At 43.6% G+C, this 288,358-nt stretch overlaps 4 protein-coding genes and 1 long non-coding RNA gene across 8 annotated transcripts in view; 4 read left to right on the top strand and 1 right to left on the bottom strand.

Annotated features, from left to right (window-relative positions):
- Positions 1-29,439: 29,439 nt before the first annotated feature.
- On the top strand, positions 29,440-30,868 carry LOC117203893 (translation initiation factor IF-2-like). The gene is made up of 2 exons (XM_049699204.1): positions 29,440-29,625; positions 29,790-30,868. Exons 1-2 carry the CDS (start codon positions 29,440-29,442, stop codon positions 30,579-30,581), a joined length of 978 nt encoding a protein of 325 aa, XP_049555161.1. The 3' UTR covers positions 30,582-30,868.
- Positions 30,745-66,461, top strand: JAG1 (jagged canonical Notch ligand 1). 2 transcript variants are annotated; one of them, XM_004276470.3, is made up of 26 exons: positions 30,745-31,318; positions 31,758-32,063; positions 40,646-40,697; positions 46,033-46,287; positions 47,976-48,036; positions 51,856-51,986; positions 52,222-52,341; positions 52,781-52,894; positions 54,277-54,390; positions 54,974-55,087; positions 55,500-55,546; positions 55,882-56,055; positions 56,456-56,606; positions 57,402-57,566; positions 58,047-58,160; positions 58,654-58,767; positions 58,851-58,964; positions 59,104-59,220; positions 59,709-59,736; positions 60,198-60,283; positions 61,392-61,505; positions 62,152-62,261; positions 62,342-62,575; positions 62,787-62,918; positions 63,108-63,258; positions 64,242-66,461. In XM_004276470.3, exons 1-26 carry the CDS (start codon positions 31,238-31,240, stop codon positions 64,697-64,699), a joined length of 3,657 nt encoding a protein of 1,218 aa, XP_004276518.1. In that variant the 5' UTR covers positions 30,745-31,237; the 3' UTR covers positions 64,700-66,461. The 2 variants fall into 2 exon arrangements, with proteins under 2 accessions (XP_004276518.1, XP_033296209.1); XM_033440318.1 differs by having other exon boundaries at positions 30,771-31,318; positions 56,456-56,555.
- A 10,388-nt stretch (positions 66,462-76,849) lies between these two features.
- SLX4IP (SLX4 interacting protein) lies at positions 76,850-262,246 on the bottom strand. Its single transcript, XM_033440317.2, is given in 9 exon segments — positions 76,850-81,292; positions 81,294-81,759; positions 82,828-82,928; positions 99,469-99,557; positions 104,086-104,163; positions 140,468-140,588; positions 145,396-145,485; positions 243,744-243,799; positions 262,077-262,246. Coding segments are annotated over 8 exon segments (1,221 nt in total). The 5' UTR covers positions 243,771-243,799; positions 262,077-262,246; the 3' UTR covers positions 76,850-81,043.
- Positions 96,890-99,579, top strand: LOC125961426 (uncharacterized). The gene is made up of 3 exons (XR_007472140.1): positions 96,890-97,176; positions 99,243-99,328; positions 99,451-99,579. It is a non-coding gene; the product is annotated as an uncharacterized LOC125961426 (long non-coding RNA).
- A 16,675-nt stretch (positions 262,247-278,921) lies between the features above and the next one.
- The window catches only part of MKKS (MKKS centrosomal shuttling protein), a 12,316-nt gene continuing 2,879 nt past the window's right edge, over positions 278,922-288,358 (top strand). The window contains exons 1-5 of one of the 3 annotated variants that reach the window (XM_033440315.2): positions 278,922-279,908; positions 282,951-283,126; positions 284,063-284,173; positions 285,793-286,234; positions 287,568-288,358. The exon at positions 287,568-288,358 is cut by the window's right edge and continues 2,879 nt beyond it. In XM_033440315.2, coding sequence (XP_033296206.1) covers positions 278,924-279,908; positions 282,951-283,126; positions 284,063-284,173; positions 285,793-286,233 — 1,713 coding nt within the window. In that variant the 5' untranslated portion in view covers positions 278,922-278,923 and the 3' untranslated portion in view covers position 286,234; positions 287,568-288,358. Of the gene's footprint in view, positions 279,909-282,950; positions 283,127-284,062; positions 284,174-285,792 lie in introns of all 3 variants that reach the window. The other 2 variants (XM_033440316.2, XM_033440314.2) reach the window with 2 other exon arrangements.

Raw genomic sequence — 288,358 nt, 5'->3', positions numbered from 1 at the left:
CCTCTGTGACTAATGGTGAAATCACCCCTTTCCTGAGACCACACCCTGGCTCCTCTCCCATCTTCTCTGGGTGATGCAGACAGGCAGGACATGGTTGAAGACAGGTAGACATATGTCTCCCTACCCCCAGTCATTTTACTTTTCCCTTCTTTCTTAGCCATCTTCCTCAGCTTTGCCACCAGCCCCTGCATTTTTTTTCCTTATATAAACTATTATTTATTTTACATTAAAAAAGATATAAGAATTTGTCCTCAGGGTCATGCATAGAAGTTTAGCTACAAGTTGAAAGGCTGTTCGGCAGCTTGGAATGTTGGGTTTGTGATCTTAACAATGAGTGTACAGGCAGCTCATGTCACTCAGTGGTCTCTGCAATGTATGATCCTTTGAGCAGTTCTGGAGGCTGGAAAGACAAAGACCAAGGTGATAGCCAGTTTGGTTCCTAGCAAGATCTCTCTTCCTGGCTTACAGATGGCTGCCTTCTTGCCAGTTTCTGCATGGCAATGGAAGACAAGACCGTTTCTTCTTTGAAAGGGGTCTAGAAATCTATGATTAAAGGGCCTTTCCCCACCACCTTGCAGCATCTGCTAGGCCCCTGGATGAAGCCCTAAAAAAAGCCCAGGCTGATTTCTCCCCTTTACCCTTTTGCCTAGGGAATTTCCAGGCCTGGTTGTCACCTGTAAGTGATCTGCCTCCCAGGCTCTTATCTGATTTTCTAGGCCTTTCCCATCTAGCACAACATAGATACTATGCATTGACAGCCTGAAATATGCAGGCAACATTGGGTCTGCAAATGAATTTTCTTTACACTCTACACTTTTGTTGTTGTTGTTTTATAAATTCATCAGCAACATTTGAAAATCAAGAGATTTTATATATCAGTTGAGAAGTCTCACTGCTCCTTAGAAACGGGATGGCTTGACCGCCCCTGGTCTGCATTCCCACCTGGCACCCTTTAGGCATGGAAGCAATGTTTCCCTTCTCCACTGCCCATCACTCCTCACTCTTGTGCACCCAGGCCCTTGTATTCAGGTATGTACCTGCCATGGTAGAAACTGGATAGCAGTTCACAAAACACAATTCCTCTTCTTTCTGAACACACGACTATCTCCCATCCTCCCTTGCAGTTAGGTGTGGTCATATGTGTGGAAATGTGGTCATGTGACTATATCCTGGTCAACTGAATGTAAGGGGTCACCTTATGGTGAGTGCCATAAAATCTCTCACATGTGATCATCCATGCTCTATTCTCCTCCACTTGATGCAATCAAGCCACGTGTTGAAAACAGAAAGACGTTGGGTTGGGAGATCCACCTGCAAGAAATGAAACTACTTTTATCATCTTTGAGTTATTATGCATTTTGAGTTCTTCTGTTATAGCAGCTAACATGACCTCAACACACCTGCCTTTGAACTTCATAGGAAGTTTGTGACATGATTTAATGCCTCACCTTATGTTGATCCAGCCATGACTAATCTCTCTGAAAGGTACCATTTCTTATAGAAATCTACCCACCATGAACTTCAAAAGACATACTTCCCTCCTGGACCTCCTTGGTAATTAGCTTTTTCTAACAACATTAATTTGTGCAGCTATGATTGTGTCTGGATTTGCCTGGCCCTTAACTTAAATCTCCATCTTATACCCTAGAAAGTTCTGGCTCTGATCTCCATGAGCTTCTTTTTGGAAAAGTAATGGACAGTTATGAACAACAGAGTTAAAATAAATATAATCACAGTCCTTGGAATCTGAAGAAATGCACTAAGGTAGTCTGGTCCATCAGTAAAATTTTTTTTCCAAGGTAACCAAGGTTTAGAAAACAAAAAAGACTTGCCTAAAATTACACAGACAGAAGATAATAGAGAGAAGAATCAAGTTCTCCTTTTTGCTTCTTAATGCATTGTACTTGACAACATTATCCTTAACCTCTGATTGCAACCCGGAATTATTTTGCTTTTCTCCACCCACACACATCTCTAGCAATTTATGGAACGTTTGTCATGTGCCAAGTACTATCTGAGTTATTTACATACATTTTTTAAACTTTAATTTCAGAATAAATACATGAGGCTCTATTATTATTTCTATTTTTAAGATGTGAAAAGCAAGAGGTTAATGAAATTTTTCAAGATCGCACAGCTAGGAAATGGAAGTTAGGGTCTAGCTCAAAAACCCATGTTCCTAAAAGCCATGTTGTATTTGCTCATTGCAATCTTACCCTTCTCCCTAGAGGAGCACTTTTGTGTCAGTTAGCTTTTCCTGGGAAACAAAGCACAAAAAACATGGTGGCTTAAAACAACCATCACTTCTTTACCCCATGATACTGTGGGGTAGCAAATTTGGGCTAGGCTCAGGAGCACATTTCTTCTGCTGGTCTTGGCTGGGCTCACTCATGTGTGTGAGCCCAGTTAGCTGGTGGCTAGATGAGTTAGATGGCCTCATGCTCATATCTGAGACCTTGGCTGGGAGAGCCAGGATGACTGACATGGCAGGGTCTCTCTCCATATGTTCTCTTATCCTCTAGCAGTCCAGCCAAGGCTTGTTCCCATGGTGATGGTTGCAGTTCCCAGGAGCCTGAGAGCATCAAGAAAGGCAAGTACCAAAGCACAAGTACTTTTCAATTTTCTGCTTGTGTCATATTTGCAACTAGTCCACTGGCCAAAGCAAGTCACAAGCTAACCCCAGTTGCAAAAATGATGAGCAGACCTTCAAAATTATACTGCAAGTGGCATGCAGAATGGGATGGAAATAACTGATGGACATTTTTGTTTTTTTTTTTAGATGGGGGTAGGAGTTTATTAATTAATTTTATTATTTATTTTTGCTGTGTTGGGTCTTCGTTTCTGTGCGAGGGCTTTCTCTAGTTTTTGGCAAGCGGGGGCCGCTCTTCATCGCTGTGCGCGGGCCTCTCACTGTCGTGGCCTCTCTTGTTGCGGAGCACAGGTTCCAGACGCACAGGTTCAGTAGTTGTAGCTCACGGGCCTAGTTGCTCCACGGCATGTGGGATCCTCCCAGACCAGGGCTCGAACCCGTGTCCCCTGCATTAGCAGGCAGATTCTCAACACTGTGCCACCAGGAAAGCCCTGATGGACATTTTTAATATTTCAAGTAATTGAATAGTTTTCTTCCAGTATTTACCTCCATATTTCTAAATAATACATGTATATGGCTACCTCTTAAGTAATCAATTTCAAATATGATCTTCTGGTTCATTACTATAACAATTAAGAATTTAGCTCTTTGGGCTTCCCTGGTGGTGCAGTGGTTGAGAGTCCGCCTGCCGATGCCGAGGAGCAACTGAGCCCGTGAGCCACAGCTACTGAAGCCCGCGTACCTAGAGCCCATGCTCTACAACAAGAGAAGCCACTGCAATGAGAAGCCCGCACACTGCAATGAAGAGTAGCCCCTGCTTGCTGCAACTAGAGAAAGCCTGTGCATAGCAACGAAGACCCAATGCAGTCAAAACATAAAATTAAAAAAAAAAAATTTTTTTTTAATCAGGAAATTAACTTTACAATACTATCACCTGGTCTGTTTCATACTGCCCAATATGCAGCCATTAACCACATATGACTATTTATAGTTAAATTTAAACTAACTAAATTGAAGCATTCAGTTCCTTGGTCAGACTAGCCATATTTAAAGTGCTCAATAGCCATATATGCCTAGAGACTATTATTGATATATTGGATCACGCAGAAAACATTTCCATCATCACAGAAAGGCTCATTGGACAGTGTTGATCTATATCTTTCAAGTCCTGTTAGGATAAAATTACAGATTTATAGACATGAAATCTGTATGTGTTATAAGATTGTAGTCACAAGGTAGTAATTATTACCTCCAATTTTTAGATAGGGAGACAAAATTAGAATAGTGAACTGGTCCATAGCTATATATTAAATCAATTCTATAGGCAAGGATTAGAATCCAAATTCGATCATTTGAAAGACTTTTTTCTTACCATGATATCATACTCCATTCTCAAGAATATCCACATCTTAGGCTGCATTCTCTAGAAGCAGAGCCTGAGGCAAGGACTCATGTGTCCAAGTTGATTAAGCTCTTCCTTTATTCAGGAACTATTTCCTGGAGAAATAGTAAAGGGATGGGGGAACAGGACAGGGGAAAGGAGCCATGGGAGGTGGAGATTTCAAAAAGTCCCAGCCACAGTCTGATTCTGCAGGCCACTCTGTGGCATAAATGATAGCACAGACTTTGTCCCACCTGGAGGCAAGGGAGCTAGGCTTTCACATGCCTACACTGTCAGTCATTGGCTCCAGGCTATACCAGTAGACATAAACTTCCAGGTTCTTCTGGATACCTGCTTGTAGTATGAGCAGAGCAGTGACAATAGCCTGAGGGCGATCCTCTGAAGAAAGTCAGTAGTTTCTTCAAAGCATCAAAGCACAGAGAGGCTGAGGCATGAGCACCCTCACCCAGTGGAAGGGGTCCAAGAACATCAGGAGTAACCCCAACAGAAACCATGACAGAGTATTCTACCTATTTGTACAGTGTGTTCATTAAACATCTCTCCATGTGACCTTTTGTATAACTAAAACTTGAAAATCTAGCTAGTTCAGAAATAACTGCTCACTTAATAACCCTGGCCTATTTCCATGAGATATTTGCTTGAGACTATAATATCAGTTGAGGAATTATGGGTGTGGTAGATGGGGCCACTCTTGATAAGGAACATAAAATCAAAGGGCAGGAATCATGGAAAACTGATCCAGGTACATCCTAGTACAAACCAGTCTGTTTGGTGGAGTGGAATCCCTCTGCTGGACTTCTGTCTTCCCCTTCCACCCAGAATACAGAAATCCACACAAACTAGTGTAAGTAAAGAGGGGATTGTTTTTAATGACACAAGAGTGCCTCAGATAACTCAAGATGACAAAATTCAGTGGGGCATTTTGAAGAAGCTGGAGAACCATTGGGAACAGACTCCATCTCCTTGTTCTCTTTTTCCTCCTTTCCTACCCCAGTACCCAAGTCCACAGGCCACGCTGGCTCCAGAAGTAGATCCAGAAATACAAATGTCTCATTCTCTGAGTTACTTAAATTCTCAGCCAGGACAGAATCTGATTGGCCCAGTTCCCATGTCACTCGTTCCCCTCTGGTCCAATCCCCAGAGACCATGGAGAGTGGAATTGTCTGTGTAAAGAGGGCCAGAGCTGCAGATTAAAATAAATGAGTTAGCAGACTATTTTTTCCAAAAATGGCCTCAGTGATATTTCTGGTCCCTTATACTCTTCAGAACCTTGACACTTCTCAATTTGAGAAGTGAGGTCTGAGTTCCCTTCTCTTGAATCAAGACTGGAGCTTTTGACATCTCTGACCAACCAATAGAATATGGCAGCAATGGTGTGATGAAATGTCCAAGGCTGCTAGCCCATTAAAAAGGGACAGTTTCTGCCTGATGCTCACTTCTCTCTCTCTCCATCTCTCTCTCTCCCAGCTCATACTTGGGAACCCGGCTACCAGCCTATGAGAAAACCTAGGCCCCATGGAAAGGTCAGCGGATGATGTTCCCTCCGACAGTCCCACCAAAGGCCCCGCGACCAGTGTCCACCATGAGACATCTTCAGAGGATTTCCAGCCCAGTCTTCAAGCTTCTCCATAGGACCCTGAACCTAGCAGAGTCATGAGCTGTTCCCACCAAACCCTGCCCAAATTACAGATCCGTAAGCAGAATAAATATTGTTATGAATGAATGAATGAGTGAGTGAATATTGTTGCTGTTGCTGGTTTTAGCCATTCGTTTATGGGGAATGTGTAGTGCAGCCTAAGTAACTCATTTCAATAAGCTTCAGCATTCCCATCTTGTCCCTCATTGGATCCATGATGTCTTGATTTCTGATGACCCCCATGCTATGATTTCCTTGCCTGGTCTCCTCACCTCACTACCACCCAAGCCAAGCATGCTGCTGAGGGCCTGAGGAAGAGCAGCTTCTCATTATTACATTGTTTCTATTCTATTGAGGAGGATTTGGAATCCTCCCAGAATATGCAGGACGGGGGGAAAAAAAGACAACCATGTACACTCTAAGCAAAGAATATGAAGAACAACCAAAGACAAAGCCATTCAGCTTCGCCAGGTGTAGGCTTCTGAGTTTTTATTTCTATTTGTTGGCATAACAAAGTATATAGGGGAAAATCTGAAGCCTCTCTCCCTCAAAAAAACATCCCAAATGCAAAGATTCGTTCAAATATACTATTGTCCAAACCCACTTAGATGTCGTTCCTCCTTGAATCACTCCTGATCCAAGACCCATGGGTTCTTAAAATGTCAGAAGCACATCTCACACACTTTCCTGGAGGGAAACCCCTAGCTCCATCACACTGCAGGAAAGCTGGCAACACGCACATCCTTTCTTATTACATTGGCAAGTGGTAGCATCCCGGACCTCATCCTACTTTATTTTTAAAACATCATTAACTCATTAACCAATGGAGTTTACATGGGGCTACTATTTCCAAGGAGTTTCGTGGTGGTCTGGGGACAATATCCCTCTGAGGACAGGCTGCACTGTCCAGTACAGTGGTTCTCAAAGTGTGACCCCTGGACCAGTAGGGTCAGCGTCACCTGAGAACATGCTAGAAATGCAAATCCCTGGACCCGTCCAGAGCTATTGGATTGGAAACTCTAGGGATGGTCCCAGAAATCCGTGTTTTCCTGAGCACCTGAGGTGATTCTGATACGCATTAGAGTTTGAGAACCACTGGTGTAATCAGGTCCCGTCAGAAATCACACCAGACTGGAAAGAGAATATAATAGAAAGAATTGTCAACCAAGCAAAAAGTTCTAACTAGTAACTGAAGAGGCAAAAAGGGAAGGCCAAGGCCTCAAGGAGACAGCAACTGGAGGAAGCAGCCTGCCCTCCCAGGACTGGGGGAACAAAGGCAAGAGGTCGGAATTATTAAAACTTAGATGGAGGAGAGGAGGGTTCCTGTGGAACTGAGAATGGGTCACTGAGAAGGATCAGGGCTCAGGCACTCCAGTGGGCGAGACCCAGGCTTCTGAGAAGGGGCTCTGGCGGCTGGTGCCAAGTGTCTGAGGGGGTGCGATGAAGCTGGTTCTGTTAGTGGGAAATAAACAGCAAACTGCAATTAACTCCTGCTGCCACAGAGAACAAAGGATGCTCAGGTGATGCTCACCAAACCAAGAAGCCCCTTCTCCCTCCTCCAGCCTTGCAGTCTCAACCTAGCACCCCCTACTGGCAGCAACTGGCAAAGCTGAACTGGGGTTAACAGGGTCTGAGTCCCAGCATCACAGAGTATGTAAGGGAGCTCAGAGCTGAGAGACAATAGCCTAATAACTGTCAAGGTTATTTGGAGCTATGGTTTCCAAGGAGTCTTACGTGGTCTCAGGAAAAGTTCTCACTTGAGACAGGCTGCCCATTGTCTAGAAATGTGACACACACTGTACATTGAGCAGTTGGTGGTGACTCACTGACGTGTGTGTGTGTGTGTGTGTATGTGTGTGTTGGTGGGGTGCAGGGTGCATTTTTGTTGGCCTTTCATGGCAAAATGGCCAGGGATGCTTTCCCCAACTGCAGAGGATGAAGGCTAGAGAAGGAAGAATGAGAGGGGGCAGCTGAATGAGCAAGGAAGAATGAGAGGGGGCAGCTGAATGAGCAAGGATCCTGGGTGAGGGGAAGGAACTGAATGATACTGGGGACTCAGAGCCTTCTGATGCTTTCGAGAATGAAAAGTGCAGCAGAGTTTCCTGCTTCTATCTTCCTGGAACATCAACATTCCCAAGAAGTGATAACTCCTTGTATTTCCATGGAGCTGGGACAAGCCTGGCAAGCATGCTTTGTGGCTACTTCAGAGAGCTGCCTCCTGAGCTTTAAAAGGAGAAGATGGCCCATCCTTGAGGCCTACTGGCAGCTGGAAGCCACAGCTCCAGCCCTTATCGCGCAGGCCCTGTCAGCTCCCCCATCATTGTCAAGGCAGCACTGCCATGGGAGCTAAGTATGTCTCTCTTTCTCCCATGCTCTGGCTCTTTCAGGAAACAGAATGCATGATGCTTAGTGGAGAAAGATGCATAACTTTCAATGAAATTGAAAAGAAATTTTGAGGGAGAAGAAAATAAATCACTTGTCGGGCAGTGGAGAATAATGAGAACTTCCTCCTGAGGGTCACAGACCCCTGGAGATCCCTTCATATTTCTCAGTCAGCTCTAGCCCATGCTTCCACCATGTCTCAGGAAACCCCAAGAAGATGCATTGGGAAATCCTGGCAATAAGACACTTTTTACAGAAAGAAAATCATGGTATAAAGAAGATACATTGTATACTGGGCCTTGGGCCACACTTCCTTGGCAATTCTTAGAACTCCAGGTTTTCTTAACATTTGAGATTGATGCCTACTCTAAAACTTGTCTTTAAAGCATTTGATAACATGTAGAACAACTGCTTTGTCTTAGTTCACACCCAGCTGTGAAGCAAAACGAATTTAAAAGATTTTTTTCAAGGAAAGCCTACTTCTCTTACCTCTTTGTGGAGAGGGAATAATCAGACTATTATGGTTTGACGTAGCATCCAGTTTTGGAAGGCTCCCTATGGAGAAGAAGATAAAGTTCAAGGCATTATCCTGGCATTCAAGTCCATCCAGAGTCTGGCCACAATCTTCTCTCTCACTATCCCCAAACCTCTGTCACCCAAGCCTGTGTTTATGTTCTAGGCTTAAGTTTATATTCATAGACTTTCTTCTAATTTATACATTTTATCTCTTGATCAAAATGCTAACTCAAACTTCCAGCCCCACCTCTTTTATGAGACCTTCTCCAACCAAACACTCCACCTATCGCTTCTTCCCTCTTCTGTACTACTCAGCATCAGCTAGCTCTGATGATGATTGACACTTCATCTGTCTTGCTTCCTCAGTGAAAATGTGAGATCCAAAGGCAAGAACCATGTTTTATACAGTCCCCTGAGCACCTAAGACATCTTCAACTGGGAGCATATATGTGAATGCACATGTCAGAGTTCTTGGTGGCAAACAACAGAAATTGACAGCAATGAAAATATAAGAATCTCACAAAAGATATGCAAGTATTTTATAGACAAATACAATATAGACAAATGCTTTATTGAAGGGCATTAATAAATAACTTTAATAGACAAAGTAATATACCATGTTCATGGATGGGAAGACAAAATCATAAAAATGTTAATCAGCAAATTAAAATACAATTTTAATGTAAGTCCAATAAAAATGTCCATATGGTTTTTCATGAACCTTAATAGTCGGATTATAAAATCTACATAGAAGAGCAAAGGCCCAACACAGCCAAGTCAGTCTTTAAGGAGAAGAATGAGGATGAATGGAGAAACTCATTTCCCCAAATCTAATATTTTTATGTGTAGTGATAGGGATGAATGCAGTGTAGTAATGCACAAGGATAAACAAAGTTCAATGGAACAGAATAGAGACTCTTGAAACTGTCCCATTTATACATGAAAATGTGGCATGTAACAGATGAGGTACCATAGATTATTGAGGAAACAATTGACTATGTATTTATGTTGCAGGTAGGACAGCTCATTACACACAAAATTATATCCCTGCTCTATGCTGTACACAAAAGCCTATTCCAGTTGGTCTAAAGGCCTAATGTTGACAATATAGGAGAATCTGTTTATGATTTGAGGGTAAGGAAGATTTTCCTAACAACATACCAAACTCTTCCACACAAATCACAAAAATAGAGATTAATAAATTCAACTACATTAAAAGTTAACATTTCTGTATATTACAAGACAGCATTAAAAAATAAAAAGTCAAGCCACAGATTGGAAGAGGATATTTACAATGCTTGTCATGGTAAAGGATCACTATATGGAACAGATAATTCACTCCTACAAATATGCAAGAGAAAGACAATTCATAAGGGGGAAAAAATGGTCAAAAGATGTGATTTACTGAAGAGGAAATTCAAATGTTCAGTCATCATCTAGAAAGGTAATCTTTTTCACAAGTAGTCAGGAAAGTGCAAATTCAAACAAAGTACCATTTCGCAGCCATCAAAATTCAGTAAAAATAAATAAATAAGTATGATATAGGAAGAATACGAAACAATAGGACACAGAATTATTATCACACAGTGGCAGGAGTGGAAATTGAGGCAACCACTCTGGAGAACAACTTGGCACCGGCCAATATATTTGAAGATAAATATGCAGGGACCTGAAATTCTGCTCTGAGGAATAGACCCCAGGAATGCTCCCAGGTGAGGCTAATGCTGCTAAAGGGGCAAGTTACTACAAACTACCTAACAGTCACTGTCAGCTCCCCTTTCCAAACAGAGGTAGTAAACGAGTTAGAAGCTCAACTAAATGTGCACTTAACACCTTGAGGTCTTTAAGGAGGATCCAACACCGCCAAGCATTCATTCCAAGGGTTCTCAAAAAGCAGAAGACACTTAACACTGACAGTTACTTTGACACTTAAATAGTGAGTAATAGCAACCAATAGCAGTCCAGGTCTCCGGTAGCCACTCAGCACCTCACTATCAGAACACAGATAGGATTTTAAATGAGTTTAATTCCCAAAGATAAAATGTCCTAAGACTGGTTTTGCACCTTGCTAACTATGATTGAACTGAGACTTTGACCCAAAAAAAACTTTAACACCAGGGAAGAGGACAGCCTCTGAATGAAGATGTCATCGGTCAACAATTTTAAAGATGCACCTCACCTGGGAACACTCTTAAATAGAACCAGGTTTGCCAGAGTGAAAAGGCCCAGCTTTTGACATGGAACGCTCAGAGACCACTGTGATTTGGGTTCCACCTTTACAGCCAGAACGGATTCATTAGTCTGTCCACTTTATACCGAGAAACAGAGAGGCCAAGGCAACCGCAAAAGGTGGGCTAGGCAAGGTTTCCAACAAGGGGCCTATCTTTTGTCCGTTGCTTTTAGTGGCTTCCAGTCTGACCTATTAAAGGTATACCCTTGGCTCCAAAAAAGGGGAAAGAAACTATAGCTTTGTATTCCCAACTCATGTATCTTTGCCTGCAATCTTGCATTCAATTTCAGTGTAATATGAAGAGGCCTATTCTTTTACAAAAAGTTCTCTCTTCCCACCAGGCTTGTTTGTTATTTTATGTCTTTCTGCATCATTTGTAGACTCTGCTTTGATCTGCATTCCTCCTGGATGTGGGGTTTCCTTTTCAGCTACCAAAAGGAAAGCTGGTTTGTTTGAAAATCTGTTTATTTGGATTTTTTTTTTTTTTTTTTTTGCTAGCCTAAAGTCCCTATCTTTATCAGGATGAGCAGAGCTCCGTGTCTGCCTGGCTCGAACATCACTCATTTTCCCTAAGGAAAAGGCAACTTGGAAATCATACAACTTGCCCGGTTGTCTTTGGAATATTCTGGGAAAGAATATTCTGGGTTTAGAGGTTTCAGTTTAAAGCTTAAGAGAAGTGATTCTTTACCAGATGTATTTAATCAGCAGTGGAACTTTCAGGTTGAGACTGAGGGGGAAGAAAAAAGAGTTTCCTCTCATTATTTCTCAACTAGGAATTTTCTCAGCAAGCACTGGGAAGAACCTGCAACCTCCACAGAGCAAGGAAATCTAGAACAAGATGGCATCATTCTCCCTGTCTAGGCCAGCATGGTCGTGTGGACCTATGGAAAAAGAAAGTCAAAGTCATATGAAGGTGACGATATCACTATATCACTGTCTCCAGAATATTTTCCTTTGAAGAGAAAAGTGAACACCTGACTCAGCGTTGGGCTACTAGGTTGCAACTAACATCTGGGCTCTGATTAATGAACACTGGCTACATGAACAATCTTGGGTACATCAGGTCCCCTTGGGAAAAAGGAGCCACAGTCACATGATTCGGGATGACTTCCGCAGCATGGAAGGATAGGGCATCATCAGCGAATACATCTAAAGGCACCATGTGAGCAACAGATAATTGTCTTTGATGTGTCTGTCTGGGGGTTGATGGAGGGGGATTATTTTGGGCGGCAGGGCAACCAATCCCATAGCTAACTACTTATGACTTATAAATGATACTGGCTCTCGACCAATATTTCTTCCCAGGGACAGTTCTTCGGAAGACTGAAGCAGTCGATAGACAAAACACAGGGAGGAAATAAAGGCTGTCTGAACGGGGAATACAGGAGACACTCTCCCACATCCTCCAAATGCCTCTTTGATGGGGAAACAGGATGTGTTCCCCAAGGAGCTCATGAGACAGTCACCTCACAGGATGGCAGTGGCCGGGACCCTCTCTTTGGAGGGTTAGCCAGCAGGATTCAATCTGGGAATGCAAACAAACTTAGGAAAACAATAGGCAGGACAAGGAAGGAATGGGAATTATTTGTCTGTTTTTAATAGAATCCTGCCTTCAAATTGCAGCTTTGCTCTAGGAAAAAAAAAAAAAATCACAGTTTTCTTTAAAGTTACACATGAACAGTTTCTGGCTTCAAAAGACAGAGATCAAAATAAACTCCAGTTGTTGCCTAAGAACCACCTCTTTTTGTGGGGACACTGGGCCTCACTCCATTTAGGCCACCTTGGGACAGGTGGTAAGTCTACAAAATAAGACTGGTTAAGTAAAATGACTCCACACTGAGATTTCTCAGCTATTCAAGCAGTGACAAACCCCAAATAAGAATTAAGATGAACTTGTTTATACCAAACTCTGGGCTGTTCTGATTTCTCAGCTTGGCCATCTGTAGAGGAACCTTTGAGTCTCCGAGAAGCAGCAGAAACTTACACCCCCCTTTGGGTACCAAACCTGAGAAGTCCACATGATTGAAGAAACTACGACTATTTGTTAACCCAGAGAGCTTTTTTTTTAAACAGAACATTGAGATTAGACTTTGCTCCTTAAAAAAGACATTCTATTCACATTATAAGTGTTGTTTGTGAGGTCCAGAAAGAGAGTGGGATGGGGTCAAACTGAACTGAGGATTTCATCCTGGCAGATCCAGGAGAAACACGAGGATCTCCTGTGGAAAGTTTTGGTTTTGAGATACAAGCTACAAAGGAAGCTCAGCAGAGTGGACAAGATGGTCAAAAAGTTTGTTAAGAGAAGAAGCCTGTCTTCCTCTCAACGATCCCCCAGATACAAAAAACATATATGTGTCATTGGCATACAGACTCTAAATTTACAAAATTTTATAACACTTCTCATCCTCATCTTATGCCTTCATATCTCACGTGCTAAGATGGGACCCAATAAGGAATCGTGGCTCTCCTCGGAAGAACCTTGACATCACACACTGTGGTTTCCACAAAATCGCCTCCAGAAGGACCAACATTTGAGTCCTATTAATAAACTTCCACTGAGAAGCCCCACGTGAGGCCAGAATTCCAACCCACAGCCCCTAGAGAATTTACTAAAGTTCAACCCCTCCCCTTGGAGGTAAGCAAAGGCACACACCCAGAAATCCTGAGAGCGGCTGGAGCAGGTTACACAGAGTGTGGACCTCAGACCAGCAGCAACAGCATCTGGAAGCTTGTTAAAAAGCAGATTCTCAGGGCCCACCCCAACCGTGCTGAATCCGCATTGCAGTGGGAGAGGGGAACGAATCTGTCTGACAAATTTTCAAAGCGATTCTTCTGTACATTTAACTGTGAGAAGCACCCCTCCTGGGAGGCCTTCGGGAGCATTTTGGCAGCTGTCGGAGAGGTCAGCCCTGCAGGACTTTATAAATGCAGCAAGGGCGTGGCAGGGGGGCAGGGAGAAGAGAGTGGGCCCCCAGGCCCCCTTTGGAATCGCCAGCGGGTCCTTAGGATGATGCCATCCATCCAACAGGAATGCATTAATTTTGATCTTTAGTGAAACACTGGACCCTGCCTGACAGCCTTCTCATTTTTCCAGTGGTAATGCAAAGGAAGTGCAGGTTCAAGGCCAGAAACCTAAACAAACCCTCTCATGTGAGAGTGGGCTCTTTACCGGCCTCAAGCTGAGCCTATCTTGACTTCACACACACACACACACACACACACACACACACACACACACACGCTCAGCTCGCTGTCCTTCCCCAGGTGCGTCCACTCAACCCCAGGACGTGCCCACTGTCACTGACCATGACTGAGCCCCCCACCCACTCTGCTGTGTTCTCATGGAGAATCGAGCTCCATCCAAAGGTCTGTGTCACTGCTACTCCAGACCCTTCAGTTTCAACTCAAATCAACCCAAGAAGTTCTTCATGGAGCGATTATTACATCACCTCCTGCCTCCCAGCCTGGTTACATTCTACGTCACTTCCTCTGAAAGTGCCCAGTAAACAGACTTCCTCAGAGAGAAGAAGTTTCTTGGAGCTCAAACATACCCATCACGATGTCTTTCTTAAAGAACTCTACTAGGCTTAGTTTCCGGAACTTTTAATATTTTTTAGTTCCTACTCCACTCAATCAGAAAAACTTCACTATTTCTCATTCCCCTCTACCTCTTGATTGACGTTGACCTTTGGTCCTCACACCCCGTGTGTGATAATTGTAACTGCAGCTAAAACACATGGGGGGCTTACCCTGTGCCAAGCATCATTTTACATACATTCTTTCATTTTCCCAACCACCCTGTGAGAAAGCTACTATTATTATTCCCACTCTACCGATGGGGAAACTGAGGCTTCACTTGCCCAAGATGACACAGCTAATCACTAGCAGAGCTGGGATTCTACCCCAAGTCCATCTTTGATTCTTTATGCTTTATTGCCTCTAGAGGCATAAGAGAAAATACATGTGAAAGTAAGTTGAACTTGCAAAACACGATCCACCAGAAACACATTCTTCTATGGGCTCTCCCATGCTTTTGGAGTCCTCCGCTCTTCAGTCCCATTCCCCATTTAAGCGTTAATGTGGCATTTTCTCAGTTTCTCTCTCACCACCACTGCAGATCCCAGCTGTTATGCGTCCTAGAGCTTCCTCTCACCTAGTTTTCCTGGCCCATTGCACCATGGGACACACATCTGATGGTCCCTCCGTGGTAGAGAAGTCTCTGGTTATGCCATTCGTTCATTTGCCTACTTAGTAGATAGTTTGTCCAGAACCACGTTTCAACCTCAGCTACACATCGGAAGATTTAAACAGTCTCAGTGCCCAGGCTGCAACCTACACCAATTAAACCAAGGTCTCTGGGGGAGGGACCCAGGCATGGAAACTTTTCAAAATTCCCCAGGTGATTCTAATGTGTAACAAAGATCGGGAACACTGACTACAGGCTTCATCTTCCTGCTACTGTCCTAATATTTCTCAAGTACCTTATGATGACAAAACTCTCCAGGATGGCCCTTACACCTGTGTTCCTCCAGTATGCCTCCTGGACCATCCTACATACAGTGGAAGCTTAATAAATGTCACCTGCCAGGGAACTGAGTTTTTTCATGGGGGTCTTATAATAATTTTCCTCATAGGGAAGTCACCCTAAATCAGCCACCTGGGATCACTTATTCTCCAGATCCTACGTGGGTCCCAAAACAAACCAGAAGGAATTTATTCTTTGAAATACGAATATAATTTCCTATGTTATTTTCCTTTCTCTGTAACTGTATGAACTATGGAACTCTTATGAGGAGTCTTCTCCCAGACCGGAAAGACCAGAGAAGATCTGGGAGCCTGTTACTACTGATAAGTATGAATGGGTGTTCTAGAATGAAAAGAGTAGGTTTGTTGATCATTCTGGATGTATCAGTATCTTAGGACCAAATTTCTTAAAATTAAAGAACTTGGCTCTAAGATCTCACACTTCCTGGTGCAGGAGAGAGACCCAAGATACATGGCTGTGATTGACCATGGGTAAAATGGTTTTAAAAGGTTGTTTCACCATGGTTAGGATAAAGTGTAAAAAAATTGGTAGATCCTTAACGTGAATGAGCTATAGGTGAAAGGCTACTCAAATCCCCTCAAACCATCTTTACTTTGCCTCTGCAATTTTGATCTTTTCTGAAGTGAATGCACAGTAAAAGAAAGTCCAGATAGTACTTTTCCTTGAAGACCTTATTTAAATCTCAAACCGGGGTTATGACTGGAGTCTTCTAGATTAGGGGAGAGTCAGCCTCCTGGATAGGATGTCAAATCATGTGACACCTTTCATCTCCCTTCCAACATATGAATTAAGCCCAGGTTTACCTCGGCCGACCGCACCTCAGTGAAAGAGCGAAGAGGATTTTCAACGGGATTAAATGATATGAATAGCTTTCAGGTTTCTACTGGGGCCCGAGCTGCAGGGCGGAGCTGCTGCGGCAGCTGCTCCAAGGGGAGAACAAAGGATTTGCTGGAGCTTTGTGACTCCATGGATCTGCTGAGGATTGATCTGAGGGCCTTTCTTAGCCTCCTTTTGGGGGGAGGAGAAGGGCTTCTTTTCACAGTCACATTGTCTGGCAACAAAGCCTGACCCAGGAGAGTGGTGTTTGAGGGGCTGCACACTTGCTGGGGAGAGAGGTAGGCTCAAAGCCTCCCTCAAAGAGAAGGCACAGAGCTTCAACAGGCGGGTCTAGAAGCTGGGAGGGGCTGGGGAAGGTGAGCCCAGCCTCCCTGGCTTTCCCAGAGCCTCTGACCTCAGCCTCCTCCCGGGTGGCTCGTGCTCCTGGCATTAGCCTGCCTGAGATCCCGAGGTGAAGGCTGACTATACTGCGTGTGTCGAGGGACTGGGGGCAGTGCCTGGCATGCAGCTCAGAAAGATCACTCAGCTACTGCTGGGGGCAGTGAAGAAACGGTGCCACCACTGTGGAAAATAGTTTGCAGTTTCTTACAAACATACACTTACCATGGAACCCAGCAATCCCACTCTTAGGTATTTACCTAAGACAAATGAAAACAGGTTGACACCAAAACTTGCCCTCAAATATTTATAGCAGCTCTCTTCATAAATGCCAGGAACCAAAACAACTCAAAGATCTCTCAGCAGGGGATAGACAAACACATTGCAGTACATCCCTGCAATGGAGCATCACTCAGCAATAAAAAAGGATCCAACTGTTGACACATTGATTAACATGGATGAATCCCAAGTAAGTGAAAGAAGCCAAACTCAAAAGGTTGCCTGCTGTGTGGCTCCATCTATGTAACATTCTAGAAAAGGGAATGCTATAGGGCTTGGGGGAGGGGGCTGAATACCAAGTGGCAGCACGAGGGGATGTGGGAGCTAAGGGAATATCCGCATCTTGATTGTAATGGTGATTACACGACTGTGTGCAGGAAAAAGAGTGAACATTACTATATGTAAGTAAAGAAAATAAATCAGTAACAGCTCCGTCATGAAAGATGTGAAGAGAGGTTCTAAAGACTGTCATACAGAGTGAAGTAAGTCAGAAAGAGAAAAACAAATGTCATATATTAACGCATGTATGTGGAACCTAGAAAAATGGTACAGATGAACCGGTTTGCAGGGCAGAAGTTGAGACACAGATGTAGAGAACAAATGTATGGACACCAAGGGGGGAAAGCGGCGGGGGAGTGGTGGTGGTGGTGTGCTGAATTGGGCGACTGGGATTGACATGTATACACTGATGTGGATAAAACTGGTGACTAATAAGAACCTGCTGTATAAAAAAATAAATAAAATAAAATTCAAAAATTAAAAAAAAATACAATAACAGGTGAAGTGATCTTTTTGTTAGATACCAGAACAATAGTAAACCTTGAGGGGAGTCACTAGAATGGGACCAGGGGGCCTCTGAGTGTCTGGCGATTTTCTGTGTCTTTATCTAGAAGCTAGGTATAGAGTGTATTCAGATTATGATTTTTCTGAAATTTGTCATTTCCTTACAAACCATGCATGTTTTTAGTTTTTTGTTTTGTTTTGTTTTTTAAAGCTGTGGTTTTCTTTTTTTTGAAGATGTTGGGGGTAGGAGTTTACTAATTAATTTATTTATTTTTGCTGTGTTGGGTCTTCGTTTCTGTGCGAGGGCTTTCTCTAGTTGTGGCAAGCGGGGGCCACTCTTCATCGCGGTGCGTGGGCCTCTCACTATTGCGGCCTCTCTTGTTGCAGAGCACAGGCTCCAGACGCACAGGCTCAGCAGTCGTGGCTCACGGGCCTGGTTGCTCCACGGCATGTGCGATCCTCCCAGACCAGGGCTCGAACCCGTGTCCCCTGCATTAGCAGGCAGATTCTCAACCACTGCGCCACCAGGGAAGCCCTAGCTGTTTTTTATACATAACAAAAAGTAAAAAATATAGACTAGGGAAGGTAATTATAAAAAAAACAGAGAGGTTTTAAAACTCTCAGGCCTTGTCGCAGCTTTCACTATAACCTCACCCTCCCTCTTCCTGTCGGTGGTCACCAGTGATTGTTCTAGATTCCCATCACACGTTCCCGCAGTCGGTGACCAGGTGACTGTATCCCTGGTTGCTTCCGGGAGGTGATAATCTTAGCATACAGTGGTGGGTTTTCTTACTCTGATGGTCCCAATTGCTTCCCCTCAGCTCTCCCTCCTTTCTCTCATGAAGAATGTGGGGCCTCGGCACCCCTCCTCGGACTCATTCTTTTAATACAGCTCCCCCCTTGTGTTCCCTCTTCAAATTCTTCATTGACAAAATGAAAGGCAAATTGTATTGTGTGGATGACACAATTAAAGGACCATTCAGGACCTCTGCTTCCCGCCAAGGGACATCTCAGGCTTTGTGCTGATGCCAATGGCATTGAGAGCATTGCTCCTCTAAGTGCGTTCTGGGGCCAGCAGCATCAGCATTACCTGGGCTCTCATGAGTAATGCAGACTCTCAGGCCTGCCCCAGACCGATGAATAAGGATCTGCCTTTTAACAAGATGCTCAAGGATTCCCACTCCCTTTTAAAGTTGTCTCGCTCATATTCACTCACCAAGAATTTATTTTTAGCTATTCACATTTATTCTCATCAAGCTATATTCAATTTAGTTTGACTAGAAGCAACATCTTTCTTTCAGCACTCATATTTCATCGGTTTATGTAATAGTGAATTAAATGATGTAATTACAATAACAACTGGCATATACAGTTTTGGGAACTCATCCAAACTGACTCTTGGAAAATATAACATCCTACCCCTCTTTGGAACAGAACTTAGTCTATTAGCTGCCAGAATTCTCCATGCTGTGGGTTACTGTCAGTATTTATTAAAGAAGGGATGAAGGACATAGGTCAATTCAATGACTAGGTTAAGCAAAGGATGTTACGAGAGTCTCTGTCATGACTTTTTTAGGGGAGCCCGACAATAATTTATTTTTTGAGATAACGTGAACAGATGCAAGAATTTTTGTACAATAAATGTCACTTGAGCTCACATTTCAGCTTGCTTTCTGAAGTAGAGGCTGCTGAGTTAAGGTTGGTTACCCCAGGCTATGCTTAGCTCACAAAAGTTTACTAGTGGCAATTACCACTCATTGCATGCTTGCAAGCAATTTTTGCGTTTCTGTTTTCTTTAAAATTTCATCCATGGCAACAAAAGCAAAAATAAACAAGTGAGACTACATCAAACTAAAAAGCTTCTGCACAGCAAGGGAAACCATCAATAAAATGAAAGGATAGGGCTTCTCTGGTGGCGCAGTGGTTGGGAGTCCGCCTGCCGATGCAGGGGACGCGGGTTCGTGCCCCGGTCCGGGAGGATCCCGCATGCGGCGGAGCGGCTGGGCCCGTGGGCCATGGCCGCTGAGCCTGCGCGTTCGGAGCCTGTTCTCCGCGACGGGAGAGGCCACAACGGTGGGAGGCCCGCGTACCGCAAAAAAAAAAAAAAAAATGAAAGGATAACCTACTGAATGGGAGAAAATAATTGCAAATCATATATTTGATAAGGGGCTAATACCCAAAATAACTCAAGACAACTCAATCCCAAAAAAAAAAAAAAAGAAATCCAATTAAAAAATGGTCTGAAGCTCTGAATAGACATTTTTCCAAAGAAGACATACAGAAGGCAGACAGGTACATGAAAATGTGCTCATTAATCATCAGGGAAATGCAAATCAAAACCGCAATGAGATATCACCTCACACCTATTAGAGTGGCTATTAATCAGAGACATCAGAAAGAAATAACAAGTGTCAAGGATATGGAGAAAAGGGGACACGTGCACTGTTGGTGAGAATGTAAATTGGTGCAGCCACTATGAAAAACTGTGTGGAGGTTCCTCAAAAAACTAAAAATAGAACTGCTGTATGATCCAGCAATTCCATTCCTGGGTATTTGTCCAAAGAAAACAAAAACACTAATTCAGAAAGATGTTTGCACCCTCCAGGATCACTGCAGCATTATTTACAACAGCTAAGATATGAAGACAACCTAAGTGTCCATGGATGGGTGAATGGCTAAAGAAATAGTGATATGTATATGTGTGTGTGTGTGTGTGTGTGTGTGTGTGTGTATAAATATATATATAAATATATATATAATGGAATATTATTCAGCCATAAAAAAGAATAAAATCTTGCCATTTGTGGCAACATGGGTGGACATCAAGGGTATTATGCTAAGTGAAATAAATCAGACAAAGACAAATACCACATAATCTCTCTTATATATGGAATCTTAAAAAAAGGCTCTTAGATACAGAGAATAGACTGGTGATCGCAAGAGGAGGAGTGTGGTGGAGGTAAGAAATGGGTGAACTGTTTTGTTTTGTTTTTTTAGTTTAAATAAACTGAATAAAAATTTTTCAAACATTTCACCCATGGAGGCCAGATTATCATCTACCGCCACAATAGTGCTGTATAACAAATCGGCTCCAGACAAGTTGACTTAAAGGAAGCAGTTGTTACTTCTCACAAGTCTATGAGTTGGCTGGGAGGTTCTGCTGATCTGGGCCAATTCGGCTGAGGTCAGTTGGGCTTCCTGGTGTGTCTGGAATCAACTGGCGGGTCCAGTGAGACTGGTCAAGGAAGATCTTGGTTGGGACTACTCAGTTTCCCGCCCATAATGTCTCATCCTCCTGCTGGTTAGCCCAGCTTGTCCCATGACCATGGCAGAGTCTTGAAGCAAGAGGGAAGCAAGTTCTCTGGGTCTGGGCTCCGAGCTGGCCCACCGTCACTTCTGCACTGATTCGTGGCCACAGCAAACCATGAGGCCAATACAGATTCACAAGGTAGGAAGGACTTTAAACTCACATCCCAAAGGGGTAGAGATATGAGGCTGGGACAGGGGGTGGTGGTAAAGAGTTGGGGCGATTTTTTGCAATTCACCACTCATAGGTTAATTTGTAATTTAAAAAAATATCTTAGAGGTAATTGAGTAATTTTCTAATTGCAACACCTTTGCTAAACAGGTCTACATAGAGTCTTTACTTTAATGAATATATATCAAATGTTTGCCTAAGAATATACTGGATTGTTTGTATGACCACCTTACTCTAGGTGTTACTCGTGTGATTTTGATGTCCAGTTTATTCTCATGTCGCTACTAAAGAGTACTGCTTTAATTGTGGGCTAATATGAAGAGGATTTAAAAAAAGAAAAACAGAACTGGACATAATATATAATGTTGGATTTGTGCCAGGTGAAGTGTAAATGCAATTTTGGGAGCAGGAAAGGCTAGATGAAGAAAGCTTGAGAAGTAAATTTTTTTTTCTTTTTATTGGTGTATAGTTGCTTTACAATGTTGTGTTAGTTTCTGCTGTACAACAAAGTGAATCAGCTATATGTATATATATATCCCCTCCCTCTTGGGTCTCCATCCCACCCACCCCACCCCCCCGCATCCTACCCATCTAGGTCATTACAGAGCACCAGGCTGAGCTCCCTGCGCTATACACCAGGTTCCCACTAGCTATCTATTTTATACATGGTAGTGTATATATGTCAACCCCAATCTCCCAGTTCATCCCACCACCGCCTCCCCGCCCCATGTCCACACTTCTGTTCTTTATATCTGCCTCTCTATTCCTGCCCTTCAAGTAGGTTCATCTGTACCATTTTTCTAGATTCCACACACATGCGTTAGAGAAGTAAATTTAAACTCCCTGGGTCTAAGCTTATAACCTTATTACTATTATCTGCGGAGTGGAGATCCAGGGTAGGGACAGGCGGAGGAAATCAAGATATTTAAAAAACATTAAGTCTAGTATCTTTTGATAGAAGATTAGTCATATCATTTCTTCTCATAAAACTTACATTTTGAGAAAGCTGAATGGCTTATTTCACTACTTATTTTTTTAAAAAGACTTTTTATAAGTAGCATCCTTCACAAAAAAAGGTGCTTATATCCCATTAGTTTTACTTCCCAGAAAAAGTTTACTGAGTTCATCAAAATCAGCACATTTACATGAGAGGAGAACTCCATTGAAAAAAAAAATGAAATCCACCGTGCTACTGACCTGGGTAATTACAGCCATGTAAACTGGAAGATCAGAGATCTCAGAAAGCTGTGTTGTTAGAGCCTACATTGGGTCAATCTTTAGGCAGGGCGTTTTGTGAACGTTTTCTTGAACAAGAACAATTAAATTGCTAGGAATTTAATCTGTAATCATTTCCACACATGAGAGTTTATTCAGTGATTCAATAATCGTTGCTGAGCAGCTATGAAAAAACAAAAACAAACCAAAAAGCCACCGCACTAGATAGTTGGGGATCATCTTTGGATTAAGCAAAACTCTCAGAAAGCTGTACACTTGGAAGCATGTCATCTTCCTCCCCGGCCCCACCCCCATACCACTTTCTCTGAGCAGTGCTTTGGTGTCAGGTCCTCAATTTTCAGGTGCTTCGTTCTGAGAAACAGTCTAATTTTTCAGAGCTCCATCAATGCAAGACCCAAGCCCCCCTAGATATTCGTAATCATACACTTCCACCTATGGGGATATCTTTCATCACAAAATGCCAGGAAAAGCTTTGCTCCATCTGAGGGACCAGCTTGTTGGCACTCTGAGGTTAATCTTGTAGCCGACTCTGTTTTCTTGATCACTTTGGCTGTTGGCAAGCTCATCATCCAATTCTCAGCTCAACTCAGGTAGTTGTGCTTGACCCACCTGTCTTCATTTATTATTTTTCCTTCCCGATCTTGGTCTCCTACCTTCAGCTCCATTTTCCTTGGTCCTGATATTTATCACCAGGTCCTGATACTATTATATATTTTACCTGAAAGTCACCTGAAGTCTTTTTTTAAGACTAGGCTGTTGTATACAGACTTGGTTAAATAAGTGAGAGAAATTCCCATTATGACTCTGAGCTCATGATGGGACCACCAAAATGTCCATTTGACTAACCAACACTTCCACCCAATGACACAGTATTGCCACCATTCAGTGGAAAGAACATCTGATAACTTCTGCTTAACTAATGTGTAGACTTTCGGTTTCAGTGTGGGTTAGACCTTAATGTGCAGACGAATTACCTGGGGATCTTGTGAAATTGCAGATCCTGATTCGGAAGGTCTGGGGCAGGGGCCTGAGAGTTCAACTTTCTCTCAAGCTCCCAGGTGAAGCCAGTGCTGCTGGCCTCAGACGGCTTTCCGAGTAGCAGGGGAGAGAGTACCGTCATGGGCCAGGGCTAAGATGACCAACTCTGTGACACAGTTGACTTATTTGCTGCAGCCATTATGTAAATATGGGTGTTCAGGAAAGCAGATGGATCCACGCCGTTCTCACCCTTGCACACCAGTCTCTGCTGATCCCCAATCAGTGGTATCAAAAACCAGCTCCTAGATTCTCAGGTAGAGACCTGAATTCCCACCCTGTTTATTTTGTCGTTGCCTCCTAGAGATGAGGTTCCTAGGAAACCACCTAGTTCAATGTCCCTTCCAGGATGGGGAATCCCCCTCTCTCCTGCCGCTGACAAGTGGTCCCAGCAGCCTCTGTTTAATTACCTTCAATAGTAGGGACTCACTACTTCCAAGGCAGCTTGTTACATTGCGGAATAGCTTTCATGGAAACAAAGTCTGTCTTTCTGCTGAGTCAAAACCAACTTCCTTGTAACCTCCACCCACTAAGCTGACTCTGCCATTTGCAGCATCCCAAGTCTGCTCCCTCTGACTCAAGTCAGCCTTTCCAATACTGCAGACAGCTGCTATGCCTCCTATTCCCTCTTCTACAACTAGACACCCCCCCCCCAGTCCTTCAATTGCTCTGCTTAAAGATCTGCATTTTTTGGCCTTTCAAGCCTTCTGGGTATGACCCAATTGGTTAATATACCTCTTAAAATGGTTCCCAGTATATACACAACAGATTTGAAAGCAGGGTCTTGAAGAGATATCTGTAGACCCATGTTCATAGCAGCATCATCCACGATAGCCAAAATGACCCAAGTGTCCATCAGTGGATGAATGGATAAATAAAATGTAGCATACACATACAATGGGCCATTACTCAGCCTTACAAAGAAGGAAATTCGGACACATGCTACAACATGGATGAACCTTGAGGACATTATGCTAAATGAAATAAGACAGTCACAAAAAGACAAATGCTGTCTGATTCCACTTACATGAAGTACCTAGAGAAGTCAAATTTGTTGGCCGAAAGTAGAGCGGTGATTGACAGGGCTGGGGGAGGGGAGAAATGGGGAATTTTTTAATGGGTACAGAGTTTCAGTTTGAGAAGATGAAAATGTTCTGAAGATTGGTTTCACAACAGTGTGAAGGTAATTAACACCTTTGAACTGTACACTTAAAAATGTTTAAGATGGCAGATTTTAGGTTATGTGTACTTTACCGCAGTTTTTAAAAGACGGTGCCCAGAGCTGGTCAGAACCCTTCAGTCGTGTTAATGCTAGTGCAGAATCTGCTGAGGCTATGATTTCTCCATGATCGCTAACCCCCTGCATTTCTAGTAATTCAGCCTCATACCGTGGCCCTACCCTTCTTAGTAGCCTGATTATAGAATTAGGCATGTCACAGGTGTGGTCTATTAAAATCCCCACCTCCTCTGCACATGAATTACTGCCAAATTATCCTAAAATAATGTAATTGGCTTCCCTAGCTTTTACCTGCTTTGAAAAAAATTACCACTTCACTGGATGCATCTTTTGTAATTAAACTTTCACCTTTATAATCATTTGAAGTTTTCTATGTCCTAGTTTTATTTCCAAAAGAAAAAATCATCTTTGATAGGTTCTGAAATCGTTTCTGAATGATGCTTATGAAAATCTGTCTATCAGTAACCTATCATGATCAGTATCTAAGGATTTAGAAATTTATAGGTAGTCCTTGTGCCAGTGTTTCTGTGCTCAAGCTAACGTTTCTTTAGCCATCGTTGACTGCTCTTGGCATAAAAACAATATGAGAAACAACTATTTACCTTCCACATAAAAAAAAGAAGCTTAAGCATTGCAATCATCCACATTTTATGTCCTTAGTAACTTCTAATTTCAAGAAAGCCATCGGGAAAGAAATCACTGGCTTGAGAACAAAAATGTCAAACACAGACACAATCTTGTAATTTATTGAGACCCATTAACCCAAACATGAAATACTGGGATTAGAAGCCCTGTGGCTTTCGTGCTGTTGGTAGGGTAATCACCTGTCTTTGACTCTCACACTTATGTATGTTTTGAAATTTTCTCAGATAACTGGATATATTTAGCTCTCCTTTTCTTGAGTTTCAACAACTACTTTGATTTTTTTTTTTTCTTTTTTTGAGATCTGGAGGCAGATTTGGGTTTGCACAGGTTTGGAAATCTGAGTGCAAACAAGATGAAACGTTGCTCAAGAGTGAATTGTATTGTGGTACTTTCCAAATGCTACCTCCTTCTGGAAGTGTAATTTCCAGAGCCTTTTAGGAGATGAAAAGGTTTGTAAGAGTTCAGTCACACTTTCAAATTACAGAAAATTGTTAGTTTCATTTAGATCAGTCAACTGTACAAATGGGCCAATTTGGTTTCAAAAATATGATCCCAGAATATCTGTGGGTCAAGTCATTCAGGTGTCATTCATAGAACAGAAAACTCACTACATCATCACCACAAAAAGGAGGGTAGATGAATCATTTACAGTTGAGAATGCCAATTTAACAGCAATTTACACCCAAGATTTTTATTTTCAGAGAAGACTCTCCACTGTAAGAAAAGAGGACATTTTATAAGTACTCTTTTCTCCCCAGTAAATTATGAAACTATAAAACTATATAAAACTATGAAAGGTCATTTAAAAAATCTTTGGTTTTAATTCAAGGAGTGAAATGAGGAAATTAGTCCCACAGTTCCTGGATTTTGCATCTTGGGTTTTTTGTGACTTTCTGTGATTGGCTTGTTAAAGGGGACGTGGACATGTAACTCTATTTGTCCTGATAGATTTCCAGATAATAACTGTGAAACAGGGTTGGGGCAAGACAGTCAAAATTATAAACACCTGAACTCAAGGCAAAAACAGAACAATGTTTAAAAGCTCATACAAAATTACTGTTGAAGATGCAAGAAATTCATAGTTCTAGTTTCCAAAGAAAATTAATTCACATCTCTTTTGTATGTAAAATGAAGCTTTGAAAAAAATGGTTGGATCTACTCAATTCACACTTGGACGTATAAACCTGTGGCCTGGTTATGGTGGCTGTGGGAGCTGTAACTTTATCCTGATTTTTTAATGTCTAATTTGTTGCCCATAGGTGGTTCTTGTTTTTTCTTTTTCATGACTTCTTGTGATGTGGAAGAATAAGAATAATCCACGGAAATGGCTGTATATTCAGATGCTGAGCTTCTCTGGGGGAGTTGGCTAGACAGAGTTTACAGAGGCTTACATTTTCTCACATAGTAATATGGTAGAGAGATTGTAGGACACAGAAGTGTCCTTTGGATATATATATACACTAATATGTATAAAATAGGTAACTAATAAGAACCTGCTGTATAAAAAATAAATAAATAAGAAAAAAAGTGTCCTTTGGTCCTGCTGGAAAGGGACAGAAAGCTATCACATCTGCTTTTCCGTGGAAGAGGGCTCGTGAACTTGCACTAACTTCATCCTCGAAGAAAAAGGAAGATATTGAAGAATATTTTACATGTCCCTTCTCTATATTTGGACCTTTCTCTCTTACTTACTGGAAAGAAGAAAGAAATTAGAGAGAAAAGGTGTGGGGGAATGGAACTACCTTTCTTGGGTTCACTACTACAATCTAAACTATCATCATCCCTTACAAGCATGCCCTCTACTTTATTAAGCCCATTATTTTGTGTTATCCACTATATTATTGGCACCCTACACAATACCTGGCACATCAATAACTATTTTCCTCAACATTTTATAGGGAAAAATTTTAAACATAGAGAAGTTTGAAAGAATTTTACATGAACACCAGTATGCCCACCACCTAGATCCTATCACTAACACTTTACTATTTTGCTTCTGCATATACCTATTGATCCAGCCATCCTTTATCCATCCATCAGTCCCTCTAATTTTTTATGCATTTCCAAGTTGAAAATATCATTTCTCTTTCCTCTGAATACTTCAGCACTCATGTAACTACTAACTCAAGTATTACATTTTTTTCTCTTTTGAACATGCAATGAAATGCACCAATCTTAAGTGTGCTGTTTAATGAATTCTGACAAGTGCAGACACCTGTGTAGCCCAAAGCCTTATCAAGAGACAGAACCTTATCCACCCCCAAGAAGAGGCCTCAAGCCCATCCCAGCTCTTCTCCACCCTCCCATCTCCCCAAGCAATCAGTCTTTCAATATTTTTTTGACCATAGATTAGTTTTGCCTGTTCTAGAAATCCATAGAAATGGATTCAGACAGGATGTAGTCTTTTGTGTCTGGCCTCTTTCACTCAGCATGATATTTTTGAGATTATCCATGTTGTTGCATGTCACAAAATTCTCAATAAATATTGATTTGCTGATTTTTATCACAGATTTTATTAACCAGAGATTTAAGTCAACTAAATATATTTAAATACAGTTAGTATAGTTGAATGTCTTTTATTATGCCTTGGTTGGGGGGGTGTTCAGCACTGCTGTGTGTTGATGATTCAGCAAAGGTAGGGCAAGTTTTGTAGAAAAAGAAAAATGAGGCATCATCTTTTTAAAATTAAAGAAGGAAGATACCCAAAGACACTTACAATTTGAACACATGAAACAGGCTAGACAGGAACTGGCCACCAGCCTCTGCCCTTCTTGCAGGTGTAAGTGTGATGGCTAAACGTAGCAGTTTTCACAGGAACATTTTTCTGGAATGGTCACTTACTATAGGCTACACCCAAAGGCAGGATGCAAAGTGGCCAAGGAGGAGTCTGCACATTTGAGTTTTTTCTGCAGTAGTTCCCCATTCTCCAGGGAGGGAGGCTGAGAACTGGATGGGAGGAAGTAGAGGGTAGAGCGTCCACTTGATGTCTGTTGTGGGAAACGTGACTGGCTTTTTGGGGGAGTACCAACTAGTTGCAAGAGTCTCAACTGAAAATTTTCCAAAGAATCCCCTCTAGCCCACAACTGTCTTCTCCAAAAGTAGGTTCCCAAGCTCAGGAAGGGTGAGGGGCACCATGCTCTTTGGCATGAGAATTTCATGTTTATTAGTGATTTGACATTTCGGTTAGGGTTAATCAGATAGTTTCCATCCCTCAGAAACCTATGTTCTCTTATTATTCAAGGGGGCTAAACTCACCTCTGGCCTGGAGCTGACCTCGGTTTACATGCACACCAGATTCCCACCTGGAGGCATCTGCCATCTCAGGTAGCCCTCTCGAGTTAAGTCAGGTGGCTGGATCTAAACTCTTCAGCTAACGGCCTGGCTCCTTTCTGAGGGGTGTGTGGAAAACAGGCCACAGGGGCACAGAATCAAAACAGGTTCAAATATGGGGAACTCCAAGGAATGCACATTTGAAGACCTTACCAGCCCTTCGTGAATTTTTTTTCCCCAGTACCAGCATTTTGCTTTTAAACCATTCCTTAGTACCCTAATTAGGGAAAATATGGGGGTAGAGGTGAGAAGGGGCAGATAGGAGGTAGGGGAGATTGGTTTGTATGGAAACGTTGGTGAGAAAAGTCTAGATGGGATTACATATGACAACTGGATGTCTTGCATTTAGTATAATTGGGAAGAGTGGGGACTGCGGTACATTAAGACAAAACACCCAGGTTGCTACTGCTTATGGTTCTGATCTTGGATATGTCCCTTCCAAAATATGGACTAATTCTCTCATCAATGATCATCAAGATGGGACACATCACCATTAAGAAGGTGCCTTTCTGGGAATTCCCTGGCAGCCCAGCGGTTAGGCCTTGGTGCTTTCACGGCGGTTGCCGGGGTTCAATCCCTGGTCGGGGAACTAAGATACTGCAAGCCACGTGGAATGGTCAATAAATAAATAAATAACAACGAAGAGAGAAGGTGCCTTTCTTAGGCTGTTAAAATGCCAAAATTCCTAAACCATCCTTGGTGACTTTGAACCAATGTCACGAGGTCAGTTAGCTGCTTCCTTTTATTCCCTAGCATGATGAGATCTAATACTGAAAACACTGTCCATGTTGATCCACCCATTAAATGCAGTAAATAAATAACCACAAATTAGCCACCGTTTTATTTTCTCATAACTCAGTATGTTGGAAAATATTTTCCTTTCACCCTTGCAGCCCATCATGCCCCACAGTTTCGGAGGGTTTGAGCCACGATCCGGCCCCTTTTCCTCAGGACGTACCCAATATAGGGGCCAAAACTTTGTCCACCTTTCAGGGGAAATCAGTCTTTTCCCTAAAGAGATCTCCTCCAACACAGCATTAGGTCTGCCCGCAGAGGGGTTGGCAGAGGCGTCTGCCAGCCCGCAGGTTTCCTTCGACCTTGGTTGTGACCTAGAGTGTCGCTGTTAATTGCGAGGCTCGCCTCAAGGTAGAAAATAGCATCGGTTTCCACTGCCACCCCAGAGAAGCCAAGTTCTGCTGCCGGGCGACGGCGGTGAGACAGTCTTCTAGGCTAGTCTCCGGCCACCCAGAGCTGCTCGGAGGCCGCCTACAGGTGCAATCCCGGCACTGCGGCCTGGGCAGCGGGACGGGGAGGGTGCGAGCCCCAGCCCATCTGCATCGCTGCCTGCCTCTTGCAAAGCCTGCGCAGGGCCCTCCCCCGCCCCACGCCCCTCGTGCCAGCCGCCCTCTGCCCCCGGCTTCCCCTCCTCTGCCCCGGCGCGGTTTGGAAAGGAAGCTGGGAGCCCTCCGAGGCTCCGCAGACTCGGGTTTGGAAGAGGGTAGGGCGCGGCCGAGGCTTCCCCTCGAATCTGCGGCCAGCCTGGCTCCGGGAAAGTTTTTCAAAGTTCCCAGCAGCGCCTGCCCAGGTCGCCTCCGCGGGGCGAGCAGACGGCGGCCAGCGCGCCAGCCTCGCCGCCGCCGCCAGCCGCGCGCTCTGGGCGACTCTCTCGCTCGCTAGCTTGCTCGCGGGAAGCCGGCCCGGCTCCCGGCGGGCAGGCCCTCCTCCCGGGGCGAAAGCCGCAGCTGACGCAGGCGGCTCGGAAGGCGGAAGCTGCCCCGCTCCGACTGCTCAGGCAGCGCCGCAGGGCCTACACCTGGGGCCCCGACGGGCGGCCAGAGGCGCCCGGCCCGAGGTGCCCGAGGGGGCGGTCCGCGCGGGGGGCCCCGGGCGTCTAAGTGGCTTAGCGCGTCCCAGAGCAACGGAGACCTTCCGTTCCTCCCCGCGCCCTACCCCCTACCCGCCTCCCGCCTGGCCCAAAGCGCCCGAGGGCGGGGGTCTGCGCTGGGCCCCCAGACGTCTACGCGTCCCTGCGCGTCCCTGAGCCCCCTGCCCTTTCCAAGTTCCTCCCTGTACTCCCCCACCCCATCCAACGGGAGGGAAGGGGCGTGTCGATGGCGGACACGCCCCTCATGAATATTAATAAGCGCGCATGCGCCTGCCAGGCGCGCTGGGTAGAGGTGGCTAGCCCCGGCCGCGGCTCCCAGACGGGCTCTCTGAGTCCCTCTCCGAGAGCCGGGCGGGCACGCGTCATTGTGTTACCTGCGACCGGCCCGCGAGCTGGGTTCGGGTTGTTTTTTTTTTTTTCTCCCCTCCCTCCCTCCTCTCTAAGCAGCTGATCTGAAAGGGAATAAAAGGCTGCGCATAATCATAATAATAAAAGAAGGGGAGCTCGAGAGAAGGAAAGAAAGCCGGGAGGTGGAAGAGGAGGGGGAGCGCCTCAAAGAAGCGATCAGAATAATAAAAGGAGGCCGGGCTCTTTGCCTTCTGGAACGGGCCGCTCTTGAAAGGGCTTTTGAAAAGTGGTGTTGTTTTCCAGTCGTGCATGCTCCAATCGGCGGAGTATATTAGAGCCGGGACGCGGCGGCCGCAGGGCCAGCGGCGACGGCAGCACCGGCGGCAGCACCAGCGGCAGCACCAGCGCGAGCAGCAGCGGCTGCGGCGGCGGCGTCCCGAGTGCCCGCGGCGCGCGGTGCAGCGATGCGGTCCCCACGGACGCGCGGCCGGCCCGGGCGCCCCCTGAGCCTCCTGCTCGCCCTGCTCTGCGCCCTGCGAGCCAAGGTAAGAGCCCGCCGGGCCACTCTCCCGACCCGTCCTCTTCTTTCCCTCGCGGCGCCCCGGACGCCTGCGGTTGAGCCTCTGGAGCGGGCTCGGTAGCCCTGAGGCGCCGGCTCCCGCCCCGGCCCCTGCGCCCAAGAAGCTGCACTTCGGCTGGGGGAGCGCCCTGGCTCCTAAATGTACACTCCAGGCTGGGTAGAGCGCGCGTTCGCTCCGCTTTTGCTCCCGGGGTGGGGTGGGGGGGCAGTCGTATCGGTTTGCTCCCACTCTAGCCTCTCAAGCTCGGGAATCACGCTGAGTCCTTGCACCCAGTTTTGTAAAATTATTTTCACTTGGCGCCAAGGGCTCGTCGGGGCGGGCGGGGACGGAGTCGCCACTTCCACCCCCGAAGAAAACAACTTTCCCCTGCGCTGACCTCCCTCCCTCCCTCTCTCGCCGGCAGGTGTGCGGGGCCTCCGGCCAGTTCGAGTTGGAGATCCTTTCCATGCAGAACGTGAACGGGGAGCTGCAAAACGGGAACTGCTGCGGCGGCGCCCGGAACCCGGGGGACCGCAAGTGCTCCCGCGACGAGTGTGACACGTACTTCAAAGTGTGCCTCAAGGAGTACCAGTCGCGCGTCACGGCCGGGGGGCCCTGCAGCTTTGGCTCAGGGTCCACGCCTGTCATTGGGGGCAACACCTTCAACCTCAAGGCCAGTCGTGGCAACGAACGCAACCGCATCGTGCTACCTTTCAGTTTTGCCTGGCCGGTGAGTGACGGCCGGGGGGCGGACGGACAGTGGTTTGCACCCGTGGGCCGAGCTCTGCTTTCTCTTGCGAGAGGAGAGGGATTTAAAGGGCCTTGGCTGGAAGCTCGGCGCTAACCCGGGATGTCTCTGTGGTGGCGGGGTTAGGGAGCCGAGGCTCTGTAGCTAGATCTCGGCAGGCCCCAGCCCCAGTGCTTTTTGCTAAGCGCACGAAAGTGGGACCCCAGAGCGGATGGTGGGGCAAGGCTCCTAGGAAGGCCGGTTGAAACTTACAACGTGAAGGCCCGAGAGTAACCGCCCGAGCCAGGAGGTCATTATAGATGATCTTTGCTCAGCCTTATTAAACCTGATGCGCCGGGGAAGGCGGCTCGGCACAGTTCTGGCCTCCGAACGCCGTCCAAATTGGCACCCTCGCGTTTCCCGTGAGCAGCCGGGAGGGCGGGTGTGTCCTTCCTGGAGGGTGTGGGGAGCCCACTTCCCGCTGCTCCCCGGGAGATTTCGGTGCGTGCGGGGGCGCGCTCTGGGCTGAGTGTAAGGCCGGGGGGCGGCCGCCGCCGGGGGGGCGGCCGGGCTTTCCCCAGAGCTGTGGGCACGGGAGCCACCCGCCCCCTGTCGGCCCCTTCCTGCCCTCGCCCCCGCGCGGCGTAGCCCTTGTGGCCTCACTAACAGCGGTTCCCGGGCTCTGGAACAGCTGTGTTTGCAAACTTCCCCGGGAAGGGCGGGGGTGCGCCCTCGTCCGGTGGGCGCGCGGGCCCCGCAAGCGTCGGGGGGCGTGCCGAGGCCTGGAAGGGGCGGCCCGAGCGAGGCAGCCCCTGCTGGTGCAAGTGCACAGACCCACGACTCCGGAGCCGCTCGAGGCTCGGGCCCCGCTGGCCGATCCTGCAGCGAGGCCCTGGCAACGTCTCGAAATGGGTGGAAGGAAGATGAGTGTGATTGCAGAAGGGGAGGAAAGGGGAAAATGTTGGTGCCCTCTGCCCCGCTCCTGCCGTCCAGGAGGCGTGACTCAGTACCAGGACTGGGGCTTGGCCCGGCCTGTGCTGGGCGGGTGGGTGGTGAGAGGGGGAGGTCGGTGCCCTGGGGAATACTCTTCGCCACGTGCTCTGATGGGGCGCACTCTGCTGCCTCCTATCGCGGGCTAGGGCTGCAATCGCAACTGTGAGAAGGGAGGGGAGAGAGTCAGCCTTGGAGTATGTGAGAAGCTCGGGGTGCCTCTCAAGGCCCATGTTGACTGGGGCTGGCGTTATAAAGTGCCCTCTGCCTGGGTGGGATGAGACATTTATCAGAACATGCCATTAAAAGGGGCTTATAAAAACCTGTGGTTTGTGGAATTCTCTGAGAATGGAGGACTGAGTCTGTTGTGGGATCTCATTTTTACAAAGAGTGTTTATCTTGTTTGTTAATCCCCTTTAGGGAGAACTTTAAGCTAAAGAGGTTGGCCGCTTTTTAATCTGGCTGGGCCCAAGTTGACTGTGACGACTGACCGCCCTTGCCCTTGTCCGTGTGTTTGGAGGTAGGGGGAAGGGGCCTGCAGGTGGTTACATCCGCCTGGAGGATCAGTCCGGAGCCCCTCGCTTTTCACAAGACCATAAAAGGAATCTTATTACTGATGTGGAAAAGCTGCAGGGCTGGCTGAGGTTCCTCTTGGAGAGGAGGGTCAGAGAAACGGCTGGGATGAACACAGGGAGCCTTGCTCCCCTGGCTGGCTGGGGAAAGTGACCCAGAAGGTGTGTCTGCCTCCTTTTGACACTTGGCAGAGAGCCGAGATGGGGAAGAGCGGCAGTGGTGTGTGAGGGCAGGGAGACGATTGATTTGCTGGTGCTCGTCTGTGGTTTCAGGCCCCGTGGGTCACCAACCATGAAATAGACTCTCGGCTTTTCTAGAATGGGGGAGACGGCTGGAGCTCACACTGAGAGTGTGGTTCTTTTGAAGCTGGGCCAAATGCCTGCTTCCCTCCTAAACAAGTCCCCACCCCACCGCCCCAAAAAGGCCTGCTGTGCAGCGTAAGCTTGACTTCCCAAGAGAGAGTGGAGGTGGGGTGTGCCGTGTTATTTTCCCCAGCACGGTTGGAGAAACACCACTGTCTGTAACTTTCAAGAATGATTCCAGTGTGAGTGTTAACTGAAGTGAAAGCACTTAGGTAGCTGGATTAGTACCGAAGTAGATCGCACAGCTTCACTCAGTTTGGCAATTAAATATTAGTGAGCGTGTCTATTTAAAGCTGATATCTTAAATAGGTAATAGCTGAACTTGGTATAGAATTCAAGATGGAACAAGGAGGATACAGGGTTTAAAAAAAAAAAATCTAAACTACCTTGGACTTCCTGGCCCCTAAGCTTCTAACCCTTAGGCAGCCACAATTAGTGTCCATGTGGTTCCTCCCAAGTTTGCTGACAGTGGCAGAGAGGTGGTTCAGGGTGCACAAAAGAAGGTCACTTTAGAAGGTGGTGTAATTATGTGTTTTGTCTGGAATTATGGCCCCAATCAAACAACTGCTTGTGTTCTGAAGAGGAAGAGGAGAAAACGATTTGGTCAGATCTGAAGTGTAATCCACAGGCCAGTGTCCTTGTGAGAAGCTCTGTGGTGTGGGCCTGCCCTCCAGACAGTATCTGATTGTGTCCCACTTGGGGTCCACTGCCCGAGCCGCAGCCTGGTGATGGTTTTCTTTCGTGGCTTCTAATAAGCATAGCAGTGCTGCTCAGAGGGGCTTGACTTGAAGCAACTAGCCTGATTTATGATCCTCCAATCAGGGGACCCAGTGATAAGACCATGCATTATCGGAGGTAATTAGGCTCAACGGGAAATGATTGGGGAATAACCATTTAGAAATCACTGAAATGGTTACGTTGCACTTCCCAAAATTAGTACTAAATCCCAGGAGTGCCTGATAATTAAAAGTACATTAGTGTAATTAGTGTAATTACATTAGTGTAATTACCACTACCCAGTCCCCAAAGCTTTTTAGGAACTCCAGAGCCCCAGTTAGCTGCTTTGCTGGCCCTGGAGTGAAGTGAACCTGGAGAAATTTGGGGGGAAGCAGTTCAGGTACCTGGTCTCTTGGCCTCATATTTAAATGCCATTGACATTGACAAAAGGCTTGCTGAGATCAACTTCCATCTTTTAGGAAAACCCAGTGAAGTGTGATTCTTGCATACCAGAGGGATGCCAGCTTTGGCATCACACTTGAGGCCTGAATGACCAACGGCCAGGGGTTTGGGTAAATCGGATGCTATAAGGTTAGTTGCAGACCGTAACTGACATGCCCTTGCCTTTATGCCTTCCTCTGTGCTTTCGGGTCCCTAGGCCTCCGCAGATGGGTAGCCACGTGGAGGGATGGGATTCTCATTTGAACTGGCTCCTCTCTGCAGTCAGACTGTGCCACCCACGTGGTCAGCATGCGTGCATACAAATAGCACACGTGTGTACGTGCTCAGAGCAAGCGACTTTCTGTGTATGGGGAAAACACCCTTTGCCCTAAGATACCTACCTCGAACTAAAGTGATGAAATGATATGTCTGCATTGCAAAACCAGGCTGGAGAGAAAGTTGAGCTATGCCTGCTTTGTCCTGAGTGTCTGCAGAATGGCTACTCCCCCCATGGAATCCCTATTCAAGGTACTTGGTTTCTGATCGTTCTTTCCTCTTCCAGGTGTAACCTCTGTGTGTTCTTCCTCCTTGTTGTCTTGTTTCTTAGCAACTTATTCAAACCTCCAGTACTTATAGGAGTTTACAACCCACCAGCTCCACACCCATAATTCTACAGGGACTTCAAGCATTTTTCAAGAATGGTGAAGCTTTTGGCATGGAGGCTGTTTGGGGGAGTTGGATGGTTAAGGAGGAGAGGCAGCAGCCACTTACAAAGCATGTAGCCTCCCAGAAAGCCAGCAATCTGAATGCTGCCTAAAATCTTTACAGCAAATAGTTGTAAGGGACCTTTTGGATGGAAGGTATGTGGAAAGTTTAGCATAGAGGAAAAATGTTATTCATGAAAAAAACGAAGCCAAGGCAACAGGGAGTCTTCACGTCCTGATCTGAAAACAGGAATGCAAACAGAGGTCTTGGCCGGATTCGTAGCAGCCACTGGCCCATTGTAGGAGGGCCAGAACCTGGTTCCAATGCCAGGCTTTCGAGATTAGTTACAGTGTAAGAATGCGTAATCTCTGGATATGCATACAATCAGCATGGTAATCCATAAAGGCAAATATTCCTGAGAACTCCCCCTTGGTAAGCGTTCAGAGGCATGTTCCTACGCTCTGCCCCTTCAACCCCCAGGGTGAGGTTCCAAGCTGCCCCAGCTTTTAAATACATTTAAAAAAAAAATTAGCCCTAAACAAACCTAACCTAGTTTTCAACTTTAGGAAGATGTTTGTTTCAGTATGCATGGGAAGTGATGATTCTTGTGTTCTCTAGAATGGTAGAGGCGGAGGGGTAGGGTTCTGGGTTCAGAAATATCCTGCCTCTAGCTTGGCATGGGGCGGGGGTGAGTGGCTGTGTTGTGACTTCTTGCTGGTTTCTGATCACCGCGTGCACTACCCTGCCCTGTGGCCCTTGTTTCTGTGGCACCAGTGACATTTGTCTCTGGTGCACTGCGTGTGCTGGGAGGACACAACAGCGTGGCTCGCAGTGGTTAAAAGTGGCACATAAATAGTCAAACATTCAGGGCCCTCCATCAGTTCAGTCCAGTCTTTATGCGCTTCTGGTAAACGAGTAGAAAGGCATCTTGTTCAGGCTTGCTCTGTGTGAACCGGACGGTTGTGCTTGGCTGGTTTCTCGGTATTCTATCTATTAACCTCGCCACCCTTTTGTAACTGGTGCATTTAATTATCAGTGGGATGCTTTTCAAACAGGTAGGGGTAATGATGGGAAAGGGGGTGGGGGGCCTCTCATTGAGAGTCTCAAATCTGGATATGAGCTTCGGGGCCCTGCTTGGTGAGTCTTTGAGGTGGGCTTTCATGAGAAAATCACCCTTTGTAACCAGATCAGACTCTATTGAAATGTCAAGCCCTGCAGACTAAATTGCTTTCTGTGACTGAGGTCTCAGCCGGGATGCCATGGGGTGGCTGTCCTCCCTCCGTGCCTCACCTTGCCCAAACCCTGCCACACATGAATCGTTGGAGCGAGCGTGCATGTACCCACTCATGACATCTCTGGAGCCTTTATTGAATACGTTTGTGCTCGGAATGTTTTATACTCCGGCCACCCAGACGCAGGCAGGACAATAGTGTGGCCGAATTGACTGAAATGAGGATTACGGGGAATAATGCAGCCGCTGCACAAATAATGCAGATACAGGGCCAGCCACAGGAAGCGACAGTTGAGTCAGCAGAGCACAGGGCCCCAGACCGACCTGGGGCCGATGCCTCTGTACAATGGCCCTGTGGGCGCTCCCAGGGCGCGCTCCCTGCCGCCTGCCCTGCAGCCCGGGCTTTTGGATGCCGCACGTGTGCCGTTTGCATGGTGGGCTGTTTGTGTCCATCAGCTTGGCAGGAGGGGAAGCAGCAGCTTCTCAGGGCTCAGTTTGGCTGCCACTGTTGCCAGGAAGAGGAAGCTCTCAGCTGCCAGCACAATTACCTTTGTTTCTCACATCCCCCCCTTCTTAATATGGCAATTAAGTGCTTACCACTCTGCCCGGTGCCAAGGTAACCACCATGGGGCTGGATGGGCGCGGAACACAGGCCTCCCGCAGCCCCAGTGCCAAGGGCAGGAGGAGGCGCCGGGGGCCCTTCAATGCCAGGACCCTCCTGGAGGTAGAGTTCCATGGGCATCCTCCCCAGAGGTCCTCCTGAAAGCTGACCATTGCTCCTTCCTGCTGCACGAGAGGGAGAACCATCCGCCGTGTTGCCAGGTTTCCCTGGAGCTGGGAAGGACAGAAGCGATTCACACTGTGAAGCCAGACTGAAGATCTGCTGGCTGCCCATCCCTCCTGCTTTACCCCCAGGCCATTTTTCTGGAAAAAGTGTAAGGAAAAATAGATGAATCCCAGGTAGCTTTTTATAAGAATCCTGTTCTCCTAGTTTGAAACCAAGAAAAATCCAGGTGTTTGCTGTCTTTTATGTTTTTTGCGGGTTTTCTTTTTTTTTTGTATGAACTTGTTAATAAGTTGAAACACCTGCCTGTCATCTCGCCTGCACCCCTTCCCAAGCGTGAGAAGGGCCCTGGGACTTGGCCTCTCTAGGGTTAGGTTTGCAGTGGCCACTTGGGTGTGATGTGATTGTAGTGGAATGCCAGTTTGGGGCCTGGTACCTGGCCTTGATGGCATAAGGTGCACAGGATCTGGATCCCGGAGTCGGGATGTACATTCTGGGATGTACAGAGGTCAAGCGTGGGCCTGGGAAAACTTAAAGTTCCCTAGCAACCAATAATCATTGCCAAATTATCTCGATTGTGTGGGGTTGGAGTGGGAGCTTAAGAGTGCCTCCTAATAGGAGCCTTGGAGAGAATCCTTTTCTCTGAAGGCTGGGTGGGAGGAATCCTTCTGCCCCAGGAGGCGAGTCCTAGAACCACAGGCCCTTCTCTGAAACAAGGGAGAGAGACGGTCCAGGGCTGCTGCTTGAATTTTCTACCAACGCCTCGTTGTCAGTGCTGCAGCCCCCAGCCCCTGCCCCACCTTCACCTCCTAGAAGGCCGTTCATGGGGAAATCATGAGGCCAGCTGGTGTCAAGGGCTCTGTACTCCTCTTTCCCCTCAAGGGGGGGCATGTTGGTCAGCGAGGTCTCCCAGTTCTGGAAGGATGAGTCCGGGAGAGAGCCTGGCCTTCTAGGATCTTGGGCAAGAACCAAGGATGCCCTCTCCCTTGAGCTTTAAGCAGAGTTACTACTGTCACACCAGCTCGGTCCCGGGATGCCTTCCCTTTCCGTGGGGTTGTGGGCATAGTATGTGTTCAGTGCCTGTACAAGTCTGAACAAACTCCCGGGTACCAGTGCATTTAATCAGAGGATTAATGACAACAATATGTGGAAGTGGAGAACGTGGGTCTCGACGTGACCAGCAAATGAAGGGCTTCATTATCCAGAATCAGACCCACATCTGGCCTCATTTGGACTTGGCTGTCATGTCAAATCAGTAGAGAAACCTCTAATTTCTTGGTGCTCTCAGGGAAGAGTCTGGTAATTTGTAGGAAGTCCTAAGAAACACTGAGGCAGTAAATAAGGTGTAACTTCCACTAATAAAACACCAGTGACGACAGCAATGAATTTGGACCTCTGGCCACTTGCAGGAGAGGGCTGGGTATGTGCCCCGGCTTGCCCAGTTTTGCTTGCTTTTCTGAGCATTTTCCCACAGTTATCAGTGAGCGAAATGGAATCCTCCTCTGCTTTGAGTATGAAACATATTTCGGCTGAATTCCAAGGCGGGGTCTATCACAAGATATTTTTATGTTCAGAGACCTGCTGGGTCGCTGTGTGAGCAGCAAGCTTGCTTTGAGTTATGAATGAAGTTCCTTTTTCTTTTTTTTCTTCCCCCCTCTGTTTTTGCCTTCACCTTGTAGGTGGCACTGTATTATTTGATCAATATACGCTACTATTTCCGACGTACTGGTACCTGCCACTGACAAGGCGGGGATACATAAAAGGGTTCATGTGCCTTTCCTCCCTACTCTCTACCCCTTTGGATACATTTCCCCAGCACCAAGATAGCAGAAGTTTTCTTGAAACCCTGGTGTTTTGTGAGACCGACCTCATTCTAAATTACAAATGAAGATTTGAGTAAAAGTGGGAATTTGCTAATGGCTTGGATTTGGCAGTGGTGGGGGGCACGGGGAGGAGGTGGAATTCTGAGATAAGCCTGGAAGATAAAAGGTACCTTCAGTAGAATGGCTGGCATCACGCCAGTGTCCAGGGAATTTGTTTAGTTAGTGGACTCTGATTATTCCTGGAATGTTAGATCTTATTGACAGATAAGTTTATCAATAAATACAACCCATGGGGTGCAGCTCTTTCTTCCTTTTATACTTTGGTCCCTAGAGTCTGCCCCCCCTGCACCCCCAAGTTAGGTTACCGCCTTTGTCTTCAGAGTCTATTCGCACCTACCCACCCCTCCTGCTTCCTGGAGTCACCTGATACTTGTGGGAGCCGAGATGGTCTCACACAGACAGGGCTTTCAAAGGGGTTCTGCAAAGGAAAAGGGGCCTCCCCGGGGACCTCCCCACCAGGGCCCAGAGTGTAACAGCAATCCCCAGCCCTCCTCACTGGGTGAGCGCCTCCACTCCCAGGTACAAACACCTGGTTTGGTTAGCTTAGAATCAATTCTTTGTGTGGTTTTCTCAAGCACGAGGGTTAGAGTCTGGAAAGTTTAGGAAAAGCATACGCAAAGTGTTCACAAGTCTAGGGAGATGACATTTCTTGGTCGGGACCTTAGGCTGCCTGCATGAGGACCACGGTGGGCCCGGTGTCTTTTGCCACCCTGGGGTGGGTGCTAGGGGGAGGGGTGGGGAGCCGGTCTGGACCTAAACACCCAAGACCTCACTTTGACAGCAAATACAGTTTCCATTTTGGCTGCATGGTTTTGTTTGGCAGGGAGGCCGAGAAGGCCTGACCTTTGCGAGCTGACCCCCATTTCTGAATACTGAGCTGTTGTTTATCTGTGTTACAGAGGTCCTACACTTTGCTTGTGGAGGCGTGGGATTCCAGCAATGACACTGTCCGTAAGTATCACAGCCATGGGCTGAGCGCGTGAGTCTGGAAGCACAGAGCTTGGCACCCGGTGTTTGTCAGAGCTGGACAGAGCTGTCCCCAGGCTGCTTCAGAGCTCTTCTGCCACTGCCCCTGCCTCCCCCCCTCCGCCCCCCCCCCCCCCCCCCCCCGTGGAGTCTTTTTCCATCAATTCCCCTAGAATTTTCGCTTGGAACATTAAGTGGCCAGGACAGATCGCCAGTTAACTCAGTCCCTGAATACGGCCCCTAGATTATCTTTGGGATAGAGATCTTAATGGTTTTACAACTCTAAAACCTTGTAGACTTGCGAAAGGATCAAAGTAGTGACTTTTTAAAAGTCCATTTAAAGTTTAAGTGAGCATTTAATCTCTCATCGGAAAGATAAAGCCCGAAGAGGTGGCTTTGGGCTCTAAAGACCGACCTTGAATTTCACTTGTTGGGCAGGTGAGCCCCCAGCCGGTCAGGGTTTCCCACACTGTGCATGACAGGTGTTCCAGTGCCTCACGGCCATCACACTGGCCTTGTCCCCTTCTGAAAGGTGGCTCTGTTCTCAGTGCAGGCTGCTTTTCAGGGCTGCTGGGGGTGGGTGGGTGCTGGGGTCGGGGGAAGCCCTAGAGGATGCCGGTAGAAACGGCAGCATCTGTCTGGCTTAGAACGGAGTCTTTGCTCTTGGATTGTAGCTTCAAAATACGTTTCCCCTCCCTCGCTGAGACTGCCAGCCAGTTCCCTTTTTGCCAGCAGGATCTGGGTGGTTGTCATGGGAAAACTTGATTCACGCTGAAACCTGAGTCTGCGCAAGAGGAGGGGTTGACTGGCCTGGTGTCTCTGTGTGCCCCCCGATCCCATCCCTCTGCGTGTCTCATCCTCTCTGACCCTTGGTGTGTTTGCTGCTAAGAACATTTCCCCCTCTTCTCGCCTTGCTTTTTTCTTCCTGACTCGGACTGGTGAATAACCAGAGAGGGCACAGTGAGGGCTTAGAATCCAAGAGGCAGCCACTGCCCACCTGTCTCGCTGGCCCACCTTGAGCCGCTCGATCACTGCTGAGCCCCGGTTGCCAGAAGCTTCAGGCCGTTTGGGTCACTCCTTGTGCTTTGGCATCTGAAGTCCAGATCCGTGGACCTTCCTCCCCGAGTGATACCCCCGTCCTGCTGTTGGTGGAGGGAGGGGAGGCAGTGACCTGCCTGGACTGTGGCTGATGCCAGTCAGGGTCCTGGGCACCTGTTTGTTCTCTGTTCCCTCCCCTGCCACACGCGTTGTGGGCTGGGTGAGCGTTATGTCGCTGACCTGCTTACAATGGTAACTGTACATTGGGAAGATGGGGGAGGGGGAGGGGGATACAGGCTCTTCAGATGTCCTGGTGCAGATGTTAACACAGGCTGGCCGGTGGCGTGAGCATCCTTGAGGTTGACCCTGGCTCCCGGTAAGAGCTGGGTTAGGACACCTGTCAGGGTGTACAAGGGGCCCCTAGTGTTTGCAGGGCCCTTCCTGGGCCTTCCACCAGCCCACGGGTCAGGTAGCTGTTCCTCCAGAAGCTGGTGCCCCTCCAGAGCTGCCCACGGTTGTCTGCCCCATTTTGGGGCTCTGGAGCCTCTCCTCTCTTGCTAAGAGGTAAAATCACTGCAAGGACACAGGAAGACGTGGAGTAGAGATAAAGGGCATTCAGGCCTCTACTCTTGAAGGAGAGGGGTTGCCTCAAAGTCACGGAATGCCCACTGCGGGGCATTGAGCCTCACTTTTTTTTTTTTTTTTGCGGTACGTGGGCCTCTCACTGTTGTGGCCTCTCCCGCTGCGGAGCACAGGCTCCGGACGCGCAGGCTCAGCGGCCATGGCTCACGGGCCCAGCCGCTCTGCGGCATGTGGGATCTTCCTGGACCGGGGCACGAACCCGTGTCCCCTGCATCGGCAGGCGGACTCTCAACCACTGCGCCACCAGGGAAGCCCGAGCCTCACTTTTGTGACCCTGGTGAGGAGGGATGGGGGTTTGCTGGGAGTGGCTTATCCACGTGCTTGTGCAGCCTCCCTTTTGTGATGCTTCCAAGATATCTCGGATTCCAGCATATTCAGAACCAAATGTGTCATCTTCCCTCCCCAAAAGCAGAGCCCGCCTAGGGCCCTTTATGGACGACTGGCATCAGCATTTGAACGCCCAGTACCATAAGCCAGAAATCTGGACGGCACCTCCTGTGTACCACCCTCTCTTAGCATCAGTATCTAATCCACCTCCAAGTTCTGAAAATCTTATGTCCAGTGCTCCACACCCAATCCTGACTGGGTTTGCCTCCCTCCACCTCCCCTGCTGCTACCCTGGTCCATGTCACCATCTGCTTACGCCTGAATTCTTACAGTAGCGGCTGAATTAATGCACCCCTATCTACTCTGGTCCACCTCCAGTGCTTTCTCCATTCTCCTGCCATCTTGATCTTTTCAGAGCATAACATTTGAGTGTCACCTTTACTGAAAGCCACTTGGTAACTTCCTGTTGCCCTCAGGACAGATCTTTGTGTGGCCCCAAAGCCCCTTGCATGGCCCAGTCTTGTCTCCCTGCCAGCTCCATCTCACATGCCACGTTGTCATCTGTCATACCTGTATTCTCTCAAACCCCACCAGTCAACTTTCTGTCCTCAAATGCATCACATTCTCTCCTGCCTCAGGGCCTTTGCACGTGCTGTTCACACTGCCTGGAATGTTTTGCTTTTACTCCCTTCACCCTTTGTCCCTCCCAAGGCACTGTCCTCCATGAGGGCAGACGCTGAGGATGTGTAGCAACCCAACTGGGGTTGGCTGCTCTTTGGGGACCAAACAAGGCTTCAGATTAGAGGCAGAGCCCTGAGCTTGGGAACAGAGAATTCCTTCTCACGTCAGCTCTGCAATGAACCCTTGGGAGCAGAGCCTGGCCCAAGTGAAACCCAGGTGATGTACACATGTTAGAAAGTATTTTCTGAGGCCAGCCCTCCAAGGTCGTTGCTATTGCATTTCAGCACTGCACTATATAAGGGTGCAGATCTTACTCTCTCCCCCAGAGCAAATGATTTCAGTTTCTCGTTCTGATCAATAGATATGTAAACACAGGTTGGCATACTTAGGACCATGTTTTCCTTATACTGTAGCCTTCTTGGTTAAGCCTTCTTGGTTAAGCCTTCTTGGTTAAGGTTTGTGGTTGGCATGGTTGCAGGATTCTGCTCCGACTCGCCTCTCATCCCCTCCTCCTTGGCCTGCAAGGCTGTTGTGGGTTCTTCGTGCTCCATCTTCATGCAGTTCAAGGTTGTAGGAAGGCCTGGTAGTATCCCCTTCCAATCTTAAAGCTGGGCTATCAATCGAACTACCCCAAAAACACTGGTAATGCCCTGAGCTGATAGGAAGTGTGATTCAGGCAACAGCAGCTTAGAAGAAGCATCTCTGTAATCCAGATGCCAGAAAGTGTGTCACAGACACACTCAACTCCCTCTGGGCCCTTAGGAAAAATCTGTCACGCAGGTGTGAAGTTAGTTATACAGACCTGTTAGCCCCATTGAGGATTCTGAAATGATGTCTTCACAGCATTTCCCGGAAATAGAGAGCATACCAAACCACTGGCTGACAGGTCAGCCTGTGCCTTTAGGATAACCCCGGACTCTTGTCTGAATTGTTTGTTGTTGCAGCCTGCCTGAGAAGGCTAGTGTGTTTAAGTAATCCCTTTATTAAGATCTCATCATCACATGGTAATAGCTCACTACACTTTTTCATTGAACCAGCAGAGGAAGCACACTGTTAATGCAGGGACATTTTTGTCATTCTTTGGCCCGTGTTTATTTGCAAAACTCAGGTTAGGAAAGCATCCTCTGCAAGCGCTTCATGCGTGCCGGGGTGTAGGTCTGCAGGTATGCAGGCTTGTTCAAGGCCCGTCTTGCCCACAGGTAAAGAGCCCAGAGGGTGAGGGCTGGGGCGCTGTTGGAAGTGGAGTGTGGCCGAAGCTGCCCAGGAGTGCCCGTCTCCTGGTCGCCTGTGGGGTTTGCCTAGCCTTGCAGATGAGCACAGGCCTAGAAAAACGGGTGTATGTGGATAAGAATCACACAGACACTGCAAGCAGGTCCTAACGGTCTCTCCAAGGTGGCCTTGAATTTGACAAGGCGTCAAGGGTTGGTGCTGGCAGGTTTAAGAAAACAAACACAGGACCAGGGTGGGTGCTGACACGGGGCCTTGTTTCCTTTTCACGCCCCTCCCCTGAACTCCTGGCACCTGGAGTTTGGAGCTAGTTTTGTACCTGTCTCTTCTCATACTAAGTGATAGGTGACCCCAGGGCAGGGACCACTTCTTCCTCCTGGACCTGTTTGGGCCCCAGGCGTGTCTCTTTTCCTCAGTAGGCGCTCTTTAAGGAGCCTGACCCTCAGTCTACCTGTCTGTAAACTGGGATGAATGCTTTTCCCATCTGCCTTCTGGCCAAAGGTGAAAGGTGAAATGCATCAAGTTCATGGTATTGTTATTTAAATGCCTGCTTAAGAGGTGACAAAGTTTATAATTAAAAAAAAAATTACTCTTTGGCTTCCAGTGAAGCGTTTGGAAATAGACACAGCCTTTCTAAAGCAAGACACAAAACTCTAAAGCCAGAAAATAAAGATTGCTAACCTTTACCTGGAATAATGAAATTTCTTCAAGAATAGCCTTCCATAAGGGGCCACTTTCTATCACATGTAAAGAGCTTTTGCAAACCAGTATGACCAAACAGCGCAATAGAAAAGTTGGCAAAGGAGAGAAACAGATTGAAGTTCAGAGGAGCTGATACACATGGTTTTGTCAAAAGGGTGCTCACCATCACTTAATTAAATACCCATTAAATCAGAAAGTCTGATAACGCAGTGTTGGCACTGCTGTTGGGAAACAGTTTCCTTTGCTGGTGGGAGGGCAGACAGATGGGGCTTTTGTTCCTGGTGGTTTGGGTTTTCTGGGCGGAAGCGTGTTGGTTGTGTGTGTCTTCTTCGATCCAGCACTTCCATTTCTGGGATATTTCTTTTTTCTAGAACCACATACAGGCAAATATGTTCAAGGATGTTCCCTGTGGCTTTGCTTAATAGCCAAAGGCCAAAACAACCTCAGTGCACATATTGGGAACTAGGTAGATAATTTCACTTTATTTCCAGATGAAGAAATACTACATGCCCAGTAAAAAGGGTAAATGTATGATGGGGAGGGAGGTGAATGGCTCATTTTTTGCCCTTTTGTGTTGTTTGAATTTTGTGCCGTGTGCATTTGTTGTTATTAAAAGTCATCAAAATGGTGGGGGGAGAAAGCTCTGATATCTGATGTAAATGTTGGTGTGATTAATCCTTTTTTTTTTTTTTTTTGCCTCTAGAACCCGACAGCATTATTGAAAAGGCTTCTCACTCAGGCATGATCAACCCCAGCCGGCAGTGGCAGACGCTGAAGCAGAACACAGGGGTGGCCCACTTTGAGTATCAGATCCGCGTGACCTGTGATGACTATTACTATGGCTTCGGCTGCAATAAGTTCTGCCGACCCAGAGACGACTTCTTTGGCCACTACGCCTGCGACCAGAATGGCAACAAAACGTGCATGGAAGGCTGGATGGGCCCCGAATGTAACAAAGGTGTGTGTGGGCGTGCCTGGTGGGTTAACCAGCTCCTGGTGGCTGTCCCTTTGGGTGTCATGTTCTCACGCCCCTGCCATCAGGTGGCTTTCTTGGGTATGGTGAGATTTGGGCTGCTTTCTAGGCCTGAAGCACGAAGATGCCGTTGGTACCCCATCCCCCAGACGCTCTGAGCATTGGCTGCTAACATCTCCTTCTCTGGAGCGTTGTTCTTGGCCAAACAGGTGGCACTCCACGCCCTGTCCCTCCAGCTCACAGTCTGTGAATGGCTGACATGGGCGGGCGTAAGAAGGCCACAGCCCCCTTTGCGTTAACTCTGGGCTACAGTTCACGCTCCAGAGTTTCCCCTGGGATCAGGCTGAGGCCAAGCTCCCGCTGAGACCACATTCTTGCTCAGCTTCTTCCCCTGCCCACCTGCCCTCTACCTCTTTCTCTGTACCCGAACCCCCTTCTCAGGCTCTGCTTTTTAAGGCATCCGACGCAAAACAGATGCCAGGTGGGACTGGGTTAGCCCAGCCAATGACTGAACAGCTTGTGAAAAATGACAGCCCTTGGGCTCAGGGTGGCCTTACGGCAGCTTTCACTGGGCATCTCTGGGGGCCGTGGTATTGAGGGGAGGGGGCGAGTGGTGAACTGAACGCCTCCACAGTAGGATAACTTCCAGACCTCCTGTCTGTTGTCCCAGCCCTGTCTACTAGAATACAGGGAGTTATCACATATTCACAGACATTCACAGAATTATCTGTGGTCTTTACCTTTACAAAGCTTCTAATTCATAGCAAATTGGTGTATAATTCTAGTCAACCATGTAATAGGCCCTCACCAACATCAACGCACTCTGCTTAGTTCACATAATTTGGTAAATTCCTGTAAGATAAACTCAAGTTGAAAAACGAATTTTTGAACTGTGACTGAAGGGTAAGGCAAAGAGAGGAATTTGCAGGTCTCCTGGGCAATATTGCTTTCTTAAATAATTAGAGACAAGAGTGAAAAGGATGGCCTTCCTGGGATCCAAATGAAAGGATTGATAAAACATATTTTAAATAGTTGGTGTCCTAAAAATCAGTAACAATTACTTAAAAAGTATCTACCTACTATTTTTTGATGTCTGTTCAAAAACTTTTTTCAATAAAGGAAGCAGAATGGTTTTGGATACTTTGCAAAAAAAAAAAAAAAAAGGACCACCAGATCTGGCCCGTGGATTAGCCAGCCAAGTGAAGCCGGCCTGGTTGGCTCCGTGAGTCCCATGGGATTTTTGAGACACCAGGCATTTATTTGGTCAGAGGGTTCTGAAGAGGCTGGGGTACAGAGTGGGAAAGATGACAGAGTTGAGGAAGGATTAGACCTCCTTTTTGCTTTTGGCGAGGGTGGGAATTGACCGGGAGCAGCATAGCTATTGTTCGGAGACTCTGTAAAGCTCCCCTTCCCCCACCTGCTTGCCTGCATTTGTCCTCAAATGCTATCACGTTTGAGGATCTGCTAGCATGGCCTTGAAGTTTAAAGCTGGGTTTGTTCTTGGGGCACCTCCCGTCTTCCTCTCCTTACAGTGGGCTTGATATGAGATCTCTTAAAATAGTGGATTTTGTTGGCTTAATGGACGAGGTCATTCTCATGATGGTGACAGTGCAAGAAACTGGCAGTGTGCTGACACATCCTTCTGTGTTTTTTGTTTTTTGTTTTTTTTACAGCTATTTGCCGGCAGGGCTGCAGCCCCAAGCATGGGTCTTGCAAACTCCCAGGTGACTGCAGGTAAACAACTAAACTCTTTTTTTTTTTTCCTAATAATGATCCCTTTAATACAAGAGGAGGACTGACTTTATTGTGAATACGCCTCTTTTACTTTGGAGGACAAGAAAGCATTACCAAAAAAAAAAAAAATTTTTTTTTCAAGTAGGCACATCCGAAGCTTATTAAATTATACCAGCTGTCCAGTGAAATGCACACGCTTCTCTCTCGGGGGGGAAAAAAAAAAACTCTTCTGGGCACAGTCAGTGACTTCATGTATTAACGGTTCTGTAAATTGATAACTCGTTTTTATAATCTTCCCCTTAAAGTGCTAATGGACTAGATGGAGGGCTGTGGGTTTGGTTTTTGCGGCGGTCTCTCTCCTCCTCCACCCTCCAGCCCCCGCCTGGTTTTCTGTCTCCCAGCCCTCCCCCACTTTTCCCATCAATAGGGGAAAGTGGAGCATTCTTTAGAATGGGATTAGGACAATCTCCTGGCCCCTTTGCAGGCGGGAGCCTGGCCGGTGCTGAGAGGTTAATGGCTGCGCTGGAATCTTGTCAGTTGAGCCTGATGAATGTAGACTTTTGCTGCTGGCCTTTGAAGTCTGTTCTTTTATGGTCCCGGACAATGCAAGAAGCCAAATGGAGACCTCCCCCACGGCTTCCCGATTACAGTTTTTGGAACTTCTTGAAATGTACATCATGCCAATCTGGGAAAGGCTTGTTTCAGGAAATAATGTTGGTGTCTGTGGCATTTTGACATGATCGCCCACTTTACTCTCCTCCCAAATCTGAAGGATTAGCAGATTTAATGTGACACTCAATGGTTCCTTTGGGCCTGTCATGTTTTCCCCCAAAGCTACCCCAGTTTGAGCCCAGGGAAGCTTACGAATCCTTAGTCTAAACCAGTGCATCTCAAACTGACATTACCTGGGACTCTTGTGATGACGCAGATCCTGATTCCATAGCTTGGGGTGGACTCAAGTCTCTGCATTTCTAACAAGCCCCCAGCAGTGCTGTTCTTGCTGGGGGGCGGGGGGGACCGTACTTTGGGATTCACTGCCCCCAAACCTCAGTACTCAGAGTGTCATTCCCTGAGTTAACCAGGGACGTGTGGAAATGCAGGTTGCTGGGTGCCACCCCACACCCACGGAACCCCAGTCCCTAGGTTGGGCCCAGAAATCTGCATTTCGACAGGCTGAGCACAGCCACAGGATTTTGCCGCTCCGAAAATCCTGAAGACCCCTGTGGTCCTCCGTACCTTTGTGCACCCACTGCCGCAGCTCCCCTCCCGTGCAGCGGGGAGCTCTGAGCTCTGGGGCTTGAAGCTGAAGTGGGAATCAGGGCAGCTGGAAGGAAAACAAAACCAGGCTGGCCTGAAATTGTCTCTTCCTGCACTTCAGAAAGATAAGTTTACTTTCTGGAAGACTGAAGGGCTTCGCCTGCGAACCCCCATCGCTGGTGGCAGCCGACTGCGGTATTTAACAGCGTTACTGTCAAGCTTGGGGGCAGGCTCTTCTTCGTGAAGGTTGTTCCGGAGAGTCAGATCAGCCGTGCTCTCAGGGGCTCTGCTGCGCCCGCTTCGTGCTCAGCACGCGGGTGCTCAGCTCAGATGAGTATCAGTCAAGGGCGACCTCGATTTCTGCTCCTGTCATCAGAATAAACACACTGCTGCCTGGGGAGGGCCCTCCCAGCCAGAACAGCAGGCTTTGTTTCCAGAATTTAGGCCTTTCTCTTTCGAAGTCTCCCTCCCACTCCCTGCCTGGACTCGCAGGCCCTTATTTACTTAAGGTGTGACTTTCCCACACATCATTTGCATGGTCTCCCAGGCCATGTCCTATCCTTCCCTTGAAAAATCAAAACAGAACCTTCTCGCCAAGGAAGTTCTGGTTGCGTCCTGCTCCAGAAATAGCTGATGGCAAGTTACCTGTAAGTTGTCCTTCCGATCATGTATTACAGAGGTGTGTTTTGTCTTGTTTTTTCCCCCGCATGAGAAAACTTTACTGCTTCTCTTGCTCCCAGGTCGACCTGGAATCCCTTTTTCTGGGTGCACAGTCTTGCTTTATTGCGAGCCTGCCAATAATATCAGACTCAATTATGAATCATCCTATGAGGAAAGTCACTTCAATTTCTCATGAGAACCTTAATCATATATTATTACACTGGGATAACCTTGTGGATGCCTCTTTTAGGGTCAGTATTTTTATTTGTTTTCTTTTGAAGTCATCCAGGGCCTCTTGTGGTTCCTTTCTTATGCTCGGGTATCCAGCTCTCACTGATTAAGAGCCGAGGCGGGTCCTCAGCTGCCTCTTACTCCTTGTATTAAGCAAATGGAAGAGGTGTAGTGATCCTTCATCTGGAAGGCAACGAGGGAAAGACTGTAAGAATAATGCTATTTCCCAATCAGTTCCTTCTTAATATCTACCTTTCAGACTAAGACTGTCAGTCTTTACACAAGCGTCCCCGTGATCTCCCACTACCTTGAGTGTCCACGTCTAAAAAACATTTCCACCAGAGGATTTACTTTGTTCTTATTTTACTCCTTTAATAGTGCCTTGTCATTTAGACCGGAGTTTCGTTTTAGATGAACCAGAATCCTCTGATTTTTAAGCCGCACAGCCTGGTGGTTCTTTGTGCTGGGGCGTGGATGGCTTGCTTTTAGGAGTTAGGAAGTGGTGAGTCAGAATTCTCAGGGGTGAGTTGACTCCCGGCCGTGGATGATTAGCGATTAGCTGGTTCCCTGTAATTTTCCCATGACAAGGATTTTTAGCCCACCTCCAGCTCTCTGGACGCAGAACGCCTTTCCTTCTTTGCGGGGGAGGCGATTCTGACCATGGCTTTCCCGGGTCCCGTCATGGAAATATTTGCTAGTCGCTGTTTCTGGCTCACCCCACCTTCACTCCACTGTGGGCTGCCCCCACTGCCAGCTCCTGTTTGCTAGAGCTTGATTTCTGAGAAGGCAGTTAGAGTTTCAGAGGGCTTGAAACTTGAGGGGAGAGTAGCGGAGCCCCTGCCCCAGGTGAAGGTGTATGTTTGTGTTTTTGTTTGGGGATCAAAGGCACCATTTGGCCTCCAGAGAGTCCGATTAATGAGGCGCTTATAAAGGAAACTCGACTCCCTTCCCCAATACGAGATAAACCAAGTTGACTGTGTGTGTGTGTGTGTGCAAAGTGAGAAATAACTATAAAATAAATTAGCCTAAGTAGCCACGAGGGGGGCAGGTCATAAATCACGTACGGAAATGGTTCCAAGCGCTGTTGCTTTCCTCGTCCTCCCTGCAGAAATGGGTCCAGAGATCCTACCCCATCTCTCCAAGGAAGGGTGCTCCTCTCCCTCCTCGTCTGACTTCAGGGAGCCTCCTTGGGAGGCAGTTTCCTGCCGCACTCGGTGTCTCGGTGCATTTTTGTGTGCTGGGGTCGTGACTTGCTGCTGGGACACAGCCCCGCCGCGTTGCTGTGTAAAACTTGCCCAAAGGGCTGCGTCTGCAGAGGCTTCGCATGGCTATTGTTGTCACTGCAGGGAGAGCCCTTGCCTTCCCCCCAGGGGCTGATTTATTCCAAGCCTCCGCCCTGGGCTCATGGGGGAGCCTGAGAAGAGAGAGGGGCTTTGTGGAGGGCAGCCCAGTGCTGGCCTCTCCCCAAACAGCCCTCCTTTTGTTGGGAGTCGCCTGGGAGGGGACCTCAGTCCAACTGGGAAAATGTTTGCTTAGAGGGAACCCCCGGACAGACCTTGACAGTCTACCATCCTGTGGCCAGAAGCCTGGGCTTTGCATCCTTGTGTTTTCCTGGCTCCGATCTCCTTGCAAGTTCTAAAGGGTAAAGCAGGGTTTGCTGTGTGTCCCCAGGTGCCAGTATGGCTGGCAGGGCCTGTACTGTGACAAGTGCATCCCACACCCAGGGTGCGTCCACGGCACCTGTAACGAGCCCTGGCAGTGCCTCTGTGAGACCAACTGGGGTGGCCAGCTCTGCGACAAAGGTATGTCTGGGGAGGGCCTGGGTGGGGCTGGAGGTCGGGGGTGGGGTGTGGGTGATTTGGTTTGTACTTTCATTTATTTTTATTTGCAGGGGCTTTTATTCTAAATCTGTTTGAATTTGCCTATAACCCTGTGAATCTGGGTCTGTTTCCCTCGGTTTTAGTTTTTAAAGAGGAATGGGTCTAGGAACACAGTGTTTCTGGTCTCTGAGTGACTTCTTTGGGGTCTTTTTGGCAGATCTCAACTACTGCGGGACCCACCAGCCGTGTCTCAATGGGGGAACCTGTAGCAACACAGGGCCCGACAAATATCAGTGTTCATGCCCTGAGGGGTACTCGGGACCCAACTGTGAAATTGGTAAGTGGTCCAGGCGCAGTGAGATCCCTTTGTCTAATTTTTCTGTACACTCAGCTTAAATACACTTAGGGACTCATAAAAAGATGAAAATAGCCTCCAACATTAAGACCTGTCCTCCCAGCCGTTCCGTGGGTCTTTGAAACCTCTGTCCAGTTGCTCAGGTGGTTTGGGGGCTGCTGATTGCATCGGGGGCGGCGTGTACAGGGCAGTGACCCAGCTCCCAGGTCAAAAGCTTGGAGAAATGGGGCCGGAGAGCTTAGCAAGAGAGATGACTTCCTTTCCGCCGCAGACACAGCGGGGTTACGTCCCACACCTGCTTTGATTTCTTGAAACGAGCTCGAGCTGGTGGCCCAGGCGTGCGATTTGGTTGCCGGGGGGGAGTGTTAGGTAGCCTCTCTCGGTGGGCGCCCCTTGCTGACCGCTGTGCTGGTGTCCACAGCGGAACACGCCTGCCTCTCTGATCCCTGCCACAACAGAGGCAGCTGCAAGGAGACCTCCCTGGGGTTTGAGTGTGAGTGTTCTCCGGGCTGGACCGGCCCCACGTGCTCCACAAGTAAGTCTGCGTTTTGGCTTGTGCCCTTTCTTGGCGGGGGGGAGGGGGGTATTGTGTCAAGGTACAGGGTTGTGGGTCCCACGTCGGTCTTAGTGATGGGTCTGTCTCGGTGGGAGGGGGTCTGGTGGTGAGGCTGGCCTGAGCTTCCGGCCTCTGCCCTTGGAAGTCTCCTGGCACCCCCATCCTAAGGCACCCTGCTAAGTTAGCACACGCATCTCTGACTGGAAGAAACTCGCTCGTGGGGTAGCTGCGTCCTTTTCCCTGGACTTGTGCCTCCTCTGAACTGAATTACGGTTATTCTCCTCGAAGCTGTACAGAGGATGCCTGCGGGGGAGGTGGTCATGACTGAATTTCATGGTGGGGACAAATTTTGAAAGAGGGACCAGGGATACAGAGTGACAGTGGCTGCGGGACTTGGCCGCACACCAGGACTACCCCAGTGCTTCCCAGTACAGGTCTCTGGGTGCTACGGTTTCCCTTTGGAATTGGGGAGTTCGTACCTTCCACAGGCTCCTGGGGACTTCCCTGGTGGTGCAACAGTTAGGACTCCGAGCTTCCAGTGCAGGGGACGCAGGTTCGATCCCTGGTCGGGGAACTAGGATTCCACATGCCATGCAGCGCGGCAAAAACAAAAAACAAAACACACACAAGCTCCTGGATTTCAGAGGTGCAGCCAGGCCCGAGGTCCACGGTCATCGGCCCCCTGAGAACAGCATGCAACACGGTTAAGGAGCTGGGTTCCGGAGTTGGATCACCTGGGCTGGCACCATGGCCCTGCCACCCGTCACCATGGTGGGACTGTAGTCACTGCCAACCTGTGCCCTGTTTAAACGGGAGAGTAGCAAGTCCCATCTCCTGGGGGTGTGAAGGCTTGGTGAGCAGATTCATGAGGAGAGCCTGGCACCTCCTACCCGGGCAGGAGGTGAATCGCTAAGAGGCCTCAGGAGTCTAGTGCAGAAGGGGGAGGTTGGGCACCCCAGGCATGTGCTTTTGGGAAAAGTCTGTGAGTAAACAAGAATATGATTTTTTTTTTCACCAGCGAAGAAGTTATTTTTCCTTACCTCTCCTTAGTTACCTCTGTGCCGTGATGGAACTTTTCTTTAAAAATAAAGGGTAGGCAGTGAGAGATGTCCTGAGTTACCCAGGGCTGATGCTCCGGGGATCCAGCTGGCTCTCCCACCCGCTCAGGTTGCGGATTAAATGAACTGGGCCAGTGGGGGATTTAAAGCTAAAATCAGGCCTTATCGTCATCGTAGCAGTCACTTGCAGCAGGTGTCTGGCTCTTAAGTGAAGGCCCCTCATGTGAGGGGTGGTATTAAATTATCTAATTGTCAAATGGATTGAGATTAAATTGCCAACCCTCTCCTCTTTTTGTCAAACAGACATTGATGACTGTTCTCCAAATAACTGTTCCCACGGGGGCACCTGCCAGGACTTGGTTAACGGATTTAAGTGCGTGTGCCCGCCCCAGTGGACGGGCAAAACGTGCCAGTTAGGTAAGAGAATTCCTGCACCGGGGCTGGCTTGATCCGAGCGATTAAGGGAGCTGTACATGTGGCCAGCGGTGCAAGCTTGCGTGCCATCGTACCAAGAAGTCATTTATTATCTAGGGTCCAGCCAGCAGGCCTGGAAGAAATAACTCGCATGCAAATGGCCTGGCTCTTTGAGGCCCTGTGGGAAAGTCGTGGGATTCCTTGAACCATGTCAATCGTCTGTCCGAGGAGTGTTCAGCTGGGTTCCAAACGGGGATGATCTCATGAGGAATGAGCTGTCTGCATTCTTTTTTGCCACTATTAAATCCCAGCAACTAGGCTGCGCTGGGTTTTGCACAGAAGTGCCTAGTGGCTTTCTGCTGTCCTGTCGGGGGCTAGTTGTCAACAGCAGCTGGAACGTTATCAATTAGCATTCCTTATTGGAGCATAGCTAGGGGAGAGGGTTCAGATGTTCAAAGTAGCATCTCTTATTTAGCTAGCTTATTAAAATGTCTCGTTTCAGACAAACTATTTGTATGGTGTTTTTTTTGAGGGGGGAGGTGGGGTAGAACCCCATTTCTCACTGTTCATCCTCTCTGTTTTTCAGATGCAAATGAATGCGAGGCCAAACCTTGTGTAAATGCCAAATCCTGTAAGAATCTGATCGCCAGCTACTACTGTGATTGCCTCCCGGGCTGGATGGGTCAGAATTGTGACATAAGTGAGTGAGACTGTTTCAATTTTGATTTTCATGAGACTGGGGTGTTGAAGGCATTTGCCAGCCGTATTCAGGCTCCAGGTCTAAGACTTGAGTAGTGGAAGGAGAACCTTATAGAGGGAATGTTTTTGGAGAGGGAGTGATGGGCACAGAAATGAAAACATACACGTTATCAGGCTCATTAGCTGGTAAAAAACGGCCGTACTCTGATAAGGTGGCTAAAACAATGATGTGAAGTTTCAGTACCTCAGTCTGGAAGAACTAGGGAGTGTTCCCACCAATAACCTTATTTCACGGGAAGCACGCAAGAAATCTGATTGGAGGTTTTTATCTTCCTGAGCAGAGAAGGCTTTTCAGTGAAGCCCAACTTCAATGTAAATTGCCCCTCCAATACGGTGACTTGTTTATTTTTTAGATATTAATGACTGCCTCGGCCAATGTCAGAATGACGCCTCCTGTCGGGTATGTAAATCTTTGCTTATATCAAAACCTTAGTGATTGACAACAAGCCTTAAGATTTATGTGACCCTGGGAAAGCTCTGTCCCTGGGAGATTTAAAAATGCAGGTGAAAAGTGAGTCTCTGGAAGTTTCACTCGGGCTCATGTTACCCGAGCCTCCCGGGAGTCATCTTGGAGGCATGCACATAGAAATTCCTCTCTCACATTTGGAGAGGTTTGGCATCTCTTTCAGTGAATCAGCTGAAGCGCAACAGTCACGATGAACCACTGAAGCCCTGTGTTTGTGGAGCACCTAGAAAAAAAGCATGTGTTTCTCACCCTCCTTCTCCTCCCTCCAGGATTTGGTTAACGGTTATCGCTGTATCTGTCCACCTGGCTATGCAGGCGATCACTGTGAGACAGACATCGATGAGTGTGCCAGCAACCCCTGTCTCAACGGGGGTCACTGTCAGAACGAAATCAACAGATTCCAGTGTCTCTGTCCCACTGGTTTCTCTGGAAACCTCTGTCAGGTGAGCCGGGCTGGAGCGCCCGATGGCCCAGTTTTCACAGGCAGTCTCCTCACCCTCACCTTCCCGTTCCCAACACTGTCTGGAGCCTCCTGTTGACTAGGGATCTCTGCTAGACACGCGCCGTGGAAGGAGGGTGATGAGTGATTTTCTTCCCGTTGTCCGGCAGCCTGTCGATTTCTCTTTGTCCGTTTCATCCCAGACCCAGCACTCTCTCATTCTGCCCTGTTGTCTCAAATGCGTACCTGGACAGTCGCTAGGACACAACTGTAAATCATGCTGGGTGTTCTCCTAACAGAAGCAGACGGAAGGGTCAAATTCCAGTGGCCGCTGCCCCAGAGGAGTCATAATGACGGCTTTGTTTTACTTTGTGTCCCCCCTCCCCTGCCCCTGGCCCTCGCAGCTGGACATCGATTATTGCGAGCCCAACCCCTGCCAGAACGGTGCCCAGTGCTACAACCGCGCCAGCGACTATTTCTGCAAATGTCCCGAGGACTATGAAGGCAAGAACTGCTCCCACCTTAAAGACCACTGCCGCACCACCCCCTGTGAAGGTACCTCCCTCCCCGCCAGGGTTCTGGCTTGTCTTCAAGGCTGCTGTCCTCTGCCCGTTCGTCACTGCCCCGTGACACTCGGAGGGAAGCCAGAACACGTGGAAACAACCTATTCAGGCCCAGCAGTTCGGGGGGACCATACCTGCAAGTAGCCCAGGGCAGAGAAGGGAATTCATTTAGCATCCCCGTTCTGGGGGACGCTGATGTGCAAGGCCGAGGTGGATTCCTCAGGGCACCTCTGCCAGTAGAACTTTCTGCCACGGTGATATCTGCACCGTCAGGTACAGTAGCCTCGGGACACGTGTGGCCCGGAACGTTTACTGTGTGACCAGGGCAACTAAAAGCCCTGATTTACTTACTTTTCATTCACTTAAATTTAAACGGCCGCCTGTGGCTGCTGTGTGAGCTGGCTCAGGCTTCCAGGTTCCTGCAGCCGTAAGTGCCCTTACATCGAGGGAAAGGCTGTTCCTCCTCCTTAGCCAGCTTCCAGCAAATTTGGTAGATGTATCAGTAGAGGGAGGATGAACAGGGCCCGCAGACACGTGGGCTCCTGGCTCCATAGGGAGAAAACGCCTAAAAAAAAAAAAAAAAACTCCGCCTGGGGTCTCAGCTTTGCCTGTCACAGCGTGACACGGCATATTGCCAGTCTTGGCCACCGAGGTGCTGGCTTCTTACCCTCATTAGCCTGGCTAAGGTGCCTGGCTCCAGGAGAGCAGGCGTGGCGTGGGTCCTGGGCTCAGGAACACCGGGTCTTCAGGTCCCTGGCGGGGATCTGACCCCAAGTCTGTCTCGCAGTGATTGACAGCTGCACGGTAGCCATGGCCTCCAATGACACGCCTGAAGGGGTGCGCTATATTTCCTCCAATGTCTGCGGTCCCCACGGGAAGTGCAAGAGTCAGTCGGGAGGCAAATTCACCTGTGACTGTAACAAAGGCTTCACTGGAACGTACTGCCATGAAAGTAAGACCCCGCATCCTCGGGGAATGGGCCGAGGTCCCCCAAACCCTGCCCTGGCCCAGCTGGGGGGCATCTGGAATCATTTCAGGAGAGATCAGTCCAGGTTTACCACCTACAATCTAAGACTGAGGTCATGTTTAACTTACGAGATCACTGACGCCTCTTAAGTCTTCAGCACGTTTATTTTAGAATGTTCTGGAACCTTACTAGATCAGGTGGTCCGCTTTGCCTAGGAGTTTCCTCCCCACTCTCTCCAAGTAGCTTAGTGTGAAGACATTAAATAAAAGGGACGGGGTGCTCTCTGGAGGCCCCTGCTTGATAAAACTGCCCGCCGGATTCAGAAACAGTCCTGACGGAGTTAAATGTTGAGGTGCCCAGTGTATTTTCTCAGGAGAGGCAGGGAAGCCCGCAGAACAGTGCTTGGCGGTGGCATTACTTTCCTTCGTTTGCTTACCTGTGTTTCTGTTTGCTTTCCTTTCACAGATATTAATGACTGTGAGAGCAACCCCTGTAAAAATGGTGGTACCTGCATCGATGGTGTCAACTCCTACAAGTGTATCTGCAGTGGTGGCTGGGAGGGCGCCTACTGTGAGACCAGTGAGTTCAGGGGTCCTCTGGGGACAGACGGCTCTGGGGGGTGTGGGCAGGACAGAATCCACATGGGAAGCCTTTCTTCTTCGTGGAAATATCTGGGAGTTGGACCCCGACAGTTCCTGCCCTGGGACGGCATGGCCTGTGTCCTATTTGCATGTGTTGATGCTGACGCCAGCCAGCGGGAAGGAACTTCTGCGGAGGAGCTTATAGAATTAGACCCTGTAATTAGGTTGATAGATATCCCCACTTGCAGGAAAAGTGATCATCTTGCTGTTTGGGTTCTCCTTTCTGCCCATCTTGACTTTAACTTCCATGGCCTGTCGGGGGCTCCTTTATTCCTGGGAAAGGGTGACCGTGTTTAAGTCCCCGGGTGTCTGCTGGTTTTGAAGTGGGCGTGGAAAGCAGGGGCTGGGGGCGGAGAGATGCGGTCCTTAGGCGTCGCGGGGCGTGGATGGGCTTGGGAGCGTCTTCAGCCGGCTGTCTCCTCTGATTGCAGATATTAACGACTGCAGCCAGAACCCCTGCCACAACGGGGGCTCGTGTCGCGACCTGGTCAACGACTTTTACTGCGACTGTAAAAACGGGTGGAAAGGCAAGACCTGCCACTCACGTAAGTGGTGGCCGGCTGGGATCCTGCCCTGTCTTCCGTGAGCAGGGCCGGCCAGGGGCTCACGCCGGGATCTTCTCCTCCAGGTGACAGCCAGTGTGATGAGGCTACGTGCAACAATGGTGGCACCTGCTATGACGAGGGGGACGCTTTCAAGTGCATGTGTCCCGGAGGCTGGGAAGGAACGACCTGTAACATAGGTACCTTTCTGCCCTCCCTGGGCCTCACAGGGGCTGTGGGCCTGTGAGCCTATGACTGTTTCCTGGGACCTGGTTTCTGCCCCTCCAGACTGTCACTGGATCCTCAGGGAGGGTGGCCTTGTCTGCTCTTGTCTCATAGCCCGAAACAGTAGCTGCCTGCCTAACCCCTGCCACAATGGGGGCACCTGTGTGGTCAACGGCGAGTCCTTCACGTGTGTCTGCAAAGAAGGCTGGGAGGGGCCCATCTGTACACAGAGTGAGTGTTTCCCCTCCCCCCGCTTGCCACCTTGAACTCTCTGAGGGCTGCAGGAGTCCATCCTGACACCCCCAGGGACTGGCAATGGAAACCAGAAGCAGAGCTGTTTGATGTCTGCTTCTGCATCACCTGGGTCTGTTCTAATGACTTGATGGGATGCAGCCCTGACCTGGGCATGAGAAAGTCGCCGAGGAGATAAGTGGAGACAGATGGCGTCGTGGTTCCCAGCTCCGGTCTGACCAGCAGCCTGTCTCCATCCATTCTCACACCCCCTGCCCACCCCACCCAGGGCCTCTTCCTGTGTACATGTGTCCCACGGTGAATGGGACCAAGTGTGGTGTGGGCCTGGTTCCAATTGAGCAGAGGTCTTAAGCTCCTTCTGCCGGTGTTAACGACAGCTTTATCATCTGGGTATTGTGGAAATCACTGGTGTTTTGACTTAGGGCTAAGAAGGCCTCGCCGTTAAGTTGTCTTTTTTTACTTTGCAGATACCAATGACTGCAGTCCTCATCCCTGGTAAGCATGGCCACCTTTTAAGCCGGCGCTTTATTGTTGGCTGTGACACGTGTGGGCGTCTCCTGGGGATCTTGTTTAAAGTGCAGGTTCGGATGCAGGAGGTCTGGGAGCTGCTGCACATTCCTCCTCTCTGACAGGCTCCCAGGCAATGCCGATCCTGCTGGTCCGCGGACCACACTTTAGTCAGGTTGTGTTCTCATTTAGAGCAGTGATTCTCAACCTTGGCTGCACGCGAGAATTACCCGGGGAGCATTTATAAGTTCCAGTCCCTGGGCTGCAACCGAGACCTGTGATGTTAGACTCTCTGGGGGTGGGACCCAGGCATCAGTGTTTTTAAAGCTCCCAGGCGGTGGTGCGTGTGAGCAGGGGTGAGAGCCGCTGATCGTAACTGGCACGGATACCTTTGAACTGGCAGGGGAAGTGGTGGACTGGTGGTGACCGAGGGGTCTTTGCTTTCATAGTTACAACAGTGGCACATGCGTGGATGGAGAGAACTGGTACCGCTGTGAGTGCGCCCCCGGCTTCGCTGGGCCCGACTGCAGGATAAGTAAGGACCACCTCCGACTGGGTCTTCCCACTCCAAACCCTCAGCCTGAGAGTTTTCATCTTTAAAATAATTATGGCCATGGTTCTAAGTAGCCTTGACGAGTAATCTCCTGCCTCCAGCTGGGATTAAGACGGCTCTGGCCGGCCCCTCCCTGGGGGACACAGCCCTCCTTGCTCTAGGGGAGAGAGCGTCAGCCACAGAATTTGGTGATTAATCTACTCTGAGGTCCTAAGGAAAGAGTGTGCCTGTCCCCGTGACTAACATGAAATTATGGGCAAGCGGACGTTGCCACATCCATGCTGGTAGGGGACAGAGCTAAGGCCACAGAAGGGACTGGGGCTGCGGTTTCCAGGGCTTGATCAGGCCCCGGTGAAATGATTAAACAAAATGGAGGCAGGCAATGCAGTTTTTCAGGAAGTTCACAGTTTATTCTTTATTTTGAGCCTTTTCCCTACTTTTTTTTTTACATGCCCTTTCTTTTGCCAAAAAAGGTGATAGATTAGTTGTACTACTTTTGTGTCCTTGTCCCTAAAGTATTTAAAGTTTTACTGGTCCTTGAGGTCCCCAGGTCTGGGACTTCAAGAACTACTAGATGGGGGAACTGTGTATCTGTTTCATGTTTCTGAATCGGGCGTCAGCAAATTATGGCCTGGGGGCCAAAATAAAGTTTTATTGACACACAGCCACACCCTTGTTGATGTACTGTCTAGGGCTGCTTTCATGCTGCAACAGAGTTGAGCAGTCACGACATGACGGAGACTACATGGCCTGCAAAGCCTAAAATACTTACTAGCTGACCCTTTTCAAGATCTTTGCCGGCCCTTGTTCTAAATCGTACTATCAGAGAAAAAGGAACCTCAGTTAAAAATTGCTGCTTCCCCATATGATTCTCAGCTGTTAGAAATCAGGCTAGTGGTGGTCCTTGCGGGGCAGTGACTGGAGACTCTGGGAGTACTGATGATCTGTTTCTTTATTTGGGTGCTGGTCATGTGATGAAAATGCGTTAAGGTTATACTTAGAAAGCTTATCTGTACGTTTTGTCAGTAAAAACTTAGAAAAACGTTGCTGCCTCCCACTGGGGCCTAAGCTCGAACTCCATTTTTCCTAGACATCAACGAATGCCAGTCTTCACCTTGTGCCTTCGGGGCAACCTGTGTGGATGAGATCAATGGGTACCGGTGTGTCTGCCCCCCAGGGCACAGTGGTGCTAAATGCCAGGAAGGTAAGTGGGCCGGGCCCAGCTGCCCGTGTGTCCTGCGGGCTGAGCGGGCACTGCAGTCACTGTTTTGACTGTTCGTGAGTGGAACTACGCTCAGAGAACACGGAGGGGGGACATCCACTTGGGACCACAGGGAAGGGGAAACCTGAGGGGGGGCGGTCCCGTGAAAACAGCGTAGCTGTTGGTTTTAGCCAGCTGTTGCCACAACTATGCTGTGTGACAACCATCCCCGATCTCCGTGTGTACGACAAGTATTGGTGTTGCTCGTGGGCACAAAGGCACAAGCAGAGCGATGGATGCCTCGGCTTGGGTGCCCAGGTCTGTGTGCCACCCCATCCTCCTTAGACCAGCACTGTATCCAGGGCATGTCCTTTCCCTGGCAAACAGTAGGCTCTCAAGGGGCCAAGCTCACCCGGGAGAGACTCTGCTCACATCGCATCCCAACGCACTGCACTGACCAAAGCTGGTCACATGGCCGGGTGCAAAGGCCACCAGGGAGGGAGGGATGCTTGCCCATCGTGGGAGCAACTGTGTTGTTATGGGGCAAGGGGCAACAGGTGTAATCACTTCCCGACAGGCAGGGAGTGAAGAATCAGGAGAACTGTCTCCAGAAAAGGCAACTCCTCCCACTCACGAGTCTCCACCTCAGTTTCAGGGAGATCTTGCATCACCGTGGGGAGCGTGATACCTGATGGGGCCAAGTGGGACGATGACTGCAACACCTGCCAGTGCCTGGACGGGAGGATTGCCTGCTCGAAGGTAAGCGTGGCCCCAGCCACCGGCGTTCTGGTTCTGGAACTGCCAACGAGCGTCTCCTGAGCTCTACTCTGTCTCTGCAGGTGTGGTGTGGCCCCCGCCCTTGCTCGCTGCACAAAGGGCACAGCGAGTGCCCCAGCGGGCAGAGCTGCATCCCCATCCTGGACGCCCAGTGCTTCGTGCGCCCCTGCACTGGTGTGGGTGAGTGCCGGTCCTCCAGCCTCCAGCCCGTGAAGACCAAGTGTGCCTCTGACCCCTACTACCAGGACAACTGTGCCAACATCACGTTCACCTTCAACAAGGAGATGATGTCGCCGGTACGGAACACCTTGCTGGCTTTGGAGAGGTGGGGTGTGTCTGCTTGCCCTAAAGCAGGGGTGTCACGAGCTCGGATCTCCTCCTCCTTAGCCTAGATTCTTGTCTTACACCAGAGCTCAGCTTCTGAATATAGCTTCACTTTCAAGCAAACAGCAGCCTTTTTTCCTTCTGCTCTTTTACGTGTGTGTGGATTTAAAAATCTCGTTCTAGGGTCTCACCACAGAGCATATTTGCAGCCAGTTGCGGAATTTGAATATTTTGAAGAATGTTTCTGCTGAATATTCAATCTACATAGCTTGCGAGCCTTCCCCTTCTGCAAACAATGAAATACACGTGGCCATTGTGAGTATGAGACCCATGAACGCTTAGTTGTTCGATTGCCAAGTAGCTCAGAAACTTCACTTAGCCAGTGTCCAGATGAGCAGATACATTGAAGGAGAGCTTGACATACACGTGTGGTCAAATAATTTTGAATGAAGGTGACTGTGGAGTGTCCCTGACCCTCTGGTCTGATGAGTCTTCCTTTTCCAGTCTGCTGAAGACATCCGGGATGATGGAAACCCAATCAAGGAAATCACCGACAAAATTATAGATCTTGTTAGTAAACGTGAAGGGAACAGCTCACTGATCGCCGCCGTTGCGGAAGTGAGAGTTCAGAGGCGTCCTCTGAAGAACAGAACAGGTAGGTGGATGGGGGCAGTGGTCCCTTTCTGTGAGGACTGTCACGTCCATCTCATCGATAAGACCAATACAGGGCTTCCCTAGTGGCGCAGTGGTTGAGAGTCCGCCTGCCGATGCAGGGGACACGGGTTCGTGCCCCAGTCCGGGAGGGTCCCACGTGCCGCGGAGCGGCTGCGCCCGTGAGAAATGGCCACTGGGCCTGTGCGTCGGAGCCTCTTGCTCCGCAGCGGGAGAGGCCACAACAGTGAGAGGCCCGTGTACCGCAAAAAAAAATAAAATAAGACCAATCCAACCGGCGTCCAGTAAAACCTCCAGGGTGGGGAGTTACTTGACGGTTCCCTACTCAAGGACCCCCCATTTTTAACTGAGAAAACAGAGGCCATCTGACGTGACCAAGGTCACATGGCAAAGGGCAGAGGCGGCCCTGACTTGTTCCCCTGCCTGCAAGCTGTGCTCCGGCAGGCGGGCGCCCTTCCAGGCACGCATTGTCTCTGGGTCCCGGGAAGAGCATGGCTGTGCCTTGAGCGTGTGTCTGTGCGGAGCCTGTCCTGTGCTCCGGTATCGGGGGACAGCCCGTCCTAAGCACTGAGACACGGGTTTGATAGATGGCTCGATGGCCCCGCAGGATGTCCAGAGTCCCCCATGGATGCCCCGAGCATCACCGTTCTAGTGAAGCGACTTGCCGGGCGCAGGACCACTGGGGGCATTTGAGCTGTCCATGCCGGGACCCTCTTGCTGATGCTTCCGAAAACCGGCTCCTCTAATGAGCTGCCTAAGTAGCCAGACTCCCCGTGACCGGCCCAGATGCTGCTCCGCGCCGAGGCGGGAGCCTCTACGGGCTGCTGCTCGGCCTGGTCTCTTCAGGGATGCTGGGAGGTGACGATGTGTGGTTGGGAAAGGGACTCGTCCCCATGCGCCCTTCTTAGGGACCAAGGACAGGGGAGCCGTGGGCGCGGGACTCACGGGGGTGCCCCTGCCTTGCAGATTTCCTGGTGCCCCTGCTGAGCTCGGTCCTGACCGTGGCCTGGGTCTGCTGCCTGGTGACCGCCTTCTACTGGTGCGTGCGCAAGCGGCGGAAGCCCGGCAGCCACGCGCGCTCGGCCTCTGAGGAGAGCACCACCAACAACGTGCGGGAGCAGCTGAACCAGATCAAGAACCCCATCGAGAAGCACGGGGCCAACACAGTCCCCATCAAGGACTACGAGAACAAGAACTCCAAAATGTCCAAAATAAGGACACACAACTCGGAGGTGGAAGAGGACGACATGGACAAGCACCAGCAGAAAGCCCGCTTCGCCAGGCAGGCCACGTACACGCTGGTCGACAGAGAGGAGAAGCCCCCCCACGGCACGCCGGCCAAACACCCGAACTGGACAAACAAACAGGACAACAGAGACCTGGAGAGCGCGCAGAGCCTGAACCGCATGGAGTACATCGTATAGCAGACGGCGGGCGGAGTCTGAGGGCGCCCGGGGTTCCTGAAGCTTCTCCAGCTGTCCTGTCGTGTTCCGGTCCCAGGCTGTCCTTGACGTAGAACCCCTGTGTTAATTTAAGTTCTGACAAGCTGGCTTACACTGGCAATGGTAGTTTCTGTGGTTGGCTGGGCAGCACTGCATCGCACAGCTATGCAAACACCAGGCCCCGGGGCCCCGCCCCTGTCGGATCAGGCTCCCAGGAGAACACCCGGCCCCCGAGGTCTCCAGCCTCCGCTTCTGCCAGATGTCCCGATGGTGATGCAGTCTTAGGATCATAGTTTTTATTTATATTTATTGACTCTTGAGTTGTTTTTGTATATTGGTTTTATGATGACGTCCAAGTAGTTCTGTATTTGAAAAGTGCCTTTGCAGCTCAGAACCACAGCAACTATCACAAATGAGTTTATTATTTATTTTTTTTATTGTATTTTGTTGTTGTTGTTGGGGGAGGGGGACTTTGATGTCAGCAGTTGCTGGTAAAATGAAGAATTTAAAGAGGAAAAATGTGTCAAAAGTAGAATTTTGTATAGTTCTGTAAATAATTCTTTTTTATTAATCACTGTGTATATTTGATTTATTAACTTAATAATCAAGAGCCTTAAGACATCATTCCTTTTTATTTATATGTACGTGTTTAGAATTGAAGGTTTTTGATAGCGTTGTAAGCGTATGGCTTTATTTTTTTGACCTTATTTTCTTATTACGTGTTGCCTATAAGCCAAAATTAAGGTGTTTGAAAATAGTTTATTTTAAGACAATAGGATGGCCTTCTGTGCCTGGAATACTGGTGGAGTTGTTTTTTTTTTTTTTTTTTTTCGTACGACGTCAGATGTTTAAAACCCCGACTGAGGCAGTTTGAGAGTTAGTCTAGAACAAGTGTTTTTTTTTTTCGTTTTTTTTGTTTTGCTTTAGACTTGAAAGAGACAGGCAGGTGATCTGCTACCGAGCAGTTTAAGGGAACAAGCTGAGCTATGACTAAACGTAGCCAAAACGTGAGTGGTTGAAGATCATTAAAGATATCAAATTAATTGTGTGAAGTTGGAAGCACACCAATCTTATCTTGTAAATTCTGATTTCTTTTCATCATTCGTAATGTAAGACTGAACCACTTGTAGATTTGATTTTGTGTTGTTATCTACTGCATTTAGGGAGTATTCTCATAAGCTAGTTGAATACTTGAACCGTAAAATGTCCAGAAAGGTCACTGTTTAGATTTGCCAGAGTCCACTGCCTGCCTTAAGTGAGGAAATCAAAATGCTATGACGAAATTTAAGATCAAAAAGACTTATTAAAAACTGACTTCGTCGGTTCACCGTTAAGACCGTGAAGATCCTTTGTATTGCCCTCTTAGTGTTATACGAACACAAACATACATCTTTGATGTGTTGTTCCTGGCAATAAATTTTGAAAAGTCATATTTATTAAATTTTTTTGTACGAAAACACGGACCAGTGTGGCCTCTTCTGAGCTTACGTAGTTCTGCCTGGCTCTGCCTTGTGCCTTTGCCAGCGCCCTGGGTCTGTCCTGGTGACTGGGGTGTGAGAAGTAGGCTGTGCTTGACAGGGTCCCCCATCAAGAACGGAAAGCCTTTTCAGCCATAACATTCTCGAAACCCCGAGGGGCTGCTGTGAAGCTGGAGCTGTGAGCCCCGTCTTGGGGGCCTAGATGCCCTTGTTATTCGACAGCAAGTGTGAATACTGCTTGAATAAACACCACTGGATTAATGGCCTGCAGTGTGGACTGAATTGTTTTGAGCACTTGCGGGGGAACGCCCACCGCAGTAAAAGGGTTTTAGATAGCTTGGAATTGGTGCTGCGGGATTAGGAGGGAGACTGGATGCTTTCTCTTTTATTTTCCCCTGGCTGTTTGGATGAATGTGGATGTCCTGCCGTCACTGCAGACCACACCCTTGTGGCTTTCGTGCACCTTGTGCCTCTGGGCTGGTCTCCGCAGGAGGTGGTGGTTACAAGCTTCTGGGGTGAGGGCCCTTCTGCCCCTCACCACCTTGCTCCTAGGGAGTGCGCGAGTGGCTGGCCTCCCGTGCACCCTTGGGGTGCCAGAGCCGGGCTGCTCCTACCTGTGAAGGGCAGGTGAGCTGTGGTTGTTGCTCGTGGCTGCTGGGGCCAGAGGCCAACAAGCCTGCCCCACATGGCGGGGTGGGGTAGAGTGGGGGAAGCTTTGCCTCTGGCATCTCGGCACCGAGGGATGAACCACCAGTGACAGGCATGTGGACAGCTTCCAGCAGCTTTGAGGAGTTGCCAGGAGTTCCCTCCTCTGGTTAGGAAGCTATAGCTTACCCTCCTCGGAGCTGTGACACCCAGGCTGTCACCCCCCTCCAGTCTTCATAGTAGAACTCCAGCTGGAGTGACAAACTGAGCAGAGGAAAAGCTACGGGGATGTTTATCTTTCTTCATTCTTGGGAAGCTTCTCTTTCTACCAGGCTAGGAGGTGTGTCCCGATGGGCATCTTGGTTAAGAATGGATGGCGGGTTGAAGTGTCCCTGGTTCCTTGTGCACGAGTGGAGGCCATCAGGGGAATCAGTCCCCTGGTTCCTTGTGCACGAGTGGAGGCCATCAGGGGAATCAGTCCGGGACAGTTTTGGCTCGGGGAAGGAGCGCGAAGGACCTGGACCGTGACGGGTCTGGGTTTCCACGATGTCTCCCAGTCCTGGAACAGGCCCCGTATCACTGCTCTGCGGGGCTCAGGTCAGAGGGAGGGAGCAGTGCTTTCCCAGTACAGACCCGACGAGCAGGACAGTCTGAGTTCAAATGCTACCTTGCCCTGGTGGTTAGTAAACTTGGATTCTGCAGGACCCAGAATTCCCTGGGTAGTTGCCAAAGTTTTCTTGTGTGCCAAGAAAAAAGTTTAATGAGCCTCTGCAATTCTTTATTCCAGGAGGGAAGTGATCTTGTGATTGTTACTTTAAGGAGCCTTCTATGCAGGACACGCTGGGTAGTGGAAAGGATGAGATGGTCTCATCTGGACAGGGCTCAAAGCCACGACCTTGGTCGTTAAGGGAGGTGGTCCCCTTTCTCCGGGCCCTGGTTATCCTGGGGGCAGGAATGTGCAAAAGAAGGGACTTAGAACCTTCCCTATCCCCTGGGAATGTTCTGTGCCCTCTGTAAGCAGGCCCTGGAAAAGGAAGAATTTTCCGTCCAGAAACATGGCTAACTAGAACTCCAGCATTAGAACACATATATACCATGAAACTCCGGGAAAGCATCAGCTCACAGTTGGGTGCTTTAGGATGGGACACTGTCCTGGGATTCTAGACTTATGTAATGCAGAGTTAGAACAGGGGGTATATCTTGACTAAAAGCCCAATGAGACTGGGTGATGAGCAGAAGCGGAACTTGTAAGCTGGGGAGGGGGTTTCTCTTAAATACAGAGTCCCAGGCCTGGCCCATGATTCATAAGTGGGGCCTGGGAACCTGTATTTTCAACAAGCTGTCCCCTCCTCCCCCAATCCTCCCTGGTTTAGGTACAGCAAACTTTGAGAACGGCTTCACTAAAGTACTAAAGTACAAGCTCTTCCATTAATTACAAGGTTTTTCCTCCTTGTTAAACTGAATTAAGTATTCTGGAAGCTGGTTTGTTGCTCAATTGCCACCTGACATCATTTTTAAGTAAATTAACGACACCGCCCCTTGAACAAGTTGTGGTGTAAGAGCTTCATTTTATTGGCTGATCTGAGGGGGGTCAGTGAGTCAAAGTTAACTTATTTGGTAATATTTCTTAGGTAGCAAAGAGCCCAAGGGACCAGATTGTGGGTTTCCCACATTTCTGAACGGCATACACCTGTCGACCCCAAAGTGAGCAAGTGTGCGGCTAAAAACCAGTTAGTTACCTTAAAAGAAAAAAAAAAAATGTCCCACCGGCCTGCAGAGGTTTGCGACTTAGGCTGAGCAAAGTTCCAGCAAAATTTCCGCTTCGACGGCGGCTTTCTTTCTTGCCTCTACTGGGAATGAGAAACAGGAGTTCAGAGGTTCCCGGGCTGGGAAGACACACAAGTACTGGGTTATGGGAAGTCTCCTCCTGCTAATGTGTATTTATACTTTGTAAACTCTGATTCATCTGAGCATTGAAACAGAAATCTGCTTCCTGAGGTTCTGTTTTTAAATAGATAGTTTGCAAAAACAACAATTATTTTTCTTAACATTTTTTTTTCCATCCCACAAGCAGCTAAACATGCCGGCTCGGGCTATGTCAGGCTCCAACTATGCCAACAGACAGCTTGGTCATCAGAGGTAGAAGGGTGCCCCAAGGCCGTTCTGTGGGGTTCTGGCCCCAGAAGTCTTAAAAACAAAGTTTAGAAACCATTAGGGCAATCGTGTTGTGTCACTTTAAGTACTTTAAGTCCATGAGATATTCCTGGGTCTATTAAGAATAACGAATTTCCCTTTGTGAACAACTGCCTTCTGATGGTGGTTAAAAGTAAGGGCAAGTGGGGGTGATGCTCGCAGGGCTGTGGGTACCGCTGCCTGGCACAGACGGGCCTGCACACCTGCATGGCACCCTCTGAGATCGTGTCACGAGGGTGCGGCTCCCTGGCTTTGGACATGAATTCTACCTGTGTCACTTGCTCCCACATGCCGGGCACAGCCTCCTGGCTTACAGTGTGTTTCTTTCAAGTCCCAGGCAGCTTTTACAAGTCTTAAATCCTGTATCATTATGCATGGGCCCCGTATTAACCTGTGATATGAAAGTTGGGGAAATTAACTTGGAGAGTAAAGGCTCTTAAACCCAATGAGAACCTTGAATGGAGGCCTCCCCGCCGCCCCGCCCCGTCCCCTGCAACTGTCCACATCAGGGCACCCAAGGGTTGAATTACTCCGAGAGCAAAAGCAGATGCCAGCAACATGAAAGTAACAGCTTTGTTTCAAAGAGAAGCTCTCCTGGCAGGGACAGTGGGGCTCCTCCACGATCCCCAGGGGAACACAAGTTAGCAGCTGGCTTCCTAATGACTACTCAGCGCCCAGACGGGTTGGCCCCCGGCTCTGTTTTGCACCTGAAGACTGAAAAGCTGCTTTACTTCATCCTTTCTGAGAAATGTGCAGTTGAAAAGCCTTCATTGGAGACTCGCCCGGGTATTAATGCAATCGGTGACCTTACCAGTGAAAGGATCCACCCCTCCTTACTTTCCCAGAAGGGGAAGCTGAGGCCTAGAGAGGATCGGGGACCTGTCCCAGGCCACACAGAGTTAGCGACAGCCAAGACTAGAACCTGGGCCTCCTGCTAGCTGGGCTGCTGCGTTTTCTGCGTCTTCCGGGGATTTGCCAGGTTTATGTCCAGATCCTGCCCTTGATGTGATTTTCAAAGGTAAAGAATTGGGAGATCAGCAATTAACAAAAAGGGGGGCCGCAGGAAGCTGCTGTAAAGACAGTGGCATTGATCTGAGCTGTGCCTCCTCTGGGCTTTGCTTAGAAAGTGACATCTCTATAAATCTGTGAGCAACAGATATTTTCCTAACCAAAGGCAGATGAAGGCGCATCCCTTTGGAGGTGATTTCCTTGTTCTTGGGCAGCTTCACATGTCCTTTTTAGTTTCTGCTTCATAGAGTTAGAAGATGAATCGCAGGAAAAGAGGCTCAGAAAGGAAAGCAAGTGACAGCCCCCTAGGTCCTACTCCTCCCTGCGCTGCACACACGTGCACGCCCTTCCACAGGGGTTTTCAGGATGATCACGACACTCTCCGTGTCTGAGGCAGTTGGGAGGGTGCCGGCCAGTGTCAGGTGATTTGCAATTACAACAGGCCTCCTCTCACACCCCTTAACCACGCTTGCCTCCCTGGCAGGCTACGTCCAGGTTATGGAGCAAAAAGCCCTTGAGCAGCTAAAAAGATGAAAAGCCAAGGCAGTTGAACGTGATGCCACGCCACGACAGGGTGCAGCCACGCCATGACGGGATGCAGCGGGGCTGGCACAGACGCACCTGGGAGTTCCTGGAACCGCCTGTGGGCCACTCTGCCTCTTCCACCAACACCTGTGCTCTCCCCACCCGCTGAGGAGGGATGGGAGTGGGTCCCACATCTCTAACCTGTTTGTCATGTTGGGGAGGCCAGAATTAGGCGTAGTATGCTAAAGTTTCCTATGCGCTGAGGCACCAGCGCCGACCGATTTGGGAAAACTCCATCCTGGGGACAGAAATGTCAACCCTCCAAGTTCAGGACACGGACAATCAGATACCCTCACAAGGCTCTCTGGCTTGGCAGGGATGGTTTGGGGAAGTGTTTTTGAAAGAATCCAAGGCACAAAACAGAAAGGAAGAGCACAAATGTGAAACAGCTACAGTTTTGCACAAAACTGAGGGCATGGTGGCTGAGATGTGAAGGAAAGGGAGTGGGAGGGGCGAGTCAGGCCTCCCCACCCACTCTGCTCTCCCAGCACCCAAGGCCGGTATCTCTGCATTTGCTTCCTGTGCGTTCTCGGTCCAACACTCAACAAAAGAGGCCCCGAACAGAATGTAAATTGATGCATCCACTATGGAAAACAGTCTGGAGTTTCCTTAAAAAACTAAAAATAGAGCTAACCATATGATCCAGCAATCTTACTCCTGGGCGTACATCTGGAAAAGATGAAAACTCTAATTTGAAAAGATACATGCACCCAAATGTTCATAGCAGCGCTATTCACAACATCCAAGACATAGAAGCAACCTAAGTGTCCAACAACCGATGAATGGATAAAGAAGATGTGGTGTATATATATGCAATGGAATATTACTCAGCCACAAAAAAGAATGAAATATTGTCATTTGCAGCAACACGGATGGACCTAGAGATTATCATACTAAGTGAAGTCAGACAAAGACAAATATCATATGATATCACTTATATGTGAAATCTAAAAAAAATAATACAAATCAACTTATTTGCAAAACAGAAACAGACTCACAGACATAGAAGAGAAACTTATGGTTACTAAAGGTGAAAGGGAAGAGGGAGGGATAAATTAGGAGTATACGATTAAAAGAAACATACCACTATATATAAAATAGATAAACAACAAGGATTTACCATATAGCACAGGGAACTATATTCAATATCTTGTAATAACCTATAATGGAAAACCATCTGAAGTTGTACACCTGAAACTAACACAATATTATAAGTCAACTACAGTTCAATTTAAATAGATAGGCCCAAACATCTCCTCCTGGGTGCTCTGCCTCCAACTGGGCCTGCCACTTTCACCTTCTCGGGCACAGGGCCAGGCTGAGCACTGAGCCGTCAGGGGCCTGCACTCTGAAGCCGCACTTCCTGGATTCCCTTGCAGCTATTCCATCCCAACTCCTGGCGTTAGTATTTTCTGCCTGGGCGGTGTTAGGCGCACACTAGAGCGGCCCAACAGCAATTTCTGGGCTTTGGGTTTGGACAGGCCTGGATTCTAGGCTCTGCCACTTACCAACTCAGGGAAACTTTCCAAAATTCCCTGTGCCTCAGTTTCCCCATCTGTGAGATGGTGATAAGAAATGTGTGCCACTGTTAGTGTTCATGAAAAAGGGCCGCAGGAAGAAAGAACGCTGCTCTCAGTACTTCTCTTAGCATCCCGTGAGACCAGAGAGTCCATTAAAAGATGAAGGAATCCAGCTAGATTTCAGTGACAGCCTCCGCTCTTACCATTGAACTGGGCCCCTGTCAGAGAAGAGCCAAGGGCTGCTGGATCTGGTGGTAGATGGCTCCCAAAGACTCCTGGTTCCTGGTTCTTTGACCAAACCCTAATCTAAGTCCTACTGTGAAGGGATTTTTCAGACCTAATTAAAGTCCCAAATTCAGTTAGCCTTAAAATATGGAGATTATCCCAGTGGGGCTGACCTAATCACAGGAGCTTTAAAAGCAGGGAGTTTTCTCAGGCTGGTCACAGAAGGAGAAGTCAGAGAGATTCAAAATATGAAAGAGATTCAGCACAAGGGGTTTCTCCATTACTGAGATGGAGGGGTAGGCGTGTGGCAAGGTCCTGAGAACAGCCAGGAGATGCTGAGCAAACCCCTCCCAGCTAACCACCAGCAGGACCCCAGGGCTCTTAGTCTCACAGCTGCCAACAACCCAAAGGAGCCTGGAAGTGGGCCTTTCACTAGTCGAGCCTCCAGATGAGGACACAGCCCAGCTGATACCTTGATTCCAGCCTTTTGAGACCCAAAGCGGAGGACCCAGCTAAAAGGTGTCAGGAACCGAGATAATACCTATGTGTTGTTTGAAGCTGCTAGTTTGTGGTGATTTGTTACGCAGCAATAGCAAACCAATGCAGGCCTCTTGTAAAGGGGGTGGCACCAGGCTGTGTCTGGTGTGGGTGCTATACCGTATTTGGTTCTGACTATATAAATCGTGGACTTTTTCCTGGATCAATTCAGTGCCTGCTACCAGTGTTGCAGATAGAAAAGCTCATTTAAGACAAGAATGAACTACAGGATCACAAAAAATCTTGTGCCCAATTAAATTCTACAACAGTGTGTGGTCTGAGAATGTAGATGACTCGCTATAGTCTCTAAATAATACTAATAGAACATAGTTCTTCCATATCCATCCTCTTCACTGTTTTAAAAAATTAAGGCCAAACAAGGTAAGCTCAGGTGCCTGGCCTTGGAGGACTCCAGGACACACAGTTTTGGGCCAGTTTTCTCTCCTCATGAAACGTGATAATGTTTGATGCCTGTTTTCTTGCTGATGCTTTCAGTGGACTGGACGTCTCAGAATCACTTTGTAATGCCTTTCCCTATAGGGATATTCCTTCCCTGGCTGTCCTCACTGAGCTGTGACCATCTCCTCTGCACTGAAAGGGGCTAAATGTTGAGCCCAACTTACTCTCCCACCATCTCCTCTCTCCTAAGTTTGTGCTCTTACGGTGGGCGCTGGCCTGGGTGGGCGTGCAAAGCCAGTGGCAGAAAGTGAAGATTCTCTCAAGTATGGTGCGCTCTTCTAAAATATTACTAGGACCTAGAATTAGACCTTACGAACACGAGGAACAGCAGCCACAGCTGTTTCTACAACCAGGACCCAGAACATGCGATTTGATAAAGTGGTACCGAGAAACACTGTCTTCAAGAGAAAGGAAGACCAATTTGATGTAGAAGATTCACAGACGGACCGAGACTGCTTCTCTTTGAGCCTGTACAGAGACGTCAGGTGAGATCCAGAAGGTTCTTCCAGCTGGAGGTTCTTATTAGCATCAAAACAAGAACTCCAACAGCACACCCCCTGCAGTTCTGACACAGAGAGCACTTCCTCCCACTGGAGAGCTACCTGAGGATGCTTTTCTAGCTGCCCCGGGCTCTGCCCAGGTAGGCTCCACCCTGCTTTACAGGTCGCTGAGCTGAGCAGAAAGCGCTGGGGAAAGGCTCACAGGCAAGCATTTTAAGGAGAATATATTATACAAAGCAAAGCAGGGTTGCTGTTTCACAAGCCCCCATTCACGCTGACATCATTTCGGGAAGGCCTTCCAGGCCCCTCCCACCGGGACACATCCCAAACGCACAGCCCGCGTGTCACGTCAGGGCTGGAGGTCGCCCTAATTTACCATCCCCCCTCCTCCCACTGACAACAGGAACGCATGAGCTGGTCTTGGTCATCCCAGGCACCCACAGTGGGTTTGGGAAAGAGCCCTCCACATTCTTCTCACCAGCTGAGCATGTGAAGGAGGAACTGAAAAGGCCTTAGGAGCCACTGGGCCCAGAAAAACCCCCAGCCAATCTGTCACCTGCCTCCTCTGGAGAAGGGTCTGCCTGTCCATCCCGCAAATCCAGGGGCAGGTGGAGAGAGGGATGTGAGGCAGTGGGGGAAGTGAGGGCTGCGGCTGTGTCCATGAGTGTGTGTGTGTCCATGAGTGTGTGTCCACCAGTGTGTGTGTCTGTGTGCCCACAAGTGTGTGCATCGATATGTGTCCGTGTCCGTATGTCTATGAGGGCGTGTCCACAAGTGTGTCTGTGTGTGTCCATGAGTGTGTGCGTCGATGTGTGTGTGTCTAAGCGCAGAGACAGGGCTGGTAACAGAAGAACAGGCAAGAGGGCGTGGGAGACTGGGCCCTTATTTATAAAAGCTCTTCTGCCCTGAAGCAAGTCAAACTCCCTGCTGAGGAGCTGCTTTTCTTCCTCCCTTTTGAGTCTTCTTGCTGAACTGACCTCTCCCCCCGCAGAGGTCAGGGCTCTGCTCACCCTGGGCACCTCGCCTTCTGGTGCTGGATTGCCTTGGAAGCCCACAGAGGAGAGAATTCTTCAGCTCTAATTTCTGAGAGAAAAAAACTATAGTAAATCTCGTGAAGAAGCTGTTTTTTTTTTTTTAAAGAAATATATGCACGTTATGATCTTTGGGGAACTGTGGAAAAAACAGAAAGCAAACATGAAAACTGTACATCACCGGAGTCTCCTCCCACAGCCTGCTTCACCACCTAAAATAAATCAGGGTGGGTAATGAATGAGGTTTTAAGAAATATAACTGAACTTAAAATACAAGGTCAGCATCTCATCCTAGGTAATCCTTTAGAGGATGAGAAATTCTCCTGATTTTCCCACAGGGTTATTTCAGATGCGCTTTTTTGAGCCAAACTATTTTAAAAGCGTTCTTTCTTCCACTACCCTGCCAAATGTGAACTTGAGATTCACACGCACTTTTCGAGAGCTTATTAACGATATTAATGATCATGGATCAAAGGCAAACCCCAGACAATTATTTAGGTGCTTTAAAAACTCATCTTCTGTACGAGGGTAACAATTTCTCAGTGCTGGCAAAGATGAAGGTAGCCTCATGTGTCGGGTCTAAAGCAGCAGAAGTAACGTAGGGGGCCTTCGGGAGAAAAGAGAACACATCCCTCGTCGGATTAAAACTTACGCCTATTGATACCTTGTCGCCTAAGCCCTTCCCATTTGTTTGAAAGTGGCCCATTTCTCATCTGCAGAAAGCCTCTCTTCTAAAGGATACTCAGCTCTTCGCAGACCCTGCCTCTTTTAACATCCAGTTAAACACACTCAAACCTCCACCCCCCAGTTTTACTTATTTTTTGGCCACGACTCACGGCTTGCGGGATCTTAGTTCCCCAACCAGGGGTCCAACCCGTGCCCCCTGCAGTGGAAGCGCGGAGTCTTAACCACTGAATGGCCAGGGAAGTCCCTAACCTCTGCTTTTAAACAATAGTTCTTAACTGTGGCATCTCATGAGAACTGGAGGAGCTTTTAAAACTGCCAATGCCTAGGCCAATAGAAGCTACCCAGGTAATTCCAATTTCAGTGTCAAGAACCCACTTTTAAACGGATGGTGAAATTAATACACGGAGTGGTACGCTTACCTCGGGGCTCTGTGGAGCCCAGTGTGGTACTTAAACTATCAGAGATTATTTGACAGATGAAGAAACGGAGGCCCGGAAGGTTAAGTGACTTGTCCCCAAATACATGAACCAATTGGTGGTAAAACAGCAGGGCTGCCAGTAGCCCCAGGCAGGCCAGGGCAGCTTTCCTGGGCCGGCCACATGGCACCCATGACCAAAACGGCCAGAAGAAACGGGCTTTGCTTTGTCGAGTGCAGCGGTTCTCAGCATTTCACGCACAGCTATTCAGATGTATTATTCCAACCTGATATTGAAATGCTTCTGAAAAATTAAGTACAGGATCTGAGGGGAAATATATTTACAAGCAACCAGAGAGGCCTGGGATCCTGTCATAAAAGGCAGTGCAGAGAAAGAGTCAGCCCAGGGCTTCATTCGGTGCTGAACTAGGAGTAAATTCACTTCGAAAATGGAAATGAATCCACTTGGGAAATGTCAAGATCCTCTGGAAAGGAGTCAAGGTCACATCCTTTAACCCCTCATGAGAGGAGTCTATCTTGACTCACACTGGGAGCAGAAGTGGTAACATAGCTGCAATGTAGAGGCCGCCCCAAGTCTTACGGGACAATTTAATCACAACATCCCGCACAGGGTGTTCCAGACCTAAATCTTTAGGGCCAGTGGTTCAAATGAAGAGCCCCTTTGATTATTTTAACACAGTCTTCAAAACTTCAGAATTGCTTCAAGGCAGAGAAAGTCTCCAACCAATAGAACATAATGTTATAGATAGCATGTTCAGAAAAGGGCATTTTGAATGTATATTCCTTGGGGTTAATTCACTTGTTTTAAAGAAAAGTGACATACGCTAATTTACTTTTTTAAAACAATTCTACTTTTTATTCATAAAACAGGCTCATTTACACTACATACTAGTTTCATCCCCTAGGCGTGCACAACTATTTGAACTATTTTAGCAGTTTAAACAAAACAAATGAGAGGATAAGGCTAACGGGAGAAGGGAGTTCTCCTGGTGATGCCTGCAGTGTTTGGCTTTCTACCTTGACTGAAGAAAGTTTCTTCTGGGGATCTGTCAAATCCATACCTTTAGTTGCCTGGTCAGGTGCTTGGGGACCAAATGTATGGTTTCACTGATTTTTGTTTAATTAACAAGATTTTTGATAAGTAACTGTAACAGCAATCATCAGATAATATCATGCTGCATAATACAACTTATGTGATTAAATCCAACCCCGGTACTGAGCAGTTCTCGACAATTAAAGGCAATAATTTCATCCACTCAAGTTCCCTCTGTTAAGCTACATGTTGACATATATTTGTTCCTTGTCTTGTTGAGTAAACACAGAAACCAAATTAGAGGGAGTTCTGCAGATTTCTGAGAATTTAATTACATCATAAATTGTAACACCAATGATATACATGGTTAGACTTCTGCCCTGAGTGATTTTCTGAATTAACTTCATTTTACAATGCCTAATTTATTTTATACCAAGGAAGACTTTAAACTGTTTAACAGAAATCAGCTTAACTTTGATTTCTTACTTGTTGCAACGCGTTTCAATTCATTTGTGTTTCAATAACAACGTTTGAACTCTCTTGTCTTGACAAACCAAGCATGGAAACTTCCTCATAAAAGAAGAAATTAAAAGGATTTCCATACTCAAGCCATAGCACAGCACACTGAAAAGAGAGGTTCTGGCTCTTAGGAAAGCCAAAGGAAGGCCACTCACCAGAATTCCGTGGAGATATTACAGTGGGTCCTGCCAAGAAGGAATTCAAGGAAACTGGGAACGGCGACACCGTGATCCCAGGCCACTCTCTTGGGTACAGAGGTTTCCTTCCCTTACGTGCTCTGCTCTCTCTGAGCTCTTTCTGAAATCAAAAGCCACTGATAGGCACAACAATTCATGCTAAAGTCCAAACATGACACTGAGAGCAAACAAATTAACTGTGATCCCATTGTTGTCCCCAAGATATACCCGAGATACTCATTCAGAAGGAAGCTATAGTCTCCAAAAATCAAAATATAGAGAGTTTTCGGGACTCTTGCTTTTTATAAAATGAAATACATTTTTCCTATTTTTTTTCATTTAAAATAAGTGAGCACAAAAGCTGCAGCATTTACCCCTCTCTCCCCAAACGTTTGCTCCTTTGCATTTAGCAATTTATATGCATATCTGGATGACAGTTAACCTCCAGAGGCAAAGAAAAGAAAAATGTGTAAGAAAAGTCACACTGACTGTTCTCAGACATTTGCGAACATTAAAAAAAAAAAACAAACAAAAAAACCCCACCACCAATCTATTAAAAAGTCATCTGAAAGCACTTGGAGGTGACGTAGAAGCCATGACATCAAGAAAGTTAGGGAGTTCAAAGTTATAACATTAATCAAATTGGACCCATAGCATCAGACTTGGATTCCAAGCATTAGACTTACGGGAACTTGACTATACATTTAATTTGCTTTATGAAGTAAGTGGTTGAAGAACTTATTCTTTTTAACTAAGAATACTGACAGGGTCTCAGATTTTCAGATGCTGGAAATTATTAAGATTATTAAGAATATCAAAACACACCCACTTCTGGCAGTAGAGAACCGACTCTTCATTTCCCACCTAGTAAGCAACAAAAAAAACCTGGCAGCCCATTTTCCACTCCATACTTCCAAATATCCAAAGAATCAAAGAACCACTCAAGTAACAAGAGATCCAGGGGTGTTTCAGACATGTGGAAGGAAAATGCTTAAAGGTAAAATTCCTCAAACACATGCCCTATTGCGGAAGCAGAGAGCTGTTCCCTCTGTTAATCCTGATAAAAATCCCACGTACATGATGGCTGTGAGAAAGACCCTATCTATCTACAGCCAAGGGTGCTATTTTCCCTCTAGATCACAGTCATTGTTATTTCCACAAATATACCAAACTCTAAAACAAGTCTTTTCTTGAAGGACGATCACTAAGCGTCTAAGTATTGGCTTTAACCACCAGGCCTAGGTTAACTAATGAAATAAAAACTTGATAAAAACTTTCTCTGGTGCCTCCAGTTCAAATATCTCCTAGTTCTGGGGTAGGCAGCAGCTATTGGAATGGCTCTTTTTAATTCCAGACTCTTCCAGGGAGCTCACTGTTTCTTGGCCTATTCCCTGGGTTATTATTTGTGCCCTCTCTGCTTAAACTGTTCCAATGTTCCAATAATTGTTTAAGAAGATTCAGTGACACACTGTGGTCCTGTCTTTAGTGAAGAGCACACCGAGAATACGCATCGCTCTGAGAGAGGGGCCCAGGATGGGCCATGTTCTACCACCTTCTCAGGAGGTTTCCACCCTGTGTAGTCTGCCCCTACTGGAGGAGCAGAATCTGCTCCACTGTGGTTGGTATTCTGTTGGGCTCCCTTTCCTATAGAATCCTATGACTGGAATCACCTGGGGCAGGAAAAAAGCTAAGTGGGAAGAGGAAGGGGTATCAGTGGGCGGGGCCATGTTCCTGGTGGGGGTGGTGAGGCTGGGACCATAGGAAGGGAACAGGCTACCAGAAGAGTCTGGAACATCAAAGGGCTAGCACCTGTATCCACGGCCAGGTATGGCAAGCAAGACTTAGCTTCATGACACAAAATGATGCCATGAAATATGGTTGCCTCTTAATAAGCCTTGCCCTGCAATCTAAGAGGGGAAAGGAGAGTGGGGAAGGACACAATGAGCTGGGAGAAACCACTAATTAATCTTAAGCATGAACTTACACTGTGTCTACTTCCATATTCTTTTATATTGTTGGGCTTTTTCTGGGTTATTTTTTGCTAACTCCTACACTTTGGGGAATATACTTGATTTTCCTTGTTACTAGGGAGGTACTACTTCAAAGGACCACCCAATGTTGAGCAGGAAAAAAGATACATTTGATGGGTGGCCTCTGCATATGGTTTCTTCCTTATTTTAGAATGAAACTGGGTTAAGAAAATCTACTGTAGGTGTCCATCCAAAATAAGTCATTGCTATGATTCACTATGTGACATTTCAGCAAGCCCACTGGAGACAACAGTGGGTGATACTGCAGATGGAAGGCTCCTGGTTTGAAATTTAAACTGCCTGTGAAGCCTTCCAAGTGGAAAACCGCAAACTCTGGCCACTGAGTTCCACTTGGGTTCTTGTCCGTCCTGAACTTAAACCAGAATCTTAGAGGTGGCGGCAAGGGCAGGGACATGCCTGAGCTACAAGCAAGAACAAGCTTCTCCCACATCTTCCCCTAATGTTGGGCTGAATTATATGTAAATGTCCTGCAACTCTTAGGATAAAGTCACAGCTCCCTGGGCTCTGTGGCCGCCCTGCTTAAGAACCTGGGAACAAAGTGACTCATACACTGAACCCAGGTGCTTTACAGGTTGGAGGGGGCATGACGGGTGCCTGTCCACACGTGGGCCCCTGCCGATGCGCTGGAGGCCACAATTGCCAGGCTGGAGGGAATCAACACTAGGGAGTCTCCAATTAGCCCGGTGGTTCTCGAACCTGGGCAGGTTTCAGAATCCCCCAGAGTTTCTCATTCTGTAGGTCTGGGTGGGACCCAGGCTCTGCATTTCTTCCACAGATTCAGATCATGATGCTGGTGCCACAGGCAGACAGTGTGAACCGCTAGCCTGTTCCTCCAGTGCTGGCTGCCCTCCTCAGGCTGAAGGGCAGGAGAACTGACCAGCAGCATCGTGGCCCGTTGTGTGGTCCGTACATGGATGTGACAAGGAAGCACAAGATTGGTTTCTTCATGTGGTTCCTTCATGGACACTGTCACTGCCAACAAAGCGAGTGGCTATTTATCGTTAAAGTAAATTTCTGAAGACAGTTATAAAGTGTGAATGAGAAAGTAGCAATGCTGTCAGAACAAGCACGTAGGCTCCTGGAGGCCGCTGCTTTGAAAGCTGACCCCAACGCAGGTATATATTTTGTATTTGAAACAATCATTCGAATTCCTTTAAAATCACGGCATCGAGACACACTGCTCGTTTGTCACAGGCTTGGCCACTACATCCTCAACTACGAGTTTGCAATCTTCTTCCGTAAGTTAGTGGCCTCTTTCGTACTTCTTTCTTTTCTTGCTTGGGCTGCCCTGAGTCGTAGCTAATCTTTCAGTGTTTGTGGCTGAGCCAGTTTGCCGTGCCTGCCCTGGCTTATTTTTCATAAGATGTCTGGAGGAGAGATTTTCCAAAGCATGCAACTCTTCATTAGATGCGGTTTCTGCCAAATCTCGTTTCAAAAGTAACCCCGGATCTGACAGCTCTGAAGTTGGCAAAACCTTGACAGCTTTGCTTTTTTTCCACTATTATTTCCCTCGGGACTAATCGATCACTTCCAAGAGAAGCTCTCTTGCGGTGGTCGGCGTCTTCTACAGAGCCGCGGTTCCTGCGTTTCTGTTGTGCTCTGGCCCCTCGTGGACTTTGTTTTGGACCCGGGAATGCTGACTCACAGCTACAGACAGGGCTCCCGCGAAGAAGCCCCGTCTCTAACCGCGTCCCAGGATGAGGTTTCTGCTGGCTGCTGGTGCCTTCTGGCGGGGGCTGATGAACTTTCTCCAGCTTTGGAACAGGAAGCCCCCGGTGGTTCTCAGCTGCCTTTATGTAAGCCTTCGCCTGTCCCTTGGACGGGGGACCGGATGGGGCCTGGCTGTCCCCCCTCTTCCGTGCTACCTCCGCAATCACTGAGTCACTGGATGTTCCCACACTGTTCCTGCTGCTCCATGATTTGCTCACGATGCTCCTTTTTGTTTCAGTTCTGTTCACACTAAAACAAAGAAAGATTTTTTTGTTTTGTAAAGCTGTAATGGCCAGGTTTCCTCCAGGTCCCCCTTGTCACACTTCTTACACTTGAAGCAGGACGCATGTGCTACTCTCCCTTCTCCTCACCCCTCGGCCAATCTAGGAAAATCCCCAAGTGTATATTTACATGCAGACCAGATCAAGCAAGAGCCATCACATTTTCCAGTACACGAGGACACACTTTATTTATTGATCACTGGGTTATCAATGGAGTTATGATGGAGTTCATATTTTAACTAAGGCTGAGAGGCATTCATTTCATATGTTAAAGATCAATATTGCCTACATTTAATACATTGATTTTTTCCCAGAAGTAAATGCTCAAATACATCCAAGCACAGGCTCTGTGTGTGTGTGTGTGTGTGTGTGTGTGTGTGTGTGTGTGTGAGTAAGAACATGCTTGTACATACACAAACTCCCTTTCTACAACACACATACAACTGATAATGTAAACTGCACTCTAAGTAAGTGTGAAATTCACTTGGAGGAGCAGGATAGAAGCTGCCCAGGGAGAATTCAGAGACTGGAGCCTTGTGAATGGCAAGGAGTTTCTTAAACCACCAAACCCGAAATATTGAGACTAAAATATTTCTTTAGCCTAAGCTTTAGTCTGGGAACCAATACGTATGTCTGTGTTCTTACTGTTGCTTTGAGGGGCCCAAGGATTATCACAGTGACACGAGGGTCAGAACAGGCACCTTAGGAAAGGAGTGTATTTTTTTAGATCTGTCTGGGGTTGCTCGGAAAGTTGTACGAAATACCCTCAACAGGTGCTTTTCATCTTCAAGGCGCTTGTCATTAATTACTCTCTGCAACACACCTGTGAAGCAAGGCCTTGCTCCCCACTGTCCAGAAAGTGAGAGAAAAAGAGTTTGGAAGGAGGAAAAGCCAGTCTGTGACTTAGAGTAGGGTCAGCGCCAGAGGGGCTTCTGTGATTAGGGTCCGAGCACTCCTGCTGAATTCTAGACCTCGTGTTATGTGCCAACCCATACAGACAGTCCAGAGGGAGGAAAAGGAAACTCATGGGACCTACAGGTCTTGCAGAGCGTTTCTCCTGAGCTCTGTGCCAGGAAGAAGCGGCCTCTCCATGCATGCAGCACGATCCTCCGACGCTCCTTGGAGAGCTCTTCCCGGCTATTCCAAAAGATAACAAAAGTTCAACCAGAAATCTATTAGCTGAACAGGAGGAAAAACAGTTCCATTCCAAATGCCCCGGTGAGCAGATTTCATTTGGTGAGGACTGGATGTAACTACGTCATGTTAAGCTTTTCTAATGTATTTAGTTTAGAAATTTTGCGTAAATTGTCACTTCCCTTGGCTTCCCAGCACATGTTTCATACATGAACGTGCACCACAAACGTGCAAGATGGTGATTCCAAGACATCTGGGAACTCTCGTCCACTATCTGATATCTCTGTGGCCCTGTGACGACGCCCCAGGGTCAGTAGCCAGGCAGCCGTGTGACTGTGGGCCTGACCTTCCGGAGAGACCTGGTGGCACAGTGGTCTGTACCCTGATTAGCCTCAGAATTCTTACATTTTCTCTATTGACAAAAATGCAAAATATGGCTTTTGCAATACTCAAGACAGTGTCAAGAGTTAAGCCTTTCAATACGGGTACTTTGAAAACTGGAGTTTGTAATCTTGGTTACTAAAAAACTGGGAGGTTTTTTTTTTCCTTAAACTGACAGCACTAACATGGTTTTAGATAATTCTTAGGTAATCTATCTATCTATCCTTATATATTCCCATGGAAGCTTCATAAGGAAGCAATTATAAAACGTAAAAACCTCCCAACCATCACCAACATTGACCCATTTCTTACTTTTGGAAAGTTGTTTCCTTTTTGTTAGCATGTAGATCATTCAGAAAAGGTGTTAACTTCTTTTATTTTCTGGTACATTTCTAAGTACCTTCTCCAGCCAATTCCACAGTAAAATGTTGCTGCTACAAGGAATGGTGTTGGTAAGGTACCAGTAGGTCCTAGCTTTAGACCTACACTGGAATTAAGAATGACAGCCCCAGAGAGCCTGGTAGGCGGCAGCCAGCTGTGTGATGCCCGGGTGTCCCACAGAGCGATGCCATGAGCTTCGTACAATCACTGCCCTGCGCCACTAAGTACCAGCCTTTAGCTCTCACTAACTCTGCCTATGGTTCAGACCTGGACCAATGTCACTCAGAGTCATGTCCAGTTATGACCCAAGTCAGTTTGAAGAGTCAGTGAATAGAATACAATAGGTTTTATTGGATTATACTGCATTTTGATGCTTGTCCCTTTTCTTTTCCCTAAGACTTACTAGATGACTAAAAAGGACTAGTTTAAAAGTTAAATGACAGAGAGAGAGATTGAGATTTATGTGTGAAACACTTCTAAACATGCCCTATAAGTACAGTAGATCTCCCCCTTACAACCACACCCTGTAAGTGCTGTATTTTCAGAGCTGAACAATTAACATAAGGAGCATGAGTCAGGCTTTGAACAACTCTGTGGGAACCAGAAAGCCTTTTGCTATTAGGAATGATGTAAATTCCCCAAGGCTGGAAGAAGTCCACAATGGAGGCAGACAGGGTCATAAATAACAACAATGGATACTGCACAGACCACATAACATATGATGCTGTGATAGTGACACTCTTTGCATCTCATATTCGATTCAACCGCTGCCTTTATTTATTTATTTATATATTTTTTAAGCTTAGAGAGCACTCTGCATTTCCTATGGGAACTTCAAAAACATCTCTAAAAAACACAGGACAATCGACTCTCCTCCCGAAGTCCTCTGACAACAAACAATGGGGGAAATGTCCTTGGAAGAAAACAACAACAGAAAGAGTGACAGTGTGACAGAAGGAAATGTCCAGCTCAAAACGTACAAAACCTGTGACTTCCTGTTTAAAAAAAAAAAAAGAAAGAAGGAAAGAAAAGAAAAAGAACAAAGAAAAAGGTGAGGCAGGGTCTCCCGCTTCCAAATTAAAACCACATTTGGCAATTTGTTGAAGGAGGCATATTTACATTTGTATGAAGACTGGGTGGGCAGGGGAGAAAAGAGATTAGACTCCTTCAGCCCTTGAACTGTCAGATCTCATTAGAAATCTCTCACTCTTACATTTTAGGGTTAATTCACTCCCCTTTGTCACTAAATCGCAGCCTCCGGTGCCCCCCAAACAAGTATTCCAGAGGAAGCAGCTACCACCTCGGAGCAGGACTTCCCAAGGGACTTGTCCTGATTACTAATGGCTTCTCACATCTGGCATCAAAATGCAACCGTGGCTTATACAGAAGCAAAAGTCTTAAGGCTGAGGTGGCAAGTGCCTCCAGGGCTTACCCGGATGACACTGCTGCTTTTCAGATTCTGTGTGACTAACGACCCTGACATCTTCTGCAAAGAGTACAGACAAACTCAACATATTCAAGAAGGCTACGGGCAGGCCATCCAAAGTCCAGAGTGAGCACTGCACGGGGACTCAGGATTTAAGAAACAGGTTAACCAAGAGGATTGCTATGGGTCAGCATCAGTCATCAATGATTCTTCACAACCTGGACGCTAGCTCTGAGTCTAGCTAAGGAAGAAAATGCTGCAACTATCTTTCCCTGGTCACCTCTCGCCCCATTTATTTATTTACCTTTGGTAATACTTTGAGGATTTTGGTTTTAAAAATGGCCACCTGTAGGGACTTCCCTGGTGGCACAGTGGTTAAGAATCCACCTGCCAATGTAGGGGACACGGGTTTGATCCCTAACCCGGGAAGATCCCACATGCCGTGAAGCAACTAAGCCCGGGCACCACAACTACTGAGCCTGCGCTCTAGAGCCCGTGAGCCACAAATACTGAAGCCCGCACGCCTAGAGCCCGTGCTCCACAAGAGAAGCCACTGCAATGAGAAGTCCGCGCACCACAACGAAGCGTAGCCTCCGCTCGCCGCAACTAGAGAAAGCCCGCATGCAGCAACGAAGACCCAACACAGCAAAAAATAAATAAATGAAATAAATAAATTAAAAATAAAATAAAATAAAAACGTCCACCTGTAAAGGTGTGTCTATATACGGTTCCAGGGAGCAACCAAACCGAAGTGGAGCAAAGCCACCGGCCCCAGAAGTCTAATTAGGGACATACCCTCCTCAGCAGCTTGAGCAGCCCAGGCAGGCACCCAGAGCAAGGGGTCAGGCCCGCCTCCATTCCTGGGGATGCTCTGGAAACCAGTGGATGCACCGTACGTCAAGGACGGCCAAAGCCCATGCGCCCCAGCACAGGTCCAATGGGGAGGCAGAGCAGGTGAGTGTCTAAGTGTGATGGGGGTGGGTATTACCCCCAATGCTGTCTGGTCTGACCTGGGAAACATATTTTAAATTCCTGGACAGAAAGGACTACAAAGAGAATACCCACCAGAATGAGCTGGGTTGAAACGTAGTTAGAAATACCAGTGGATGTCCAAGTTACAAAGGAAGTTGCAATTGTGGATAAATCAAGGGTTCTCTCACCCCACGGTGACTTACTGAGTACTACTTCTGACAGAACACTGTTGGATTAACGAGGGGCGGGGCGTGAAGGTGGCCTAAGACAGACATTAAAAATACCCGCTCTTAAGTTTCTGTCCTCCTCAAGGAGTCCATAAAACACACCCAGGCCTCCCAAAGGCTAGGGGGAAGATTAGCTGTTATCAGAGGCACAGAGGGAGCTTTTCAAAAATAGTGATTCCTGGGACCCATCCCTGGAAGTTCTGAGTCACAAGATCTGGGGTGGGGCTAGGAGATCTATATTTAGGCTCCCAGGTGATTCAAGGACTACTGATGAGCATGAAACAAAGCTCAAGAGAGCAGAGCAGCAGGTACACAGATGTAAACTGGCACGCCAAGGCAGCATCGGGCAGAGAGTGGCCCAGGTATGCAGCATCAAAATCACCTGGGGAGGGCTTCCCTGGTGGCGCAGTGGTTGAGAGTCCGCTTGCCGATGCAGGGGACATGGGTTCGTGCCCCGGTCCGGGAAGATCCCACATGCCGCGGAGCGGCTGCACCCGTGAGCTATGGCCGCTGAGCCTGCGCGTCCGGAGCCTGTGCTCCGCAATGGGAGAGGCCACGTCAGTGAGAGGCCTGCGTACCGCAAAAAAAAAAAAAAAGAAAAAAAAAATCACCTGGGGAGCTTGTTCAAAAATGTCCAGGATTCTACCCCAGAATCTACCGCATTTGGGTTTCGGGGCTGAGAGGGTGGCGGGATCAGGGCACGCACATTTTAGCAAGTTCCCCAGTGATTCTGATACCTGGCAGAGTTAATAAACTTCTGTTCTTAGGGGCATGGAATTGAAAACCAAGCAGAGTCATCCAATCAGGCACCACTGAACTCTGCACCAAGCATTGTCTGAGGTCCTTGCAGAGACGGACATGGACCCTCAGAAAATGTTCTTCCTCTCATGGAGTCTCCATCCCAGTGGGGAAGACAACAAACAAAAAACCATACAATGTCAGGTGGTGATGATGTTATGAGGAGAAATGAACCTCTAAAGGGTTGCTGGGGTGCAGTTTTACATACAGTGGTCAGGGAAGGCTATGGGAGGTAACAAGGTAAGCTCTCCCCACAGACCTGAGTGGAGGATGGGCCGCACAAGCACCTGAGAAGAGCATTTCAAACCTGGGGAGGGGTCAGGGAGCAGGTAAGAGGTGCGTGTGTGTGTGTGTGTGTGTGTTGATGATGGTAAGGCCATTGGAAGGTTCCAAGAAGAAAAGTGACTTGGTATTTTAAATGGATCACCTTGGGTATAACAGAGGGACAAGGGTGGAAACAGGGAGACCAGTGATGAGGATACTGCAATGGTTCATTCAAGGATGGTGGGTCTTGGAGGAGGCAGGTGGTGGTGAGAAGTAGTTTGACTGGAAATACAATTTGAAGGGAGACCCAACAGAATAAGCTGATGGCTTGGATATAGAGAGTGAGCGGAAGAAAAAAGTCGAGGATAACTCCATGATCCGTGCTTTAAACAACTGGACGAAGGAAGTCACCCTTTACCAATACAGGAAGTACTGGGGGGGGGGCGGCCTTGGGGAAGTTAAACCGAGAAATGCATTTTAGGTATGTAAGCTTTAAGAGCTGTCCTGGATGAAGAATGGAGATGCTGAGCAGGTGGCTAAGCTACAGCTTCTAGGAAGAGAGTTCTGTCTGCAGACACAAAGCTGGGAAGTCCACAGAGACGGTATTTAAAGGCATCTGTCTGGACGAGCTCCAGTAGGAGTGCGTTTGGATGAGAAAAAAGAAGTTGAGAAGACGAGGATTCAGGAAGGAAGACTAAAAGGGAATCGTTAGTGAGGAAAGAGAAGAGTCAACATAACATGGTGTCCCTGGAGGCAAGAGGAGAAATGGCTTCGTTAAAAGTGACAACCGTGTCAAAAGCTGCTGAGCCTTCAGGCGTGAAAACTGACCAGTGGAAGGTGACTTGACGAAAGCTATTTTTGGTGAAGCGCTGGGACCCAAGCATACCTGGAATGTGTCCAAGAGTGAAGTGGAGGCAGAGTGGAGACCAGCACTCTCCAGTGGAGATATGACCTGTGCTGTACAGGTGACTTTAAATCTTCCAGGGACCCATGAAAAAGTAATAGGGAACTGGTGACATTAGACTTCAATAATGCATTATTCAACTCCAAATGTTACCTTTACAACGTGTGATCCATATACAATTATTGAGAGAGTTTATATTTTCGTACTACCTTTGAAGTCTGGGGTGGATTCTACACTTCTAGTATATCATTTCTGACCGGCCACACTTCAAATGCTTAATAACTAGATGTGGCCAGTGGCCACAGTACTGGCCAGCATGGGTGCGGACAATGCTTTTGGAGAGTTCTGCAGTAAAGGGGGAGCAGAGAAACTGGGTGGTAGCTGGACTGGGCATGGTGGGTAATGGAGGGTGAGTCTGGGATGACTCTGCAACAGGCATATTTGGTGGGATGTGATCAGCCACCATGTGTCAACCTGCAACTGAGTTCCAGGCACTGTTTCAGAAGCTTTGCATGTATTCACCAATGACACCCTCAAAACAACTTGGGGAGGCAGGGAGTTTTCTTATTACCGCACCGCATTCGTGGACAAGCAGCACGAATGCAATCCCACTGCTCATCGGACAGCATGGCTTCTTGGGAACATGTTGCTGCCAGTCCCCTGGCACCTGGCTGCAGGCCCCCAGGATATCAGTATCAGTCCAGGGTGGATAGATCCTGGGGGCCATGATGTCAGCTGACCCTGTGTGGGCACCAGTGTCACAGCTCAGGCCAGCTACTGCCTGCCGCAGCCTGGTGCACTGGCCCCCCTTACAGCCCTGGGTGGAAGGTATGGCAGAAGTTATCCCGCCAAACTCTTGTTTCCAGGATTGTAGAACATTCTGCCAGATATGAAGGCAGTAACGGGAGAAGGGGAAAAAAAAAGATCCTCAGTGCTGTTGAGATTTTTCTCACAGAAGCACTTAATGCAGTAACATGGTACTCTCAGTCTTTATCTTTTGAGAGTTGGATCTATTTTCTCATGGTTATATACATGAGTTTCTTCTGATTCTGTTTTGTTTACTCCAAATGAAAACAGCTAATAACCCAACTAGGATATTTTAAAAGTAATCCATAGAATATTAGAATACATAGCCGTTAAATCACATTCATAATGTGACTGTATCTGAATTCCTTGTGATCACATCTGCTCAGAACGACACACCCAGAACTGATCACATCAGGTTAGCGCTCCTGGGATGCAAGGTGGAGCACAGAGGTGAGGGGACAGAGGCCAAGGAATAGCACCACTTGGTGGCTTGTCCCAGAGCCAGTTCCTTAAGCCCCTCATAGTTGGTTCATGATTGTTTGGGGAAGTTAAATGCAGCAAGAGGTATGAAACACACTTTGGAAACTGGAAAGCATTGAGCACGTTTCCTTGACATTGTTGTGAAAGAAAATCTGACACCTGCGCAGACCACATGGGTTTATAAGAAGGTTAAGGATGCTTTGCATCTGTAGGAAACTTACATGATTAAATTCTTTCCCCACATCTCACTGGGGCTTCACTGAGTATTTGGCAGACAGGTAGTGTCCCTATCTGACAGAACGAGACCCAGGAGATTAAGTGTCTAAGGCCACACATTTAGCTGGGGGCAGGATTGAGTCGAGAAGGCCTGGTCCTGGTGCAGCACTCTCCCCACTGTGCCCAGGGGGTCAATTTGCCATCTTGGTTAGAGATGGAGATGGAGGAAGAGTACAGAACACTGAGCCCAAAGTCCGTGGGTCCAGCTTCCCTAGGTCATTATCTCACTGTGGCATCTAGACAAGCCCTTTATCTTCTCTGAACATCAGTTTCCTCATCTATTTTTAAAAACAGGGGGGGAGGTGATAATAGCTATATAGTGGGCCCTCACCCATCTCCTGGAAACAATACACAGATTTTCTTTTAGGGAGTCATGTCCCCACTGTACATCCAAAGTCCATGCCTTTCAGGAGGACTCATCTCCAAGCCTGACTCCAGAAGTGGGCCTGTGACCCAGGCCAGGCGAATCGGAGTTCAGAATTCATGAGCCTCATAGAGATGCATGGGCTACAGTGGCCCAGGAAGGGGCCTGCTCTCTTTTCCCATGAACCTGCAGCCACCAGGACCAACCACCACATGGAGGCTGACCATGAAGCCAAACAGTGGAAGGCAATGCCAACAGATGGTGAGAAACAGTCCTGATGGAAGTCTCTGTCCTCTGATCTCTGGGCTTTTGAGGCACATGAGCCAAAAACCTCCCTTTTCTTCCTAAGCCATTTAGAGCTGGCCTTCCTGTCCCTTGAAAACTAAAAGGTTCAAGACTGACACCATCTCTTCTCAGGTTTGTTGCACTTAACAAGTTATTGTATGTGACAACACTCGGTAAAACTAAAAGCCTTTTGCAAACAATAAAAGCAGCACAAAGGTAATATATTATCAGCTTATTTGGGGGAGGGGCAAATACTAATAATTAAAGCAAAAAACTGGAACTACTTTCAGTTCTTCATGACCTTGTAATAATAAGGCAGAAAGAAAAGTTTTCCTCCTAGTTCAGTGTGATGCCTGATGACTTCCAGGAGTGTCAGCATGGTGAAATGTGACCTGACACAAAAGGAGCTGCTCACAGAAAAGCAGCCCAAGTAGAGCCTGAAATACGACAGTGACCACAGTCTTAGATGGTGACGCAACCTGGTCATGCAGAAACCACACGTCTTAAAATGAAGAGGTCTCTCTTTCCCAAATTTGACTTCTAAGATTTTCTTAAATTATTTGATATTTAATAAGTGAAGGAAGTGAAAAGGACAAAACAGATGGGACAGAGTAGTCACGAACAATTAAAAGAAAGTATAGCAACATACATGTGTGCATTGGCTCAAAGGAACCAAAGCAAAAAGAGGTACATGAAAAGGAAAGTGGTATCTCAAGAATCCCACCGTGGCCTGAAGGCGTTTTCTCTGCAGGTGATAACGATGGAGGACGTCTGTACTGAGATGCCGCAGACAAAGCACTCGGTATAGGGACCAGTCCTCATGAGACACCCACCAGGCAGACATGACCTCCCCTATCACAGAGATGAGGAAAGTGACACCCAAGAGGCCATGCCATCTGCCCAATTCCCAAGGGACAAGCTTTGCGCTTCACTAGGGTCCTCTGGCCCACAGGCCCTCCATCTCTCTGCCCTCCCACGAAAGGACAAGTCTCTAAGGGGAAGAGGAGCACAGACTTGCTGATGATGTTGCCACTTGGGTTAGCAGCAGATACCCTAAGATACCCTAGTGTTTTGTTTTGTTTTTTTGTGGTATGCGGGCCTCTCACTGTTGTGGCCTCTCCCATTGCGGAGCACAGGCTCCGGACGTGCAGGCTCAGTGGCCATGGCCCACGGGCCCAGACGCTCCGCGGCATGTGGGATCTTCCTGGACCGGGACACTCACCCGTGTTCCCTGCATCGGCAGGCGGACTCTCAACCACTGCGCCACCACGGAAGCCCCCCTAGTGTGTTTTTTAAAAATAATTTTTTTTTAAGTTTTCATTCCTTCTGAATTGATGACTGTGAAACTATCTTGTGCAGATCTAGGGAAGTACCAATAAAATAGTTGAAAAGAATGTTAACCTGAAAATGAAATCAGTGAAAAAAAAAAATCAAGGAAGTGATCTTGCAGGAAGTACACATTTCATAGGGATTTTCCAGTGTACACTTACCTAACCCTCGAGAACCTAAAAATAAATCCTAAACAGCCTTGGGCCCCACAGTTGAGTCGCTGGTGCCACACAACTGTGAGAAAACTTGGGTGCTTGAAAGAATTTGTAGGTTTGGGACCAGTGCTTCTTAAGAAGGGAGAGCACTCACTGACCACTCTGAGAATTGAAGAGAGCTAATTCACTCTGGCCAGAAAAACATAAAAATACATACCACTCTTTAAAAAAATTTCAGATAATTCATGAATCATAGGTTAATAATGCCCAGTTTAAAAGTTGAAGGGAAATAGCTGTGAAAAATAGAGAGAAACTTAATGGCAATTACCCCAGGCAGAACTACCCCAACCCTTGGAGGTCTCCTTATTCAAAAATACCTTCCCTCAGAGGCCTGTGGTTGAAAAACGCCAACACCCACAGGAAGGTTGCCAGCCCATCGTTCGTGGTGGTGATCTTTTCCCTGACATCTCCCATGGCCGAGCTTGTGGGTCTGGACAGGATGGGAGAGGAGAGAGGTGGGTAAATGTGCAGGGCAGCCAGGCAGGTGGCAGGACTGGCCAGGGAGGGCCCACTGTGGCCCTGGTTGCCGGTGGGAAGAGGCGTGAGAGTCAGAGCAAAGACACCACAGATGACTGTCTGATTTCACAATTCTGCTCAGAACTGGCCCTCTGCCCAGGGATGCAGAAGGAACAGCTCTTCCCATCTCCCTCAGACACAGACAGGGAGACCCCCTTTCCAAGTCTCCAATCTCATGATAGTGACAGACTTCTGTGGACTCGTCTGCGAACCTCGCCCCATTTATGGCATTGCTTCCTTGGGAAAATGAGCACTGAATTCTAAATCATCTGTGTACTAGTGAACTTTCCCAACATAATCCCCTTGCACGTCGACTCCGTCTGTGCTATCGCCGTGGGTGTTCTCATGGCCGTGTGGCTTTTAGGAAGTTGGCCTGAGAGATCTGCTGGTTCCCAGCTCCTCTGTACCTCAGAGCAGTGACTGGGTCCTTCCTCCAAAGCAATGTCTCACTGGGAGTATACCGGCAGCTACTGGAAATGAAAGGCGTTTTAACCGGTGGTCTCTACTCTACCTCCTCCTCCCCTGGATGGTGGTTAACAGAGCTCCCGCAGGAGGTCTTGAGTTTACGCTCTTGTTGTACCCCTTTGTCCGTCACCGACTTGCTGCCAAAATGGGGCTTTGTCACTTAACTCTTTGGTACTTCAGTTTTCATAGTTGCAAAATGAAGCTGGGTTGGCAAATGGAGATGAAAAATGAGAGTGCTGAGCTTCTTGAGAAAATCACATGTGCAAGTATTTTTCTCATTTCTGGCACAGGGGGTAAGGTGTTTAGCTATCTGCTACTCTGGTGTTAATGGCATTTAAATTAACTCCTCTTTGGGGAAGAATGGGAATGATGGTGATAATAACAATTAATATTGCATTGGCCCTTTAGAGTTTACATTTTTGTATTGATCATCTCACTTGATCCTTGGGAAGGCTTGCATGGCAGGCATCACTTTTACTTCTGCTTAATAAGTCTGGGGATGGATGCTCCAAGAAGCCAAATGACTTGTCCAAGGTCATCAAGTGAGTGAGGGGAGAGAAAGTGGTCAAAGTCAAGTCTTATAATTTCACTTGATTCCTTTTTCACTTTTCTATTCCCTGCCATGTTTTGCTTAATTCAATCGATTATCTAAGTAGTCATCAAAGGGAGATTATAGGCCTCTCACAGGAAAGGTACATTATGGGGAAAAGGCACAAAGGATTAGAGGCCCCAGATACATCCTATTCTAACTTACCCTAACTATTCTAACTTACCCTATCTAACTATTCTAACCGAGATACGCCCTACCCTAACTTATCTATTCTACCTGTTCTAACTCAGCAAAGGGCAGGTTCCTTTGGAGGGCTGGAGATGGGGGCCAGGAGACATCTTGTTCACAAGTACTGCTGGCTAATCGTTTGGGAGAATTTTATTATTAGGAAGGGAGAACAAAACCTCAGTTTACTGTAACATACAAGCAAAGGATAGTTGATCTTAAAAGAAAATGATTGCCCCTGAGAAAAAATTTTCTTATGATCTCTGTCATTGTCTAGAAAAACTATTCTAGACAGGCCAGACCAACCAAGAGCATCTTCATCGCCCGAGGCTCCTGCCCTGAAGCATTTTCGTTAGCATCATCCACCTGCCAGTCCACATAAGGGAAGGGAAGGGCAGGCAGGTGATGGATGCCGCTATAGTTCCCATCCTTATCCAGCCCAACTACAGGCCTGGCTGAGGACACAGACACCTACCACACAGCAAAAACGTCACATAATTGAAAAGTAAATGATAAACTCACTGAAAGTTATTTTCCTTACTACCTAAGAAGTTTTTATATAGTAAGGAGTTTGTGAAATACAAAAATACCAATAAAAAAACTGACATAAACAGACAATTCACAAATTAGTGGGTCCTAGTTAAAATAAATACAGACCAAACTTAGTTATCAAGTATGAACTACAGAGGAGTACAGACTAGATCATTAACAGAGGTTATCTTTGGGTTGGGAGTTGTGGGTAATTTTTAGTTTCTAAAATCTTTTCTACAATGAACATGTACAATTTTGGTAAGCAGTTATTAAGTAAAAAACTAAGTTCAGAACACTGTGGGAAATGCAAAATATGGAAATGACCTCTTCCCACTCAAGGAAATTTGCCTAGTGCTACAGGAATCTCTTGTTAATGGCTTCCATGTAATTTATCACTAGCATTGTTTAGGAAATACAATAAGATAAGAAGAATGGATTCTTAAAGTCTACGATACAGTAAGAAAAACCTAGAAAAATCATCCACTACTTATTTAATTTTTTTGGTACAAAAAAAAGAGTTCCTCTCTTGAATGATCTGTTTTAAACTTACACAGACGTTTCCTCAAGGAAGCGAAATAATTCTGTCATCAGGGTACAGAAGTTAGTGCACAGTCAAATTGTTGTTTATTTCTTCTAGTCTAAAAACTTAAGGACTGAAATGTTTCCTTATAATTTCTATTTATCTTTCCTAAGATTAAACTATAACTCTCCCCTGAAATTTTTTTTTTTTCAATCACAATTTTTAAAGCTGTGAGTAAAATGCTCTTTTGTGCAAAATCATTTTGTGGTTTTTATTTAGCTACATTTTCATCTGCTTTCTCTGATAGAAATTCAGTGTGAGAAAGTATTTTTGAGATAATCTGATACCCTCCCCCTTGACTGAGAGGAGGGCTAATAAGGCCCACAGAGGTTCAGTTACGCACAGCTGAGAAATATGACAGCCGAGCTAAAAATAACCGAGGCTAGGGCAGTTTATTGCTTCTTTAGACTCATTTGCATTTCAGTTTTATACTCATAAACTAGAAGGAGGATTCTCTAACATTAAACAGTAGCTTGACTTAAGAGAAGTGTTCAGTTTAGTGCTGAAATATTGTCTCTTGTCAGGGCGTGCCAGCAATCCTTCCACTCTAGGCAAGGGCCTGGCGCTTTCTGAAGAATCTTAACAGCTGTTTTCACAGCTTGGCCACAAATCAAATGAAGGTGAGGCAGAGCTTCTGAATATCTTAACGTACACATCCACTTTTCTGCAGCTCTAGTGCTAAATGCCATTTTTAATTTCCCAAACAATCACAGACTTTTACAGCTTAGGTTTAAAAGAAAGTAACTTAGAATTTTGGACTTCCCTTCCCGAACTGTAGAGAGCAGCTGACTGAACCATTAAAGTGCAGAACGGGTACGTCTTTAAGAAAAAAGGAGGCTCTATTAGAATTACAACTTTTAGGTCACCTGGGTCACCTTCAGTACCCTTGATCTGCCAGACTGTAAGCTCCTTGAGGGCAAGAGCACTGTTTTTCTTTTTCTTTGTTTCCCCAGTGCCTACCAGAGCTCCTGGCACACAGCCAGTACTCAGGAAACTATGTTAAAATGTGATGGTGAGCAGATGGGAAGGTCTCCAGAGACTAGGAGCCGCTGTAACCAGTGTTCTATGAGACAGCAGCTTTGTGCTGACTCTGAAATGTCCCAGATATATACAGAGTTCTGTGATTATTTACACAATAAAGTTATTACTTTGGAAAGTAAAGCTATGACTTTGGTTATGTTCGTTATTTCTTTAATAAAGGAATGATAAAATGATACACAATTTTAAATTTCCCAAAGCCCCCCTGGGCTTTACATCTAAAGAAGAAAGCAGTCTTTACATGGGGACCTGGGTTTGTAAACACGAAAGAAAACATTTGCTGGAATGGGATACACTGAGCACCATACAAATTTACTTTCTGCTCTTAGTATTTCTAGGGAAAAGAAGGTGAAGGGAAAAACAAAACTATGAAACTAAAGGTAAAATCTTGCAAAAAGGTTTCCCAGCTCCATTTCTAGCAATAGGTCCCAAACTTAGGCTATAAGGGCTTCAAGATTTCTTATGAGAAACTGTAGTAAGAAAAATACAATGACTCATCTCGTAATAATGCCCTTTCTTCCCAAAGTACACATCATGATTCCCACATCCCTGGCACGTGGGCACTCAGGGCAGAGCTATTGCAACAACACGGAGCACCTCCCCACATGGAGTCCCTCGTGCACGGGGGTGTGCGTGTGACAGACCTCCGTGCACGAGGGACTCCATGCGGGGAGTCCCTCGTGCACGGGGGTGTGCGTGTGACAGACCTCCGTGGTGCTGGGGGGCAGCACTGACTGCACTCGTTCTGCCCCCAAAGGAGGGGGATTACTCCCTCTGGGCCGCCTGATCAGGAACAGTGGTTCTTTTGTGCTGCCACCTTTAGGAACCTGGGAGCTGAGTGCATCTGGCTTCCCTGTGTCCAGGAGGAGCAGCTCTGAAGAGGCACTCGCAGATTTCCTACCTGACTATTATTTAGACACCGAGGATCGAGGAAAGGAAAGGAAAGGAAAGGAAAGGAAAGGAAAGGGAAAAAGGCAGGAGAAAAGGCATCTCTACTCAAGGCAACAGCACGAGTTAAAGGCGCCCTGGCTGCTGCCCAGGTACTGACTCACCGCCATCACTTCCGTGGCTGGGGAAGAGGGAGGTCAGTAAACAGTTATAGGAAAAATAATTGACATTTATACCAAAGAAGTACCTCTGATACAGCTGCTCAGGAAGCCCATTCCCCAGGCCTTGCTCAGTCAGACATTCCTGGAGAGTAACTACCAAGAGAAAATGAGACGGATCCGGCCCTGTGGTGAGTATCAGTGTAAACTGATAAAAGAATTCGAAGCTTTAAGAAATGTAAGGAAGTTCAAGGGATACTCAGAGGAGAGCCAGACCTCACTGGCTTTGAGCATCTGAGAGAGAGTAAGAATAACGGGAGTAACTTTGCCTTCTCTTTGGCAGAAGGCAATTCTGGGAGGGAAGGATTGTTTATTGATCCTTAAGTAGCTGAGACTGAAGGGATCTGCAGATATCAAATATCAATGAGGACAGAGTCCAAGGCACTTGTAATGGAAGGACTGTGGCCTTGGCTGGACGGGCCATTTGTGGGAGAGAGGGCCCTCTGCTTGACCTGGGTATGTTATCGGTTCTGGGGGAAGGAGCTTGAGGAAGCGGTGGACAGGCCTGTGAGGAGGGGCGCTGTACAGGCAGGCTGGCCACGCAGAGGGGTGCATGGAGCCTGTGCCTGGGATGGAGCCATCTGGCAGTGCCAGGCGTTAGCTGACTTGTATACGTGTGGCTGGGAAAGCGTGTATGTGAAGGATGGTCAGAGGTGGGGAAAAAGGAAGCTCAAGAGACAGAGACTGACTACATCTAAAGAGAAGCACTCCAAACAGTGAAAGATCCTCATGATGTAAATGGCACTTTTCTCATAAGCTAACGTGGTTAAGTCTGACACTGTTATCCCTGGATATCAGAACATTTTGAATATGAGAACACGGAACTGGCTCACGCAAAAGGCTCAGACCAGTCAACTTTTCAGAATGACAATTCTTAATATTTAGGATGTCCTCCAGATTATAAGATTTATATGACAGCAGCTATAGGAAACTTACATCTGTATAAATACCAGTGCCCCTAAGGAGGATAATATTTCATTTGTATGGAGATATTTTAACTCACCCTTAATAATTTAAAATATTACATATTAATATAACATACCATACAATATCTAATTTCTTCTGTATTCCATGTGAAAACAGTAGTACTTTGTGGTACAATTAATTGTCGTTTTCTCAAACCACAAATCAATTTCTTCATTGGTCTGAGAATCAGTTAAGCTATATTACATTATAGCTGTTTGCTAACAGCATTACGACTTTAGTATTTATTAATTTACTAAGATAACTCAACATCCTACAAATACTTCACAAATAAACTTTCAATACTTTTCACCAGGTTTGCCCCATTTATTTCACTTAATGTGTATACTTAGCGTTTAATTGATAGATGAAATACGGGTCCCACTGGCTTTTCTGAAGGGCTCATCTGCTACAGATGAAGGTATCTAAATTTAAATCTGCATTCTCTCCTCTTTACTTTTGCTGGGTCTCTGTTCACCCTTTTAGTCTCTAAAACACTTTTCCTATGTATTTATTTAAGATAAGATAAGAAGCTGGTTTTAGACCATGTGGGCCAAATTTCAAATGGATTAAAAAATAATAAACATAAGGGATAATCTAATATCCCTATAAATTATTTTAGAAGCATAATAATCATGTCATACTTCATGCCCACGTTTAACGTCTACTAGATTTTTTTCCCTCTTTGTTAAAGTTTCAAGTCACAAGTCCAAGTCCAAAAATATGAAAAAAAAATTGGTACAGAAGTAAGTTCTGATAGATTGAGCTGTGACTGCAGCAAGATACACACACACACACACACACGCACACACACACACGCATGCACACACACACCAAGGAGACTCTCAAATGTATATGCTAAGCTTAAAAGACAAAGCTGTAAACTATAACATTAGGAGTGAATTTTCAGTATCCATTTGTCTGCATAGAGAACTCCAGCGAAACAGAAATAGGACTGATGGAGCTCAAAACTTAGCACGAGAAAAGAGAGAGAAAACAAACCCTATCAGCTAAGAAATAACACACTGGGGAAAAGTACTGGTTCTCATGAAAATGTCAGTGATTCACAATGGAATAAAATTCAAAAGCCACTGACCCCAATGAAAGCTTCTAGTGGAAACGTGGATTTTGCTTCATTTCATTTAAAGAATGCTTTATATTTCATTTAAATACTATCATAAGCATTTTCACAGTTTTTGTGATATGTTTTCTCATTTTTGTATTGCTATGGAAGAGATACTACTGATCATGCTAAATTTTCAAGGGGTCTTCAAGAAAAGAAGCAGCACATCAATTAATCAATATTATCATGCAAAACAGGTAAGACTTTTTGGTCCCTTAAAACATGCACTGAGGGCTCAAGAGCTGAATGAGAATAGACGACAATCTCTTTTCTATTTTTCATAATAACTCATCATTTAAGCAGATTTATTTGCTTACAGAATTTTTTTCATACGTACCAACTCTTCACTCTGACTTGCCAAAAGATCGTGACTGAATGCAAGCTGACTTACGCAGACCACAAATCTGTCAGGAAATACCCGGAGTTCTGTACAAAATGAAGGAAATCACATTACTAAAGGTATCAAAAGACTAAACACAGAAATGCTTGGTCCCAGACTTCTGAGTTACAGCAATAAGCGTGTATGTATCAGACACGTGTCTTCTCCCCTCCCCTCATTTCAGTGTTTGTCATCAGTACTGCGGAACAAGCACAAAGCTCTAGGGATGGCCAAGGAGGCTGCAGATTGGTCCACCTGAGCCCCTGGGCCATCATATCACATGAAACCCCCAGGCAGGGCCTTTACAGCTTTCCCTCTGTGTCAGTTTGCTGTTTTCTGTTCAGAACTCACATTTAGGAAATAGGGTCAACATTAACTAATGAGTGTTCTGACGTACACGGGAAGATGACGAAAATCTGAAAACGTGACTCAACAATGTTCTTACTAGTTTACTTATCCTCTCCTCGGTCACCTGGTCTTGGAGAGGTTCTCCTACAACTGATCTGAACCAGGCTATGAAAACAGCAGTGTCACTGATCAGGAATTAATGATCAAACTTAAGGAAATGGTTAAATGTGCAACAGTAGAGTTGATACAACAATAACACAGTTGCAGTGATCCATTATTACAACTTCTTAAAGCAAAACCACTGACTTCTGGGTGGGGAAGACTGAATGAATCACAGAACCAGACTTCTCAACACTCAACAAAAGGACTATAAAGTGGTAAATGCTACTACCTGTGTGCCTCCTTCTCCATCTGTCTATCCGTCTCTCCATTCATTCATGCAGCCTCCACCTATCTTTGGAGGGATGCTTAGCTGATGTTAACAGTGTACATTCTGGGGGGTGGGGGTGGGAGGGTCTTCTCTCCCCTTCTTTTACTTGGTTGTATTGCCTGAATATTTTTTATAATACGTATCATATTTATAACAGAAATAAAGCCATCTTTTTCTAAAAGAGAAAACCTTCCTCTTAGATGTGACCAATTTTTATTATGAGTCATGAAAGTGAAGCCTTTTACATACATTGCACATTTCCAACAATGGATGGCAACGGAGAGCACTGAGGTAGTGACGCAAGCCAAGCATGAAGGTGTCAGTTACACAGACACACAACTTCTGTACAGTTAACGCCTCACACCACTCGGGGAGGTTAAATGATACCAAAAGGCCTAGCGAGCTGATGTTCCGGGATCTGCTCTCTGCTCACCGGGACCTCTGTTGTCTCCTTGTGGGGGTCACTCTTCTCTATTCCAATTCATTCTACTCAGGGCAAGTGGGGTAGCAGTTCCAACAAGAGCTCCGCTTACCCTGCTCAGAACCCCACCCTGGCTCCTCACCATGCGACCTGCAAACATTCAGTCTCCGCGACTGGGGCCTAACCTGCTATTCTGATCTGACTCCCTCTGGTCCTTCTCATGCAGAAACCCCCATTTCAGGGGGTCCAGTGTGTTTAAACTTTGACCCACATGGGTGCTATATCTGGCTAGGTGGCTAGGGTGGACATTGAAAAGGCAGAAAAACAAAGTTAACATAGCAGTTAGTATTTATTCACTAATTCTTCCAATATCTTATTGAGATAAAAGGTAAACAGTCCACTTCTTGCTTTATGGAAGGGGAAACTGAGACTCAGAATTCATTATTTGCACCCCTGCCCCCCAATATCACAATCTTGAAACATAGTTCATTAGTGGATCTGAACTAGAATTCAAAATGATCAGTTCTATCAAATGATTCCTCTCGAAAATAAGAACGCTAGGGCTTCCCTGGTAGCGCAGTGGTTAAGAATCCGCCTGCCAATGCAGGGGACACGGGTTCGAGCCCCGGCCCGGGAAGATCCCACATGCTGAGGAGCAACTAAGCCCGTGAGCCACAACGACTGAGACTGCACTCTAGAGCCCACGAGCCACAGCCACTGAAGCCCGTGCTCCTAGAGTCCGTGCTCTGCAACAAGAGAGACCACTGCAATGAGAAGCTGGCGCACCACAACGAAGAGTAGACCCCACTCGCCACAACTAGAGAAAGCCCACGCACAGCAACAAAGACCCAATGCAGCCAAAAATAAATAAATTTTAAAAAAAGAAAAGAAAAGAAGAATGCTAGAATGGCAGATTTTAAACAATGTGGTGCCAGGTATTATATAAATAGAAGGCCACTTATGTACCCTTTCACTCTGCTTAGGTTATAACTGAGATTTATATTATGTCAATATTTAAATAAAGTAAAGATTTAAGCAATGGCAGTCCCTACCAGGAAGGGTAGCTAGGCTGTATTTTAACAAAGTTAACTGGTTTATTTTACTAAGAGAACTGAACAGAGTGGAAGGCCCCACTGTGAGAGTAACATAGTCAACTGACACTTAGAGTTAAGAAAGTGCAGGAGGGTTCCCTTTTCACCATACCCTTTCCAGAATTTACTGTTTCTAGATTTTTTGATAATGGCCATTCTGACTGGTGTGAGGTGATACCTTATTGTAGTTTTGATTTGCATTTCTCTAATAATTAGTGATGTTGAGCATCTTTTCATGTGCCTTTTGGCCATCTGTATGTCTTCTTTGGTGAAATGTCTATTTAGGTCTTCCTCCCATTTTTTAATTGCATTGTTTGTTTTTTTGATATTGAGCTCCATGAGCTGTTTGCATTTTTTTGGAGATTAATCCGTTGTCTGTTGTTTTGTTTGCAAATATTTTCTCCCATTCTGAGGGTTGTCTTTTTGTCTTGTTTATGGTTTCCTTTGCTGTGCAAAAGCTTTGAAGTTTCAGTAGGTCCCATTTGTTTATTTTTGTTTTCATTTTCATTACTCTAGGAGGTGGGTCAAAAAAGATCTTGCTGTGGTTTATGTCAAAGAGTGTTTTTCCTATGTTTTCCCCTAAGAATTTTATAGGGTCTGGTCTTACATTTAGGTCTTTAATCCACTTGGAGTTTATTTTTGTGTATGGTGTTATGCAGTGTCCTAATTTCATTCTTTTACATGTACCTGTCCAGTTTTCCCAGCACCACTTATTGAAGAGGCTGACTTTTCTCCATTGTATATTCTTGCTTCCTTTGTCGTAAATTAGGTGATGATATGTGCATGGGTGCGTGGGTTTATCTCTGGGCATTCTATCCTGTACCATTGATCTATATTTCTATTTTTGTGCCAGTACCATACTGTCTTGATTACTGTAGCTTTGTAGTACAGTTTGAGGTGAAAAGTGAACCCTCCTGCGCTGTTGGTGGAAATGTAAATTGATACAACCACTATGGGGAACAGTATGGAGGTTCCTTAAAAAACTAAAAATAGAACTATCATATGACCCAGGAATCCCACTACTGGGCATATACCCTGAGAAAACCATAATTCAAAAAAAGAGACATGTACCACAGTGTTCACTGCAGCACTACTTACAATAGCCAGGACATGGAAGCAACCTAAATGTCCATCGACAGATGAATGGATAAAGAAGATGTGGCACATATATACAATGGAATATTACCATTAAAAAGAAATGAAATTGAGTTATTTGTAGTGAGGTGGATGGACCTACAGTCTGTCATACGGAGTGAAGTTAAGTCAGAAAGAGAAAAACAAATACCGTATGCTAACGCATATACATGGGATCTAAAAAAAAAAAAAAAAGGGACTGATGAAGCTAGTGGCAGGGCAGGAATAAAGATGATGCAGACATGGAGAATGGACCTGAGGACATGGAGGGGGATGGGTAGAGGGGGAAGCTGGGGCAAAGCAAGAGTAACATCGACATATATACACTACCAAATGTAAAATAGTCAGCTAGTGGGAAGCAGCAGCACAGCACAGGGAGATCAGCTTAGTGCTTTGCGATGACCTAGAGGGGTGGGATAGGGAGGGTGGGAGGGAGGCTCAAGAGCGAGGGAATATGGGGACATACGTACGCATATTGCTGATTCACTTTGTTGTACAAAAGAAACTAACACAGTACTGTGAAGCAATTATACTCCAATAAAGATGCCTTTAAAAAAAAAGAAAGTGCCCGTAACTGCAGATTCCAAGAGCAAACCTCCACACAGTTACTTTTTAAAGTCCCTGTTTCATGTCTTATGTACTAAAATCATCCAAGGAAGCTGAGCTAGATTTTCTTTCCGGTCGTTAGCATCTGACTCTGTTGTTGTTGGCTGGACACGTCTGAAATCATTTCCTCAGTGGACGTCTTGACTTGGGGAAATGGGGGCCAGGGTGGGGGGAAAGCAGGCCTCATCACACACCTAGGAAAGCATTTTCTTGTGCACGTGCTTGCTCTGTACTCCTGGGCCTTGGTGTGCACGGACAATGGTGAAGTGAGTCACAGTTTAACTGCCTGTCCAGTCACTCTGGAAGCTCAAGGAAAGTGCTGAGAGGCAGCAGGAAAGGAAAGTAGAGTGTGGCACCACTCACTGCGCTCAGGCAGGCAGTAAACAGTGCAAGATGAAACACAAATAATCACAAGTGCTTGCAAATACTAAGTTTCATGAAGGCTATGAGGCAACTAGGAATCTTCATTCCTTAGTTTTCACCCCTTCTCTAAGGACACGTTAATTGTGCACAATGCCTGACGACCCAAGAAATTGGCTTCTCACCTGCATTCTGTGAGCCCCCGAGGCAGCGGAGACGTATCCCTCTCTTGAGGAAATAGGCTGTGATTTGAAAGCCATAACCTGTAAAGTGAATATCATATGATATCACTTATATGTGGAATCTAATTTAAAAAATGATACAAATGAACGTATTTACAAAACAGAAACAGACTCACAGATTTCTAAAACAAACCCATGGTTACCAAAGGGGAAATGTGGAGGGGGAGGGATAAATTAGGAGCTTGGGATTAACATACACACACTACTATACATAAAATAGATAACCAACAAGGACCTACTATACAGCACAGGGAACTCTACTCAATACTCTTTAATGACCTGTATGGGGAAAGAATTTGAAAAAGAATGAATATGTGTATATGTGTAACTGAATCACTTTGTTGTACACCTGAAACTAAAACAACTTTGTAAATCAAGTATACCCCATTAAAACAAACAAACAAACAAAAACCTGTAACGTGAAAGAAGACAGCATTAGATAATAAGCTTGTTTGTGACTGAATCCCATGGGCCTAGCCCAGTGCCTGCCATCCAGTGAGCATTCAGTGATTACCTAGTGAGCAAAAGATGAAGAGAATCCGTAGAGGGCCTCGCTTAGAGGAAGGGGTGAACAGTGTACGCTTAGCTCTTCCAGGAGGCCCGGCCACGGCACCTGGAATAGCCTCGTCCCTGAAGCAGCTCAGTTACTTTATCTGTAAATTGGAATAAATGAGGTCTGACCAAACAGGCCTAACAACCAGTCCCTCCAGGTTGGAGGATTAATTCAGGCTGAGCTGGTGCACCAATCTTGGCCACCTTCTGATGCTCATCACTTATCAGCTCACAGAAAGAAGAGTTTAATACCTATTTGAAGAAGGGTGTATTTTGCTTGTAAATAAGTTATTCTAATTCAAGTACAGTAAAGCCTTTATATAGGATGAGATGAAAAGAAATATGACATGAACCTCCCCCCAACCCACGAAAAGAGAAGAGGCAGAAAGAAAACTCTCCAATCCACCAGAATGGCCAAACTGAAAAAGGCCAAGAGTGCCAAGTGTTGGCAATAATGTGGGCAAATGGGAATTCTCATGCACTGCTGGTGGAAGTATGAAATGGTACAGCTTCTTTCAGCATCTAAAGCTGAACTTAAGCATAAACACACAGAACATTAATAGCACTTTTCACAATAGTCCCAAACTGGAAGCAATGCAAATACCCATCAAAAGTAGAATTTTTTTTTTTTTTTTGCGGTACGCGGGCCTCTCACTGGTGTGTCCTCTCCTGCTGTGGAGCACAGGCCCAGCGGCCATGGCTCACGGGCCCAGGCGCTCCGCGGCATGTGGGATCCTCCCAGTCCGGGGCACAAACTTGTGTCCCCTGCATCGGCAGGCAGACTCTCAACCACTGCGCCACCAGGGAAGCCCAAAAGTAGAATTTTTAATTGAAAAAAAGGGAGGAGGTAATAGTCACACAGTGCAATCCTACTCTGCCCCTAAAAGTGAATAAGCTACAACTAGAGGCAATATCAGAACTGAATCTCACAAACATGATGTTAAGTGAAAGAAGCCTGGTCCAAAGGAGTGCATTCCATCTGTGATGATGGAGACATTACCATTCACCTTACAGGGTGGCAATGGAATTTCAGGTGGCTCACAGGAAGTACCAGCATAGTTCCTTCCTTCCTTCCAGCCCCCCTCCAGGTATAGACTACTCTCTTGACGACTCTCCTGAAATCAAGTAAAAACGTCCGGTTAACACAGTCCAGTACTTGGTGGAAGAATCAGAAGTGAAAGGCCCACCAAAGATTGGTGAGGGTTCCCAGGTTCTAAAACAACCTCAGAAAATTGCTAACTCTTAAAGACAGTATTTTATTTATGAAATTGGAAGGTCCAGGAGTTAAAAAGAGGTGGTCTCCAGGCCCACTGGATTCTCCAAAGACTATCATTATGATTGTTTTGACATAACTTGTACATAAAGAACACAAAGTTTCCAGTTTTACATTCAAGTATCCTTCTGTCACCCTCGTAGAAAGATCCAGAACATCAGTGACCACAGACTTGATGTTCTGTCTACACAAGCTATGGCTCTGACAGCACAACTGCTTCAGTCACGGGGATTTTGAAATAACAGTGACATCTATGATGGGATAATCTCCAGATTTACTGAGATGAAATATATTTTTTCCTAACATACCTGAAGTGGATTGCACTTTGGTCATGTGGCTTTCTTCTGCTTAAAGTGTCAAACAAAATATGCACACCACTGGCATTATTCTGAGTGCTTTAAAACAAATACTTCAGCCCTTAGGTCACCGAGAGAGTGGAAGTGACATCCACATCTGTTTATTTGTCCTACTGCTGGGGGAGGGGGATGGTAAGAGGAGTCCTTAACAATTTGGGATTTACAAACACACAAAGAAAGGTGATTTTCAAAGTAATGATTTATCATGTGAGTCTTCCAAAGGACTGACGACAACAACAAAAATGCAATATCGAAGTCATTCTGCCTTTGCTGGTGGATCACACTTAATGCTTATAGTTCCAGGTGATCAAGAGTCAGATGGCATGCTCAAATTTTCAAAACTCTTTTCCCTGTACAAAATCTCCAGCGATAAAGTGTTATTAGTAGGAAGGCACTAAATCTGAAGTCGACTAGGAAAGCTCGAGCTCAGGAAGCCTGGTATCTGGAGATACCACTTGAGTAATAACTAAATCCTGCTTGGTCAGCTGTCTCAGTAGGACACCTTCCCCTACAGAAAAATAAAGCAGTATAAGTCAAATTCTGACTGTTTTACTACTGACATTACTAGGAGAAATGAGTTTATTGAAATCCTTCCTCTTCTGTCCCCCACCCTCCTGGACAGGATTATGTTAAAGGCAATCATTCCTCAGCTGGCGTCTTGTTATGGTTTTAGTGGAAAACCCTGTCGAATGGCACCTATAAGAGAAATGGTAAGTTTACCATGGAAAAGAGACTTGCACCTGCTTAGTTCAAATTCTACTGGCTGTAGGAAACCTTATTGTTTAAAGGGAAACTTGAAGAGAGAGAAAACACAAGAAGTATTTGTGTCAGTTCTTACGGCAAACTAATTTTGATATGTAAACGAAGAAACTCACTGCTGTTGAAATATACTGAACTGAAATGCTTAGGGAGCTGTACTTCATTTATCCATAGATAATAGGCAGTGATAAAGAGTACATTATCTTTGCTCTTTAATGAAACTGGCTTCACAGACTTGAGCAGGCTACTGAGATCCTGTATTATCCAGGGTTAATGTAAAGCTCCACTACTCTCGAAAGCTAAATAGCAGCTTGGCAAAGAATCCAGGAGGCCTTCTGTTTCCCCTTCTTGGGCACCAGCTTGCAACGCTGATGTTCTAAATGCCCGGAACCAGGGTCAGGGCCAGCGGGGGAAGAAGCAAAATGGAAATCATAAAGTGATATTCATCTGAAAACTACATGACAATGGTATTCCAAGATCCAGAGGCACTTATAAATCACACTTAAGGATGCCTGTTTTCTTTGAGCTACTTACTGTGGGCCTCCTTAATTTGAAAAAACTGTCTGTAGCCACAGAAAGAGATTGGGGTTAGAGAGAGGACTGCTTTGTAGTGGAAGCACCTTTCCACCAGGAGTCTTCAGGTATGTCTACTTCTAGAAATAATTTATATTTCTGCGTTGCTTAATGTCATGAGACATCCAGTACCAGCAGGAGGCCATCGTCTCCCATGGCCCCCAAGCAGCCCCAAAAGTCTCCCATCCCTGTGCCTCCCGCATTCTGTACTTTATAAAGAGCTGCTGCACTTCCGGCTACCTTTCTACAGACAACCTTGCAATGAAGCCCCAGATGATGACTTATTACCACATGTACTTCCTTCTGTTCTTCACCAAAGAACATTAAGTATCCAAGAAAGAAAGGAGGCAGGGGTCAGTAATATTTGTGAGAGAAAGAAAGGGTGGTCCATGTTTTAAGGACAGAGTTCTGCTACTATTTCATTTAACATTCTGCCTAAAATAAACTGTTCCAAATGGCTTTATCAGAAATTCAGAGATTTCATGAATAGAAAGGGAAAAACAAAAAAAAAAAAAATCAAGTATGAGTTGAACAAATTCCATCCTGGCTTAGCCAGGCAATAGATTAGTTTTAAGTAGTACTGTGCTCCAATGAGTAATACTTTTGAAGGGAGTGGTCGTTTATTTGGGTTGTTACATTTCATAGTCCCAAGACACTAAGAGCAAATATCCAACATGGAGTTTTTACTGTAAAACTATCCAGCTTCTCTTGTTTTCCAGGGGATTCCTGGCCAACATGACTTGAGCTTCCCCAAGACTGCCAAGGGGAAGCTGTGGTCCAGTGCACCATGGTGGGAAGCCCTCTCCCACGGCGACTAGGAGACCAATTCATGGGGAGCCTGGGAAACTGCCTTGGGTCAGCCTGCTGAGCCCCTGGACAGCCGGGCAGGTAAGCACCCTTCACAGTGGGCTCCGCCCACCACTTCATGGCTCCCCTCCAGCGAAGCCTTCTCCCAACCCACAGGGCAGCCTCAGCAAGACATACTGTGTCCCACAACACTTCTCTCCCAGAGGTGACGGCTTCCTTAGTATCCTCACGCACAAGCATGAAAAATTTCCAACACCCAGAAAAGAGGAAAAACAGTGCCATGAACACCCAAAAGCCCGCCATCTATACTCAGTAATGGTTAATATTGTATCATATTTCATATACCCACTTGCTATACCATTTCAGAGTAGACATCATGACGTTTTACTCCTAAATATGCAAGCACAGACTCCCAGACAATGACATTCTCCTATATCACAAAATACTATGATCAGAACTGACATGACATTATTGCTCAAATAGACAGTCCATGTTCAAATTCTCAAAATGCCCCCAAAATGTATATCACTGACTTTCCTCCTGAACTAGAATCCAACCAAAGGTCATGCATTGCATCTGGTTATGTTTCTTACACCTAGAATAATAAAATAACCACTTCCATTTTTCCATAACTCTGACCTTTTAAAGAGATCAGGCTAGTTTTTCTGGAGAATGACCCCCATTCAGGATTTGAACTTTAAAGAAAAAATCTCAGTTGCCTAAATACAAATTTTCAAACTGCATGCTATTTTATTTATTTATTTATTTTGCGGTACGCGGGCCTCTCACCACCGCGGCCCCTCCCGTTGCAGAGCACAGGCTCCGGACGCACAGGCCCAGCGGCCATGGCCCACGGGCCCAGCCGCTCCAAGGCATGTGGGATCCTCCCGGACCCGGGCACAAACCCGTGTCCCCTGCATTGGCAGGTGGACTCTCAACCACTGCGCCACCAGGGAAGCCCCTGCATGCTATTTTAGAATGCCAGTCATTTATTAATTTTGATGGTTTCTTTAGCTGCTGCAGGAAATTGCAGGTTCAGACTAAAGCTATAATTACAATTCCAAGTCTGAAACACACACGACTTGAAGATTCAGTCCTAAAGTTGATTTTGAAGAAACCAAATCTTAAATTTATAGATACTTCAATTTTCAGCAAAAGTAAGCTTACCTAAGCAGGTGTGATAGTGGTCTCATATTGGTCTACATTTGTTTTAAGAAAGGGGACTTGGTGGCAATCAGATGACTGTGGGCTGAACTAGAAGCAGCTCCATACTGTGCACCAGTTCAGACTTGTGACTCTTTCCAGTCTGAGGTCTTGAGTCAGTGCTCATTCACTAGCTGAAGACTTGGGTGAGATTTAATAAGACAGTAGGAAGGAAGGGTCTCATACCTATCAAGTACTGACAATGTCTTGGTGCTAGACTAGGCCAGGAACACATAATATATTTAAAAGATGGGTAACGTGTGTGTTTTAAAGCTATTTAGTTCAGGAGAAATGAAGTTATAACTCATGACTTCTGAAACTGTGCCTATTCGGAAAGTCATACCAGTCCTTATCAGACCGTCAACAGTAGAGAAATCATAAGCTTGAGGCCATCTCTTGAAACATAAAGGAAAAACTAAGTATGAGACACCGTCTTTGAAAAGCCTTTATGGAGCCCTTTGAAACATTTTGTAGGTCTAAGTGCGACCTTCACCATTGCTGATGTCGGTGGGGTTGTAGAAAAAAACTGTTCTGTGGGAAACAAAAAGCAAGTGTCCTGTCCTAAGTTTAAGAAGACACACACAGGATCCTAGTCTAAGACCACAACTGGGAAACAATTTGGGTGGGTAAGTGGAATATTTGATCCTGGGCTAAAAGTTTCACTTATTACCCAAGACATTTAGAGACTCCAAAAAAGTTCCCTTGAGATAACATTTCATGTCTTTAAATAAGGACAGAACTGGACTCTGAGTCACAAAGAAGCTATGTCTATTTGATGCCAAAACAAATGGGCAAACTGGTTAGTTCCATTAAAAAAAAAAAAAAAAAAAAACCTGTGAACAAAATAATTACTTGAGGCCAAATTTACTTGGAAAAAAACAAATTTTCTACCTGTAACCTCACTGACTTTGTATGTAATACCACGGGCCACATGTGCTATTAATTTTATTATCTACAGGATCTATCAGAGATTGTTAACACTGAATGAGAAAGCTTCTCAGGGCAGACAAAAATTAGAATAAAACATACTGAGAAACTATCACTTTACATTTCGTTCGCATACCACTTTCCCACTATTTTGTTTATAAAAATATGCCCTTAACGTTAAATATGAAAACCGTGATTAGATAACATTCAAGCACAGATGAAATGATATTCAAAACGATGGTCTCCATGGTACTCATGGGAATGATGTGATACTGAGTACTTATAAAACTCAAAGTTACCTATAAAATCCTTCACTCACATTTATATAACTAGGCATAAAAAGCAACACAGAGTTTTAAGAAACCTTCTAAATGAGGTAGCTAGTTGTTTGAACTGCTGGTTGTTGAAGCAGGTCCCTCTGCAATAGCTGTCAAACTTCCTGTGCCCAAGACGAGGATGCCAGATGAAGCACGACCTCTGTGGGCTCCTTGTCTTGCACAGGGCCCACTGCAGCTTCGATGACCATGTACATTGAGAAAAAGTGTTCTTGAACCATGGGATTTATTCCAACAGGATCGCAGACTCACAGGACAAGAAAGATCTTTGAGAAGTCACCTACTCTACTTCCCGCTTATTAGGACCATATTTATTTATTTAACATCTTTATTGGAGTATGATTGCTTTACAATGTTGTGTTAGTTTCTGCTGTATAACAAAGTGAATCAGCTATATGTATACATATATCCCCATATCCCCTCCTTCTTGCGTCTCCCTCCCACCCTCCCTATCCCATCCCTCTAGGTGGTCACAAAGCACAGAGCTGATCTCCCTGTGCTATGCAGCTGCTTCCCACTAGCTATCTATTTTACATTTGGTAGTGTATATATGTCCATGCCTCTCTCACTTCGTCCCAGCTTACCCTTCTCCCTCCCCGTGTCCTGAAGTCCATTCTCTACATCTGTGTCTATTTCTGTCCTGCCCCTAGGTTCATCAGAACCTTTTTTTTTTTTTAGTTTCCATATATATGTGTTAGCATATGGTGTTTGTTTTTCTCTTTCTGACTTACTTCACTCTGTATGACAGACTCTAGGTCCATCCACCTCGCTACAAATAACTCAATTTCGTTTAAACCATATTTAAAAAACAATACTGAAAGGCTGAATGAAAAATGCCATGCCTATACGTGTACAGCTCAGTTCTTCCTTTACCACTTGAATTGAGGTTGCACACTTAAATGCTTAAGGGGCAAGACAGGTAACAGGAAAGGGCTGGGTTCTGACAGAGGTGAACTGGAGAAAGTACACACCTGGTTTAAAGGGGGCAGCTGCTACTGAACTCCAGCCGTCAGCTGCTGCTGGAAACTCGGGTGCAGGGTACCAGATTTTAAGCCTTGCCAGAAAACCTGGAAATCTAAATTTTTATGTGAGATGTCCCAAATTTTAAATTAGCAATGAATTCAAAATTTTAAACTATGCCGTGCAGTCCAAAATAATGTTTCTGAGGGCCACTTCAGCTTCGCACTGCCAGTTTGCAATCTCTAATCTGAACTGCTCACACTTCAGTTGAAGTTCATTTTGTGTCCTGTCTTTGGCAGAGCTGAAGGAAAGCTGGCCACTACCACGTGCTTGGAGATAGGTATTCAGTTGCAATACAGTCATTTATTCTAAGCTAAATAAACCCTGGTCCTTAATCTCACTACACAGGATGTATTTATCTACGTTTAAATCATCTTTCTGACGCTTCTAAGTCCTGATGGTAAAGATATACAGTTAAGGGTTTGACTCAAGGTGGGGGAAAAACTGAAAGACTATACTATTTTAGAAAACGATAATTGTATGAATGTGTGAGATCTGTATTTCAAAAAATCACAAAGCTTATATTAATTAAAAGAAAAAAAAAAAGGACTTGAAAAGATCTGAGTAACATACCATGTTCTTGGTTGGAAGGGCTAACCGGTATAAAGATGTGAATTGTTCCCGTATTTATTTACTTAACAAACATACTGAGTGCCTATTATGCACCAGACAATTCCAACCAAACTCACAATGAAAATGTTATTTTTGTGTGTGAAGGGAAGAGGCAGTTTGGAAGTTGCCAAAAAGAATTCTAAAAAATAATCTAAAAGAAGACTAAACTAGTAAAAATAGGGGAACAAACTGAAAATGAAAATTTTTTTTCAAATTAAAGGTAATGTATACTTAATGTATTAAAAAAAACCCAAAACTAAACAGAAACAAAAAGGAGGCATAAAGAGAAGGTTAAATCATCAACAATCCAACCAGCCAGAGATAGTCACTTTGTCACCTTGACTTTTTTTTTTTGCGGTACGTGTGCCTCTCACTGTTGTGGCCTCTCCCGTTGCGGAGCACAGGCTCCGGACGCGCAGGCTCCGCGGCCATGGCTCACGGGCCCAGCCGCTCCGCGGCATGTGGGATCTTCCCAGACCGGGGCACGAACCCGTGTCCCCTGCATCAGCAGGTGGACTCTCAACCACTGCGCCACCAGGGAAGCCCCTGTCACCTTGACTTTGATACCCTCCAGATTTTTCTCAAGATATATAATCACACATATATTCTTCTCTCTTTTTACAAAGATGGAGACATGATTTTTTAATGCTGCTTTATAATCTGATTTTTAAAAAAATCTCAGTGTTGTGTGCATTGACTTTGTGTATGGTATCTGTGAGGAATCCACTTTCATTCTTACCCCAATGCATAACCAATAGAATAGTCAACAGAAAGTCCCCACTGATCTGAAATGCCAGCTCTGTCATACATAGACCTGTCTGAGTTATTTTACTCCATTGACTTATCAGTCAATGCACACTGTATTAATTACCTGAGCTTTATTTATAATAAATCTTAATATCCAGGAGTGCACGTTCCTCTCCTGATCCCCAACACTGTTTCTAGTCTTCATCAGGATTACTTGGAGTTATTCTTGGCCCTCCATGCTGTTCATAGAACTTTTAGTATTATTCGCTTGTCAAGCTGCATAAAAAAACCCTGTTGGGAGTCTGATTAGAAAGGCCTTGAATCTACAGATCAAGGTGAAGAAAACTAACATCTTGATGATAATGAGACTTCCTATGCATTTAACACGGTAAATCTCCCAATTATTTTTAAGGACTCTCAAAATGTCTTTCAATAAAGTTTAACATTTTTCTATATAAATTTACTGCATACTTTGCTAGGTTTATTATGAGGTACTTCCTATTTTTTTTATGTTGCCATTGTACATGTTAGCTCCTAAAAATAATATTTTCCAACTGTCTGCTATTATAATTGATTTCTGTGTATGGACCTGCAGCTGAAAAACCTATGAAATTCTCTTATTAATTCTAATAATTAGTCTGCATATATCCTTTAGACTTTTCTATGTATTCATTTACCCCCAAAATGACCCTTTTGTTCTTTATTTCCAATATTTCATCTATATTATCTTCCGTGTCTTATTGCTTGGGCTGGAACCTCCAGTAATTATTGAATATTGTAGTAAGCATCTTTGTGGTGCTCTCAGTTATAAAAGGAATGCTTTTAATGTTTCACCACTGAGAACAATATTTGCTGTAGACTTTTTATAGACACAATCCTAATCTTTCCAAGAGTTTTTATCATGAATGACAGCTGCTTTTCCTGCATCTAGTTATCATATGCATTGTTCTCCTCTAACGTATTAACATTGTACAACTACTAACAGGCTTTCTAATGATGAACCAACTTGGCATGATGTCATGATTTTTTTCTACATTGCCAAATTTGGTTTGCTGACATTTAGTTTAGGATTTCTGCTTTTATATTTGAATGAAATTGACTTGTAATTTTCCTCTCTTTTATTGTCCTTATCTGGTTTTAGTGTCAAATCATACTAACCTCATAAAATGAGTTGGAAATGTTAACTCTTATTCGATTATATAAAACTGGAATTACCTATTTCTTAAATTTTGAGGGAATTCCTTGGTAAAATATCCGGACCTGGTACTTTCTGAAGTAGTGGTCTAAATTGTTTAATTGAATCTATTCAGGTTTTCTCTTTATTCTTAGCTCAACTTTGCAGTTTATTTTTTTCTATGATTTTTTTTCCTTTCATCTAAGTTTTCAAATTTATTAGCATGAAGTTGTTCTTAATAGTCTTTAATTAGTCTTTTAATTTCCACTGACATCTAATTACATCTTTTTTCATTACTACTATTTCTACTTCTAGGAATTCTCTTTGCCTTTTTCGCCCTTGATTTTGACCACTTTTATTCTTGAAAATTTATTTAAAAATACTTAATTTGAGCTATTTTAAAAATCCTTTCTATTATACATTTCCTGTATAATTTCTTTATATTCTTTTATTTCTCTCCTCTATTTTCCTTGAGTTTATTAATTTGTTCTTTAACTAACTTCTTAAGCTAGATGCTTAACTTATTCATTTTCAGCCTTTCTCCTTTTCTAATATAAGCTACAAATTGCTCTATGTAGGTGTGCCCTACAACTTCTGGAAAGTAGTCTTTTAATTATCACACTTTAAATATTTTCTGATTTCAATTCAGATTTCCTTTCTGTCCCACATATTATGTACAACTATGCTTTTTAATTTCCAAAAGTATCTCTTTGTTACTAATTTCTAAATTAGAGAATGTGATTTATCTTTTTTTTAAATTTTTATTTATTTATTTTTGGCTGCATTGAGTCTTCGTTGCTGCATGTGGGCTATCCCTAGTTGTGGTGGGCTGGGGCTACTCTTCGTTGCGGTGCACGGGCTTCTCATTGTGGTGGCTTCTTTTGTTGTGGAGCACAGGCTCTAGGTGCGTGCGTTTCAGTAGTCGTGGCATGCGGGCTCTAGAGCACAGGCTCAGTAGTTGTGGCACACAGGCTTAGTTGCTCTGTGGCATGTGGGATTTTCCCAGACCAGGGCACGAACCCGTGTCCCCTGCATTAGCAGGCAGATTCTTAAGTCACTGTGCCAGCAGGGAAGTCCCCAGAATGTGATTTATCTTGCATGATCATATTCTGTGAAATATTTTGAGGCTTGCTTAACAATCTAATGTGATCTAGTTTCGTAAATGTTCTCTGTATGTTTTGATAAATATGAGCATTCTCTGGCTACAAAATATGTCTGCTGGTTCAAGCTTGTTATTTGTTTTGGTCAAATCTTTCATATCCTTCTTATCTTTTCATCCTTTTGATCAATTTATTAATGAAAATGGTGGGTTAAGATCTCTCTTTATGATGGTGGATTTATCAATTTCTTTTCAGTTCTGTCCATTTTGCATGATATTTTTGGGAACTGTATTATGTACACAGAGGTTTAGAATTTTTATACGTTCAACATAAACTGAAACTTTACTCAATAATCAGTGGTCTTCTTTAACTTTAGTAATGTTCTCTGCCTTAAACATTTTTGATTTGATACTAATATACCTGCTCCAGCTTGCTTTTCAGTGGTATTTGTCTAGTATACCCTTTTCCTTCCTCTTACTTTTGACTTTTCTGAAGTCTTATGTTTTAGGAATATCTCTTATAAATAGCACATGAATAAAATCTTTAACAATCTAGTCTTTAAAATATTTGACCACAATTATCAATAGACATGGATTAATAGCTATTGTTTTTTTATTTGCTTCACTTTTTCTGTTTGCTTTTAAAGCTCTTTCATTGCCATCTTGGATTGATTTATTTGTTTTCCTCCCTTCTTTCCATTTCCCTTCTTCCTTCTTGCAGTGTCACACTATTAATTTTTCAAATGAATATTTAACCTAACAGGGCTAAAGCTAGTCTACCTTTTTACCCCACTCCAAAAAGTCAAGACCTACTAATCACCCATGCCCCTCTTCCACTACGTATCTGCCAATGCTTTCCAGGATTTTAGCTTTATCTTGATGTTTATAAATCCTATAAATTATTCACTTCTGTTGCTTCGCTGCACCCACATAGTTATCATTTTCTTTGTTCACATCTGACTGCTCCTCCGGCCTCTTTCCTGGAATCATGCCCTGCTTCCTAAAGAAGAGCCTTTGGAAGTCCTTATAATGACATTTTGTGAATAGCAAGCTTTTTCAGTTGTCTCTATGTTTGAAATGCCTTTATTTCACCTTCAGTCTTGAAAAACAACTTCACAGAATAAAGAATCCTAGGTCGACAATTATTTTTTTCTCAGAACTCTGAAAAAAATCATTCCAGTACCTTGGATTATACTTTTGCTGTTAACTGATTGATTTTAAAAATATGATCTGTCTTTTCCTTCTGGCAGCTTTTAAGACCTCTTTTAAGTCTTTGGCATTTGGGAATTTACTGCAATATATCTAAGATCTTTTGAAAAATTTATCCTGCTGGGATCTGCTGAGATTTCTTAAATCAGAGAACACATCCTTCACTCCTTTTAGAAATTTGTCAGTCTTTTTCACTTCAATTCCCGCCTCCAATGCCTTTTTCACTGTTCTCCTGGAACTTTGATTTTTCTTATGATGAATCCATTTTCTCTTTTCCTAATTTGCCGGGATCCTGCTGAAACTCTGACTGATGTGATACTGCCACATTCCATTCCAGAAAAAAAAAAATTCTAATTCACATTCCCACCAAGAGTATAACATCATGTCCATTTCCCCATATTCATACCAACATTGAGCAATCAGCCTTTACCTGCCTAATAGGTTAATGCTCACGGCTCATGGCTTTTTAATTTCCAGTTCTTTAACTGCAAGTAAGGACAAACTTTATTTCAGATACTTGTATTTCTACATGTCCTTTGTTCGTTTCTATTAGGGTGCAGAGCTTTTTTTAGTTTATTTTTTTCACTGATTTGTAAGCATAATTTTACAATAATTACATTAACCTTTTATCTGAAAATGTTTTCTTCCCATATTATCATTTATATTTTAACTTTGTTTATAGTGTTTTTTATTTTGCCAAAGTATTTTCCACTTTTATTTAGTAAAACACATATATTGTTTTGAAATTCTGACATAAAGCTTTTGCCCATGCCAAAAGACAACAAAATCACTTACATTATCATTTTCTTATAATATTTTTATCTTATGTTTAAGTCAAAAATCACAAACTAGGGCTTCCCTGGTGGTGCAGTGGTTGAGAGTCCACCTGCCGATGCAGGGGACACGGGTTCGTGCCCCGGTCCGGGAAGATCCCACATGCCGCGGAGCGGCTAGGCCCGTGAGCCATGGCCACTGAGCCTGCGCGTCCGGAGCCTGTGCTCCGCAACGGGAGAGGCCACGACAGCGAGAGGCCCGCGTACCGCCAAAAAAAAAAAAAAAGAAAAAAAAAAATCACAAACTAGTGGCCTACGAAGGTGCACGTGGTGTTATAAAAGTTTTTTAATTAGTTACAAACATTTTAAGGATTGGGCAAGTTTACATGAAAATATGTATTTTCAGCTTCACTTGAAAAATCAGAATATGTAGCACATGGGCCTACATTTCCACAATGGCACAGAGTGTCTAAAATTGGTAGAAGCCACAGCAAGCCAAGTGGGGGAAGGTGAGGATTATCGGTCGTGATAGAACTAATGAGAAAGGGACACATTCAAGGGACACTTCAGAGACAGAAGCAGAGACAGGTTTGGTGGTCCACAAACAACATGCGCAGAGAGGGTGAACTCCAATGACAGTGTTTCCAGCTTTGTTGACTTGGAGAATGGGGGCTTGCTAAGGAACAGGGAGGGTGGGGAGAATTGGTAAGACAATGAACCAAGCTTTAGACAGAAGGACCTATGAGATGTCTGGGAAGCAAATGGAAATAAGGTGTGGACTTCAGAGCAGAAGTGATGTCTGGAGATATATACTGAGGCAACTCTGACCAAAGGGAAAAGAGGTCCATGGTGGAGCATGCCAACCGAGAAATGAAGAGGATGAGGGTCAGCAGAGAAAGAGGCACCCACAGGAGTGGTCAGATGGGAAAAGGGATAACCATGGGAGTGAGGTTTTGGAAGTTAAGGATAAAGAGAGTTTCAAGGTCAAATGCATTAGTAAAGGTAGAAGTAGAAAACACTAGGAGTTGACAATTAAGAGGTGGTCGACAGCACTTCTGAGGTGGCTTCACGGTAGAAGAGTGAATGAGGGTGAGAAAGAGGGCACAAAGAGACAAACATCTGCTCCAGGAACTCTGCAAACAGGAGGCAGCACAGGAGTGTCAGGAGAAACTACTGAAGTAAAGGCAAACCGTCGTTTGTCCCTCTGGGACCACACTCCTGTTCCCCTTCCCCAGGCTCGTGCTGGCTTTCTCGACAGGCACTGTCTCACTGAGTTCTGTTAGGACCTTACCGTGGCTCTGTCCTTCGTGACATGCGGTCACTGCTTTCTCCTCTGTGTTGACGTAGTCTGTTTTCTGTTCTATGTTTGCTAGTCAGCATTTGTCTGTAACAAACATTCCTCTCAGGATTGTCACCGTCATTTGGGATTTGTATCCCATTTTACAAGGTGCTAGGTCCTTTTGCCATTTTTGATGCATTCACTCAAGCCATGGATGAAAACACCAAATATGCCCAAAGCTTATCATCAATCCTACTGTTTCTTCCAGTTATTAAATAAACCACTGTGAAGTTCAAGTGACCACCTACTGGTCTAGAGTCTTTCCAACTCCCAAGCGTGAGCTCCCTGCCCATATCTAAATCACTCGAGGAATGTGAATCTCCACCGCTAGGGTCTTTTACAAATGCATAGGATTCCTGTATCCCCCGCATCCGAGAACCCGATGTAGATCTGAGGTGGGTGCCAGAGAACTGTATTCTTTTAAAAATGCTCCAGGGGATTCCAATGCACAGCTGAGGTTTGGAAGTCACTGCTCTAAATCTTATTTTGTTGATTTACTGGTCTGTTATAATGAAATTAGTAGCAAGAGTCTCGCTAGAGTAATGGTGGTACTTTACAGAGTTGTTGGAAGACAAAAACAAAATTCGAGTTCTGTAAGTGAATGTAAGAGAGAAATTACACGAGTTCCTTAAACACAAACAGATAGGCCTTTGGCAAGAATACTATAGCAACAGTGAAGAGGCATGGGGAGAAAGCTAATTTCTAAGGCACTCAAGGCTCAAACTACCAAGGCAATTGATGAGAAGCCAATGCATATTAGCTCTATTATTATCGCACCTCTGGAGGATTTCAAAGAACAGCTCTCATGCCTTCTTTGTTTTCTTCTCTCTCTTTTTTAACTGCCTGCTGATAAACTTTTTCACAGAAAAACAAAAAAACACCACATGCTTTTCCTTTTCTTATCTTCCACAAGTCCTTAGAGTTCACATAAAATGTACATCATTTTGATGTGTAAAAAATTAAAGTGATAGGTATGCAATGACTTATGATCTTAATTAAGACATTAAATCAGATCTCATATAGGCTCAGGTTAAAAAAAGAACAAGCTATGGATGCTATCGGCAAAGTCCGGAAGAATATGTAAAGGGGTCTTTTAAATTTTGTTTTGCTGACACAATATTTACTGATAATATAAATATCAAATAAACCAATCAAAAATACTGATTGATAAAAATATAAGAAACTCCATTTTCACCATATAAACATTGTTAACATGAGATTATGAGAGATAAAACCAGGCATCACGTGCTGCCCAGTGAAATGCAGTGGGAAGTACACCCCCTCCACCACAAAGGATTCTTGCACAAGAAACAACAGGGGACCAGACCTCATCAAGCCCTCACTACCAGGTTACAGGAAATACAGGGCTGGAAGAGCATGTTAACACCACCATGCAGATACAGCCAAACCCAAACTGTGGGAAATTCCAGAGGACACTTGACCCAGTTTCTTCAACAAGTAAACAGCAAGAAAAAAAAAAAAAAACTGGGAGAGGTTTTCCCATAGGTTCAAAGAGATATTTATCTCAGGTAAAGAGAATCATCCAAATGCAATCAGGGTGTGGACCAACCTTGTCTGGACCCTGATTTGAACAATCCAACTATAAAAGAATTGAAGAGATATTCAGAGAACTCTGAAGACAGACTATATATCTGATGGCATCAAGAATTTTTTTTTTCCTTAACGGCACTTTGATCATTTCAGAAAGCAAACAGGGGCTTCCCTGGTGGCGCAGTGGTTAGGAATCTGCCTGCCAATGCAGGGGACACGGGTTCGAGCCCTGGTTCAGGAGGATCCCACATGCTGCAGAGCAGCTGGGCCGCACGCCACAACTACTGAGCCTGCGCTCTAGAGCCCGAGCACCTAGAGCTGGCGCTCCAAGACAAGAGAGGCCACCGCAATGAGAGGCCCATGCACAGCAATAAAGAGTAGACCCCGCTCACCTCAACTAAAAAGAAACCCCACGCACAGCAACGAAGACCCAACGCAGCCAAAAATAAATTAATTAAAAAAATAAACACAAAAACAAACAAACAAATAACCTCATCTTTTAGAGCTGTGTATATTGAATCATTTGTGTGTAAAATAATACGATATTCAGCATTTACTTTAAAAAAATCGGGGGGAGGGGGCAGGAAAAAGCATAAATGAAATAACATTGGCTATATGTTAAAAATGTGATACTGGCTGATGGATAAGTGGGGGTTCGTTGTATGATTCTATTGTTGTGCTTATTTGAAATTTCTAAGTTACAAAATGAAAGTGAAGATTCTTTTAAAGAAGGCTTAATTTTTAAAAAGAAAACACCATCATTTGATGAAAATATTCAAGAATCTTAAAAAAGGATGCACTTTTCTTCTTTTAAATATTTGTGTTTAAAAGAAAGTCCTTCTTCCAAAGTCTCCAGAACATAAATCTTGATTAAAGCTTGATTTTCTAGGTAATTTGCTAACTTTGGAAATAAGATTTTATAAAGAATGCAAAAGTATTCTTTATTATGTTGTGAAATTTAGTCATAATCTTTAGAATCATCTTTTCTGAGGAGATAACGATTACAAGGCAACCTAAGCAAAAATGGTCCAACAGGTGATTGTAAAGCTCTTATCTTCCTGAAGCCTCAATAAGCACACTACTATACTTACAACAGGAATCGTAACTTCACCTCAAGATTCTTTAACAATTAGCAGTCCAAGTTGAAAATATAACTGATTACAGATATAGTTACAGGGATAGCTATAGACACAGATACATACCTTTTGCAAACTCAAGCCACATTACCAACCTGTTAAGTATGGAGTAAAAAGTGCACCAGTATTAAAAAATACAGCTTTGCAGTAAAAAGAGCACATTGCTAAAAACTGAATCTGAGGAATCTGGCAGTCTGAGATAAAGGAGACCTTCCCACTAGAAACATAGAATCCAGGTAAAAGAAAAAACGTGTTTAAATATTGATACATAGCTGAGCTCGAGAAAAATGGAAATATCAAGGAAATACCAGGAATGGAGAAGGCAAGAGTAGAAAACCAATGGGCAGACACCCTAAGGGCCTCTGGAGAAGGTCAGACGAACCCAGGCGAGGACTAAAGCTGTACCCTGGCCATATCCCGGTCGCCACCCAGCCCTGGGAGGAGACACTGCTCCATCATTCCATGAAAACCCCACTCTCGCCTGACTTGTATATTTTTCTTTTGTTGAATGCTGAGAACTTACCATCCCCTGAGGCTCCACAAAGCCTCCCATAACGTTTCATTATCCCAAACCTCCCAGCTTCCTGCCTAACCCTCCCACAGAACCACTTTCCTGCCCTGCCCTTTCTCTATCGCCACCTTCCAAATGCACACATTTTCAAGGTCACGCTTGAACTCACTTGACTGAGATCTGAGATGTTTCCAGACACAGTTCTCAGCTCTTTTCATAGCAACTTTCTCTCTACCTTTAATTGGTTTTATTAGAAGGTATACATGATAAGAGGCCTTCCCCCCTGGTATTTGAAGGTACTAGACACTCTGCAGGGCTTTGGAGTCTCAGACAGGGAGTCCTGGGGATCCCAGCGGTATCCTGGGGTAGGTGTGAGTCTCAAAGCAATGGCCACCCAAGCAAGGGCATGAACACATGTGTTTCCTTCTGCCTCAAGCCATGCGCCGTCCCTCCCATGCCCCTCCCTGGCCTTGCGCTTCTCGCTGGTTTACTACGTTGTCTTCGTCCTTTCTCAGTGGCACACCTCTCCCACCAGCTCTACAGCGCCCAGGTTCTTCAAGAAGCTCTAGCCCCGCTCAGGGTTTTCCTTGACATGCCAGCCCCACCCATGCCTGTTGTCATCACCCCTCACCCCTGGTCTTGCCCTGCGGTCCCAAGCTTATGCTCTGAGGGCCAGCTCTTCCCTATCCACCTGTGTCTGCACCCTCCACTCTGCTCATTTCCATCATTAAAACCCCTTCCCAGGGCATAGGAGCAAGACAATTTTTTTCTCTGCTCTCTTCTCAAAACACAGCTTTTCTTAAAAAACAAAAACAAAAAACTTTACTGAGCTCAGGAAAAATAAAAAATTCCTTAGAAATGGCAGTAAGGCCAACAGGGTTAAACAAGCTTGGGAATTCTATGTTAGTTATATAACAGAAGTTAAACATGACAGTACATGTCACACTGATGATGAGCTGTCACAGAGTGGGCAGGCTGGCAGCACACTGGAGTTTTCCCATATTAGTGAGGCATTCTACTGAGTGTGATCTTACTCTTTCTGACCCTGAAAATGATCTCAGGAGAGGAGTTATAGGGACCAGTGTGAACAGGAAATATACATTCTTTCATTCTGTCAAAAGCTGGATGTTCCTCTAATAGTAATAGCCAAACCAGAGGCATCCAACTCATGCTGCTCGTGCACCTACGACAGAGAAGAGACAGAAGAGTTAAAGGAGGACAGGTACAATGCAAGTGCTACAACAAAGACATGTGCGGGAACTGGGGATGCCAAGAAAGGGTGTGTCTAATTAAACAAGGGAGAGTAACAAACTCAACTGGGAGGAGAGAGATTCCCAAGGAAGGGAAATAAATATCCAAGCAGAGTCTGGAAGCGTCAGGAGGACTCTGCTAAGAGGATTGAGAATGGGAGGGCATCACACCCATGTTCGTGTAAAACCACAGGCGACTCCTGTTGGCTCCTGGGAACCCCGGTAGAGTAGACCTCTAGAGACTCAGGGTTCAGAATGCACAGAAGGAAAGGGAGAGATGAAGGATGAGGTTGGACGGATAAGCAAAGGTCAGACTTTAACACACAGTCAACTTTACAACCTAAAGTAAAAGATTTTAATGAGTTATTGAGACCCATGAGTGTCCCCAGTCATATCTTACAAATACTGTGAACTCACTAAGGCTTTTCCATTAATATGAAGACTTGACTATGACAAGAATCATTTTTCTCTACATCGATTTAGTTAAAATGGAATAATTAGAGTTGATACATCTGTAAAAGATTTAATCTAAAACCCTAGAAATCCTTTGGCAGATTCAATAGTATTTAATTAATTCATTAAAAGGCAGGTGTTTATAACAATTTAAAGTGAAGTTTATACCAACCAAGTTGGTATAAAACAGACTCTTGATCCTGACTAGTAAATGCCAGCATTAACCCTGCTGGGAAAATGAGAAAACAGTTCTGTTAAAAGAATGGGATGATGATTTAAAATTTACTACAAAGCTACAGTAATTAAAATAGTGTGACACTGGCATAAGGACAGACGTGTAGAAATAGAATTGAGAGTCTAGAAATGAACCCTCCGCCAAGGGTGCCAAGACAATTAAATAGGGATAGAATAGTCTTTTTGACAAATGGTACTGGGATAACTGGATATCCACATGTAAAAGAAGAAGTTGAACCCTTACCTCACATCAGATACAAAATTAATTCAAAATGGATCAATGACCTAAATGTAAAAGCTAAAACTATAAAAGTCTTAGAAAAAAACACAGATATTTGTAAATCTTTGTGGATTTTGATTATGTAATTATTTCTTAGATGTGACACCAAAGGCACAAGCAATGAAAAGAAAAAAAAATAGATAAATTGGACATCATCAAAATTTAAAACTTTAGTGTTTCAAAGGACACCATTAAGAAAGTGAAAAGACAATCCTTAGAAGAGAAGAAAAAGTTTGCAAACCATGTATCTGATAAGGGACTAGTATCTGAAATATGTAAGGAACTCTTACAACAACTCACTAATAAAAAGGCAACTCAATTTAAAAAATGGACAAAGGATTTGAAGACATTTCTCCAGAGAAGATACACAAATGGCTAATAAGTATTTGAATAGATGGAAAACATCATTAGCCATCAGGGAAATGGAAAAATCAAAACCACAATGAGATATCACTTCATACTCAGCAGGATGGCTATAATCAAAATGACAGATAATAACAAGTGTTGACAGGATGTGGAGAAAAAGGAACCCTCATACACTTCTGGTGGGAATACAAAATGTGCAGCCACTTTGGAAAACAGGCTACAAGTTCCTCAATATACTAAACATAGAGGTATAAAATTATCCAGAAACTCCTTTCTTAGGTATATACTCATAAGAAATTTAAATAAATATCCACTCAAAAACCTATACAAATGTTCATAGCAGCATTATTCATAATAGCCACATAGGGGAAACAGTCCAAATGTCTATCAACTGATGAATGGATAAATGAAATGTGACATACCCATACAACAGAGTATTATTTGACAGTAAATAAGAAACAAAACACTACTGATAAATGCTACAACATGGATGAACCTTGAAAACATTATGCTAAATTTAAACAGTTACAAAAACAACATATTGTGTGACTCAGTTTATGTGAAATGTCCAGAATAGGCAAACTGATAGAAACAACACATAAATTGGTGGTTCCCTAGGCTGAGGGTAAGAAAGGTATTGGGGGAAAGTGGTTCCCCCAATACCTTGTGGGTATTTTAAAGGCTAGTGGGTACAGGGCTTCTTTATAGAGTGAAAAAAATGTTCTCAAATTTATTCTGGTGATGGTTGCACAGCTTTGTGAATATATAAAAACCACTGAATCGTATGTGTTAAATGAGTGAATCATATGGTATGTGAATTACATCTCAAGAAAGTTATTATTAAAAAAAAAAATGGAGAACGGGATGAAATGTTCTTCAGCTAAATGGATGGGAACTGTCAGTGTTTCTCATTCTTAAATCCCTAAATCAAGTAGGAAGAATGATGCTTTCCTCTGGCTGAAAATGTCTGAGACTTTCCAAATGGGAAATAATGACTGGCTGACATGATGGCCAATTCTAAAAGGCTACACAGAAACAATAGTCCATCATTTTACTAGATTCAGCGAATGCATCGATAAGCATCGGATGTGTGAATTCTATAGTTTTTCAACAGTAGGCCTCCTAGACCTACAGTTATCCTAATTAAATGTCATTGGTGTATTCTGGCCCATCAGAGTACCATATATTACTACAGGCCCCCAAAGTTTATTCAGCCTAATTTTCACTTTTCTAAAAGGCTAGAGAATAAAGATTTAATAAGTTAGAGCTGGAAAAAGGAAAAAAAAAGTATGAAAAAGCCTCTTCACAAGAGGACTACTTCTAAAGTGTACACTTCTGTTATTAACTAGTGTTTTACTAAAATAAGGATAAACTTACACAATGCAACAACCTTACAGTCTTCCAAAACTTCACATTACCTTGAAAGGAAATCTAGAAGCTGTTTTATTTTCAAATATATCTTATACAGAAAGATTTGTTAAGTGTTTCAAAAATGTTTTCTATTTAAAAGAAACCTTTACGAGTCATTCTTGTAAATAATGAGCATTTCTTTTCCCCCAGGGGAATAATTCCTACTTCAGTGTTTCTAAGAATACACAGGGTTAAAACCGTGTAAAATAGATTTTCTCACAGTTGGGGGAGAGCAAAACACCGCAAATAGGAAACCAGACAGCTAGGAGGTCAAAACACTACACTTCCAGGTCAGACTTCTGGTTGCAATTAAGTAAAATTCCTGCAAATATTTGGAAGGAAATCATATTTTTGGTGTCTCCTTTCTGGCCTTGTAACTTTTTTTATTTTTCTTAGCAGCAACTTATGTATCTATATTATTCATTAAAGACACTCAGAAACACACAAACATACACAATTACAGGCACATATGCACCAACCTATGACCCCAGAATTGCGATTCGATCTTGGCCTCAAAGTTAAAACTAGCATCTCTTCCCAGGCATTCATTTTTTTTAGGTTTGAGATCGTGTGGACCTAGTCTGGGTTTTGCTTAACGTAGACATGGATGATTTTCTCAAGACATTCCACACAACAGGTTAAGCCAAGTTTCCCATTAGTGAAATAGTTCATGATCAAATATCTGAGACCCATTTGAAGCTGACTGGAGTTGAGGCTCTAAGTAGTAACGGCACTGTGCTACAACAACAAATACAAACCAGCTCCACAATTAAGTGCAGATGAGCAGGTATTAAACACGCCTCTTCTCAACTCCCTGGAAATAGCCCAGGGGTTTGCAATGCTTCACAAATGCACATCTCCTTCAGAAAACGGTGGTGGATTCATTTAGAGGTGATATAAATGGCCACTGTAGCAAAGGGAGCAGGTAGTCCCTGCCCAGTTTATAGACGTTATTACAGTGAATATAAAATTGTTTTCATTATAGACAATTGCAGTGGTAAGCTGAAAATACTAACTACAACAACCGTAATTTTAGATTCTCCACTTTTATTCTAAATAAAAGGGTGTCATGTTAGGGAATTTGAAAACGAAAGCGCCCCGGTTTTTAATCATCACTTAGGCTACTGGTCCCCAAATTCCCAAAATACCTAATTAGCAAATCCCAGTCCCAAAGCATTAAACCTCAGCATGTTACCCTCCACTAGACAGAGCCTCTTCACACGTCCTCCGTACCCTTCAAAGTCAAAGAATTCTTAGACATTTAATCAGTGAGATAACTACTATCTATTTTCTCTCTTGAGCTTCCCAATGGCTATAATGTTAGTAATGTGAAACTCAATTACTATGAATTTTTAAATCTTGGCATTGTGATCAGAGGGCCTGGCCAAAGGAAAAGAATTTAAAGGGGACAGACAGGCTGGTAAAAGCCATAAGCGCTTCCCATACATAGGAAAGGCTATTACTATAGGGCAACAGACATAAAACTCCCAAGAAATGTACAGTACACGCCAAGGTAAATAGTTTCCACTATACCTTGTCATCTCACACATTAAAAAATTATATGCAACTCCTGTGAGAAAAGGCCACTGCTTTCTGAGAAACGGGGGTGGGGGGAGGTAGGGGATATGTGTGTGTTTGCTTTCCTCATTAGTATCTGTCAAACACAGGAGAGGTGCCACTCTTTAAGACTTCATCTGGGATTTGCCAAAGGAAAGTACAGTTTTGTCGGGGTGGGGGGAGGGTCTCACTATCTCCTTCTGCCCCCCACCCCTCCCAACACACACACACACACACACACACACACACACACACACACACACACACACACACACACACGCTATGTGGCAGCCAAACCATTTGAACAATATTAAGGCCAGTGTCCCAAGGGCCACATTCCCTACATGCTAGAATAAGCCACTGTTTTCACTGGGTAAACCATGAGAACTATAGGTCCCCCATCCAGTTGTCACCATTAGAAACACTGTGACAAAACACACAGATCACTAATAGAATGGTGTTATCTCACGCTGATTATCAATGTAAGGCAGTGACTTTCTCTGCCAGCAGGGCAGGAGTGCCAGCCAGTCCCACCTGCCACCAAGCAGGACTCGTCTTTGGAAGATCTAGTAATAAACAGTCAGTCTTCACAGAGCTGGTAAATGGGCAGGGCTCTCAGCCAATTGGGACAACTCCTTTTAGAAAAGTCTTGCAACCACCAACTGATGACAAAGACCTTTCTAGAATCCAAGAGTCCCAGGGGATTTGGTAAAGTTGTTTTGAACTTCCCAGTTCCTGAATATGAAGAAATTTGGGAGCAGAGAGTCTGGATGTAAATGTGAACCAGCCCAAGCCGACTCTAAAGTATAAATGGAGTTGCATCACCATAAAAGCCCCAAGAGAATTGGCATTGTAATTTGAACCTCAGCAATGGCAACGCAGACTTCGTTTTATGAGGAAAAATCATTGTTTGCTATGTGCCGGGCAGGGGCTTTCGGGAGAAGGCCAGGGTGGGAGAGGAAGCAGCTGACTCACCAGCCAGCAGGGTCGATTTAATAAGGTTTATACTAACAACAAAAAGGCCTTCTAGGTGGTTCAAACTGGCGCTCGACAACCTCTTGGTGTGGTGAAAAGAATCCTAACCTTTTTTTTGAAGCTTTGCAATCAGGTTTTTTTGTGTGTTTTAATTCCTTATAAAATTTAAAAAATAAACAAAAGATCAGTTATTGCCACTTCAGCAATGTCCATAACAGGTAACTATAACAAGTGGAAACATGATGCATAAAAGTTTACAGTTTTTGCTTTTCTTTCCATTTATTGCAATAAATGATTAGACAAGTCTCCCCAGTTTCTGAGGATGCAAAGTCTCTCGTGTTGTCATTGCTGCTTTAGCACAGTTACGGTAAAAAGTATAAAACTTAAAGTTTTACAAATTTCCAATTCCTGGAAAAATCATCTTTGCTGAAATTGCGGCACGTTCACCAGAGGCCTTGTGGGCACTTGCTTCCATTATTGCCCTTGTAAGCTTCTCGTGCGGATGAAAGCCGAGCAAATGTTTTGATGGAGTACATTATGGGAAGAAATGTAAATAATAACCAAAGCTATTTAAACACATGTGTAAAGAGAAAACACATGTTTCCATGGTGCCCTAGGACACATCTAGGGAAATCCATTTCTCTTTGTAAAGGGCTGTGAATAGAAAAAAACAATGTCTCCATATTAAGAATATTTAGCAGCATGGCAGATTGTTTTAAATGTGCTGTGCTTTTTACTGTGTATCAAAGCGCAGAAGCTCCCAGCTCCTCCCGTTTCAGGCCGAGAAGCCCTTCCATGGCAGCGTCGGCGGCCGCCCACGGCTCCACCTCAATGGCCGGGGAGGGCAGGGGCGGGTGCTGACACACAGCCAAGGTGACTCCGAAGCTGGGACTCTCTGCCAAGGGCCTATGTTTCATCAGGGCTGACAGCTGTTGGAGAGACGGTAACTTTCATTGTCCCTAATGTCTAAGGAAAGGATGGTCACGTGACTGCGTAAGGACGGTGTTTCGGAGCAAGCTTTCACTGTTCTCTCTGCAAACGCCGGATGGTTTACATGGAGGAAGGGCTGGGCTCAAACGGAAAAGGTTTTCACTTCCAAAATTTCTTTTAAATAGGAAAAGGCCCTTTTTTCAGTGGGCTGGGAAAATAAATACAAAGCAAAACAAACAGCACAATATGCGAATGTGCGCTCCTGGGGCCCCTGGGGAGCAGGGCTCACAATCGGGCCTGTGTCTGGAGAGCAGAGAGAAAGCTTTTTTTGGCAGGTACGGTGCATCGGGCGTTGGGGAAAGGAGAGGAACGTTTCTCAGACGGAGGGAAGAATAGGAAGAACTTGCTTGTTTTGGCAATTCTCATCTTTTTCTTGTGCTCCTCCTGTTGTGTGCACACCCGCTGATTTCCTAACATGGTGGTAAAGTGCCCCCCGCCCTCCCCAGGATGCTGAGTGGGTGTCGATGGACAGATAGGAGGTCTGTTCATCTGGCCCCGAACATTCACAGAAGATGCCTCAGATGCCACAAGAGAACGAGCTGCACGCTGGCTGGAGATTTAAGCTAAGATTTTATAGGAGCGTTTGGCTTAGAAGAAAAGCCAAATAGAAAGCCAAGGCAGACAGAAACCACAGTGCCCAGGAAAATTTAATCTATTTTACGGCATTTTCCAAAGGACTGGGTTTCTTACATGTTAACTGCAAGAAAAAGGTTACACAGAATGGAATAATGGGCAGTTAAAAAAAAAAAAAAAAAAAGGAAAAAAGAAAGATTACTGCTCTACAAACACAAAGATGTCTTAAAGCCCTAATATTTAGACAGTGTATTGTGGGAAGTGCTTGGAGCTGGAAGATGAGCTCTGTTTTCATGATTAGAGGGAAATTTTATTAAAAAAGAAAACACACACACACACTCTCTCCCCCACTCTCTCTCCCTCTCTCTCTCTCTCTCTCTCTCTCCCCCCTTAATAGGGAGGCTGAAGCAGTGAAGAGAAGCCAGGCATCCTGACAGCCATGTTTTCATGATGCCTCTGACACTTCCCAGTTATGTGACCTCGGGCAAGTTGCCTGAACTCTGAGCTTGGTTCTCATCCTTAAAGCCAGGGTTAAGGATGCTGCTAGAAAGGGCTGCCCCAAGGATCCACCGTGGGTACGCGGAAGCCCCAGCACAGTGCTGGCACCCATCAGGCTGAATCTTGGTAACGGTAACTAGTAGGAGTGGTAACGTTGGAGGGCACTTGTGGTGGTGGTGGGGCTGGAGGGCACTTGTGATGGGCAGGGCTGGAGGGCAGGCATCTGCAGAAGAGGCAGAAAATACTGCAGCTCACCTTACACTGGGGTAGGATGTGGTTTTGACTTTCTCAAAACCAAATGAGGAAAACTATCTAATAATTTGTAACTCGCAGACCACTTTTACCTCTGCCTTTTGTTAAAGGGGCAAGAGATGCTACGATGGAAGCAGAGCACAAAGCCTTGGCAAATGCTACAGTTCGTTCCTTTACTTCTTCCAATGCGTGTGCTCCTCCTGAGTGACAAGCTCTGCACTGGGTGCTGCCCAGGACAGGACCCTTGCCCTCCAGGAGGAGGAAACGATGACTGTGCCACTGTCCAGGCTGGAAAAGGGAGGAGCAGCTCCCTGAGGGGGAAGACGCAACAGATAAGGTTCCTTAAGGGAAATGATAAGGTTCCTTAAGGGAAATGACGCGGGAGCACAGGCCTGCGGGGTGATGCAGAGCTGGCCCAGCAGCGAACAAGGAGAAGAGAGTTGTGGGGAGAGGAAGCAGCATGTGCAAAGGCCCAGAGGCGAGAAAACATGATGTTCTGGGGGCCTGTCAGGTAGGCTATGGTGCCAAGCTGATAAATGAGGGTTTATCATTTATCCCCCCCTGGCCAAAGCCATCTGGGACCAATGACTCCCCTGCCCCTAGAGGAGAGAGGCTCCTCTGGAACCCAGCTTCCCACAGGTCTGGATGAAGGGCCGCCCAAGTCTCCGGGTACCGGGCGGTTGGCTTACCCAGCGTTCTCCTGAACAGCCTGACTGCTCAGTGCCTGAAACTGGGACTAAAATGTCCCGCCCCCCTCCCCGCCACCCCCACAAGGTCATTTTCATGCTTGCTTAATAAAAAGGTTGATCATGGGAGAACTGGGGTCCCTCTGCTGGAATGCAGTTACAAGGTACATAAAGCTGTACCCCAGCGAAGCACACACAGCTACAGAATGGCAAGAGAGCAGAGGATCCCGTGTGAGACTCTCAGCCTGTGCCAAGTGATGCCCTGCATTCCCTAGAACCCTCTGCACAGGTGGGGGCCCAACATGGAGAGGACACTGCCACCACGGCTCGTGGACCCTGGGGTTGAGGGACACCCTTCAGGGACTGAGAGCTAGTTGCTGGGAGGACTAATGACCAGGAGAGACATGGCATCTGTAGACCACCACAGTCGAAGAGTGGATGGGTCACCTGGTGATGAGGTGGCCAGAAATTTGTCGTCCACTAAAGCCTGTGGCTGGGTGAGTCACTTGGTCCAGTAGAGGGCCATAAGCCAGTGGTAGCCTTGGTAGGAACGCTGTCAGTGGCTTGACCGACAGACATCTTTGGCTTATTGGTTAACTGATACGTCCATGACTCCAAATAAAATGGAGAACATACTTGGGCCCTACTTAAACTGTATGTTATGGGCTGAATCGTGTCTCTCCAAAATTCTTATGTTGAAGTCCTCACCCTAGAGGTACTCAAAATGTGACTATATTTGGAAATAGCATCTTTAAAGAGATCATTAAAATGAGGTCATTAGGGTGGGCCCTAATCCAATATGACTGTATAAGAGGTGGACTTTATACGAGGGGGAATTTAGGACACAGACATGTAGAGGGAAAACCGCGTGAAGACACGGAGAAAAAGGCCATCTGCGAGCCGAGGAGAGAGGCCTCAGAACCAACCCTGCTGACACCTTGATCTCGAACTTCCAACCTCCAGAAGTGTGAGAAAATAAATTTCTGTTGTTTAGCAGTCTGTGTTATTTTGTTATGACAGCCCTAGCAAGCTAGTACACTGTATAATAGAAAAGAATCTAGGTCTCGTAAATAGGGGTCTGACTTGGGCTACCTTGAAAGACAGCCACAGCTTCTCAGAGAGCCAGGCACCCAAGCAAGGCCCCCTCAAAAATATTACAAGTACATTCTCTAAATTTTCCCCTTGGGATCTGCAATTGTTTACTAGGGTGCCTGCACAGTGAGAAAAGGGAAATACCCAGAACTTTTGAGGATGACTGGACGCTAGCTCTGAGACTGTGCTATGCCTTGGGGTTTCTGGTTGCCACTGTACCCACCAGAGGGGGATAAATAGAAACCTGGCTTCAATTCATCTGACAAAGGGCCCAGCAGGTCTGTGAAAATCTGTAGTTGTCTTCTCAGCTGTTGAGTATATGACTGAAATAGATTTACTCGGCAAATGACAGAAGGACTGGGACAAGGACATTTGGGGAAAAGTTACAGAGTGTGAGAATATTTGCATCTGATGTGAATGTTCTCTGAAAGGCCCCATTAAGAGGTGCTTACAATAAGCTGGACCAGATGACCTGCCCCCATGCGTGCTGGCCAGCCTCTTTCCCCAGTTGCCCAAGTACCTGCTCAAGGACTCAGGAGTGATGTGGCCACGGGGGCAAGGATGAACATTATGCTTGGGCTCAACAACACAGACTTAACCGCATCAAGGCTGAGCCCTGCCAAACGTCCAATTAATCTGAGCCTCCCCACCAACTCTCATATCGCAGGGAGACGGGCTAGCCGTGGAGGGTGGATTATATTAGACCTCTTTCATCACAGAGGCGGCAACAGCTTACCTCCATTGGAATAGACCCTTATTCAGGATTTGGATGTACCCTCTATGTCTGCCATGTTTCTGCCAGCCACATCACCCATGCACTTCCTGAAGGCCTCATTCACCATCACCAGTGCAGTGATTCTGACCAAGAAAACTCATTTTTCAAAATAAGACAGTGGGTGCATAAAATTCAGTGGTCCTACCAAGCAGTCAAGCCAGGCTCAAATGCAGCTGGCCTTAGACAATGGTGAAGAGGTCTACTGAAAATTCAGCTATGACACAAACTGCAAGGCAGAAGGGCTTGTGGAGCTGGGGTGAAGCCCGAAAAGATGTATATGTGCTCTGACCAGCAGAACAACGCATTCCCTTGGCCAGAATATGTGGTTCCTGGAACCAGGGAGTGGAAGTGGGAAGTGACCACCTCAGCAAAAAGTTTGCCTTCCATCCCCCTGACTCTGCTTCTTTAGTACTCAAGAAAAGACTAGAGGGGCTTCCCTGGTGGCGCAGTGGTTGGGAGTCCGCCTGCCGATGCAGGGGACACAGGTTCGTGCCCCGGTCCGGGAAGATCCCACATGCCGCGGAGCGGCTGGGTCCGTGAGCCATGGCCACTGAGCCTGCGCGTCCGGAGCCTGTGCTCCGCAACGGGAGGGGCCACAACAGTGAGAGGCCCACGTACCGCAAAAAAAAAAAAAAGACTAGAACAGAGAGGAAAACATGAGTCAGGCTGAAAGTTCAAAGCGCCGTGTAACTGTTTCCGGCTCTTCACGCCGCTAGACAAATAGACCAAAGGGCGGTTGAAATGTTGGCTCACGATGGTACAAGAAGAGCAACAAGGTAGATGGGTAACACAGAAGGAATATAACGCGTTCGACCTAGCAGAGCACATCCAGTGCTAAAACTTAACGCAAACTATGGCAACCTCAGAAAGGCAGGACCACTGAGGGCTCAAATTCCTTAGGAAGGAAAGTTTGGTCACCTCACCAGGTCAAGAAACCTGATCAGCTGAGTTACTGGCTAAAGACAAAGGGAATATGAAATAAATATTAGAGGAGGGAATATACAAACACCAACTATTTATTTCATGTAACCGACTACAGAAGTTAGAATGATAGCATCTTCCTAAATTGTCTTCCTTGCTGTACCACATATGTATTTATATATTAACTAAGTTTTTTGTTTTTTTATTCAGGGTATGTTGGCAATAGTTAGCTTCGTCATTTAGTCAATAAGGAAAATAATATGGGCTGTGAATAAACCAAAGGAGGAATACACATCGCTCAGAAATCTCGGGCTTGGAGCTGGGATGTGAGACTTGGGGTTCTCTCTCTTGGAGGAGGTGCTGAGCATATTTTGTCTGTAGTTGGGAGAGTTGTATTGTCAGGCAAAAGTTTGTTGTTATTGTTTGGAAGTTTATGGAAGAAGGAAGCCAACAGGAAAATTTCAGTGGATATTTGTAACTCGTATCCACCCACCCAAAACTTCTGCCCATCCTCCCTGCGTTTTGGTAACTTCCAAAGGTAAGTTACCAAAGGTAAAAGCCAAGGTAAAAGCCAAACATTTTGCACTCCCTGGCTCACCTGCAACCAGGATACAGCCATGGGATCCTCTCCATGGGAGGAGCACGGCGCCATGGCCACAGGCCAGGCCGTCAGGCTCCTGTAGGCTCAGTGCTGGGCTTTGCAGACGGCAGCTGAAAGGGCTCATGAACCAAAGCCGTCCCCCCATCTTGAGGCTGAGGCTGTGCTGTCTGTGTAGACTCAGAATCGGACTGCCTGGCCCTCCTACAGGTAGATTCTGTTGAACTACCTAATATCTTTAATCAACTTCTTCTCTGCTGCAGAGCCAGACCAATTCCAGCTAGTCTCAAGCAGAAATGAAATTAAACAAAGGATATTAGGTAACTAAGGTTCCTGACCACAAAAGGATTTAAGCTGGAGACGATCACATTTTTGTTTTCAAAAGGCCACTCTGGCAGCAGAGGCATGGATGAATTGGAAGGGATATCAGGAGGCCGTGGCAGTGATTCAAGAGCTGATTAATAAGAAGGGTCCTGACCAAGCGAGTGACACAGGGAAAAACAAAAATTTAAGACGAAAAAGGCAAACGACCCAATACAAAGGTAAGCAATAGTTGTAAATATGCAGTTCAGTCAATAAACACATAAAAACAGAAAGATAAATATCAAAGGGCATGACATCTCTTTTTTTGACTTTTGGCCTGTCAGACTGGCAAAAATTAAAAATACCAGTAACACTCAATATTGGCAAAGCTAAGGGGAAAAATATTAATGAGGTAGAGTTGACAGAATCTGAGCTAAGTCTTTAAAATAGAAACTTTCTTACAACGTTAATTTTTACTAAATCCATTGAAATAACAATTCCAGGTGACTTAAGAAGGCTGAGGCTACTGGCAAATGTCTGTGCTATGCTGTTCGCTGACGGAGTTTTTGCCAGTACTCTTTGTATTCCTCAATATTACATGATTAAGGAAATGGCTTAAAAGCCATTTATGTTATTTTTTTAAATAAAGATAACTCAGAGGATGAAATATATTAATTTTATTAAAGCAATCAGCAAAGTTACCAGCCTGGTGACTTCAGCTCACCAAGCATCGTGTGTTAAGTGTCTATCCCATGATGAAGTACGTTATCGTTACTCAGATCTGGAAACGGGAAAGGTAAGAAACTCACACAAATTAGGAAGATACCCAATTTACACAAAAGCGAAAACCATACACATTCACCCTAGTCACCAAGACAGTAAGAACAACTCTATTTTCAGGGAACATGAGACACAGAACTAAACAGTGAGGAGGAAATAGGCAAGGCCTTCCTTACAGTTCATGGCTCTGAAATTCCTTTGGAAGAAAAAGGCATTTAAAGTAAGACTATGGGAGCAGCCGAGAAGAGGCAGTTTCCATTTTTAGTGATGCTGATAATAAACAGTCTGGGATGGGCGGCATCACTATGTATGTCTGCTTCATCCCTGCGGGTATGCATGTCCTAGAAGATGATGCATCTCGGCCCTCTATGGAAGGCAGCCCTGGGGTAGAGATGGGCGAACAGCGCTCTGACCTTTAGGAAATTAACAGTTTAGTATGAGGTGAAGCAGAGTTACCGGTTTCTGCTCTTGAATTAAGCAGCTCGGTCATTTGGAGGAAAAAAAAAAAAAAAGAGGCTCTGGGGTGGCAACCCCTCAATCTTTACCAACAAAGAAAGGGAGAAAGGCAGGTAAACTGATTATAAAACAATTATAATACAATGTGACCAATGTTATAAAAGTGCTATGAGCAAGGAAGACAGGAAATTGAGGAAGACTTTGTAGAAGTAATATGTGAGTTAGGTCTTAAAAGCTGAATACTAGGAGATTTCCAGACAAAAGAGAAACCTAAAAACATAAAAACACAGAGGTATAAAGAATGCAGGTTTGCAGGAAATAGAAAAGTGAGTAGCAGGAAGGGACAAGGCAGGCGAGGTAAGTTACAGCAGGCCTTGACCTTACTAGGAAGAGGAAAGATGTATCCATGTGTGTAATTAATCACTTGTACAAACATTTATTAAGAACCTACTACAAACCGGAAAATATGCTCCATGCCGGGGATACCATGGATCATAAAAGAGGCAGAACCTGTCTTCAGGCGACCGGCACACTTGTGGAGAGATCAACATTAATCAAATGGTGTGAACCAAAGTGCAGGATGCTCCTGGGCCTGGAAACAGGGGACCTGTGGACAGGATACGCTTCCCTGGGGTGTGGACTTTGAGCGGAGGGCTGAAAGTGGCAGAGGGGCAGGGGAGGACCAGCGCTCCAGCACGGGCAGAAGCCCCAGGATGAGTGGAAGAATGGGGCTTTGAAAGAGAGGAACTGAAGCTGCTGTGGCTTAAGCATGAAAGAAGGAACAAGGGCCACAAGATGAGGCTGGAGAGGCAGCTACCCCAGAGATCTTGGCCCTCACCCAGGAGCCCTGGGGAAATCCTGAAGGGCTTTCTGCACAAAGATCAGACCTGTGACGTGAAGGGATTACACTAACTCAAGTGTTGACAACAGGTGGGGCATCAGCCAAAGCGAGCGCAAGGGTGTTCGAGTGTCCTGCTGCAGGTGTTCGAGTGTCCAGCTGAGGCGGGACCCTGGACTGCTTGGTGGCAGCAGAGGACTAGCTCAGGTGGGGACATCGAAAGACATGCTCAGTCAAAGGTTAACTGTTCTCAGAAGCAGAAAGAAGGGAGATGCTGCTTTCACACCGAGTTGGCTTTCGAAGAGGGAGAGGAGTGAGCGGCACACCGTTGCATCAGCACCCTCCTGCTTTCTTGGGCAATCAACCGTGCTGCTTATCTCTGACAGAGAAGCCCGGCTTTTGCCCCCACTAGGGGGCATCGGAGGCTCCAGGGGCAAAAAAGGCTTCTTGTTTGTGGTTGTAAAATAAACCAAGTCAGAGGCAAATGACAAACTGAGAAAAATCTCTTGCAACATACATAACACACAGAGCTTGAATATCCTTAAGGAGCTCTTACAATGTATGAACAATAGAGAGAAATATTATATAGAAATTGAAGTGTGCAAATATCTAGATCATCAAGGTGTCCACCATACCACTGTTTACAACAGTGAAAATATTAGATGCGACCTAAATGTCCCACTGATAAATCAAACTATGGACACAATGGAATTCTATGCAGTCATTAAAAACAGTGATGTGGACCCCGAATGGCCAAAACAATCTTGAAAAACAAGAACAAAGTTGGAAGAGTCACACTTCCTAATTTCAAAACCTACTACAAAGCTATGGTAATCAATACAGTGTGGTATTGGCATAAAGACAGACATATAGACCAATAGAATAGAAGAGAGAGCCCAGAAATAAACTCTCATATTTATGGTCAAATGATTTTTTATAATGGTGCCAAGGCCACTCAATGGGTCAAAGGACAGGCTTTTCAACAAATAGCACTGGGAAAACTGGATATCCACATGTGAAAGAACAAAGTTGGACCCTTAACTTAAACCATATAAAAGATTAACTCAAAATGAATCAAAGACCTAAATGTCTATAAAACTCTTAGAAGAAAAAAATAGGGAAAAGCTTTGTGACACTGAATCCAGCAATGATTTGTTGGATATGACATCAACTGGCTACATCAAAATTAAAAACGTTTGGGTCAAAGGACATTGTCAAAGGCTTTGTTTTCTCCATTTCTCTCAGGAGGGAGAAAATATCTGCAAATCATATCTGATAAAAGATTAATATCCAGAATATATAAAGAATTCCTACAACTCAAACAAATAAACAAACAACCTAATTAAAAAATGGGCCAAGGACATAAACAGACATTTCTCCAAAGATACACAAATAGTTAATAAGCACATGAAAAGATGGTCAACATCACTAATCATTAAAGAAATGCAAACCCAAACCACAATGTGATACCACTTCACATCTATTAAATTTTTAAAATGGTGATATATGTGTTTCAAAGGACTTTTATATTATGTTAGGTGGGAAGAAAATAGATTACAAAATTGTATGTACAGTAAGATCACTTTTCTGTTTAAAAACAAACTTCTTGCTCACGTGAGCCCAAGAAAGGCTTTGGGTTTCATCTTGGGGCCAGAATACCATGTGTTCCCTGCCTGTGAGAGAGGCTGGGAAAGTGAGTATTTAGCTCTTCCCTCAGTAGGAGTGGAGGCCAGGGGAGGGGCCAGTTGAGGATGGGGACTGACTAAGCCACTACCACAGTGGAGACAGAGGTCTTGGAACTTTCTCTGCTCCTTTTCCTTCCGTACCAGTTAGAAAGTGACACTAGCCAGGTCTGCTGGAGTACAAAGGATGCAAGCTCATACGGCTTTTCTCAAGAAGACTTACAGTATTACTAAGCAAAATGCCGGCAAGTGTCATCTAATACAATATTGTTTGGACTGAAAATTCTATTTGTCTGAGGCTTTCGGTTTGAATAAATTTAACCTATCTGCCCACTTATCAGTCGTGCCCAAGTAAACAGTGCAGATTAAGTATGCCTTCAAAGGGGAGGACGTGACACCATTCTTTCCCTAAAGAGGTGTTGCATTAGCATAATCTAGTTCACAGCACTACAGTGCTGTCCTCTGAGGATTAACATGGGCTGACTGCTAAGTGTACTACAAAGAGTGCCATGAAATGCTAACTTAAAATTAAAAAATTAAAAACACCACAATGACAGAGTGGAGAGAACACTGGTCTGGGGGGTCAGGTTCTGCTGCTTGTGACCCAAGTCCTCCTCCATATTCAACGTATCCCTGAATATGCTGAATATGAATCTGTGCATCAGGCACTGAGCTAAGTGCTGGGGGCAGGGAGAGGAGAAGGGAAGATGCCAGATACACGACATAATCTTTGTCCTCGAGAAGATGATCTTTTATTTGGGCAACCCCCTTAATCTCGCAACCTCAGCTTCTTCACCCATAACTCAAGGATATGACCATTCTCCAAGTGTTATTAGGATAACAGGGTGGGATATTTCAACCTCAGTGCCCTTGACATTTTGGGGGATAGTGTCTTGCTGTGGGGAGCTGCCCTGGCCACTGTAGGATATTTAGTGGCGTCCCTGGCCTCTACCCACCAGATGCCAGTAGCTCCCCTCCATGGCTATGACAACCCAGACTGTCACAGACATTTCCAAATGTCCCCTGGGGCAAAAGCACCCCCAGGTGAGAACTTCTGAAATAGGGTGACATAAATGAAAGCACTTAGAAAAGCATAAAGCCCCAAATCAAGTCAGTGTTAACGTAAACCCAGCTGTAAGACTTGTCAAAAAAAAAAAAAAATCCTTTAAAGAATTTATAGCTTACTTAGGAATGTTTATCTTCTATTTTTATGTACTTTGCCTACCATTAAAAGCCCTTCAGGGCTTTCTGGTTAATTTGCTTTACCTAATGAATGCATCTTCAATAGAACATATTTTTTAAAAATGTATCACTGTACTAACGTGACAGTCAGAGTCAAACATAACTGCCATCTCTACAAAGCAGAAATTTTATCCAAAATCAAAGTACTCCATTCCTACCTTTTAAGGACAAGGGATTGGATCTTGTGAATTCTGTATTTGACGGCCTGTGCTGTTTACGAACTCCTAAGTATTCCTTCACTCTTGAATCAATGGTTTCTTTTAACAGTAAACAGACTTCCTAAAGTAAGTCAGAAAATTAGATATAACTTAATTTAATGCAATGCAAAAAAAGTCAATATCATGCATATTTAAACACCAAAATCGAACATTTCATTTTGTTTGCTCTTTAAATTAGCTATGAATGAATAAAGGAATCATATATGTGCTCATGGATAATGCTGCAGATTTAAATTTGCCACTGAGCTTTGCTTGAAACCATGATGTTGGCTTACTCTGTGATATAAGAAATACACTTCATTTCTCTCTGCCTCAGTTTCACATTTCTAAAAGGAAGATAAAAACACTTCAATGTAAAAATCAGGGCGATCAGGTGACAAAATCAGAGAGGTAAAGACTGTTTTCGTATAAATATCAACCCGTGGGATTGTGACAAACAGAAGAGAGAAGTCAAACAGAGCCAACTCTGGCTGGAGATGGTAGCCCCAGAGCCAGGCCCACTGGGTGGGGACTGTGGACCGGGAGAAGCTGGGAGCCAAGGCACAGTCAGAGGGAACCCTGACCCCTAAGCAGTCAACAGGGGGCAGCCCCCCGTGCTTTCATATGGGGACACAAGGCACAGTGATACCAGATCTTCCAATTTGTTTAAGAGAAACTAGAGACAGTGATTTTTATACAAAAATTTCCCACTTTTCAAACTTGGTTCAAAAAACTTTTAATACCTAACCACCATAATTCATTAGTTTCTGGGATTTACAAATCTACTAAAAAGGAATAGCACCGAGTGGTGGGTTGAATAGCGAACTGGAAATCAGGAGTCTGATTTTCTTCTCATACTTGTTGATGATACTGTATATGCTTTTGTGAAAACTGTACTTTGTTCACCTATTCATGGTAAAAATAATTTAACTTCTTATATTGCTCAAAAGTAGACTAATATTTATTAGGCAACAGAAACACAGGGCATCCCATATGACTAGCAAATTTCTGGAGCTAACATTTTATGTATCGGTGTTATTGATAAAAAGAAAAACAAAACTTTAAAAGTCCAACCACACAATGGGATGACACTGCCCATTCCAGCTACACTACCAGAAGAATGTTACTTGATGTAGGGAAAGGAAAAAATTGCCCACAAATCTAAATGTCTTAACTGAGATTAAGAACTGATGCGTAAGGATGGGTAATTCTGGTTCAGTTCCCAAGGACTCTGCAGAAGGCTCAGAGTTTCCAGGTCACCTCAAACCTGTTTCACTGGTTTCTGGCAATGCCATCTCAGGTTGATCTCTTAGAATCTTCATAAATTAAAATGAGGACAGAGTTGTAAGCTGCTTCAAAGGGCAACGAGAGCCAAACTTTTCTTTTGTTGCAGATACGTGTACTCCTCAAACAGTACAGAGAACCCTTGACTTAATTGACAAACATGAGTTTCTTGATAAAATACAAACACTGGTCTCCTCTCTCCTGCTCTCATTTTGCAGCCCAGAGATGCAGTGCCTTGTGGAATACAGCCGTATTCGTTTACAGTTAGGGTTTTGGCATTGTTCACGCAACAGAAAGGCAGCCTTGTCTCATACTGTTGTTTTAACAATTAAAGAATTTTGCTTCACATGCAGGGTTCAACGATGACTGAGCTAGAAAATATGTGAAAGACATACATGGAAACAAGGATTGTTAAAATTTGGCCATAAATGCCCTATAAGGCCAGAACTAAAAATAGTATGACAAAAATAAAGCCAAGGCCCATACACACAAACTCTCTCCCTAGAGTTACGGGGCTTTCCTTCCATGAGAAAGGTTTGACAAATGGAAGGTAGATATTGTGTGCTGTGGTTGAGATACCCTAGTAAGTGACCACACTGCACTTGGCGAAGTGTTCTCTTCAGAACCAGAGCAAGGCAAGAAAAGACAAATTCCCAGCTAAACTGGAGGGGGGGCAAGAAGACCAGGTCCCAGTCAAGGAGCAAGAGAGAGATGCGCCCAACATCTCCAGGCTAACAGGGGTTCATGTGTGCTTCCCCAGGTTTACAAACGGAACAGTTTGAGTTCAACTGTTTGGGTACAAAGACTACTCATGCTGGACTCAAAATAAACACATGTTTAATACATGTAATTAGTTCATTTTCCTGAAAAGGAACTGGATATTTTTAAGACTTTCACTACGCAAAGCGACTGTTAAAATGCAATCAAACTGATAGCTCATGAAATCCCAGTCTTGAGATAATCTAATGATTAAGAAAAGATGAAAGCATTGGGACACTGAACATAGGCTAAAGTCATATCCTCAACTAGCTTTTCTCCTTTCTCACACACACACACACACACACACACACACACACACAAATTATCCCAGAGCGATTTTAATGTCAGTGAACACACTTCGAGGGAACAACTTCAGTAAAAGCCACAAACTATCTACTTTGCTTTGAGAGGAAAACTCAGCTTGCTGGCACTGCATCGGAGCTCTGCAGGTCTAATCGTGCTCTGAGCATCTTGCTAAGTCACGCCCTGCTGCCCGGACATAGGTACGAGGTGGAGCAGCACAGTTGCTTGTGGCACCCTGGAAAATTCTAGCCTTATGCTTTGGCTAGGAAGTGAGTCACATACCCACAGATTTATTGTAAAGCCTTCCAAATCAACTGAATCTTGGCAAAATTGACTAAATATCAACAAAAAAGGTCTAAGGCCACGGTGGCAGAGCTGGGAGAGACTAGAGGAAAATGGAATGGTGGATTCTAGGATGCTGTTTATGTAAGTCAAACTTTTTGGGTGGGGTCCCCTGGGGTGCATATTAGTCACTTTGGGGAAATGAATTAACTGTTTTGAATCATAGGGACAGGTGTTGAGAAGCCAAATCTTGGAATGACATGAAGGTGAGTTGTAGAAGGAGATGCTGGCCCGTCAAACGTTAAGCCCTGAAGAGTAGGGTTCACGGCTATTTACCTGAACGAAGATCCCATCATATAGAATCTTGCGCCTTCTCGCTCCAGCTTCAGGCCATTGGGTATCCTTCGCAAAATGAGGACAACAGAGTCCTGATAATACTATTATCTCCTGACCGAAAATGTATCACTTATAAATTTTCTTTTGGGAGTTTTCTTTTCTAGTTATCTCCAAAAGCTGACCGAAAACAGTTATCACAGTAAAGGCGTAAAAAAGTGGTATAAAAAAGTACCACTATCACTAGTTTCTTCTCCATATACTACCTTTTAATAAAATGTATTTTTACTTCTAGCTCTAAAAAGCTATTGTGACCAACAAATATCATGGAAGACACCAAGGGCTCTAACATTTGGAAAGTTATGTGAAAGCCACAGGCTCGCTGTCCTGCTCTCCTGTAAGCAGGGATCTGGAGAAGGGAGCCAAGCATGTGATGAGAGCTAGAGGCACCTTCTCACCACCCTCTGCCACAGCGGCACTTGGGTGGGACCTCGGAAACTGAGAGCTGGGAGTGACTCAGCCAGGGTCTGGGAGAACCCCTTCATCTGCAGAGGAGGAGGCTGGGGCCCCAGGAGTTCCAACATCACCACCCTGTCACATGACCACTTCCTTTACTGACTGAGCATCAGCTTAGTGACTGGCCACGGCGAGAGGAGGGCCGTGATGAACCATCTCTACACTTTGTCAAAGGATCACACGGTGCAGAAGAGGATTTCAGACCAGTGAGAAAGACCAGCTTTGTGTCAACACCACACCTGCTCCAGGTGCTCAGTCCATCCTGAGCATCCAGGTGCTCAGTCAGGATTACAGTCCCTGCTTACCTGGAAAAGTCACTTTAACTTCTTTTTTTTTTATTATTTTTTTTCTTTTGCGGTACGCGGGCCTCTCACTGTTGTGGCCTCTCCCGCTGCGGAGCACAGGCTCCGGACGCGCAGGCTCAGTGGCCATGGCTTACGGGCCCAGCCGCTCTGCGGCATGTGGGATCTTCCTGGACCGGGGCACGAACCCGTGTCCCCTGCATCGGCAGGCAGACTCTCAACCACTGCACCACCAGGGAAGCCCCAACCTCTTCTTTTTTTAATACAAAGAACCCTTTCCCCCAAACAAAGAGGTAGGAAATTTCTGGTTTAAATACTAGAATAGCAAAGGAAATAGATGTGTCAGTTTCCAAAGAAACAGCAACAACAAAAAAGCAGGTGTATGTCTGTTGTGGGGAACACAACTGTTTTTCAAGGATTAAATAGCACTCAAGATTTATTATCCACTAATGAAAATGAAAGCTGGAAGAAGAGCTAATATTCTTTTAAAAGCTCCTTGCATTTAAAATAGTGAAAAGTTTTAAGGAGAGCACAGGGAACTATATTCAGTATCATGTAATAGGACTTCCCTGGTGGAGCAGTGGTTAAGACTCCGCCTGCCAAGCAGGGGACATGGGTTCGATCCCTGGTCCAAGAAGATCCCACATGCCGCGGAGCAGCCAAGCCCGTGTACCACAACTACTGAGCCTGCGCTTTAGAGCCCACGTGCTGCAACTACTGAAGCCCGAGTGCCACAACTACTGAAGCCCATGCTCCTAGAGCCTGTGCTCTGCAACAAGAGAAGCCACTGCAATGAGAAGCCCATGCACCGCAACGAAGAGTAGCCCCCGCTTGCCGCAACTAGAGAAAGCCTGCACACAGCAACAAAGACCCAATGCAGCCAAAAAGAAAAAAAAAAAAAGAACTAATTCCACTACTAATGAAATAAACAACTCCTGAAAGAATTTATTTAAAAAATATCACGTAATAACCTATAACGGAAAAGAATCTGAAAAAGAATACGTGTGTGTGTGTGTTTGTATGTATAACTGAATCACTTTGCTGTACAACTGAAACACCGTAAATCAACTATACTTCAATTTTAAAAAATAGTGAAAAGTTTTCTGGTACCTCTTTCTTCTGTTCAGAAAACCAGCTGGTATCTTTGTTTGAACCTTGCGGAGATATATGAAGATCCACCAGGACAGCAAAATTCCCACACTGAAAGACATTAATGGCAGAGTTAGCTTACGCCCAGCAAACAATGAGAGAAAATCTCACAAATTCCTATGTGGTTGCTCATGATGAAACGGCAACAAAGTTCACTACTGGACAGAAACGTTAATATGGGGCGGGGTAAAACTCATAACCCGATGCTTTTTGCAAGTTTATAATTTATGCTAGAAATGCTAGGGAGAGATTTAATTTCAATCAGGATAGGAAAGACAAAATATCTATCTCTGGGCCGCACCTTCAAGGAGGATGCCCAGAAATCTGGCAGCAGTTGGAAGGCTATTAAACACCGAGAAAAGTTAAATAGGTCAGTACGAGGTAGGCTCCAGAAAAGAATGAGTCCGTGGACGGCCAGGGGAATTCTTTCTTCCAGATAGGCGAGAACAGACAGAAGTTACTGCATTTTTAGACAGACAAAAGGATTGGCTGGAACCGTACATCTTGGACTAGAACTAGAAGCACGGACAAACGAAAAAGAACCAAAGAGCAGAAGGCAGATGCTGAATGACAGTTATGAAAACCACATGAGTTTTATTAAAATATGCTACAAAGCCTGTCTCCTTTCTTATTTGATAGGCTAGTGCTGTCTAGCATTTTGGAAAAAATGGAAATCTTCTCTATCTGCACTGTTCAATAGGGAAGCCAATAGCCTTATGTGGTTACTGTGCACTTGAAATGTGGCTATTGTGACTGAGAAGCTGAACTTTTAATTTTATTTAATTTCAAGCTAATTTAAACAGCCACATGTAGCTAGAAGCTCTGCGGCATGGCTACAGACCTTGTAAAAACGTGTAGCTTCATAAACCCTCATACCGTATGAGTAAAGTAATCTGAGAATCTCAAGATAACTGTGGATGAACTAACTTAGAAAAGCACCGTGGGTTGCTTTATGGCCAGCAGGGAAAGTCATTTTTGTACCTCTTTGGCTAAACATTTTTTTTTTTTAAATTCTGTGCTATAATTCAGTGGTGAAAAAAAATTTTTTTTCAACAAACGGTGTGAGAATACCAGATATAATATGGAAACAAAATGAAACTCGACACCTACCTCACACCATACACAGAAACTGATTTGAGATGAATCACAGAACTAAATGTAAAAAATCAAATCTATCTTCCCAAACTTGGGGTAGAAAAAGATTTCTTAGACAGGATCCAGAAAGCACTAATTATAAAAGAAAATATCAGCACGCTGGACTTGATCAAAATTTAAAACTTCTGCTCATCAAAAGACACCATTAATAAAATGGATATTTTAAATGCCATAGACTGGGAGAAAATATTCATAAATGCACGTGTCAGACAAAAGGACTGGTGTCCAAAATATGTAAAAAATACTTCTACAAATTGACGTTAAGAAAACAAAACACAAGCTTGAACAGACACTTCACAATTAAGAAAAACAACTGGTGAATAGGCACATGAAAAAAAGTGTACAACATCATCGCTTATCAAGCAAATACAAATTAACACTGCCAAGAGATACAACTACACACCTACCACAATGACTGCAGTGAAAAAGACTGATGCACACCAAATGTTGGTAAGGATGGGGAATGACCCAAACTCACACACTGCTCGTGGCAATGGAAAATGGTTCAACCACCCTGGCAAATGTTTGTCAGTTTCCTACAGTTAAACACATATTTATTTTACCATCTGAGCCAGCAATTCCACCTCAGGTATTTACCTGCGAGAGATGAAACATACGTGCACACAAAGAAATGTACACAAATGTGTGTGGATGTTTTATTTGCAAGAATCGAAATGGAAGACAACCCGAAAGTCTCTCACCAGGAGAACAAACAAATTGTGGTATATTCATGCAATGGAACCCTCCTCACCAAACTACTGATCCGCTCAACACGGACTAATATCAATATCATTGCACTGAGCAAAGCCAGGCTAAAATACATACTGCATGATTCCATTTATATAAAGTTCTAGAAAAGCAAAATTAAATCTATGGTCAAAGAAATCAGCACAGTGATTGCTCAGGGAGAAATTGACTGGGGAATGTTCTATGTCTTGTTATACAATTAAGATCAGTTCGTTTCCCTGTATATATGTTACATATCAATAATAAATGATTTTTTAAGTACTGTGTAAAAATATACTCATATTTGTTGACATATATTTAAAATGTAAGTATTATGTCCTTGAAAATGTGTGGGTATTTTGGGGGAGAACAAAGTGAACTTCCCTGGGTAATAAATCATAAAATATAATGAAAAAGGGTCTCCTACAATGTCCAACAGTGCAATGTCACCCACAGAACTACAGTTTAGTGAGCTGCAACCAGCATTTTATTTTAATGAAAGAGAAATGGGATAAAAAAAAAATCAATGTGTCACACGGTAAAGTTAAGTCTTGTTTTGTGAAACTTAGGTATGAGTGTACTGAGTTATGATATAAAGCCTATTTCTCACTGTGGGTTGTGGTCAAAAATGTTTGAAAACCATATTCAAATACACTGTTATTTTAAAAGTTTCTTCCATGTTGATTATCGATTTAACCTTTAAGGAGTATGCTGCCACCAGGTGGAGGTCTCATGTCACAACTACAGGATCTTAGCCAGGGATTATTAACCTTTCATGTGCCACGGATCTCTTTGTTGTGAAGCTGATGAAACCTGTGCATCAGTTGTGAAGCTGATGAAACCTGTGCATAATAATGTTTTTAAATGCATGGAGACACAATGCATAGGAGTAAAAAGAAAGCCAATTATACTGAAGTACAGTTACCCATATTAAAAAAATATTGTAATATAGTAATGGATGTACTTGTTCAATAAGGCATTGGATCTTGTCACACAGTGGTGGATCTAAAAACTACTATAAATCCAAAGTAGTGATAAGCATAAATGACATTTTCAGATGTCTGCCACAATTATAATGCCATATAAAAAGAGCTGTGATTTCTAATGGTAACAAACATTGCTAATACTATTGTGTTCTGAATATTTCATTCATAATAAAAACAAAATTTATTAGAACTTGGTCAAAGTAAAGATGCAACTTTTTTCCCATCCAAGTTCACTGACCCTCTGAATTCTCTCACAGGCCTGTTGAGGCTCCAGGGATCCTAGAACAAGAGCCCCTCCAAAGAGGTGAGACATGCCTCATACACATTCTACTGGGTTTCCTGTGGGTGTTCCACCCTGACTGTTCAGTCAAACCAAGTTCTCTGCTACCCCTTTGTCATTAGCAAAGATGATTTTTTAAATTAAAAAAAAAATAGTGACGTTTGAACAACCTGAACTGATACTATGTAATAGTATCCTAAAAAATTGAATGATAAGGTCCAATTTGGTATTTTTTCATCATTTTAGCTCTGATCACAAAGAAGCTAGTCTGTTTGATTATAAGAAGACTGATTAAAATGTCTTTTTTTTTTTTTTTTTAAATAAATCATTGAATCTCACTCTGGTGCTCAAACCTTCCCGGGCTTCCTGCCAGACTCCCCACTCCCCAGTGGGGCTCTCCCTCTGCAGCCAGCCTTCTGAGTTTTCCAGCAAGAGCTCTCTCCAGCTCCCACAGTAATAAGAGATATTTTGCCTTTCTGAAGTTCCCTGCTCTCAAAGCTTTGCTTCTTTTCTCCCATGAGTAAACAGAAGTAAAAAAAAAAAGAAAGAAAAAGAACACCACCCCTGACTGCTGCTGGCAGCACAGCCCCCGCCCCTCCTGCCCCTTAATTAGGGGCCATTTCTTCTCTACTCTTCCAGGCAGAGCAGCACAGTCAGCATCACTGGGCTCTCAGGCCAGAGCTGCTCATGCTACACAGGCCGCGTTACCTCCCTCACAGCCCAGCAGCTACGAGAGGAAGCTCTGCATCCCACGCTTGGGCTGGGAACCAACCGGCTGGGGGCCAGTCCGGCTTCCTCCCCCTCCACCCAGAGGTTTCGGCCAAAAACCTGGGAGTCACCCCTAACTCCTCCCTTCCCTCACCCTCAGTCACCACGCCTGGTAGATTTGGCTTCTTCAAGAGCTAAACACACCCCTCCTCTCTGGCTCTCCAGCTCACGTCATCTCCCACTTGGAACATCAGGGCCACTTCTCGGAGTCCTGGATGAACTCCCCAGCCTCCACCAGAGCCACGCCTGCCGCAGAGGGGATGCCGAGGCTCCAAGGCTCTGATGAGGCCCGCTTCCCACTGTCTCCCACTGCTCCTGGGCACATGCTCTCTGCCCTTTGCTTCCAGAGCACCTCGATGCTCCCGTGCTCAGTGGGCTCTCACACATCCTCAAACCCTCGCAGGAGTGCGGCCATCCCCATGGAGCTTTTCTGAACAGTTTGCCACTCCCTCCTCCGGATCAGCAATGCTTCCCGTGCTTATTTCTGCATTCAGTGGCTGGTCCATGTAGGGGCCTCCCCTGCCAGACTGTCAGCTCCTCAGTGGAGACAGGGTCCACACCTCAGTCCCTCTGCATCCCAGGGATCAGCACAGTGCCAGCTCACAGTAAATGCTTAATATTTAGTGGAAGGAAGGGAGGGACGAAGGGAGGGACGGAGGGAGGGAGGGAGGGAGGGAGGGAGGGAGGGAGGAAGGAAGGAAGGAGGGAAGGAAGGAAGGAGGGAAGGAAGGAAGGAAGGAAGGAAGGAAGTGGGGGGGCAATCACAGCCTTATCTGCAAACTGGGGGCTCTGACACCACTCTGGGGACAAGGTCACTCTGACTGAGCCCAGGACACTGATGTGTCATAGAACAACTTTCTCCCTCCTTATTCTGGAGCGGCGACAACTATGCCATCACCAGTGACAACCACTCATTTTCCATATTTTGGAAAAAGGGAATTCAAGGATCCTAGGATTACCTCACCCCAAACTCACTGCCAACCAAGCATGTTGGTGATTTTTCCTATTTCTTTCCTAAGAATTCCAAAGTCGAAACTTAACTGTTACCAAGTCTTCAGGGGTGGGAGATCTTGTCCTCTAATTGTACATTAAGTGTAAAATAAAGGTGAAACTGCTACTATTTCTCATACGTGTAGCTCTCTCAGATGCAGGTTCAAAACTCTGAGTTATGTGGAAGGTTCTCCACATTCTCTCATTCGTTCGTTCATTCATTTATTCATTCCCCACTGAGTTTCACAGGAGCCCTGGGGCAGAGCTGGTGCGGGGAGGGGGGGGCATATCAGAGCACTGCAGGCAGTGTGACTACAGTGCACACCCAAGGGAGCTGAGTGTCAACTCCCCCTGAGGGAGGCCAGGGTGGAGGGTGTGATGTTGCAGCTGAGTCCTGAGGAACAGGGTGACAAGTGGTCGAGAGAGAGGCCCAAGGAAGGAGCTCGGTATATGCTCTGAGGATGGTGGAGTCTGACGACATGGAAACAGGGCAGGAGGGCTCAGAGCACAGAGGAGCCCCGGACGGGCTGAGGGGCCAAGAAGACTGCAGGCTGGAGGGTGGAATGACCTGAGCCAGGCATCCAGGTTTAAAGCCACCACAAGAGCCCAAACGAGGTAGTAGAAGGTGATCCTGAGGTGGGGGGAAGGAGCAGATTTGAGGGATACTCAGAAGACAGAGTCAAGAGCATGTGGTTGGGTGCAGAGGGGGAGGGGCAAGGGTGACCCCAGGGCCCACGGGCAGTTTCCCCCATGCCCCGGGGCTGCCCACAGGCAGTTTCCCCCATATGGGTCTGTCGCATTGTCACTGGCATTGTACACCCACCTATTATCAAAGATTTAAGGCAGCCTGGATTAACAAGGCAAAGATTTAAAATGGGGGAATAAGTAAGAAAAACAAGGGTAAAAAGATAAAATGAAGCCAGTGCTAGGTCTCATAGGTTTGCACAAAAGCCCCACCATGTCCTAAGTCTCTGCAACAGTCTGCTCTCAGTTTGCTAGTTACCAACGTGAAAAACAAGAGGCCAGAGGCCGTCAGATGAGAACAAATCGGTGCTGAGGATAATTCAATCAATCCCGATACTCAATCTAGAAAGACATTTCTCCTGAATATCTTCATGAAAAAACATGGCAATTATCCTCCTGGAGCATCAACTTGACTCAAAACCTCTAGCAAAATATTAAATATTTTCATATCCAAACGAACCGCATATAGGTTATAGCACAAAATTTAAAAGTCCCATGATTTTGCAAGAAAGAGCACAGTTTAAAATACTGACAGTATTCAATTTAATCCTCGTCACTAAGCTGTGAAGGAGCACGACTATTACTCGCATTTTATAGGTAAGGAAATGGAGTCAGAGACGGTAAAGGCCAAGTCCAAGATTACGCAGGCAGTGAAGGACAAACCCAGGAATCAAATCCTAATCTTTTACCCCTCAAAGCCGACTTGTGTGCACTACTTGGAAGAGATATCCCCCCCCTGTGGAAGGCCCCTCGGGACTCATTTCCTGACCCCACGTGGAGGCACGTTTAAGGCTGCCTGGCCTGGAACCCCCTCCACTCTACTTGGGAACTGGCCTCCTGTCCCCTCTAAGGTGAGTGATGGCAGCTGCGCGGGCCCACCCCATCGGTGCCTGGTGATGGAACCAAGGATTCTGAACGGGGTCCCGCAGCTCCCTTCCCTGGGCTGAAGCGAGGCCCTGAGGGCTCAGATCCTAAAGCTGCCACTGGGGTAGGTACGCTGCTGGAGAAGAGTGCAGCATGGAGGTGAAAGCCCCACTGCAGAGAGAGTGGGGCGAGAGGGCTGTGGGGAGAAGGAAGGAGGAGAAGGGTGACACGTCACGCCAAAGGTGAGGTCGGGTGGCAGGGCAGGAAAAGAGGTCTCCTGACATGAACAGCCCCATCCAGGGAGCTCAGGCTGAAGAAAAGTCAACGCAAATAGTTTGTCAATTTCACCCCTGTTCTTCCTTAAAATACTTGCCCAAGAAATCCAAGCTTGGAGTTTACATTCGAGAAAAGAAACCAGCATACCTTCAGGATGGCATATGCCATAAACACGCAGACAGTTGGGTCAGGGGACAGGAGAATAAACAGTTAGTTGTACTATCGGAATACACGACACCCTTCATCTAATTGCAAAAACTTCCAAAGGGGAAATAAGTTGGCGATCAGAACAGTTAAGATTTGCTAAGCACTTACTGTGTGCCAGGCCCTGCATCAAGCCCTCTCAGTGCATTACTGTATTTATTGTGCCCCGGAGAGGCAGAAACAACTACCACTCAGCATTCTGGAGACACTGAGAAGCTCAAGAGCTCTCCCTCTCTCTCATCAAAGATCCCTGGTGATCATGGCTGGGTTTTGTTTGGAGTGGTGCCTGCCAACCTGGCAATACTCGTCAGAACAGGTAGGAGGAACACTCTATATTCTTAGTCACAGAACGGGACACAGCCTGAAGTCGAGAGCACAGCACACAGAGAGGGCCTGGAGAAAGCCTTCTGCTGACCAACATGAGAATGGCCTAGCAAAGGGAGTCCAAGGCCGTGATCTCTTCCGGTGACACCCCAGTTTAGGAGGGGTTTCCCACCTCCCCTCTCTGGGTGTCAGTCTCCCTCTTTGTAAAATGACACAACTAGGTCTCCTTCAAGGTGCCTTATGCTCTAAGATCCCATCTCTTAGGGTTTTGATTTGCAACCATTTGCCTGGACTCCATTGGCCAATGTCACGTCTGCCCTCCTGTAAAGCTTCTGAAAGAGCCACCCTGAGTCTGGCACCTGGTACCATCCTCCATTGGTTCACAATGGGCCCTGCAAGCACAGCAGGCAAGTCCACCGTCGTTTTGGAATAGACAACAGGAGAGCACATGTCCTGCTGGGCTGACCTCTGTAGGCAGGATTTAGTCTTGGCAACCAATGACAGAAAATACCAGTCTCATGGCTAGAAATCACGGTATAAACCACAGGAAATGGAGAAGCTCAGTGGAGTTGGCTGAGGGAAAAATCTTAGCAACCAACGAGCTCTTCCCCCCAGAGCACTCTCCGACCAGATGCAGGCGAGACTGCGCTCTTCTCTGCCGCCACAGCATTTTATTTACGCTCCTGTTGTGGGACTCCCTTATAGGCTGTCCGCACAGGACTGCATGCTTCCTGGCTCCCGAGGGCTGCTTGCGAGAAGGGGCTGCTTTCCGTTACCTTTGGCTTATCAATGCCTAGTACTGGGCCTGGCACAGAGATGGCCGGGAAGAGTGTTTGTTCAATAAATGAAAATAATACATCAGTGATGAAAATTACTTAAGTGTCAGCCCTGTTCTCTCTCTAGGAGGGATTACTACCCTCTCACCTGCACCTTGTCCTCAGAACAGAATCAAGCTCATGGTTTACAACTAAGGTTGCCTCATACATGCACAGAACACTATCACCCGGGAAAACGGGCAGAGGTGGCCACTGCTGCACGCTAGATGGTTAGCATCCGATCTTGCAATCAAACCCTGGCTGACTATATGAATCCAGACCCATTAGAAGGAACCTACATAGGGCTTCCTTGATTGCAAATGGATGGCTAGTGCTTTGAGGTCAAGTTTTTCTGGTTGAAAGGGAAGCAGGAAAGGGTGTGACTTTTCTCAAGTGGAAAGGAATCAGGAGGGGAGGGAGTTTCTCTCTGTTTGGTTTCTGCTCTGGGACATTTGACTACAGGTCAGGGATGTACACCTTTTCAGTCATTTGTTTGTTTTTCTTAACAGATTTATTGCTATGGTTGGGAAAAGGTTCTACACGGGCAGGGAGCAAAGGAATGAGAGAAAAAGATGTCAGACAAGCAGAGTTACTGAGTGTGATGACAACTTCTAAAAGGAGAAACAAATAGAGTCACAAGGGCTGGTGTCCTTCAGTAAGCTGTCTCTGGTCTCCTGCTCAGAAAGAGTTCTGGGTTTGTTTTTTTTTTGCCTAAAATGCTCACACAGTGCTTCACATAAGCTATGGATAGGATCTGAGAAGGGAAGCAAAGTGCTGCTGGGAATGAAGCGAAGGCCAACAAAGCGGTATTACGAAGCGACGCTTAAGTTTCCCACATGCCCCCTGGAACCTTTAAGTCGTATTCGAGGCCAAACCACAGCCTCTACAACCCATCACTGCATGAAGAGTGCAGTTAGGAACAGACTCTCAGTCACTCCCTTTGAAAGATAAGAACGGCCTTCATTTCTTTAGATACTAACCCCAGTGATTTTTCCAAAAATTATCCTTTTAAATGTAACCCCCAGGCCACTATCCCTAGGAGACTGGCCTGTGGCACGTCCAGAGCATGTGAGCAGCGAGGAGTGGGGATGACGAGGGGGCAGGACAGACCTGGCGCAGCCCCCTCCCTGCGCCTCAGACCCTCAGGCCCTGGGTAAGTCCCCGCAGTGCAAAATGGGACAATAATGCAAGATGCTTCACGGAGTCGTTTTGAGGATTACATGAGAGAATTCAGGTACAAAACTTCAGCACATCCGAAGGGCTTAAGAAAGAAATATGGGTCGTTTTGTTTTGTTTCTCTCCAAAGGTAGAATTTGTTTCAAATTCCAGAGAATTTTCAATGAACTCTGAACTGTCAGTTCCATTAAGGTTGACAAATAGGTCGGGCGCAGGTTTCCCCTTGTTTCTCCTAAGAGCTAATAAATGCCTCCTAATTCTTTTCCGCTGTTTTACTCTGGCCACACGCTGCTTCTCAGAAGAACAGCAGATGGCTTGTAATCACACCAGATTACAACGAGCCCTCCTGCCACACATTTCTGCAACAGAGAACATGAAAGGAAAAGATAATCTGACAGAAATTATTCTGTACTTGTCTATAGGGAACTTGTCTTGAGAGGGTCTCAAGTGGCTAGAAAAACAAGCAACATTCACAGTTTAGCAACATTTCGGCTGCTCAGGAGCAAGTTAAGGAACAATTACGGCCAACCATCTAGCAATCTGAAAATGGAATCTGGTGGACACCAGGGGTGTTGGTCCCTACAAATTCTGCTCACAATTTTACCCAGCATGTGTCATCAAGAAGCTTTGGAATGTGGGTTTCAATTTAAATTCTAAAAATTAACACGTTAAAAAAAAAATCTTCTTTTATATTCCCAAAGAATCTTGACATTCTTCACGGTCAAGAACAAAAGAAAAGCAGTGCAGCCTATGAGTTAAAGAAATTTATGACAAATTATAAATAAATCAAACACAAATAAAAACAAAAACCCTGTAAATATTCCCTTAGTGATCAATGCTTAGAATCTGTGGATCATTCTAAAGGGTGGTGGGTCCTGGAGGGAGCTTTCTTGAAAGAGGAAGGGAGATAAAAGACAGGGGGCACAATTTTCCTACCTCTCTGGGGAGCAGGGGGTAGGGAACCAAAGAATCTTTGATGAGTACTTTGGAGATTCTGGATGACTTAGAGGAATTCTGTTCGTATGGTTAATGTAAAATAATTTAAGGAAATCCCCCACGATCAGTATTTTTTCCTCTGGAATCCTCCCGTCTATGTTCAAGTATAACAAAGGGCTTGCCCAACAGAGCTGTGACAGACACCCTCTGTTCAATCCAGTTGTCATTTAATTTTCTCTGGAGTACTGATATTGTGTAGGTACTATTGATAAAGGGGGTTTACATATGCTCTTCTAAACCGTGTAAGAGTAGTGTTTTCCAAGCCAACTTGGACAGGCCAAAGACAAGGCTACATGTAACCTTTTTCAGGAAGGCAAAGAGAATCCAAGTATATGGCTGCAACCAAAACGTCACCTCAGAGTGAGGACCTCCTGAGGCCTACTGCACCTGAAGAGTTTCCACTTCTGCAGGGCTCAGGGTTACCAACGTCTCAGAGAGGCCCAACCAAGTCAAGTGCCAGCCCTCTCTCTGCGCTTGGCCATGGTTATCATCCTGGTTCTGCCAGTTCAGGAAAGCTCTCTGTGTGTACAACCTTAAGGATATTTGTCCACTAGAGCCTGGAGATCTAGCTCTTAAAGTATCGGCAGCATCAGTATCTCCTGGAGCTTGTTTGATATGCAAATTCAGACCTACCCAATCAGAAATTTTAGGTGTGGAGTTTGGTATCCTGTGTTTTAACAAGCCCTCCAGATGATTTTGGTGCGGGTTCAAGTCTAAGAACCACTGCTGTAGGCTACTATATCTCTTTGAGGACTCCTCTGGCATGCTCCGTACAATACAGGAAATTTTAGAAAAGGAAGGGGGGAAAATCTGATTAGGTTTCATAATATACCACAAGAGAAGGCGACAGCTCACCAAAATATATTACAATTCTAAAACCCATTAGGAAAACACATCACAATTTTACCATGATGATAAGAAAATAATTCTCTTAGAGTTGTAAGAAACTCAAAGTATGATTTTCTTTAAAAAGAAAAAACCAACACTCTCCAAAGGTAAATGTGATGTGCAGCCAGGGTTGAGAACCACAGATATAATAATGCCTCCCTAAGCATCTTAAAAACTGCCCTCTGGATTAGGATGATGGCAATCCAAAGGGAAAAGGAAATCTACCTAATGGATCAAGGTAGAGCCTTAGGAGGAAATGGAAAGGAAGGAAGTTGTAAGCCCAAAACAGACAGGGAGGTCACACAACTGCACTTAAGTCCTTGAAATGAGCTCAGATCACTGGGCTCAGGGGAACCCACCCCAAAGCATAAAGAGGATGGGCTCTGCATGTGGCTTGGCCACGGGGATGATGAGTTGCAATGAGATCCTTGAGAGGGGCAGACGACATTGCTCTTTGCAAAAGGGGGAGGAAGATAGAGTTTGCAACAGTCAACTTAATCCCTGATAGATTATTAGATAGGATTCAGAAAAAAACTAAAATTATGAAAAACTAATCTCATTTTCTTCTTTGCTGAGGTTCCTGACTGTGACAACTGGTGAAATGTGATTGACAAAGAAGACATGAACCTCAGCCAGGAATCAGGCAGACTCTCCCATGACAACCTTTTGTCCAAACCACTGCACCACAGCAGCTTTTGTCAAGGTTACCTATGACCTTCATGTAGCCAATCCAATGAACAGGTCTCAGTCCTCACATGACATGACCTCTCGGCACCATCTTAACAAAGTGGTTCATTCACTTGATCCCTGAAACCCTCGCTTCTGGGCCACTGTGCTTTCCTGGTTCTCCTCCCTCCTCACTGGCCACTCTTCCTCAGTCTCCTGTGCAGGCTCGTCCCCACTGCACCAACATCCAAACGGAGCTTAAGCCTTGACCTCTTCGTCTCCACCTACACTCCCGTTAGTCTCAAGGTTTCAGATCCTGATCGTGCCCAGTGTTTCTGCTCCAGCCTGGACCTCCTCCCAGCTCCAGATGCGCATATCCAACTGCCTACTCTACATCTCCACGTAGATGTGAAATAGACATTTACGATTTCACAAGTTCAAAACCCAAACTACTACTGTTTTACCCTCAAATGTGCTCCCAGCAGGTTTAGCTGAACTGGCTTGGTAAATGACAACTCCACACTCTTCCAGCTGTTCAGGTCAAAACCTTGGAGTCGCCTTCGATGCCTCTCCTTCTCTCATATTCTACAGCTTCTCTGTTAACAAACCCTAACAGTTCTACCTTCAAGACAGCCCGCCTGGTACACAGCAGGAGCTCAGTAAATATTAACTGGATGGATCTATGAATGCACAAATGAATCCCAGTAAAGAAAAAAACAGAAAAGTATCATCATAAAACAAACAGAAAAATTTCATCATGGGTGAAAATGACAATCAGATGGATTCATAACTAGTTCAACAACCATAACCCCCAGAGTCATTCACGGCCAAACCACAGCATGGAGGGAGATGGTGAAGAGCTCTTCCCTTGACCCTGATCTTGGTCCACACTCTTAGCAGTGACATGATGAAGGTGGACATGCCACAAAATAGATGGATGAAGTTGCACAGGAGGGGAGAGTGAATATCTGGAATAGCAAAAACGGAATCTGGCACAAATACAGGAAACAAACAAAAAATCTGGATCTCTGTGACTCAGAAAGATGAGATCAACCTAAGAAGATGGAATTTAATAAGAATATATGTAAAGGTCAACATCTGACTCCAAAACAACTAACAGCCTGAGCACAGAGGTTGTCTTGGTCAAGAGAAAGCTCTGTGAGTGGGCAGCGAAATGCTGTGGTCGATGATGGCAACGTCATTTTAGGCTGCCTCAGCAGCAGCAGCCAGAATAAGCATTATGCTGGCTATGCTTTTTAGGCATTTAGTACTCAATTAGTCTCAACATACAAACAGAGACAAACAAGCGTGTATTAGAATACGAGTAACCAGGGTAAGACCAACACTTCAAATCATGTAATGAGGATCAGGTGAAAAAAGTGGAATGATTTACCTAAAAAAGAAAACCACCAGGGTAAAATAATGTTACCAGGACATTTAAAGGTGGAAGAATGATCCTTTTCAGTTCTTCAGGGCCTTAAGGGATACAGATACCCCAAGGAGACAGGTATTGCCTCCACATAAGGAAGACTTCCTGGCCGGCAGGCTTTCCAACCAGGAAATGATCTGCCATGGGAGGTGGTATGTTCACCAGCCAAGCCAGGAGATCACACTGTATTGACATAAAACACATGAAAATGGACAACGGTATAAATATTGCCTTCTTATCACAGGGCACTGGTCTAGTTGTGAGGAGTTATGAAAATGACACAGGAAAGGGTATGCTACTGACTTGCTGCATTTTATTAATTGGCCACTGCAATCATACAGTGCAACACTCGTTACTGTTTTTTGGTTTTTTAGTGTATCCCTAAGGATGTGGGCTTACTGACCTCAAGAATCTGAGAAGTTACCTTCGGAAACAATTTAACATACAAAGCATGGGCTTTTGGAATCAAGCAGGTGTGCGTCCAACCACTGGCTGTACCTTTTACTGGCCATAAGGCCTCGGGCCTTATGTCCTTAGATGTCCTTAGGATTAAATTCAAAGAGGAAAAATAGAGTACAATAGTAGTTAACAAAGAGTAGTTAACTAACAAATTGGGAGTAGTTAACAAATAATGACATCATTTGCAGTCCCAGTACTCCAACTATAATGGGGGTGATGAGATTGACCAGTGCTGCCTGATAACTTCCTGTGATGATGGAAATGTTCTCTATCTTCGCTGTCCAACACCTTGGCCACAAGCCACGTGTGGCTACTGAGCACCTGCATTGAGGCTTGTGTGACTTTGGAGTTTGATTTAATTCTAATTAAGTTGGTTTATTAGCAATTAATTTATTAATTAACTTGAATTGCTACATGTAGCTAGTGGCTACTCTACTGAACAGTGTAGATACTTCCCTAAAGTGACTCCTGGTTCAGAAATCCTGGTTCTATAATTTTTTTTTTTTTTTTGGCCACACCCCGTGGCCTGTGGAACTTCCCTGACCAGGGATCGAACCTGTGCCCCCAGCAGTGGAAGCACAGAGTCTTAACCACTGAACCACCAGGGAAGTCCTGGTTCTATAATTTTAAAGAGCAAACAACATCAGGAAACCCGTAATAGGAAGTGCCCGGTGATGCGAGGGGATTCCCATCCCACAGGGAACTCCAGAAGGCTCCTCAGGATGGCATGTGAGGGTATGACAGGGACTAACCTGGGAAATTTCTCTGAACTTTACCAAGGACGGTGCTGATCCAATAGAACTGTTTTAGTTCAAGGTGTTTTCCTTGTAAAGAGAAAATGAAGCCATAAAAGCTGTTACTGCCAATTAGAGGATTAAGAAGTTTAAGTTTCCCTTCACCTTTCACCCCTTTCACCGTGACCCTGCTTTATCAAATCAGAAAACAAAATTCAAGGAGAATTCTTAAAGTTATTATTGCAGCCACTATAATCGCTCCTAATCCCTTGGCTTTCACTGAGAATGAACCTTAAAATTTGGTGCTTGAATTTCCCTTCCAACTCTGCCCTGCATCTCAGGACTCAGGAAACAATCCTCTAACTACTTTCATCACTGCTTCATCAGGTTTCTACAAAATGAACACGAGTTCAAAGGGAATTTTCAACCAATTCATGGCTAAGGCAGGAAATTGAAACAGCAAATGGGACAGAAGGATGTTAGACAAACACAGGCGAGGTCTGCTGGGGGGAGCCCGAGTTTTTCTTTCCCGATCCGTTTTTCGAGAACTACAAAGGGCAATGAAGGGAGGCAGTTAATTGGTCACAGGACTTGTTCAGAGCCACCTCGACTTTCTTTTTCTAATTGACTGCCGGGAATAACACAGTCTTCAAGGACTGCTCAAAGGGCAACGTGCTAGGACAGGAGACCACTGATGAAATGGCTTCAGAAACTGAAGATCATTTAATAAGAATATTGAGAGCAAGGTTGAAAACTTCGCAGAAATGAGGTGCGGGGACGGGGAGAACTCGGTATCAGCTGCTACCTACACGTTAGCAATTAAGCCTTATGAAGGCTCGGTGGAAAGTTACAGCTTCCAGGTGGTCCTCCTTGGATAAGTGAAGAGTCTCCTGAGGTGACTGAACTCTGAAGATGGTCTCATCGACTGTAGGGTAGTATCTCCACCAGCCACTATTCCATACCTTTGATTCTCAGGATTCAATGTCTTCCAAGCACCACCACCCACTGCCTGAAACAGTGTTTCTCGAACTTGAGCGTGCATCAGATTCCCCAGGGGAGCAGGTTACAGATGCAGATGGCCAAGGCTCAGCCCCAGAGTTTCTTATTTCACAGGCTGGAGGTGGGGCAGAGAATGTACATTTCTACCACTGCCAGGTGATGCTGCTGCTGCTTCTGCTGCTGGAGATCACACTTTGAGGACCATCAGCCTAAGAATAGGGGTTTGCAACCCTGGCAGCACATCAGAATCACCTGGGGAATATTGAAAGCCTATGTTCTAATTCTACCCCAGACCATTAAATCAGACCCGGGAGAGAGCGGGATGGGGTCTAGATATCAGTATTCTTTTAAAATCTCCCTACCTGATTGTAATAATGCTGGCTGGGTTGAGAACCAATGCAGAAAAGATCAGCCTCAAACCATTTAAATTTGGAGACTACATCCACCCTTACAAACTAGAGACAGGGAGGCAGATCTTGGCATCTGCTTGATCCCACCAACTCTTGGAGGTGATATTTCACTGTTCATTTATTTTTTTTCTACAAACCAAAATATAATGATCTTCATGGTACTAGCAAAACACACACACACACACTCTCTCTCTCTCTCCAAGAATTCTCTGAAGATTTACTAATGAGAGCAACTGAAGATCTATGAACACTGATAAATCTACTAATCATTTGAAAACAGAGTAGGTAACAAGTAATAAATTTTGAAATAAGAACCCTACAGCTAGATGAGCAGCAGGTAATGATTTTTATTTATTTATTTATTTATTTTGTAGTACACGGGCCTCTCACGTTGTGGCCTCTCCCGTTGCGGAGCACAGGCTCCGGACCCGCAGGCTCAGCAGCCATGGCTCACAGGCCCAGCCGCTCTGCGGCACGTGGGATCTTCCCAGACCGGGGCACGAACCTGTGTCCCCTGCATCGGCAGGTGGACTCTCAACCACTGCACCACCAGGGAAGCCCAGGCAATGATTTTTAAGACATTCAAAATCATGTAACATTTCTTCCTCAAATCTCTTTTCTATTCTCTTCGAATTCCTTTCCCTTCTTTCCAAATCAGATTCTCCTCTTTCCTCATCTCTACGTATCATCTGGCTGCTTCTACCCTTCCCTCCTCATCTCTGGCTTAATATGGCAAGGATGAAGTTTACAGTTAGTTATTCCTGTGAAATAATGTTTTATGATGCCTGTTCCTCCTTTAACAAACTGGGGAACTAAATATTTTTTTTTGGTGAGAATAACAAAGCTAAATTGAATTATTTTTGGTATGTACCCCCTGATTAACTCTGCCTTGAGCATTAGTACTCAACAGGAAACCTATTCCCCATCCTGAATTCCAATTAATGAATCTTCAGGCTAAAATAACATGTGCCATACATCAGCACCTACTAAGAAAGTGTAGAAGTGCAATTTACCTCCAAGTAATAAAGCTAAAGATGAAGGAATATACAATTCATAATCTAGAACTGTGGTTCTGAGGCCAAACCACCCCCGTCTTCCCCTCCACCCCCTCAACGTGCAACGTCTGGAAACATTTAGGGTTGTCACGACTGGCATCTAGTGGGGTAGAGTCCAGGAAAGCTGCTAAACATTCTACAATATGCAGGAGAGCCCACAACAAAGAATCATCTGGTTCATGCTGTCATTAGTGCCTAAGTAGAGAAACCCTGCTCTGGAAACTGCTACGTGAAGTCAGCTGACTTCTCAGCCACTGGAGAACTGGCAGGGATCTCAGGCCAGCCGGGAGGAGGAACAGAGAGAGGGCCTGAGGGTCCAGAGCTGAAGAAGTCCTACAAAATGCCCAGTCGAGGAGAGGGTTGGAGCCACTGCTCATCCTCCCAACTGCCCAGAACAACACAGAAATGGTCTTCTCAGCCTTGACCTTGCCAGACGTGGTCAATGAGGGCTTTTTTCAATGAGCTTAAAGATTTAGTTTGGTAACAATTCTGTTCTGTGATTCATCATATGGCCAACTGACAGACTACCTCCACTCTATACAGCATTCTGTATCATTCCTAACTTTGAAAAAGGCCTAAACTAAGGAATGAATGAATGAAAAACTGCAGGAATTCTGAACAGGTATCATTTTAGAAATCGACTATATCACTACTTTTGTAAAAATCTAAATGGCAGTACTGCCCATTCTCTGGAGAGACATTTTTATTTGGGGCAATTTACAGAGGGTCTCAGCATAGGGGTAGATGGGGTAACGGTGAAGGAGTTTTCTCATGCATCATTAATATCATACTGAGATCATGACTATTAGATGTATGTCCTGTCACCATTAACTTCCTAGAAAAATTACACTGGTCAACAACCAAAACAAGTATGGTAGCTAGATTTGATTTGGAACACTCTTCAGGTTTTAAATGGCAAATAGCTACTTAATGGGCCATTTAAAAATCTATTAAATGGTGTTATAGTAAGGAAGTACTTAAATGCCTCACAAAATAGTATTTCCATTCCAGGTACTCATGACAGAGTTCCTTTAAACAGCAAAGCCCACGTGGCTCACTCAAGGGCTTACCTCCTTCCCAGTTGGGGAGGGAAAGACAGGTTGCCAATCAAAGATTGATCAGAAAAGAACAAGCACCAGTAGGACAACAGGAACTGTCTTTTAGTTACGGCCTAAACCACCATACACGGTAACCCCATATTCTCATTGCCCCTTCCCAATAGAGTTAGTTATTTTAATATATTCTTAAGTTTTCCCATGTAACTTAAACTCATCTCTAAATTATAAACTGTGTAAATATGTCACCAAGAAATGCTAAAATGCCCCTACTGCATATGAATTGTTTATCCCAGGCCTATAATGTTCTGTGCCCTAATGCTCCAGAGATATTAGATACTAAAATTTTATTAAAACCATATTCCTTGCATTTGCTGCCATTATCAGTATCCTAATTCACACGTGTGTGAGCTAATGAAGCAGTCAGACAGGGTTTCACAGGCAGAGAAAAGGCTGAAAGAATTCTTTTTTTGCCAAATAGAAAGTGGCCCAACTGTGGAAAACGATATGGATGTCTAAGGTAGACCCCGCAAGCCAAAACTGTAAATAAGGTTAGACCCTCGCATGGTTCCATGGTCTGAGTATATGTTACAACATTTTAAACCAAACATTCATTTCATTATAGGGATTCCTGCCAGCTGGCAAAGTGTAGTTGACCAAAAGTGAAAAATGAGCTCGAGTTCTCCCTCCTTGTAAAACTCAGGACATTTGTAGCGTTAGCCCCTTACCAGAAGAGGGCAATGGCGGCCCAGTTGGCATTACACAAAGCCCTGGCAGTTACCTGCAGTCAAGGTAATAACTAGCCAAGGGAATCAGACCTCAGGAAACAGCCTGCAGAAGCACAGGCTTCTACATATCACGTGTGCAAAGATTCAGGCTTGTTGCCTTTCCTTTTCCTGGGATGAATTAACAGGCAGCTGCAAGACCAAACCATTCCAGTATTTCCAACTGATGATGCGGAAGTACGGTTCACTGCAACCCAACCAAAGCATTTTAAAGTTACCATCTCTTTCTGGTCATACCAACCATAAAACTTCACATTCTAAAAACAAGAGGGTGCTTTAAAGATCTTTGAATGAAGATGAATATTATGTAAATAATACATTAGAAGTCTGTAAATTAGAGAGACCATAAGAGCCGTTCTAAATACAGACTCTAATTTACTTGCAGTACCCTGGCTTTTTAGACCCTCTTTGCTGGACTCTCAGTTCTGCTACCTGCTTTCCCTCACCATGTTTCCGAGTTCATCTTCCGAAACGGTGCTTTTCCAGCTCAGCGTCTTTTATCTTTTCAGGAAAGAGCATTCTCCAACCTCCTCTCCCTGATAAACTATTCACTCTGTTGTGCGGGCTTACTCAATATTTGCTTTTTATGAAGCAAAGGATTTGTTTTTGGTTAATAAAATTTTAGGCATAAGCAAGTAGTGGATGGGTAGGGGGGGCTGCGGTAGTTTTAACAGAGGTGGGACATGAGACCAGCAGCACGTGTGGAGTTAGGTTATTTTCTCCTCGTTTGGGAATTCACAAGCCTAAGGATGAAACCTCAAGTTCATACTTTGACTTCCCCACCTGTCCCAAACTACACATTCTCCCCAGACCTGTTCCTCCTCCCTGTTCTAGCTCCACCAGAGGCACCAAAACCTGTCCAGTTCTGAAACCTTGACACCGCTCTTTGCTCAGCAGCCACAGGCAACCCATCACCACGTCCTGTGGTCCATCCTCCTCGCCATCCCGGCCTCCAGTCCAGGCCACCACCCTCCCCTGCCTGGCCCTTAAATGCAACAGTCCCATGATCTCCTAAGTCTAGTCACTTTCCATCTGTTAGAGCCCTACAGCCCGTGGCCAGAGCGATCGAGTCTTGCCTTTCCTCCACACTTGCACCCAAGCTAAAACCCCTTCAAGAGGCCTTTCACTGTTCTCTGAAAGAAGACTGAACTCCCTATGGTGGCCTGTAAGAGGCTGACCACACATCCTAGTTTTCCCAGGTCAGTCTCATTTTACGTCCTACTGTTCAAACATAATTAGTAATAGTACCCTCTTTTCATCTAAAAGCTGTCCCAATTTTCACAGCAACCCAGATGATCTCTTTAGCAACAAGCCTCTGTGAGGCCTGGCCCCTGCCAGTGTCTCCAGCCCCATGTCACTCCACTGCCCCCTGCACTCCCTGCTGGCCTTCGTTTATTCACTAATTCTTATTTGTTGATCGTACACCAGACGCCAGCCCTGTGCCAGGAGCTGAACACAGGGCAGGGAACAGAAGAGGCAGGACCTCGGGCCCAGCCAGCCTGCACCCACCTGCCCCTGGGCTCACACAGGGGTGTCCTTCAGCCTCTTCGTCGCGGAAACCTTCTGAGGCCCAGGGCATCCCACCCTTCACCTTGCCTCTATTTGAAACAATGGTCCAAGGCTGCAATTTTTCCTGCTTCTGTGTGATTCATCTGACTGCCAGATTCTTCCAAGAGATGATGAAGTCTGCATCTATTTGGGGGTGGGGGAAGGGAGCAGAAGCCCCCCACCCCCTCCATCACCGTCACCCCTCCTCAGCTGAGATGCACTCTGTGCTCTGCACAGACTCTCATGCCCAGCAGAGGGCTGCCTGGCAAACAGTAGCCAAAGGAAAAAGGGACAGCAAGATGAAAATCAGACAAGGTAGCATTAAAGGCGAAAATCATTCAAAGAAACTGAGAGATGTTTCATTTACAACGATCAATCCATCCAGAAGCCACGAGTCACAAGCTTCATGCACCAAACAGTGTTCTTCTCCCTACCAGAGTGATCTCAAACTTCTCTCCATTTCAAAGTAGATCTCTGCTTTATTTGCACAAATATGAGGCTCATCTGAGCAGTTTTCACAAAGAGAAATATTGAAGTTTCCCTCTCTTGACAGAAAGACATTGCTTGTGGCTTATAAAAGTCCATTTTTTTCCTTCCATTTCTACCCATTATAGATTAAAATCTGAGTGCAAATTTCAGCTTGGTACACCCACCCATCTGCAGGGGAGGGCGGGGGAGGGGGTGTCACTTAAACAGTGTGAAGCTCTATTCAAAGTGAAAGCAACATACTGGTTATTTTCACCACAATATCCCACCAAGGCAGGTGGGGTGAGGAGGGGACTGGTTGTGTTTTATGAAACAACCACACCGACAGCACCTGAAGCCCATGCCACACGGTGTCCAGCCAGGAGAGTGACAGCAGGTGAGGGCCCCGCAGGCACACCCTCCACAGGGGCCCCCTTCCTCCGTCACACCACCTTCCCAGACAGAGGAGCCTCGGCTGCACCCGCCTAGTGAGGGTGCTCGTGGTAATCTTTTGATTAATTTTTTATCATGCTAAATGTAGAGAATAGTTCTAATATTTTCCCTATAGCAAGGTGGACCATTTACCTCCCTCCGTGTCCCACCTTGGCGCGCGCACACGTAACTCTGGAGACCGCTGCAGTCAACTGGAGAAACAACTGGATAACTCGGAGGGGCCCGGGGAGTCAGTACGGGCACAGCCCCGCCGGCAGGGGCAAACCCAGCAATGCCCGTGCAACCGCTAAATCGTAGCAGGAGGATGAAATGAGCCCGGGGAGGACACTGACAGTGGATAAAGGCTACAAGGAAATGAAAGCTCTCCTGAGAATCCAGTGTCACACACAGCACACAAATGCAGATGGAAACCCCCACAAAACCTGCTCATCTAAAACGCCACGTTTGCTTCTGTCTTGATGCCTTTGCACCTCAGGTCTCTTGGCTACAACTCCCTGGGGAGGTGCCTCCCTCTTTCTACTCAGACTTCTACTCAAATGCTACTCCCTGGGAGAGGCTCTCTGACCTGCCTACTTAAACTGGAACCACCTCTAGTCCCTTGCCAGCAAACTACCAAACTTCATCACTCTTCTCAATATCTGAAATTATCTTGTTTCTTTCCTTGTGTGGCGTCTGTCTTCCCCCGACTGCAAGGTCACCTCCATGAGACCAGGGACCTTGTCGGTCTTACTCAAAACTGTGTCCCCACGGCTGAGAACCATTCCTGGTACATGGGAGGCAAGCGATAAATATTTAATGAATAAATAAAATGTTTAAAAACAAGAGAAACCCCAGAGTTGTAAGAGATTGAATCCACTTCTTTCAGCCCACACCGGATCAAGGAAGCAAACATAAATACGACCAAAAAGGACTTATAAACATAATGTTGATCTGAAATATATATATATATATATATATATATATATACATATATATATATATATATATATATACACACACACACTATCTGATATATATATATATATCAAACCCTACACAATGAAAGCAGAGAATACATCATCTTTTGAAACATTCACGAAATGGTCTCTGGATCTGTCAGTTTCCAGTTTTCAAAAAATATCTGAACTTCCCTGTAGGCAGGAGGTGAGGGCGAGGGTCTGATCTCATAGCAAGATACAGCAGCCAGAGGTGGGGGGTCTGATCCCAGAAAGGGGGTCAATGCCAAAGGCTGGGCCGCTGCCCGATACCCGTCTACTAGGCCCCTCCACCCTAGTGTCATGTTGCTCAGCAGACTCTCCACATACAGTCTAAACAGGGAGACAGACATGCTAGAACCTAGTTAGCCAGGAATCAACCTAAAGATGTGTTTAAAGCCGAGGACTCTGCAAACATATGCTCCTTAAGCCACTGGTGTGCCCACTTTAAGAAACATCTCATCAAGTATCTAACATGGTAAACTGTGTTAATCAGGACCCTGCCATTTACATTTTCAGGTAGAAGGCAGCTGCCAACACTGGTTCTTTTGAAAAGTATTAGTAATTGTTCTTTATTTTTCGACCTTAGAGTCACTGTAGGAACAGAATCCCCCTTTAAAAAATTTGTTTCAATACCAAAATTAATTATTTTCTTTTTATAATCAAACCAGTTTCTGAAGCAAGATGGAAAAAAGGCTTACAGCCTCTATACCAAACCCTTATGCTCATGCCATAAATAATTTATAGCAAGAGGGTTGCTTCTCAGCGGCAGGCTCAAATTCCCATTTTAATCAAAACTGATTTTGAAATCTATTTCTCAATTTACATGTGGTCAGGGAGCTTCTCACCATGTGAGCTCTCAGATTCCTTCATGGAAATGGGCACTCTTCCCAAACTCCTAAAACCCCGGGATGTTATTAACCACTGGTAATCATTTTCTTCTACCCTCTGATGCTCTTGACTTCATCAAAGGTTAACGTCATGGCGGCAGCCTCAGAAAAAAAATCAAACGCTCAAAGCCACAAAACACCAAGGGTACTATGTTCACTGATAGTTCCAAATGTTTAAACAGACCTCACGAAGAAAAAAGCTCAAAGATTCACTGAATCATCTAAACACACAAACTCATACCAGAAACATAAAGACATAATAAAACGAAGTACCAACCAGTGGAGTATTGTGCTTCAAATCTCCAAAGTCGTACCTCCAGGACTGTATTCGTTGCCTTACTCTGGGGCAGGTAACACAGGAAAGTCTTTCTATGCTATTTTTGTTTCCAAAAACAGTCTTTATTCACCCCCCTGCAAAGCTTCTTGACTCCTCCCCCCCCCTTTTTTTTTGGTCTTTACAAAGTGGCTTCACTTAAATTAAATATTAAGTAGACGAGAGGGTCAGCCTGTTCATAACTGGATCCCCAGTAGGGATTCCCAAAACTTCTGAGAACCACCATGCTCTGTGGCTGAGCACTGCCAAGGCAGCCGAAACTGTGACAGAGAGACCCAGCATCTTCACACGCCCGCTCTGCTGGTTGACTCCCAACTCCCGTCCCATAGGTGAAAGCTCTGTGGACTTCACGCGGTCTTGGGCTTTCCATGAGTGGAGAAATAAAACACCTGCCAAAATGAGGCTGTTCCGAGGGCAGAGACTCAAAAAGGCTTCCCGAAGTCATGAAATTCTCCTGGATATTGCTAATGCTGGCTTAAGTTAATTTATATCCCGGTGGACTAGAACTGAAAAGAACATTTTACATGACGGCAATTGTGGGAAAGGGTCTTTGAATTTTCAAAGGCTTTGGTTCCTCCTTTCATAGTGATATGGAATTCTAACAAAGCTAGGATTAAAAAAAAACATCGGGATCACTTTTCAACAACGAGCCATTTATTTTATCTTCTTCTTCCACAAGGCTAAAGAGCAAAATATATGATCTAAACATAAAAATTAAATATCTCTTATTAGCATGATAGGAAAATTAGATTCACCTACTCCTCCCAAAGCTGTACTTTTTTAATAAAGTTAAAGCAGTGAACAAAATCTGAATCTACTTTTGGTTAGACACCATCCTAAACTTATTACTTCAAAGCAAAGAGACTCAGAAATCCATCCAAGCAAATCACGAATGTATCACCAGGTATCTTCTTTGCACAGCTCAAAAGGAAATAATAAAGAGCACCATGTTTGTAAGTCACACAACATAACAGAAAGCTCCAGGCATCTCCAACAGCTTCAACTTTGAGCTGGGCTGCATTTGGCCACATAGTTTAAGGGTATCGAGATGTTTACATCTATGTTTAAAAGGAAAACCCCGGGCTTCCCTGGTGGCGCAGTGGTTGAGAGTCTGCCTGCCGATGCAGGGGACACGGGTACGTGCCCCGGTCCGGGAGGATCCCACATGCCATGGAGCGGCTGGGCCCATGAGCCACGGCCGCTGAGCCTGTGCTCCGCAACGGGAGAGGCCACAACAGTGAGAGGCCCGCGTACAGCCAAAAAAAAAAAAAAGAAAAGGAAAATCCCAAATTGCAAGAACATCTAACATGACCAGGCAAACATGTCCAGGCCAGGGCAACAGGACCAGTAGGGCAAATACTGGCCAGCCACTATAGCCGGTGTGGGTCATAACCTGGATTCAAGGGTTCTCTCTTCTGGGTCTTCAGACTGAGGCTGAGGAGTCTGGGCCCTACTCCTTTGTTCTGAGATGTAAGGAGGGCTCACTCTAAAGACCTAGTCTGGTACAATAATGCAAGTTCCCAGGAGTTTAAAAAAAAAAAAGAAAAGAAAAATCCACAAATAGAGCAAGGCCAATGAAGCTTAAGTCCACAAGCCTCTTAACCCTCCCAGGTGACCTAGTAAAATTATTTCCCACTTCCTAAATGTAATTGGTGCTTTTGTTATTACTCATGAGTATCAGATGAAGGAGAGGGAAGAAGAGGGGCAAGAGGATGAGTGACAATGGAAGGTACAAATCATACTTGAATGACTCTCACCATGAAAATCAATTCCATTTCAAAAATGATGATGTTTATGAGACTAATGTCATATAACCATGAAGGGTCCAGCTCTTGCAATATGCACAAAGATTCTACAAATTGCTTTGATGCGCTTTTGTTTTGAAATCATTTCAAATTTTAGAAAAGTTGTGAGAACAGTACAAAGTTGGAAAATTTCCTAATAGCACATTTAAAATTATCTTCTAAGAACTTAACACTATATATATATATTTTTTAAAGAAGATGTTGGTGGTAGGAGTTTAGTTATTTATTTATTTATATTTGCTGTGTTGGGTCTTCGTTTCTGTGCGAGGGCTTTCTCTAGTTGTGGCAAGCGGGGGCCACTCTTCATTGCGGTGCGCAGGCCTCTCACTAACGCGGCCTCTCTTGTTGCGGAGCACAGGCTCCAGACGCGCAGGCTCAGTAGTTGTGGCTCACGGGCCTAGTTGCTCCGCGACATGTGGGATCCTCCCAGACCAGGGCTTGAACCCGTGTACCCTGCATTAGCAGGCAGATTCTCAACCACTGCGCCACCAGGGAAGCCCAACACTATTTTTTAATTAGCTTCAAAAGGTAAATATAAAATCAGTTCTACTCTTACCTGATAAATGGCTACAGAACCCATAATGATCAATTACTCAGGGAAGGTAGAACCACCAGGTCTGTCAGCCTTTTTGTTTTATTGGAACATGCAAGGCAGAGGGTGACATTTGTGACCCCTACTCCCGGGAGTGCACAGATAGGCAGGCTGGGGGTTATGTTCAATTACAGAGGCACCAGCTGTCCCTCCACCCTTTTCTTTCCCAAATGAAATGCAGGATGGAGAGTAAATGAAAATAAGTAATTATATTAATGGATAACCTTAAATGTGTATCAATCTTTTTTTCCCTAGTAAAGAAATCACTGAAAAACTTAGGTCCTTTATTTGTGATAACAACTTGTCTAAAACACATTGCACTGTAAAGAAACCTTGGATTAGAACCTCTAATAGAAGTGATAATTTTGGATTTGTAAGTTATTCTTCCTTATTACCTGAGTCCGAGAGAGCCTTATAAGAATCACTGAAAGAAATCACTTTGAGTGCAATCAAGTATCCTAAAACAAATGAAAGCAATAAAGCATTTCCAAAGGCTGAAGACTAACTTCCATTTCCTTTGCACCTTATAAAAACATCTTCCTTGGGAACAGAATGGAGTAAAATTTAAGGGCAAGAAGTCAAGGGGCTCATGTTAAATAAACTGAGAGGATTCTATAGAGAGTTCATCGTCTGGGTTTACCAAAGGGTTTGTGTTTCTATCACAAAGCCACTTTGCACACTAGAGTTCTGCTCAGGACATCTGTGGTTGGTAAAGCATGAAATTAGTCCTTTGACTAGTCCCCTCTTGCACCTTCTCCATGTGTCTAAAATACTTGCCAGAGGACTTCCCTGGTGGTGCAGTGGTTAAGAATCTGCCTGCCAATGCAGGGGACACAGGTTCGATCCCTGCATGCAGAGAAGCAACTAAGCCTGTGCGCCACAACTACTGAGCCTGCGCTCTAGAGCCCGCGAGCCACAACTACTGAAACCCACGTGCCTAGAGCCCGTGCTCCACAACAAGAGAAGCCACTGCAATGAGAAGCCTGCGCACCGTGACAAAGAGTAGCCCCCGCTCGCCGTGACTAGAGAAAGCCCGTGTGCAGCAACAAAGACCCAAAGCAGCCATAAACAAACAAACAAATACATTTATTAAATAAATAAATAAATAATATACTTGCCAGAGTTTCTCTTTGTATTTCTAACTCCTTATTTCTCTTATTATTCAGAAATGTATCCAAATAATAGACGAGGATCCTTGGGGAAAGCTGTCCTTTCCCACAACACTGTGTGCCATCGAAGGGCAGGGTTCTGTCTGTGTTGGTGTTTATAAAGCCAGGACCTGGCATAGGGCCTGGTTCGTGGTACTGTTTATCTGTTAATGAATCTGCAACATTTTGATTGAGGTGTGGTCATTATGACCAAAGAACAATGTATCTTTTGATTATCGTAGGACACCACATATCTCAAAGGGCACCTCGCCTCAGAGGCTATCGTGGGTTGAATGGTGGCCCCCCCTTGTGCACGGACTAATTGCCAGAACCTGTGACCGTTACCCTATTTTAGAAAAACGGTCTCTGCAGATGTTAGTAAGTTGAGGATCTTGAGATGACGAGATCATCCTGCATTATCCACACAGGCCCTAATCCAAACATAAGTGTCCTTTTAGGCCTTCCCTGGCGGCGCAGTGGTTGAGAGTCCGCCTGCCGATGCAGGGGACACGGGTTCGTGCCCCGGTCCGGGAGGATCCCACATGCCGCGGAGAGGCTGGGCCCGTAAGCCATGGCCGCTGGGCCTGCGCGTCTGGAGCCTGTGCTCCGCGGCGGGAGAGGCCACAACAGTGAGAGGCCCACAAAGCGCAAAAAAAAAAAAAAAAGAAGAAACATAGAAGAGTATACAGACACACAGATGAGAAGGTGACAAAGAGACAAAGCAGAAAGATGTGGCCACAAGACAAGGAAGCTGGCCCCCACCAGAAGCTGGTAGAGGCAAAGGAAGGATTCTCCCTCAAAGCCTCCAGAGGGAGCATGGCCCTACCAACTTCAGGCTTGATTTCAGACTTTTGGCTTCCAGAACTGAGAGAGAATAAACAGAGGTCTACTAAAAACATCTCAGAAGATCAAAAATAATTTGATGGAAACAACCCCTGAATAGCAATCTTGAAGATACATTTCAGACAAACAGTCAGCATTTGTTAGTCTGCTGCTTACTGTCTCAGAAGTTACCTGCTACATTGAAATTATCTTATTTGAGGAAACATTATTAACTGTGTTTGTTAGTGAATTATACCCTAGTTCATTCCAAAAAGGATCAAGGTAGTTGATAAACCCAAACCCAACAATTGCCATGCACCTGCTATAAACCTGTCGTTTCATGCTTTGCCAAACAGAAGTAGAAATGTTCTTTCTTAACTACAATTTTATCGATATCATCTGAATAGATAGCTGGTTTGATGACTATACTTTTTTACCAGGTAGAAAATTGGAGAAGAGCCCTCCAGGCTAAGGGAATAGCACCAACAAATGCAAAGGTGTGAATGTACACAGTGATGTGGAACCATGCAGGAAGGTACGGTGGGAAAGATGAGGCTCTAAATGTAAGCAAGAACAAACAGGACAAGCCAGTGGGTCTGGCAAAGAGTCAGGGAGAGGACTTCAGTGAACAGTGAGACCCTTTGGATGCTCAGCTCCAGGAATCCTGGCAGTGAGGCATTTACCACAAGACCCCTGAGTCCTTACCCCCTACATCCACAGTTCTTCCTCAGGAAGTTATTAGAAATGTGTTGCATCAAACAAACAATAAACCAAGAAAGTGGAAAAGAGTAATGTAAGAAAGAGAGAATCTAACATAGGAGAGGGGTAAAGATAAATCGAGGATGATGCCTGTGTGTTGAGCCTTACATGCCACCAGTCCAGAGAAGGCAGCAGGGTGACAACCACAGGAACAGACAAAGAAATGCCCTGACACACTACCTGGCCCAGTGGATTGTGGGAAAATACTCTTTGCAAGGACTTTATAGTTCGTTTGGATAACTGTGGATATAAACAGTGATAGAGGCAAAGAAAACTATACCAACAACAACCAAAAAAAAAGAAGCAACTCTAAACTCCAGGAAAAACAAAACATTGTAACAATAAGAAAATATTCATGGAACACAGTTTAGCACAGCAATGAAAATACTTGTATAGTTATAATAATATAAACATTAAAGACAGATTTAACTAAACATTTTGATACAACTATGGAGGACACCAAGAGGGGAAGTTTCCATGTGGGTAAGTGGGAAGCGAGAGGTATAACAGTTCTAATTCCCATCTACAGAGGTGAATAGATAATGTCAAAATCTTGAAAATCAAGAAATTACAATATAAACAACCAAAAAGAAGTATCTTCTGGGGTACAGGATTTGGGGATGGATAGAAATGGGGGAACAGGGACCTGCTACTTTTCAATAAAATCGTAGTACTGCTATTTGATATTTGAAACTATATACATATATGAAATGATAAAAATATCAACAATAAAGAAACCACATTTGAAAGAAAAAAAACAAGGTAGAGTGGACAAGACTGTAAAGATTTTCTCATTTTCTTTCTTTCCTTTTATTTTAAATAACGTGCTAAGGACTTTTTATCACACAGGATAAACGTGCACACACACACACAGATAAATAACAAAGATCACCCTGACTCCAAAGGTGAGAATTGGTGCCAAAGGGAGAAACTGAAGGCATGAAACTAGTTAAGTGGCTATAAGAGACTGGAAACAGAAGATGATGGCCTGAACTAAGACAATGATAGCAGAAATAAAGAGAGGGGAAGGGAGAAATGTCCAAGAAACAAGCAAGTGCAACAAGGCAGGAGATCAGATTTCTCGACACACTGAGCTTCAGATGTTTGATGGAAAGGTTTCACCTGAGAATTTAGGCTTGATGAACTCACTTGAGGTCATCTGTGTGTAGGTAATGACAGAAGCTAGTAACATAAGACATCTAGGGACAGGATACAGAATGAGAGAAGATGAGAGTTTGAGGCAAAACGTCCACTTAATCTTCACCAGAATCTTACAATACGGAGGCTTTGAAAAGATCAAATGGTGAGTAATTGGTGGATCTCCACTTTTCCTTCTTGACACTGTGTTTTGTTGCCTTCTGAGCGTACGTATCTTTCCTAACACTTTTGTAGCTCCACTACCATCCTGTGCCTCCATGGGTCAAATAAAAACTTGAAAGCAACTCGCAAAAATATTATTTTAGACATCAAAGACATTTGTATGTATATAGTTAACTGAATTTCCAATTAAATCTCTTCCCTATGACTATTTACTCATCACCACTGAGTGGGCCCCTGGGAGCCCTGTGTGTTTTTGACTTCAGCCCCAGGCCTGGCCGTAGCGGATGGAACAATCATTTCATGTTGCTCAGCAACGTGGAACTAGGGCAAGGAGGGTGGTCAAGAGCATCTCCCACCATGGCCACGCCTGTAACATGTAAACCTGGGAACCGTTGGGGCTGCATCAGAGTCTGGGAAGGACCAAGCTGATGCCCACAGAGAAGCAGACATGAGAAATGATGCAGAGGGTCCCTCCATCCCCCGCCCAGAGTTCTGTGAACCAGCCCTGTAACTGTGTAATCAATGCCAAATGGACTTGGCCAGTCCACTTTACCACACCCACAAGGCCTGCAGCCCTCTTCCCTCGCACAGCCCTGGGACTAGCCTCGGCCTGCGGCCACTGGGCTTCCTCCGACCTCCCAACCCATGGGCCTGCTGTGGGTTGTGCGCCTGCTGGGTCTCTACCTTAGACCAGCCAGCCGGCCCTCCTGGGCCTGTGTCAGGCAGGAACAGAAACAAACCACCCAACATTACAGCCTCCTCCTACTGATTCACTTTTTAAAAAATACTTCACCTACTTAATCTGCTCATGACTTTAAAGCTTCACATGAGCTTCTCACAAAATACATCCTCTAGCAGACGGCTCCAATGTAGCACCTCCTGCAGTAAATTCTTCATTCGTTCGCTAAGGCAGCACTGGGTCCTTGGTGCCAGGCATCGTGCCAGGTGCTGGGGAGGATGACGGGATAGGCAGTTGTGGTCCCCGACTTCCCTGATGCTTAGAGTCAAATTTTAGGAACAGCTTTTAGAGTTTAATGTAACATTTAAAAAGGTGAAGGGGCTATTACTTTATTTATCCTACAATTAATTAATCTCTCTCCACATAACCATACCTCTATAGGTTTGGAGAGATAAATACAAAAGCATTTCACCATGTCCACATACAGAGGTCAGTTAAAAGAGGGGGTTAAAAGATAATCTAACAAGTATCATAAAAACCAGTTAAACGTGACTTGAATGAATTCAACTTCCCCATAAACTGGCTTAAGTTCAACTTCATCATTAGAAACAAATCTAATATAAACTGCTACCATGAGGAGAAAGCTACCAACCATTTCCACCTCTCAGTGACTCTCACAGCATCTTGTGGCAGTGTCCCTTCCAGGTAGAACTGAGCTGAGATCCACCTGGCCAGGAAGGCAATGACTGCCACCTTCTCCATATGCTTGTACCCACTGACTATCCCAAGAGGTCCTGCCGAGAGGTCTGATGCAGAGGAAAGATCTGAGCTGTGCTTGCACTTGGGGTTTAAACACACACAGGAACTTCTAGAAAAATTAGGGAGGGACAGAGGGCTGTAGACTTAGAGGCCAAATGGCAAAGAAAGACTGCAGGGCTGGGTGAGAGTTTGCAGCAGAAGGGAAGCGGGTTATGTGCTCAGTCTGGTGGCTGGGACCTGCCATTCTAGCAAACTGTGTTCACAAAAGACCCAAGCAACCCTGCGGTGGGACCTGTTCCCCACCAACGGGTGGGGCCACGGAGCAGGAGAGATGCTCCCTGCATCACTGCACCTGGGCTGAGGTGGCACGGGTGGGTTAAGAGCATCAGTGGCAGCGAACAAGAACAAGGAGGATGCTCTATGGGGAAGATCAGTAACAGCCGCCTGGGCTGATACACAGCACATGTGAGACGACCCTGCCTCCCCTGGAACACCCGGAGCGGGTGAGGGAAGGACATTTTAATGGGGGGAGGCATGTGGGTGAGGACCAACGGATCAGCAAAATCCAGGTTTTAGTTTCACACACTATCATGTGGTTTCACCCACAGGCCCAGGAGGCCAGGAGCCTTGTCCCTCCCTCCCTCCTTCATACTCCCCTTTGCCCCCTGTTGAGGTGCCTGGGGGAGGGCAGGGAAGAGAGGACAAGCTCCCACCCACAGGGCACCTCCACTCTACTGGGGGGCGGGGACACAGAGAAGAGGTATGAAAAACATCAATTTGGATCACTGAGCTTTGGGGCAGGGGGCTTTAATAAGCCTTTACAAAAGATCTAAGATGCCAAGAGAAATGCAACACTAAGGGAGAGGTAATAATCCTTTCCCATTGACTGCAACACAACCTGCATTTTCTATTCAGCAAAAGATCAAAACATTTTCCAGTTTTTTTTTTTTCTTACTAATAATCATTTCTAAGGCTTGCAAGTCACCACACATTGAATCAAACAGCTATTCCGCGTCTCTGCAGTACAAAGCACACCTCTCCCAAGCCTGTGGCTGCTGCTCACTCTACCTCATGATCTCTGTCACTTGCCACAGTGGCTCCTCCATGTTTGTGAATGTGGTTAATGGAAGCGCTAATCAGTTCCATTTACTTTTCAGGGACTTGATCAGCCCCCAGAAGGAGGCTGCGCCCTCTTGATGTCACAGAGAGCTGGCTAGTCAGGGAGGTTCTGGTTCCACTTCCATCCTGTATTCTCTCGAAAAATCTTAACCTCAATCTCCTCCTTTGGACAATCGAAGGGGTCGGTCCTGCTACTGGCTAAAACCACTTCCAGACTTTTGGTTCTAAGAAGTGGCCAGACTTAAAGATAGTACCCCAAAGGACACATTCAGTATGCTTTTATTTCAACATGTTGTGCAAAACTTTCTTTTTTAGAATCTTGACATGCTCTAATGATAGATTTCCTGGTTAAGTAAGATGATGTTACAATAAGATACAAGGAGAAAAGGAGAGGGGGGAAGGGAGAGAGAGATGAGATTTTTTAAAATATCACTGATATATACACATATATGTACAAACATACTTCTTTTTAACTGATTGAACACAAATAGTTTTAGTGATAGAAATGCCATTTATAAGGACAGTCATTAGGCTGTGCTTTTAAAAGCAGAGAAAGGGAGTTAAGTCCAAGCAGGTACTCTATTCTCATAAGGATATACGGTAATAATTTTTTATTTGTAATTGTGACAAATGGATTGTTCTACATAAAATTACTTTCCAGAAAATTAAAACGTATTCCTTTAAAGAAAAGGGGGAGGGAGGGGGGTGGGGAGGGAGGAGGCCAGCCACTGAGGAGCGCCATAATGAAGCAACGCCTCTATGTGAGCCTGACTCTTACAGGACTTTCTGTAATAACATTAAATTATGTATTAAATGATGTATAATTCAGGTCTCTACCAATTATATGCTGATTTTAAAAGCAATTCCGCCTTCCGTCCCTTAGCTAACTGGCACTTCTTACAGCTCACTGTGTGCCTGTTTCTAGCCTTCCCTTTGCTCCTAATTGAAAGTTTTTTCAACTTCTTCTCTGATGTGCCCTAGAAAGCCGAACAGCCAAGCACCTCAGAACTGTATATAAAAGAGAAGCAGATTCGATGAGGACAGGCATGGTGAGGAAAGTGACTTCAGTGGCCATGTCTGGGGAAGCAGCACCACTTCTGTATATCCAGGTAACCTCCTGGTTCCTAGAATTATGGTTCTGATGGATAAGACTTTTGTTCTGGGTAAGGAAGGTGTTCTTGACTCAGGATTCTTAACTGCTTTTAATTCATTTTCAGTAGCCATGAGCAGTAAAAGAAACAGGATATTAGTAAGGAATTTCATTAATCTGGACATCAGGTTCCTCAGTTGTATGTAAAGGATCCCTGGCTAATCCAGGAAGCAGGGATCCCAGGCAGAGAATAGAGGAGAAGTGAAGGGAACTCCTAAAAGAAGAGCAATAGGAGTCTCTGGAAGACAGCAATCCACAGAACAGCCAGCTTGGAATGAACAAAGCAAGAGATGACTCCAGGAAGGATGAACCCCAGAACAAAGAAGACAGAAAGACAAAGGCGAGAAACAGAATAGAAAGATTACCCCTGGGGTCTGATCATGTGGAGAACTGGACTGGCAGGCACTTTATTTAAAGACCTGCTGGGGGGTGGGGGGGGACAGATCGACCAGACTGCAGGAGACAGCAAGCAAATGCAAACAAAATGGGGGTTGGAGTGGGGGGAGGTGGGGAATTAACGCAAAGGAAAACAAAGATAATACAGAAAAAAAAAGAAATGTACTCAGAGTACACTACTTGGCTCAGCAGTAAACACTGTCATAATAATATAAAATATCATCATAATAATGAAACACAATATGGATTTATGTCAAAATGGTTCAAATTTAAATATATTGAGTTTTATCATAATACTCAAGAAATTGCCATGTAAGCATGGTATTTAGAAATATGGAGGTAAAAATCAGAAAAAAATAGCTAAAAGCGTTTAGAGTGATCACTTCTGAGGAGTGAGAACAGAGGATGGAGGGGGGTATAGCAGGGAACTATTGCTTTTCTTTCAAAGTCTATAATGTGATGCCAAGATAATTAAACAGGGGAAAGAATTAAAAAAGGAAAGAAAAGAAAATACACGTTCACACATGTAACACAGATGGTGTTGGGACAATTGGATACCACATGCAAAAGAATAAAGTTGGATCTATTCCTCAAACCATATCCGAAATTACCTCAAAATGGATCACAGACCCAAATGTTAGAGCTAAAACTATGAAACTCTTAGAAGAAAACATAGGTATAAACCTCCATGACCTTGGTTAGGCAAAGATTTCTTAGACATGATATGAAAAACACAAGCGACAAAAGAAAAAATAAGGTAGTCTTTACCAAAATTAAAACTTGTGCTTCAAAGTACACCATCAAGAAAGCAAAGAGACAATTCCCAAAATGGGAGATAATATTTGCAAATCATATATCTGATCGGAATATATAAAGAATTCTTACAACAATAACAAAAAGACACATGACCAAACTTAAAAACGCACAAGATTTCAATAGACATTTCTCCAAAGAAGATAAACAAATGTCCAATAAGCACATGAGAAGACATTCAACATCATTAGCCATCAAGAAATTGCAAATTAAAATCACAGTGAGATGCCACTTCACACCACTAGGATGGCTACAGTCAAGAAGACAGACAACAGCAAGTGTTAATGAGGATGTGGGGTAAGTTGGAACCCTTCTACATTGCTGGTGACATTGTAAAATGATAGAGCCACTCTGGAAAACAGTTCCTCAAAAAGTTAAACATAACAGTTACCATACGATTTAGCAATTCCACTCCTAGGTGTATACTCAAGAGAAATGAAAACATACAAGTGTACACAAAAACTTCTATATAAATGTTTATAACAGCATTCTTCATAATACCCAAAAAGTGGAAACAACCCAGATATTCATTAACTGATAAATAAACAAAAGACAGTATATTCATACAATGGAGTATTCATCATAAAAAGGAATGAAGTACTGGTATATGCTACAACATGGATGAACCTTGAAAACAATTTGCAAAGTGAAAACAGCCAGTCACAAAAGACCACATATTGTATGAATAGTTCTACTTACTTGAAATGTCCAAAACAGGCAAATTTATAAAGATAGGAAGTAGACTGACAGTTGCCTAGGGCTAGGACTGGGGAATGGGGGGGGGGGACTGGCAGTGACTGCTAATGGTATGGCGTTTCTTTTTAGTGGGATGACAATGCTCTAAAATTAGAGTGTGGTAAGGCTGCACAGCTCTGTGAATATACTAAAACCCACTGGGTTTAAATACCCTTCTCATGAGGGAGTTTTAGGGTATGTGAGTTATATCTCAATAAAGCTGTTTTTAAATGTCTATAGGACAGTGGTTATTACACAGATGTAAACATTTGTCAAAACTCATCCAACTGTACACATTATGGGTACATTTTATTGCACATAAATTATATCTCAAAAAAGTGGACTTTAAAAAAATGTGTCTAATGCAATGGCTTTAGTACAGTGAATTTATACAAATGTTACTTTCAGAACCCCGAGCAGGAAAAAATATCAAACTCATTACTACCTTTCTATGGCCAGCATTAACCCTCCTCTGCTCTGGCTTCCTTAGAAAGGTCTGTAGTGCTGCTCGGAGAGCGGCCATCTGTCAGAGTGACAAGATTCAATTCCCAGCAGGAAAGCAACAATGTCGTTTTAATCAACATTTTCCTGAAGTTAGCGAGTGTGCCTTCCTAGCAGAACTATTTGTTTTTTTAAACAGAACTCTTAAATATTAAAGTACTATTTATTCTCAGTTTAAAAAAAAAAAAAATTTCATTCTGGAAGTATGTTAGAGAGCGAATCCCTTATTTGCAGACCTGGCAATGGACTGAGGCCTAGAGAAGTTAAAAAATTTGCTCAGGATCACAGGGTTGTGAACTGACACAGCTGCACCCAGCCTCCCTGTGGATGGGCCCCAGCACAGGTCACTTCCCAGCACCCCAGGGATAGAGGTCCCAGGTCAGCAGGCACGCAGGGCTTGCTGAGTGCCAGACGCCGAGCTAGCACGGGGAATGAATGCTCTCCTCACTCACTCCTCAGATTGACCCTGTGAGGCGGGGACCCTCTGCCACCCCCCAGTTTACTGATGAGAAATTAGGCACCAAGCGCTTAGTCCGAAAACTACAGTCACGGAGCTGTAAGAACAGAGCCGGGAGTCCCACATCGGCCGTTATGTCTCCAGAACCTGAACTTCTAGCCAATAAGATATGCCCACTTCCCTAAAGTACACATTTTACCATGTTCATTTCTTTTCATAAATGTTAGCATTTTTCATTTCCTATATGTGGGAAGATACTCACTGACATCATTGCTGTCAGAACACTGTTTATCTCTACCTCACACAGAGTTCTGGCCTATGTCTACCTTTTGCTTCAAATCTAGTCCCTCCCTCCCTCTCTCCTCTTTGGTTTGCCCCTTGTCAAGCCAGACTCAGGGGCATGGCAGTACCCCTGACCTTCCGCAGTGCAACAAAACCCAGCGTGGCATCGACCACATGACGGTGGATATAACAGAAGCACAGTCTTTTTTTTTTTTTTTTTTTTTTTTAGCGGTACGCAGACCTCTCACTGTTGTGGCCTCTCCTGTTGCGGAGCACAGGCTCCAGACGCGCAGGCTCAGCGGCCATGGCTCACGGGCCCAGCCGCTCCGCGGCATGTGGGATCTTCCCGGACCGGGAGACGAACCCGTGTCCCCTGCGTCGGCAGGCGGACTCTCAACCGCTGCGCCACCAGGGAAGCCCCCTCTTGTGTTATTTTGGAGTAGCTAATGGTAGATGCTTTTCTAGTGTTATTTTGGAGTAGCTAATGGTAGAGAAACATTGAACCACTTTAATAAAAGTAAAGGAGAATTAGATCAAGCACTTGATTATATTTTCTGTAATGTTTTATGTGTATGAACTGCCATCCTGGAATTCATTTTTTCGTTTGTTTTTGTTTGTGGGATTTTTGTTTGTTTGTTTGTTTTGGGTACACCACACAGAGATCTTAGTTCTCCCACCAGGGATTGAACCCAGGCCCCCTGCAGTGGAAGCGCTGAGTCCTAACCACTAGACTGCCAGGGAATTCCTTGTTTGTTTTTTTTTGTTTCTTTTTTTTTGTGGCACGCGGGCCTCTCACTGTCGTGGCCTCTCCCGCTGCGGAGCACAGGCTCTGGACGCGCAGGCCCAGCGGCCATGGCTCACGGGCCTAGCCGCTCCGCGCCATGTGGGATCTTCCTGGACCGGGGCACGAACCCGTGTCCCCTGCATCGGCAGGCGGACTCTCAACCACTGCGCCACCAGGGAAGCCCTGAAGCACAGTCTTTTTGTGTGTGGTATATACAGAAACAAAAAACCAGTAAGAGCTGATGGCATGTAGTGGAGAGAAAAGACTGGTTTGAACAATTTCATACGTTCTTACAAATGCTTTCTCAAACGTGATGGCTTTTGATTTAAAGTGATCAGAATGGACACACACAGTTCCTCCAGTGGTCGCTCTGAGTTACTGTGTTACTAACCACTTTAGTCTATCAGGTTTTAAGTTGCAGGCTTACCTAAAAGATAATCTTGACCTCAAAATAAATCTATTAAATATTGTATAGATTGAAGAGAAAGAATAGGAGACCTCTCTGAGAAGCAATACCATATTTGGTCTTAGGAATCCACTGGGATGTAAACCATAGACAAAATTATGGGCCACTTTAGAACAAAGCTGTAACTGCCCAGACATTCTTCACTCTGTTAAAAGGGAAGACGACTAAAAGCCAATGGAGACGACCTGAGCCACTTTGGGGTTTTCTTGGCTAATGCCAGCAAATTCCTTCTTAAAAACACAGCAGCCGACTTACTACTTGATGTTTGTTTCATGGCTGTCTTTCGTGGGGTGAGCTTGGGAGTTTCTTCTTGTTAGACCCATCTTGATGGAGAAGGGCCATTAAGCAAGAATCTGACTTGTTATAAAACATCCCAGTACTGACACATGCAAACAAACACACATCCTAGAAGCATAATGTTCATTCCTGAGCGCTGCCAACACCGGGAAGTTTTCTTCTGAAACAGTCCCCCAAGTCAATTTGCAAGCCTCACGGCCATACCTCAGGTTTGCTCAATAACCACCTTATCTACTATAGTCAAGAGCCTGTCATTTTCTCTGAATTGAAAATCGAAATCTCCCCTCAAGGATTAAAGACTTGCCAGGATCTACATTGTGTGTGTGTGTGTGTGTGTGTGTGTGTGTGTGTGTTTGTGTGTATGCGCGCACGCACGTGCGTGTGTACTAACCATGGAAGAGAAGGCACTAGGCCAGGTACCACGGTGTGGATAAAAATAGCCTCAAGAAGCAAGAGAGAGACTGCAGGTAACTACACAGCAAAATCAGGTGTAAAGATATTACTGCTCTTAAAATAGCATCGGCTTTAAAGAACGAACTAATTGATATTCTGATACCAACCATACAAATAGACCTAAAATGACAGTAACATATGCCAACATCTTACATTTTCAACCAAAAGGCAACAAAGTTTTCAAATTAAAAAAAAAAAAATAGCATTCAAGTATAGTATTCAGGCAAATAAAGTGATGAGCTAGGCTTATGTCATGAATTTTATTCAGAAGACATCATTTCCTCCCAAATAGCTGAGAAATATCAGTTTCCTAAGTCCTTAATTTATGCACATTATAATTGTAAGTGTTTTGACTGGATTTCATTTGGAGTAAGGAGCCAAGACTATTTTAAATATACCAAAACAAAGGAAAACTGGTAATTACATTATTGGACTTGATCCTTGTTTCAGTCAGTCCTTTCTGAGCCTCTGAAAACTGTATCATTTCAAATGCACACCTGTTTCACCAGAGAAAAATTTCTTAAAAAACGCTTCAACTTAGAAATAAATAGGAATTCAATTTAATAACAACACACATTGACCTTTGACTTTTTTCCTCCAAAAGTGTAGTATTTTAAAAAATACATCAAGAGGGGCCAAATTCAAACAGTCCACATTCCCAATCGAAGAGCAAGGTCTTGGGGCCAGAGAGACCTGTGTTCCAATGCTGGTCTAGCTGTCATCCCTATTCATCATCTCTCTGCACCATCGCGGAGGGACACTTCTCTCCAACCTAAAAAGTACTGAACTGCAAAGAAATGCACAAAGCTCTGGGCTAATACTCTATTTCTATTATCTCTTTTTACATAAAAATTACTTTCAGAACATGCTATTTGTTTCTAGGCTCAAAGTTGCTTCGAAGAATTTCTCTCAACTTGATGCAAGTTAACTTGACAGTGAAGAAATACATTTTTACCACATTAAGGCTCCCATGTGGCCCATTAAGTGTCCGGGATTATTGTACAGTTATTAAATGTTTAATGCATTATACAGAGGGTGATCTTTCCGTGCTATGTGAACTTTAACTTTGGTATACTCCAACCAGAATGCTCAAACTTGAAAGCTAACTGTTTTCAGATTTTTGTGCTTGGTGCCCTAACATCAGTTAAAATGTGGAATACAAGAGGAAAGGACTTAGCCAACAGCTTAACAGAACAGAGAAGGAAGTTGGGGCAAGAGTCAGGCAAACAGGAAACATCCTCTTATTTGTCCTGATGCCAAAATGAACTTAGACAATTTTCCTGGGGCAACACTGAACGTCTGGGGAAGTACACCAAGTATAGTACACCTCAAAGAATACACGCTGAAAAGCGGGGGCCAGGAGGCAGAACCCCTTGTTCTCCTCTCACCTCCCACCCCTGAGAGGAGGTTTCTAACCAAACTTACAGGCACCCTGTTTTGCGCTTTTCTCTGAGTGAGTAGTTTGGAAAAGCTCCAAAGGACTGTCCTCATTGTGGTTAGGATCACTGCTTTGGAAACTTGGTACCAAAAAATACCACCCAGAAATTGTAAGAATTGATAGGAATTATTTTTAAAGATTTCCTTTTGGCACAGGTTTATCTAAAGAAGGCAACTCCCCTTGAAAATTATATTCAACTTGATGCTCCCTTTAAGTCACTGAGCTAGAAATACAGGGGTCTAACCTGTAAGAGTCCAGAAACGGGTGGGGGCCATGCTCTCTCCACTGTCCCAGCTAGAAGCCACATGCATCCCAGGGAGATGCACATCGGAATGCCAGGCAGGTGCTGTGCTGCACGAGGACTTTTCACTCTGCTCAGGGCAGTGAGCGGTGAGAAGCACAGCCAGGACTCCCCCATCCCTCTTGCCCTTGGGCCCAGCCAGACAAAGCCCTGAGTAGGCCAGAGGCAGCTCTGATGCAAAAAGCAGCCCCCAGGCCCTCCTCAAGTCCTCTCCCTTGAAATCCAAGGATGCCCTCAGGCCATGGGGCAGCTTCTGACCTCAAGGCCCTCCAGTGCGCTTGAGGCTTCTTCCAACCAGAAGCCCTAAGGATTCTGTACTTCCTTTACTCCCCGTGAAAGGTCCCACCTAACACTCGCTGACCTCGGTGATGTTTATACCTAAGATGGGTAAGGTGGGAGGTGACAACTGCCACCTCTTCTACCTGGGAAAAGAGCATGGTTCCACCTCATCCCAATCTTGTCCTGCTTCCATCTGACTGATTTATTTGATTTAATTATTCTGTGCTTGCTCAGCCTTAGAGCTTGGGTTCTGAGGTCAGATAGTCCAGGTTCGAATCCAAATCCAACCACTAGCTCTGTGAACCTGGGCAAAGTTCCTAACCTTCTGTGCCTCAGTTTCCTCATCAGTAAAATGGGGGTAATAATCATACTTAACTCATGGGATTAGTGTGTATTTCCTGACACCGTCCACATGAAGCCCTTAGTACCATGCCCTGCACACAGGAAGTTCTGCACAAAGCTGAGCTATGGCTACTCCTCTGGAAAGTCTCTGTATCCCTCCCTCCAAGTGCTTCCCTCCATCGCCAGGCCCTCTTCTTGGACTGGAAAAGCATAGGAATCTACGGAAAGGTCACCTGATACAGAAAGGTCCTGACTAGTGAGCACAGAGAGCAGAGTTTCTACTTCATTGTAGTCTCATTAATAACCTTAAAGTGACATAATACTAGGGTGACAGTATATTATTTATCGATCAAGATACTTTTGAAACTAAAAGGGGGTGCTATTAATAATTAGTGCAAAATAACTATGACTGTCCTACTTCACACCCACTTGTAAACCCTTCCTCACCGTCAAGGAAAATCCCGTTAATGCAGACTAAGCCAAAGTCCAAAGCCAGCTGCTGCCTGTTCCTGTAAATAAAGTTTTACTAGAACACAGCCGTGCTCCTTTGTTTACACATTGCCTTTGTCTGCTTTTGTCAACGATGGCAGAGTTAAGTTCATGGCAATTCTAGATTTCAAATGAAACTAAAATTTATCAAAATACAGCTTCCTGATGGGCACCAAATTTTCAGAGGATTCTGTCAAACTAGAAAGGATAAAAAGAAGTAGGAATATCTGGGTGTCAGGTCTGAGAACATCATTCTATATGTCAGGTCTGAGAACATCATTCTATATGCTCAAAAAGCATCAACTACTTAATATGGAAGAAGAAGAAAAGATCTGGGATGGGAAGGATAGGACCTGGTCTTGGCACACAGGCAAGGTGGAGCCAGAGTGCTGTGGGCACTCAGTGCTCTGTTCCTGAGTGGCGTCCTACCTGGGGTCCTCACCTTCTCTGAGCCTCATCTGTGAAGCTGGGGCAGTAACAATACCTTCCTCACAGAAAGATGGTGACCATCAAGTGGAATGGAAAGTGCCATTGCTGTTGTTGCTTTTATTAAATTAATCATTTGTATTATTGTTATTATTGTTGAAAGGCTGGTAGACATATTCTGTTGACCAAATTATAACAATAATTGTTATACTGAGTTTCAAGTAGGCAGATTTCAGCTCAACACAAGGAGAGACTATCACCTTACTGCCTGCGGACAGTCAGATGAACAGACCATTCACAGATGTTCAAAACCCCTGACACTGCCCCAGGAGGCAGCAGGGCGGATGCAGTGGGGACTGCAGAAGGGTGATGATTTGTACTGAATGACTTCAATGTTTTTTTTTCCTCTGTGATTATGTTTAAGAAAGTTTTATGTGTCCCTGAAAAAACGAGTACATATCATCCCTGAAAAAACGAGTACATATCATCTTCTTGATAGGGAAGTATGACACACCAAAGGTTAAGTAGATGTCGGCGGATTATGAGGACAGTGTATCGCAAACTTTTAAGTTTTAAAGGACTCAAAACCGGATAAGAAAACAAGCTGGCTCCATTTTGCCAGAAAGGTGAATGGAGGGGCAAGACCAGGGCACCAATGAACGCACGAAGCTGATGGATTAACCCAGGAAGTGGCCGGTCCCCAACAACAGACCCAGTGGTTTTGGCTGGCAGGATCTTCCTGCAAAGGCACTGTGCCCAATTCATTTGCCAGGTGCCTGAGGCTAAGCCCAGGCTCCCTCTCACTGTAGCCACCTTATCTTTAGTGGACAAGCCCTGACCCACTGATCACGGCACCTGAGAGGACAGCCGATTGCATAATGGGTCTGCAGCCCCAGGTGCCCATTACCCAGGATGCAAGTATGGCCACAGAGCACAGACTCAAGCACTCCTTAACGCCCTAGGGGCTTAAGGGTCATTCGTTCATAACCTGAATACAAATCAAGAGTTTAAAAAGTATAGAGGAGCAGAAGGAGGAGGGGAAAGCATGGGTGTGCTATAGGACATTACAGGTGAGACACTGAGAATAAGGCCACTGCGTCTGGGGGTGGATAAATGGATGAAGGCAAGCATACTACTGGAACACACACAGTCCACGTTTGCCTCATGAATTATTAGCATGAAATGCCTTTTCATAAGGTGGTTGAATCTTCGGTGCCATCCATCTCAAGTCCTCTCAGGTCGGAGAGGCATGGAATGCGTAACAAATGCCCCTCCTTCACATGGTACTTTACAGTTTATAAAGCACATCCACATGAAGAAAATAGTATGGTGGGTAGTTCTACACTCATTCTTGCAGATGAGGAAACAGGCTCAAAAAGGCAAGTGACTTGGCCAATATCCCACAGCTAAAGAAGACTTCAGTCTGCCAATCCAAAGCCCTTTTGTCAATTAAACAGATTTTCAGAGCAAGGATCCGCAGACTGGGTGGGAGGAAAATGAAGTGGGGACAGAGGGAAGGAGGACGGCGAAGTCCTTTCTCACATGTTATCTCTTCACGCCATCCTCACGCCAACCCTGCTGGGTGTGGATGAGTTTCCTCAACGTGGCAAGTGAACCCAGAGGGCTCAAGTTGAAGATCACACCAGGACCAGCTGACAGTACTAACTCCAGGCCGTTTCCCCACCTCAAGGCTGCCTGGAGAGCAGGTGTGGAGGCATCAGGGCAGGAGAAACACTGGGGATGGCACTGGCAGTGGCATGTCTGCACGAGGATGAGGTGCTCGCCAGCCTCAGGGGATGTGGTGCCAGAGCCCAGGCCGGAAAAGCAGGGGGACACAGTGAGAGCTGGCCAGGGGGCCAAGAAGTCTCGAGGAAGAAGGAAAGGGGGTGAGGGTGGGGGCAGGAGGAGAGTGGAGGGCTGAGCGGGCCGGGAGGACCTGGCACCGGGTCTTCTCCATGACCTCAGGCACGTGCTCCCCTACTTCAGCAAGTGGGCTAGAGAGCCAGCCTGAAAGGACATGGTGCTTTGCAGGTTGGTCTTTGATTGGGTGGAAAGAGGAAGACATTCAACCCTAAGGAAGCAAAAGCAACTTACTAGCTGCTGAAGCTTCAGCTGCCTCCTCTCCACCTCTATGCCCCGTCCATCCACCCACTGCCACCTTGAGAGCTGTCCTGACCCCTCAGAGACCTGTGGCCTTGTTCTTTGCAGATATTTCCAGAAAATGGGCAAGAGGAAAGGATCAGGGTTTGAACGTCTATTGGAGTTTGTTTTTTTTTTAATTCATTTATTTTATTTATTTATTTTTGGCTGTGTTAGGTCTTCGTTGCCGCATGTGGGCTTCTTGTCGCGGTAGCTTCTCTTGTCGCGGAGCACGGGCTCTAGGCGCACGGGCTTCAGTAGTTTTGGCGTGCAGGCTCAGTAGTTGTGGCTCACAGACTTCAGTGGCTGTGGCTCGCGGGCTCTAGAGCGCAGGCTTGGTAGTTGTGGCTCACGGACTTCATTGGCTGTGGCTCGTGGGCTCTAGAGCGCAGGCTCAGTAGTTGTGGCTCACGGACTTCAGTGGCTGTGGCTCGCGGGCTCTAGAGTGCAGGCTCAGTAGTTGTGGCTCACGGACTTCAGTGGCTGTGGCTCGCGGGCTCTAGAGTGCAGGCTCAGTAGTTGTGGCGCCCGGGCTTAGTTGTTCCACAGCTTGTGGGATCTTCCCAGACCAGGGATCGAACCCATGTCCCCTATATTGGCAGGCGGATTCTCAACCACTGCGCCACCAGGGAAGCCCCTGTTGGAGATTTTTGAAGCCCAGTTCCACGTCTGCCTTCCCAGGCAGACAACAAGGGCAGTGAGGACAGCAGGGTGGGGCACAATGAACCTGGCAGCTCCTATGGCCACACTGACGTCAGTCATGGCGACAAACGGCCACCTTGGCACGGTCCTCGGCCAGGGGCTCTCTCCTGACTTTCCTGGAGCGAGAGCTGCGTGAATGTGCTGTAGGCAGAGGAACGATCTGGGCTTTGACCTCTGCAGACCTGGGTACAAATTCCGACTCTACCAAGTGCTAGCTGAGTCTCAGTTGCCTTATCTGAAAAATAGGGGTGATGATTCTTATCTCAAAAGGTTGCATCTGCTAGAATCTGGTACTTTCCATCTACCACATGGCAGCTAGTGAATAAACATTAGCTCTCTTTATTTCCTCCCTCTCCAGCCAATACTGAGGAGGTGGGCTGGCCTGGCAGGATGAGGGGCACACAGGTAACACCGCTCTCCTCCCCCTGCCTCTCCACCCTGTCACTCCTTTTCTCTTTCCTTCTCAGGTCCCAGTTCAGAGGTTGATCAACACAACACACAAGGTCAGAGACCGTGTGGCAAGGCCTCACAGGCTTACAGGGGCACATCACTAACAATGACATCTGTTATCAGGCACACAGAGTGGAATCAGAGCTTATATGACAACTGGGTTCTAAAATTCACCAAGAAATGACTGTATTAAAAATTACTCCTGAAAACATCTTAAACACAAAAATAAATAAAACACTGTGTGGGACTATCTGTGTATAAATCAGTCCAATGTGCCCAGTTTTTCCTTTCTCCCCTCCAGTGTTGGGACAACTCTCTGTTTCTCTGGTTAAGTACCAGACAATTACATTTAGGGATGACACGGCAAGAAAAGTCCGCCCCGTGTAACTGTTTGGTGGCACCACACTCGGCGTGGCGAGGTGCGATGCCACGAAGGTGGGCCATGCAGCTTCTCCTACTGTGTCCAGGGATGTTTAAATATGGTTTCTCACCTTGTCTCCCTAACCAGAGCTGTTTCTGTACCCCACTCTGCACATTACATCATTAAGGAATATTTTTAATTTATAAAAATAGTAGACGGGTATTCTAGAAACTCTGTAAAGTACAGGAAAAAAATAATTAAAGAAAAAAGACTTTCACAAAAAAAGGCAGTCTCATTTTGGAATATTTCCTCGCCAGTCTTTTTTCTCTTTAAAGTTTTTATACAGTTAAGGTGATACGGTACGTAATTTTTATACTATTTTCCTTATTACTTAATTTTGCCTGTTTGACTTAGTACGCTCAAAAACAACCAGTGACTTTGTCAATACCCTTATTATTAATAACTCTGTACATGTAGTTTTAATAACTGCATAATATTCAACTACGTAGCTATTTCAAAATTTATTCATCAGCCCCATGGTGGACCAACTGTCTCCAATTTTTCACTACTGCAAATAATGTTGCAATGAACATCTTTCTGGATAAGCCTTTGTCCACACAGTAAGTAAGTTCTCAACCACTTTTTTTTAACCACTAGAAAATCTGGTCTGCACTGAGATGACATCCCACCAAGCTCGGGAATGAGGCACTTCCCCCCCTGTCAAAGCACTTACCAGCCTCTGTGCTCAGATTCCTGACATCCAACAGCAGGGCACCTCTGACCACGGTGGCCAGACTGTTCCAAGATGGAAGCGCTGCTCAGTTAGCAACTAGGGACTTAGTGGTCTCCATCATGTCATTTTTCATATGGGGCTTTGCTTTCTTCAGCTGTAAAACTAGGAGCTAGAATGAGATGATCTCAATGTTCCCTGCTGCCTTTATAACTGAACAACTGGTTCTAGAAAAAAGAAGCTTTACAGACCCAGCAGTGACTTTCCTCAACAATTTTACAGTCAGATTTCTCTAATGCTGAATTACAGCTTGAGGGCAGCCACCACGGCAGCTCGTGAGAGGCCCTGGGCCCCGAGCTCTTGGTCAGGGAAGGTAGGGAAGAATCTCAGGGAAGGCGAAGTGAGTGAGACCCTGGCTTGTCATGTAAGGGAGAAATGGAGCCACTGGGCCTCAGATGGCGGCACTGCTCTCAGTATTGGCCATCTGGAAGAGACCATGTGTCCAACCATGTCTGCTGGCCAGTCTCATGATGGCAGGCTGCGCAGTCTAACAGACACCCTGACTTAGAGAAGCCTCGGTGGAGAGCACTCACTTGGAGCCTTCTTTGGCTTTACCTGGAATTTTCTTCCTTTGACTATCTGCTTCTCAGGCCAAAGCAGACAGGAACTCCTGGGTAAGGAGTGAGAAGTGGGACTTGGGGAGAGTTGGAGGCAGGCCGATTGACAACAGCAAGAGGGAGGGCTGCAAGTTAGCGAAAGCAGGCAGCAGAGCTTTAGCAGAGCAGTTTTGGGTCATGCACTGTTGCAGGAAGCTGCGCATGGCCCCGGGAGCACCAGTGGATATAGCGACTGATGCTCAAAAGAATGACCCTGATCAATTCACACTAAAGATCAACAGACCTCATTTAAGAAGCTCAGAAAATCTAAATCTGCAAGACATTTTAGGCTCATTTCCACCATGTCTCAAAGAAAAAAGGGATAAGCTTTGGCTATCTGGAAAAGTTGCCCACACTGAGCGCCGCATGTGCTGACGGTGTCAGGAGCCGGGACAAGCTGATCCGGGACACATCATGCTAAAGGGATGCCAGCGACAAGGGAGGGGTTTTCAGGGCTGGGCTGTCAGAGGCTCTGCCCACATTGGCATGGTGCCCAGCACTGTGGGAAGCTCACTGAGCAGGCCTGATACCCAAGAGCATGGTCTGTGCACAGACACTCCCCCAACTCCAGCCAGGGGAATGCTGGACCACAAGACCTGCCACACAGCCTCTTCGGAAACACCGGCTCTCCTCTCTGCCTTCCTTTTCCCCAGATGCAAACCAGAAACAGAGGATCTGCTGAAAAAACTACTAAGCCAACTCATGACATGGCTGCCTATAGGGTGGGGAAAGCCACTGAGGATGGGAATTGAAAGGAACTTAAACACACACACACACACACACACACACACACACACACACTCATTTTACAAAGGCTGGAAGCAAATATGCCAAAATGTTAAGTGCTATAAATTCTGGGTGGCTGGTGTATTATTCTAGGATTTTTGTGTCTGTGTTCTCCAAATAACTCAAAACATAAAAGACAACAGGCCTCTGTCCCCCCAGGAGGTATGTCACTAAATCCTTCATCCATGTGTCCATCCATTCAAACATGTCCTGCTTTGTGCGCCTCATTAACCTGCCAGGCACGGGCTGCGCTTCGAGGGCCGGCGATGAAGGAAGAGGATCAAGTCCGGCCCTCATGCAGCTTTCCCTCCTTGCACGTGGTTTATGCCACCTTCTCCTTCCTTCTCTCAAACCTTAGAAGTAGAAGGGAGCATCTCACCTCATTCTACCTCTCGTTTCACTCAGAGTAAAACCCGTACCCCTCACCCCGACCACACAGTGCATACTGAGCCATCTCCTCCCTCCTCTCCCATCTTCCCCTTCCCCACTTTCACAGGACAGCAGGGGCAAGGGGTCGGGGGGATGGAGGCTCTTTCCTGTCTTGGGCCCTTGGTCCTTGCCGTTCCCCCATTCCCATGCCTGGACCATTCTCGCCTAACTCTTCCCGTGCATGACAGGCTCATCAAATCCTTCAGGTTTCAACTCAAGCCTCAAAACCTCATCCAAAGGCCTTCCCTGACCTCTCATGTCTAAAAGAGCAGCCCCACCACTCCGTCAGCTGCGCACCCTGCTCTCACACTTACACCCTCGGTATCTGGATGTCCTTTCCCCGCCCCCCTACTCACTCCACTCCAGCCACGCTTGCCCCCTGTTGTTCCCAAACACTCTGGTCCCCACAGGCCTAGAACATTCTTCCCCCAGACACTGCTGAGCTGACCCCCTCACCTCTTCAAGCCTTCTCGGTGAGGCTTTCCAGGATCATGCTCATGTATCCTAAGAGTCTCAAAAGTGCCCTCAGTAAACATCTGACGCTGAGCAAACCCATTTCAGAGCAATCGCAAATATCGTCTTTCTTGTTTACCTGATTTCTTATTTACTGTTTCCCCTGAGACAGCCAGAGCAAGCACCACAAGCCAACAGCCTATCTATCCTGCTTAATCCACATGTCCAGTGCGTAAAAGAGAACCTGACACGTTTGAGGTGTTCGGTAAATATTTGAAACCAAAGAAGACACTGGCAGGCCGGGTCTGATGTGAGTTTTTCTATAAAAGGACTTCATGGGAATTCAGCTACTCATTTTCCTCCGATTCCCTGAAAGAATCTTAGCCGCCTGAAAAGGAATCATTATTTCAACTAGCCTAATCATCATGCAAAAATAATGATTTCACTCGTTCTGTGTCCTAAGTTTGAAAGTCAACTGCAGGCTGTAATTGCTGCCTAAATCCCAGTAGTACACAAAGCAACTTCGCTTTTTATATGTTACCACAAGGCTCTCCAGGTTTGCTCTTTCCAGCCAAAGAAATGTTGACACAGTTGCTCACCAAGTTTCAACATGCTGATCATGTTAAAATAGTGCACAAGAAATATTTTTCCACTTTATAAAAAGCCAGACTGTTTACATGCTTAAGTGGCCAGAGACTTTGCTATCTGTGTGTGGTCCTGAAGTTTCAATATCATAACCACGAATACAGAGTGGAGCAGCATGCAACCGACTAGTGGATGTGGTTCTCCCGCCAAACTGGGAATCGAGATGTTACCATGCAAGGACTAAGGGAGAAATGGGCTGGTTAAAAGGGGCGGGGAAGGGGGGGGGGCTTTAAAAACCTCATTTTAATATAGTTTTGAAGATAAAGAATAATTTGATATAACTGTGTTATCTGTGCACACATATAATATAGAAAATACATATATTAAATAGAAAGAGAGAAAGAAAGAACAGGCGAGAGAGAGGACAGAAACAGCACACAAGGTCTTTGGCCTACAGATTTCTAGTCAAGATCACATACAAATATGCTGAGCCCAGAGTCAAGTGGCAGAAAGGTTTAAGAAAGAGTTCCCAAGCACCGGCCTTCACACAAGATGACAGGCGTTAATAGGCTTGGCCCAGGAGCTTCACCCAGGCCTTGTGCAACCTCCCAGGAACATCCACCCAAGGAGGGGTCCCAGCCAAGTTCACGGCCCGGCCAGACGAGAAGAACATGCCCCATCTCCTCCGCCTATCCTATTTTCCAAGTAGTACTGGCTTTGGTCTACAATAATTCAGTCTTTCGGCAAGCTAGAAATAGACTTTAAGCAGGGGCTCCACCCTGTCCAGACAATATATAAGTGAAAAAAGACCTCACAGAAAGAAAAATGACCTACAGCTGATGGACTGAAGACACACACTCATTCCCAGAGTCTAGAGTTTAGATGCTCAAGACGGTTTCTGGATTCTGGGCTGTTTGAATTTATCATTCCTGTAGGTTAGTGAGCACTGCCGGTTCTCACATTTTTTACAGCTTTCCACTTGAAGATTCTTGTACACTGTGTCTAAACAAACAAACAAAAATCACTTAGTATAAGCAGGTTCATGTTATAACATGCAATGCCGTTTCCCATTTCACTGCCAAATGCACAAACTGTTATTCTTAGTTGACTGAATAAGTGAAGGAATGGTACGTTATTACAGGGTTGTTTTTTTTTTTCCTGGCATTATTTTTTTTCCTTCTATGGTTTCTTTTACGGAGTCTTCCACGGCTATAGGTCAGAAGAGTTTTCCTGTTGCTATGACAATGGTGTAAATAAGTCAACTTTAAAATTCACTTTGGGGGTATGGAGCTGCCACGTTTCTGGCTACCTAAGCCCTGCTGGGTGTGTGATGTTGCACACTCCTCCCCGCAGACCGAGGATCACGACCATTTAACTGGCCTCCCTCCATTGTGGCCACCACCTTTCTGGCCAGGAAAATCCCACAAGCCTCTCAGAGGTCCCTCTCTGATTGCTGGGCCTCCTCCACACAGATCTGGTCAGTACTGAGTTCCTGCACTACCAGGAGAGGAATATGAGTCCAGTGTTCTACTTCTCCAAATGCAGAGCCTCAGATGAGAGGAGCATGGTGATGTCTGCCTCTCCAACTCTGCCAAGCATCTGTGGCACCTCTCACTTGGCACACAACAACGACACAGAGCAACGAGCAACGATGAAGAGAAGGAGCCCTAAGGACACCTTTGGAGGATAAAGGGTATGGGAGAGCCCTTGAGAAGGGGGCTCTTTACGTGAAAGAAGCTCCAACCACTTTTCCACCACCCCGCCATCCTGCTGCAGCCTTCCACAACTGCCCCACTGGAGGTCCGAAAGCCCCCACAGGGGACCAGCCTACACCCGCAGGAGGATGGTGAATTTGCCATTCACAATTCATCTGTTCTCCCAAGGCTCCTGGACTCCAGAGAAAGAAAGAAGGTACATGGGACTCACTTAACTGAAGCACACACACTCCAGGGTCTGAAAAGGAAAGACCAAGGTCCTAGGATAAACCAATCAATAAAGACAAAAAATTTAGGGAATCTCGAGGCTGTCCAGAAGAAGTCAACTCTGCTCTCTATCCTTAGAAAATGTCCAGGCTTTCTCCCTGGTTGCTGCTTCTGCCTCAGAAAGAGTGTTGCCGGTTGAACTGTGTCCCTCCCCACCAAAAAAAAAAAAGATATATTAAAGTCCTAATTCCCTGTACCTGTGAATGTGACCATATTTGGAAATAGGGTCTTTGCAGATGTAATCAAGTTAAGATGAGGTTAGTAGGTCCTTATAAGAACAAGAAAAGATAGAAACACAGAGTGAGAAGGCCGCTATGTGATGATAGAGGGAAAGATTAGAGGGAAGGAGCTCCAAGGACTGCCAGCAAACACCAGAAACTAGAAGAGGCAAGAAGGATCCTCCCCAGAGCCTTCAGAGAGACAGCATGGCCCTGCCAACACTTTGAGTTTGGACTTCAAGCCTCTAGAACTGCAAGACAATAAATTGTTGTTTTTAAGCCACCGAGTTTGTGGTGCTTTGTTACAGCAGCCCCAAGGAAACTAATACAAAGAGCAATTTGTCTTGAGCTAAAAAAAGTCGTCTGGCATTTGTGTATGCAACTGTCCTTCAGATGAAAGCAAAGCTGCATGTGAAAGCACAGGGCGTACACATCAGCCCCTCCTGTGGCACGGTGGCAGCAAGGTGGCCTAAAGTGTCGTTTTATACAAAACTGCATGAATGGCTATGTTTCAGGGAGCAGCTCAGCATCTGGCAATGTTTGGCTCTACACTTTCTAGGTTGTTTCCATGGTCCATCCATACCAGCCATGCCTCTAGGCCACCTATACTTCCACCCATCAGTCACCTGCCAGCTGTTCAGGAGACTCAGTAGCCACTTCACCCCTGCGGAGCTCTGAAGACAGTGGGCCTGCAGACCTAGGAGCTGCCAAGAGGCCTGCAACATAGGTAGCCTTAGGTCCCACCTAAACCTTGGCACATGGAGGGGCCCGTTCATACCCAGAGGGAATGGATTAAGGGGATATGGATTAAATAAATGAGTTAAGGGAATGTGGGGGAAAGATAGTAGGGGAGGCCATAACGGTGACGGCCCCTGGTTGTATCAATGCTGGAAGGGTGCCTACAGCAGCCCAAGGCACTATAACTAGATAGAAGGAGAACCAGACTGATGGCCACTAATGCCAAGGTCAAATAGCAAGAAAGGTAGTACTAACCATCAAGTCTAAAGATGTAGAGGTACGTTCTGAAGGGCGACTAGTACAGCAGTACTACAAATTCACCAAATATTTACTGAGCACCTACTGTAGACCAGGCATTATTTTAGGTGTTAAGAATACAGCAGTGAAGGACTTCCTTGGTAGTCCAGTGGTTGAGACTCTGTGCTCCCAATGTAGGGGGCACGGGTTCAATCCCTAATTGGGAAACTAGGATCCCACATGCTAAATGGTGTGGCCAAAAATTAAAAAAAAAAAAAAAAGTAAAGTATACAGCATTAACGATTTGAGTAGCAGAGAAGGATAAAGCAGAGACGAGAACAGGAAATGTGGGGATGGGGCTGATTATCAGATTAAATGGGGTGATCAAGAAAGAGCTCAAAGAGAAGGTGATAACTGGGGGCAGAGCATTGTAGGTAGGGGGATAGCAGAGCGAAGGCCATGAGGGCAAGAGCCTTCAAAGAATAAGGCTGCCTGTCAGTGAGAGCCAAGCGGACACGTGGCCGTGCATGCAGAGAACAGCCTGGTCATAGAGGGCTTCGACTCTGACACAATCTGACTGCTGCTTTAACCAGATCACCCAGGCTGCTCCATGGAGGGCAGGCTGGGGCGCGGGGGCAGGGAGGAAGTTCCTGCCATAACTGCCACACCTGTGCTAGCACTGAGGCTTATAAACCCCGGCCAATGTGGTGCAGCGGTTAACTCCCCTTAGAGTATCTACCCTAAAGGAAAAATAGTAAGCTGTCATCTCAGCTCCACCCAGTGAAAAACCTGCCCATTCTTTGCTAAGCGAAATTACATGCAAATCAGAGATCACATCTATATTTATTTAAGGAGAAATGGTCTACCCTATTCATCATAACTCTGTAAACACATTTTATAAAATGTAATGGGCAGTTAAAACATTCCAAAGCAGAAGCACATTTTCTAAAGTAACAAAACACTGTTAAAGTGTTGTATAAATTGTCTGTGTCTCAGAAGAAAATGAGAGGTAATTAATACATTAAGACATCAATTTTTCTTGATGGTGACAAAAATTCTCATTTTATCAACAGACCTTCTTAACTCTGTCTGCCTGGGTAAGTGGAAGCAAGTATAACTTGCCACCTGGCATGACTGCCATCTCTTTGTGGCTATGCGATAAGTCTAGAGCTCTCTGACAGGGGAGGTCTTTGGCAACCCTGCCCACGAGACTCAAGGACCAAGTGGATTGGTAACAGCGGAAAGGTGGTAAAGCAAGGAGCCTTCTGTGGAGGGAGCAGCATTTATCATTAGAGTGACCCCCCTGAAGGAAGGGTATCTGCTGTGTACACAAGCACATCATCTCCAGGACCCCAGAGAGGGTCTACCAGCCTTCTGGCAACTGCAGTCAGTGAACGTAACTCTTCACTGAAGGTGGACTTGATTTATGGATGAAGACAGCTCTCTTTTTAAGGCCAAGTCCCTTCTACTTATTAGCATCTTTTTTGAGAGGATAAATGATGGGGGAGAGGGGAATAAATAAAATTCAAATTTAAATTGAGTCATTAGCGTATGCTGGAAATTTTTCTGTACTGGCTCAGAGCACAGGTTCTGGAGTTAGACAACTTGGGATGTCAAAGGAGCTGTCTCGGTATGTTAGTTAGGGTTCTTCAGAGAAACAGAAACAATGTGTGTGTGTGTGTGTGTGTGTGTGTGTGTGTGTGTGTGTGTGTAGGGGAGGGGAAGAGAGAGAGAGAGAGACAGAGATGGATGGATGGATAGATTTATTTTAAGAAATTGGCTAACACAGAAATCAAAGAAGAAAAAGAAATAAAAGGAATCCAAATCAGAAAAGAAGTAAAGCTGTCACTGTTTGCAGATGACATGATACTATACACAGAGAATCCTGAAGATGCTACCAGAAAACTACTAGAGCTAATCAGTGAATTTGGTAAAGTAGCAGGATACAAAATTAATGCACAGATATCTCTTGCATTCCTATACACTAATGATGAAAAATCTGAAAGAGAAATTAAGGAAACACTCCCATTTACCACTACAACAAAAAGAATAACATATCTAGGAATAAACCTACCTAAGGAGACAAAAGACCTGTATGCAAAAAACTATAAGACACTGATGAAAGAAATTAAAGATGATACAAACAGATGGAGAGATATACCATGTTCTTGGATTGGAAGAATCAACACTGTGAAAATGAATATACTACCCAAAGCAATCTACAGATTCAATGCAATCCCTATCAAACTACCAATGGCATTTTTCACAGAACTAGAACAAAAAATTTCACAATTTCTATGGAAACACAAAAGACCCCGAATAGTCAAAGCAATCTTGAGAAAGAAAAACGGAGCTGGAGGAATTAGGCTTCCTGACTTCAGACTATACTACAAAGCTACAGTAATCAAGACAGTATGGTACTGGCACAAAAACAGAAATATAGATCAATGGAACATGATAGAAAGCCCAGAGATAAACCCACGCACACATGGTCACCTTATTTTTGATAAAGGAGGCAAGAATATACAATGGAGAAAAGACAGCCTCTTCAATAAGTGGTGCTGGGAAAACTGGACAGCTACATGTAAAAGAATGAAATTAGATCACTCCCTAACACCATACACAAAAATAAACTCAAAATGGATTAAAGACCTAAATGTAAGGCCAGACACTATCAAACTCTTAGAGGAAAACATAGGCAGAACACTCTATGACATAAATCACAGCAAGATCCTTTTTTACTCACCTCCTAGAGAAATGGAAATAAAAACAAAAATAAACAAATGGGACCTAATGAAACTTAAAAGCTTTTGCACAGCAAAGGGAACCATAAACAAGACGAAAAGACAGCCCTCAGAATGGGAGAAAATATTTGCAAATGAAGCCACGGACAAAGGATTAATCTCCAAAATTTATAAGCAGCTCATGCAGCTCAATATCAAAAAACAAACAACCCAATCCAAAAATGGGCAGAAGACCTAAATAGACATTTCTCCAAAGAAGATATACAGATTGCCAACAAACACATGAAAGGATGCTCAACATCACTAATCATTAGAGAAATGCAAAACAAAACTACAATGAGGTATCACTTCACACCAGTCAGAATGGCCATCATCAAAAAATCTACAAACAATAAATGCTGGAGAGGGTGTGGAGAAAAGGGAACACTCTTGCACTGTTGGTGGGAATGTAAATTGATACAGCCACTATGGAGAACAGTATGGAGGTTCCTTAAAAAACTAAAAATAGAACTACCCTATGACCCAGCAATCCCACTACTGGGCATATACCCTGAGAAAACCATAATTCAAAAAGAGTCATGTACCACAACGTTCACTGTAGCTCTATTTACAGTAGACAGGACCTGGAAGCAACCTAAGTGTCCATCATCGGATGAATGGATAAAGAAGATGTGGCACATATATACAATGGAATATTACTCAGCCACAACAAGAAACAAAACTGAGTTATTTGTAGTGAGGGGGTTGGACCTAGAGTCTGTCATTCAGAGTGAAGTAAGTCAGAAAGAGAAAAACAAATACCATATGCTAACACATATATATGGAATCTAAAACAAACATACAAAAAGGTTCTGAAGAACATAGGGGCAGGACAGGATTAAAGACGCAGACGTAGAGAATGGACTTGAGGACACGGGGAGGGAGAAGGGTAAGCTGGGACGAAGTGAGAGAGTGGCATGGACTTATATACACTACCAAATGTAAAACAGATACCTAGTGGGAAGCAGCTGCATAGCACAGGGAGATCAGCTTGGTGCTTTCTAACCACCTAGAGGGGTGGGATAGGGAGGATGGGAGGGAGACGCAAGAGGGAGGAGATATGGGGATATATGTATATGTATAGCTGATTCACTATGTTATAAAGCAGAAACTAACACACAATTGTAAAGCAATTATACTTCAATAAAGATGTGATTGGGGTGGCCGGCAGTCTGGAGACCCAGGGAGGAGTTTGTGTGGCAAACTTGAATCTGCAAGGCAGTCCGGAAGTAGAATTCTTTCTTCCTCAGGGAACCTCAGTCCTTTCTGTAAGCCTTCAACTGACTGGATGCAACCCACCCACATTATGGAGGATAATCACATTACTCAAAATCTATAGATTTACATGTTAATCTCATCTTAAAAAAAAAAATACCTTCACAGCAACAGTTAGACTGGTGTTTGACCAGAAACTGGGTACTATGGGCTAGCCAAGATGACACAGAAAATGAACTATCACTCCCAGTTTCTCATCTGAGAAAAAAAATAAAGTGAAAGGTCACAAGACAGCTCTGGTTGTGGCTCTTACATGAGATACTCCCTGTAAAATGCTAATTCGCTCACTGGAGGATGATAATTGAAAGGGCTCATATATATATACATGCTAGTTACCATTACCATTATGCCTACTGCCACCAGCAGTAGTGTTTCTACTACATAGTAACTGCAATAGTTTCACCTATTTTAGCCACCATCAATGCAAGTACACACGGCTAAATTAGTACTTCCTATGGGAACGTTCTTGATTTACACAGGCATAATTCATACAAGGAAAACCACCAACTGATCTCATCAAACATCATCAGGCCAGTGGAGAAGGAAGCACAGGCCAAATAAACTCATGAAAAGACTAACTGGCTCTAGAGAGCTCTGATGCACTGTCCCCCCACAGACATGGCATTAACCTGTGTTCACACCACACATCCTGAATCTGATGCCTGGGTTTGGAAGCATCTTTACCAAGAACATTAACCCATAAACCAAAGTTGGCTACAAAACAGAATCCCAAAATGAGTACCTAGGGCATAGGGAGGGGCAAGGAATATAATGGCAGACCCTCAGAAAAGTCTACCTTTTCCTCCACATGAAAAAAAACACATGTAGAATCTTGACACAGAATATCATAAATGTAAGACCCTCTCCTATCCCCAGAGCTCAGATAATAATATCTAATATAGGGACAGGATTTATAAATAATCTTCTGGTCTCCTGAACAAGGAAGGGGTGCATGTTTCTTAAATTAATCACCTAAGAATCATACAATAACCACAGCTTTTCTTTTTTCATCTTTGACATGTACCATTTCCTTCGATTCAGTTACTGAGCTTATCTGTATCTTTGATAGCAGTCATCATCACAATTAGCTATATTTACTCTTAGATCCAGTTAAACCCTCAGCAATACTGTCCAATTTAAGTTCTTTTTTCCTACTTAGAGGAAAAGAGGCTAATAAGAACTGTCATTGTTATAATCTATTATCATAGACTATAATTGCTATAATCATTGTAACCTATTTAAGGGTAGAATGATATGATCACAAAATAAATTTGCAGGAAGTTTTAAAAGTTAGATGATTTTTAAAAGGAATTTTAATATGGATATTTAAAAATGTAAATCCTGAGAATAAGGGCCAAAACTCAATCACACCAAAGTGTGAGATCCAATTGTGAATCTGTCCAAAATAAAAAAAAATTTAAAAAAATTGCTACAAGTTCCAAAGAACCTCTTATCAAGACTACACAGTAAGTTCTCACCTTGAGGCATCCCTGTGGCAATGATCAATTTTTTTAAACCATCCACAAACTATCAAAATGATAGATAGAAAGCCAAGTTCAAAACTCAGATAACCATGTCACGGGCAAGAAATGACCATGAAGATGAATGGATAAAGAAGATGTGGTGTGTATATATATGTATATGCATATGTATATGCATATGTATATATATATATATATAAATACAATGGAATATTACTTAGTCATAAAAAAGAATGAAATAATGCCATTGGCAGCAACATGGATGGACCTAGAGATTATCATACTAAGTGAAGTAAATCAAACACAGAAAGCCAAATATCATATGATATCACTTACATATGAAATCTATAAAAATGATACAAATGAACTTATTTACAAAACAGAAACAGACTCACAGACATAGAAAACAAAGTTATGGTTACCAAAGGGGAAGGGTGGAGTGATAAATTAGCAAGTTGGGGTTAAAAGATACAGACTATTATATATAAAATAGATAAACAAGGACCTACTGTATAGCACAGAGAACTATACTCAATATTTTGTAATAACCTATATGGGGAAAGAATCTGCAAAAGAATATATATATGTATAACTGAATCATTCTGCTGTACACCTGAAACTAACACAACATTGTAAGTCAACTATACTTCAATTAAAAAAATAAATTAAAAAAAAGAAAGAAATGACTGTGAAATAAGCTAGGGGCAGGGTAGAAGCCAGAGACCTGAGGCAGAAGCAAGGGGAGTTTCACTCCTGCAGAGTAATGGGAAAGAGAACCCCCGAGGCTGGAACTGTGGCTTGAGGAAGGACTACCCAGAAGAAAACTGCTAACGGATGACCTAAGACAACAGCATGACTGGATGCTGCCATGACAGGGAGGCAGGAGAACACAAACACAGCCTTGGCAGCTCAACAGAGCTACCCACTGGCTCAGCTTAACATCTATTCCACTGCAGGACAGATGATCTGAAGTTATATTACCTATTTCATCAAATCTACGATGACATCAATTGTAAGGCATAATATTATTTTACATACTACTAAGAAAAAAATGCTGCCAACTAAATCATGATTCACCATGAATTATAGATGCATCCCAATCTGAAAGATTTTAAAACGTGAAAACAATGTGAGCTTTGAAACTAATGAAATATACTCTATGACTGGGTTCTAGACCTCATGCTGGAGGAGCCAAGAAGAGAGGGCTGGTCCTCAGTGAGAAGAGACAACTTTTTAGAAAATGCAAGGTTAGGTATAAGGGTTTCATACAAAGGGCAACAGAGGAAAATAAAACAATGAAGAAAGAGGAGGAGGGGGAGGGGGAAGAGGGGGAAGAGAGGAAACAGCAGAAGCAGCAGCCATTGCCACCGCCTACTCAAAGTGAGCCTACAGGGCTTCCCTGGTGGCGCAGTGGTTGAGAGTCCGCCTGCCGATGCAGGGGACGCGGGTTCGTGCCCCGGTCCGGGAGGATCCCACATGCCACGGAGCGGCTGGGCCCGTGAGCCATGGCCGCTGAGCCTGCGCGTCCGGAGCCTGTGCTCCGCAACGGGAGAGGCCACAACAGTAAGAGGCCCATGTACTGCAAAAAAAAAAAAAAAAAAAGTGAGCCTACAAATTAAAAATCCCAAAATATATACAGAATTTTAATGTTTAGAAAGGTGAGCAACAAAATCAATAAGTAAAATAATTTTCTGGAAAATTCTAGTAGACTTAGAAATATGTATGTTTGAGAGCTTTAAAGAGATACAGGAAAATAGTTTTCATTTAAAATATGAACAAATTAAAAAAAAACTATGAACAAATTATAATACAGAAAGAGACAAAAAAAAAAGGAAAACTGATATGAAAAATACCAAAAGAACAAGTAAGAAATTTTGGAACATCTTTTGAAAAATTTTTAGACAGCATCAAGTCTAGACTAAAGTAAGTTGAGAAAAATTTTTTTTTTTAGTAAGCTGGTAAATAGTGGTGGGGAACTTCCCTAGAACAGAGCAAAGAGAAAGAGAAACAAAGGAATACATGTATATGAGAGAACACACATGTCACGAAAGACAAATTGAAAGTCTGCACTAAGGCTAGAATAAGGGTTCCAGGCAAGGAAAGTGGAGGTAATGGTGAAAAACAATATTTAAAGAGAGTATGGTGAAGAATGTTCCACAATTGAGGATGTGATTCCTCAGATGAAAACACCTTTGGGCACAAAGCAAAAAATGAGTCCACACCTAGACACACTATAGTGAAATCACAAACACTAGAGAGTAAAAGAAAGTTGTGAAGCTTAAAAGTTACCATAAAGTCTTACAGAAGATTTCTAATCAGCAGGCAACGGAAGAGTAATACCCTCAAAATGCTCAGGGAAAAACACTGTTGACCTAAAAATTTACACCCATGTAAACTACCATCCAAGATTCAATGCAAAGTAAAGACATTTTTGACATCAAACAACTAACACAATGTATCACCCACAGACCCCCACAATCTCTCATAAAAGGATGTCCATCAACTGAAGGAAAGGCATGGGATACCAGAAGCAATAATCAATCAGTCTAGATACTGATTTTTTTTTTTTTTTTTTTGCGGTATGCGGGGGCCCTCTCACTGTTGTGGCCTCTCCCGTTGCAGAGCACAGGCTCCAGACGCGCAGGCTCAGCGGCCATGGCTCACGGGCCCAGCCGCTCCGCGGCATGTGGGATCTTCCTGGACTGGGGCACGAACCCGTGTCCCCTGCATCGGCAGGCGGACTCTCAACCACTGCGCCACCAGGGAAGCCCCTAGATACTGATTTTTATAAAAGAAACACCCACATACATTTCCACAAAAACTTAACCTCTGATTGAAAAAAATAAATATCGATAACCAATTTATTTTGTATTAAGAAAACATTGTGGAAGTTCCTCAATGTTTCAATAAAATGTACTAAGTTATGGTGGAATATGCAGAAAGGACAGAAATATTGAATGACCATAGAATTTGTTAGAAAATTTGAGAATGAAATATGTGTGGAAGACACTATAGATGGTCTGACCTCAAACCCCATTCTCAGTTTCTCTCTAGCCTCCTTCCAGTTATGGGAGGCTCATGGCACACCAGAGGCTGATGCCCAAAGTGCAGCAGGCAGCTCACAGCCATGAAGCAGCAAGAATGAGGAAAAGCCCATGAGTGGGATGTGCTGATGATGATAGACCAGAGTTATGGATGATGGACCAGAGCTGGGTCCCTGATGGCAAGTCCACCTCCAAGTTGTTCGCTGTGTAAGAAAAATAACGCCTGCTTGTTTGTGCTTATATAATTGGTTTTCTCTTACTTGTAGCTGGATATTATTTTAACTAGATAATGAAAAGAATTTAGAATAAGTTCTGTAAGAACGGAATTACTGTATATTTATTCCAAACCACAAGAGAGACTTCAAGTGGGAAGGAAACATAAAAAGTTTTGATTAATTCAGCAGAAGGCAGGAAAGGGGAAGATACACAGAAAATAAATGGTAAGCAAAATATACTGTAGTTGAAATACATCTAAATATATCAATATTTTCAATAAATGTAACCAATGCAGAGGTACAGATTATTACACTGAGCAAACAAAACAAACCAACCAGACATTGATGCTTACAAAAAAGAAGATGCAAAGAAAGAGCTGGAAAAGCAAATGTCTGGCATTTAACCCAAATAAAAACTGGTTAAAAAAAAATACCAAATAAAATATTATCTTAGGAAAAAACCATCAATATCACTAAAGATGAATACTTGATAATAAAAACTGAAAAAATATGTGAGGATAATAGAAAATCATGAATTTGTTTATACTTAACAGCACAGTTTCAAAATGTATAAAACAAAAATTGACAAAATTATAAGGAGAAAATGACAAGTCTATTAACCACAGTGAGAGATACTATCAGAAGCTGAGGAATCAGGCAGAATACTTGAGCAATAAAATTAATAAACTTGATCTGCTATTTAAATAGAATCCTGCATTTAATAAATGCAGAATGTGAATTCTTTTCAATTACACATGGAACATTTACAAAAACTGACCAAGTGCCAGGTCAAAAAGGAAATCTCAAATTTCCAACAAATTTCTATCGTTCAGACTATATCCTCTAACCCATAATGTAGGCAAATTAGAAAATGACAACAGAAAATGTTCTTTAAAAGTAGTTATTTGCAAAATTTAAGATGTAATCCTAAATAAACCAGAAATTTAAAAAGAAATAACAATGAAAATCACAAAATATTTAGAAATTAACAACAATGAAAGTACTACATATCAAAATGTATAATAGGCAGTTAAAGTGATACAGAGATGTAATTTTACAGCCGTTTTTGAATTTTCTAAAACACAAGAAGGAATTAAAATAAATTCAATTTAAAACAGAACAAACCTAAGAAAGGGGGCAACAGGAGATGGGGGAAAAAGTGAGAAAGAGATAAAGTAGAAATTAAACAGAAGTGGCTTCCCTGGTGGCGCAGTGGTTGAGGATCCACCTGACAATGCAGGGGACAGGGGTTTGAGCCCTGGTCTGGGAAGATACACATGCCGCGGAGCAACTAAGCCCATGCACCACAACTACTGAGCCTGCGCTCTATAACCCGTGAGCCACAACCACTGAGCCCGCATGCTGCAACTACTGAAGCCCGTGCGCCTAGAGCCCATGCTCTGCAACAAGAGCAGCCACCGCAATGAGAAGGCCACGCACAACAATGAAGAGTAGCCCTGCTCGCCGCAATTAGAGAAAGCCCGCGCACAGCAACAAAGACCCAATGCAGCCAAAAAATAAACAAATAAATTTAAAAGAAAAAATAATTAAATAAAAAATAGCAAATATTAACAAAACCAAATTCTGGTTCACTAGTAAAACTAAGCAGGCAAACTTCTTGCACAAATAAATAATATTGGATAAAAAGGATGACATAATCTTAAGAGTAGGGTTTTTTAAAAAATAAAAAGAGAAAACTATAACAGCTCTGTATCAATATATCTGAAAACATGGATGAAATGGCTGTTTCTCTAACAAATATTAATTACTAAAACAAACCTAAAAGAAATATTAAAATGTGTACAAATCAGTAAGTATTAAAGAAAATGAACCAATTATAAAAAGGCTATATTCCCATTCTCCACCCCAAAAACTCAGGTCCAGGCAGTTTCAGAAGAGAGTTTTACCAAGTCTTCAAGAAATAGATAATCTCAATTTTATGCAAATTATAATAAATATTTTTCTAAAACGTGATCTACTCAATTCACTCAGTGAGATTAGTAAAAAAAAAAAAGTCAAAAAAAAAGAAAAAGAAAATTAAAGATAAAGCTCATTTATTAAAATAGTTTCAGTGATCCTAAAGTATAATACTGGCAAATCAAAGCAGAGTTTGTCCCAGGAATAATAATATTGACAAAATCAGAACATATATGCTATATACATATACTATACTGTATACTATATACCTATATACATATACTAATATACCATATAAAAAGATTCAAGGAAAAAATATTCAATAAATGCTTTTTTTAAAATGTCCAATAAAATTCTAACACTGATTCCTGACACAATGTGGTCACAAACCAAACCCGTAGGAAACTTGTTTTATAAGAAAAGCAGTATCTATCTAAGCCTAAAGCAAGCACTGTTCTTAATAGTGAGACTTTAAAATTCTTTCCATTAAAATCAGGCACAAGACAAGTATACACTACATTTTCACTGTACTCGGGGCCCTACCCAACGCAATGATTTAAGAAATAGAAAAGGGACATATAAGAAGTGAATGAGGGCTTCCCTGGTGGCGCAGTGGTTGGGAGTCTGCCTGCCGGTGCAGGGGACGCGGGTTCGTGCCCCGGTCCAGGAGGATCCCACATGCCGCGGAGCGGCTGGGCCCGTGAGCCATGGCTGCTGGGCCTGCGCGTCCGGAGCCTGTGGTCCGCAACGGGAGAGGCCACAACAGTGAGTGGCCCACATACCGAAAAAAAAAAAAAAAAAAAAGACAAAACTGACCTTATTTGTGGATAATGACTGTTTACATGAAAATATTACAAGAATCTTACAGACACTATTAAATATAAAACTATCTTAAATAAACTACTAAAATAAGAGAGTTCAGTACATTTGGTGGTTTCAACATCAATCTATAAAAGTAAATAATTCTCCTAAACCCTGTGATAATCTATTTCAAAACATAAGAGAATAAAAGATTCTATTTACAGTAGCAACAAAAACAAAATGCCTAGAAATAAACCTAATAAAGATCCTGCTTAAGGCCTTTAAGGGCTTTGTTCAAAGACTGAGAATTATAAAGATAACTGATAACTGCTCTCCAACTGATTTATAAACTCAACATCACTTGAATCAAAATCCCAAAATTTTAAGGAAGATCAAAGGTCCCAGAGTAGCCAAGACAATTTTGAAAATGAAAAAGGTAGAAGGATGTGTTCTGCCAGAAGACTTACAATACTACAACAATCAAAACAGTTGGCATTGGCAAAGGAAGAGACAAACGATAAAGACATAGGTCGAAAATACATCTGTGTTTATTTGGAATCATACTATATGACAAAAGAGCATTACAGATTTGTGAGAAAAGGATAAGTTGGTCTGGGATGACTGGTTATCCACTAGGAATAATATAAAAGTAGATACCTACCAGATGCCACTAAATACCAGGTGGATTAAAGACATAAATACAAAAACCAAAACCCTGAAATTTTTGAAAAACACATTTGGGTTGGTGTCTGGTCAGGCAACTCTAAGTGGCTGTTCCCTTGCTCTCTGTACAGCCCCCCTGCTCAACCAGTGCCAGCTACACCTAAACCCTGCTCACTATACTAACCTTCCTACATACTTGCCCCAGGCCCCAACTAGTGAGCGTTCTTATCAAAGGGGCCGTGATGGGTGAGCCCCTCTGCTAGTTTCCCTGGTGATCCAACACCCCGCCACACACCCATGAAGACTGCCGCCATGTCCTGTCAACCATCTGCACGCACACGGTGGGGTGTCACTCTAGGACTCTGCTTCAGACACGTAAGCTCCCCCCTATCCATTAAACCACTGATGTCTCTGTTGCTGCCTCTGGGCTCTTTCTTTGGTCTTGAAGCTGGGTAAGTACAGGCCTTGCAGGCCAACAGTTGGAAAGAAAGATATTGCTCTAAGAAATGCACCCAGGGGTGGAAAAATCAGTCTAAAAACTTGCACAAACCATAAAAAGAAAAAGAAAACCATAAAAAGAAAAATCAGTCTAAAAAATTGCACAAACCAAACAATTGCACAAACCATAAATCTGGCTGTATTAGAATTAAAAAGGTCTGTTCAACCAGACACCAGAGACAAAAAGCCAAGTCACAGATTAGTATCTATAACACATATAAATGACAAAAGATCAGTATATAAAGATTATATTAAAAGATAAATACAAACAATCCTGCAGAAAAATGAGTAAAGGATATAAACTAGCTATCTACACAAGAAATAAAAACAAACCGTGAGATATTACTTCACACCCGTAAGATTCGTAAAAGTAAAATTTCTGGCAATACCAAGAATCCCACTGCTGATGGGAGGGAAAACTCACACTTGGGTGTGGAGAGCAATTTGCAGAGTCTAGTGAAGGATGAGCATTCCTCTGCAGCCCAGCAATTCCGCCCCTGGGTGCACTGCTTAGAGCAATTAGCACCTGTGTACAGTCCCCCCATCCCCACCAAACACACAAGGATGTTTATCGCAAACTCTTAGGAATAGCACAAAATTGGGAAAAACTGAAATGTTCAATGGAGAAATGAGTAAGTAAATGGCATATAGTTAAGAAAGAGAAAAATACAGAGTAGATCCAACGCTACAGGTCATGTCCCAACATGGCTGGATCACCAAAATAAGAACGAATGGTAGAACCAACTGCATGAAGCTACACACAGCAGGACACCATTGATATTAAGTCTGAAAACGTGCAAATCCATCATACTATATGTTGTTTATGGACACATTCACTTGTAAAAAAGGCATAAAAACATATATAGAAATAAATACCAATTCCAGAATGTTATTATTTCTGTGTGAGTGAAAAGTTACAGGTTAAGAAGAGGTACACAGGGGGATTCAAAAGTGTCTAAGTTATTTTTTACCTGATGATACTCACACTGTACTAGCTATTACACTGGATGACAAGTTTACGGATTTTTGTTAAATTAGTGCTTCATCATTTACACATACAGGCATACCTTGGAGATCTTGTGGGTTTGGTTCCAGACGACCTCAATAAAATGAGTCACATGAATTTTTTGGTTTCCCAGAGCATGTAAAAGGTATGTTTACACTATACTGTAGTCAATAAAGTGTGCAATAGCATTGTCTAAAAAACAATGTACATACCTTAATTGAAAAACACTAACCATCATCCGAGTCTTCAGTAAGTTGTAATCTTTTTGCAGCAGTAGCATCAAAGATCACTGATCACCATAACAAATATAATAATAATGAAAAGTTTGAAATACTGTGAAAATTACCAAAATGTGACACAGAAATATGAAGTGAGCAAACGCTGTTAGAAAAAGGGCACCTACAGACTTGCCCAACACATGATTGCCACAAACCTTCAATTTGTAAAAAACGTAGTATCTGCAAAGTGCAATAAAATAAAGTATGGCTGTATTCTTTTGTGTGTATCAAATGATCACATAATACAAAAGTTTAAAGATTCAATAGAAGAAACTACCTATGAATGAAACTGAGAAAAAAATAAACCTTCAGATCTAAAAGATACATCAAGTTTTGGGGAAAACTGATACAGCATCACTGCTTAAAAGCTGTTTAGGTTACAGAACTCAGGAATTCTTCAGCGGTACACTCAGAAAAATTCAGTCCCAAGGGTTTCTCCACATCATCAGTTATTGGAGAAGACAATGGTACGAAGTCCAAAAGCTCTGAGGGAAAGAAAGTTAAACACAAGAACATACACCCATCTAAGTCACTGGGCCAGAATGCACCCAACAGGAAGGCATATGTCAAAAAGAAAAAAAACAAAAACCCTCGGGGAAGATAGTATCCAGGAACCCTACTTGAAGACTCTTTAGCATTAAGAATCCTAGCCCACTGAGAGGTAAACTGAGGAGAAGGCACTAGTGTTAAGCATGAAACCCCTTTACACAAAGCACCAAGAACAATGTCGTAAGGATTACGGGGATAAACATGAACAATCTTAGCTGCATAAAGTAATAATATAAAAATAGGGAAGCTGAGGGAGAAATAGGGGGAAATGAAAAAGTATTAATTCCTTCATTATCTGAAAAAGAAGGTGGCAGATACTGTCTATGTTTGGCAAAATGTTATGAAATATTTGAATTGGAGAATGAGGACAAAGGTGTCCCTTCTGTCATTGTTCATTTTATTAAATGTTTCAAATACAAATAAACTGTTTTTAAGAAGCCATTAAATCTACAAATGACTAAGGCAAGAAGACAGTAATCAAGTACCAGAGTTTGTAACAGTTTGCTTTATTAAGAAGTGGAGCCAACTGAGAGCCATGTGACGAAACCGTTCTCTTTCACTCACTTCCCACTGCACCATCCTGCATGGGAAAGAGAGGGGTGGAATTACAAGTAGCTTGCTTGGAATTCTGCACAACCCTGGGTACACCCCTCTGAGTGTGTGAGGCATGTGAAAGCCATCTGTGTGGCAGCAGAAAGCAACAAGTTGAGAACCACTGAATCAGAGCATTCAAATCAAATAATGAATGCAAACTGGACTCTTACCAGGAGAAGCTATGTTCACAGGGAGAAGGGAAATTGACAGAGACACTTTAAAATAAACGACCGAACAGCAATGAAAAAAAATAATCTAAGTCACTACTTGGTCAATAATGTTAAACTGCAGAAAACCCATCAAATCTTTTCAACCTCCGTTAACTAGTAGCAACACTGATCGGTTGGGGTCTCAAGTCCTTTCTTTTTTTCTGGGTCCTTTGGAAAAGGCACAAAGGAAGAAATAAAATGCCAAAACACTAGGTTGCCAGGAAAAAAGGCACTGGAAATAAAGAGCTGAAAAATTCACAAAATGAGTGACTGGTCACAACAATGTAATGTCAGAAGAATCTTTGAGAATGTGAATCTTAACCTAAAAACGGCAGGTTTATTTATTTTTAATCCACATTTGACACCATAAGAAGAAAATGTTACAGGAAACCACATGGACAACTTAGCTGAACATCTCCTTTGCTACCACTGCTCTGTTGAAGCCAGAGCAGAGGCTTAGAATCAGCATGAAGAGAAAGCCGAAGAGAGAGCCAGGCACAGATTCAGAAGTGGAATATTTTAATTATTATATTTTATTCAGTATCAAAATGAAATTATAAATAGTCATAAATAATTTGTGCATAGAACTTTACAAATAGTTTTAATCTTTTAAAAAAGAAAGTTTCATTACTTTAAATATTAAAAATAACTCATTTTAAAACACAAGTTTTTAGGTTCACATGGCAGAGTTGTTTCCTGAGGCCTCTCAGGTGATAATATTTTTCTAAGGTGTGTCATTCTTTATAACCCATACAGGTGATTCATTGGAGCCTCTTTAGAATATATACTAACACTAAGGACATTTTTAGGCCCTTCCCTGTGTTTTAACCTATGAAAGATAAATAGGTGGAGTAGAATTAAATGAAGAAGAAAATTTAAATCAGACTGGATTTCCAAGAGTGAGACATAATGCATGAAAAACACGGCATGCATGTGTTAAAATACTTCAGAAGACAGCACAGTAATTCTTGAAGAACCAGATAAGCTTCATTAAACATGTGAATAAAATCATTACCTTTAATTTGCTGAATATAGTGAAACTGTCCTTATTAACCATGTCTCTATCCCTTTCACTAAGGAGTACAAAGAAAATAGAGCCATTAAGGCCCATCCAGCCATACCTCACCAGGACTACTTCCATTCTCTTTTAAAACTCTCTCCCTAGGCCTAACCTGACCCCTTGGTCTTTCTGTCCCGGCAGACTGAGGACAGGGAATATTCTAGCAGAGGAAGAAGATATAAAAGGGTTCTGAGGAAAATAGGAAGACCATGAGAGAGCCTCAGACAGGAGGGCAAGTGGTATCAACCATTTATTTCATTTATCGTGTCCTTTCTATACTTTGAACCTAATACACAATGATCTTTTTTTTTTTTAGAATAGGAAGATAATTTTATATTACTTATCTTTCCTTAAAAAGTTTAAGGCACATTTTTAAAAAATTATCCACTGTAATATAGGGACTAAGGAAAAGAAAGAGAAAAAAAAAATCTAAGGAGAAGGTCCAAAGCTAACATTATTTCAAACATATCTTGTAGGTTTGGCTGCCGACTATATCAGGAAAGATATTTATTGGTGAAGAGGCGGGTGACTGTTTCCTCACTGTTTCCCTCTAGGACAGCACCAAATACAATGTCTTGATTTTGCTGCATCAGTGGACCCAACTGCAACCTATTGACAAGTCAAGAAAGAAGACCTTCACTTACAGCAAAGTTTGGTGTGAAGAACACCCCGCAGTGCAGACGGTACTGCTTGCACTACTGTTTACTGAGGTGAGGCATTTAGCAAATAAAGGAGTGGCCAGCATCTATGTGGTAGGTTCCTTTGGGAAAACTAGAATAAGCCTGTGGGTGTCTAAAAGAAGTCAATCCTCAAATCTAAGGAAGAAAAGTTAATGAACTGACATTCAACATATGCTAACCCCCAGCCAGTCAACAATAGTTAAATGCTTTTAAGTGGTATGTTCTTTGGTTATATATTCTATACAGACTAGACATGCTGTCATTTGTCTAGCGTGTTAACTTGGAAGGGACAGCCTTACCCAATATCTCGCTTAAAGGGAAGTATCACCAATGACTCCTGAATGAAAAGAACAAAACTGGGAACTGAAAAAACTACATATTCTTTGCATATTTTAGCTACATTAGGAAACACAACAACAGAAATTGAGTGCACTTTTTGAAGAACTAATCACCAAGTGTCAGAGCAGGAAGGTCCTGAGATCATGTACTCCTGGGCTGTTATTTCACAAATGAGGAAGCAGAAGTCCAGGACATTGAGAGGCTTACTCACAGTTCTGTGCCTTCTAGGGGATCAGGGCTGTATTTGTTTCCTGGGGCTGCCGTAGCAAAGCACCAAAAACTGGGTGGCTTAAAACAACAGGAAAGTATTGTCTCACAGTTCTTGGCCTAGAAGTCTGAAATGAAGGTGTCGTAGGGTGGGTTCCTCTGCGGGGGCTGTGATGAGAAGCTGTTCCAGGCCTCACTCCAGGCTTCTGGTGGCTGCAGGCTTTCCTGGGCTTGCAGACGGTGTTCTCCCAGTGTCTTCACATGGCCTTCCCTCTGCATGTGACTGCGTCCAAATTTCCCCTTCTTATAAAAGCACCAGTAATATACAGGATTAGGGCCCACCCTCCTGACATCATTTAAACTTGATTACCTCTTTACTGACCCTGTTTCCAGGGCTTAAAACTTCAACATATCTTTTTTGGGGGGGACACAATTCAACTCATAACAAGGACTAAGAGGGAACTCAGCTCACGAGCTGAGCTGAACCCCAGTCTTCCAATTCCAGGCCAGCAGCCTTTCTTACTTCCTTATTCACAAGATTCTCTCTGCTACTAGCACAGGCTGTGGGGTCCAAAGATGACAGGCGCTACTTACAGGGTCACCCACAATATGCTGATATTTTGCAAAACCCTATGAAACCTTCAAAACCAGCAAAGAGAAAACATCTTCCCATTTGGTCACTCAATGTTCACCATATATTTTAACTTCCTCCCTCACAAAGATGCCTGAAATATTTCTGCAGCTGGCTGGCTCTCATCTCTAAAATGTCTACTGCTCAGAGGAGATGAGTGTGTGCAACATGCCTACGCAAGAAGACAAGCTAAATCCACTCTCCCATTTTGTCCAAGACCACCCTTCTCACACATCTCAGCCTGCCCAGAGCAGGAAAGTCGTGTAGACCTCCTTTGGTGAGAAGAAACCTTGAGAGCCTTGGATTTCCAATAGGACTCAGTTTCTTTCTGCCACCCAAGTTATCCAGTGATGAGTGGCTGGCTAACCCAGTAGGGTCAGAGGCCAGGAGGCCAGGCTCACCCTTCAGCCTGGTGCCTGGTGGTGGCATTTCATAGCAGCCTCTGTTCAAACTATTCAATCATCACTCACCCTGCTGCCTAAGTATTCTTGAGTCTGAAGATAACTGTCATACTGTCTCACTATTTTCCATTATAAATTAATGACATCTGTAACACTGAGTCATAAAAAAGTCTATCCAAAGAACTGTATTAAAAATTGCATGGAACTGATTTCCCTAAGTGGTCTCCTGACAAACACACACCCGCCCTTCTCCATTAAGGCCTTTAGAATCCTGATCTACAGCTGGCCTTGGAAAATTTGGAATTATGTTTTACTGCACAAGATCTAACAAGTTATTACAGTTCCCAAAAACGTCTGAGTAAATAAGAGCAGAGCAGGATTAGACTGGATGTCGGGTTTCCTTCTTGCTGTTGTTTTTGTTTTTAACCCACAAAGAGCTACTGCCTTGAGGAATAAATAGTACAGGACAGAGAGTCCCAGAGCTGGAAGGGCATGGGGGCTGCTCTAATCTAAAAATTCTGTTTACTAAGTAGGAACTAAGGCCCAGGCTAAGTGGATCAAAATCAATGATCAAGTGAACTAAATCAACACTTAATTGTACCCTTCATTTGATAATTCAAAAGAAACAAGGTTTGAGTATAGAGATTCAGGCATTACTTTGTTCCAATAGGAGAAATATTTTTCAGACTAGGATCTTTTCAAAGGGCAATTTTTAAACCTTCCAAGAAATGCTAGGTTTGAATGCTTAGTGTAACTAACTTGATTCTAAGCAATACTTAAAGGACTATTATGTTAGAGTTTAACATTTTGTAAATAGGGACATAGAGCTGCCCTGGTTACATTGTCTGCCTGATCATTTACCCCAGGAAAGATGTTACAATACTGAGTTATTTTATAACACCTGATTGCCCTTTCCTACCAACATTCTATCAGCAAATTCATCCAAGCCTATACCTGAAATGCTCATGTCCATAAACATCAGCCCTCGGTCTCATTTCTCCTCTGCATGTAGGGATCAAAAATGTTACCAGGACGTTGTAAGGATTAAAAGAAGACTTGGGAAGGCATCTGGCTCACACAAGGGCCACACCTCTCTCCTTCCTGGCTCCCAAGCAGAAAGCAGCACCCGCCCCCTCTCCAACCCCAGCAGCACCACACTGCTGCCTTTCTAATGGGCTAAACCACCTGTGCATGCAATCACTCCATGTGAACCCTCCACGGAGCACCTGGCGTCCTGCATATGGCACACCCTCAGTGAATTTCTGCCGAAATGTTTCAGATAAGACATTTTTATTCTTATTTGCAAGACAGTGTTAGAATTCCTATCTGATAAAATTAAAAAAACAAAAGTGAAGAGTTGATTATTTTGCTCAAGCTGCGGGGGGGGGGGGGGGGGGGGGGGGGGGGGCGGGGAGAAAATGCAACAACCAAGTACACAAACCTTCTTAAATATATAAGCATCTTGCATATAAGAGATATTAAAACCAGCCAAATTACCCGGTTGGTCAATCAATAACTGTTAACAGTGAGTTTCTAAGTTTTAATCTAAACACTTCTTGGCTTAAGAACACAGCAATTCCCTTACGCCCAACAAAACAAACCCAATCTCTCTTCAGGGCTTTAAAGCCCCTGGGCAGTCACAGCCACTCTGTCCATCCAACTCAATTTTCCAGTTCTTCCCTCTACAACCAGAGTCAATTCTTTCTTTTCAAGGTCTCCCACAAAAGTCATCTTCATTTCTACCCTGGAGCCTGTGTGCAGCATTCAAATATATTCTTTGTCAGGTGTACACACCTGGGTACCACTAACTGCACAGGCTTTTCTGAGCAGTCCTACCATCATCCTCCTCTTCCTCAGGCCCTATGTGGATACTTGGGAATGATATGGGGCCGTTTCATACGTGCTTGGCTTAGTCTCCTAACTAGAATATACTTTTCTGGAGGATAAGGACTACATCCTAGTTACTCTTTCATTTACTAATGCATTCAATATTCACGGAGCACCTGTAATATACAAAGAGTCGCAGATATAAAAAGGAATTCGTAAGACACAGCCCTTCCCCTAAGAAACTCACAATTTCAGTACATCTCAAAGTAACACGCACACAGGAGTCTTTGCCCATCTGTTTACTGGAAGGCTGACTGATGGGAAGCTTGCCATATTTCCTTGTGTATCTTCCTAATTGATCACCAGAGTAAGGAGCCCCCAGTAAATACTCCTTAGCTATGTTAATGATGCTCCTGCTGAAGGAAGTGGGGGTTATCTTTTAATTCCTTCAGCCACACTATATCTATCTTTGTAATCTAAAGACCATCAAGATTTGGCTCTAGGGCTTCCCTGATGGCGCAGTGGTTGAGAGTCCGCCTGCTGATGCAGGGGATGCGGGTTCGTGCCCCGGTCCGGGAGGATCCCACATGCCGCGGAGCGGCTAGGCCCGTGAGCCATGGCTGCTGAGCCTGTGCATCCGGAGCCCGTGCTCCGCAACAGGAGAGGCCACAACAGTGAGAGGCCCGTGTACTGCAAAAAATAAAAAAAAAAAGATTTGGCTCTACTAGACTCTATGTTTTACTATTAGAATTAAATAAATAAAAGGCTATCTCATCTCAGAATCCTTTTAGGAAAGCATTACTTTTCTTTTTTCCTTTTCCCTAGTGGTTTCTTTCACAGTCAGAAAGTAATTAAAATCTAATTTGCATTTTCAGGTAGGACTTCTTCATTTACATATCATCCAATCAATAGTAGCAATAGCATGTTTAATTTGCATATCTTAAAATTTACCTGTTTTAAGTTTCCCCTTTGATGAGTTTCACTGAATTTATAGAGTTGTGCAACTGTCATCATAATTTAGAGTAATTCTATCACCCTGCCAAAGTTCCCCAGCTCATTTACTTACTCCAGCAAATATACTTTTCTTTCCTTCTATGAAGTATGGGAAATGACCATTTGGGAAGCAAAAGTTAACAGGACATCCCAGGAGACGAGGATCCAGCCCTGCCCAACCCCTCCCCATCCAAGGGTGAACTCTAACACAGGATCATTAACACAACCTCAGAAAAGAGTAGGAATCCAGGTATTCTGGTGTTTAAACTCCTCACCTCAACTGTTTCCTTCCTCCGGAGACCATTCTTATGAGCTACATGAAAGCAGACTGGCCAAAATACCTAGTTCTCAAACTATAGCTTGAAGGGAAATCAAAGTGGCTTCAGTTACAAAGGGGAGAATACAAAATAGTCACTCACACCACAATGAAGCAAACAGAATGTCTGAGCACAGCCACCCAAGTCCAAGGTTGAAATAAATGGCATGGCTTTAAGTGTGTTTCCATCAAAAACACAATATAAAAGGAGAACAAAAGGTACATGGCCAACCTAAAAGAAAACACAATGTGATTGCAGCAACATGGAGGGACCTAGAGATTGTCATACTGGGTGAAGTAAGTCAGAAAGAGAACGACAAATATCGTATGATATCACTTATATGTGGAATCTAAAAAAATGGTACAAACGAACTTATCTACAAAACAGAAATAGAGTCACAGATGTAGAAAACAATCTCATGGTTACCAGGGGGAAAAGAGGGAGGGAGGGATAAACTGGGAGATTGGGATTGACATATACACACTACTATATATAAAACAGATAACTAATAAGGACCTACTGTATAGCACAGGGAACTCTACTCAATACTCTGTAATGACTAAGAGCAAAGAGAGAATGGACTTGAGGATATGCGGAGGGGGAAGGGTAAGCTGTGACAAAGGGAGAGAGAGGCATGGACATATATACACTACCAAACGTAAGGTAGATAGCTAGTGGGAAGCAGCTGCATAGCACAGGGAGATCAGCTCGGTGCTTTGTGACAGCCTGGAGGGGTGGGATAGGGAGGGTGGGAGGGAGGGAGACGCAAGAGGGAAGAGATATGGGAACATGTGTATATGTATGGCTGATTCGCTTTGTTATGGAGCAGAAACTAACACACCATTGTAAAGCAATTATACTCCAATAAAGATGTAAAAAAAAAAAAAGAGCAAAGAATCTAAAAAACAATGGATATATGTATATAATTGAATCACTTTGCTGTATACCTGAAACTAACACAACATTGTAAATCAATTATACTCCAATAAAAATTGAAAAAAAAAAACCACAATGTGAGAAATAGGAGTTAGGAGTTAAACTCATTAACTCAAGAGCCCAAAGACAGATACAATATAATAAAAAATGAAAAAGAGGGTATGGTAGGCCGCATCTAAGATGACCTCCTATGATCCTCACCTCTTGGTTTTCATGCTCCTGTACAATATGATCCCCTCCCCTGGAGTGTGGGCTAGGCTTAACGATTTGCTTCTAGCAAACAGAATGTGGCAGAGGTGATGATGTGATGTCACTTTGAGGTAAGGTCTCAAAGTCTGTGGCTTCCATCTTGGGCACCCTCTCTTGCTCTCTCTGAGGAAAGCCAGCTGCCATGTTGTGAGTGGCCTTATGGAGAAGCCCATGTGTTGAGAAACAGATGTCTCTAATCAACAGCCAGTAAGTACCAGAGACCCCCTGCCAATATCACATGAGGGAACCTAGAAGTAAATCCTCCACCAATTGAGCCTTGAGAACACTGTTGCCCCAGCTGACATCTTGACTGAATCCTTGTGAGAGATCCTGAGGAAGAGTCACCCAGCTAAGCTATGCCTATATTCCTGTTCCACAGAAACCATGAGCCAGCAAATGTTTGCTGTTGTTTTAATCTCTAAATTTGGGGGTAATTTGGTGAACATTAATAGATAATTAACATGGGGAAAGTAAGAAAACAAATTGAGAATAAAAATCAGTATCATTATGGAATTAATAAATAAGTGAAAGTAATATCATCAAGAAATTGACAACCGTGAAAATTGATTTACTGACAGTAAAAAGGTTTGGATAATCATGGTGATATGGTTTGTTATTATTATTTTTTTATTTAAGTGTAGTTAATTTACAATGTTGTGTTAGTTTCCAGTATACGGCAAAGTGATTCAGCTAAATATATATATTATTTTTCACATTCCTTTCCATTACAGCTTATTACAAGACATTGAATATAGTTCCCTGTGCTATACAGTTAAGACCTTGTTGTTTATGGTGACACGGTTTGGATAGTCAGAATGAAAAATAAAAGAAACAAGGAAATTAAAACAATTAGAGAAAAGCTAATAAAAATGGAAAGCAAATAAAAATAACTTAATAGGAAGACATATCCTTGAAGAAGACAACTTAAGAACTGGAATAGATGAGGGATCACAAGATATGAGACAATGTAAGGATCTCTCTGGAATGAAGAATGAACAAACTTTGCAAATCAAAAAAGCACATGTTCCAGAAAAAGAAAAAAAAAAATGCTGCAAGAATACTCCACACTGAGAGAGATTTATAAAATCTTTCAGGTACCCAAGAACAAAAACCAAGTCATCTACATAGCAGGGGAAATGCTGGGCTGGCTTTACATTTCTCGAAAGCAATATTGAACGTCAGAAGACACTGGTGAAATTTTTGTTACAAAATGCTGAGGGAAAGTATAAGCCAGGCTATCACTCAAATACAAAGGCAAAGAAGAGACATTCTCAAACGTGAAAGAATCCAGGAAGTAAAACACCAATAACTGCTTCTTGAAAGTCAGTCTTGTCCAATAGAACCTTCTGTGGTACCTGCACTATCCCCCTAGCCACCTCTGGTTACTGAGCACTGAAAATGTAGCTATTGAGACTGAAAAATGAAATTTTTAATTTTCTGTAAGTTTAAATAGCCACATGCAGCTAGTGGTCCCCATACTGAACATGAACTGCACAGGACAAGAATGTGAATAATATAAAATGGGAACACACATTAACAACACAACAAAACTTGGGAGGTGAGAAGACAGGAGAGAGGAAGGAGGAGGAGCTGCTGTCCCCTCTCTCACAGCCAGGGGTCAATCAATTCTGTCTAAAACCGAAACAAACCAAAAACAAAAAAACCTTACTTCAACCTCTTTCATTTTGAAGCTATTTTATTCTTAAATCTTTCAGGAAATAAAATCTACATAAGGAAAAAGAACTGAGGTTCAACAATTCCTTAAGTTTCAATTCAGATTCCTTTTCTATTACTAAAGTAAAATTACATTTTATGTTTTTAATGAAAATAACAGCTATAATATCCAATATTTAACAAAAGTGCTTCTATCTTTTGCTGTAATCATTCTATCTGTACATATATATCCCACGGTGTCCATCTGGAATGATGTTCACCTAAATGCTAACAAGAGGTGTTTTCATAAGAGATTTAGAGTGATTTTTTTCTACCTTTGAATTCTTCAGAATGCAAATAGATCATTTTTAATAGAACAAGTTTTTCTACAAGTCTATTTGCCTGTTTTTAAATAAGAGCCTAGGAGCTAATACTGCAAGATGTTAACAGCAATAGAAACTTGGAATTTGAGTGGCAGGAATATGGAAATTTTTCCTCTTCATACATTTCAGATTTTTTTTTAATTTCTCAAAGGAAAAGAAGAAGTATACAAAGAGTCTAGAAGTTATATGGCATCGATCCTCATTCTGCATCTATATACACTAACTACCCAGATTGTCTTCAACTTTCCTAGAGGCAGGTTCGCCATCTGGGATGTAGCCACAGTCACTGCTGGCCTCCAGATGGAAACCAATGATCCCACCCACTTCTCAAGATCTCCCTAACTTCTTCCCCAAAACCAGGCCACGACCTGGGCAGAGGCCTTAGTCGGGGGAGGACTGGCCAACCTGTCCCTGAATTCCAGCTTTTGGGCAGTTTTCTCTTGCTTCTACTTGACCATGGAGGTAACATGCCTTTTTCTTGAGGTCTGGCCCTCTCCTTCTCTCTTTTCCACTTTGAACACTCTCTCACTCCACCTACTTCGTAAGCCAAAGGGGTTCAAGATTCTCTCCCATGAGAGGGCCACCTACCCCCAGGAGGGCTTGGCAAAGGTGGCCTGATTTATTAAGGTCTACAAATGAGAAAAGGGCCCAAAACTGACCTTTGACCAACAGTCTTCAACGCATCTTTTTCCCTAAAAGACTTTTTTTTTGAGAGGGAGAAGCAATAAAGAAACAGAATCGGGGGCTCCAAGGTCCCCTATTTAATAATTACACCTGCCCTGCCGACTTCCCAAGACAACGTATTTTAATATGGTTAGTAAAAGTAATGTCTTAAGAAAACTTTAAAAATTATAAACCACTATAACGTAGGTAGTTGTATTATTACCAGACAAGGGGGAGTCTAAGCCAAAGTTTTTACAAGACTGTAGCTAACAGTTTCCACCTTCTTCTTCAAAGCATATGACTTCCACTAAGCGACCCCAAGCTTGAAACCTACCTTGACCATTTTCCAGCTCTGACCTGTGCAAATTACTCGACCTCGCTTCCCTCACATCTGTGACCCGTCAACAGTAAGGTGTCATTGATGGTGTTGTGAGCATTAAATAGGATAATATGTGAAAAATACCCTGTTCAGTAGGCTGTCTGTAAATGTTAGCTCCCTTCCTTTGCTGTCACAAAAGTCTTCCAGAGAGAGCCTGTTACAAGAAACACCACAACCCACTTGACCTGTACATCCTAAGTGGCTTGAAATGAAATACTTAAGAGGATAAGGGGGAGCCTACATAATCTTTCAACTGGTCTGCTTCCCAGCTGGCATCTTTAATCTGATTGCTAAGAGCTAAATTTAGTGAATGTTTACTAATTGCCAGGCACTGGATTAGACACTTTCTCTGTGACAACGCTATGAAGGCTGACGTTTATTATTCCCACACTGGACAGGAAGAATCAGGATCCCACTGGTAGGAAAAGCAGTGGGGTCCATCTGACTATTGTGCAATGACACTCCAACAAGAATTCCCTTCACAGTAAACTCAGAAATCTAAGGAATACTGGTATCTTCAGAACTGAGGTCACCGAAATCAGCAGTTTTGGTGGCTGCTTTGGTCAGGGGAAAACCCATGCTAATGCCCCAGTAAGATCTCTTATTATACTTCTCATACTATTTCTTAGCATTTAAACAGAAGACTGAAGGTAGAGCTAATGCTCTTTTGGTTTTGCGGAGGATAATTACTAACAGTGCTGAAATTTGGAAAATTCAGCTTAAACACATGAGTGTTGGAGTCACATGGTACCACTTGCTTTTCTTAAATCAGCCTTCAGCTTAAATATTACTTAATTTAAAACGGTCTGCGATGTTGAAGATGGGTTCAATGTTCATTATACTCCTTCCCTTTTAATAGTTTTAAAATTTTCCAGAAGAAGTTTTTAGAGTCTAGAGATATACACACCCCTCCCAAAATCCCTGCAGGGAGAGGCTGATTCATGTAAATCTTACAGAAGATACCCTTCTCTGGATAATTTTAACTTTTTCTAAAAATAAACAGTCTAATCACCAACCCAGTAAGGGGGCAGCAGCCCAGGAATGCACTGTCATGGCAGATGGGGGATCAGTCATTGTGGGAAGTGAAACAGACCCAAGAAGCACTGGAACTGATGCAGCGCCATTTGATTCCACCAGGCCGTCTTTAAAACAGGAAGCATTTCATCAGCTGTTGGGAGACTGCACAGTGGTAGCAGCATTACTTGGTGACAATTAAAAATACTAAAGCTAGGGCTTCCCTGGTGGTGCAGTGGTTGGGAGTCCGCCTGCCGATGCAGGGGACACGGGTTCGTGCCCCTGTCCGGGAAGATCCCACATGCCGCGGAGCGGCTGGGCCCGTGAGCCATGGCCGCTGAGCCTGCACGTCCGGAGCCTGTACTCCGCAGTGGGAGAGGCCACAACAGTGAAAGGCCCGCGTACTGCAAAAAAAAAAAAAAAAAAAAAAAAACTAAAGCTACAATGCAGTTTCTGTAGTCTTGCACACTGGGGGAAGTACAATGGAATGCTGAGTCAGAAGCAAATGTACAGACTCATAGCTGACTAGGGGTTCCGTGGAATGCATTCAGTGCTTCAGAGCTTCAGAACTCAAGATTTAAGGCCAGATGCATACTACTGAGGGTCCCGACTCAGAATGTCATCTGTAGAGTAGATATGCAAAAATTTTAGCAGAATGATATCCTCTTTGATACTTTTCTTGATTGTTGCAATATTTCGATTTAATTGTCATAATGTACACTGAGGATGTGAACGACCTCAAAATGCCTCAACACGCGCACCAGCAATAAAGCAAGTTGCAAAATGAAGTAAAGCAGTAATTATGATCGTCCTCATCCCCGGTAACCAAGAGAACCTTCTCAAGGGTCAGATTATTCCAGCTACCTCCTGAATGCCCCAGAGACCTCTCTACACACTTTGAGTACTCATTATGTTCTGTAAGAAGGCCTTCTATGGAAGTGCAAGGAGAAACTTTATAGTAAAGTCTCTAAACCTTAAAATGCTGCCATATAACTTTGGGGGTAGTCTGTGCCTTTAATCCTGACAACTGCCACGCCCAAGAATAGGCAGGAGCACGGACAGCCATGCATGCACTAAGTGACCCTGCCCCTGCGCCACAGTCATTGGAGCAAAGGTGGATGCCTACGCAAATTCAGCTCCAGAAGGTTGCTTACTGGGGTGGAATGCACAGGAGTCTTATAAAAGATGTCACTTGGCAGGTGAGGCGCCATCATGATCTGTAACATGCACAGGAGAGCAGAGGGAGAGTAACAAGGAGAAGCAGAGAACAAGGTCCCACTTCTCAGAGAGAGGCCCACAGGGAGCTGCCCTGGGTGGTCTGAAGCCGTCTCCAGACCTTCCCAAAGCTCAGCCACAAAGTCCGAAGCCGGGGTTCTCTGAGACACTCTGCTCCCCTATCATGAGGTACCCTTTTCAGTTCCCATAGTTTCCACAGGTCTGTTTCTTCCTCCAAAGAGCCTTGATTACCACCAGCCTGATACAGTCCTTACTCTCTAAATAAGGCACTAAGTTCTCTTGGGCAATTTTTCAGATCCTCACCTTGTGCCCCCCAAGGATTCTCATCTTGTCTATGAAGGAGCTGGACTACATCTGTGTTTTTCAATGTGTTTTATGTCATCTCCCCCTCCTTCCCCCCCGCCCCCAGTTAAATTCTATGCAGGACCCAATACATCAGACCCATGGCAGCTGAGCCACTCGGGCTGGAGGAGGGACAGGGATCTGGCTCAGGCCCCGTGGAAGGCAGCGCTCCCAGGAACACTGTCGGAAACCCTGAGCGCAATGTTCTCTGGGGCCCCTGGCTCTGCCTGGGATCTCATCCTCCAGGGAAGAGCTGCTTCACATGAGCCGCCCCACATGCTGGCCCAAAGGAGGAGAGAGACGAGAGGGTGAGGACCGACACTTAAGCCGAGACCAGGAAGCGCGGGCAAGACCAGCCGTCGAGCAATGGCCATGACCTGAACCCAAGGCTTCCTCTGGGAGAGCAAACTCCTGGATGCAGGTGCCAGAGGGAGGCTGAGGTAAGCTGCAGTCCACAGCTCAGTGGTCAGACAGTGACACCCCAGAGAGCACCCATGCCTCTAATCAGCAGGCTGCAAAGACCAATAAACTGCTTTTCACTTTGGGATCTGGCTTATACACAGTGGTTAAGGGGAGAAAGAGGAAGTGACCAAGGCAGCAGGCTGAGCTGTAGAGGATCAGGGTCTCTACCACTCAAGACCCCTCAACCCAGGACCCACTCGGTCCTGTTGGCCTTCCGTTTGGGGTTAACCATGATCCTTATCTGACCACAAATGAAAGAAAAAAAAAAAAGAAAAGGAAAAAAACTCCACATAGAGACTTTTAAGGACACATACCTAAATGAAGAAAGAAAGGGGGTCTAGAGAGAGAACAGCTTTTAAAAGCAAATTCCAGAGTTGAGACATTGCCCGGGGACTCATTCAGTGGCATTAATGACTCCCACAAACACATGATCTCTCAACATCCCTTTAGACTGAAGACTATCTTCTTCAGAATTATGAAGTACCTTCAGACATTGCTTAAACAAGTCTTCATTTACTTGACGACACGAAGTGTTGTTAGACCAACAGATCATTCACAAAATTTTTACAAGGATGAAATAAGAACTCTAGTAGCTTTAAAAAAAAATTGCAAAATAAGCTACTTCATGAAATACACTGGAGGAAAAAAGTTAAAAAAAAAGTTAATCACAATAATTAATATTTGTTATGATGATGATGATTGAGATAATGCCTAATGTTTATTAAAATGGCTACCTTTGTTAAGCACTTAATATGCATTTAACCCTCACAATAACACTAATATAAAAATAGTGCAATTAGCACAGGCTATGCTTATGCTGCTGGTCCAGAGAACACACTTTGAGAGCCAGTGCTTTACAGACTACAGGGTCTGTCTTTTCTCTTCCTCCCCTTTGTCTCTGAGCTTCATCTTGGACCCAGGTAGGACGGTAGTAGAAGCACGTGTCCCAGTCTCACACACCAGTGTGCTGGTCCACAGGCCAGGCACCACCACAGTCCAAACAGCCAGACTGAATGCTGGCCACCCCACATGGCTTTTTCTTTCTTCCAAACAAAAGATACCAGAAATGCCAAATAAGTCAGCTGTTCACAGACCAAAATACATTTTCAAAATACTTATTTTTAAGGAGCAACAATGTTCTAGGAATAATTTATAATACCAAAATGGATAAACAAAATGAACAGTCTTATTTGAACTAGAAAAATATCCTTGCACTGGCAAAACGTGATTAAATACTTCATCAACCTTATCAGAATTAAGCAAAATGAATGGCAATTAATGTCTTCAACTACTACTGGCTTTGAAAAGGCCCATATCAGGTAACAAGGCAGTGAAAAGGGAAAAATGCTAACACTTTCTAAGTGGTGACTCTGCTGAGACGGACGATTATCCTGGAAAGGAGTTTATATTAACACCACTTAATTAACCCTATTTCCTATTTAACAAGTGGGTACTTAAATCACTTTCCAGAGTGCAGGTCAATGGTGATGCCCTGGTTCAAACACAGGCCTTTCTGCCTCCAACGCCCAAATTCTTTCCACTATATCATACACAAAAAATTCCTCCAATAAATGTTTAGGGAATTATCAAAATGTAGGACTAGACAGTTCATTAGAGATGTGCTAATTCAACACCTCATTTAATAGATACTAATAGATAAGATTTAAGAGATAGGAACATATGTGGTAAACAATCCCCAGAGATGGCCACCAACAATTCCTCCCCTCCTTCACATAAGCACACTGCTCATCCCATCAAGATGAGGAGCTGGGCTTCCCTGGTGGCGCAGTGGTTAAAAATCTGCCTGCCAATGCAGGGGACACGGGTTCAAGCCCTGGTCCGGGAAGACCTCACATACTGCGGAGTAACTAAGCCCATGCACCACAACTACAGAGCCTGCGCTCTAGAGCCCGTGAGCCGCAACTACTGAAGCCCGTGCGCCTAGGGTCCATGCTCTGCAACAAGAGAAGCCACCACAATGAGAAGCCCGTGCACTGCAACGAAGAGTAACCCCTGCTCACCGCAACTAGAGGAAGCCCGCACGCAGCAGTGAAGACCCAACGCGGCCAAAAAATAAATAAATAAATTTATTTTTTAAAAAAAAGAAAGAAAGAAGAATCTATTTCTTCTCTCCTGACCTTGTGATTTGCTGACCAATAGAATATGGTGTCGGAGTCTGCCAGCTCCAGATTCAGCCCTTAGGAAGCCTAGCATCTTCCAGTGTCATGCTCTCTGGGAAGCCAGCACCATGCTGTAAGGGAGCTCAAGCTAGACAACTAAATGAAAGATGCCTTGTGAAGAGAGAGATGCATCGTGGAGGAGGACTGAACATGGATGGGAGTGAAACCCTCTTGAGCTTACCAGCCCAGTGGGTATCTGAATGCATCCAAATGAGTGACCCAGTCAACGCCATGTAAAGCAGAAAAACTGCCACTAAGATTTTCTGACCCATGGAATTATGAAAAGTTTCGGGCTAGCTGGTTACACAGCTAACTGCTGGTTACATAGCTAACTGAAACATGAGGTTAACTGACCTGCCCATAGTCAAGAATCAATACTAAGGACTGAAATCTAAGCCCCCGGAATTCTAGCCCTGGCCACCTGCCACTGTAGCCCACCAGGTAAACTGACACACGAACGGAGCACCCCAAAGACCGAGTGACCTTTGGGCTTTGCCACAATATCCCATAAAGAAACAGATCTGAACAAAATGACTGTACTCATTTGTTCACACCTCAGCTCTGCAGGACCGTCTGTGTTCCCCTCACCTATGGCTGCTTACATTTTGACACATTAATTTCTCATTACAAACCCCCTGAGGATAGGGACAGGCAATCATCACCCTTGTCTGTGTCTCTAGTGCCTAACCCAGGGCCTTGCACACCAGGGATAAACGAAGATTTGCTGACACCTCACATATGAAAAGAATTAGACTAGTCCTCATGCCAAAGAATTATGAGACAAAGAACAAACAAGACACTCAGGCCAAGTCCCTCTAACACTATACAGAATGTCACTGTAAAATATTAAATAATTACTGACGGCCCATGACATGCATAAAGTGGTCTTTTCCCAAACACTTTGACAGCACTGTCTTTTATTATTACTCTGATACCCACAAGAAACTCTGTCAAACAGATAGGAATAATAGCACTACCCCACAGCTGAAGAAATGGATGCTCAGAGGGGTAACACAATTCACCCAGTCATCCACATTTCACAAGTGAAGCCACAACATGGTATCAGGAACCCTGATCAAAAGTCTGATGCTAATTTCATCTTCTACAATCCCTTCCTCAAAAACCTGAGGATCTAAATTCAAGAAGTACTATAAAAGAACCTAGAGTCATATGATTAGAATATCGAGAATCACAGAAACTTAGGACAAGACATGATCTCAGTACTGATCCATAAGAGACAGTGAATTTTTCAGGTCATGAAAAGTGGGATGCCAGACCTGGCGCATGCCTTGCCAGAATCTATATGACGCTACATCTTTGTGAAACAAACAGCATAACATTCTTCCTCATCTCAGCTCACACTTGCAAAACACAGCACGTGCCTGTCTGCTGTGTATGGTCACTACTGCAAACTCATTCTTTACTTGGTGTTTCTAGTAGTCTTAAAATCAGAATGTTATTGTCACATGCTACGCACATGCATCAAAGTGACCTATGCAATGGCCTTGTTTCCTATATTACTTAATCCTGGGTATTACAAGAGGTTACTACCAGAGACACATCGAAAAGGCCAACAAGAATAAATGAACACTGGGCTTTCCTGGTGGCGCAGTGGTTGAGAGTCCGCCTGCCGATGCAGGGGACACAGGTTTGTGCCCCGGTCCGGGAAGATCCCACGTGCCGCGGAGCGGCCGGGCCCGTGAGCCATGGCCGCTGAGCCTGTGCGTCCGGAGCCTGTGCTCCGCAAAGGGAGAGGCTGCAACAGTGAGAGGCCCGTGTACCGCAAAAAAAAAAAAAAAAAAGAATAAATGAACACTGTGCATCCTTACAACATTTGGCTAATGACTGGACTGTTGCACGTGTGGGCTGTTCAGTGAAATATCATTTCCATTCCCAGGAATTCTGGGATGCAAGGACCCTTTGTTAATCACCACCCTACATCTTACTTCCTCAACCGCACATCCCCAAAACTCACAGTAACAATAACAGTTAGGAAAGGTGCGTAGGAAGTACAGTAACTGTTAAAAACACTGTGACTTCAAGGACTTTGTCCCAGTCGAACCCTCCAGCCTTTACTGCTAGGACCATGGCTGGGCTGGGGCCCCAAAGCCGTGCAAGGACCAAAGGGACCCTCACTCTCAGCCCCTCGCTTCCGCTTCTGGAATCTGGAAGTGAAGCACGCCAGAGGCAATCTTGTGTCACTGACAATGCTTTCTCTGAGGCCACTGCGGATAGTTTGGGCTGTTCTGTTTTCTACCGCTGTGGTTAACGGTGGTGTTTCCCGGCGAGGAGAACTATAAGGCAGAGCAATCTAAACATCCACAGGCTAACAGGCTATGGGTGAGGGCATACACACAACTCCCAGGCAAGCAAACACCAGCATTTAGCACGTCACGATGACCTAGGAATGAGCCAGCGATTTTAAAAGCACTCTGGCTGCTGTGCTTCCTTGGATCACGACATCTGCAGAGAGGTACTTTACAAAACACAGAACAATTATGCCCTCTACAGCCCTCAAAGAGAATCCAAGGAACGTACTGAGTTCTTGTATCTGTGAAAAAGCCTGAATCTACTTTCCTACGAAGAATTATTTTTGACACCAGAAGAAGTTAATAACATACACATGTGCTTTGTATGTATGTTGGAAAAAATTAGCATATCATGGTCTAACACTAAGGTGTTACTTAAAATATGATGATGTCCAAAGAATTAACATCATTGTACTGGAATAATTTACTTTCCTGAAGGCCAAATAGAAGCAAACTCTATACATTGTCATTTTGGCAATTTTCAAAAGAATTACTTAAAATATTTTCAAAGCGAAACTGTGGACTCCTTAAAGGAGAAACAGGTTGAGATGCAATTTTTTTTTAACAAAAGAAATAAACCACAAATTGAAGATTACAACATTCTCTGTCTGGGACTGAAAAAAGACCAGTAAGAAATAACTCTAAGCTTGAGTGACTTTCCTGTTTCCCATAAGCCACGAGGAAAGACATTTCTCATCTTTCTAATAGGGAAAGTGAGGGATACCAGGCACCTAGGAAATACTCCGGATTACTCAAGGTAGATACATAACAAGCAGACCACAGGTCCTTCTTCTTGGGAAATGTGGCTGGGAACAGTATGTTGTAAGAGCATGGGTAGATATAGATATAAATAATTGGAGAATATATATAACACGGACAACAGAAGCTGTGCATAGCAGTCAAAGGAACAAAGTGAGAGGGTAATCGATGCAGGAAAAGTTTAGATGTTGTGTGAAAATAAAAGAGCGTCTTTGATCAAGCCTGGAAAAAGCTGATGAGCATAGACTACAGAAGAAAAGGTGAGAGGGAAAAGGAAGAAAGAAAACCACAGGCCAGATCACTGCAGAAAATGCAAATGCATCGGTTTCATAGGAATAGGTGGGCCATGTTCCCAAGTTCCAAGATGAAAATATGGGTCAAAGTTAAAGAGGAAGGGGGAGAATAGTTATCAGAGTGCCTTGAATTGAGCTGGAGAGTTTAGATTAGGTCTGATTAAACAAAAGGAATTACTCTGATCGCTTAAGCAAGGAAGTGACAGGGTGCAAACGGTGTTAAGAAAACATTATCCTGGCACTTGTCTGGATGCACTGGAATGGCAGGACAAGAAAGGCATAGAGATCATCCAGAGATCAGTGCAGAAACGTTAACAACAAGGATAATAAAGGCTTGAATTTATAAGAAAAGGAGAGAGAAGATGCAAGTCCAGTACACTGTGTTGAGAATGGATGCAGGAAAGACAGGGAAACAGCATAATTTGGCGAGCCCAGGATGTGAGGGTAGAGCCAGGGACATTCAAAGCAAAAGCCAATTTAGAAGAAAATGTGATAAACTGAATTCTTAGTGCAAAGTTTTAGGGATCAGTTTAGGCAGAGACTTCAGGGAGGCAGGTGGAGAGTTGAAACTGAAAAGAGGGTGAGAAGCCAGGGCTGTATTTAAACACTTTCTAATCGTTCCCAAAAAGAATAGATGTGCTAATACACATGGGGAAGGACTGGGGAAGAAGCCCAGAAAACTGGGTGTCTGGCCAGGGAAGCAGAGAGAACACTTGGAAAAGGAAGTTTCATTTCAAGTCCAACAAGAACGTTGTTTCAAAGTCATCAACACTCAGAACAAATGCTCTCACTGGAGTGAGAAGGTCCCTGAAAACTTTAAGCCTGATGCAGCATTTAATTGGGTGACGGCCGGTACACTTTTATGAATTGTATTCCAAATCTATCAAGTACTCAGCACACATTTAGTTGAAGAGTTCCCAGCGTGAGCAACGTAACAGAACAGATACTGTGCAGTAGGGAAGGAAGAGCAGCCGACTGTAGTTGGTGTGCGTGTCATCACCACTGGGAAAACTCGTAGGGATCCTGTGTGATTTTAAAACTTCAAGCTCGCCCAACAAATAGACAAAATTAAGAAGCAACTGGAAGATGAAGAGTTTAAGTTCTGGGGGAAGAAATACAGAGCTACTTCTTTCACCGTGGAAAGTTTCACAAAGACAAATGCCTTTGTAAAAACATTCTCAGGGTTAAAGGTTGCACACCCGTCCTTCAGATTTATTTCTACTAAAGAATGTAACCATTTAAAACTTTTGTGATTTATTGTGTTAGGACACTTCAGTTTTAGTCTTTCTCAAAATTTAATAGAGTCATTAACTAGAACTCGACTGATATGAAAATATTTGCATAAATCTTTTTTTCAATACACAAAATCAGTGCATCTATTTCCAAATGAGTGCTGATGACAAACTGCTACATTCCCCTTTAGGTAAATGAAAAACCTAGGGCACAGAATTTAAGTTATTCACTGAGGCAAACCAGCAAGACAAAAGCCCATTTGCTATTCAACTTTCTCTCTCTAGAAGTTCAAAGAGTTGCTCTTCACTTTTTATAAAGGGGAAATTACTGTCAATTCTTGGGCATATTTCTTTTTGCGGTTGTTCTAAGGAATGCTGAGACTAAGGTTAACTGAAATTCAGAGAAGATAAAACTATAATTGCTACAAAGGAATGCAACGAAAAACAGATAGTAGAGATGCGGGGAGATTTTTTTTAAATGTAAAATCTCTCCTCTCTTTGTTAACATTAATAAAATCTTAAGTCTGTTACTTCAGATTTAGGGAATAACTCAGTCGTCATACCCCAAAAGTCCAGCACACCACACTCCCCCCAACCCCAGAATAAAAAGTGGACAACTATCAACAGCTAAAGTAAAAGCTTCAAGTCTCCTGGAGTGGGTGGGAAGGAGGAGGAGAAGGTCATTACACACTCCCTGTGGAAGAAGACAAAGCCAGATCCACATTCCAGGGAAATCTGGCTGGTCTGAGTTTTTCCTTAAGTACCGATTGGCCTGTCACTAAGCCAGGCTCTGTAATCTTCCTGCTAGGGAAGCCATGAATCCCTTCTAATTAATCAAGCCCTCCCAACAAAAATTTTCCCACCCACAATAAAGTGGGCTGTGGGAAGGGAAAGCAGCAGAGCAAGCTTTGTAGCCAAAAGAATTCTAGACTTCGGTGTAATACCTAACTAATCCAAGAAAACAGATGCAGGAAGCAGAGGAAATGATCTACAAACAAAGACAGACAATGAAGTAGGAACACAGTACTGCTCTGCTGGAACCCAAGTCGAAAATTTTAAATCATAAGATTGTAACTATAATTGCATGGGAGTGAGACCTGGCAACACTTTTAAAACACCTGTGAAGCGGGGAATGGATCCATAAACTTTTCAGAAGTAGATACCATGAATACTGATTTGATAGCTTCAACAATAATTTATTATTTAAATTTATTTTCTTCTTACTAAACTTTAATACATTATATATCCATGTCTATTTCTTGCTTCTACTTGCAAAGGAAATGGAGTTGCCTTGACCTTCCTAATTTACCGTGCCCTTGCAGCCGGTTTAACCCAAGGTAAACTTCATTGAAAGCTTACTCTGACAAGGTGCAAGGAAGCAAGAGTACAGAAGGATGCACTGATTCAGACCCATGCTGTCCAATTCAGCTGCTACTACTACTACTACCTATGTGTGCCTCTAAGCAGTTGAAACATGGCCAGTAGGAATTGAGATGTGCTTTAAGAGATATATTTATATACTTAAATCTGCTTATGTAATATATAAATATTTCAGACTTTGCACACAATAAGGTCTTTGTTGCAACTATTCAACTCTGCCATTGTAGCATAAAAGCAGCCAGGCACAATATATAAACAAATGGGAGTGTCTGTGTTCCAATAAAACTTTATTTACAGAAACAAGCAGCTCATCTGTGGGGTGTAACTTTCTGACCCCTTGTTCCCTAAAGAACTTATAATTATGGAAGTTCTAAAACACTGGGGTGGGTGCAGAGCTAGAATTAGGATCACGGAGGAGCCTGCTGCCACTACTACTTTAAGCTGAGAAAGCCTTCACTGGAGTTTAGGACACATCCTCCTGCCCTGGGCTGCAGTGGCCCAGAAGTCAAGAGACCCTGAAAGCTGGGGTTCCAAGGACTTATCTCATACACCACTGCCATTTCCTGAAATTCTGGCCTAGGAGGCAGTTATAAGAAAGAGGTGAAGGCCAGGGTCACAGCAGTGTTTTGTTTTGTTTTGTTTTGTTTTGTTTCGCTTTGTTTTTAAAAAGCCCTCTTCTATGCAGGAAGGTCAGAAGACCTTTCTTCATTTGAATAAGAATAACTTGTTTGCAGGGATAATTAATACCATTCCAAGGAAAGTCTCAGAATAAACAACTGAGATGCAAGTGGCAAATTGTTGGTATTCACCTGCTTTTCTGTTAGCTTGGAAACCGTGCTCTATCCAAGTATTTTTCAACCCAGATGGTCAAAAGTAAATGCATCTATATGAAAATTTGCATAAGTTAATTCCTTTTAACTTTTATTCATGTGATTTTTTTTATCATAGTAATCCATATACACAGATTAAAATGACCTATCAAAAACAGTCCTCTTCTTCCCCATCCTGGTTCCACCCTCAACCCAACTTTCACTCACCAGGAGACACCACACAGAACTTCATCTATGTCATCTGGTATTTACTAAATCGTTCTAAATATTTTGTTTATACTGTAATCTTTTATTTCAGATTTAAACACTATCCATGGAAAATGAAAACATAATGTTTGCAACCCACCCGCTCACACATCTCCTTCCCCAGGCTTCCAAAATTTGAAGATCTCAACATATGAAGTGTTCAAAGCTGAGCCATGTAGTTATACCATGCTTACTTTTCTATCTTGCATAATCTTTTGTTTGCTTAGAATTAAGGAATAGTTTCCCATATTCCTGCCACTAAATCATTCCCACACTCTGACCTACAGAAACTCCTCTCAATACATTTAAGTACATGTGGTATTTTATTCATTTCCTTTTTTGTTGGAGACATCTTTCATAGAACCATCTGTCCTGTTCCAATTGGACTGGTTACTCTCTAAGCATTATACACAACTGATCATCATGGGATTTGCTTAGGCCCTCACCTGCTGGATTCCCTATTTCCTGGATCCCAATCTCACCCTTCCTCTGCTCACCGTCCCATCTGGGAAAAATCATATCCTTCCTAAAATAGGGTACATTAGAAGAAAATTTCTTTTAGCCTTTGCAAGTCTGAAAATGCCTCTATTCCACCTTAACATGTGATTGAAAGTTGAGCTGTGAAAAGCATTCAGGGCTGGAAACTGAGGCAGGAGGTAGATGGGCCACAAGCCCCTCCCCCCGCCCCCCAGGGTAAGCAATTGGAGATTTGTTCCCTGTGAACCGATACTCCAAGATGAGAATAGCAGGACAATTGAGAGAAGAGGCTGGGCCCTGCCCAGATAGAAGATAAGAGACCACATATTTCTCATTCTCCAAGTCAAGGAAACTTGCTCGACTAGAAAGCTCCTTGGAGGTCAAAAAAGGAGGGGGGAGCCACCCCACAGTAAGAGGCCAACTACCCATAGGCCTCTTCGGTGGAATCCATCTTGGCTGAGAGATGCGCGCGCACACATGGGAGGATCCTGAGATGTTCCAAATACGGACTCAGAACCAGGCAAAGCAAAGTGATAGACCAAAGGAAACCCGGAAGAAATGCCCCATAAAAGTGATTCAAACTACCACGAGGGCGCGACTCTCTCTGAGTCCGCCCGCCCGTGTGTCTATCCACACATCCTCTACTTTTTTTTTTTTTCTCCTAATAAACACTTTACTTGTTTCACTACTTTCCGTCTTTGTAGGAACTCTTCTGCAAAGCCAAAGGGCCAGGGCCTTGTCACTGACCACTGGTCTAGTGGCTAGGTTTCTGTGCTTCACTGCCGCAACCCGACCTCAATCTCTGGCCGGGGAGCCAAAACCCTGCTTCAAGCTGCTGCAGGCCGAGGCCACCCAAGATCAGAAACTATTATCCTCAGAATATCTAAGGAATTGTTCCCCTGTCCACAACTATAGCTGCTGAGAAGGCGGTTCTGAATCTGATCCTCTGTATGTGATCTGATTTTCTTCTAGGGTCTTCTCTGAATTTCCGGTGTTATGAAATTTTAGGATGATGCACCTTAGTACAACTTGTTTTCCTTGCCTTTTTTAGGTGCACTCTCACAGAAACTTTCAAATAGTAACTTTGTGCCATCATTTCTAGTAATTTTATCGTATTACTTCTTTCATAATTTTCCTCTCCACCATCTTCTTTGTTTTCCTTTCTAGAACTTTTTCATATCAATTTCATATCAATTTGTTTTTCAAAATCAATTTTTCATATCAATACTGTACACCTCAAATTTTCTTGTATTATCTTCCCACTTTTTTAACTATTATCTTTTTGCTCTACTTTCTGGGCAGTATTCCTTATCCATCTTCCCATACTTTACTAAATTTTTATTTCTATCATATTTTTAATTTACAAGAGCTCTTACCTATTTTCAGGAATTTCCCTTATTCATAAAATCCTGAACGTGTCACATGGTTATAATAGTTTCCTTTTTTGCTTTGAGGATACTAATTATAATGTTTTTAAAAGTCTTTTCTTGCTTACTAGAATCTCTCTGATCCTCCAGTTTTGCTCATTTGCTTTTCTCTCTCTTTTTCAGTTCTCTGGTTTTCTGTTTCTCAAGTTTTCCTTAAATCTCTGGTGGTATCTTTTGTCCATTCATAATTAAGAACAGACAATAAATCTCTGACTGGAAAGTTTCTGTACATGGGTGGAACTTACTGACTGCTGGGCTTCAAGAATCCAGTGGGGGACTTAGATATCTGGTTGGGGGATGCCAGATGCAGGCCCTACTTATATCAGACAAGTAGACTTTAGGTTAAGTATGACTAGAAATAAAAAGAGATATTTCATAATAATTAAAGATTCTATTCAACAGAAAGAACAATCATAAATTTGTATATATGTGCTAATATAGCCTTAAGATATACAAAGCCAAGATCAATAAAAGGACAAATATACAAATCTAAAACCATAGTTGGAGATTTTAACACGCCTCTCTCAACTGATCAAACAAGTGGACAAAATATGAGCAAACACAAAGCAGATTTTTTACAACAGAATCAACAAACCTGACTTGAGTCGGATACACAGTTCAATGCACCTGACAAGCAACACTTTTTTCAAGTGTTTATAGAACATTAACCAAAATATCAATAGAGGAATTACGCTAAACAAAATGATTATGCTAATAACAAAATGATTATTAGAAAATTTCCAAAAACTTAGAAACTATACACTATACATCTGAATAAGCCATAAACAAAAATGAAACACAATGAAAATTAGAAAATATTTTGATTTGAATGGAAGCAAAATTCCCACTTTAACAGCATCTCTATCAAAACAAGAGGATACAAGTCAAGTAGGTACTTAGAGAGAAATTCATAGCTTTAAGTGCATATACTAGAAAAGAAGAACGGTTCCAAAATCAATGATTTAACCTTCCCCCTTAAGAAGCTGAAAAAAGGACAAATTTGCTCAAAGAATGTAGAAGGAAGGAAATAATAAAGAAATCAATAAAATAGAAAACAAGTATGCTACAGGAAAATAAAATGAAACCTGAATTTGGTTCTCTGAAAAGACTACTAAAAATAACAAATCCCTATCAGCACTAATCAATATCATTCCTTTGGAAAGGCAAATCAAAACCACAATGAGATATCACCTCACACCTGTTAGAATAGCTATTATGAAAAAGACAAGAGATAAATACTGGTGAGACTGTAGAGAAAAGGGAACTCTGGTGCATGGTTGGTGGGAATGTAAATTGGTGCAGCCACTATAGAAAACATTATGGAGGTTAATCAAAAATTTTAAAGTAGAACTGCCACATGATCCAGCAATCCCACTTCTGGGTATATATCTGAAGGATATGAAATCACTATCTTGAAGAGATATCTGCACTCCGTGTTCACTGCAGCATTATTCACAATAGCCAAGACATGGAAACAACCTAAGTGTCTACTGACAGATGAATGAATAAAGAAAATATGGTATACACATGCAATGGAATATTATTCAGCCATAAAAAGGAAATTCTGCCATTTGCAGCAACACAGATAGACCTTAAGGACATTATACTAAGTGTAGTAACTCAGACAGAGAAAGACAAATAAATACTGTATGATTTCACTTATATGTGGAATCTTAAAACATCAAATTCATAGAAACAGAGTAGAATGGTAGTTGCCAGGGGCTGAGGGATGGGGTAAATGGGGTGATGTTGGTTGAAGGGTACAAACTTTTAGTTATAAGATGAGTAAGTTCCGGGGATGTAATGTACAGCATGGTGACTAGAGTTAGCAACACTGTACTGTATACTTGAGAGTAAAGCTCTAATGTTTTCACCATGACAACAACAAAATGGTAATTATGTGAAGTGAAGGACGCGTTAACTAAAATTACTGTGGTAAACATTTTGCAATTTATACATTTATCAAATCAACATATTGTACACCTTAGACTTACACAATGTTATATGTCAATGATATTTCAATCAAGCTGGAAAAAATATAATCACCCATTTGGAAGGTTCAAGCCTAGTTGTCAGAATATTTGGAAGCCAGGATAGCTGAGAGATGGCATCCTAATGCCTAAAAAGGGTAGGAGAGAGAGAGGAGTTGGGAATAAACTCATTCCAGTTAAGTCCGGAGTTGTGAAGAACTTCAACTTTCAGTTCTTTGTATCAGCTTAGCACATAAGACAAAGCTTGACACAGAAATAAGTACTCAATTTGTAGATATCCTCATATAATACTCTTTGGGTTTGTATGGGTAAGTTTGTCCACAATCTCTTGGAACAGGAGCTATTCAAGAGAGCTTTTCCTTCATCCTCTTGAGAAACTGTGGGTTTCATGAAAATGCAAAAAAAATCTCTGCTCGCTGACCAAGGGAAGCAGCATGGAAGCCTGCCATCCACCCAGGGCTTTGGCAGGGGCGGGGGGTGGGGGGCAGGGGAGGGAGAACAGCAAGGAAAATACTGGAAAATACTAAAAACACTAAGCTGTGCCATACTCAGTTGTGGGTTGCAAAGTCAGACTACCCACAAGGTGGTGGAATCCCAAGCCCTGAAATGAATATAAACCTGGTCCAAAACCACCAAAATGCCAATGGCTCCAGCAGAAGTAAACTTGAAACCGCTCCACTGCTCTGCAGGGCTGAGCTCATAGGTCTTTCCACCCGTGTATTTCACACTTAGTAAATAACAGTGGAAATAACAGAACAATCTAAAAGAGGCTATAAAATAAACTACTTTAAGATTATGAAGGAGATAAAAGAAGGATATGGAAACATATTGAAAAAAGGGACAAGTATATATATAAAAAAAGAACTGGTAGAATTTGAATTAAAATAAAACAAACATAAATTCTCAAATGAAAAATACAGTCACTAAAAATAAACAAAGAATAGAATAAATACAGATTAAAAAGGAGAATAAATACTGATGACAAGCTTTTAGTAAACTGGAAGAGATCTGATAAAAAGCACTCTGAATGCAACATACAGACATAAAGAGAAGAGAAAAAGGAAACGGAAAATGGCCAAGCAGAGTTCATCAGAGCGGGCACACGGTGACTGCAGCAAGAGCAGGTGTGCATGTCCCCTGTTGCCCATGACACCCTAGGGCAGTGCACAGCAATCTGGCTGGGCGGGATGTCAGACCTTCAGAATGGGATCCCACTGCTTGGGTTGTGGGCCTTTTAAACTGCATGATTAGGAAAGCACTTGTTCCTTGCCTGTGTGATCAGACAGAAGCAGGGACACCAACACAACATGATGTGTAGAATCTTCCATATAATGTGTCAGAACTCTGACTATCCCTAACCTGCTGGCTTGACACCCATGGTTGGGGTCACTCCCCCACCTGGCATGACCTGGGAGTTAGGTTCCAAGTCTTGCTGGTGCAGCTGTGAGATCAGGCAATCTCGTAGCAGAATTTACCACATCAGTATGTATGTCTTGGAAATCAATTGACCCAGCTCTGGCATAATTAGGGGCCTAGGGTCTAAGCTTTGTGGCTGACGAGGATTGTCTATCCGAATGGACCACAGCCAGTTTGGGCGAAGCTTTGCTAGAGGCCCAGTCCTTTTCTGAGCAGACAGCCTGCAGGCGCTCAGTCCTGGATGAGTTAACATCACCCTCTAGCACATAATAAACAGTTACGTGGGACTATTCAACAAACTTCGTATAAGAGTTCCAGAAGAAGAGATCAGAGAGAACAGAGAGGAGCAGTACTTGAAGAGAAAAAGGTCGAAATTTTCCAAAATTGATGAAAGACTTGACTCTTCCAAATGAAGATGTACATTGCATCCCAAGCCAGATAAATAAAAAGTCTGTATCTCAAGATTTCACAGTGAAACTATAGAATATCAAAGACACAAAATCTTAAGAGCAACCAAAGAGAACCAAGATATCTTGATAAGCAAGATAACAAAGAAAGAAATCACGATGGGCTGACAGTAGACTTCTTTGCTGACTAGTCTCCACAGATGCACCCCAGATTCTCCCCCTCCCTGTAAGCACAAGCTGCTTCTCCCACGGAGAGTTGCAGCTTCCCTGGAGCTGACCCTCTGAGTGCTCTGACCAACAGAATGCAGAGGAAACGCACGTGGGATTCTGAGCTCAGGCCTTCAAGGCACGGACAAATTACACTTTTTTCTTCTCGCAACTTTTGCTCTGGGACACCATCCCTCAAAACTCAGCCACCAAGCCAGGAGAGGAGCCCAAGCCACACAGAGTAGCCACCTGAATGAGAACTGAGGACAACAATTAACAGCCCCAGGTGAGATTCCAAGCACAGCCAGGATCAACGGCCAGCCACATGCGCGGCCAGCTTTGATGTGCAGGCTGAACTCAGTCCCCAGATGACTGCAGCCCCAGCCAACATCAAGAGAAGAAACCGCCCAACAGATACCAGGCGACCTACAGAATCCTGAGAGAGAATAAAATGGCTTCTGTTTTAAGTCACTACGTTTTAAGGTGGTTTTAAAGCATCAACTGATAATTAAAACATTTCTCAGTTGCAATAAGAGATTTCAAAAGACAATGGAAAAATACCTTTAAAGTGCTGAGAGGAACTGATGTGCAACCTAAAATTCTAAAACAAACTTTACTTTCTAGAGGAAAACCAAAAGACATTTTTAGACAGACAGATTGTGAAAATTCACCACTTATAATCTCTCACAGAGAGGAATACTACATATAGAATATACAGATACTAGAAATAACTGTGAATAATGAAATTTATAAATATGTTGTAAATCTAAAGCACTGACTTGGTAAAGATAAGATACGACTACAACACTAAACAGTATCTGATCTGGTTAACCACTATGATTTCTCTGTTTCGGTGTTTTGAATTTCTGCTTAATTAAACACTAGCGCAGGGAAAATGCCCTAAAGAACAGGCATATGTGAAGCATCCTTCATACAATAGTTCCTCTCGAGACTGGATCTGCAGCTAGTTGGATGCAGGACTCTTGGATGCAGAACCTGGAGGGTCGACTGTACTCACTACCAATTCTTCCCCTCTCCTTCCCCACCACCCCTCACAGGTGACCCTCCCATTCCTCCACAACTGAGAAGGTCTGGGACCCAGCCATCAAGGGATAAAGAAGAGATGCTTACAAGAGAAAAGCAAAAGAGGGCAGCCAGGCAGGAGAACTCGCTCCTGGCATTCACCCAGGCGCAGCATTTGCTGCCTGCTTCTTTATTTTTACATGCTTTGTCATAATCAAAAATGACGCCATGGACATACAATGTGAATAATACTTTTTAACATTAAGGACCAAGTTATGTCCCAAAGGCATCTTACAAAAGACTTTAAGCAAGAAACTCCCATGACCATATGAACTATTCATTTTCTCCCCCATCTCATTCTTAACATGCAAATTTTCAATCACCTACTTCAAATTTTCAGTAGTGTCCCAAATCTGAAGAGTAGAAGGAAAGTTCAGGGCTACTGTTTTCAATTAACACAGGACTCAGTTATATTAGAAAGTGATTAATCATTTTAAAGAAAGCTATTAAGCATTACTTACCTTAACAGCAAATTTCTTTGACGCCATGGCTTACTGATTCCAGAGTAATTACAGACCTTTAACAGAAGAAAAAAGAAAGTTAAAAAGTAGGTATATCAAAATTTCTTTCGATTTGTATATTATATAAGAGAAAGGTTGGCTGAATAATCAAATATCAACAGGTATTCTTACAAGATGAATGTTCACTTATAACTGGTCTTAACAAAAATATTATATTGAATTAACAGTTTACGAACTGCCCACAAAGAAAAGCACAGGCCCAGATGTATTCTACCAAATGTTTAAAGAACAATTAATACCAATCTTTCACAGACTCTTTAAAAGAAGCATAAGAAAAACTCAAATCATTCTAAGAGGCCAGTTACATCCTGATACCAATACCAAACAGAAACATCACAAGAAAGGAAAACTACACACTAGTATTCAACAAAATACTACAAACCAAAGCTAGCAACATATAAAAAGGATTATACACCATGACATTAGATTTATCTCAGGAATATAAGATTGGTTTAACATCTGAAAATCAGTATAATACACTATATTAATAGAATAAAAGAGAAAACACATGATTATCTCAAATTTAGAAAAAAATTGACAAAATCCAACACTTTTTTTAATTTAAAAAAAAAAAAATCCAACACACTAGGAATAGAAGGAAGCATCCTCAACCTGATAAAGAGCATCTGTGAAGAACCCACAGCTAGGGAATTCCCTGGCAGTTCAGTGGTAAGGACTTGGCACTTTCACTGCCAAGGGCCTGGGTTCAATCCCTGGTCGGGGAACTAAGATCCCACAAGCCGCACAGCGCAGCCAAAAAAAACCAAAATAAAATCCACTAAGAAAAACCCACAGCTAAAACCATACTAAATGGTGAACGACTGAATGCCTCCTCCTCAAAGAGGAAAAAACAGAGATATCTGCTCTGTCACTTCCACACAGCACTGTATGTGCTGCACTGAGGTGCTAGCCAGGGCAATTAGGCAAGAAAAAGAAATAAATGGCATCCAGATTGGGAAGGAAGCGATAAAACTGTCCCTATCACAAATAACATGTTCTTATATGCAGAAAATCCTGAAGAGTTAAAAAAAAAAAAAACACTAATAGAATTACAAAGTATACGAAGTAAGGTTGTAAGATGTAAATATATTAAAAAGTCAATTATATTTCTACATTCTGGCAATGAGTAATCCTGAAATGAATTTAAGAAAACAATTCTGTTTACAAGAACATCAGAAAGAATACTTAGGAAATTTTTTTTTTAAAAACCCCACAAGATTTATACACCAAAAACCATACATTATTATTGAAAGAAATTAAAAACTTAAGTAAATGGACAGTTATCCCATATTCATGGATTAAATTAACACTTAATTTTGTTAGGATAGCCATACTCCCCAAATTGATCTATAACACAATCTCTATCAAAACCCCAGCTGACTTTATAGAAATTGACAATCTTACCCTAAAATGCATATGAAAATACATCTATAGTAGCCGAAATAATCTTGAAAAAGGAGAACAAAATTGAAGAATTCATACTTCCCCATTTGAACGCTTACTACAAAGTTAGAGTAATCAAGACAGTGTGGTACTGGCATAAAAGACAGACACATAGATCAATGGGATAAAACTGAGAGTCCCAAAACAGACCCTTACAGTTATGTTCAACTGATTTTTAACCAATGTGCTGTGACAATTTAATTGGGAAACAGTCCTTTCTACAAATGGTGCTGTTACAACTGGGTATCCACACTCAAAAGAATAAAGCTAGAACACTACATCACATTATATACAAAAATTAACTCAAAATGGATCAAAGACCTAAATGTAAGAGCTAAAACTATAAACTCTTAGAAGAAACCATAGGCATAAATTTTTGTGACCTTGCATAAGGCAATAATTTCTTAGACACGATACCAAAGGCACAAGTCACAAAAGAAAAAATCGGTAAATCAGATTTCATCAAAATTTAAAACTTCAGTGCTTTAAAGGACACTATCAAGAACCTGAAAGACAACCCACAGAATGGGAGAAAATATCTGCAAATCATACAACAAATAAGGGACTCATGTCCAGAAAACATAAAGAACACCTTAAAACAACAATAAAAAGATGAATAACCCAATTTAAAAATGAACAAAGGATTTGAATAGACATTTCTCCAAAGAAGACATACAAATGGCTAATAAGCACATAAAGAGATGCTCAAAATTACTAGTCATCAAGGAAATACAAATCAAAACCACAATGATATACCACTTTACACCCACTAGGATGGCAAAATACAAAAGACAAACAATAACAAGTGTTGACAAAGATATGGATAGATGAGAACTCTCATACATGGTTGGTGAGAATATAAAATGTTGCAGCCACTTTGGAAAACAGTGTAGCAGCTCTTCAAAAAGGTAAACACAGAGTTGCCATATGATTCAGCATTTCCACTCCTAGGTATGTACCCAAGGAAAATAAAAACATATGTTCACACAAACATTTATACAGGAATCTTCATAGCAGCATTATACATAATAACCAAAAAAGTGGAGACAACCCAAATGTCCATCAAATGATGAATGGGTAAACAAAATGTGATATTTGAGATTTTTCTTGTTTCCTGAGGTAAGCTTGTATCACTATATACTTAACAAAATGTGATATATACACACAATGGAATACTATTTGGCAATAAAAAGGAATCAAGTTCTTCTACTCCCTTTTACTGAGCTCCGCCAGGCAACTGCCCTCTCCCACCTTGCAGAGCCTAGAGAACTATGTTCTGGAGAGGGTAAAACAGAGGATCTCTGGTCTGGAGAACACCAGGCAGCATAAAGTGGGGGGTACCCTACTGAAAAAAAGAGAAATTAAGGGGCATCCCACATGCCCCCTGTGATGGTTAATTTTATGTGTTGACTTGTCTGGGCTAAGGGATGCCCAGATAATTAGTAAACATTATTTCAGGTGCGTTTGTGAGGATGCTTCTGGAAGAGATTAGCATTTGAATTCGTGAACTGAGTAAAGCAGATGGCCCTCCCCAATATGGGTGAGCATCATTCAATCCACTGAGGGCCCAAATAGAACAAAAAGGTAGAGGAAGGGTGAATCCAAGATCTCTCTGATTTGGGACATCCATCTTCTTTCCTGCCCTTGGACACTGGCACTCCTGGACTTGGACTGAATCACACCACTGGTTTTTCTGGGTCTCCAGCTTGCAAACAGTATATCATGGGACTTCAAGGCCTCCAAAATCTCATGAGCCAACTCTTTTCATAAATACACATATATATATACATATACGTGTGTGTGTGTGTGTGTATCTTCTATCGTTTCTGTTTCTCTGGAGAAGCTTGACTAACACATCCCTCTATCCTGCCTTAGTCTCCAAATAGGAGACTGAAACCTCCTCATGCAGGGAACTGGATCTAAAAGTACTGACATCAGGGGTTCCCCAGGCAAACAGCCAAGACAGATGGCTCTAAAGTGAAGGCCACACCCACAAGCCCCACATGTGTGTGCAGAACTAACTCCCATCTCTTTAGTGTTCCACTCTCAAATACACTTAAGCAATCAGGAATCACCTAGCATGTAAGGAAAGACTCTATCATGAAAGGAAACAAAACAAACAGAAAAAAAACTACTTGGCTGAAACCTAGACTATGCAAGGAGAAAGAAATATTTTTAAAGAAACTATCACTAATATCAGTGGGATAGAAGATACTACATCTATAAGGCAATAATTTTTTTAAAAAAAGAAACTTGTAGAAAACAACAAATTAAAGCTATGATAGCTAAAATTAAAAAACTAAATAGAAGGTCCAGAGGATCATATTGAGTAAGTCATCCAGAAACTTCAGCAAAAATAAAGAGGATGAAAAATAAGAGAGAATAAATTAAAAATTAAAGGACCAGTATAGGAGAACCAACATGTAAAAATCAGGATAGAAGCAGATCCATATAAGGGTGTATATCACAGTAACATTTCAGGCACTGATGACAAAAAGAATCGGTGGTAGAGAATATCTGGCTCCAAACTACCCAAAACAACTCTGGAATCTAAAAGGCAATGGAAAAACAGCCTAAAAAACCTGAAGAAAATTATTTTCAAACACCAAATGCATTTAAACACGAGGCAGGGGTAAAAGCATTTTTAGGCATGCAAGGTCTTTAAAAATGTATGTCCTGTGAATTCTTTCTCAGGAAGCTACTAAAGATGTGCTTCACCAAAAGGAGGAAATTGACCCAAAAAAAGGGAAGATATAGGAAAAAGGAAGGCTGAGATAGGCAAAAGGCAAAGGAAACCCCAGGATCTGGTGAAAGCAGATCCCTGCATGAGACTCATGGGCTAGACAAGCAGAGTACCATCAGTCCAGGACAGAGCCGGTTGTGAGGCTCCAGCAGAGGCCTCTTCAGGAAGTGCCTACATGCATGCAGATGAATTTTAGACAACCAGTGCAGAATATGAGATTGAATTAGGACAGCTGCGCGGAAAGCTAAGCAACTGAATAATACAAGGCAATTACTGATTCCAGGATAAACAAAAATTATGCAGAAAATAAAAATTAAAAAGTATTTCATAGACAGCTCAGAATTTATAGTCATGATAACAAACACTAAATATTGACCTAAACAATATTGTGTTTTCAACAATATTAAGAGGATGGGAAATGTGTGTGTATGTATGTAGTAGGGACAAAGGGGTTAAAGGGAGCTCCCTTTAATGCTAACTGAATGTTTTAGAAGCAAAGCCTAAAACCAATAATAACAACAACAACCACCTAAACAACCACAACTAATAAAAAAGCAGAAATATAGCAAGAAATTTAGCGATAAGGACCCAATTCTTTTTTTTTTTTTATTGTAGTTGATTTACAATGTTGTGTTAATTTCTGCGGGACAGCAAAGTGATTCAGTTATACATATATATACATTCTTTTTCATATCCTTTTCCATTATGGTTCATCACAGGGTATTGAACATAGTTCCCTGTGCTATATAGTAGGACCTTTTTATTTATCCATTCTATATGTAATAGTTTGCATATGCTAACCCCAAATTCCCCGTCCATCCCTTCCCCACCTCCCACCTCCCTTTGGCAACCACAAGTCTGTTCTCCATTGATAAGGACCCAATTCTTAAGTGCTAAACTCTGCTCCAACCTGAAGAGCAAGCTGGAGAGAGCTGCTGTTGAGGAAGGAATAGGATGGGAAGGATGCCATAACTCTCAAGCCTCGTGCGTGGAACTATCTGCCGTTTAGATCATGCGTACGGACACTTTTAGAGCAGCACGGTCCAACAGAAATACAATGCAAAGCACATATGTAATTTTAAAATTTCTAGTAGCTGCATCTAATAAAAAGGTAAACAGAAACAGGTGAAATTAATTTTACTAATATGTCTTATTTAACCCAATAAATCCATCATGTTATCATTTCAGCATGCAATCAATATAAAAATATTTACACTCTTGGTGTTTTACCTAAGTTTTCAAGTCAGGAATGTATTTTATGTTTCTAGCACCTCATTTTGGACTGGCCACATGCCAAGTGCTCAACAGTCACTTGCAGTTAGTGGCAATCGTAACGGACAGTGCAGTTTAAGGGATTTTCGTTTTATTATAAGAAAAGCACTTATTATACAAACAGCTCATGCAGCTCAATATCAAAAAAACAAACAACCCAAACAAAAAATGGGCAGAAGACCTAAACAGACATTTCTCCAAAGAAGACATACAGATGGCCAACAGGCACATGAAAAGATGCTCAACATCGCTAATTACTAGAGAAATGCAAATCAAAACTACAATGAGGTACCACCTCACACCGGTCAGAATGGCCATCATTAAAAAGTCTACAAGTAACAAAGCTGGAGAGGGTGTGGAAAGAAGGGAACCCTCCTACTCTACTGGTGGGAATGTAAATCAGTGCAGCCACTATGGAAAACAGTATGGAGGCTCCTCAAAAATTTAAAAATAGAACTACCATATGATCTAGCAATCCCACTTCTGGGTATATATCTGGACTATAATTCAAAAAGACACATGCACCTCTATGTTCACAGCAGCACTATTTACTATAGCCAAGACACGGAAGCAACCTAAATGTCCACTGACAGATGAATGATTAAAGAAGATGTGGTATATATATATATATATATATATCACTTATATATGGAATCTAAAATATGACACAAATGAACTTATCTACAAAACAGAAACAGACTCACAGACATAGAGAACAGACCTGTGGTTGCCAAGCAGGAGAGAGTAGAGGAGGGATGGATTGGGAGTTTGGGATTAGCAGATGCAAACTGGTATACATAGAATGGAGAAACAACAAGATCCTACCGTATAGCACAGAGAACTATATTAAATATCCTGTAATAAACCATAATGGAAAAGAAAAAAAAGAAAAGCACTTATTTCTGAACCCCAGATTCCTTATTTATAAAACAGGGACAGTAACACCTAACTCAAAATTATTCAAAGGACTAAGCATGTGAAAACCTTCAGTATCATCATTTATAAAAAGTAGGCCCTGGATGAGTGTTAAGAGTTATTATTACTTAGTCAAAGACGATTTTTTAAAGAAATTTGATAACCTTTGATTCTATTTTTCTAATAGACAAAAATATCTTTATCCAAACCCTGTCATTTTAATTTTAATTTATTCATCTCTATTCTCTTAACAATGTAATGCACATGATTTAGAACTTTTTTTTTTTTTTTTTTTTTGGTATGCGGGCCTCTCACTGCTGTGGCCTCTCCCATTGCGGAGCACAGGCTCCGGACGCGCAGGCTCAGCGGCCATGGCTCACGGGCCCAGCCGCTCCGCGGCATGTGGGATCTTCCCGGACCGGGGCATGAACCCGTGTCCCCTGCATCGGCAGGCGCACTCTCAACCACTGCGCCACCAGGGAAGCCCTAGAACATTTTTAATGATGTTCATCTTAGGCCCATTTAGACAGAGGTGTAAATGGAATAAACAAGTTTCTAGAAAGTCAAGAATGTGTACTTGAAAACAACATTCATGAAGTTTGTTCTGAAAACTTTAGCTAGATCTTAAAAATTATATTATTTGAACCTGATAAACAGTCGGTCCCCTTAAATATATTAAATCAGGCTTGACTAACTCTGCTAAGAATTAGAGAGTCCCTCTCTGGGGACACTTAGAGGGTACTAAGTGGTTCAGGTAGATAGAAAAACAGGGGAGAGAGTTTTCCAGCAAGTACCCAACCAAAGCTGAAGCATGTGTGATCTAATTATTTTTAATCATACACTGGTCTTCTCATATGTCCTTCCTTTCCCAAAGGACAGGCGGACCACACAGAAGGCTGTGGTGAGGCTTTAGGACCATATCTGCTGTTAGATAGATTATGAGCCATATTACAGTGAAGGTTATATTTTCAACTCACAGTAAGGTTGCAGTTGACTGTTTGTTTGTTTGTTTGTTTTTGGTACGCGGGCCTCTCACCGCTGTGGCCTCTCCCGCCGCGGAGCACAGGCTCCGGACGCGCAGGCCCAGCGGCCATGGCTCACGGGCCCAACCGCTCCGTGGCATGTGGGATCTTCCCGGACCAGGGCACGAACCCGTGTCCCCTGCATCGGCAGGCAGACTCTCAACCACTGCGTCACCAGGGAAGCCCCAGTTGACTCTTCTAAAATGCTCATTTTTTTTCTTTAATCAGTAAAGCAAGAGCAGCTGCATTTCGTTTTATTTTGTTTTTATAAATTTATTTATTTTATTTTTGGCTGCATTGGGTCTTCGTTGCTGCGCACGGGCTTCCTCTAGTTGCGGCAAGCGAGGGCTACTCTTCATTGAGGTGCACGGGCTTCTCATTGCAGTGGCTTCTCTTGTTGTGGAGCACGGGCTCTAGGCACGCAGGCTTCAGTAGTTGTGGCGCACAGGCTTAGTTGCTCCGTGGCATGTGGGATCTTCCTGGACCAGAGCTTGAACCCGTGTCCCCTGCATTGGCAGGCGGATTCTTAACCACTGCAGGGAAGTCCCTGCATTTTGTTTTTAAGGACTGGATTCTTCAAAAAGTATCATCAAAGCCCAGTCTCAAAAATATGATCTGTAAGAATCTAGAACTAAATAGCATATTTTTAGATGAAATAAAATGGTCTCTAGTGTAAAATAGGCTGCATGAAAAAAGGAACTGTAAAATACATTTTGCATACTTTTAACCCATTTTTAATCCCATGTGGCATTCTGCCTCTCAATGTAAAATTTTTTCACTTGTTCCTACAGTGTTTGCAGTCTCAAAAAAGTAACAGTTTTATGATAAAAGACACCCTACAGACCATCTATTCCCAGGCCTGAGATCTATTTCCCTAACAAGAACTTGGGGGACCAGGCCAGGGTCTCACAGCTGAAGGCCAAGGGCAGGAGAAGAGTCGGGTCGGCTCTCTGAAGGCAAACCAGCACCATCTGTCTCCTGTACAACTGCTAAGGTCAAACGCTAACTGGGCTGTCAAGGTAGGTGTGCCCTCCCTCCCAGAGCCCCTGGCCAAGTCACATGTTCCTAACATAGGGCACGACTTCGAATAAAGCTAAGTGAGTGGTGGGTCTCTCCTGCTAATCAAAGAAAGAAAGAGAGGAAAAGACAGAGACAGAAAGGCTGGGAGGGGGGAGGAAGGAAAAGAGGGAGGGAGGGGCTCCACAGCTAAGGTAAATGGTTGGAATTCATTTAGTTCGCTATTATGCTATGTGACATGGCACACTTCTTCATAAACAAAAAATAAAGCCTACCGAGATAAAGCCCATAACACATCTGGACAGCAGTTGCATAGACCTTGAGCCTGCATACTTGCTAAAGTCATATTAGATAAAGAAGGCATACTTCCTTGGCTTCATTACAGCACTGGGCACAGGTGCTGGAAATGAACTACATGACGAACTGAAATCTGAAATGAACCAAACCAATTTGCTAATTTCCAAATATGGTAAAAGCAGGCTTACCCATCCTGGAAGGAGCAAGTTATCAAAGGTGACCAGCCCTCAGAGCACTGCTTAACAATAGAAGGTGATCAAGAAAGTCTGTTGGATGAAGAAATATTCCAGATAACAGGAACTGAGACTATTTTATTTCGGCTGTTTATAGGGAAATTTTCCAAAAAATGTACTGAATCTTTCCCAACTTTCATAAAAAATACCACATAATGAATATTCCTTTGATATTCCAGATGAAAATTTTCACCTGTCGTCACAATGGGCGATATATATGTTAATGCCCTGCTGAGCTGTGCCTACACAGAGCTGCTCACGGTGGAGCCAGGGAGGCCTCTGCCTGTTTGCCACGGCTTTCCATGAGCTGTCAGAGGGCCTGCCTCCCAAGGCTCCCTTTCCCCTCTGGGTTCTTCAACTTAATCCAGTGACCCCAGAAACCTCGGGGACCAGTTTGTCAGGGTGGTGGGACATTTTCCAAGTCTCTCCACGGACTTGCATGGACTTTGGTGTGAAGGCTTCAAGCCCTCTGTCTTAGGTAATAAAATGGCTGTTACCTTTACTTCAGGATTAGGTTTTCTACAGTGGACCATGACTTCTGGACTTGAGCCTCAGCATTTAATTCTTTCTGCCTCAGTAGAACAATGCTGTTGGACAGGCTGACCTCTACGGTCTCTTCCATTTCTAAACCTCTGTGATCCAAAATCCAACAGCTGTTCCAGGAACAAATAATGCCAATGTACAAATGATTCCGGAGAAGAGCGTGAGAGGGAGCCCCCTCCCACCACACAACTCATTTTATGAAGCCCTGAGAGCGAAACCAGACAAGGGCAGATTAAGAAAAGGAAATCAGGGCTTCCCTGGTGGCGCAGTGGTTGAGAGTCCGCCTGCCGATGCAGGGGACACGGGTTCGTGCCCCGGTCCAGGAAGATCCCACATGCCGCGGAGCGGCTGGGCCCGTGAGCCATGGCCGCTGAGCCTGCGCGTCTGGAGCCTGTTGCTCCGCAACGGGAGAGGCCACAACAGTGAGAGGCCCGTGTACCGCAAAAACAAAAACAAAAAAAAGGAAGGGAAATCACAGCCAATTCTATACCTGAACAGAGAAGCGAGAATCCTAAACCAACAGAAGCAATCTGAAGCAAGCAATATATAAAAAATACTCCAGAACCAAGTGAGGTGTCTCTGAAGAGTGAAAGGTTGGTTTAATACTAGAAAAATTACCATACTTAAAAACTGAAGTAGAATAAAAGCACGTGATCATTTTAATGAAAATAGAAAAAAATAAAGAAAAACATTAGAAATCTAAGAATAGAAATTTCTTAACGTGAAAAAAGCATCTACAAAAAAATGTAGCAAACGTGCTTACTGATGAATCTTAAAAGCAATTTCTTTGAAACAAGCAGAAAATGTAGATTTCTGAAAATATCATTTAAACTAGCATTCCACAAATATAAAATACCTAGGAATGAACTTAGTAAGGCATGTGCCAGACCCTGCCACATTGATCTTCAAACTTAATGCAATCCCAGTCACAATCTTGAACAGGGAATCTGAGGAAGTGCAAAAAGGACTAAGATACATGAGAGAGAGAAAAAAACAAGACAGGAAAACAAAGGAGGGAGTTTGTATTACCAGTTCTAGCAGAACTACCACCATGCTATAGTAAATCAAATAATGTGCTGGCAAAGGGGTAAACAAACAGGCCAAAGAAACAGACTTCACAGACCAGAAACAAACCCACAGGTTCATGCAAATGAATAATGGGAGAAGCACTGCAGATCGGTGGGAAATAAAGAAGACTATTCATTCAATAAATTGTGGTCCAACAACTGTTTATCTATTTGGAAAAAAATAAAACTGGACAGATACTTCACACAACACCTAAAAATCAATTACAGATGAGCTAAAAGCTCAAATGTATAAAGCAACCATACTCCAGTAAAAATTAATTAAAAAAATAAAATTTATACTTGAAATAAAATTAGAATCTTTTAGAAAATGTTTTCATGAACTCAGAGGAAGGAAGGAGTTCTTAAACTAGACACAAAAATTACAATACATAAAGAAAAAGAATGGTAGATTTGACCATATTAATATTAAAACTTCTCTGCAGACTGGAATAAAATATTTGTGATCTACACATCCAGTAAATGTCTTATAAACTAGAACATATAAAGAACTCTCAAAACTCAATGGTAAAATATAAAACAATCCAGTCGAAAAGCGGGCAAAAAACATGAACAGGTGTCTCACCAAAGAGCAGAAACAGATAGTAAATAAGCATGTGAAAAGATATTCAAATCATTTCATACTGTATGCAAATGTCGAACAATTATGAAACTAACCTGAAACTAACATAACATTGTATACCAACTATATTTCAATTAAAATAAGATATTCAATATCATTAGCCAACAGGGAAATACAAAATAAACCACAATGACACAACACTACATACTTACCAGAATGGCTAAAAAAAAATAGGGATAATACCAAATGTTGGTGAGGATGCAGAGGACATGCTCTGCAATAAGAGAAGCCACCACAATGAGAAGCCCACGCACCACAACAAAGAGTAGCCCCTGCTCACCGCAACTAAAGAAAGCTCACGTGCAGCAATGAAGACCCAACCCAGCCATAAATAAATAAATTTATTTATTAAAAAAAAAAAATCACAAAGAAATGGGGGTGGGGTATGCGGCAGAGTCACAAACTAGAATATATTTGCAAGACGTATAACAAGCAAAAGATGAGTAGTCAAAATAAAACAATCCAATAGAAAAATGGGCAAAGGAGGTGCCCAGAGCTAGGCTCCCCTGTCTCTCCCCTGTCTCCCAGCCAAGTCTCCACAGGTCTGGCAAGGCGGTGGGTGTGGAGGTGGGAGTCTCCTGATCCCTTGTATTATCTCTGCCTTGACAACCACCCTGGGGAGGTGAGGGCCATGTCCTTCACTATCCTTTTATAAAACCTGAGAAAGCTAAAGTCTAAATACAGAAAGACCATTTGCCAGGGAATCTGGGGACAGCACACACTGCTCTCTTCTCTCAGTGCCTGTTGTCTGGGACAGCACAGATGACAGTCACAGATGGTCCTGTCTGCCTCTCACAGGAAGAAAAAATCATGACTTGCTGATGCCAGGAAGTCCCAGATCCCAAAGAGCTGGTTATCCTGAAGGTTCCCCGCAACCAGAGCCTCTTCAAGTACCTGCTGTCTCCATCCCTGCAGCTCTCCATCCCCCGAACCATCACTAGAGGTATCTGAGCAGGTGTCCCCTCTTCAAAGCTCTTCACCAAGGTCTCCCACAGCACCACACCTGCCCACACCTCCACCTCTCAGCTCAGGCACCTTCACAGCTTCAAGGCCTCCACACGGAAAATGCCAGCACGTGCCCTTGAACATGCAGTGTTCTTACACCCCCTCTCCTCTCACACCTAAGTCTGGTCCTCAGCCTCTCTCTCACCTCAGTCTGACCGTAAGCTTCCTGAGGACAGGATCCATTCTCATTCTCTCTGATACCTGGAGCACGGCACAGGTATCCATCAAGTTTGCTAACTTGAGTCTGTTGATGTTACTTAAATCAGTGGCTACGGACTGTGTTATTATTTTTTTAGATTTATACCTAATAATCTAATGCATCTTTACTGTCTCCAAATCCCAAATTCCACATTAAGCCCTCTAAAAAGGAGGTCAAAGCACTCTGGTCCTATTTCAATACATAAATAACACTTAAGTTACACATACCATGCAGCCAAAGTTGAGAGACCTTATATGCATATAAACGTAAACAGAAGATGGAAGCGTTTTACATTGAATATAATAGGCAACAGACACATGGTAGAAGGCCATAAGTGTGAGGTTTTCAGTGCTTTTTGTTTTTGTCTTTAAAATACTGACATCCTAACATTCATTTGAATGGAAAAGATATTATTAGCCTCTGTATTAATTAAGTTTTACCCTGGAAACATCTTCAGGTTTTTCTGGACTTGTTCTCTGATCATTAAAAGATAGACGTGCACACACACATTTAGAAAGCAAACACGCACCTTAAAAAATTATTTTCCTAGGCTCTTAGAGTTACGTTCAGGAGGGAACAGCAAGCTCAGTGCCTGGCGTTTAAAGCATAAATGTTAAAAAGCCTTCCTATCAGAGCTGCCAATTTGAGTCTACATTCAGTGGAATTTTTACTTTATACCCTGTTTTTAAGATGTTCAGGACAATCTCCAAAAAGATCAAGTTTCCAAATATCTAAAAGCATATAATTTACATAAGCATACTGAGAAGCTGAAGTATGTAGGTCTTACAAATAACATCTCATCCTATATCCTGCATTCTTGAGCCCACTTTCTGACCTGAAAACAGGCATTCTTTCACAAAGAGGAGACGTTGATAGCGTCTGACCCCACCAAAAATAAGTGTGCACGTGTGTCTTTACTGAAGAGGAAATATCCTAAAATCCTTAAGAAAATTAATTTTGGGAGGGAATGGAAGTAGATTAAACAATATCACATGATTGTCCTGTCATTTAAATACAAAGCAGAGATAAACTCTAATAAAGAAAGTCAGTGACCTTCTAGATTATTCTGTGGGAAAATCCAAGGCACTCTGAAATTCACATTTGTCTTCCTTCTAGCATTGCTGGTCTGTGTCACAAGCCAAAGCAACTACTCCAGATTAAAAAGATCAGAAATTAACTTTAGGCTCCTAATCTTCAGATTTCAATTTTTATCAAGAAAATTATTATACTTCCTTCTATCGTCTTAAAAAACTTTCATTACCTATGGGAGCAGAAACAACAAAGGCCCTAGAACTTCTGAAGGAAAAACTGTAATTCAAGAATGAGAAATCATTTCATAACCTGCTGCCCCTACTCCCCCAATCTAATTTTATCACACACATGCAAAAGGACAGTATCAAGGAGGGAATCACAAACTTTAACAAAATACCAAGGAAAAATGACAAATGAGCAAAGTTGTTGCTGGCAACAACTTAGATAAAATTTGAAAAGGTAACTGCAGTGTTAAAAAAAAAAAAAGAATCATCTTTTCCTATTATTCATATGGTAACTTTGAATGCCAAAATGGGCTCAAAAACAAAAAGATTAAGTCCACAGAACAGTCCTACCTTTTAGTCACTCTATATCCTTAACCTGGTCAGTTGACCCAAGATCTGGGCCTCCCATTCCTGCTGGGCCCACAGAAAATCCCCACCTGGCCCTGTGTGGGATGCTTCACTAATAAACAACATCTAATTTTTATTTAATACTTTGTCAGAAACAGACATAGGCACTGACCCATGAGGCAGTCATGGTCTCAGGTTCTAGTAAAACAGACATGCATTCAAAGCCTACCTTTTCATGTGACTTCAGACAGCGTACTCAGCACCTCTAAATGTCAGGTTCCCTTACGTATGAAATGGACTAATCACTAATCATCAGAGAAACGAAAATCAAAACCACAGCAAGATGTCATCTCACACTTGTCAGAATGGCTATCATCAAAAAGACAAGTGTTGGTGAGGATGTGGGGAAGAGGGAGTCCTCGTGCACTGTAGATGGGAGTGTAAACTGGTGTAGCCATTGTGGAAAACAGTATGGAGGTTCCTCAAAAAATTAAAAGTACAACTATCATATGATCCAGCAATTCCACTTCTGGGTATTTATCTGAAGAAAAGGAAAACACTAACTTGAAAAGGTATCTGCACCTCCATGTTCACTGCAGCATTAATTACAATAACCAAGACAGGGAAACATCCTAAGTGTCCATGATAGATGAATGGGTAAAGAAAATGTGGTGTGTGTGTACACACACACACACACACACACACACACACACACACACACACACACACAAAATGGAATATTATTCAGTAATGAAAAAAGAAGGAAACCCTGCCATTTGTGACAACATGAATGGGCATTAAGACAGAGAAAGACAAATACTATATGATCTCACTTATATGTGAAATCTAAAACAAAACAAAACAAAACACCAAACTCAAATGCAGAGAACATACTGGTGGTTGTTAGGGGGTAGGGGGTGGTGAAATGGGTGAAGGGAGTCAAAAGGTATAAACTTCCAGTTATGAAATAAATAAGTCCTGGGAATGTAATGTACTGTATGGTGACCACTAACAATAATATACAGTATTGTATACAGATGACCCTTGAACAACATGGGTTTGAACTGTGAGAGTCCACTTCACTTGGATTTTTTTCCCAATAAATACATACTACAGTATTACAGATCCACAGTTGGTTGAATCCAAGGATGTGGAACCTCAGATATGGGAAGGGGAGGGTGCACTGTAAAGTTATATGCAGATTTTCAACGGCACAAAGGGTCGGCACCCCTAATGCCCAAGTTGTCTAACTATATATACATATATCCAACGATTATGTTGTACATCTGAAACTAATATAATGTTATATATAAATTATATCTCAATAAAAAAGAGATGCAATCCACTAAAAACTCAATGCATGTGTTCTGCATCTTTAAGAAGCTATTACATGTTTCATTCAGAAAACATGAATTCATAAACTCTACAATGGCAAAGACAAAGTCCCAAACAAACACGTTTTACCACTGGCACCTCTTGCTTTCTCTGTATGTGGAAGGCCTGGCCACCAAACGATTAGACTTTTTTTTCCAATGTGAAAACGAGCACCATGAAAATAAAAACCACCCAAATGCCCTTCAGTTGGCAAATGTGCAAACAAATTAGTCTATCCATGCAATGGAATACTACTCAGCAACTACAAACGAATGAACCACTGACACCTTCAACAACGAAGATGGCTCTCCATTCTGACGAGTGAAAGAATCCAGACACTACCCCACCCCCCAAGATAGCACATACTCTAAGATTCCATTTAGATAAAGTCCTAGGAAATGCAAACTTATCTAGAGTGACAGAAAACAGGTGGTTGCCTGGAAGAAAGAGGCCAGAGGGATTACAAAAGGGCAAGAGGAAACTTCTGGGCGTGATGGGTATGTTCATTATCTTGACTGGCGTGTTGGTTTCATGGCTGTATACACGTAAAACACACCAAATTATACACTTTAAACATGTGCAATTTACTGTATGACAACCATACCTCAATAAAGCTGTTTGAAAAAGGGAAAAAGACCATTTAAAAGAAAAACTAACACATCTTCCTGGCTTGGTATATTGTCTTTAAACCACCCTCTTTTTCGAACAGGTATATGTCCTGAAACGTCATGAAACTACAATACCTTTCCCCTTAAGTGATCTGCATGCATGAACAAAACCTTAATAATCCAAAGACTTAAATATAACAATAGCTAATTAATATTTACATAGCTGTGACTATGTGCCAGGCACTATTTTAAGCACTTTTCTTACATTAACTTATCTGACCCTCATACCAGCACTATTTTAGAGATGAGGAAACTGAGGCACAGAAGGGTTAAGTAATCAGCTCAAGGTCACACAGCTGGTAGTTGGAGGAACTAGGATTTGAACCCAGAGAGTCTGGCTCTAGAGTTCTTTTCTGTACCCACTGTGCTTACTGGCATATACAATATAAGAAACAGTATAGGAAAATCAGAAGCAATGAATATTGCACTTGCAAAATACTTTTCTTCCTCACATTTACAGAATATAAATATCCACTATATTTTGTAGCATACACAAGACTAAATAAAACACAACAGGACCTTCATTCTTCTTTTCCCAATTAATAGATGGAGGACAGAGAGACAGAAAAGCTGGACAACTTGCTTAGGACACAGAATAAATGGCAAGTTGATTGGCTGGTCAAACCAACTAGGAAGTTGGTTTACCACATTCCCAGTCCAACTCTCTTCACTGTCTTCAAATTCCTAATTATTTTAAGTAAATCTGTAAAGGATAAAAACCGAACATACAGCAACGTGGAAAACGTAAAAGTCATTTGCTATTTCTCAAATACCTTACTAGTTCCTGAATTCCAGCCACAGGATCACAACCTCTGACTGATACTGGCCTGGAGTCTTTTTTTAAAGCGCCCCACATGATTTTCATGAGCAGCCAAAGTTGAGAAACCCCAAGACATATTAGATTTAGAGTTCTCATTTTAAAAAGACAGATGAAAGCAAGAGGCCAAAGCAGCTTTGGTAAACTACGGCCCAAAGTTTTCCAAGTTGATATTGAACTACTGAATACCTGTAGGATTTTGAGTTCAACTTTAAATAAATTAAAAATACGCACAAAGTACATGAGATATTATCACAGAAAAAGTTACATTAACAATACACGGGACTGACATTCTCAACCTTTTAGAATGCTAAATTGGTATCTTGACATCAAGCTGATGGATAAAAGCATAGAAAAAACGTGCCGTATGTCCACTGCATTTAAAGCATGGAATAAACTGACCATATATTGTTTCAGAAGCACAAGTTGAAAAGAGTCTTTGTCTTTAGTCCATGCAGAAATCAATGGTCTCTGAACTTAAGGTGCACTTTGTAGGGAAGATTCTGACTCAGTGGGCCTGGGGATGGAGTCAGAATGTGTTTCTAACAAGCTGCCAGGTGATGCGGATGCGGCTGATAGATAGACCACACCTGGAGCAACAAGTCCTTAAGTAACTTGAATATTGGCTGTAAAATAAGGCAGTTGGCCTACAAATGTAGTTATATCTAGGATCCAAGAAATAACTGTCATTACGACTTATTCCTAGTCCGGGGGAAAATAAAAGGAGGAGGGGAATAGAGGAAGGAGCAAGCGAATACTTGTTATTTGTTTGTATAGCGTAGCAGGACTAAGAACCATAGAATACTGTTACTTGCCCTGACCCAGTAGCTGTCAAGGTGACAGAATGTAAGCCCCATGAGATAAAGGGGTTTTATTTTAATTTACACAAAATCATCACGGCCTAGTACACACTAGGTACTCAACAAATGTATTGAATAAATGAATGAATAAGTATATACAAACGCAATCTATATTTATGTCACAACCCAAAAAATGTCTGGGAAGGGGAATCTATCAGTACATATGGGTGTTTAATACAAATACCTGGCCCACTCACTGTACTCCATTTTGTCCCCCCCCCAAAAAAAAGACTTTTCCAAACCAACACTTCCACTGTCAAGCCCAGGCTTCCCGCACCCTTATGTTTTGTTTTGTTTTAACATTTATTTATTTAATTACCCTTATGTTTAAAACAATGGAAAGAGGTGGAAGCACAGGGAGAAGGATTCAGAAAAGGTTCACTAATCAAAGGAAAAAAACAGAGTGGGAGAGGAGATGGGCAAACAGTTTAGTTCAAGGGAAGGAATATCTTAGGCTGTCAGCATTTTCAAGTTCTTACCTATGATGGTGAGAGGGTTTGGGTTCGGGCTTTTATTTGTTTTGTTACTGTCCAGAGTAACTGGTGAAGTAGTACCTGGCTGTGCGGCAGGCTCTCAAGCCAACCTTTAGAAGCTTGGGAATTCGCGTTTCCTGCTTACTTCCCGCTTCCCCGGGCTCCCGGCGCGTAGAGGAACTCTGCCACCGCCCAAACACAAGATGACCTGAGCTGCTTCACTATGGATTTGAAGCCACAACCAGGATTGAAGATGGCGGCGAAATACTAAGCGAGCGGCCCGGGAAGCGCGCGAAATCTGCCCAAAAGAAAAATGGCCTCCGAGCAGGATCTCGCGGTTTTCAACGAGAGCCCAAAACAAAAATGGCGGCAAAAGACGACTACGTAGGGGCCGAGAACGAGGTGAACATGATTGGTCCGTGAAGAATCAGTTACCCACTGTGCTAGACAGCGGGGGTGATCGAGAGAAAAATAAAACGCAGTGTTCCTGTCGTACAGAGTGCTTCTTTTTTTTTTTAAACATCTTTATTGGAGTATAATTGTTTTACAATGGTGTGTTAGTTTCTGCTTTATAACAAAGTGAATCAGTTATACATATATCCGCTTATCTCCTCCGTCTTGCGTCTCCCTCCTACCCTCCCTATCCCACCCCTCTAGGTGGTCACAAAGCACCAAGCTGATCTCCCTGTGCTATGCGGCTGCTTCCCACTAGCTATCTATTTTACATTTGGTAGTATATATAAGTCCACGCCACTCTCTCACTTCGCCCCAGCTTACCCTTCCCCCTCCCCGTGTTCTCAAGTCCATTCACAGAGTGCTTCTTGACCCCGTAAAATTACTAGCACAAGGATGGAAAAAGTCTCCCCAATCTTTGAACAGGAAGATTATAGAAAACACAGGTTAGAAAGTAAAGGTGACTTTCACAATGCCGGATAAATTTTAAAATAGCCAGGAACATAATTTCTCCCACAATTCTTTTTAATAGTACAGGGGAATACAATTTTTGTCCTCGAACGAAAAAGCAGGATGGGGACGTAGTGCGCAAATTATCTAATTGGTGAGGGGCACAGAAACAGAGAACTTCTGAACTCCCCGTAGGCCCCCAGACGGCGGACTAAGGGCAAAAGCTGTTAATTGAGCGCCACCAGCTCGCACTGCGCATGACCGCTCTCCAACACGACCCACAGAAATGGTCGCTGTTGAGTCCTTTTCTCCAGGTTTTCCAGGCAGCCATAAAGGAAGGCGGGGAGTTGGCGATGAACAACGGAATCCGGCGCTCTGTGATTGGTCAAATGAAGGAGGCCCGAGAGCCGCCAAGAACGGTTGATCACTTTTTCGTTCAATAAGTGCCTCTCAGGTGCGCGCCAGAAGGAAGATACTGTGCCTTAACAAGTCCATTTGATCTGTTATTTAAGTTTTTCAGTTTCAATAACTTGCTGAGATTGACACTGAATAAGCTCCACCCCCTGTTCTTTCCGGTCTCAGCCACCGCGTTCTCGGCTGAGAACATCACGAAAACTCGGAGAAGAGGAATCCGAGTGGGACCGGCGCCAACCACAGAGCTGCGCGTGCTCCGTCTCCAAGCTCGGGGCGCGAGTTGCCAGGACTGGTGGCTGCGGCTGCGTGGTGCTCGGCTTCAGGGGCCTGCGGGCGGCGGCTGACGGGGCGGCGCAGCGGCGGGTGCGCAGGTGAGAGTGACGGGGTCGCAGGTGGAAAAGCCGGCACTCTACCCGGCCGAAGAGAGGGGTGGGGGACTTGTGGGCGCCTCCTCCCCGCTCGGAAAGGTCACTGGTGTCACTGAAGGATATTTGGGGGCGGGGAATAGGAGGAGGCTGGTTCCTTAGAAAGCTGAATATCTACCTTTAAAACAGCTGTTGGCAGTGAATCCTTGCTGCAGGAAGGAATGTAGATGGCGAGGAGGTGTTCCAGTGGTGTAGGTAGAGTTCCAGGTATAGACCCTTCTTCCTCTCCCATCTGCGCGGCACCGTAAAGTAGAAGGAAAAGGTGTCCCAGTGAAAGCACCAGTTGCGCCTGCGCTGCCACCTGTGTCTGTCTGGGAGGTGAGAGCCACCCTCTGACGTGGAACTGGATGTCAGAACTCTGTACAGCGTGGTAGTACCAACTCTGAAAGCAGAAGCAGGATTCGGGGCTTTGAAATCTTTTTGAGAGGGAGAACTCCTGAAGTCATATACATCTTCCTCCCAAATTGGACCATCCACAAATCCTGTTGCTGTTTCAGAGGCTCTCTGTACCTGCAGTTTTTCCTTCATTAACGTCATCAGTTTATATTCGTATTTGTCACACTGTGCTGAGTTAGCAGATACAGCAGTGACCAAGACAGGCATGGTCCCTGATCACATGGAGCTTATATTCAATGATGGAAGGGGAAACAATAAACAAGCACATTGATAAATGAACAAGATGTTTCCAGATTGTCCTAGATTGGGTTCCCTGGGGAGCAGACTCTAAGGAGATTTGTGGGCAGGACATTTATTAGGGAGGACTTTTTGGATCTTACCAAGGAAGAAAGGAAGCAGGATTGGGTGGATAGAAAAAGTTGAGCTGTAGTGTAGTCCCAAGGAGGGTCTCCACCAGTCTCACAGGAAATCCGGTGCTGGGTTGGGCCTTCATAGTTGGCCCAAGTTGGGTGAACCGCCAGGCCTTTGTACCACTGCAGTGACCAGTCATTGGATACCCATTGCCCTGGAAGGAGAGCATAACTTCAACTCTCTTCATCCAGTCAGTCCTGTCTCAGCACTACCAGGAGCTTTAGTCAAACAGGAATCTCCAGAAGTGCCTGTCTTTATATATGATGTGTATTGAAGATACTGTACGTACAGTAATAATAATCACTACCATGCCTTGAATACTTCTCACGTATTAGACACTGAACTAAGCAATAAATACATAGATATATACTTAGGAATCCTCATTATATAGCCCCGTGTTACAGACTATGAAATTGAGGCAGGAAAGAAGTAATTTGCCTAAGATCGTAACTTGTGCGGGAGGTTAGAATTTGATTTCCATCGTTACTCAGAGCTTCATCACACTAGGACTCTCATGTTTAATCACTGGCAACTTTAACTTCATTAACTGTTATCAGAGAAATAAATATGAAACTCTCACCCTGTCTTTGCTATTTTGCTCTGTCCTTGAGTTTTCCGGTTTCCTTCATGATTAGCTTTCCTGGCCCTCACTTTAGGAGCCTGAGTGTTACCTTTTCTATAACATCCTGGAATCTGATTACAGATCTACCCTACTGTAATCAAAATAGCCCCGAAGACGTCAGAACCTCTTTCTTGAGAATCTGGGGGTTTTATTCACATCTGGACTAACTGAAACTGCCTATAGTTTATGGACCCAATTGCCTTAGTCATTCCAGACCTCTCTTTCTACACTCAAGGTTGACACCAGTAATGTTATTTTTTAACCTTTTGAAATAATCAAAATAATAGCTAACAGTCACAGGGTCCAGTCTGAGTGCCAGGTATTGTGATAACTGCACAACAGCCTTGTGATGGATGTCAATATTATTCTCATTTTATGGGTGATGGGACCGAGGCATTGTGAGGTTAAGTGACTCATCCAAGGTCACAGCCAGTTGCAAAGTGGTAAGGCAGAGATGGAAAGCCCAGGCAGTAGGATTCCACAACTCATCCCCTTAATCACTACACAACAATACATCCTTACTAAAATAATTTGCTGTGCTTTCCCTTCTGGAACTAGATCCTGGTGGGCTTTTTGTGCTGTACTAAGAAATGTAGGTTTCACCTTCTAGTCAAAAATGTCACTGAAGGCTTCTAAGCAAAGCAGAAACATGAATGTATTTGTTGTTGTTTTCCCCAAGATGGCTGTGTTAAGAGGGTAGAGAATGGATTAGTGGGCAATAGACTCGAACAGTGGTTCTCAGACTTAAGCTTCAGAATTACCTAAAGAATTTGTTAAAACACAGATTGCTGGATCCCAACCTAGAGTTCTGATTCAGTAGGTCAGGAGCAGCCCAAGATTTTGCGTTTCTGATAAATTCCCAGATGATGCTACTGCCTGTGGTGAGGGGACCACACTTTGAGAACCATTGGACTAGAAGCGAGGAGATCATGAGGTAATGAGGGTCTGGACTGTAGCTGTGGGGAGAAATTACATAAAAGAAATGTCATGTCAAATGGAGGATTGAGTGACTGACTTGATGAGGAATATAAGGAACAGGGCAGAGTCCACTATATCCAGATTTTCTAACTGAATGGCATGGTAGATAATGCCTTTTTTATTTATTATTTATTATTATTATTATTATTTTGATAATGCCTTTTTTTAAGAAACAAAACAGGAAGCAGAGGAGGAACAGCAGTTTGGGAAGGAAAGAGGATTCGTCGTTATATGAGATGAGTTTAGACACTTGTGGGGAATAACAGTGGGATAAGTGGTTTTAAGCTGAAGATGTAGATGTGGGAGTCATTGGTGGAAGTGTTAAAACAGAAGCTTTGGATGTGAATGAGGCCACCCAGGAAACGAACATGGGGGGAAGATGGCCCAGGACAGAGCTTTGAGAAGGGGGAGTAGGTGGATGGAAACCAAGGGGTCATTAAAGGAGACTGAGAAGGATCAGACTAGTCTCAGGTACGTAAAGAGTTTTAAGAACTCATCAGAAGTGGTGCAGAGAGATCACGGAGAAAGGGAGAGATGGGCGATCTTTATAGTCAGGGCAGTTTCCATGGAGAGTGGGGCAAAAGCAAATTACTTGGGTTTGAAGATGGAAGTGGGCAGTGGCTCTAGAAACATGAGTTATTTGAAAGGAATCAGAGTGTGTAGTACTGGAAGGAAGGCTGGTAAAGGGCAGCTACATTGGGGAATTTGTTTTTAGTTCTTTTCAATGGAGAAAAATGGTCAGGTTTTGCACAGGAGGAAGACCAATTCCAAGTGGGAGGTGGAAGGTAGAAGAGGGGGGTTAATGGAGGTGGAACCGTGAAGACAAAGCAGCACGTGGGACCGGCTGGAGCACAGATAACAGAAGTGCCAGGCCTTCCTCTGAGACACTGAGGAAGGAGGTGAAGATGGGAGCTGAGGTGGGCATGTGGGAGCAGGAAGTGGAGGGGCTCCTACCCAGTAGCCACGGTTTCCTCTGGCCAGTAGGTTACCTGCAGAAACGAAGGTAGAGATTAAAATAGAAATCTCAGAAATGATGAAGACAGAAACCAACCCATTTGGGATTCAGAGCTGACCAGGGGAACATAAAGTCATTGCTGCAGTACTAAGGACCCAATCAGCTGCACACTTAATCTGGAACAGTCTGCTGTCTGCATGGTACCCAGTCCCCTTCCTCCACCAATCTGGGCATCAAATGGCAGCCAGATGTAAAGACAGTGAAAGGGGATGGAAAGATTCTCAGACAACTCTGTAAACTTTATAACAACGCTCCAAACCTTTCTGATAAACCACAGCCTGCCAGTAAGACTGTCTCTTCCTCATTAGTCGCTAATCAGTCACTCACTTGTCACATCTTAGGCTGTTGACAGTTAGTAAAGCTCCCCTATAAAATTCGTGATGCTTTCAGTATATTATTTATTTATAAATACATTGAATTCACTGTAACAGTGGGGGATAACCGAGATCATGAAATGCTTACACATAACTTGACCTTCACCGTACTCTGTGCGTACTCCTGACCCGCTCCTGATGAGGCTGTGCTGTCAGCAGCCCAGCTACTGCCTGTAGGTCAAGGTAGGGGTAGGATTTTGCAGAATGGAAACTTTAGAACTCAGGTGTAGTCCATTCAGTTCATCGAGAATTGACAGTAAGGTTTTTGGTACCTGTGTTTTTCCAAGACTGGAAAAGCTCAGCAAAGCTGTTATTTTAGGTGATGTAGTTAGAAAAGAAAAAGAAAAAAGGAAGCTATTGTTCTCTTTAGCACGCCAGTCAGTTGAATAGGCCTGAAGACAACATGCAGTCCTTTCTAATGTGTACACAAAAACTGCCAAAATGTGAACTGCTGTATTAACAATTGAGGATAAAAAGAACTATTTTCAGGGTTAGTCATTGGAACTCAGGAATGAAGAATTCACAGATCCTTAAAAACCAACATTGCCATGCTAAAAGAAAAGGCATTGTACAATTCCAATAAACTTCATCGAATATTGCAGTCACAAGAGCTGGGTTAATTAATTGTTCAACGTTCTGTTTAGCGTTCTCCATGTTTAAGTTACATTCAGTAGTTTTTTAAAAATTGTTAAACATTACTGTTTTTTCCCAAATACTTTAAGCAGAGCAGCAATGAAGACATAAAGAATTTACCTTACACTGTGTCCAAAAGACCAGCAGGTGGCGTCCAGCAAGCCCAGTAGGCAAAATGAGAACCTTCCACGGAGTATTTCCTGCGTCCAGGTTGTTGTAGGCCTAATCAGTAGCTAAGCGTGGTGGTTTTAATTGACCTGATGCTCCATAGAAAGAGTAATCTGATAGCCAGAGCCAGGTTGTTTAGGATTTCCTAGGGAGCTTAACTGCTTTTTTGCCCTTCTTTGCCCTTCACCTTACTGACCAGTTCTAGCGCCAAGAAACCCTCCTTTGGCTTGGAATGTAACAAGTTTCAGTAAGCCTGTCAGAGGCCTTAATGGTAGAAATTGAAGAGCTGGTAATCTCTGTAATACAAATTGAGGGGAGGGAAAGTTGCTGTTCTAGACACATTAGTGCCTTAAATGTAAAGAGTATTTGTGGTCTGAAGCGTATCTCTCAGTGTTTTCCTTTCTTGGCCTTTATATGCACTCAAAAAGATGACGATATTTTAATGAGGCAGAGATACAGCAAGCTTTTCTCCATTCTGTTCATTAATTTCTCTCTATTCATTCTGTACTAAGAACTAAGCTAAAAAAACTGAACTAAAATTAGCCCCACTGATCTCAACCATTAGTAGATCATGGGTGTGTTTTCGGAGGAGATGGGCTTTTTTACCCTCTCATTTTGGACCAAGTGGCACAAGACTTGTTAACCTCCAGTGTACCTGACATGAGAAGAAAAACATGCCAGGTGTAATGCACCAGGATACTTGCCTTCTTCAGTGACCCTCACAAGTGTGCACCATGCACCCAGAATGTTCTCGTCCATCATCGTGCACTGGAAATTCTGACTGACTCTTATTGCCAAAGCTGGGATACTAATTCTTGACTTTTGAAAATTGCTGTTAAGAATACCAACCAAGACTTTTAGGACTCCAGAATCTAAGATGAGTGCCACAATTAGCTGACAGTAATTTTGGAATCAATCATTTAGAATTTCCTCATGTATAAAGTGGTCTCATAAAATTGCTATGAAAACAAAATGAGAAAAAATATGAAACCTTTTGAATAATGCAAAGTATACATTTTTGAAAGAAGAGTATAAGAAAGCATAATCTGTGTTGATGGCCTCTAAACATTTTCTAAACAAAAGGCATTTCAATGGATAAAGCCATAAACATCTACTTTCTGTTTTACTTAATGTAAAATTTACTAATCTCATTTCCTTTCTCTTGGTTTCCTCCATCAAAAGCGTTCCATACCTTCTGGTTTTGTTTATTTGGTTTTTTTTTAGGAGTGTGTTTAAATAAGATTCAGGAAAGATAAGGGCAGTGGCAGGTAGACTAAAGGAGGGTAAGGAGAGGAAAGAAGTCTTCCTGCTGTTATTTCTGTTGCTGCTTTACTCCAAGCAAACTTGAAAGGCTCAGTGAATGAACAGCAAGCACTAACTTATTTTAGAAACCATCCTCTTATTGCCCAACAAATCTGATCATGTTGAGCATATTCTTGAGAAATTTTTGTTTCAGACGCAGGAATCTCTCGAGTCCATAAAATAGTTCCATACCACCTGGAATAACTTGTTGCCAAATGTTTGGGGGGAAGGACCATTTTAAGATAAGCTGTATCTAGCTTCGTTTTTCATCCCCCAAGTTGGAGCTCCCTGTCTCCCTGCTGCCCAGCACCGAGAACCTTTGTAAAAGTCACGGTTTTAAAAACCATCTCGTAAGTTCATTTGAAAAATGAGTTAGGGTTTCCCTGGTGGCGCAGTGGTTGAGAGTCCGCCTGCCGATGCAGGGGACATGGGTTCGTGCCCCGGTCTGGGAACATCCCACATGCCGCGGAGCAGCTGGGCCCGTGAGCCATGGCCGCTGAGCCTGCGCGTCCGGAGCATGTGGTCCGCAACGGGAGAGGCCACAACAGTGAGAGGCCCGCGTACCGCAAAAAAAAAAAAAAAGAAAAATGAGTTAATTGTTAGGTATTCTAGTAAGACTTTGTATCATCCTGAGAAGCAGCATGTAGCAGCTATGAGCATGGGCTCTGGAGAATTTACAAAAATACTTATTATTCTTAGCATATTTAGCAATAAAGCACTGAAAAAAATCTCAAATTTCTATCAATCAGCGATCTGTCAAATTAGGGCATTGCCATAAATCAAAAGCTATACAGCCACTGAAAATCATAATGAAGATTTGTATTCTTGGGGGAAGAAACGATTACAAAACAGCATGTATATTCTAATCACATTTTTGTGAAAACCAAAATGACTACAGATATTTTAGCTTTCTTTTTCTTACATCTGTATTTTCTAACTTAAAAAAGTAAGACAATTTTATATTTTTTAGAAAACGGCAGTAATGCTGATTTTCATTTTGGAAAAAAAAACCCACGAAAAGACTTTAGGAGAAAAAAATGGGTTAAATCAAAATTTTATCCCCAAAATATATGGACTGTATTTAAAAGCTCCACAAGAAGATATGAAGAAAATAAGGAATGCATCATTTCACTGACTAGTTTGTTGTCTTCTTCTTACAACTAACAATGAGCCTTATTTAGTGAAGTCTAACTTGTCTGGCCGTAGAATATGGGTTATTTAAGCAACAGAATACATGTAAAATGCTGGAAAGCTATTAAGCGAAATGAAGTAGGTGAAGGTTACTGTGCCATTTAAAAATAGTCCATTTTGCTTGGTGGAGATGGACTATCATGCAGATGGTGTGATACTCAAGTGTTTTTATGTGGATTTAAATGTGAAGACTGTGAAAGTACTTTGTAAAGTAAAAAGCCCTGTCATCCTGATCCTAATAATTTTCCAAGCCTCTCAAAGGACAACAGGATAATCATCAGAAAATAGTTACCTGCTCTCTCACCCCCATTAGCCAAATCAATGTGTGAGATATGGAGAATTTGAGGAAATGGGGGCATGTAGGTGTTGAGCAAATATTACAGCAATTAATCATTAAATCAGTCCACATCAGTTACTAACCAGGAAGTGCTGTTACTGGGCCTCAGTGGTAATTTGGCAAATAAGAGTTTTCAGCCTGAATAGGTACTAATTCCCAGGTTTAACTAAACCTATATCTACAAAAAGATGCATAGATCCTTGAGTTATTCTAGTGGAAAAGAATAGTAGTCTGGGGCTTCCCTGGTGGCGCAGTGGTTGAGAGTCCACCTGCCGATGCAGGGTACACGGGTTCGTGCCCTGGTCCGGGAAGATCCCACATGCTGCGGAGCGGCTGGGCCCGTGAGCCATGGCCGCTGAGCCTGCGCGTCCGGAGCCTGTGCTCCGCAACAGGAGAGGCCACAACAGTGAGAGGCCCGCGTACCACAAAAAAAAAAAAAAAAAAAGTAGTAGTTAAGCACAACATAAATAAAATGGAGCACCCTCCTTTGTCCTTAACACAGTGATGACCCAAAGATGTATTGAGTACAGGGAGCTAACTTGATCCTAATCTGATCCTAATTCTCAATACATCACATTTCATCCTGTGACCTACATGGAAAGAATAGTACCACACTTTCCAGAGATTGCTGTTATAGCTTGTACTTTAATTTGTTCTGAATTTTAATTATTGAGTTATTTATGTCAACTTTATTATTATATCCTTTTATCCAAATGACTCTTTGCTGTAAGCTGTTTTCCTAAAAGTTTGCAACTCAGGAAAAAGTAACAAACAAACAAAACAAAACTAACAAAACTAACGTATCATATGTTAGTTATGTTAGTGATCATGAGAAGTAAACAGTGAAGAGCAGAGATGCCATCTATGAAAAGTACTGTGACTTGATAAGCTCGTGTTGAGAGGGACAGAGTTGGAGGTGTTAAAGTCACCTTAGGTACTGAGACTGGATGTGAAGGACAGTATCTTCTAACCCTTTAATTCAAGGTATTTTGTGGACAAAAATACCACCTATCAGTCAACACAAGCCGGTTGACTTTGGTGCACCCTCAGTCCCTCCTTCCATCTAGGAAGTAACCCTTACTGTAGTTCTTCCCTCATTACTTACTCCGAGTCACCCGGTGCCTCCCCCAGTGGTTTTATTGTTTCCTCAAATCTCAAATGTCCCAAAGGCTTTTGCACAGTGGACTTTGCAAGGAAATGTAATCATGATACAGTTATTTGTGATTGACTTTTTCCAAAGATAGAACATGAGCATGTCAATAAAAGGTGTGGTCTCTAAAGGCTGCAAGAAGTGTATAGGATGCCAAAGCACTTTAGAAAAGAAAAAGGCATAAAATACTTGGAGTTACAAAGTAGGCCATGTTTTTTCCATCTATTAACTTGTTTAAGCTTAGCAACAAAGTCCTTATTAAATGTGAATTTGGACCTCAACGAGAAATGGTTTCTAATGCTGGGAGTAATATATGTACATAGGCATAACTCTAAGCCTTCTGTTTTTTCTAATATGTATATACGGAACACAGAGACAATTTAGGTATTTAGCTCACTAGTCCTGTATATTAATCTTGATTTAAAAGGGAAGGAATAAGTGAAAATTCTGTTCAGGCATTTTTCTAAAGGCATTCACACAAAATTACTGTAAGAAATTTTACGATACTGAAACTCATATACATGCAATTGAACCTAATTCTTAGTTTATCCTGTAGATGAAGAAGCAGTCCTTACTGTCCTGTGCCCAGAAAGGAACTTGGAGAGCAGGTCCATTCATAGCATCACAAGTCTATAAGGTAATCACGAAAGCCTAGTGAGTGCCCTTAAGTGAAAAAGTATAAGGAGTCCAGTTGTACGGACTCAAGTTCCCAAACCCAGCGGATCATCAGAAACAGACTTCCTGGGCTACACTCCGTGCTTTCCAAATCAAAGATAGAGCAGAAAGACTGTTCTCAATACTACTGAGCTTTGAAACTCCAGGCAAGTTACTGGCCCCAATTTCTTCATGTAAACTGGATTGACAGTAACCCCTGCAGGGTATAGTTATTAGAGATAAGGGTAAACACTCTAAAATCCAGTGGTTCAGCACATAAATGTGGAAATGGCATTAATTCATAGAGTCCAAACCAAAAGTCTTTTGCTACAGTTGGAATCCATGCATGACTCAATCTCAGTTGAAGCATCATCACTCACATCCTGTCAGAATGCAGAATCTGAATTCTTACTGCATATTTAAGATTGCCATTTGATTCTTCTGTGAAAATTGTGACTAAATATATTTTTTTTAAAAATCTAACTTCATTATGGCTCAGAGAAAGTATACTTAATTATATAAAGAAAACCAAGGATCCCCACCCCCCAGGCCGTGGACCAGTACTGGTCCAGGCCTATTAGGAACCGGACCGCACAGCAGGAGGTGAGCGGTGGCCAGCCAGCGAAGCTTTATCTGCCGCTCCCCACCGCTCGCACTACCTCCTGAACCATCTACCCCACACCCCCCACCCCTGTCCGTGGAAAAATTGTCTTCCATGAAACCGGTCCCTGGTGCCAAAAAGGTGGGGACCAATGAAGAAAACGATTTTTTTTTTTTTTTTTTTTTTTGGCGGTACGCGGGCCTCTCACTGCTATGGCCTCTCCCGTTGCGGAGCACAGGCTCCGGACGCGCAGGCCCAGCGGCCATGGCTCACGGGCCTAGCCGCTCCGCGGCATGTGGGATCTTCCCGGACCAGGGCACGAACCCGTGTGCCCTGCATCGGCAGGCGGACTGTCAACCACTGCGCCACCAGGGAAGCCCAGAAAACGATTTTGATGCATGAGTGTTTCCAAAGATTCCAGTGGCTTTCCGAGCAGGTAATATTGCTCCTTTACAGTTTCTGGCTAAACGTTTAGTATTACTCTATAAGCTTACCAAGCCTGATTTCCTGCCATCCCTTTAAGTCTACAACGTCTCTTTTTGTTAATTAACATTGCAATGTATTGTAACCAAAAACTTTTAACAGGCAGCTTTTATTAGAGTGCAATATTCTGCTTGTGGTGGTATATATAGATGTAATTTGAGGGATTTTTTTTATTTTGTTTCTTTTAACTGTTGGCCTTTTCTTAGGTGCACTAATGCTGAAGCACTATGAGCTTTCAGAAATTCTGGAGAGACTACAAAGTTCTGATTGTTATGGTACCTCTAGTTGGGCTCATACATTTGGGGTGGCACAGGATCAAAAGCAGCCCTGTCTTCCAAATTCCTAATAAGGATGACCTTCCTGAGCCAGGCAGAGTGGCAGTCACAAGTCCTGAGAAGAACCACCTCCCAGGGAAATAGTAGACTTGAGAGCTTCAGGTGAGTTTGATTTAATGTGGTCAACCAAATGGCATGTTCCAACAATGGGAAACATAATCTTTAAGAAAGTATAGGGCTCTGGCAATAAAAGCCTAAGTTGGTGAGTTAACCTGTTGTTTTTATTATGAACCACTGGCAAAATATTATCCTACAGTTGCTTCTAGAAAAGTTGGTTCCACAGAAAGCTTTGACACTTGCCTGAAAGGACAGTCAGTCCATTACTTGTCCTGCCCTTTTCACTAGCAGTGTCACCAGGATCATAATTGTATCCAAAGGAGCAGTTTTTCCCCTGCCATAAATCCATGTCGCACTTACAGATCTGTAACTTGCAAAAGGTTCTTTTCTTTATTACTGTTCTCTGATTTTTCCAAGATAAATAAAACTAATTGTATTTATTCCTTAATATCTACAGTCAGCCCTCCGTACCCATAGGTTCCAAATCCACAGATTCAGTGAACCACGGACCAAAAATATTTTTAAAAATAATTCCAGAAAGTTCCAAAAAGCAACTACTTACATAGCATTTCCATTGTATTGGTATTATAAGTAATTTAGAGATGATTTAAAGTATCTGGGAGGATATGCCTATGTTATATGCAAATACTTCCCCATTTTATATAAGGGACTTGAGCATCTGCAGATTTTGGTATCTGAGTGGGGGGGTCCTGTAACGAATCCCCCATGGCTACCAAAGAATGACTAATATTTTAGCTTCAAAGTAATTTGTTACTTTTCAGAGTCACTGAAATAAGAGCATATAGTAATATAATTCAGGTCTATAGACCCCTATCAATAATTCCCAAATCCAGAAAGTTCTAAAATCTAAAAGGTTTTGTCATAACTCCGTAGCTAGTTGATCTTAACTGACATGAGGCAATTTAATCTTTATTCCACTTAATATGAATATTTAGTTTCACTGCAGAAATATTGTATTTGATCATGAGTGTTATACTGTATTATGATTATATTGATTCTGGGTGTTAAACACCATATTATTTTGATTATGGGTGTTATACACTATATTGTATTTCTAAAATCCAAGAAATAATGAATTATGAAACTCATTTCGCCCCAGATGGAGAACTGTAACCCTATAATTGTGGAACATTTTCTATTTTAATATACCATTTTGACCTTCAGGTGAGTAATAATGTCCTAGCGGTTGAAGTACGTCAAAAGAATGTGCTGTATCTGTCTGTTATTTAAAAAAAATTTTACTTTTATTATGGAAAGTTGCAAACAAACCCCAGAGAGGAATAGTATATTCAACTCTGTAGTATCCATCCCCCAACTTTAACAATTATCAACATTTTACCAATCTCTTTTTATCTATCCCCTCCCTTTTTTTTTTATTGCTGGAATACTTTTAAGCAAGTCTCAGGTTTTGGTATGTATCTTTAACGGTGAGGATAAACACATACAACCACAAGTATATTATCACACTGAAAAAGTTAATGGTAACTCTTACTATTTAAGTTCTAGCACAAAAGCATTCATACACAGTACATGAGGGTGAGCCAATAAACTATTTACAAAATAGGCAGTGGGCTGGATATGGTCCATGGGCTATAATTTGCCAACCACTATGATGGTGTAGTCCATTACTTCATTAGGTGTTGCAAAATTATGCTGCTGAAATGCTATTGTTTCTTCTCTGTTTAGTAGCTGACCAACTTTGCCTCAACTATTCAGTTACCCCTCAAAATGCATATATACAGGAAAAGCAAGATATATGGTTTATTTCCCTTTATCAGTTTTTATAATAAATTTGAATTATCTCAGTCTATTACTGTCAGTATTCTTTTTAATGCTTAAATTGTCCCATCTTAGATTCCCTCCAAGTTGACTCCTGTGTCGTTTTTTTTTTTTTCTTTTCCTGTGCCCTTTGATATGATCCAAGTGATCTTTAATAACATTATTACTTTTTGGCAGAAAAATGTCCCCAGCTCATCTAGTTTATTTCTTGCCTCAGACCTAGAATCAGCCACTTCTCCAAAGAGCCCTGATTCCTTTTAGGAAAATATTTTACGTGTTTATATTTCTTTAAATCATATTTTAAAGCTCTGAATTTAGAATATAGTCATGTAGGTTTTAGTATTATTTAATTGTTATCCATCACTGCAAAAAGCCCATCTGCCAGGCCAGTGCATCCAGGAATAGTCAGGGCCATTCATGTGATGGTAACTTTTGGAATAATGGGTCACATTGTTAGGAAGAAAGAAATAGCTGAACTGACACTTCCAAACCTATGCTATAAGCCAGCCCTGTGTTTCGTTTCTTTTTTTTTTCAATTGTACCTTATTTTGTCTAGATCTAGACATAGGACCAGAAGTCAGCAAGTTTTGACATCCTAAAAATGATTTGGGAGTCACCAACACTCTCTTCCTTTCTCATTTTATAGAGATATTAGCCAAAAGATGTGGTTACTGGTCTCACTACCACAAGACTGTTAGAGGTGCCAATTTGGCATTCTGCTTTTGAAAAGTCGTATGTCACTATTATGTATTGAAAAGTAACTAGAGAAATCACTTTATTAATCACAGTCTCTGTTATGATTTGTGGTTTGTGTGTGTGTGTGTGTGTTGTAACGTGCAAATTTATGTATGGAAGTCACTTCACTAAGCTTTCATTTAAATGTATTTCACAGATTTTGCCAAATCTAAAATAACCTTTGAAATAATATTTAAGTACCTTTGTTGTTCCTTGCATAAGATGAACAGGAACTTTTTTTCCTCCTCGTGCTATAAAAAGAGATGACTATAGCTTTATCATTGCAGGGAGAAAGCTGGCCATCATTGCTTTCACTTTATTTGGGCCCAGTTGCCATGGTTACAGCCCTTTAACTAAATTGGGAGGAGTGGTAACCAAAAGAACACTTTGCATAGCATTCCCTTGTTCTCTTCACATCTTCTTTGCACATCTTCAAATCACCTTTTTGGTCTGTATCATATTGTGCCATAGACAGCTCTGGGTAGTACTGTAGTCTGAGTAGTTCAATTAGTTTTATTTGTGCTAAACACTGTCCAATGGTTAGCATATTCCTGAAAATAACTAATAATTGGCTGAACCTTTACCTTCAAAGCACCAAGCCTCAACAGATAAGGTCTATGACCTGAGATTTTTATCCTTTCCACATATTATTATAGTATCAGTATTTTATGCCTCAGGCACGCTTCTTCCAACCTCGTTAAGGAAACTAGTACAAGCGCTAGCACACTTGGTAAATGATAGCATTTTATATTATTTACCCTCTTTGAGATCACATTGCAAATCAGATCCTATTTTTCTCCTTGTCATCCAGCACATTCCCTGGCTTTTGTATTTATTGTCATTAGCCAAAATTTGGGGGACGGTTAGATATAGGACATCGAAACTGAAAATCATTGATTGATCGGGTAAAACTACAGGAAACTGCTCTGAATTTAGCCAGATATTTAAAATTAAAACATGGTTTATTCTTTGGTAAATGTGTTGTGTAGATTTGTCTAGCTGGATGTCGACTGAACATTAGAGAGTGTCTGTATTAGGAATCCCAACAGTTATCTCATTTTCATAATTATTTATAAGCAGGATTTGATATAAATGCACTTGTATTCACACCTAAGGTTTCCAAGCAAACGAAACTTAGAGAAGAAACAACACCAGATCTTGATGTAAGAGAATAAAAACATTTGGGACCCAGAGACCAAACTCTATGCGTTTCACATGGCATTTGTCTTCTAGAAGCATATATCATACTTGAATAACTGTACTGTAAGCTTTCTAGCTGTGTTACTGTGCATTCCAAAATTATTAAAATATCAATACTTTTTCATGCAGGGATTCATTGAAGAATAAAGAAATGAATGTTCAGTCTAAGTTGATTTACATTTCTCATTTTTGGGGGTTTGTGCCAGTGGATAGTTCCTTTTTCTAAAGAAGGAGCAGAGCATTAAAAGTAATTACTAAACTACAATCTATTAAATGTTTTGGAATTATTTCTCTAAAATGTTTTATTTTTATTTCTTATAGAAAGAAGCAGCTTTGAGTCTGAGCTTGAGTTTGAAAGAAGAAATGAAAAATAGCAAATGGATCAGAAAGAACTGGCTTCTTGTAGCTGGGATTTTCTTCACCGGCATCCATCTTGGAACATATTTTATACAGAGAGCTGCAAAACAATCTGTAAAGTCTCAGCCTGAACTCAAACAAAAGAGTTTGAATAATGAACTAAAATAAATATTTGGAATTACTAATATGTCATTACACCATTACGTGCCGATTAGTATCGTAAGCATGGAGCTAAGTATTTAATTTTATAGCCACAACGCTGTATATTCGGACTTTCATTCCTGAAGGATAATCTTGTTAAATGTTGAAACCCACCACAATACAATAAATAGAAAACTCTGGTTAACTAAATAAAAGCTGTCTTCACAAATTACCACCTGAAGTAAGATGACTCGTTTAGAAGCTAAAAAGCCCTCATTCTGTAGAAGTGAGCCACTGACAAGCGAACGAGTGAAGGCCACCCTCTCTGTCTTGAAAGGCATCGTCACATCCTGCTATGGCCCGGCAGGCAGGCTGAAGCAGCTGCACAACGGCCTGGGGGGCTCTGTGCGCACAACCTCCCAGTCGGCAGCCCTCCTCGCCAACCTGCCAGTCACCCATCCCATTTTAAAGATACTGACAACTTCTGTGCAGAATCACGTGTCCTGCTTCAGTGACGGCGGCTTATTCACAGCCATTCTTTGCTGCAACTTAGTTGAAAATGTTCAGAGAATAGGTTTGACACCGACCACTGTCATTAAGTTAAATAAGCAGCTTTTGAGCCTCTGCATCAGTTACCTAAAATCTGAGGCCTGTGGTTGTCGAATCCCAGTCAACTTTAGTAGCACTCAGATCCTCCTCTGTTTGGTGCGTAGTATATTAACAAGTAAACCTGCCTGTATGCTCACCACAAAGGAAGTCGACCATATCAGTACTTTGATTCTGAGAGCCTTTCTGCTTATAATTCCAGAAAATGCCCAAGACCACATCATTTTAGGAAAGAGTATAATTGTCCCTTTAAAACATCAAAGAGTTATAGATTCTACTGTGTTACCTGGAATACTTATTGAAATATCAGAAGTTCAATTGATGAAGATATTACCTATCAAAAAATCAGATTCCTTCAAGGTGGCACTCTTTTGTGTGTCTTTATCCGGAGACCTTTCTGATACTGGAGAAGGAAATGTGGTGGTGAGTTACGGAGTTTCTCTTGAAAATGCAGTCCTGGACCAGTTGCTTAACCTAGGAAGGCAGCTAGTTAGTGATCACGTAGATCTTGTCTTGTGCCAAAAAGTTATACACCCATCTTTGAAGCAGTTTCTCAGAACGCATCATGTTATTGCTGTAGACAGAGTTGGAGTGGCTGTGATGGAACCCCTGAGTAAAGTGACAGGTAAAAAGCACTCTCAGCTTTTGCCCCTTATGGTTAATAAATCACACTTCTTTTGAGCAAAGATAGTCTTGGTGTGTGTCAACTGTTAACATCTTGAACAATTTGAGAAGCTGCCAACCTCACAGTGTGTGTGTATCATTTCTGGTGGTTTCTGGAAAAGATCCTGCATTGTTCACTTATTAAAAATTGAGTGATGAGGACTATTTTCTAGGTATTTTCCAGCCCCAAAATGTACTGCAGAGTCTGTCATAATCTAAAACTATTAACCCCCAAACATTTTACAGATTATTGAGAAATCTAACATTTTCATAATCACATAAAGTCTTTCATACTTGAAACAAAATTCTTCTACTTGAGTTTTACAAAGCTCTTATTGTATTCAGAAGGTAGTTTTGCAACTAGAATATTCACTTTTATCTAACTCCAACAAACAACTGTACTTCTGCCTAAATGGTGGTTCCTAATTAGGTGTGTGTGTGTGTGTGTGTGTGTGTGTGTGTGTGTGTGTGTCCGCAAATATTTCCAGCTAAATGGTGGTTCCTAATTAGGGGTGTGTGTGTGTGTGTGTGTGTGTGTGTGTGTCCGCAAATATTTCCAGCTAGGCTCCTTGAGACTGAGAGTTGGGATCATCTTTTACTTTCAGTGCTTACAACAAGCCTGGTCCACAGAAGGGGTTCTAAAATGTTTGTTGAATTAACAATAATATGTTTATTAACATACAGAATTATAACAGGCAAGAAATTCACCGTATTTCACAAACTCAGCAAAAAGAAGCAAATAGAAGTTTGGTAGTCACCTGCTAGAGCCAAAGAGAAATGACAGCCTGAAAAGTTCCTGATTTGAGTCACTTTTCAGTATCTCTTTAACTGCATTGACAACCCATCAGAAAGACAATCATTTCATTCAGATCAATTTCAATTCGTAAGTTATTAGACTTAAAAGTTTAAGTCTAATAAATTTTGTTAAAACTGTTAAAGTTGACTATTTTTAGTCTTATTATAAATCATCGAAAAGGAGAAGGATGAGTGCCAGTACTGAATCCCTAAGATCTCTGGGCTATTGCCCTGCCTCTGTAAGACTGTCAAATGATCGTTAGTGGAAATTGTTAAGAAATAACAGAAAATCATTCTTTGGAACTCATTGGTAATATTGTGGGTCAGACCCATATCCTTAAATATTTACTGGCTTTTCATGAGTCAGATGATTTCCAGTTGTGAATATTGAGTATTATAGATTATGTAGTCAGTTTTTAAACTGAAGCATTTTTCCATAGAAACAATATAAGTGGGCACTGGGTTTCCACACCAGCCCACAATTGATATTTTATCCCATTTGTAACTAGAACATGGTAGAACATGAACTGACCTATTTTATTTGAAAATTGATATGAAAAGTTATGTGTTTTCCAAGTATTTGCAGTTGATTCTTTGGAGTGTTATCAGATGTTATCTAGGAGTGTTATCAAGAGATCGCAGAGCTGACAGTGAGACTGGGGAGAGTGTCAATGTTTTTTATAGACATGCCCTGCCCTGCTTCCCCAAATTATGTATGTGTAATGTTATGCAAAGCCACAGCTGCAGTCTTGGATCTTGGGAGCAGAAACTTTTTGAGACACAAGGGAAAAGGGGGGAAAAAACTATACCAGGCCGATGGTTCCGGTAAACTAATAACAGGTGAAGTATGTTTGGGACCTAATGCATCTTCTCTGGTGTATCTAGGTTAACATTACCTCCTTTCTCCCCCTTCAAACAAAATTCCTCTTTACTGATGATCTAGGTTAAGTAATGGGGTTATTGTGCTTGGTTGACTTGTGGGTATGAAGCTTGTCATAGCTTACAGAGCATTTTTAACATTTGGTTTGATTTATTTGTGAAATAGACGTGATTATCCCCATTCTGGGAAAGCCCACCCAGAAGAGTTAAATGACTTGCTGCACATCAGAGGATAATCAGCGGGAAAGGGGATCCTCTCCTTACAAATTCTCTGTTGGTTCCACCCTTGAAATTATACAAGATGTAGAGTTTTGTGGTTTTTTTCCTTAAATTTTAGATCCCTCAAGTATTCCTTATTCTTTGAGAATTCAGAAGTAAAGAGGAAAGGGTATTCAAAGAAGTGAAATTGTTCATGATTATTTTCTGGTTTTTTACAAAATTTTTGAGCTGCACATATTTTTAGACATAATTATTTTAATCCCATTAGTTTCAAAGAGGAAACTGGCCCAAGAAGGTACATTGCTAAGAGTTACAGTTTTAATCTTAAGATTTTAAACTAGTATTGTTACTCCTTATAGGTTTGTGCCATTTCTTACATAACTACTACATTTAGAGATTTTTAGAAACCTTCAAGTCATCCTAACTTCTCATTCATATTTTTATTAATTTATGTTTTGTAAAATTTTACTATTTTACCTGTACAGGAAGGAGGGCAAAATATAATCAAAGAATAAGAAAATGAAATAAGAATGTCACATACTTTATTTTGGCATAATTTAGGTAGTTGTTTACATGCAAACAATTGTTAGGCAAAAAGAAAAAAAAAAATTCCTATATGTTCACTAAATGGAGCCCCAAAAGAATTCAACTACACATCTATTTGCATAGCTTACTTTGTGTGTTCTAAGGTAAAAATCATAACACCTTTAGAAAATGACCTGTCTCCTCACTTCATCCTCATTCCAGATTAGTGGGGTTGTTAATTTGGGGTCTCTGATCCCTGCACAGGCTTCCAGGGTTCCTGGACTTCCTGAAAATGTACGCAAAATTGTGTGTGTCTTTTTTTGGAGAGTACAAAATAGCTAAACATGTTCAAAGACGTCTGTAAACCAAAAGAACCTCTGCTTTATTTGCATATGATTTTAATGACAGAATACTACTTATTTCATAGGTTTAAGAAGATGCATCTTATTTCTTTATCCTATATTTCATATCTTAAATGATATGCTTGTGGGGCTTTTATATTGGCTGGGAATAAATATTGTAAATGATTGTATGCTCCATCTTCACTCATCCATTTTGTGTTTTCTAAACTTTTTTTAAAAAATAGGAACAAGGCCTATTGGTTCCTTGGACTCAATCTCTCCCAGTAGTTATGGAAGTGTGAAAGATTTGTGCACTGCAAAATTTGGCTTCAAACATTTTTTTCATCTTATTCCTAATGAAGTAACTGTCTGCAGCTTGCTTCTCTGCAACAGAAATGACACAGCCTGGGATGAACTGAAGGTAAGTAATAAACTGAATTCCACGTCTAGGGGCTGAGGCAGGGATTAAATAATCACTCAGACAAGTGCTATAATTTTTTTTCACATCGGTGAGCTATGCTTTTTTTTTTTCTTCATAACTTCCCTAGGTTGTATAGAAAGCAAAAACAACAAAAATCTGAGAATTAAAATTACAAGTAAACTGATTGAATTGCCTGTGATACTACAGAAGCTTGGCATGTTGCCTCTTATTATTTCTAGTATTTTACAAGCAATCTGAAAGTCCTTGATGGGGACTTTTCTTAAGAAATTAACTTCAATTGTGTACTTGTTGATGCTAATGTGTATGAATAATTCACTTAGCAATAGGTTCCCCAGTTATACCCATCATCCACCTCTTAACAGCATGTTGTCCACGAACAGCAATAACACATGCAGCTTTTATACAATGGAAGCGATGCCCTATGGCATTGGTCACAGACTTGAAGAATGCATGCTCAAGGATCTATCCTTGGTGAATATTCAAGGTCTGTGTGTTTTTATTACTGCTTGGTTGGATCATTTCCATAGCAACTTGAAATAAATTCTGTAGCATTTATACAGCTAAGTTATTTAGACTGAAATATTTTTTGGTAGAACTATTTGCATACCTTGCTCATCCAGTTGTTGTGTTTGTGAATCTCAATTTGAAGAGCTAAATATATATGAAAGAGGATATTAATCCAGACCATGAAAACAAACATCTGGCTAAAGTATTTTCTTTCATCTCTTTATTATTTCATCTTTATTATTCCAAAATGTATTCATCACATGACAACCTTAGTGACACCAGTTTTGTTCTTCTGCAATTAAAATCAGGCTCTTTGAGACCACTCTCTAAGTTGCCTTGAAAACGTGGTTATATTTCTTTGTGTTTCTGATGTCAATGTCAGATACTGGTGATTCGTTTCTTTTTTAGCTCACGTGTCAAACAGCACTGCATGCTTTGCAGTTAACAATCAAGGAACCATGCGTTTTATTAGGAGGTGGCTGTACTGAAACTCATTTGGCGGCATATATCAGACACAAGGTAGGTTAGATAGTCCTTCTTAAATTATCTGAATTCTCAGCAACATTCATTTTATGAAATAATAAGCTAAATCATAACACTCTGGAGCCTCTAATGCTTAATTTCTCAGTAGTCTTAAAATCAAATATTGTATTTGAAAACACTCGAGGAAAATAACACTTGCAAATATAAGGTAATATCTTTATCACAATGATTATTAATCCAACCTTTTAGCAGGTGATCGCATTCTTTGAGTATTGTCTCTACCGCCTCTTGAAATGAGCATTCTGTTAATGGGAGCTGTCATCTTAGAGATCTCAAGTGCTGTGGTACAGTAATAATTGATATTCACTATGAAAGTGTTGAGATTCTATAGAATACTTCAGTACCTTCTGCATCTTCAAGAAAACACTTAATTTCATTTATTAAAGCGTGCTAATTATTAGACTCTATTATAATTTTTAAATTGGTTTTCATTTATGATATATTGATTCTATTAACTAGAATTGTTTTATTAATCTATGAAACTCCATTTCCTGACAGTAAAGTTAGTGCATTGTAGCTCTTATTAATTATTTCATTAACACTGACCTACTCTATTTGAAAATGGATACAAAAATGTATGTGTTTTCCAGGTATTTGCAGTTGGCTCTTTGGTTAGTCAGGAGTGCAGAGCTCCCTGGGATGCCTGGGATTGGGTGTAAACGTTTTTCATAGACATGCCTTGCCCTGCTTCCCCAAATAATTTAAAATCTGTTTGGGGATAAAGCCCATTCATGAAAAGTTATTGGAATTTACATTATGAAAAACAAACCCATTGCCAATCTATTGATGCTGAATGGATGGTCTGCAAATGGGACTGAGTAAACTAGAATAAGTCTTTTGGAGAAGGAAGGTGTTTTGAGTAGGATTTTAAAGAAACAGTATAGCACTGAAAATATGGGGAAAGAATATGCCATAGAGATGATCTCATCTGGTTCCAACCTCCTGGGAAAAAGAAAAAAGTGGTCACTGTTTTTAAGTAGTTAGGATATGGGTTTTTAACTATCATTCAAGTATGAGTTTGCTAATATATTACTTTTTCTATCATGAAATTTCTAGGATAAACTTTTTAGAATGGTGGAAAAGAAGCAAAGTTGTATAACCTTGTCATTAATTTAAAAAGAAGAATAGTTATTTTTTAAACATTAATGTGAAAATGACACGTGCTTAAATGGTTTTTGTCTTAATAATAATACATGTATTCGCATTTTAAACAAATCTCAAACATTTGCCAAGCATAAATAAGTACTTCATCTGGGACATTAGTCTTCCAGAGGTTCCTCCCAGATGTACAGAAGCCTGTGATTCACATATTATACCTTGTCCTTCATGTATTAAGGAGGCAGTACTGGGCAGTCCTTCAGAATAAGTTGATGGTGGGGTTTATTCTGAGTCGTTCATTCTGATAACATGACTGGTAGAGAGCATTTTTACTACAACAACCAGGTTAAGGGATTAGCCTGACCAGCTGGCCCATCCATGCCCTTTAGCCTTGCGCCAAACCCCTATGAATAAGGGTCTGATCAAGTATTTTTCAGAAACATTTTTGCATATTAATTGCTCTGTTCTGTGTTTTCAATGGTTTTGTTGCTCTTTAGATGCGTAGCGAGCCGGAAGGCATTCTTAGAGATGACGGATGTACCCAGACAGAACTCCAGCTGATCGCTGAAGCATTCTGCAGCGCACTCGAGTCTCTCGCTGGCTCTTTAGAACACGACGGAGGTGAAATTCTCACTGATGGGAAGTATGGACACTTTTGGTCAGTTCAGGCTGATTCTCCCTCTGTTGTGAACTGGCCAGATTTGCTTTCAAGATGTGGCTGTGGACTCTACAGCAGCCAGGAAGAACTTAGCTGGTCCTTCTTAAGGAGTGCTCGTCTTCCTTTTGTGCCTCAAACCTGCCTTCCGTGTGAAGCCACGGACTCAGCTGGCAACCTGACCTTGGACTGTTTTACTGCAAAGCTTAGTGGCCTGCAGGTGGCTGTGGAGACCGCCAATTTGATTTTGGATCTTTCATATGTCATTGAAGATAAAAACTGATGTAAGAGAATAGCATGTTTATATTACAAAAAGAAAAACTAGTGACATGTCAATAAAGAAAAATATTGAGTGCATGTGTTGTCTCTCAAAGACCTGTTCTGCATATTGGGATTGATGATTCATAAATTTATAGATTCACATATTTAAGAAAAAAAGAATTGATTCTTGAATACCACATTATTATACCACAGAATAATAAAAATATGAAGCATTGTTAAAGATACGGTAATTATCTAGCAGTTTCCACAGATACCACTGTACATTGTTCTAAATTTCTGTTCTCATTATTTTGACATCATTCTGAGAGCATAACAGAATTCTTTTTTAAATCCTATGTTCTTGTTCGGATATACTTATTACAGATATTTTTTAGTTCGTAGTAATTACATATGTTTAAAACTAGATTCCAAAGTATCACAAAGCATCTAGTACATACTGCTCATTCAAAAGAAGTATTCAAACTACGCATTCAGTAAAATTTCTGGGTTCTTTAACTGAGACTATATCATTCACTGGTTGGGTAATTGATGTAGGAGCTGGTCTACCTACAATTGCTAGTTTGTATCACGGTTCTTCATTTTTGTTATTTTGATGAAATGTGTAATCAAGGAAAAATATAGATTTATATAGTAACTAAGCAGCATAGAGAAAAGAAGTGGAATAACTATTTCTCTAATTTAGTCAAGAGTGCCAAAAAGAAACTGGCACAGCTCTCATATTCAAAGTAAAGACATGTCATATCAAGGAATATAATTTGAATTTTATGCAAATGCAAGATGTATTGATAAATTGAAGAAGAAATACAGAATGTAGCTAGAAGAATCAGTATGGAGCTGTAACATGTTATAGTAAACTTTAGGAAAACATCTTGAACAGTTTGGGAAAATTAAACAACCTAAGAGTCAATGATCAGATCTATAGCCGTGATAGAGGGAGATAGAATGTTTAAGCAATTTCCTCCAGTATTCTTGTAATCTAAAAGAATTTTTATCCTGAGCCAAAGAAGAAATTGCAGTACAAACACAGCAGTGCAATATATATTGAAAAATCAGCTACACTACAAGCTTCATAAAATATTTCTCTAAAATTTCATGTCTTATTATTAGGGTCAGTCTGGCAGAGTGGTAGGCAGCCTCTGAGATGGCCCCCAGTTACCCACTGCCTCCTAGTTTTCAGGCCCTTGTCTAATCCCCTCCGTTGAGTGTGGGCTGGATGTAGTGACTCCTTTGAGTTTTCCAGTTCTCAGTTGGTGAACAGGAGTGTCTTAGGGCAGTTATCCTGTGCCTGATCTATCACTGTATATTGGGACATAACTTGTCTTTGTGGGTCTACAGGTGGAGAGGAACTGTGCTCCAGGAGCTGCACCTAAAGAATCACACACAGGGAGCCTCACCCACCCTGACCTGACTTCAGTAATGAGATTCTGGACTTTGAGCTGATGTTGTAACGCCATGAGAATTTGGGGGATCTGGAAAGGGTGTGAATGTATCTTGCATGGGATGGGCAGCCTCCAAGATGGCGTACACACTTCAGGTGTGGCTGGGACCAAATGACTAGCTCTTAATGAGTAGAATACAGCAGAAGTGATGGGCTGTCACTTCCAATAGTGGGTTGTCAAAAGAAGCTTCTCTCCTTATCTGTCACTCGCTCACTGTGACGGAAACAAGCTGCCAGGTTGGGAGCTACCCTCAGGAGAGGCCCACGTGGCAAGGGACTGAGGGAGGCTCCAGCCAGCAGCCCACAAGGAACTGAATCCTACCAACAAACACAAGAGTGAATTTGGAAGCAGTTCCTCCCTAATAGGCATCAAGATGAGTTTAGCCTCTATATCATTGCAGCCTCATGAGACACCCTAAAACAGTGGATCTAGATAAACCACTCCTTGATTGATTTCCTGACCCACAAAATCTGTGAGATAATAAACTTTAAGTCAAGTTTGGGGTGTTATTTGTTATGCAGCAATTAACACCTAATAAAGGCAAGAGTAAAGCTTATTTATAATTACATACTGAAAATTTGATCACACAAGTGGAAAAAAGCATTCTTGATGCCATGCCTTTGCATTTTCACCATCACTCCAAACATAAAGGCAGGGTTCATCACACATGTTTACAATGGGGTTTTT

This window comes from Orcinus orca, chromosome 16, assembly GCF_937001465.1.
Source record: "Orcinus orca chromosome 16, mOrcOrc1.1, whole genome shotgun sequence".
Taxonomy (NCBI): Eukaryota; Metazoa; Chordata; class Mammalia; order Artiodactyla; family Delphinidae; genus Orcinus; species Orcinus orca.
This window is presented reverse-complemented; position numbering and strand designations above follow the sequence as displayed.

Excerpts from the sequence above, each read along its gene's own strand:
- LOC117203893 (XM_049699204.1), top strand. The coding sequence starts at position 29,440 with ATGCCCCACAGTTTCGGAGGGTTTGAGCCACGATCCGGCCCCTTTTCC. Across the intron at positions 29,626-29,789 it reads AGGCGTCTGCCAGCCCGCAG|AGCTGCTCGGAGGCCGCCTA; the intron begins GTTTCCTTCGAC and ends CCGGCCACCCAG.
- JAG1 (XM_004276470.3), top strand. The coding sequence starts at position 31,238 with ATGCGGTCCCCACGGACGCGCGGCCGGCCCGGGCGCCCCCTGAGCCTC. Across the intron at positions 56,056-56,455 it reads TCTCTGGAAACCTCTGTCAG|CTGGACATCGATTATTGCGA; the intron begins GTGAGCCGGGCT and ends TGGCCCTCGCAG. Across the intron at positions 58,768-58,850 it reads AGGCAAGACCTGCCACTCAC|GTGACAGCCAGTGTGATGAG; the intron begins GTAAGTGGTGGC and ends CTTCTCCTCCAG.